This window comes from Solanum dulcamara, chromosome 9, assembly GCF_947179165.1.
Source record: "Solanum dulcamara chromosome 9, daSolDulc1.2, whole genome shotgun sequence".
Lineage (NCBI taxonomy): Eukaryota > Viridiplantae > Streptophyta > Magnoliopsida > Solanales > Solanaceae > Solanum > Solanum dulcamara.
This window is the reverse complement of record NC_077245.1, coordinates 2,866,856-3,127,261: the sequence shown is the minus strand read 5'-3', so window position 1 is coordinate 3,127,261 and position 260,406 is coordinate 2,866,856. Positions and strand designations below refer to the sequence as shown.

The 260,406-nt window shown below is 32.5% G+C and overlaps 23 protein-coding genes and 1 long non-coding RNA gene across 38 annotated transcripts; 9 read left to right on the top strand and 15 right to left on the bottom strand.

The window, feature by feature from the left end:
* The first annotated feature begins 7,950 nt into the window (after positions 1-7,950).
* On the top strand, positions 7,951-9,232 carry LOC129902303 (pathogenesis-related thaumatin-like protein 3.5). Its single transcript, XM_055977487.1, has 2 exons — positions 7,951-8,079; positions 8,432-9,232. The coding sequence occupies exons 1-2, from the start codon at positions 8,028-8,030 to the stop codon at positions 9,121-9,123; spliced, it is 744 nt and encodes a 247-aa protein (XP_055833462.1). The 5' UTR covers positions 7,951-8,027; the 3' UTR covers positions 9,124-9,232.
* Positions 9,233-11,681: 2,449 nt separating this feature from the next.
* On the bottom strand, positions 11,682-21,303 carry LOC129902302 (uncharacterized). Of its 2 annotated transcripts, XM_055977486.1 has the most exons (17): positions 20,937-21,303; positions 20,776-20,833; positions 19,593-19,940; positions 19,364-19,504; positions 19,013-19,145; positions 18,780-18,893; positions 18,540-18,688; positions 15,675-15,767; positions 15,473-15,533; positions 14,984-15,316; positions 14,634-14,760; positions 14,452-14,551; positions 13,447-13,516; positions 13,181-13,333; positions 12,998-13,093; positions 12,472-12,791; positions 11,682-12,364 (listed from the first exon to the last, which is right to left on the bottom strand). In XM_055977486.1, exons 2-17 carry the CDS (start codon positions 20,803-20,805, stop codon positions 12,182-12,184), a joined length of 2,451 nt encoding a protein of 816 aa, XP_055833461.1. In that variant the 5' UTR covers positions 20,806-20,833; positions 20,937-21,303; the 3' UTR covers positions 11,682-12,181. The 2 variants fall into 2 exon arrangements, with proteins under 2 accessions (XP_055833461.1, XP_055833460.1); XM_055977485.1 differs by having other exon boundaries at positions 20,776-21,303.
* Positions 21,304-42,743: 21,440 nt separating this feature from the next.
* Positions 42,744-44,212, bottom strand: LOC129903026 (calcium uniporter protein 4, mitochondrial). The gene is made up of 2 exons (XM_055978499.1): positions 43,594-44,212; positions 42,744-43,200 (listed from the first exon to the last, which is right to left on the bottom strand). Exons 1-2 carry the CDS (start codon positions 44,143-44,145, stop codon positions 42,757-42,759), a joined length of 996 nt encoding a protein of 331 aa, XP_055834474.1. The 5' UTR covers positions 44,146-44,212; the 3' UTR covers positions 42,744-42,756.
* A 15,905-nt stretch (positions 44,213-60,117) lies between these two features.
* LOC129902462 (uncharacterized) lies at positions 60,118-65,909 on the top strand. The gene is made up of 7 exons (XM_055977703.1): positions 60,118-61,672; positions 61,951-62,140; positions 62,289-62,392; positions 62,496-62,598; positions 62,716-63,017; positions 64,363-64,668; positions 65,296-65,909. Exons 1-7 carry the CDS (start codon positions 60,443-60,445, stop codon positions 65,638-65,640), a joined length of 2,580 nt encoding a protein of 859 aa, XP_055833678.1. The 5' UTR covers positions 60,118-60,442; the 3' UTR covers positions 65,641-65,909.
* A 1,616-nt stretch (positions 65,910-67,525) lies between these two features.
* On the bottom strand, positions 67,526-71,325 carry LOC129904473 (uncharacterized). 2 transcript variants are annotated; one of them, XM_055980042.1, is made up of 6 exons: positions 70,915-71,325; positions 69,226-69,352; positions 68,583-68,722; positions 68,431-68,490; positions 68,261-68,329; positions 67,526-67,856 (listed from the first exon to the last, which is right to left on the bottom strand). In XM_055980042.1, the coding sequence occupies exons 1-6, from the start codon at positions 71,116-71,118 to the stop codon at positions 67,785-67,787; spliced, it is 672 nt and encodes a 223-aa protein (XP_055836017.1). In that variant the 5' UTR covers positions 71,119-71,325; the 3' UTR covers positions 67,526-67,784. The 2 variants fall into 2 exon arrangements, with proteins under 2 accessions (XP_055836017.1, XP_055836016.1); XM_055980041.1 differs by having other exon boundaries at positions 68,431-68,493; positions 70,915-71,323.
* An 8,469-nt stretch (positions 71,326-79,794) lies between these two features.
* Positions 79,795-84,893, bottom strand: LOC129902851 (NAC domain-containing protein 53-like). Of its 5 annotated transcripts, none has more exons than XM_055978281.1 (6): positions 84,717-84,893; positions 83,188-83,408; positions 82,156-82,388; positions 81,904-82,050; positions 81,142-81,481; positions 79,795-80,336 (listed from the first exon to the last, which is right to left on the bottom strand). In XM_055978281.1, exons 1-6 carry the CDS (start codon positions 84,866-84,868, stop codon positions 80,074-80,076), a joined length of 1,356 nt encoding a protein of 451 aa, XP_055834256.1. In that variant the 5' UTR covers positions 84,869-84,893; the 3' UTR covers positions 79,795-80,073. The 5 variants fall into 5 exon arrangements, with proteins under 5 accessions (XP_055834256.1, XP_055834257.1, XP_055834254.1 ...); XM_055978282.1 differs by having other exon boundaries at positions 81,142-81,472; XM_055978279.1 differs by having other exon boundaries at positions 81,142-81,485; positions 81,905-82,050.
* A 4,566-nt stretch (positions 84,894-89,459) lies between these two features.
* LOC129903029 (methyltransferase-like protein 2) lies at positions 89,460-94,360 on the top strand. Of its 2 annotated transcripts, none has more exons than XM_055978501.1 (11): positions 89,460-89,888; positions 90,260-90,488; positions 90,816-90,955; positions 91,221-91,254; positions 91,481-91,556; positions 91,926-92,103; positions 92,273-92,362; positions 92,437-92,536; positions 92,762-92,968; positions 93,112-93,233; positions 94,027-94,360. In XM_055978501.1, the coding sequence occupies exons 1-9, from the start codon at positions 89,535-89,537 to the stop codon at positions 92,911-92,913; spliced, it is 1,353 nt and encodes a 450-aa protein (XP_055834476.1). In that variant the 5' UTR covers positions 89,460-89,534; the 3' UTR covers positions 92,914-92,968; positions 93,112-93,233; positions 94,027-94,360. The 2 variants fall into 2 exon arrangements, with proteins under 2 accessions (XP_055834476.1, XP_055834477.1); XM_055978502.1 differs by having other exon boundaries at positions 89,520-89,888; positions 92,786-92,968.
* A 1,660-nt stretch (positions 94,361-96,020) lies between these two features.
* LOC129904248 (geranylgeranyl pyrophosphate synthase, chloroplastic-like) lies at positions 96,021-97,369 on the bottom strand. The gene has a single exon (XM_055979791.1). It carries the CDS (start codon positions 97,250-97,252, stop codon positions 96,128-96,130), a length of 1,125 nt encoding a protein of 374 aa, XP_055835766.1. The 5' UTR covers positions 97,253-97,369; the 3' UTR covers positions 96,021-96,127.
* A 1,836-nt stretch (positions 97,370-99,205) lies between these two features.
* LOC129904250 (uncharacterized) lies at positions 99,206-99,839 on the bottom strand. Its single transcript, XR_008770404.1, has 2 exons — positions 99,660-99,839; positions 99,206-99,379 (listed from the first exon to the last, which is right to left on the bottom strand). It is a non-coding gene; the product is annotated as an uncharacterized LOC129904250 (long non-coding RNA).
* Positions 99,840-108,317: 8,478 nt separating this feature from the next.
* On the top strand, positions 108,318-112,974 carry LOC129903122 (NEDD8-conjugating enzyme Ubc12). Of its 2 annotated transcripts, none has more exons than XM_055978618.1 (6): positions 108,318-108,501; positions 109,429-109,542; positions 111,893-112,001; positions 112,190-112,268; positions 112,370-112,486; positions 112,570-112,974. In XM_055978618.1, the coding sequence occupies exons 2-6, from the start codon at positions 109,434-109,436 to the stop codon at positions 112,705-112,707; spliced, it is 552 nt and encodes a 183-aa protein (XP_055834593.1). In that variant the 5' UTR covers positions 108,318-108,501; positions 109,429-109,433; the 3' UTR covers positions 112,708-112,974. The 2 variants fall into 2 exon arrangements, with proteins under 2 accessions (XP_055834593.1, XP_055834592.1); XM_055978617.1 differs by lacking the exon at positions 108,318-108,501 and adding an exon at positions 108,993-109,015.
* Positions 112,975-115,443: 2,469 nt separating this feature from the next.
* On the top strand, positions 115,444-117,763 carry LOC129903353 (protein BRASSINAZOLE-RESISTANT 1). The gene is made up of 2 exons (XM_055978891.1): positions 115,444-116,023; positions 116,672-117,763. The coding sequence occupies exons 1-2, from the start codon at positions 115,730-115,732 to the stop codon at positions 117,359-117,361; spliced, it is 984 nt and encodes a 327-aa protein (XP_055834866.1). The 5' UTR covers positions 115,444-115,729; the 3' UTR covers positions 117,362-117,763.
* Positions 117,764-119,174: 1,411 nt separating this feature from the next.
* On the bottom strand, positions 119,175-125,402 carry LOC129904440 (uncharacterized). The gene is made up of 4 exons (XM_055980011.1): positions 124,794-125,402; positions 120,332-120,473; positions 120,101-120,242; positions 119,175-119,783 (listed from the first exon to the last, which is right to left on the bottom strand). The coding sequence occupies exons 1-4, from the start codon at positions 125,191-125,193 to the stop codon at positions 119,436-119,438; spliced, it is 1,032 nt and encodes a 343-aa protein (XP_055835986.1). The 5' UTR covers positions 125,194-125,402; the 3' UTR covers positions 119,175-119,435.
* Positions 125,403-132,176: 6,774 nt separating this feature from the next.
* On the top strand, positions 132,177-133,462 carry LOC129904446 (peroxisomal membrane protein 11A). Its single transcript, XM_055980017.1, has one exon. The coding sequence runs from the start codon at positions 132,385-132,387 to the stop codon at positions 133,159-133,161; it is 777 nt and encodes a 258-aa protein (XP_055835992.1). The 5' UTR covers positions 132,177-132,384; the 3' UTR covers positions 133,162-133,462.
* Positions 133,463-138,376: 4,914 nt separating this feature from the next.
* LOC129904535 (hydroquinone glucosyltransferase-like) lies at positions 138,377-140,820 on the top strand. The gene is made up of 3 exons (XM_055980094.1): positions 138,377-139,045; positions 139,207-139,553; positions 140,186-140,820. The coding sequence occupies exons 1-3, from the start codon at positions 138,479-138,481 to the stop codon at positions 140,706-140,708; spliced, it is 1,437 nt and encodes a 478-aa protein (XP_055836069.1). The 5' UTR covers positions 138,377-138,478; the 3' UTR covers positions 140,709-140,820.
* A 3,037-nt stretch (positions 140,821-143,857) lies between these two features.
* LOC129902088 (lysophospholipid acyltransferase LPEAT1) lies at positions 143,858-151,145 on the top strand. 2 transcript variants are annotated; one of them, XM_055977124.1, is made up of 9 exons: positions 143,858-144,533; positions 145,960-146,079; positions 146,210-146,247; positions 146,668-146,732; positions 147,739-147,807; positions 148,725-148,858; positions 149,503-149,643; positions 150,215-150,278; positions 150,638-151,145. In XM_055977124.1, exons 1-9 carry the CDS (start codon positions 144,003-144,005, stop codon positions 150,655-150,657), a joined length of 1,182 nt encoding a protein of 393 aa, XP_055833099.1. In that variant the 5' UTR covers positions 143,858-144,002; the 3' UTR covers positions 150,658-151,145. The 2 variants fall into 2 exon arrangements, with proteins under 2 accessions (XP_055833099.1, XP_055833098.1); XM_055977123.1 differs by lacking the exon at positions 150,638-151,145 and having other exon boundaries at positions 150,215-150,614.
* A 117-nt stretch (positions 151,146-151,262) lies between these two features.
* On the bottom strand, positions 151,263-158,831 carry LOC129902090 (deSI-like protein At4g17486). Of its 2 annotated transcripts, XM_055977125.1 has the most exons (5): positions 158,520-158,831; positions 154,986-155,252; positions 153,489-153,776; positions 152,135-152,375; positions 151,263-151,349 (listed from the first exon to the last, which is right to left on the bottom strand). In XM_055977125.1, exons 2-5 carry the CDS (start codon positions 155,194-155,196, stop codon positions 151,340-151,342), a joined length of 750 nt encoding a protein of 249 aa, XP_055833100.1. In that variant the 5' UTR covers positions 155,197-155,252; positions 158,520-158,831; the 3' UTR covers positions 151,263-151,339. The 2 variants fall into 2 exon arrangements, with proteins under 2 accessions (XP_055833100.1, XP_055833101.1); XM_055977126.1 differs by lacking the exon at positions 151,263-151,349 and having other exon boundaries at positions 151,942-152,375; positions 158,520-158,808.
* A 4,587-nt stretch (positions 158,832-163,418) lies between these two features.
* LOC129903438 (J domain-containing protein required for chloroplast accumulation response 1) lies at positions 163,419-169,518 on the bottom strand. Its single transcript, XM_055978995.1, has 9 exons — positions 168,844-169,518; positions 166,763-167,487; positions 166,180-166,682; positions 165,906-166,017; positions 165,469-165,536; positions 165,094-165,159; positions 164,932-165,009; positions 164,583-164,759; positions 163,419-163,804 (listed from the first exon to the last, which is right to left on the bottom strand). Exons 1-9 carry the CDS (start codon positions 169,251-169,253, stop codon positions 163,766-163,768), a joined length of 2,178 nt encoding a protein of 725 aa, XP_055834970.1. The 5' UTR covers positions 169,254-169,518; the 3' UTR covers positions 163,419-163,765.
* Positions 169,519-170,408: 890 nt separating this feature from the next.
* On the bottom strand, positions 170,409-184,589 carry LOC129903230 (uncharacterized). Its single transcript, XM_055978735.1, has 14 exons — positions 184,331-184,589; positions 181,732-181,874; positions 181,500-181,633; positions 179,040-179,078; positions 178,864-178,956; positions 178,656-178,772; positions 177,980-178,075; positions 177,359-177,472; positions 176,659-176,712; positions 175,327-175,374; positions 174,066-174,216; positions 173,178-173,343; positions 171,602-171,671; positions 170,409-171,253 (listed from the first exon to the last, which is right to left on the bottom strand). Exons 2-14 carry the CDS (start codon positions 181,811-181,813, stop codon positions 170,996-170,998), a joined length of 1,422 nt encoding a protein of 473 aa, XP_055834710.1. The 5' UTR covers positions 181,814-181,874; positions 184,331-184,589; the 3' UTR covers positions 170,409-170,995.
* A 2,567-nt stretch (positions 184,590-187,156) lies between these two features.
* On the top strand, positions 187,157-191,013 carry LOC129902386 (APO protein 4, mitochondrial; the record flags this gene model as incomplete). The annotated part of the gene is made up of 2 exons (XM_055977612.1): positions 187,157-187,554; positions 189,195-191,013. Coding segments are annotated over 2 exons (1,113 nt in total), but the record flags the coding sequence as incomplete, so codon positions are not given.
* A 2,400-nt stretch (positions 191,014-193,413) lies between these two features.
* LOC129903140 (arabinosyltransferase RRA3-like) lies at positions 193,414-196,012 on the bottom strand. The gene is made up of 2 exons (XM_055978642.1): positions 195,535-196,012; positions 193,414-194,774 (listed from the first exon to the last, which is right to left on the bottom strand). Exons 1-2 carry the CDS (start codon positions 195,703-195,705, stop codon positions 193,659-193,661), a joined length of 1,287 nt encoding a protein of 428 aa, XP_055834617.1. The 5' UTR covers positions 195,706-196,012; the 3' UTR covers positions 193,414-193,658.
* A 4,618-nt stretch (positions 196,013-200,630) lies between these two features.
* LOC129903138 (probable protein phosphatase 2C 55) lies at positions 200,631-208,695 on the bottom strand. 4 transcript variants are annotated; one of them, XM_055978640.1, is made up of 6 exons: positions 208,432-208,690; positions 206,421-207,302; positions 203,478-203,802; positions 202,773-202,922; positions 201,527-201,817; positions 200,631-201,036 (listed from the first exon to the last, which is right to left on the bottom strand). In XM_055978640.1, exons 2-6 carry the CDS (start codon positions 207,143-207,145, stop codon positions 201,019-201,021), a joined length of 1,509 nt encoding a protein of 502 aa, XP_055834615.1. In that variant the 5' UTR covers positions 207,146-207,302; positions 208,432-208,690; the 3' UTR covers positions 200,631-201,018. The 4 variants fall into 4 exon arrangements, with proteins under 4 accessions (XP_055834615.1, XP_055834613.1, XP_055834616.1 ...); XM_055978638.1 differs by having other exon boundaries at positions 206,421-207,299; XM_055978639.1 differs by lacking the exon at positions 200,631-201,036 and adding an exon at positions 201,115-201,205 and having other exon boundaries at positions 206,421-207,299; positions 208,432-208,692.
* A 3,631-nt stretch (positions 208,696-212,326) lies between these two features.
* On the bottom strand, positions 212,327-219,064 carry LOC129903137 (cytochrome P450 734A1). Of its 2 annotated transcripts, XM_055978637.1 has the most exons (4): positions 218,302-219,064; positions 213,940-214,184; positions 213,442-213,793; positions 212,327-212,867 (listed from the first exon to the last, which is right to left on the bottom strand). In XM_055978637.1, the coding sequence occupies exons 1-4, from the start codon at positions 218,773-218,775 to the stop codon at positions 212,454-212,456; spliced, it is 1,485 nt and encodes a 494-aa protein (XP_055834612.1). In that variant the 5' UTR covers positions 218,776-219,064; the 3' UTR covers positions 212,327-212,453. The 2 variants fall into 2 exon arrangements, 1 of the variants encoding a protein (XP_055834612.1); XR_008770210.1 differs by lacking the exons at positions 212,327-212,867; positions 213,442-213,793; positions 218,302-219,064 and adding an exon at positions 215,351-217,378 and having other exon boundaries at positions 214,095-214,184.
* A 7,681-nt stretch (positions 219,065-226,745) lies between these two features.
* LOC129904352 (zinc finger protein GAI-ASSOCIATED FACTOR 1-like) lies at positions 226,746-229,776 on the bottom strand. The gene is made up of 4 exons (XM_055979917.1): positions 229,374-229,776; positions 228,894-229,290; positions 228,586-228,803; positions 226,746-227,911 (listed from the first exon to the last, which is right to left on the bottom strand). Exons 1-4 carry the CDS (start codon positions 229,471-229,473, stop codon positions 227,130-227,132), a joined length of 1,497 nt encoding a protein of 498 aa, XP_055835892.1. The 5' UTR covers positions 229,474-229,776; the 3' UTR covers positions 226,746-227,129.
* Positions 229,777-241,143: 11,367 nt separating this feature from the next.
* On the bottom strand, positions 241,144-254,290 carry LOC129902392 (uncharacterized). Its single transcript, XM_055977616.1, has 16 exons — positions 254,122-254,290; positions 251,996-252,207; positions 251,160-251,296; positions 250,940-251,050; positions 250,753-250,854; positions 250,483-250,591; positions 250,185-250,385; positions 249,559-249,727; positions 249,245-249,326; positions 249,061-249,154; positions 248,304-248,400; positions 247,151-247,244; positions 243,815-243,887; positions 242,434-242,607; positions 242,191-242,313; positions 241,144-241,610 (listed from the first exon to the last, which is right to left on the bottom strand). Exons 1-16 carry the CDS (start codon positions 254,132-254,134, stop codon positions 241,449-241,451), a joined length of 1,953 nt encoding a protein of 650 aa, XP_055833591.1. The 5' UTR covers positions 254,135-254,290; the 3' UTR covers positions 241,144-241,448.
* Positions 254,291-260,406: the final 6,116 nt, after the last annotated feature.

Genomic DNA, 260,406 nt, shown 5'->3' with positions numbered 1-260,406 from the left:
TGTGGGGTTCGTCCGAATTTTTCGACGGAAAATTATTCAGTTAAAATATTGAATCTTTTTGATTTTTTCATATTTTGAATTCATTTATTGAAAATTTTGGGTCCCCTAGACAAGAAAAAACAAGAGGATAAGAAAAAGAAGCAGTTAGCTCCTCATCAATGTACTCACCTGAAACACGTACAATTTAAAAAGTTTTGTTTGATTGTCATGTGAGTTAGGTTAAAATGAAACATCAAACATCCTTTACGTGTATTAGGTTTCTTTTGTCTTCCTTAATCCCTTTCATGTCTACAATCTTGTGGCTAGTTTAGTATGATAGAAATCTCAGCGAATAAAATGTAGGAGATCATTTTATTTAGTGTTTGATTTGTGGGAAAAGAAATAGTAATTCCATGGGAGGTATTAAAATGGCGGGATTAACTATCTCATATAAAAGGTGGAAATATCTTAGTTTATCCGATCCCAACCTTCATACGAACGAGCCCTTAATATTTCACCCTAATAAGAAAATATACATAATAACTAATAAGCTACCATAATTTTCATACTAACTTTATATAGATAAATCATAACACGCCGAGCTCATACTAAGTTAAAGTGTGTAACTAATTTTTTGAGACAAATTTAAAATTAGAGTGTATTTTATATAAGATATATATAAGCAAACATTAACTTTTTAAATAAAAAAGAAATCTTTAGAAATATATGTGTGTTAGGTTCTTGTAGGAACCATTAGTCAACGATTAATTATACATGCTAGGTTCTTATAGGAACCAATAATCAAAGTTTATATGTGCGATGTTCTAGTTGCAACCAACAAAGTTTATAGCGGAGTAGTAAGTGTTAATATTTCATATTTAATTAGAGGTCTTAACTAGTCACTTATAGTAAGAGTCTGCTATTTACCCTAAAATGGGATATTTCCAAATTAGTCGGGCCTCAAAATAAGTACAGATCATTAACAAAAAAATCGAAGATTCTTGTAGAAGATAAAACAGAGACTAGTCGATGCAAGTGATTGGTAAAACGTTACATTAAAGAAGTTACACATCCACCTTGGGATTAAAACTCAATTCTTCATGGTTGTATATTTGTGGTAATACAGAATCTAAATGGAAATCTTTTAACGGTAATTAAATAGTTTATGCCATTTAATTGTCAAAATCTTATCAAAAGCATACCAGAAAATATCTACTATCATGTTTTGGAGAAAATCCGCGGCGCTACTCCCGAATGGCCATGATTTAAATTTAGTCGGTACTCTAATTTGTACTCGGAACACTGGGGTGGGAAAACCAAAAGAAACATTGACCGTAACTTCATAAATCATTTATGTGAATTAATATTCATGTAGTATTTAATTACTTTTTCATTATATAATGTTTTCAATTGTTTTTGGTTGGGTGAACTAATTAATATAATATCGAAAATGGATAAGAAACTTAGTCATTGTATCCTTGAAATAAACACCTAACTCGATAAGGGCAGGTGAACTATAGCTTTGGCAATATTTAATGGTATTGGTTAAAACCTATCAAATTGGTTTCATTTATGTAATTTTCATTGCATGCAATAATTATATCTGCACATGATGAGTTTAGTTTATTTTAAAATAATTTTCAAGATTGACATCTCAAATTCTTTAAAAAATATTCAATTAAACGAAGAGGAATCACAGATTTAAAATTCGTAAAATCAGAGTTTGAAATAACTACTGCCTCGATGGACATCATTTCAATTATTCCCTCGTTTCATTTTTATTTATTCATTACGAATTTTATACACTCCTTACAAAATAATAATTAATATGAATATTTATCGCAATATTTGTTCACTTTAAACTTTACAGACCCTTAAAAAATAATGATTAGTATGAATATTTCACAATATTCATATTAATTGGCGTATAGTTTTAGGACTTGAAAATTAATCTGAAGAATAAGTAATTAATATTAAAAATAACATATAAAATAAAATAAACATTTTTTTTGATATATTAAAAGTAATAAATAAAAATAAAAATATATAATGGACAAATAAAAGTGAATGAACGGAGTAACAATTTGCACAAGGAAACATGTACATGTTGTAGCTGCCAATAAGACGTGTGATATGGAGCCGATGGAAATTAATCAGAGAATGATTTGGTTTTTTTCCTTTTCCTTTACTAGTTTAGTGTACTAATTTAGTATCGTGGTGACGTTAAATCGTCAATCAATACAATATATATATATATATATATATATATATATATATATAATTTCTTTTAAAATAGTATTTGACTTTACTATTTTTTTTAGAAAATAAAATTTATAAATAATTAATAAATTACGTACTTGAACAAATATAAATAACAATTGTTGTAGGGAGAAAAAATTGATTGTCTCAACCATCTTAAATATAATTGTTTCTTAATATTATTTTTTTTGGAAGATAGAGTTGATGACGTACGTCAGAATACACTGTGACGTAGACAAAAATCAAGCTATTAGAAAATAAATACTTTTAATAAGTAAACTAAATATTTGTTAGTACAAACACAACTCTAATTTCAATTTCAATTTTAAAATTTTCAAATAAAATAAAAATACTTGAGTTTTATGGTCAGACGCCCACTATATATTTCTTCATGATACACCAAAGAACTTTAAAACTGTAAGTACTATTAAAAAAATGAGTACAAATCAATACAAACACAGTAATACATAATTACTATATTATCAAGAACTAAATACAATATACTAAAATAACAGATCAATATGTAGTCTGAATATTTGGAAATTTATCATAATTGTCATCTCTATATGCCTAAATTATAGATGACAATTATGATAAATTTCCAAATATTCAGACTACATATTGATCTGTAAATTAGAGATGACAATCAAAATTTGTTACATGTCATAAAAAATTCTACAAAAAAAACATTATCCCAACAATTTGAAATTATACAAATAAAATCAGATATAAAAATACAAGGTAGGAAGTATCCTTGGTAAACAAACAACGCTAAAAGAGAACATGTAGATTTAACACTTTTAACCAAAAGTGTGGTCATCTGCATCCATTCATAGTTCTTATATAGTGTTACCCCATGCAAAAACGTAAATTTCTTGAAGATGTATTTAATTCCTTTTTCATTCCTATCTATATTATATAATTCTTTATAAAAAGTTAACTGATTATTACAATATTAGGGAAAGATGTAAGACGCAAAATTTTACTCAATTTTAAAGTAATACATATTAAGAGTTCTTACCTTTTATAAATAAGTAAAAAATAAACCAAAAATGACACTAACTTTTTCAGATAATTAGGAGTCATATTAATTATTTTAGGATTTCTCCTCCTTCAGGTAAACAATCTTAATGCCTAATTATTTTAGGATTTCTTCTACTTATTACGTGACTATACAATTTAATATAATAAAGATAATAATAATTTAGAAAATAGGAAAAGACAATATTGTCTGAATTAGAGTATTTAAATGAGGGACGAAAAAACTCAATTAACATTTCTAAAAATTTTCATACTTTTTATATAGAGAGTAGTTGAGTATACATGTGTTGCATAGCATGTGTGTCACTATAAAAAAATTAAATAATAGTCGATATTTGGTTGATTTATGAAAAATCATGATAACACCATGAGTATATTAATTCATGAATTAATAGATATGAACCATAATCAATCATTATCACTTATCAGTATATGGTTATACATTTATTTTTTAAATACACTAAAACTAAAATAGAAATTCTATCAATCACATATACAAAAAGAAATAAGGAAAGGCTAGAAATATAAGCATCAAATTTTGCTACCTTCGTTTAGCACCACCACATGAATTCAAAAATTGATAAATGTTGCATCAACTTGTCTTTAATAGCTCTTCATCGTTTAGAGGTGAAATATGATTTTCAAGAACTCTCTTCCATGCTTCTTAATTCTCCTCAAAACATCCTCGATCTGCAGTATCAAATGTATCTTTAATGTCATCTATCCCCTTATTGGATTAAACATACATTATCTTTTGTATATTTTTTTATATATTTCTCTCTCATTAATTTTACCTTTTATTTGCTGAAATTTTCAAGACTTGCTTTAGTGGACAACCCTTTTTTCAACTCATATATAGAACCACTTTAATGGACAATCCGTTTAATTTTCACCTTATGCAGTTCTATAAAGACTTCGTCATGTATTTATTTTATCAAGTTCTTCTCATATATTTTAGGAATCTTTTCACCTATGGACATTAGTAATTTCTTAATTATTAATTCTCTCAATATCTCTTATCATATATTTTATTCGTACCAAATATTTTAGGAATTCTTAATTTTAAAAATAATTAAACTCGATTTACAACGAATAATGTACTTGATCCGCCTTCAAACTGTATTAGTAGTTAAGCCTAAATTGAAAGAATCGATTATAACCCTAAATTTATAAGTTCATCATTCATATAAAAGCTCTGCACATCAAGATTACACTTAATTATAACCTTATATTTTTAATTCAAGAAATAAGTTTTAAAATCCAACTATGATACTAACGAATTATATACCAAAATATAGTTATATAACATAATCAAAACAAATTACAATTAAACAAAAAAAAAGAACAAAAAGGAAAGCATTGCATGTAAATTTTACATCTACTAATATACAAAGTAAATATAATAAAAATAAATTGTGTGTGACAACAATTTCTTTGAGATAAATGCAATATTGATTCAACTGAAAAATTAAATTAAATATTATTAAATTGATACAATAGTTGAAGTCAAAGTAATTACAACAACAACAACAAACCCAGTATAGTCCCACCATGTGGGGTCTAGGGAGGGTAGAGTGTACGCAGACCTAACCCCCACCTTAAAAGGTAGGGCGACTGTTTCCGAAAGACCATCGGCTTAAGAGAGAAGAACAAGGGAGGAGAAACAAGGAAAACAAGACATAGGTCAATAGAGCGAGGCATATAGCAAACAATATAAAAATATGAATAATGAGAGCGATAAAGTCGGGGTAGATAAAATCGGGGATAAAGGAGCATTAACTACTATAGATAAAATAGGATACCCAAAGTAAACTGGGCCAACTAATCTAAGCAGTAATCCCATGAAAAATCATATGTTAATAAACAAATGAGCGCGACTACGTCTATTATGGAGAACAGATAGGCCACCTAGCCCACTATCTTAGTCTGAGTCCTCCATAGCCTCCTATCTAAGGTCATGTCCTCGGTGAGCTGCAACTGTGTCATATCATGTTTAATCACCTCTTCCCAATACTTCTTCGGCCTCCCTTTGCCCCTCCTGAAACCGTCCATAGCCAACCTCTCGCACCTCCGCACTGGAGCATATGTGTCTCTCCTCTTCACATGCCCAAATCATCTCAGTCTCGCTTCCCGCATCTTGTCCTCCACCGATGCCACTCCCACCTTGTCTCGAATATCTTCATTCCTAATTCTATCCATCCTAGTGTGCCCACACATCCACCGCAGCATTCGCATTTTCGCGACTTTTATCTTCTGAACATGAATTTTCTTGATTGGCCAACACTCCACCCCGTACAATAGAGTCGGTCTAACCACCACTTTGTAGAACTTGTCTTTGAGTTTTGGTAGCACTTTCTTGTCACGCAGCACTCCGGAGGCGAGCCTCCATTTCATCCACCCTGCACCGATACGGTGTGAAACATCGTCGTCTATATCCCCATCTTCCTGTATAATAGACCTAAGGTACTTGAAGCTTCTTTTCTTTTGAATGGCCTGGGTACCAAGCCTCACTTCCACGTCAGCCTCACGCGGCAGGCCACTGAAACTGCACTCCAAGTAATTGAGTATGCTAAATTCTCTTTCTTGGGAAGAAGGAATGGAAATTGAGTATCTTCTAGGAAGTGTCCTAAAACCTAAAGAAATTGAAAGTGCATACACCCTCTCCTAATTGAACATTATTTGTATTTTTTTCTCCCGTGATTGATGATGAAGAGTCCTCAAGATGAAATTCTTTACTATTTCGAATTTTTCATTTATTAGAAAAGTCAATACACTTGAAACAAAGAAAATAACAACCACTGCATAGTTCATGTATAACTTTCTCTCCCAAATATCAAATATAATAAATTGCATTACTATTTCACATATATTGTTAGAACCATTCACATAATTACAAGAGACATTCCAGATAGGTTTATTAACCAACGATTTTTGTAAGAATGCAATTAAATTACTTATTTGACCAAACCCGTTTTACAGCATATATAATTTCTCCTTTCCTGAAATTAAGAGTATAAGAAAAGAGATAAACCTTTGATTTTTTCGATTACTTTGTTAGGACATGCTTGTTTCCTTTAATTTTTCAATTAAAATTTTTTAATTGAAAGAGAAACACAAAAATATTATTAAAATGAGAGAATCAATTGTGTATAATTCATATATAATCTTTAAAGTCATTAACTAAAAGAAATAAAGAAAGACAAAAAGGATGATGATATTGAATGCAAAAAGACAACTTGAATCAAAACTAAAACAAGTTGTAATTTTCTTGATCAAAACATATGTTGGGATCAAAATCCAATTTAAAGTGTTGGATGCTCAAAATCCAATTTAAAGTGATTACTGATTTTTAGATTTGTGTTAGGATACCATAATTGTGAAAGGAAAAAAGACTCCTATGTGCCAATAAAAAATGTCTCCTCCTCAACTTTTTACTTTTCCAAAGTAGAACATATGTGATTTGTATTAGGATACGTGCGATTGGCTTAAAAAATTAGTTTTTAAGTTAAAAATAAAAAGTTAAAATATCCGTTTGAATTGACTTTTAATTTAGTTAAATTTACTTTTAAGTCAATATAAAATAACTTAAAATAAGTTAAAAATCAAAAGTAAGTTTCCCCCTACTTTTTATTTTTTAACTTAAAAGTCATTTAAATTTGACTTTTTATTTTGGGAAAACTTACATAAATATACAATATTAAGAAAATATTTACCATCTATTGGCAATAAAAAAAATTCAGTGAACACTTATAATACATTTATAATACAGTTTTAATACATATTGCAGAATACTATTATTAAAACATATATAATACAAATTTTATACATGGATAATACATTATGTCAGTTTCTTACTGCACAAACATAATATATATTTTAAAACACTTATAATATATTTATACTGGATGCATAATTTACTTTTAATACAAGTGTAGATTTATCATAGTATTGCTATATATTGCTATAAATGGTAATAAATAAAAAATATCGCTAAAATCAGTAATTAATTTTTAAAAAACACTCAATCAAGTAATTTTTCCTTTTATTTTTGACTTAAAAGCTACCTTTTTTAAGTCAATCCAAATGGGCTCAAACCTAATTGACTTTTAAATCAAAAAATAAAAAGTAGAGACTTACTTCTGATTTTTAACTTATTTTAAGTCATTTTATATTTGTTAAACACTTCGAAAAGTCAAAAACTAACTTAAAAGTAAATTTGAATAATTTTTAACTCAATCCAAACGAGCTCGTAGTCAATTTTAAAATATTAATTATTTTTCTTACATGTTACAAATAAAAAATATATTTTATAATTATATTTTTAATTAATTTTAAAATTCTAAATATAATATGATAATTAAATAATTATATTTTGAGGAAAAAAGTGGAAAACGATTTTGTTTAAAATGGAGTCTTTTAATGAGGATCAAAAATTGATACTTTTAATTACATATTACATATACACAACTTCTTTCCATATTCCTTTAACCTACATACCTAAACTGATAAAAGGACCAAAGGGAGTTGTCATATATTTTTGGAAAAGAAATATTAGGGGGAAAAAATAACTGCGAAATCTTTGCGTGTGCAGTTAATGCAATTTACCCACAATGGTAATATAATTTCCAACGTGGGTGGGTGGGGCGGGGTGGGGTGGGGTTATGGGAAGTAATAATGGGCTATAAATAGAATTGCCCAATATTTGATACTCAAAAACTAACTTCCATTGATAATTTCTGCTAATTCCAATGGCCTCCATACATAAGCAGCATTATTTTCTCCTTTTCCTCTTCATGTTCCGTAAGTTTTTCTCTCTTTATTTTGCCTATGATTCTTTCTACAATTGTATCTTTTCGTTTGTTTCAAGACATTTATCGATCAATTCCTTTATCTCTTTATTTTGCCTAGTTATATTTTTGTGTGATTCAATTCAATGTATATTTAGTGACAAATATATTGTTGCGGTGTAAGGTTTATTTGATTTAGTACTTTTGACATGGATCGTGAATTTATGTACGTAAATTCATTAAAATTATAGCAAATAATAAATTTGAATGTGTAATTTAATGATTCAATGCTAAAAATTAATAGAGCTTAAATTATGAATACGCCCAGAGAGCATGTATGTAACAGTTTACTTACCTTTTTGCAGAAGCAATTGCTGTTTCCGCCACTCAATTTACGCTTCAAAACAATTGCGGTTACACAGTTTGGCCCGGTACTCTTTCCGGCAACGGAGTTGCTATCTCCGGTGATTCTGGATTTGCGTTAACTCCCGGAGCTACCATCCAGCTCTCCGCCCCTGGTGGATGGTCCGGCCGGTTTTGGGGCAGAACCGGTTGTAACTTCGACGATTCCGGAACCGGTAAATGTATAACCGGCGATTGTGGTGCATTGAAATGCCCTAGCGGAGCCGGCGGCGTACCTCCGGTGAGTCTAGTTGAATTCACGATTGGTAAGAGCAAAGATGAGAAGGATTTTTACGATGTTAGTCTTGTTGATGGCTACAATGTCGGTATCGGAGTACGGTCTACCGGCGGATCCGGCGATTGCCAATACGCCGGCTGCATCGCCGATCTAAATTTGAACTGTCCAAAGGAATTGCAAGTGATAGATTCCGGCGCAGTTGTGGCGTGTAAGAGCGCGTGTGCACAATTCAATACGCCGGAGTATTGCTGCACCGGTGAACATGCGACGCCGGCAACTTGCTCGCCGACGCTGTACTCGAAGATGTTTAAAGATGCGTGCCCTACTGCATATAGCTATGCATATGATGATGCTTCAAGTACCTGTACTTGTTCTGGTGCTGATTATATCATCACATTTTGTCCAACAACTTTATAATTTTTTAAAAAAAAATTAATGATTATTGTTACAACATAGGGGAATACTATTTTTTGTAATCTCCAATTGATTTTATGCATTTTAATAAGAAAAAATATTCTTATCATGATACTTGTGTATGATATTATTATCATATCGATTTAATTTGATATTCTTAATTTGTGATATTCTAATTGGGTACTTACCAAAGTATGCACTAATATGACTATCAAGTAATTCTATCTAAAACCATTTAGATAAATAAAAAGAAATTATTTATTGTTAAATGTACTACATTAAGAAAATATTTATCATTTATAGCAATAATATTTTTTTTACTGAACACTTATAATACAATTTTTATACGAGAATAATTTATAAAACTCATATAATACAAGTTTTATTCATGGATAATATATTTATCACATACTTTAATACACATATAATACATCGTGTCAATTTCTTACCAAACAAGTATAATATATTTTAAAACACTTATAATACATTTATATTGCATGCATAATTCACTTTTAATACATAGTAGATATATCATAATATTGCTATATATTGCTATAAATGGTAATAAATAAAAAATATCGCTAAAATCAGTAATTATTTATTAAAAAATATTTTTTCTAGTAATTTTTCCTTTATTTTATGGGTAAAGGGCCTGATTGAAAAAATTAATTTTTTGATTTTTTATTTTAAAAAAACTCATGTATGGATATATATCTTTTTTGAGAAAGTAAAAAAAATTAAAAAATAAAATTTATATACCCATACATGTAAAAAAAAAATAGCAAAGTTTGGGGTATATATAATCTTTTTCACACATAATTTTTTTTTGATTTCTTTAATTATTATTATTTGAGTTTCTAATTCTTTTTTTTATTATTATTCTTTGGTGTAAATATAAGAGAAATAAAAAAAGAGTTTAAAACTAATTTTTTTGATGAATTGGGGCATGTATAATAAATTTTACAATAAAAGTAATGAGAAAAATAAACTTGATCATCTAAATAATAAATTCAAATTAGCCGTTGAATCAAAAAAATAAATTATGTGTGAGAAAGATCAAATATACCCCTATATGTATTATTTGTTTTAATAAAAAAAATTTAAAAAATAATTTTAAAAATATTTTTTTTCACTTCCGTTAGAAGAAAAGGAAATATGTATGGGTATATATATATTTTTTTCAAAAATAATTCATTTGTGAAAAAGATTATATATAGGTTAGTAAAAAAAATATATTTCTAATTTAGTAAAAAATAATTTGTAACGGTGGGGATATATATGTGTCATTTCAATGATGACAGGAATATATATGAGCTAGTTTTTAAACGGAGGGTATATCAACTTCATATCATAAAATTTAGGAGTAAATCAGGTCCTTTGCCCTTATTTTATTTATATTGAAATTTTGAAGCTAATCAATCTTACATGATTTTTTTCTATTTCATTGATATATATGATTAGTTCACCGATAGAATCGTCCTCTTAATTTGAAACTTTTTCCTAAAAGTTTTTATCTCGTTGAACATGATAACAATCGTGATTATACTATAAATAAAGTCATAACTATGGTAAAGTCATATGTCTTGTTCTCTCACAATTCCTATTCTAATCAAAAGGCTAAAAATCATGCTAAAGATGGGCATTTTTATTACATAATTGTTATTTATTTTGTTTTTTAATTTCTCATTCAGTAGGTCTAATTAATCTAGATTTACATTAGAAAATTTTACTTTGAAGGTAAAACATTCTCTTCTATCAAAAGTGACTTCATATCTAAAGCTAGAATCTAAAATTTCTTATTAAAAGAGTATTTACCACGTTACTACAATAAAGAGTGAAGTTGGTGTTACAAATTTCAAAAGGCACAATTTAGTTGGCCCTATTAATATCTTACTTACTCCCAATTTTAACTATATTACAAAAACAAAAAGAGTCCTTCATTTTGTAACTTCATAATTTTGAGGTGAAAAGATTCTTTCTTGGGTGAGTGTGAATCTTGTGAAAATTAGGTGTATCTATCTATACATTGGAGTTCAAAATTGTTTGTTTTTGTTTTTTGGATGGAGAAGAGTCAAATCATCGATTGATTAAAAGACAAATTTAATGGAACAATTACTACAAAATAAAGACAGTAAGTCAGTGGGATTTGTCCATTTTCATGAAGTTCACATTAAATATTGTTACGTATAGTTTAATCTTAGATTAATTAAGGACACTAACATTTTCTAATTATTTTATTAACATTTCACACCCCCATCGACTGTTAAAATGCTCCCTTTGTCATAACCGTGTGTGGATTAATTATCTAATCTAAATAAATAGTTAAATGTTTAATTCATTGTAGAACTAATTTATGTTCCTTAGTTGCTTCTATTGGGATTTCTAGTTTCAAACTAAGCATTATATTGCAAACTATAAAGGAGGATAATGTGACGAAGTCAAACCTTAAGGATGATAAAATATAAAAAAGGCTCGATGCACAAAGCACTAATCTAACAGCAAACTTTAACTCCAAAATGATATAACGAAATCAATCTAAGTCACAAATATCAAATGATTAATTTCACGGCTCAAGTCCGTAATTTTTATAAGTTACACATAGGCCACATAAATAGAAGAATTAAACTTCAAAGGTTACAATAAAATCTAAAAAAACTATAATCGACTAATCTACGAGTAGAGTAAAATTGAACGCACACTTATTACGTGAAAAACTATCAGATCTAAAGGAAAAGTAAAATAAAATACACAATTAATGGTTGCAAGGCCTTGGGCCAATTTTTTTTACTCTTATCCTTTTTTCTATGATTACATTTCCTCTACATCAAGACTTTCATCTTTGAAAGCCAAAATCTCAAATTAATTCCCCATCCCAAATCTTTTACGAAATGAACATTTGGGATGGGATAAAAAAGAACACTAAATTATGAGCGCTTCGCGCACACATTTTCCTCCTACCCCAAAGAGAAAAAAGCTTACAACACAGTACAAGCCGGCCAATGAAGAAGAAAAAGGAAAAAAAGGACCTAAAGCTACCTACAATGTACACCAAATTCATGTTCTAAAACCAAGCGTCCAATTCGCCCCAACCTGTGCAAAGACCTTGACCCTCGTGTTCATTGCTAAATAGTGTCTGGTCCGAGCAATCAAGTGATGCTCCACATGCAACGTTATATGATTGGCAAGCTGAATGACACACTCGTAACCGGTTGTCCCCATCATTGTCACATTTTTGTATTGAGATCTGGTTTTTAAGCAGTTTCACAGGAATAATGAATAAATTGTACGTACACAAAAATGCATGGTAAAATGTTTTGCTTCAAATTGACATAAGAGGATGAAAAAACTCACCCAGCAGGCTAATCGTTTAGCAGCTCCATCACAATCTCTACCCCTAAAAATGTTCAAAATCTTTCGAGGACCAGCTGGGAATAGTCGGTTGTAGTTGGGCATCACCACTACTTCTTCCAGTTGCTGCAAGATACTTAACTCACTAGGTGCACAATGTTGCCCTGATACATCATTTTGAAGCACATCTTTGCAAACAGAGAGACTAGGAAGAAGCGTGGAGCTATTCTGGCACGTGTAACCAGCATAGTCAGAACAACGGAACTCACAGACTCCGTTGTCACAGACCCCACCATGAAGGCTGCACTGCTCATCGCAAACAGCTGTGTATCACCAATGGAAATGTTAGCTAAAGTAAACAAATCAACCTCAACGCATTCTTTGAATGTATCATTTAAAGGACAAAGTAAGACATTTGGGGGGAGCTGCCAACCAAAAGATTTTGAGCTGGTTCAACAAAGTAAAAGTTTACTCCTTTTACAGCATCACAACTAGCATGTGCAAAGAAGGAATAAATAAACCATGTTACCTGTCGAACAATCAACGCCAGTATACCCGTTATCACATTCACAAACACCATTCCCAAGACACTTTCCATGTCCACCACAATTGCCAGGACAGGAGCCTGAAATAGAAAGCAGAAGTGTGATTACACCAAATAAACCTACTTCCCTCAAAAGATTCCACTATCACAGAGAGCACGGGAGCTCACGTTTGCTACAATCATGACCACCAAACCCAATAAAGCATCGGCATTTTCCACCTAAGCAATCTCCATTGAAATTGCATGAATTGGGACATTGACTAGATGACGAAACTGGATTCACATCACATAGTTCATGGTAAGCTGGGCAGATGAGCTCACCTATAATTGAGAAAAATATAAAGTAACAAAAAAGAGGAGATAAAGTTTCATAAATCAACAAAGAGCTACTAAATACTTTAGTGATTAAACAGTAGTAGTGCAATCAGTATTACCATTAAAGCCAGGAAACTGGATAGGTCCGCCAGCTTTAGGACAAACTCTCCAAATGCCATCTACTGCTACCTGTGGGAAATTTAATCATATATAATAAGCTAAATGTAAGATATTTTCCCGAGATTTATTCTTTCTTCCAAAATAAAATTTGAGCGGGAAGAAATGAACTAGGACAGCTACCTCAGATCTACCAAATAGAAAGAGGCATCCTGAGATTTCAGAACTAACACTTCAAACTCTAGAAGATACTAACATGACGCTCACCTCCGTAACATTTTTAATGACCTATTGCCCAATTTAGTTCATCATATAATATTGATCTCTTTCCTTAAAAGACAATTTACAATATTCACATATTCAGATTGATTCAGCAATACTATTCCATCTTATTTTAATTTTGATTTTGATAGGATATACTGATATACATGCTATTTCCATATTTTCCAACTGCTTGTTTTACTGTGTTAAAAAGAGTATAACTACATACAGTATGCCTCTTTTTACCTCTTGCATAATTTAAACTATGGCATTCTCATGAATGGCTAGATAGCCTTTTAATATTAGAAGGGTAATATTCACAAGTTTTTACAGTTATGCTTCACAAGAATGTAGATATTTCTTGTAGGCCCTGACGTTTATTCCATAATATGGCTAGGTAGAAAAAGAATTATCATACATATTGCAAATATCTTTTAGAAAGGCAACAATACTAGGCAGATTGCAAATATTACAAACTTCAATCCTTTAGATTTCCAAAATGCAAACTCGAAGATTGAGAATACAAAGGGAATGGAAGAGAAAGATATATCCAGCTATTATCCTCTCATGGCTGAGGGTAGCTCTTGAGCTTTGAACCATTTTCTCACATCTCATTTATCATTAATGAGCCAATCTCTTTCTCAAAAAAAATAATGAGCTAATATACATTCTCTTGGATAGGCAACTAAAATCAAAAGAAAAGATGAACAACAAATACAGCAGACAAGTAATTCCCGAAGTCATACCTCTAACGAATTGTTTGCGCACCTATGCTGATAACAACCATTGCCTTGGGCCATTGAGCCACGTACAAATCCAGAACGCACTAAAGAAGAAGCCATGCACCTGTATGAATTTAAAATAAAAACTAGTGAGCTAATATCTGATTAGATATAATCTCCAAAGGCTACAGAGGCGAACGCCTCACCTTGAACTACTTCCCCTCACTTCACCTAACATCCTATCAGGTGCACGAGCACCATTGGTGTCTATACATGATCCATCAGAGTAAGCAACAAAATAAGTGCAATAATCGGCCAATGATGACTGACCACCTGCAACAGCAATCCACCAAAGTTACAACAGAAAAGCCAGTTCAAGAGACTTACTAAACCAGTAATGTTGGTTTCAAAATTGCAATTGGCATGCATCCACCCAACAATTCTAATAGTCGATTTGTTTCTCAGAAGTTCAAAGTCAGACATAAAGATTGTGTGTCCAAGACAAAATCAGTTTTCAATGACATTGAAATTAAAAACAAAGAAACTAAAGAAATACCTCTGTTAGCCTGTGGAAAATAACGAGCCCATTGAGGAAGATTCCCACTATAATTCATAATTGGACAATAACCCTCTGCCTCCCTGTTAAATGTACATCCAGATAACTGGGTGGTGTTACAATGATAGGCTCCCTTCCAGTGATTGCAGGGAAAGGTAACGAAATTTGGTCCTTGGTTGCGGCCCCAATCAAGACGATCAGCCATGCTATAATTAGCCCGGTACCATCCACTGTCCTCAAGTAAAGCAAGAGTCATTTTTGAAACCACTGATCTTGTATCTACCGACCCAGTCATGATCTCATTCATTAATAGCCTTTTCTCCCAATGAGAACCTGCAACAATTTGTTATTTAAACAATCGATCAATAATTCAAAAAGATATTCATTTAGTAAGATACACTCGATAAAATTGACATCTTTAAGCTACGAAAATGCAGGAGGGTGTATCTCAGAGGGATCCACCATTCAAGATAAAAGATAATTATCAACCTGATGTACCACGTCCGCCACCATCTTCTAGCTCCAGTCCAGTGAAATTCTCAGAGAATGCCTGCAGTGATAAACTGGTTAAGGGTATTCTAATTTTAATGGGTTTTAGCTTTGCCCATAAATTTAATGTGGCAACTAGCTAACATAAGCTACAGGAATCAGAGAAGGAAAATTAAAGAAAATGAAATACTTAAGAGTATACCCCATAGTGATGACGAGCATGCATGATAACTCGAGGAAGCACCACTCGAGTAACCATTCTTCCAAGTTTATCATCCATTACCTGCTCAGTAACCTACGCATAGAAATGGAAAGTAAATGCACATCAGGCTTCAGAATAACCAGGTCTGAACTAAATATTAGTGAACCCTCGACTATCTGAAAAATAGCTTATGTCAATGCAAATAAAAACGAAAGGGGGCACATATTCTCTTTCCTGGCGAATAAGGAAAAGGAAGAAAATAAGTAACGCTGAAAGGATTCTGACATTCCCAGTAATTGGCACAAGACGCTGGAGCAGGAAACAACATCCTTTAGAGATGTGGTAGAAAAGACAAAGAGCAGGGGACTCAAGGCAAATACTTGGGATAGGCCACAAGAATTATCATAGAGAAAAGGCAGTGTTTCACTTTGCAGAACCCCAAATGCCCTACGACTGAGACAAGTAACATCATACAAGAGGATAGAGCACCAACAGATGAGGAACTAGTAGGAATTAAAGAAGTTTGGGATGGTTTTGAGCATCATTCACATCTTCCAACTATCCAAATAAACTATTTGTCAGTAAGTTTCGCAATGGTCTTCCAGTAATAGATAAATTAAGGAGAAAAAGTTCCTAAGTTGGAGCATAATGCGGGCGCCGAACAACATAATTGGCAATCAAGGGGGAAGGGATAAAACACGAGTAAATTATCGTTTTAAAAATTGGCCTCTTTGGGACCTCTTCCACCTCACCTTCTGGACTTATTTTTTCTGTATTCCAACTTTTTTTCACTTGACTAATGGATTGTGTTGCACTCTTGAGATAATTAGATACGTTAACAGAAGCTGATCTTATCAATTGACGAACCATATGCTTAACAAAATAAAAATCCAATTGACTAATATGCTTGTTCTCAAAAAAAAATAACAGAAGAACCAACTTGCAGACATTTTCAACAGTTTGAGCATAATTGACCATATAAAAGAACAAACTATGTAACAGCTCTCCAATATTTTACCCCCGGTTCCGAAACCTATCAATATGGGTGTCATTGGACTCCTTGTGACGTGTATGTTTCATTGTTGATAGTGGGTTGTCATTCCGGGCGCTGAATTCGAGAGTTGCTTGTCCGGTGGAGGTATTCGAGTGCGGTTTCGGCAATTGAGGTAGGTTTGGCTATCTTTCTTTGAGATTGAGATGGGGTAATTAGTCATTCATATGTTATAGACTTTGGGATGGGGTTGTAGTATGAGTTGAGAATGTTATATATATTGTGATGTCTGTGTGGAGGCTTATTTATTAATGTGTTGTCGTGACGGGGTTTATTTGTATTACATAGCCCGTGTGGGGGCCTTATTTGTTATCTTATTTGCTTTGAGAGCATGTGAATTATGATTTGCCTAAGAGAGAGGCTTGAGTATATTATTTGACTTGTGATGCCGCCTGAGAGATTGAGTTGAGGTTTTGAGCATACTTGAGTATTGAAATATTGTTGAGAAAGGGGTGAATATTTAAATGAAAGTGTGTTCTTCCCGTTACTATTTATTGAGGGTGAATATCATGTGTAGGTTAAGTTTTGAGAACTTTGAACCTTATACCACATGTGAGTTGATTATTACTTCCATGCATATGTGTTTTGATGCATTCATCCTCATTCATCATATCATGAAACATGGGAAGTTGAGAAATATGGAAATTCCTTTTGAGAAAGAAAATGAAACACCTTTAAACCTTTGTATCTTGAGTCCCTGACCGAGGCAGTTTTCCGGCAGGGTAGTGGATGCATTGTGATCCCAACCTTTGTATCTTGAGTCCCTGACCGAGGCAGTTTTCCGGCAGGGTAGTGGATGCATTGTGATCCCAACCTTTGTATCTTGAGTCCCTGACCGAGGCAGTTTTCCGGCAGGGTAGTGGATGCATTGTGATCCCTTGACCACGAGGAGGTGGCAAGGATAATGAGATATTGTGATTGAGTTATATGGTCTGCAAGACCCCCATGTGCCTTGCTTGGTAGCACAGCTCAGCAGGTGTATACGACAGTCTGTGCGACAGTCTTGATTCCACCGTACCACCACATCATTGCATCATCATATTGCATTGCATTGCATTGATATTTGTGCTGCTTGAATTATCTGGTTAGTTGTGATTATGAGCTGTTATTATGGGTTTACTTTACTCGCGTCAATATATATATAAATTGGCGGCACCGATGCCGGAGTGGGACTTTTCTGTATGCAGGTGGATGCGTTCCTTAGTTTATTTCATAGGTTTGATTAATTCCTTATACTCAGTCAACTAAAACCTACTGAGTACATGTGAATTGTACTCACCCCTACTTCTGTGTCCCTTTTTGATGCAGATACTAGTCGGGGTACCCCACGTGGCAGTTAATATTCTAGCGGATTGTGTATTCTCAGATTAGTGGTGAGGTCCCAGAATTCGGATCGTCACTAGTCTATCTTTATTTTTCAGTCTTTTGTATCATTCAGAGACTAATGTTGTATCTTCAGATTCGAACCTTGTATTAGATGCTCTTTATACTTATGACACCAGATTTTGGGATAATTTCTTCATTGTTTTTTTTTTCTTCTTTTTATTTAAATCGTGGCATCACTTTTCCCTTTGGGAGTCTTGTATGAGTTTTATTTTTAGGGTTACACATCAGATTGGGTTTTGAGATGTGTGTCATCATGACCTCAGTTTTTGGGTCGTGACATACATACAACTATTCCTTGGAGAAAACTTTTTACAAGAGATCACTACTGGAGGGGAAGGGAAATTATTGCAGTCTATGAACTTTTATTAACATGAATTTCTACTGGTGCCCCTCTGCTTGGTTATAGCACATGCAAAAATCAAAATTACCTGACTGCGCCTACGTTTTCTCTCATCACGAAAATGAGCAAAGGCATGAGGATCAAATCCAAGAACGTGCATCACTTCATGTATCAAAGTAGCTTGAAGTAAAGTTTCCGCTTCAGCAGTTAAATGCCGAGGAGCAACATTCACATGCCCTGAAACCAGAAAATCTCAGTTTTGCTGTGGTTAATGGTGTCTATGAATTTTTTTGATGTATTGATATGCTTTTGATCACACAACACTCACCAGCAACAGCACGACCCCATTGATCACGCTCACATGCTACAGCCCACGCAAGAGTGTTGCCTGTTGTTGGCCTTGTAGTCACCAGAAGAACCAAATCCGCATGTGCAACACCCTCTGAAGTATACATGGAGAAAATATGATAATTCAAACATGACAATAATGAACTAAACAGTAAACGAAAATATCGTAATCAAATAAGGAGAGCCAAATAGCTGATAATCGAATAAAAGTACCTTCAACGTATTTCCTTGGAAGTTGTACACCTCCATCTTGTCCACAAGCAGAATATCCACTTAACCGCAGGTTCCCCTTAACTGGCTCAACAGATAACGCTCTTTTAAACCAATCCGCTGTCTGCTCGAGGGCCTGTATTGAAAATTGCATCCAGCTAAAATATTAAACTATTTTTCTTTAAATCAAAGGCCTTGGCTATCAAGTACTAATTACTGGCATTAGAAATGGCATTGCATGACAGAAATAGTCTGATCAAGCATGTTCTTTCTTTTATCAGTAATTATTTCAAAAGATCCAAAAACATGAACATCTGTAAGAATTTCAGTATGGTGAATGAGAAGAGGATAAACCTTGCGAAGGCGATGCCTTTTGTCCTCCCCAGCTATATCATCTAAGGTACAGTTATACCAGCAATCACCATAAACTGGAGGATCTCCATGTGGATTACAAGAAGATGTACCAGAAAAAGAAGCACCTGGTGGCTCCCCGAGCTAATTAGGCAGAAAGAGAATTGATGAATTAGTAAGGACATATATCAAATTTCTCAAAGACACTTTTCAACTGTTGATAAGTACTTGCCTTCACAATGTCACCGACTATTTGACAATCTCTCTCAGATGAATGACCGACAGCATCATAATTCAAAAAGATTCTAATCGGTTGCATGACATCATTTGGCTCTTTGGAAATTTCAAGTAATGCCCTTCCTCTATGTTGAGGGGGATTTGAAGCCACCGACTCCTCATACACCTGAGGAGTGACAGAATACACTTGCAAACCAGGTCTTTTCCTTTGTTCAATTATCTGATCATGGATACAAGAATGGGAAATGGTGCTCTTATCTTCTTTCTCAAAGTCTTGTCTCAATAACTGATGGTCTGAGAAAGTTGCTAAACTGGTCTCTAGACACAACAGTAGAAATAGAACCTAAGAGAAGCAAGGTAGAGAGGATTTCAGGAAAAAAAACATCAATCAAAATCTGGCTTACATTACCTAAATGCTGTCCCAGTAACACTTTAACAATTGGAGCACAAAAAGAATTATGTCACAAGCAAACAAAGATTAAGAAACAGTTGTTTCTTGAAACTAAAGATCACGAAATAGATGTTCGTAATTGAGATGAACAGCTATCTCCAGAATGTACATCAACACTCAAAATTCCATAAGCAGCTTAAACCAAAATCAACCTTTTTTTTAGCTCCACAAGCTCACTGGAGCTGATTAAAAACCTTAAGAAATTAACTATTACCCCAAGCTGAGTAAAGTTCATGGGTATCAGTGGAAATACAGAAAAATAACCCCTCAAGCAGAAAGCCCCAATCTTTAAAATCCAATTCAACCACAAAGGAAGCCAATTACTCAAATATAAGTAGCTTAACAAAATACCCATTACCCAAAATAAAAAGGTAGGAAACTGAAACTTCACAAGGAGCTAGAAGATCTTATAAATGGAAATTACCATAAAATGCAACATTTTTTCAAGGGGAAAACAGCAAAAAGAAACTTTCTGAACATTTCATAACTTCAGCAGATCCAAATCTTTGTCTACTGAAATAACAAGAAATTCTTAAGTTTCCAACCTCAAAAAATTTCCTCTTTTTAGCTTCAAACATTTTTCAACTATCCAAACAGCTTCCCAATAACTCATACATTCTTAGTATTCTTCCTTCCTCATAAGCTACCAGCATATTATCCCATAAAAATAAAATTAACCAAAAAATTGAAATAAACCCTAAATCCACAAATTGAAAAAAAGTCTTACCTGGGGAAAAAAAATAGCAAATCTGAGCATAGTTGAAGAGCTGGATTTTGGATGAACACTGAAAAAAGTACAAGTATTACTTCTACTAGTACTACTACCACTACCACTACTACAACACCAAATCTTTAACTCCATGACACACTGCGTTTAACAAAACACACCATCAAATCGCCGCCGTGGACGGCGTTTCTCCGATCGGCTCCGTTTTCCAAAAGAAATGCAGACCCCTCCACATTATACAAACAGATGTGTATATATACACACCCTCTGAGGTGAAAAGATTGAAACTTTATCAATCTTGAAGACACCCTTTTGAAAATAAAGAACAATGAGAAGAAAAAAATCCAAAAAAAAAACTCAGTTCTTGAATAAATATGAACTGGGTTTTTCTTGGTCTGGGAAAGGGAACTACTATCTTAACTTCTTGTTAAACAGTGAACCAAAAATCTGTACATTTAGTTAAAGCAAAGTTCTTGTATTTGTTTGGACACTGAATAATAATAATAAAGAAGAAATATTCAGAGGATGATATGAAAATTGTGTATAATTTAATATATAAAGTGTACAATAAAATAAAAAGTGAATAAGAATAGGTAGGGGTGGGTGGACTTAAATCACAATTTTTTATTTTTTGGATTAGATTAATCTTTTACTATATGTTTTTTTTTCAATGAAAAAAGTTGTATAAAATTTCATGTTTTTTATGAAAGTACCCTTGCTTTTTCTTGGAACTACTGAAATACCATTGCCTTTTTCTTCCATTATAAAATGAGTGGGCTTAGACAAAAGTTCTTAACCAGCTTGACGGATCTATCGAAAACAATCTTTTTAGTTTTATGAGATAAGAATATAAATTATTTTATACAAATATTAATTATTGAAAGATTGTTTGTTTATTTATTTATTAGTTATTCCATCTTATATCATGCATAAAATATATAAAGATTCTCGCGGATTTTTAAATCGTCAATCAAACGCCGTATTAATTTTACATATGAATAAATTATTTCCTATTCACCTACCAAATCGAATAAGTTATACGAAAATTAATATATTAATAACTTATTTCTTATTCCGCTATTAAATGATCAATTATAAAATTACAACGAATCCATATTGTAAAAATTGGTTTTGATATGTAATATTTGAATCAAAATGGCGATCTGCTATACCGGACTTCACTTTTGAAATTTCCATAGATATTCTACTATAACGTTTATCATTTTTTTCAATGATACTAAAAAATCTTCTTTATTAAATTAATCGTAAAGAACAAAACAATTGTGTGTTTGCTTTGAAACTTGTCAATTTAGAATTTCAGTAGGAATTAGTAGATTATGGTTTCATTAAAAAACATTTGCGTAAATTGTTAATTATGGTTTTTGTTTTATTGGTTTTAAATTATGTGATGACAGTATACTAATTATTATATGGAGGGGTTTGAGAAATATATATAATATATAATTGGGAATATATGTTGGTGTCCAATTTTACATACGTGACAAAACAAAATATAGGTAAAATTTCATATTTGGGATACAGCAAATCAACCAGGGGAAAGTTTGTTGTCAATTAGCTAGTTAGCTAAACTAATGGAGTTTTATAATCACTCTTTCGTCACAGCACTAACAACTTTATTATAGACATAAAAAAAATATAATGGAATATATTCTGCATGAGAAAATATGAAATGGGTTGAAACTAAAGTTCTAATCGTGTTAGTATATTTACCTTAATATTGGATGTTTGCAAAGGTATTTCTAGTTGTCTCAAACGTATACACACAAATAAAAAAATAAATTAACTTCTACTAAATGTTATTCCACGAAAATATAAATAAGATACGTGTATATATCATTCTCTCAAATTTTAATAGTGAAATCACACTGCTTATATTATTGTTATTGTAGTTACTATTGTTAGAGAAATACATTTTTTTTATAACATCAAATTAAAATAAGCTTAAATAAAATTATATGGACAATAATAACTATACAGTCCGTCTTATTTGATTTAGAATTGTTATTACTTGAATAAAGTTATATGAACATTTTGCATCCTTTATTAGGAAATTAATTGCATTTAAGGTTTGCAATCCTTCTCTTACGTCCTTTCTAGAAAGACATACATGATCGAGGTTACTAATCAACATAAATTGTGATGCAGTGGTGTGTTACTTCACTCTTAATCAGAGATTTTGAAATCGAATTTTGGATATATAGAAGATCATGTTGAAATTGTCACCGCCGAATAGATCCTGCAGTACACAATTCGAATTTAGTCGAAACTCCAATACGGACTTCGAACACCATCAAATAGAAAACTAACAAAAAAAATATAGATTTATACACCTCGAATATAGGATACTATTGAGCTAATAAGAATGATATTAAATTAATAAGTATTCTTTTATTTTTAAATAAAAATTTTTAACTTGCGCCTCATATATTGAGTCAATCGCTTTAGTTAGCGCAATGTTTTTTTTAAAAAAAAATCTAAATGAAATTAGAATTATCTTCTTTTTTTTAAAAAAAAAAAAAGGCATCTACTTGTCGATCAACAACCGAAAAGATGGGTCCTCCTCAATAATTGTTCCATTAATTTAATTTATATAGATTATTACTCCTATAATGTAAATATTTTTCTGTATTATTTATCAAGTTATCTTTTATATTTAACTTATCAGCAATTATTATTTTATAAGTGGCATTCATCATTATTATTATTATTATTATTATTATTTGAAAATAGTCTCTGATAGAAATGTAAGGTAAGGCTGCGTATAATAGACCATTGTAATCAGACATTTTTCAGGACCTTGCGCATAACAGGAGCTTAAGTGCACCGAACTGCCTTTTTTATTATTATTATTATCGGCCTTTCATTCAATTTTTAAAATTTAGAATTGTAAAAATAAAATTTTAAACAGTACAGTGAAATTAAATGAAAATCATGCCACAGACAAGTTTGCCTGATGGTATTTTGTTGTACAATTATTTGTCGGTTAATTTATTGAGTCAGTCAAACGGCTAGAGCTAGTGGCTGAATTTTATTTATTACTACAAGAACGGTCATTAATTTATTAAGCCACTAATATAGATTTTAATTGGGGTAATTATAGAGTGCTAATTGCAATTATTATTTTTACTAACTCTGTTTGACCACGTTACTTTTAACGTATAGTTCTCTAGCAGCTGTCGACTACACATTGTTTTCTTCTTTTAATACATGTTATATACACTATTTTACGTTACTACTATAGTTTATATTGTGCTGGCATGTTAGGATTTTCATGTTTAAAAGATGTAAGTTGAAAAATAAGGGTGTTAAGATGGATGTGTAGCTATATTATAAAAGATAGAATAAGAGCTCGTTTGGATGGGCTTAAAAAAAATAACTTTTATGTATAAAGTGCTTTTAGAACTTTAAAGTACTGAAAGTTATTTTTATAAATAAGCAATTGAGTGCTTGGATAACAGTGTTTAAATGAGAAAAATTATGTGAATTTTAGAGTTTAAAAAAAAAGGTAGTTTGTGAATTTAGTTAAAATATAAGGGATATAAAAGTAATTTTCATGGTCAAAGAAAATGACTTTAAGCACTTAGAAAAAAAAAAGTTAGGAATCCTAACTTTTCATTTTTGACTGACTTTAAGAACTTTCTGGCTTAAAGTTAGCATTAGGCAAACACGTCTAAAAATTGAAAAGGGGCTTTAAGTTGGTTTTGACCAACTTAAAGCCAATCCAAACGGGCTCTAAATATTATAAAAAATAGAATAAAAAGTAAGGATATGTATCCGGGATAAAGGGGTGTGACCTTTGTAAAGGACAAGATAAGGAAAGCGAGGTTAAGGTGGTTCAAACAAATAAAGAGAACACACACCAATGGCTCAGTGCGGAGATTGTGAGGGGTTTGCTTTAATTAGTGGCTTTTAGGAAGGTTGAGGTGGTCGAAGGAGTATTGAGAAGAGGTGATTAGACAAGAGATGAAGCAACTTCAGCTCACCTCTAAACATGACCTTAATTAGATAGGAGTTTATTGAGGGAACAAATTAGGATAGATCGAGAAGTGAATTGCCTAGTTTGACCTTTCATACCAGTAGTAATTGTAATATTACTCCTGTATAGTTGTAGTCCTATGACTTTTGTTACTATTTGTTGTTTCTTGTACTTCGATTAACCTACTATTTTTGTTGGAGTTACTCTGAACTTTTATTTTCACATCACGTATACTTTTGTTTTCCTTCTTTAATCTTTTTATGTCGGGAATTAATCAAAAAATAATATCTCTACCTCTCAAGATAAAAATAAATTAGCGTATATTTTATCCTCCTAGTTCATACCCCACTTGTAAAATTATGTTGAATACCTCATTATTGTATACTATATTTTACACTGTGCTAGGAAATTATTATAATACAATAACTTATACTGAAATAAAAATCAGTTTTAACTATGGATAAAGATTTATTTGTAATTAGCTTGTAAATTCATGATGTAAAAATTTCTAGCGTTGCATCAAATTCGCGAGTTTAAGTACTATAGCCTGTATATATACACTGGCACAGAAAAAAATTATATAATTGAATCGTCTATAAAAATAAATATAGATGCTAATTTTTCATGTCCTACTGTATGGGGAGTCTTAATAGCTCATTAAAAAAAAGTTTTCAAAAAAAAAATTAAATATTCATGATATGATAATAAGTATTTTTTTTTCTTTTTGTAATGACCATATAGAGTTTTTACTTAATTCAGATATATTCATTGTGTATGAACATTAAAAGAAGAAAACACTTCCCATCACATGTTACTTCATTTTTAGGGCTCAAACAAAACTTTTAATTAAAAGCATATGAATTTTATCCAACTCAGCACATCTCTTAATATAGTTAATCTAATATTAGAGTCATTGTAGCATTGAAAAGGAAAAGTAAAAAGTAAAGTTTGATCAAATTGGCTTGAGCAAGTTATAAAAATAATAATAATAATAATAATAATATATATATATATATATATAAAAGACTTTGGAGAAATAGTGAATACGCCCCTTCTTATTGATTTAATAAGTAAGATACGACGATCCTACAAATTAACATTACTTTTTTGAATATTTAAACAAAAAATATAAACTTATATCGTGCAACTTAAAATCATTAATAAAAAGGTATTTATATTTTGTGTTTTCTTATCTTGAAAAAAAAATCCAATCATGCAAAATTTCATACCGTATAATATGTTTAATTTAAAAATAAAAAGGGGACTTATTTTCTGTTGGATTTTTGGTCCACAAAATGAGCGTTGTAGTTAGCTACAGCTCATCCATCCTGGATAGATGCAAATTGTTTAAATTGTTATTCTTTATGTACTAATAATCAACCAAAATGTCATGAATAAAGGAAATGCCGTAAAAATACCTTTATTTGGTCCAATAATCCAACTCTCTTCTTGCGAGAGTGGTAGTGGAATGAATAAAATTCTTCCTTCTTAACTATAGATTTCGATTTTGAGTTTTATATATGAAAAGATCATTAAATGGGTCTTATAAGTACTATAATTTTGAATAATAGAAACATCAGTATAAATATCAGAGTATAATTAATTTAGTGCTAACAAAAGCCATGCATGTCATAAAGGTGCTTAACTATAACTAAAAAGATGCAAAAAAAAAAAATCAAATTTAAGTCAACTGAAGCTATGTAAATCACTGAAAAGAGCATTTGAGAAGAAGGGAGAGTAGTATTTTGATTTTTTATTTGGTGTCCGATTAAATCATGGGTCGATGTTCTTTTTTTCATGATTTACCTATTGGTTGTGTGAATGCTTGTTGTAGAGACTCTTGTTTTGAATATTTTGCTATCCTAAATTGTTGAAAAACAATATGCAAATTACATTACAAAAATGGTGGTGAAAATAAATATAATTACATTGGTTTGAATTGAATTTACTAAGAATTTTATAATCAACTTATTTTGTTGTGCCAAATTGTTCAAATCAAACTTTCTGGACGAGCCCCCCCAAATAATAATAATAATAAAAAATAACAATAATAAAATAATAATAATAATAAATAAAAAAAAAAATAATAATAATAATAATAATAAAGCCTCAAAATGAATCAATGTTATAAATATTTACTATGTATTTAATTATTATAAATGTTAATTGATATTTTCTTAGTTTTAATAATTACCAATCATTATGCATATATTTTCAAAGCTTTACTACTTTTTAAAATTTCTGATGTATTTTGATCGAAAGTCATAGACATTTAAATTTGCAGTTACTTTCTACTTCTTAATTTTGTGTCACGCTCCGAGAGGGTATCCTAGGCGTGGCCGACACTTAGAAGTCATTGTTGGCTACCAAGCGAATCACTTGGCCTGATCACACATTCATTGATTTAGCGGAAGACTTAGTTTAAGAGAAAAACAAATCTTAGTGGGCTAACTCAATCAACAATTTCCATCATTCAAATCAAAAACATATAGTTTGAAATAAAACTAATCAAGAGTTAAAGACATCAAAATAAATCCATCACTATCTAGTCTATGAAGTATCTATCTCTACTATCTAAATGGTGTCAATGACAGGTTCATGTCTACCTCAAAAAATCTACTCATAAGCAATGGAAAGAATGAATATGATCCCTCTGAAGGCAAGGAGGTCTCACCACTATTAGGAAAGAAATAGATCTTCAACGAAGCGTTTGTTGATGATCTCTAACACCTGTCCCTGCATCATAAAACGATGCAGGCCCAAATGAATGTTAGTACGTGAAATGTACGAGTATGTAATATGACAGAATAAAATAACAATACATCAAAGGTACTCAATATAGAATGAAACTCACACAACTCAGTATGATATGCAAGTATAAAATATAACAATGCTTTAAAAAGGACTCGGTAATATGCAACTTGTTCAAAACATGTCATATACTTTCATGCACAATCTGAGAATCTCTCTTAGCTGACAATAATCCCACCACCTATAAGTAGATGATGTACAACGAATCGACATCGTTGCCACGTCCGTCCAATACTTGACAAGGTAAATGACGAATCTATCAATCTGGATCCACCAATAAATCAAGTCTTATCTTTTCAAGACAATGAAATAGGAAACATCTGACTTTAATGGTTCAATCCTCTCCTATACTGGCTACATAGTTATTGAGTTTTACTCTCGCTCAATTCGGTGCTCGATACTGCTCCCAAAACTCAATATGCTCATACAACTTAAACAAATCAGTTCAATCAAAACTTTCAACTAGTCTTATTGGACTCCCGTCGAAACTCAATCTCATCTCAATCATTATGCTCCTTCAAATCAACTCAATTCAATCCACTCATTGAGACTAAATACTCAACTCTTTTAAATCTCTTTAAAACATGCAATTTTGACTCAAAATAATGCATAGAGAAATCAAGATCAAAATAGTTAAAATCTTAAAGACTCCTTCAATTCAACTCGGTTCGACTCATGCTCAAATCATCAAGTTCTTTCAAAAATATATTTTTAAAAATCAATCACAACTCACTAAAACTTTGTCTCAAAACCATCATTTACGCTCAAAATATCCATGTTCAAAATAATGAAAAAAAAATAACTTGTGTGAAAACTCAAACTATTGTACAATCAATGCTCAAAATTAAATATAATCTTCAATTAGAGTTCATTTGAATCAAGACATGAATATGCATCCAAATCAAATACTCAACCCATAAACAACATCAATACATATTTTAAATATGTACAAGGAACCCAAAAGACAATAGATAACTCAAGAATTCAATTCAAGGAATTCGAAAACTCTAACTCAACTTAACTCGAATTAATAAAGATGAAAGGGCATGTGGACGAACTCAGTCCAACATTGTGTTAGCCTTACATACCTGAATCTTAGGAGTTATTGGATAAAAGTGTTGGTTTTGGAACCTTGTAGCTTGAAGTTGAGAAACGAATCTATTGATTTGTGAAGGAGGTCTTGAACTTGGAGTCTTTAGATCTCCCAATATTGGAGAAACCCCTTTCTTGAAGTTCTTGATCTTTGGGAGAAGGAGAATTTGAGATTTTGAGAGTATCTCTACATATAAGAATATTATTAGGCTGAAAGATTGAGAAAAATCACCTTTTAATAAAATTCCGTTGGCCAAATCGACGAGTTAGAGGTCTCCTCGCCGACCTATTCGGCGAGTCACCAAATGGTGTTGTAGCTCGCCCACTCCAACAGTTTCTGAAGGATTTCGGGCACTATTCGGCTAGCTAGGTCATGATTCGTTGAACCATTCGACGAGTCGCCAAATTGGCAAGTGAGCTCACCGAATTGTCCTGTCCATACATGCTTCAGTAAAACGTTCATAACTTTCTACTCCAAACTCCAAAAAATACAATCTTGATGGCGTTGGAAAAAAGACTCAAAGAACTGTAATTTGATAGGTTATGGGCCACCCAATTCGTTATATTCTAGGAGATATTGTCGTTTGAAGTTGACACTTATACGAACTCATTCGAAAACTTAGCCGATAGAAATTCTTGGGACTTGGCTTTGTGTTAGAGATCCCTTATGACCCTAAACCACATCTAATACTCATAAAATATTTAGGAATTGATCCTAACTCATGTATACAATTAGAAGTCATTCAGTTCGAGTCTATACGCATATGAAGAATGATTCGAGTCTTAGCGAAAAAAATATGGGGTGTTACATTTTATCTAATTCACTTCTGTTTCAATCAATCATGTTTCTAACATTGGCTTTGTAAGATTATCTTTAATTCTTTGAATGTGTTTTTAGATATTTTAATCTCAATTAATTAGACTATCAAATAATTAAATTTAAAAAGACATTGTCCTAATTTTAAATATCTTCTAAAGCATAAAATTCACTATGATATTGATGATTTAGATCTAATTTTGTAATTAAAAGTAATATAAGATATTATACAAATAAAATTGACACTCTAGCTGGCACACTCAATCAAGTAAAAGTCTTGATTTATTTTTAAATATTTCTACTACTTTTAAATAATTTTAATAATTGTATGAAATAATTGGCTCAATTAAAAAAGTTTCTAAAATTAAAATCAATATGAATTTACCTAAGATTTAGACACTTGTGATGTTGTGTAACGTACAATAATTTATACATGTCTACTAAAAAAAAAAGGGCAGCCCGGTGCACTAAGGCTCCCGCTATGCGCAGGGTCCGGGGAAGGGCCTGACCACAAGGGTCTATTGTATGCAGCCTTACTAGTATATTATAAAATATTACATAAATTATTACACTATCAAATTTTTTTAAAAATGATTAGCAAATAAAATATATAAAACTATTAAATAAACTCAAGACTTTTCTTTTCTAAATTTTGACTTTATGCCATCTATTCTATTGAGTTATCGCTGCAATGTATAATTTCTGTAAGAAAAAATGTGATAACTATAGTTGTTCTTTTTCTCCGATATAAAGTTTCCGTAGGTCTATAATTCAAGTAATTGAATTTCATAAATATTTTCTCTTTCTAATATACTTATAAATTTAGAGGCCGTTTGAATTGGCTTATAAACTACTTATAAGTTGTTTTCAGTTTTTTTTTTAGTGTTTGACTGGATAACTTAAAGTCATTTTGTACTTAAAATAAGCCTCAATAGATAGTTGAATTTATTTGCATGAACTTATTTTAAGCAGTTTATAAGTTAAAAATATCTTATAAATCAAAAAAAAGTTAATCTGTATCTACTTTTTTTTTCTAACTTATAAATAATTTTTTAATTTATAAGCTGTTTAAAAAATAAATCCAAACAGGCTACTAGTTTAACAGAGCGTGCATAATGGAAACACAATACGGAGGAGCCTTACCTGTGATACTTATGATGTTATGTCGGCGAAGGACACTGAATACCTGTCATATCTTTTTCCATATTTAATAGTAAACTACATTCAATTTCTCATTTTTATTTTATTTTCATCAGCTCTACATGTGTAACATAAGATTTCATAAAAGTTTTCCAAGGAGAACTATAATTCAAAACATTGATATATGGTCAGAAGTTATGATTTTCTAATATGTTGCGGAGGAGTAATAATATTACAATCTTGTTATACTCTTATAATAAAACCCAACATTGAGAAAAAAATTTGATGTTAGCTTAAAAAAATTACGTTGTGTACAACAATAATTCAAATATATATTTATTATAGGGGAAACATCATGTATTGTGCACTCATTAGTCCAATGAATATAGATTTTCGTTATGTAAGATTCATAAAAAACATTTTTTATCCCATGTTATATTCTCAGAACTCGAACGAGACTTACGACTAGCTAAAAGTTTAAAAATTCCATCCAATTCACCACTTTTATTTATATAATTTTTTCTCAAAAACCACTTGAAAGAAATGATAAATAAGCAAAGACATGCATAACGTGAATTGGACTAACAAGCTCCTTTGAATTGTTTTAATTAAAGATGATACAATCCTACAAATTAATATTACTTTTTTGAATATATAAACAGAAAACAAAATCATTATAACAAGCAATGAGTTTTATAATTTTGCACGACTTAAAATAATTATAAAAGGGTAGTTAAAGTTTGGTGTTTTATTTACCTAAATATCCGCCACCATGCAAAATTTCATATCTTATACTATGGTTAATTTATGAATAAAATGGGGCTTATTTTCTGTTGGATTCTTGGTCCACAAAATGAGTGTTGTAGTTAGTTACAGCTCATCAACCCTGGATAAATAAATTGTTGGTTATGTAATTAATAATCAATTAACCAAATGTAATGAATAAGGAAATGCCGTAAAAATTAAAACACCTCTATTTGGTTCAATAATTCAATTTCCTTCACTTAAACTTAACTCCAATTGACTTAAATTTGAAAAAAGAGAAGGTCAAATTAGAAATAGACCATTTGCATTTTTATTTTGGGATAGGAGTCTTTCTGAGTTATGATGAAATTGTTAATTAATTACATATTTAAATTCTGTGAAAGTCTTATTATTTTTTAAAATTTTAAATTTTTCTTATTATTTATTCATATTACCCTCCCAAACTTAATTATCAAGATTGCATTGTTTTTTGTGTTTAGTATGTTAGATTTATTGAGGTATGTTGTTGTACAGTTGAGTACATTTTTGCAAAAAATTTTGTATCTATGAAGATATTTAATGTTGTAAAATTATTCTTAATATTTTGTACAATTTTTTTTCATTTATGAATCTGTCATACTTGTAAAGTTGATACTTTGCACAAATTTTCTTCATTTATTTGGTATATAAAACTTGTAAATTATTATTCTTGTTCATGCCATTAGATCAACCACTGGACCAAAATTGCATCAAGACAGTAGCCAAATTAGATCAAAAACTGCATTAAAACAACAGTAAAAACTGGACCAAAAACTACATTTAAACAAAATGATATTTTTAATTGGCTTAAGTCATCTACGGCCACTTAAAAAATGGAGTATTGCCTAATTTTTTGACTCAATTTGATTTCATATTTTTGATAAAATTCTATTCTACAGCCTTAATGAAATCTTTGTCAATCAACTCTTTTGATTCTTTCTGTTTGGCTAGTCATTTGTTAAGCTGGTGCTTCTGCGGCGGCGAAAATCACGACGGTGACGATGATATTGGTGGTGGCGGAATGATGATAGAAAGAAAGAATGAAGGAGTATATAAAAAAGGGATGTGGCGAGGGACACTGAGAAGGAATTTGCCGGTGAGGAAATGCAAAGTATTTGGATTGTATGGAATTGGGGAAGAACAGGTTGCTGTGAATTGGGGAAGAAGAAGGCTGCTGGGGATTTTTCTTATTATTATTCCCGCGGTATTCCGCTGGTATATTGTTGTTATTATATTTAATTTTTGACTTTTTAAATGTTGATATGTATATTTTGATTGATTTGTAATTTTTTTTTTTGACTTCACGTGTTTTTTAAATGTGTATTACACTTATATTGTTATATCATCAAGAAATATTTAATAGGTATATATTTGAATGATAAAGATGTTCAATAGATACAAGTCTTAATTGAAATGTTAAAGTGAAATACGCAAATAATTTTAAGTGATCATCGATGACTTCAATATCTTTTTAATTTAAGTTTTGTATGTAATTAATGCATGTATATCCTTTTAAAACTTTTGGGGGCATTGGGGGGGGGGGGGGGGTCACAGCAGTACTTTGTGGTCTAGATAGTGATTACCTGGATAAATTTCAACTCCATGAGTTAAAATGATTGTCCCTTTCTGTTTTTTTAAAAAGTAATCAATAAGTATTTTTTCATTATTTTTTTTGCAACACGATTATTTCTTTTTAGAATTGTTTGCCTTTTTTTTTTATAATATATAATATATTCTCTATAATAATAGGTTATAATACCAATAACCAAAAAGACATTGAACAAACATGATGTTATAGGAAAAATTGATCGTATAGTTTTGTAGAATTATAGGGTCGAATATACGATATAAACTAGAAAACGAAATAAATAAAAAATATAGATCGAGACTCATATATGCATTAAAATTTTCATCATCAAAATCTAGTATCAAATTTCAAACCTAGTTAGTAGGGCTTTGAGGTAACTCATGTTCTAAAACCTCGAAATCATGAAATTCAAAGTATGAATTTGCCTATGATATTTTAAAGTAACTTTTTAAATATTAAATAATTTAATTTGTTAATTCCAAAAGCTGATTTAGAAGAGGTAACAAAAGACGAGCAAATAGTTGGAGGATGTAAATAAGAAGGAAAAAAACATTAAAATTGCTATTAATTGATAATTTTATTTAATGATTAATTTTTTTTATGGAAGAAAGAAAATTAAAATAATCGGCATATGAATATATCATAACGTGGGACGATGTACTATTTACTTATGAATAAAACAAAATTAAAAAAATCTATTATTTTCGATAGACACAATTGATAATCAACGTCTAATTTAATTTAGAGGGCAGAATTAGGGCTAATATTACTCCTAGTAAGAAAATAATTAATGTTAAAATGTTGAATATATTAGTTTTTATAGGTTGCCAAACCTATATTAAAGTTTCTTAATATTCCTATGGGCACCTCTCTAACCTAGCAATTTTATTTTTTTAAGGTGGACCAGAAACAAAATGATGGTATAAACCAATGCGGAGATTACAATAGGAGAAAATTATTTTATGTTTAATTAATTCTGACATGCGATAATCTAATCAATCAACAAAATAATGTTCTCAAAAATTCACCCAAAAAAATCGCAATATATGTAATATTATGATTTTCTTATTTATACTTATCTTATTAATAAGAAGCAAGAAGAGAATATAAGAAAAAAAAAACAAATTAAAAGACTAGCGTCTTTTCTTAGATTATTTATTTTCACGCATGACCTATGTTAAAAGGGGAGAGAGGATTACCAAATTACTAAAGCATCTTGAACGGTTCTAGTTCATTTTGTTGGTAGAAATGATCTTCATTTAATTTTTTGGCGAATTAAAAATTGCATCATCAGAAATAAAATTAATAAAGTTGCAATTATTAAACTATAACAACTCTAATGTCTTTTTTTAAAAAAATGTTTAAATTCAATTCAAACGGCAAGTAGGACAGAGTTAGAGTATTATGAGCTACGTGTTCGACGGTCAAACTTAGTTATATTTTAAATGATGTGTTTGTCCTAAATATTTATTGAATATATGTAAACTATTAATTTAAAATTTAATAACTTAAAAAAATCAGAATTTAAAATTTCTAAACATCAAAATATAATTTTGCCTCTAACAGCAAGTAAAAGCCTTATTTAAATAAAATCATGTAAATTGATTATTTGGAGGTTATGTACATTATATTTGATGCAACAAAGCAAAATAGTTCGTTAAAAAGTGCATTGAAAATTTAATATAGTAGGGAAAATAGGACGACAAACAAAAATGAAGTGCCATAAATGTTTGGCCCAATTTGAATAAAATGCAAAGTTGTGGGGTTATCCTAATCCACTTCACAATTAAATTCGAAGTTTCTTAGTTTTTTATATTAAAAAAAAACGAAAAAGACTAAAAGAGAACACTTAAATATTTACAACAACAATGTAATTTCAAAAGTGGGCTCTCGGAAGAGAATGTTATGCAATATGCAGTCTTACCTCTATGTGTACTAAGATAAAAGCTTCAGTAAATCATATAAAAAATCAAGTATGTAAAACATATATAGTAATAATTGAGCCATGCTGAAAACAATAAAGAAGAGAACATGCACAACAATAATTATACTATAACTATAACTAAAGCAAAAGAAACAAAATGAAATACTAAAGTAGAATAATAAAAGAGTATAAGAGTAATAACAACAACACTGATAAAAAAATTGGGCAAGACTACCTACAATATACTAATCTTTTATTTTAATCTTCGACTCCATATCTTCATATCATCGATAAACTATAAATTTGTCATGCCTTATCAAATTACTGATCTTCAATATTTTTTCGATCTACCTCCGCCTCTGCCCACAATGTTGCAAAAAGCTCTTACATTATGATTTTTTTAACTAACTAGGAAAGTGACCTTAATCAAAAATACCCATTGCTTTGTTCTAAAGCATTAGTTTAATCCATAGTTAATTAATTAGTAAAATAATATAAATTTCGCTTACCAAATATTTTATTGTTATATTATATCGGGTCTCTTCTCCAATTAATTAATATTCTGTAGACAAAATTTGTATGTTACAGAGTGTGTCGTTTACAGTTTTAAAATTTGTATTAAAATATAATTAGGTGATAACGTGTTTGGTATTACATTTTGATACTTCAAATTAATAATTTCACCATTTTGTATTATCTTTTTGAGTCGAAAATTTTATCGAAAATATTTTTTATATCTTTATGATAATGATAAAATCTATCTATTATTTTCAGACCCAACTTTTTAAGACTACACTATATATACATATACGTTCATTTTGTTGTTGTATGGTATATTATTTAACTAAAAAAGATTGTATTATCCAATAGTTCGAAGGAATATATTATATTTATTTTAATATACATATTACATTCTATCAGAAAGGTGTTTACTTTTTAAATAGTAATCATCACTCACATCACTTTTTCTTGTGTTTATGTTTTCTGTTTCCTTATCTAATATCAACATGGCTGGTATACATTTTTTGGAGTACTATTTGATACATCACCAGTCAACAGCAATGAACTGCTTGCAAGTAGAGGCAAAGTCAAAATTTTAAATTATAATTTTCTTATTAGTTGATTTCAAAATAGATTATTGGGTAAAGGGGTTTGTCTATTCTTGATATACCCTCTGTTTAAAAACTAGCTCATATATATCTTTATCGTTATTGAAATGACACATATATACTCCCCCATCATTACAAATTAAAAATAGCTCGCATATACCCCTTTCATCTTAAGGAAGTGAAAAAAATTATTTTTTTGATTTTTAATTTTGAAAAAAATCATGTATGGGTATTCTTTTTTGAGAAAGTAAAATAATTAAAAATTAAAATTTATATACCCATACATGTAAAAAAAACTTTTTTAGCAAAGTTTAGGGGTATATATAATCTTTTTCACATATAATTTTTTTTTGACTTCTTTAATTATTATTATTTGAGTTTCTATTTCATATTTTATTTTTATTTTTTTATTATTTGGTGTAAATATAAGAGAAATAAAAAAAGTGTGAATGAAAAAAAGAGAAAAAAAATTTAAAACTATTTTGTAGCTATATTGTAATTTAAAACTAATTTTTTGACGCTATATTGTAATTTAGTTTTTGTATCTATTGAAAAAATTGGGGCATATATAATAAATTTTATAATAAAAGTAGTGAGAAAAATAAATTTGACCATCTAAATAATAAATTCAAATTAGCCGTTGAATCAAAAAAATCAAAAAAATAAATTATGTGTGAGAAAGATCAAATATACCCCTATATATATTTATTTATTTTAATAAAAAACTTTAAAAAATATGTTTTTTTAATTCCGTTAGAAGAAAAGGGTATATGTATGGGTATATATATTTTTCCAAAAATAATTTATTTATGAAAAAGATTATATATAGGTTAGTAAAAAAAATGTATTTCTAATTTAGTAAAAAATAATTTATAATGATAGAGGAGGTATATATGTGTCATTTCAATAACGACAGAAATATATATGATCTGATTTTTAAATAGAGGACATATCAGCTCTATATCATAAAGTTCAAAAATAAATTGAACCTTTTACCCTAAATTACTTATATATATTAAATAATATTTTTATATATAAATATAAAAATTTAAATTAAAATTATTAAATTTTATCGAACGCGGAAGTTAAATGTGGCTCCTCCCTGGATATGGGAGTAGGGACTTGCACAAGTAAAGTGTTACGTTACCACTTTACCAATTGCAACTTACAAATCGGTGGTTGGATAAACAGAAGGCACTTTTTGGTCCACCTTCCAATTGGTTTAAAGTAATTATTTATTGACCATTTTTATTCATTTGAGAGAAAACATTGTTGCTAATATATAAGATTAAAAAAATTGCAACTATATATATAATTCGAATAGAAAACAATGAGTTCAATTTTTCTTAAGGCATCATGCTAAAATCTTCTTGGGCCTCAATGATGACATCGCCCAAAAGACAAATTTTAAGCTTTGTTAGGCCGAAGTGTGCATGAATTAGATTGAAATAACTCACGCTAATACTTATCAATATCATTGCATAAGTAAATATCTGTCCCCTTAGTTAGGGATAAAGTCCGCGTATATTCTATCTTCTTAAACTTCACTTGGCAAATTATACTGCATATATATATATATATATATATATATTATTGTTATTATTATTGTAGTTATTGCACAATTAACTATCATTGGAAGTTTTCAACTATTCTTAGCTCATATATTGAATTTCAAATATCTAATCTTTATTTTTTTTGAGATTCTCCAAATCCAAAAAAAAGAAGGATGATGTGGTGGCCCTTCTCAAAAAAGAAATTACAAACATGGAGTGTCCAAATATTAGAAATGAATATATAGATAAGTGGGTCATCAGTTTGTTGAATATACATGAAGCTGGTGGCAAATGCAGATGCAGTTAGTACCTAAAGTGTCTTGCCAACTTTTTATTTTGGGTCCCTTTTTCATGGACAAATGTGTGTATGTTATTAATTATTGTCATATAAACATTTGAAATATCTATCAATTTATCATCACATCTTTTATCATGTGTCAGTTATATGTAGTAATAATACTTTCTATTATTACTAATATATATATGTTTGAATAGGTGAAAGGCTTATATGATATTACTGTGTTTTCTATGGAAGATAAAGAAAAAAGTCTATACTTATTGTTTTTATCAAGTCAATAGATATATAATATATATTTATCTATAAATTTTTAGTACGTCATTATTATTAATATATATTAGCATAACAAAATTACATGATTTAAAATAAATATTTGATGCGAATAAGTATTTATCTAAGAAAATGAATATTAAAGAGCCACAAAAAAACATGAACAATTTTATGAAAGAATGATGTGATGTATGTGTATAACCTAAACAACTGTAATTTTACTGTGTACGTCAATGGTGCAGTTTCACGGAGGAGTCAGATAGAGTGAAGGGGGTTTGTATATAACTTTCTCCGAAAAAAAATAATTGTTATTTATCAATAAGTAAATTTCTTTTTATGTATACATAGTAAATATTATTTTTTTAATTATTATTATTATTACTATTATTATTATTATTATTACTACTACTATTATTATTATTATTATTATTATTATTATTATTATTATGACTACTACTATTATTATTATTACTACTACTACTATTATTATTATTATTATTACTATTATTATTATTATTATTAGGATCATCATCATCATAAGAAGAAGAAGAAGTACATATATTTAGAGATTACTTTTTTGATAAGTGGCTTTAATAAAGCATAAATACCCAAATTCGGAAAAGTGAAAATTATGTAGCTAGTAATATGTATTTATTACACAATATTATAGTTTGAAAGAATTACAATTCTTAGCTATAGTTAAGATTTTATAGTTGTTTTCTCTCGCCTCTCTGCCCCCTTCCCCCCCCCCCCCCCCCTCTCTCCTCTCTCTTTTCTCCTCCTTTCTGTCTTAATACAAATACAAATAGTAACAATCAATTATAATTTATATAAATATAAATGATAATGGCCAATGATACAAATCAAATATATAGAGCCTCTTTTATGATACAAAATAAAAAATATACATGGCAACAAATGAATACAAACACATACAAGACAATATATACAAATACATATACAAAAGGCAGCAAATACAAAATACACATAGCAACAAATGAATGTTTTATTTCAGTGATACAAATCCAAATGAATACAAATGCAATTATTATGAAATGCAACATTAATACGATTGAATTCGTAGATACAAGTTGTTTTTTGTTAATATGCTTGAGCTTGATTCAATATTAATACAATTGTATTCGCTGGTATAATTTATTCATTGGTACAAATTTTATTCGTTAATACAGTTGTATTCATTGATACATACTAGTTACATGTATACAATTATCCAACAGATATGCAAATACATAAATTGTATTCGTCAATACAATTGTATTTATAGATACATATACATACTAGTTTCATATATGCAATAATCTACAAGATATACTTATATAATTCATCTCTCCCTTCTCTCTGACTTCTCTCACTTGTCTCTCTGCCCCTTCTCCCAATCTCGCTCACCTCTCTCAATCTGGCTCTCCTCTCTCTCTCAATCTCGCTCACCTCTTTTTTCCTTATGACACGTAGCTATGAATCTTAATTAAACAGATTATAACTAAGAAATCTTATTATGTTTCTAGTTTAAGCTATTTTTGAAATTTCCACTTCAGAAAAAGGTACATGGGGATGTCTTGAAAGAACAATAAGCCCATTTCGAATGGATTTAAAGCCCACGAGGAGGACAATAATGGATTTGACTAGAAAAATTGTTCCCTCATTCATCAACAAGCCCAGATGTGAATAATCAAGTTATGGTTTATACGAATTTGAGACTCTTATATGTGTTACACATTTAGAGCCCGTTTGGATTGACCCCTTTTTAGTTTTTTGACGTGTTTGTCTAATGCTGACTTTAAGCCATAAAGTTCTTAAAGTCAGTCAAAAATGAAAAGTTAGGAATCCTAACTTTTTTTTTCAAAGTGCTTAAAGTCATTTTCTTTGACCATGAAAATTATTTTATATCCCTTATATTTTAACTAAATTCTCAAACTATCTTTTTATATTCTTTTAACCCTAAAATTCACATTATAAGCACTTTTATCCAAACACTCAACTGCTTATTTATAAAAATAACTTTCAGCACTTCAAAGTTCTAAAAGCACTTCATTCATAAAAGTTATTTTTTTTAAGCTTATCCAAACGGGCTCTTAGTCACTTACTTTATAGGCAATAAATAGGATATGCTACTTGACATGTATTTAATCTTTCGAAAACTTGTTAAAAACATACATATTCATACTATGTTGGATATAATAATGCCATAAGAAAGTACTACACAATGCAATATTATTATGCACCCACTGACTTAAAATTTTCGATTAAACAAAATATCAAAAATTTAGTCAAGTTCACCTAAAATTTCACATTTACACCCTACCAACAAACATAAACGCCTTGAAGACAACTCATCTAACAAATTAGGCCCTCCCCATGCTACCTCAATTTCTTCAACCAATTTTTTTGGTAACAAATCAAATCCTTTTTCTTTAACAGTGTTAATTGCTGATACAGATTTGAGCATTCCCAAAAACCCTTCAAATGAAATATCATTTTGTAGGTCAACTTGAAATGGTTCATTTTTTGAACCTAATCCCACACTTTCAAAACGTTTTGTACCCATCAAACACAAATTTCATAGTGAGAAAAAAACATAAATAACATATTTAAGAGTAAATATTACTAGCCTTAACAGGATTTTGGATGAAGAAAAAATTCTTCAATTTTGGATTAAATTCAGGGCTCACACTCATCAATTCATAGGCCCAAACTGCTATTATGCCTCCTGATTTCCTTAGCACATGATTGACAATCGAGTAGAACCTGATTTCGTAAAATTTCTTAGCCACGAAAATCAAATTAACAAATCTAATGTCTTAATTTTGCAACAATTACCAACAATCGTAGCAATAATTGTCTAAATAGCTATACTTTATTGCTACAGTAAAATTCTATAGCTAACCATAAGTTTTTGCCACGCAATAAAAGTTATTGTAGCAGTAGTAACTTTTAGTCACGATAAACTATTTGAATCAAAAATATTGTAGCTAAATAATATTATTTTGCTTCAAGTTATGGCAATGCTATGTCCTTTTTGCTATGATAAAATTTCGTAGCTAATTATTAATTTTGCCACGAGTTGAAACTTAATTATGGCAATTGTAACTTTTTAGCCGCAATAAATAGTTTGAAAGAAGACATGATTGGCTAAATAAATCCGAGTTACCAAAAAAAAAGGTTACAATAGTTAAATGACATAGCTATAGATTATATGCTATCATAAAATTTTGTACCTAATTATTAATTTATGACACGTGTTGAGACTTTCTGTAGCAATAGTGACCTTTTAGCTATGAAATATTTTATTTAAAACGAAATATTATAGATAAATAAATGTTTTTGCTTCGAATACTAAAAAAATCGTGGCAATAGTTGACTTAATAATAGCTATAATTATTTGTTATGAAGAAATAACTTATACACAAATTTATTATTGGGATAAAATTTTGTAGGTAATAATTTTTTTTTACCACGAATTGAAATTTTGTTGTAACAATACTAACCTTAATTTTTATTTAAAATGTGTAAGATAAATAGTTTGGAAAAATTGGCTTAGAAGTTTGGGGTTTGGGATTTTCAATAGTTCATTACGCTTATGTTTTCGACCATTAAGCATTTATTTTGATCTATGATTTTTTTATTTTCTCTAATTAGTTTTAAATCATTTGAACTTATATTTTAGAAAGACATTTGTATTTGCATGAAATTTTATCAGAAAATAAAGACAACCAAAAATAATGGATCGCTATTCATCCCGAAACAAGTTTCAAACACGACGTGCAAATGCTCATACTGGTATCAAGTTTGATATCTAAATTCTAAAGATTTCTCATTCCATACTTCATGGCAGAGACGTATTCAGGATTTCGAGAGGATGGATGCACTATTACGAAAGATGGATCTAGAATATAATTTTGATCGGTTTGACATTTAGGTTCTTATCACTAAAAATCGGTTAAATTTTAAAGTTATAGGTCCAAAACTAATTCTTATCTATTTTAAATAGTAATTTATATATATATATACCCATTGATTGTATGTTATATCATATAATACTACTAGTTTTAATATACACATTTGATTTAATTATATACAAATTATACCGTGCTAAAAAAATTAGTAATTTTCAATGTGATAAACCTGAAAATTTTGAAAGATTAAAGCAAAATAAAAAAAAATTATTAGTTAAAGCACAAAAAGTGCTACCAATAACACTTAGAGATGTGTTAACTAATTTTAGAAAGAAAAATAAAACAAGATTGGTATAAGATTCAAAATTTTTAACCTCTACACCCAATCTTACATTATATGATACTAAGTATGGATTCACATATCTATATTTAAATATTTTTTTAAAAATATAACAGTACAATATATGATCTCGAGAGGAAAACATGGATTCACGTGAATCCGGTGACCCCTCTCATACGCCCTGAAGCATAAAATTTTACATCCATGGACCATGATCCAACATTGCGAAATTTCATCATTATCATTTTCTACCTACTCTCCATTTTCGACTAAAAATAGTCTATATACACACATTAACCATGCAAGGTACACCAAAAACAAGACTTGTTGCATGATCGAATAATTCTACGAAAATCCATAATATGGTTGGTTATAATAAGTTGGATAAAATGCTTCTCTTAGTTTATTATACTTTTCGAGATCGAAATTGTGTGTCTTCATGAGCTTCTTTTGTTTCACTTTGAAACGTCTTTGGAAATACCCTTCAAAAGTGGGCTCTTTTGATGTTCTTAAGAAGAATCCATATGCAAGGGCAAAGTGAAGTGATGTCACAAAGAAGCAAATGGGCTCCATCACATCCCAAGTCAATTCCCAAAATGTTAGCCTCATAAAGCCCAATGTTTGGAGAACTAAAAAGCCCAGACCAAAGTAAAGTTCTCCTCTTACAAGTGATTGGGCTTTTTGATCAATAAAGGCCTTTTCCTTTTCCATATGTTCAAGTTCTCTTCTTCTTGGGTCATTTGGGGATACTATGGATTCTGAAATTATTTTGTCCATTGATTTTGCCACCTGTAATCCACATCAAGAGATTAGCATATTTATTATACCTAAATTTGAATAAGCATTTTTTTAATTAGTAAAATAAAATGAATATACTCTAGAATAACACCATTTGTTCGAATATTTATCATATAAGGTTCGAAGAACTCTCGATTGTTATTATAAAGAATGTTTTCTTAAGGCTCATTTAGTGCAAAGAACAAGAGATAGTTAACAATATTGGAAATTAGAATAACTAACATCGAAATAACCTGTTATCCAACCATATTAGCTCTTACAGAGTAATAACAATTTAATATGCTTAAATAATTAAGATTATGATTAATTTTTTTAATTATTTATCGTGCATGAGTTCTCTAATACAAAAAATAATAAGGGTAAAAAAAAAGAATATATTTATACCTGATGTGGACGGAGGAAAACGACGTCACCCAGAACGATGACGCTACCGGATTCATCCAACATTTTAGCGAAATCCAAACTCTGTTCTCTGTTAGAGCAAAATTCATCACAGATCCCAACGAATTCGGAGTACGAAATAGAGTTCATCGGAATCTCCCTAAGTCTCGATTTCACTTTTTCCATCTGCGAGATTTTCAATATCTTCTTAGCATCATTCACAGTTATCTTCCCAATCGTATCCGCCGGCAGCAACGCCGTTGCCGTAGACGGGGTCGGTGGAGCTAGGCCTTCGAATCTAATCCTTTCTCCAGTAACATTCATAGACCTCAACTTCTCTCTCAATTTTTCTCCCACTGGAATAGAAAAAAACTCCGGCAGTCTCGCTACATGATTGATTTCTCTCCTCTGGAGAAACCGACGGAAGAAATCAGCGTTGACGGAATCCGGCGGCGTCGCCGGAATGTGAAAACGTTCTAGAACCGTAACCGGTGGAAGCGGATCTATTTTCAGGGCACTAGATAGGCGTTTCGCTAAAATCCGACGAATCGCCATTGATGATTTTGTGCAGTAAAGAGTGGGGAAAAAAAGGAAAACTTATGATGGCTGAGTTGGAAGTGAACGATAGAATTTATATAGGTCCTAAATTGGAGGAATCCGCAGAATATTATGAGAATATTTAAATAGAAATTGTTTTATGTTTCCTTGATAGTATTAAATATTAATTTACATTCCTTCTAAAATTATAATTATTGGTACTATGTTATATATATATATATAGCACTAGCATTAGATTTAAATTTGTAATTATAGTTTATTTTACCTTTATTACCGAATTAGCAATTAATGTCTATTACGTAAAAAGTATTGCTAAGCTGCACCATGAAGTTTTGAAAAAGAATGGTGGAGATGAGGGTGAGGAAATGAGATGAGGGTGAGGAAATGAGTGTCTACTTCTGAAAATCAATTTGAATTCATGCCAGAACGTTCGACTACCGAAGTCATCCACCTTATGAAGAGATTGATTGAGAAGTATATGGAAAGGAAGAAAGATTTTCATATGGTGTTCACTGACCTTGAAAAAACTTATAACAAAGTCCGAAGGGATGTTCTTTAGAGGTGTTTGGAGGCTAACAGTGTTCCGATAGTGTATATTAGGGCGATAAAGGACATGTATGGTAGAGCTAAGACGTGGGTTAGAACGGTGGGAGGAGACTCGGAGCACTTCCCAGTAAAGGTAGGGCTACACCAAGGATCAGTCCTTAGTCCTTTCCTATTCGCCTTGGTGATGGATGAGTTGACGCGATCTATTCAGGAGAAGGTTCCTTGGTGTATGTTATTTGCAAACGACATAGTATTGGTTGATGAGACACAAGACAAAGTTAATATTAGGTTGGATGTTTGGAGACAGACTCTAGGTCCAAAGTATTCAGGTTGAGCAGGATCAAAACAGAGTATTTGGATTGTAAATTCAGTGGTGTGGTATATGAAGCAGACATAGAAGTGAAGACTGCCACACAACCTATTCCTAAGAGAGAAATTTTTAAGTATCTTATGTCTGTACTCTAGGATAGTGAGGACATCGACAGTGATGTCACACATCGCATTGGGGTGGCATGGATGAAATGGAGGCTTGCGTCTAAAATCCTATGCGATAAGAAGGTACCACCCAAACTTAAAGAGAAGCTTTGTAGAGTGATGGTTAGACCTTCCCTATTGTATGAGGTAGAGTGCTGGCCAGTCAAGAACTCTCATGTTCAGAAGATGCATATTGCGGAGATGAAGATGTTGAAATAGATGTATGGTCATACTATGAGAGACAAGATTAGGAATGAGGTTATTCGGGAGAAGGTAGAAGTGACTCCTGTGGCAGACAAGATTAGGAAAGCAAGACTAAGATGGTTTGGACATGCGCGAAGGAGGCGTGTTGAAGCCCATGCGAGACGATGTTTGTAGGGAGAAATCGAAGAGGTAGAGGTAGACTTAAGAAGTATTTGAGAGAGATGATTAGACAGGATTTGACGCAACTCTATATTACCAAGGACATAACCCTAGATAAGAGAAGTGGATAACTCGTATTAGGGTAGAAGGTTAGTAGAGGTGAGGGATTAGTGGAGGATCAGCGTATTGTATTGTGTATCTTGTCTATATTATCACACTATTTTGATGTTAGTGTTGTTTCTTCATTGTAGACTTTCTTATTCATTGTTATGCTGTCTTTATTGTTTCTTAATTTTTTTTACTTGGATTTGAGACACTTGAGCCGAGGGTCTTTTGAAAACAGTCTCTCTACCTTCTCGAGGTAGTGGTAAGGTCTGCGCACATTCTAGTCTTCCAAAACTCCACTTAGTGGGATTTCACTAGGTATGTTGTTGTTGTAGTATTTATTATTATCTAATAAGTAATTAATTATGTAAACATTACTTACGCACGTAGAATTTAGACTCGTTCATTTAAAAGTGAGTTTGAAAAGATTTTTCTTCAATTATTTACGAGTTAAAGAACATGTTTGGATTGATTTTTTATTTATGACTTAATTTAATTATTTTGACTTAAAATTAAATGCTTATGATTATCTTTTTATTTTACCCAAATATTATAAAACTGCTTAAACACTATTCTTTAAAAATTTCAGTAAGAAATATTGTTTCCTCAAATATCAATTTTTTTTGGGAATAAAATTAGTAGTTATATTAACTCAACTTTTTGTTTAACTAATTAATAATTGTCTAAAATTACGCATAGCGTCATGACTCATTACCAGACTTTTTTATTTATTTATTGTCCATCTACATCCACTACTTATATCTTTTTTTATTCAGCCAAATATGGTAAGCCATACAAGTGCTAATTCCTAAATTTAGGAGCCATTTAATATTTGTCGATACTACCGGGTCTATCGTGCCCAAAAATAAAAAAATAAAAAAGATGATTGGACATTATGAGAATTGTTAATAGACCAAAAGTTCTATTAACTCATTAAGATGTACAAATTGTTTGAAAAGTTACATTTTCAATCCATATTTCTAAAGTATAATGAATTTAGTAGCAAACACTTAAAAACTTGAACCCGCCAAATTGAAATCTTAAGTTCACCGCCGGTTAAAATTTCTCATTGTATTCCATTACTTTAAATTATTAGTGCTTAATTGGGGTATCTTATCAAATAAGTAATTCTTTTGGAGAATCTTTTATTTCTAGGAAGCAAAGTAGCAGGGAACAGGAAGAGATACTCAAATAAGTTACTTAAAATATTTAACTTCCTAAATATAGTCTAGCATATGTCAAAATAGGTTAATTTTATGTTTAAATAACGTTTAGAGAAGAACCAAAATTGATTCCTTAGTCTGTTTGGTCAATTTTGGAGAAGGCAAAAACATTTATTTTCTTAAGAAGTATGGTGTTTGACAAAGCTTCTGGAAGAAAATAAGTGTATTTGGAGGTATTATAATATGTTTTTCAGATTTTTAAAAAATAAATTCAAAAAACACTTTTTTGAAAAGCACTCTTTTGAAAAAAAAACACTTAGTAAGACTTTTAAAAGCTTAGTTAAACTCTAATTACTCTTCAAAAGTATTTTTAAAATTTATTTGCCAAAAACAAACTGCTTCTTATAAAAGTATTTTTTTTTAAACAAACACATTTCAAAATAAGTTGATTTTAGAAACTTGGCCAAATAAGCGCTATTCTTCGCGTCCATCCCATTGGAAGCTGGAGCCAGAAATTATGAAAAGATAATTTGATGCACAAAACATTCTGCGTTCACGTAGGATCTGAAGAAGAGTATTCGCATAGCAAGAAATGTGATGTTGATAGTCTATCATAATACAAGTTATTTTACTAAGTGCTTCCACATCTTGAACCCATTATAATAGTGACGAATATTTTAATTTAATGCTTAAAAGGGCCAATAATAATTAGTAGTAAATAGAACTAATCAGAAGAGCTTGACCAGTAAATAATCTAACAATTTCTCTAGCATAATTAGTACTAATTGTTTGGCTTCTTCAGCTACATGTTTTTCGACACTTGATATTTTGCAGCCAAATAAATATAAATGGGAATAAGCATCATATCTGTTTTAATATCAAATTATTCTACAGTTACAGAATTTTCTTTAATTTGCTGATGTATATATGGGAAACGGATCTAAGTCTAATAGTACTAATATATAACGTGAAATTAGTATGAATTTCAATATTACTGTAGTCCAGAAAATTCTATAGGGAATCTTCACGATTTGGAATTCCAATTTGCAATTTATTTCTTTTAAGATTTGGAGTTATCTCAATATTGATAGATGCAACCAATATTCAACAAGAATATGATACGTATTTCTAACCACAATAATCATTATGTTTACGTGCCCACATTAGGTCCAAAAATAAAATGCATATAGTAATATGCAAGCACTGTAAAGATATTTTAATCCTTTTAGTAAGTAAGTAAGTTATCATTTTTATCGATTAAAAGTATCACGAGTTCAAATAAAATTTCCACAGCCTCACTCTTAATTAACAGCTAATTAATCCAATTGCAATTTCCGTCTTACCTATTAAAAATTTTATTTAAAAAATGTCTTACCTATTAAAACAATTTTTAAGGAGTAAAAAAAGAAATTAAACACGCTAGTATTTCACACACATAAACACACATATATCATTTAATTTTATAGTATTTGTAATTAAATGATATTCATTTCAATCAAATTTCTATTGAATTGTTTTGAAAAATAATTATCTTGAATCGAAGATTTATAAAAAAAAAATAACTTTTATATCCTACAAAGATAGAATAAAATCTGCATTGACACCACTTTTTTAAATTTCACTTATAAAACTTGATTGGCTATGTTGTTGTTATTGCATTCCAACCAAAAGAAAAAAAAAATGATGTCTTTGGCATCAATGGACAGCAATGGATTAGGGGAATGTGAATTAGGCTATGATTCCAATGCATCACCTTTTTGTATAGAGAATGACTTGAGTACTAATTGAAATAATTGATGTGATATGATGTGATTCACATTTTTTTTTAATATATGGCTAAAAACTTATGGTTTTGTGAACAATTAAAGAATCCCCACCAATTTGGGGAATCATCCGAACGTTGTAGGATTCCATACTTGGAAAGAATTGATATGCTCACACATCAAGTGGCATGTCTACTATACTCCCATTTCCTATCACATATAAAAACGAATTTTTGTATTGGAACTCAACTAAATTTTGATTCTAGTGCTCCGTTAAAATAAGGCAATTTCATTCGCTCAAGGCTTAAATCCAAAATTTTTGATTAAGAATGAAAAAAATGCTTACTATTCCACCACAGTCCTTATCCGTCCTTACATTATTGCTCCATTTCCGTAGACACAAGGTTAATTAGCTATAGTCCACTAAATAAGTGAATGACCTAAGTTTCTTTTCGTTTAAATTTTGACTTAACTAATTTGTGATCACATGACCTTTAATTATTTTGTAAACTAATACGTACCTCTTTTGTCCCAAACTATGTAACACCCTTTTCTATTTAGTCCGTATCAACAAGAATAACATTATTATATAATTAAAAATAATTTAACTTTAAATTCTACTTTTATCTTGAATGAAATGATTTATTATAGTCACACGAACAGTCAATGAGAATTTTAGACTACAAATCTCAAAAATCTTTTTTTTTTTAAATTTTATATCAAGTCAAACAATGTCACATAAACTGAAACCGAAAAAGTACGTCCACAGATAGTATTCTTTCATGTTGATGATCACATAAATGTACCAAAGAAACGTCATTTGTTTGGTTTACTTAAATTGAAATATTAAGAAGAAAAATTTCACCAGCAAGCAATCTTATCCACGAGAAATTATTCATGCTGGCTATTGAATGTGTGTACATATATATTGGTTTAAAATTTGTACCCAACAACACCTAATTAGAACCTAAGAAATTCTATATAAGAATTATTGTGTGCCATTTCATTTTTTTTTATAACAAGGTAAATCCGCAACCGTTATTTTTTGTGTGCGCATAAAGTAAAATCCTCGTTTTTATATAATAACTCGTAAACAAGCTCAACTCAAAAGGCAAATTCCTTGATTTTACTGGCAAGGGGTTTCGAATTTGAGACATCCAATATAAAATTCTCAAGCACAAACCACTAGGCCACCCCAAAGGTTGCCACTATAGAAACAACTTTCTTGATTAAGGTGCCGTTTCGCTCCAAATAGTTTTTGGGAAAAACTTGATTTTTTTTTTTGAAATTAGTGTTTGACCATATAATTTGCCATTAATTGACTAAAATATTTGGCAAATATCCCAAGTTTCAAGTTCTAGAAAAAAATTAGAACTTGAGAAATTGAGAAGTTGTAAAAATTTTAAAATTACCACAAACTTTTATATATTATAAAACATCCATCATTTATTAATTCCAACTAGTATTTATCTACAAACTTACTCTATTAACGTGGCCAACCAACGACATTAAAAAAATATCTATCTATTAATAAATAACCAGACTATTCCTTTCTATAATTTATTTTTAATGCGATTAATGTATTTCTCTTGCCCATATTATCATTTTGTTGTTGTTGATTGTTATCAATTATGCTATAAGGTTTATTTTTAATAGAACGTATTCATTATAAAATGGTAATACAAACTTATGAATATTTTTATTAATTTTTCAAATTAACTGATATAAAATAATTTTTTTTTAAAACAATCAAATATTTTTTAAAAAAATTATGATCAAATACGTGATAAAACTTTACTAAAATTTCACATAAAAATAACTTGTCAACAATATTTAGGAATTAAGTGCCAAACTTTAGCAAATAGTAGTGGTAGTGGGAATCCAAAGAAGATTAGAAAACCTACCCATCTCATATACATAACTATTAATTAAATTAGTTGATGCTTCGTGGCAAAGATTCAAATTCCTCCTCACCCCAAATTGGCCTTCTTCTCTTTCTTACGTTATAATATTGCTTGATTAATAAGGTGGATTCAAAATTTATAATTTATAATTTTTTATAATAATATTAAATTAATATAAAATATATAATAATTGGGTTTATTATAGGCGAACAAAAATTATTGAATTTTTATAAATTTATAAGTTGTTGCTTCTTCAAATGCTGACTCTTTTTATGAAAAAATCTATTATACGCGGCTAGTGAATACAATAAACTGTTAAAGGGGCACTTCACTTGTATATATCAAAGAATTCGTTTTTACTCAATTTATATAATATAATTTTTTAATGAAGAGAGTTCTAAGTAAACGCGCTTCCCACACATAGCTTCTATGATGACTACCAACAAAACATAAACAAATAGAAAGGAATTATCTATAACATTAAAATATATTAATTCATCATCATTTTCATATCAATAATATTGATGGCTCTTATAATTTTTGAACATCCATATTTTAATGTAAAAAATGAATTCGTAACGTCCCTGAAGAGGGCGAGTTCAAAAAGAAAATTCAAAAGACTTTTAAATTGGTAAGCTTTTGAAAAAAAAGAAGTGAATATGATACCTTAGATGAATTCCACATCCAAATAAAAAAGAAAAATAAAGAGACTTTTACAAAGCATAAAAACAAATTCACAATGATAGACACACTTATAGACTTCATAATAACAACGATTTAGCTCAAGAGATAAAATCTACAAAATCAAAATTATATAACTTTTACAAAGCATAAAAACAAGTTCACAATAATAGATACACTTTTAAACTTGATAATAACAACGACTTAGATCAAGAGATAAAATCTACAAAATCAAAATATCATCAATATATCATTAGTATAATGGTGGAATTCAGAATTGATTTTAGGAAGTCTGCGTAAGCCCACTAATTGTCATAACTTTATTTTTTTCGTGGCTTATTTGTGGGAGAATTCAACAGCGACAGGACTTTGGGGACCAAATATTGATGACGCCATTTTTTGGGTGCAAAAATTAAAATCATCTTTTTTAGTTCGTCATTTTCCACTTACCTACATTGAAATTTTTACATGGTATAACGTGGTTTAATTATGAATAAACATAATTAAATCATAATTACATACACTAGAGAGAAATCTCTAATACAAACGGCAAATAAAGTCTAGGTTCAAATTCGATAAAATAAATAATATGAATGGGTTCACTATAATGATAATATAATAATGTAATGATTGATATATAAAGGATGACTTCTCTTATATTGTGTCAAATTCGATTTTTTTAAAAAAGTATTAAAAGCAGACATCCTTTTTTTTTTTTTTCTATTTGGCTAAAAAGTCATTAGTTGTATACGCTAGTTATACGTGGCTTAAATTATGATGCCACAATATTTAATGGAAAAATTACCTAATTACAAATAATTTCTATCCTATTTATTAATTTTTTATATAGTTTGAAATAATTACATATTGTGTCACTAATTAATAAATTTTATATCATATTTCAAATTAGATACACCTAGATACATGTATTTTTGCTATTCAGATACACTGAAATAGGGAGAGAGGCGAGCAAGATAGAAGGCAGACGAGCGAGATAGTCTATGTATCTCAAATACATATGAATCACACTAGATACATATATCTTGGATACCAGATATATTCCACATACATTTTAAAATATAAATATATAGAGCGAGAGGTGGGCGAGAGAGGGAGATAAGCTTTGCAATGATTAAAAAAAACCAATCTAGAGTCTTAACTCAATTACAAATACCAACTTAAAGAACTATCCAAAATCATATAAAGAGACAACGCCGCAATTCTCAATCAATTACATGAAATAACTTAACAATAATTAACCTCATGATCCCCTTAATTAACTCTTAAAAATTAGGGATAAATTTGTGTTCATACTAAATTCCTTTTTTCTTTCTTAAGTCGAAAATCTATCAAAATTAATTTACCTATTCCATAAAAATAAAAGTAAATTCTACGTACATCCCACCAGACTCACACTACTAAACAACAAGGGATATGTTGTTTTCCCACCAAAATCCCTTTTCTTGTCGCAATGCCAATATCCATATATCTTAAAAGTTGTTGATGCTAGTAACTATCCACCAACCCCAAAGAAATTCATAATTGTTGCAAATTTGAATATTAAAACAAACCAATAAAGCTAGATTGAAAGGTCATTACTGTTTGATTATTGTTGTTTCCTTCCTTGTATTATATGGCTTAATTACTTCTGTTAGAACCAAAACAGATAAAATTGACCTTGAGGGAAGAATCAAGAAAGTCTAAAATACATAATAATGGGTAACTTTCATCACTTTTTAAGTGGAGAAGACGATTAATGATGCCTTCCTTGTGGCCAATCATTTAAGTTTAGTGCTATAAAAAAATTGTTTAATGAATGTCCTTTTCACAAATTCTTGAAATTCTTCCCATATATGTTCGTTTCGCCTTGATTAAAGACATATTTAAGATTTAAATTAATTTAAATTCAACCCTTGTAAGGTACGTGTTCTTAGCATTAAATTTGTTGTAATGTACATTTGAAAGTATAGGTTCAATAATTAATATTCTCTCTATTCCATAGTAACTAAATTTGTTCGGTTATGCACACATATTAAGAAAAACATTCAAGTACATAATTTAAACCATACTTTCCACTATTCTCCTTTGTAAAATCATAAATATGACTTTGCAAGAAGTTTGGTTTATCTCCTAGAAAATATAAAACTTCAATAAATGAAAGGACAAATATGGAAAAAGCTTCACACATCCATCTTGAACTTTGAATAAATCAATTATTTTTAACAATGAAAAATCTCTAAAAAAATCAATTAATATGAAATAGAGAGAGTATTTGTTGAAATTGTAATATTTTTCGATGTGTATATATATTTTTATATTTTGAGCAAAAATAAGGGGTTCAATTAAATTTTGAATATAAACTCCCTTGCTTCTAGCATCTAGGAGCGTTAATGGGACGATGCAGTCAGTTATTTTTAAAAAAATTATACCATTCCATTTTTCGGGTATTTTATAATATATAACCAAAATTAATTTGTTTTTAAATCCTCCCAATTTTTTCCTTCGGTATTGATACGATTCGGTTAATTTTAGTTTTTTAAAACTTTTAAAGTATTACCTCAAAATATACTATTATTAAAAGATTCTTTCACGAGTATGTTCGAAGCACTTTTATTCTTCACCAAGAATCAAGAATGTAAAACCTTGCTGCTGTATTGTTTGATCTTAAGCATTTAATAGTAGTGTTCGCATAGATTTTACTGTATTATTTAATGGAGTATCTATTATAGTATCTTTTAATTTTAAACCTAATTAATTAAAGGATAAAGTAAAGACCCAAAGTTGTCCAGTCACCAAAGACCTAAGATCTAGGTTATATTTATATTTGAAAAATTTAATAAAATATATTTATATATTAAATTTAACATATTGTTAATATATAAAATTATATTTACATACATGTAAGGTTATTTGGTTCGGTTTGATTTATTTTTTTTTACAAATTAAAAAGACTATTCCAATTGTTCAGGATGGTTATACATTTAAATAAAAGTTTATGGTTTTATTTTAAAAAATGATATAAATCGGTTCGGTCGATTCGATCGGTTTTTGGTATTCTTTTGATACTTCTACTAGCATCGACAATAATAAACTTAGTGTAATCTTACAAGTGGAGTCTGTATATATGCACAATTTTACTTCTACCTTACGTTGATAGAGAGACTATTTCTGAATAACTCTTGGCTTAAGTGCTTCTAGAGAGACTCGAATTAATTGGAAGGTATATGTGGCTTTTCGAGAACGTTTAAGGTTAAAAAAAATCTTCCACTTTTTACCATATTTAAATGTATTTGATCAATCTTCATGGAGAAGGTAATGTTATCTAGGGTGGGTTGAAACTAAAATAAGGTCCAAAATAGCTCAATATAATAATATTATTTTATACATATATAAATTAAGAAGAGCGTGGGATCGTTTTAATGAAATTAGAATCAACATCATTACTCTAAGTAATAAAGCTAAGAGTAATAAAAGAAGCATTAAACTTAAATTAAACTAAAAAAAAGCTAATAATGTGAAGGGTTTAAAGTTTTAAGAACATTCTTTAAGCTTTTAGTATTGCCGCATTGTATCGCATGATATAACAAATAATAAGTGGACCACTAGAATAATTGGGAGATACATTTTAGTTATCGTGCTTGCTATAAATAACTGGTTACAAATAATACTCCCTTTGTCTCTTATTATATAGTTGTGAAAAATAGAGTAATATAAATTAGTATCAATGAGTAAATAAAAATAATTCAGATTAATATTTTCTTAACAGGTGTGTAAGAAAAAGAATCAGTAAAATAAATCGGAAGGAGTAACATGTTATAACATGAAAGCGTGAATAAAATTATATCACTATTTACTATGTTATAGCAATTAGCATTTCATTTTTAAATATCACTGTATATAATCGATATATAAAAAAAAACTAAAATAATTGTGATTAATTGTGGATAATGATAGTGAGACTTTTAAAAGTCAATGAATAATCTATGGTTCACTAAAGAATCAGCTTCTGATTCATGAGCAAGGCCAACTTTGCCTTGAGATAATTATCTTTAAGGAAATTAAGTGAAATATAAAATTTATTGTAAACTTTAATCAACTTTATTCTTATAAAATATGCTAATTAACTTGTCTCCTATTTGCTTTTTTTTTTCTTTCTTTCTTGGACTGTAGAAAATGCTTGTTCCATATTCTGAAGTTAAAGTAATATACTATAATCCTTTCCTCACGTTTAATTGTTTAAGCTTAATTCAACCTGTGATGGAGATTCTTATAATAAAATATATTATGAAAAAATGTCACGACAAAATCAGTTCCCAAATATTATATTTACAAAACATTTTAAAATAAAAACAAAACTTAAATAATCTCGTTAAAAAGGATATTTGTGTAAATCGGCCTTTGCAATTATCCTCAAGGCTCAAACTGATCTTCTTTGCGGGAAAACAACGACTTCAATTGAATTCAGATCCTAACACACAGTTATCCTAAAAAGAGAGATTTATGTGTAAATAAACTAAATTTTTTGATGATATATTTTAAACCCATAATTTCATGAAAATAACTTATTTTATTAGAAATATATTTGTTATGAATAAATTCAATTTAAAATTATATTCATCATCAATTAAAAATTCCGAATTCGCATCTCATCTTGACAAAGCAAAATATCCTCCACAAACTTTGTTATACTTTCGACATGAATATTTATGGGAATTTCTCGTCTCCTTTTTCCATTAGGATTTGGTTGAGTTGACATTGTACATAATATCATTTGGGATAAGAAAAGGATGTAGAAATTCCCAAAATTTAAATCACATTATATATGTTTACGTTAACGAGATAGTAAATATTCCGTAAAATTGATCACTTATAAATTGACTGTAACATCATGATATATTTATTTTTACAAAGGGGTATCAATTGTTGACACATACACATTCCACTTGAGGAATATTATTGTAAAAGCGCTTTACAAACCGAAAGAAGCTTCTTAATTCCACAAATCAATTGGTAAATCTATTCTGAATCTTTACTTGTTTCTCATAAAATTCCATTATAAATCAATTCCCAGAATATATATATATATATATATATATATATATATATATATATATATATATATATATATATATATATATAAAAGTAGTGATGTCACTTGGAAATGGATCAGATACTCCACATCAATCTTTCATATATGTCCAACATTTTGGCAGCAACAGTACTAGTGCTTTCCATATTTTCTTGCTACTATCATGAATTCATGATCACAAAAGAGACACCGACGTCGATTATGATGGGATGATTAAGATTTCTTTATTATTACTCAGAAGTCTTCATGAATATAAAAAATAATCTTGTTGGAAGCATTGCCCTTAGAATGGGCCATGCAATTCGTGATACAAACATAATCGAACTCTAATATGAATATCGAACATCATTATTCCCTTATATAAGTGTCATTATTACATGTAATTGTAAATAAAAATGCGAAATTGTATAAAAAAAACAAACACTTGAATAATAAAGCATTTTACTCCTTGTGTCCCAATATACAAATAGTTCACATCTCTCTAAAGTCTTAAAAAGACTTATGCCCCAACCTCAAAGTCTTGAAAAATAGAAAATAATCTTCAATTTCGTAGTTTTAAAAAATATAAAATAGATTAGCTGTATATACTAATTTGCCCAAACTAAAAATAAAATTCAACTTTCTTACTTTCTTTCCTTGTAAAAGCTCCCATTTTCTCTCCTTCGAATCCATTTCCGACGTGAATTTCAGGATTTTTTAATCGTAAAATCACTTTTCAATGACGAAAAACTTCTACACTCAGTCATTGTTGTCTCTATCTTTCGTAAATATCTGAAAATAGCTCTAATTAATTTCCCGTTGTATGAATGAATTAATTTTTTCATTGCCGTAAAAGTTCAACCATTTTACCATTTATCATAGGCTACTTTGTTAATAATCGACCAATTGGTATATATGTAGCCTAAGCTAATATTTTTGGCTAAAAAGCAATAAGTGTGTCCTTATTTAAACACTTGAACTTTTCTTTTCACCCTCGATGAAGAAAAAGGTGTTTTTTTTTTTACAAAAATATAAAGAAACGCTTCATATTCCTTTCTTTCATATTTCATCCATTTTCCATTTATTCTTACTATACCTAACACAAATCTAATTTCTGAATAAGTCAGAAGCTCTTCCTTTACTAGTTATTTCTTTGCCAACTATTATTATCAAAGGCTAAGTTCCTTCTACCTTTCGAAAAAATGAGTAATTTTTTTTTATGATCCATATTAAAGGAATATTTATCTGATCCGGTCAATTACGTAATTGGTAAATAGCTCTTATAGTCTAGTATTACTTGATCTTATATATCTTCTCAATCACGTTGTCACCTTTTAAATAATGTTATCATGTTCCCCATTTTATTGGAACTCCAGTAGCAAAATTCATAATTACATAGAATATACTTTATATTTCGTCAGCCATTTCTGGTCAAAGATTCAGTTGCTAGCTGTCCCACATTTATTGGCAATCCTCTAGAACCACTTATTATGGAAGACTCTATGCCTAATCGATCTGAGTTTCTTCACGCAAATATATTATCCTGTTTCAAAATAAGTGTCAGCAAAAATTATATTCATTAAAAATTAATAAATATAATATACAGTTTATTAAATTTTTTATATTTAATAATTTGTTTTGAAAATTGAATATTATAAAAAAGATGAAGTATAATAATCTAGTTAGAAAAAATATGTTAACTTTTATCTCTAATTCTTAAGATGACTAAGATACATTTATTTTGTGACAATTTTTTTGTTGAAATGATATTTATTTTAAGACGGAGAAAGTATATGTATCCCACTAGCATCGTACGTCTTGTTTTCTTCCTCTTTTTGTCTCTTGCACAACTTGATTTTTGCAATAGAATTCATAAGATGGATCATCACAATTTTTTTTCCTTTTCACTATGGAAGATTGGAAGAGACGGGACGTAAAGTAATGACACTTCATTTCACTTAAATGCTAATTAATTGGATGTTGTTAGGCTTAATTAATAAGCCAATGAATATATGACCATCCCACTCAATTCGCCTAAGTTTGAGTGGATTAATAATCTGTTTATTGATTAACTCAGTCTATTTTAATTGTTCTAATTTAGTTGATCTAAAAATTTGGCTGATTTGAATTGAATATGTAACCCATTGACCCATCCATGAAAAAACTTGTCAAAATATTATTAAAAATAATCATATGCGACATATAGCCATATAAAAAAGACAAAAGAATTAGTCAATTAAACAAATAAATAGTAACTAACAAAGAAATTAATATTTGGTGAGAGTTAAACATGTTGGATTATGGATTACTGCCTAACCTATCTTGACCCAAACCATCTTAGCTACCAAGAATTAATTTGAATTCATGTCAAAATATTCAACTATACGAGTCATTCATCTTAGAAATAGGCATATTGAAAGTTTTAAAGTACCCCTATTTCAGATAAATATAGGGGGTTAGTTTGCTTTGTCACGTATATTTTCTAAAAATAAGAATATCCAATGAAGGGCTTGGGCCCAAGGTTTCACAAAGATGTCAAGCCCATTCAAATGTCTGCTCCTCTAGCAAATGAGCTGTATGGGCTTCAAAATCAGGGAGTCCAACAATTGAATAAGTTGAACAAAGACCAGGCCCAAATTGTGTGTGTGTTGGGGCGTGGGGGGTGGGGGGGGGGTGGAGGTTGGCATTTTATTACAAATTAAAGAAGAGGCCCTTATATTTTTCTTATCTCAAACAAATGATTTTAAAACGTATGTGGTGTAAGCTTCATTTTTTTAAATACAAATTATAATAAATTTTATAAAACTCTCTTACTTAGTATTTATAATAATCTCCTTCTCCGAAAAATATATATTGAAAGTATGGAGTATTTCGTGTACAACAACAATAATCACAATCACAAATATAATTTGAAGTGAATAGCAAGTATAAAAAGTCCGTTCTCAATGTTCTAATCTCAATATAAATAGAAAGACTGTTTTTAGAGCCCATTTGAATTAGTTTATAAGTTATTTTCAGTTTTTTTTATAGTATTTAATTGGCCTACTTAAAGTCATTTCATACTTAAAATAAGCCCCCCAAAAAATTAGGTCTGTTTAGCTTAACTTATCTAAAACAATTTATAAGTTGAAGACAACTTATAAGCTAAAAAAAAGAGGTTAAACTACCCCAACTTATTTTTTTTAGCTTATAAGTTGCTTAAATAAAGTTAAGTCAAACATACACTTAGAGCCCATTTGGATTGACTTAAAAAAAAAAATTAAGTCAAAAAATAAAAAGTCAAACTTAAATGACTTATACGTTAAAATATAAAAAATAGGGAGAGTCCTACTTTCTATTTTTAACTTATTTTAAGTCAATTTTAACTTATTTTTAAATTTGTCAAACACTTTATAAGCTAAAAATAACTTAAAAGTTGATATGGAGCCCGTTTGGATGAACTTAAAAAAAATAACTTTTATGTATGAAGTGCTTTTAGAACTTTGAAGTGCTGAAAGTTATTTTTATAAATAAGCGTGTTTGGATAAAAATGCTTAAATGAGGAAAATAATGTGAATTTTAGGGTTAAAAGAATAAAAAGGATAGTTTGAGAATTTAGTTAAAATATAAGAGATATAAAAGTAATTTCCATGGTTAAAGAAAATGACTTTAAGCACTTAGAAAAAAAAAATTAGGAATCCTAACTTTCCATTTTTGACTGACTTTAAGAACTTTATGGCTTAAAGTTAGCATTAGACAAATATATCCAAAAGCTAAAAAAGGGTTTTAAGTTGATTTTGACCAACTTAAAGCCCATCAAAACGGGCTCATGTACTCTTTTCTTTTTTTAAAAAAAAAATTCTGAGTAAGAAAAAAAAAGAAAAAGGAGTTTTGAGTATTAATATCTTAATTCGAGAAATTAGGGGTCTTTTCCCCAAATTTTCTCTCTATTCAGCTTCTTGATTTCTCGAAGGAGCTCCAGCTGAAGGTTCGGTTATTATCTTACTGCTTGATCAAATCTTCAGACAGGTTCCGTTCTTCAATTCAATCTTCAGATCTTCTTCATAGGTTTCGGCGTTTTGCTTTCTCTCAGTTGCTGATTATATGGTATGTAGGTGACTGTTCGCTTGTCAACAAACCCTAGACTTTACTGGTATTGAAGAAAATACAGTAGTAGTTTTTTCTGATACTATATTTAGACATTGTATGTGCTTATTGAATCTGTAAATTTAAGCCAAGTTTTAGATTATGGAGAGAGATTTGAGTGAGAATGGGCACCGTAGGAGAAGGGACAAATCAGAGGATGAGGATGGCGGGAAAGTAGTGCGGAAGAAGTATGAGGATAAAAAGATTGATGGTGATAGGGAGGATAGGAGGGAGAGTAGCCGAAGAACTGAACACGAGAGTGATGATGATTTTGAGGGTAGGAGGGCGAGAAGAAGAACCAAACGTGGAAATAGGGATGATAGTGATGATGAAAGGGACTATTCGAGGCGTAAAAGGCGAAATGAACATGAAGATGGTGGTGAGAGGATGGAGAGGAGGAGAAAAGATGAGCATAAGGAGAATGATGATGAAAGGGATGATAGGAAGGATAGTAGGAGAAAAAATGATGATGATGATGATGATAAGAGTGAGAGCAGAAAAGAGGAAATTCAAGTTGATGATGACGATGAAAGGGATGATAGGAGAAAGAAGAGGCGAAGACATGAGAATGAAGGTGGTGACTTGAAGGATGATAAGAAGGGGAGGAGTCGAAGGGATGAAGGTGAAAGCGATGATAGGAAGGAGAGGAGGCGAAGGGAAGATGATGATGAAAAGGTGCATAAGAGAAGGAAGGATGAGCACGGATACAGGGATAGAGTTGATCGGTATAATGATGGTAGAGAAAGGGATAAGATAGGGAGGAGGGATGTAGAGAGAGAAAAGAGGGTTGATGGTGATGATAATAATAGAAAGGATATAAGGCAAAAGGTTGGAGATGATAAGCATGGGAAAGAGAAAATTAGGAAAGATAATGCACAAGAGGATGGGGCTTTTAAAGCCAATGAGGATTCTAAGGTGCAAAAGCAAGATGGTAATTTGACTACTGACTTAGCAAAGTTGGGAAGGAGTGGGGGTGTTTACATTCCGCCATTCAAATTGGCTAGAATGATGAAGGATGTTCAGGACAAGAGCAGTGTTGAGTACCAGAGGATGACTTGGGATGCTCTGAGGAAAAGTATTAATGGGTTGGTGAATAAAGTTAATGCAGCAAACCTCAAAAACATTATTCCTGAATTGTTTGCAGAGAATTTGATCCGTGGGAGGGGGCTGTTCTGTAGATCCTGTATGAAGTCCCAAATGGCTTCTCCCGGTTTTACTGATGTGTTTGCTGCTTTGGTAGCAGTGGTTAACACCAAGTTCCCAGAAGTGGGTGATCTGTTGCTTAGAAGGATCATACTGCAGCTGCAAAGAGCTTATAAACGTAATGATAAGGTTCGTATCTCTTGCTTTCATGCTTGCAGTTCTTCTGTCTTTTTATTTGTGAAACATACTATATAGTTGTTTGTAAATTTTTGCTGTTTGGTTGACCAAGAACAGATGGTCTATTTGGATGTCATGGAGATACTTGAAATCCTCCTTTGAGAGTATGACTACAAGAGGGGGGTGGGGGGTTACTGTGCCAGTTAGTGTAACTACTTCAATACATGTTTATGTTTCATAATCTGAATCTTTTCATAATATGTCTTACCCTTAATCTTTCATTCTTGCAGCCTCAACTGTTAGCTGCTGTCAAATTTATTGCTCACCTTGTAAACCAGCAAATTGTTCACGAGCTTATTGCTCTCGAACTACTTACAGTTTTGTTGGAGAAACCTACAGATGATAGTGTTGAAGTTGCAGTTGGTTTTGTTACAGAGTGTGGTTCAATGCTTCAGGACCTCTGCCCACGAGGATTGCATGGTGAGTACACCTTGAAAGATCATTGTAATTTGTATAATAATGACAACTTACCTTTTGGTTTATTTATTTATTATCAGTACATTTTAGTTTATTTATAAAAAGGTTTTATTGTGTTTGTCATGCTAATACCCTTTTTGCATTTAAATAGGAATCTTTGAGCGGTTCCGTGGTATACTTCATGAAGGAGAAATAGATAAACGGGTTCAGTTCTTAATTGAAAGCCTCTTTGCATTGCGAAAAGCAAAGTTTCAGGTGAGTTTGGTCTTTAATTGTTTTCCGAGTAAGAAGAAAAATTTGATCCCTTATTTATAAAAGCAAGAAGAAATGTTAGATCACTTACATGCATCCTCTGCAGGGTTACCAAGCTGTGCGCCCAGAGCTTGACCTTGTTGAGCAGGAAGATCAATTAACCCATGAAGTCTCTCTCTCAGACACAATAGATCCAGAAATTGCTTTAGGTACGTCTTATGATGGATTTTGGTATAGAAGTTCTATAATGGATTTCTTTTGGTGTCTATTTTATTTGTGGAGCAATTATATGGAATTTTGATTTTTATGTTGTCCAATGTGCTCAGATATTTTCAAGGTGGATCCTAATTTCATAGAAAACGAAAGGAAGTATGAAGAATTAAAGAAGGCAATACTTGGTGACGAATCTGAGGAAGAAGGAGATTCTGGTGCAGAATCAGAGGATGAAGATGAAGATGAAGATGAAGAGTCTGAAGAAGAGGATGAGGAGCAAATGAAAATAAAGGACGAAACAGAGACAAACTTAATCAACCTTCGGAGAACGATCTACCTGACGATTATGTCTAGTGTTGACTTTGAAGAAGCAGGACATAAGCTGTTGAAGATCAAACTAGAGCCTGGTCAGGAGGTTGGTATCATTATCTCTTTCTTTCTTTTGTGTTATTATACTCCTGTTGGCCATGTCATTTACGAAACTGTGTGTATGCTCACATGGATTGATCTGTACGTAGATTTTCATGTGCTTCGAGTTTGGAAGGATAGTAATGTCGCTTTTGATTTGGTCTTCATTACATGAAAATGGTTTAGTTAAAAACAGAGAAAGCTAATTGACTTTGAAAAGTCTAGTAAAAATTAGTTTCTCTATACAAACAAAGAGAAAAAATACCCAAAATTTGAGCTTTAGTTGAATTTGATTTTTCCTCATATGTATCGTGGATAGCAATAGTGGCATTGTCATTCAATCATGCAGCCATAGAACAATTTTTCTGGGGTTCTGTTAAACTGATGGTTGAGGAATAGAGGTGGCAATGGAGGCAGGGAATCTTGTAATTGGCTTGCCCTGTGGTCGATGGAGGTTGAGATTCATGTAGTCGATAATGCAATTTCTAGCATTGATAATTTAAGGAATTAAGCTCATTGTTTGTGTATAAATATCATGGGGAGGACATAAGTCACCTGCTACTTCACTGCAAGGTTGCTTTGGACTTGCCATACAGGTTGTTCCAGCTAATATTAGTTTTTTGGTAAGGTACATAATATTATGAATAATGAAAAAAAACTCCTGTATACAAGCAGTACGCAGTGCCAGCTAATACTAGTTTGCATGTGGAACATCCAGCACAATAGAAAAATGGGAGAGATTGTGGAAAATTGCACCTTTGTGCCTGGTCTTGGACTGTTATAGGGAAGGATAAAAGCATTTGAAGGAATTGACGATTTTATTTATAGGATCAGGAGTACACTTCTTCACCAACTTTTATCCAAAGACTAAAGAGAATATTCCCAGTATATTGTTGTTTGGGTTTGATGTACTTTCTTTATCCTTAGATTGGCACTTACCCCCACCAACCCAACCACACACACAATGACCACCACCACATAAAAAAAAGTATGGGGGCGTCAAATTTTCTTATATTGGTTCACACTCAATTTCAGGGAAATCTTAGATGATGGGTGATAATATTTTATGACACTGGATAGAGTCAACATCAAGATAATTATCATGCTTTGGTATATATTAATTTGCCTCTTTATTTTCATTAAGTAATATATTTAGGTAGCCTGTTATTCTGACTTGATTTCTCTGGGAGATTAAAAGTGAATCGTTGTGATGTTGTAATCATTTTTGTCCTGAGGCATGATGTTGTCTATGCTTGTATTAATGAACTACTCTTCGCTTGGTTCTGCTAAAAAAATCATTGTGAAAAGGAAGAAAAGGAAACTGATATATATATATTGTTTGGTCCTTGCAGATGGAGTTGTGCATAATGTTATTGGAGTGCTGCAGTCAGGAAAGGACTTATCTTCGCTACTATGGACTACTGGGACAGCGTTTTTGCATGATCAACAAAATTCATCAGGAGAACTTTGAAAAATGTTTTGTGCAGCAGTACTCCATGATCCACCGGCTTGAAACTAACAAACTGCGTAATGTGGCCAAGTTTTTTGCTCATTTGCTTGGCACTGATGCTCTGCCTTGGCATTGTTTGGCTTATATACGGCTGACTGAGGAGGACACGACATCCTCTTCTCGTATATTTATCAAGATCCTATTCCAGGTACATCTAGTTTGATCTCTATTTGTACATCTTGTTTTATCCTTTTGTCCTTTTTTGTGAGTTACAGCTCGCTTGATCTCTGTGGCCTAATTTTGATATCCGACTACTATATTGAAAGACTTTGTTGTTACCCGAGTATCTATTTTCTATTTATCCATCTGTTTGAATTTTATTTTATTTTTGATGACAAGGGAAACCCGCAGCCACTACCCTTTGGGTACGCACAGGGTAAAACCCCCGCTACTAAGTAATAGCTCGCAAACCACACAAGAGAGGTAACCTGCACTAGGCAAGCCCGTTGCGATGACCTCGACACAGAAGGCGAACCAACCCCTTGCTTTCACTGGCGAGGGGTTTCGAACTTGAGACCTCCAACGTGAAAGTCCCAAGCCCAAACCACTGGGCCACCCCGAAGGGTTGTTTGAAAATCATTATCACTACTAAATATATCACCACATGTCAAAAGTTGCATTTTGTTGAAGCCCATCATATTTTCTCCCGCCCTTTTCTGGGGTTTTATGCTTTTCCTTTCTTTTTTAAGTGGCGGATGCTTGGGTGACCTTCATCAGCGTTATACGGCATTATTCTATTAGCTTCAAATTCACTCTAGATGTTTCATTTATACAGGAGATGTCAGAGCACCTAGGTATCCGCTTGTTGAATGAACGTCTTAACGACCCCACTATGCAAGAATCCTTGGAGTCTATTTTCCCAAAAGATAATCCCAAGAATACAAGGTTTGCCATCAACTTTTTCACTTCTATCGGTCTGGGTGGAATTACCGAGAGTCTGCGAGAGTATCTCAAGAACATGCCAAGGCTTATCATGCAACAACAGAAGCCTGTTTCTGAATCGGATGAGTCTGGTAGTTCATCTGGTTCTGAATCTTCAGGATCCGAGTCAGAATCATCATCATCCAGTTCTGAGGAAAGTGATGATAGTAGAAGGAAGCGAAGGAGGAGGAGGAGATAGAGAGACCATAGACTGCTCAGCAATCTGAATAATGAGATCTATTTTGATTGAGAACTAGTTAGTAAGTGTTATTATCTTGAGAAAACTAGATTTTTGTTTGCTTTGTATGTTTAATCCACTACAATTTGTGCAGTTTCAGTTTTGGCTTTGTTCCAGTTTTGACTAGTTGAGCCTTGTAGATTTTTTCCCCCTCTTTTTTCGTGTCGGTCTGCGAGTACAGGCCTGAACTTGTTTGTTTATCAGTGTATCAATAACCTCGAAAATTTTAACTGTTGATGCCTGCTGATACTGCTATGTTGGAAATACACAGTAGAGAGGAGTAAATGATTGTGGAGTTTGCTAGATATTTTCGTCAATCTGAGTTTATATGTATAACTGCATATTACCCATGTATTAGAATTGCTACATGTAATCAACAAGATGACAACTTGAATTTTGTCTACAGCTAAGGATATGTTCGGTACGATGGAAAATGTTTTTTTAGGAAAATAAATGTATTCCTTATTTTTTTGTGTTTGGTAAAGTAGCAAAAAGTATTATCTTAAAAGTATATGTATATGTAATTTAGACGAATATTATGGAGCAAGGGAGGACCCACGTGTTATCCAGGGTTTTCATCCGAACCCCCTTCGTTAAAAAATTACACTGTATATATAAGATAAAGTTTTTAATTTATGAGTATATATTTAACATTGACCCCCCTGAACATAAGCCAAGGGACTAGCTCAGTGGCAAAGGGGTTCAATATTTCGTCTTAGCTTGTCTCTGATTTTAGGTAATAAAATGCTGAACCCCCTTCATAAAATTCTTGATTCCGCCACTGTTACGGGGGTGGGGTTTGGGATGGTGGAGGTGAAGATGAGGTTTGCTTAAGGGTAGAGAGGACAAAAGCAATGTGGAATTAGTGAAGGTTTCCTTAATATAAATAGTCTAGTCGACTTGAACAAATTGAGTTTGATTTTGCCATCCCTAATACCAACCAATTCATGTCAAAACGAGGACATAATTTCGTGATTCCAAATGTCAGTTGGACCAACCTTACGACGATGTATGAATTATAATAGTAAGGAAAGAAAGAAATAAATTAGGACAGCTGATAAATGTTGGTGTGTCTGCTGAAAGGGGCATACAGTATCAGCCTGTACCATATCTTTAATGCAAGTCTAATTTGGCTACTCACAGTTGATACTATACTACTTTTATTGCTCTATAAATGATTTAGCTTTTCACCATATAACAAATATATATCCGTGACATTTAAGGTGAGTATAAAATATGATGTGACTCAACACCAACATTTGATACTTCTTGGTACTACAACATATCTCTAACATAATGGACGGAAAGCCAACCCGTGTAAAAATAATTAATCAAATCAATTCAAGATCACAGGAGTACATTTTTATGATTTAGTTGTGAAATAACATTAAAAAATCTACAGTATATATCAGGATGTATTTATTTATGGATCATTGCCAACAATGCTCAAAGATTACTTGAGCTTAAATGTACTAAATAACGTGTCACAGCCAAGCCTTCATGTTGTTACCAAGTTTTAATTTGCTTATTTTCCTAAAGTTCAATCAATTACCAAACAAAAATATTAAACGCTTTTTCTTTATTATAAAGCATATTAAAAAAAAGTGGAAAGCATATTTTGACCAGGTCTTTTGGGCTACATGTTTAGCCCAAATCAACTCAACTTTTAGACTTTGACTAAATTCGATCCGTTAAAATGAGCTAAGTTAAAAAAAGTGTCATAACCTGCCCAAACTCGAACAGGTTTTTGATACTCAAAGTATCAACTGAAGTACCAACCCAAATCGGTGGGGGGGTTGAAAGTAGTGTAAATGAACTCAAACGGAGAGAATATCAGGTTGGTCAGTAATACTAAATCAAGACTCAGTTGGTTGAATGATGATCAACAGTTCACACATCAGACTATACATGTGAAGAAGTACATCCAATTCCAACCAGAATTAGTTCAGCATTTCATTTATCTACATAACTAGGACTCTAAGCAAAGACAAAAGGGATAAACAGGAGTATACATATACTACACATTTTACTGCAATAGTGAGTGGACACAAAGGTACCACTATTTGTTAGCGTTAGGAGCATGCCAAAAAGGGGTTTGCCCCGAGTCATTTGCAGACCGTCTTGAGTCTCTTAGCTGCTTGGACGAATCCCACAATTACCTGCAACTCGTCCAATTGCTTCACTCGGAAAAAAAGGTGACAAATACAGCAGTCAGTAGTGCATGATTTGGAAAAACAGGAGTATCAACAAGACAAGAACCAAATGAAAAGTCATCATTACATGTATCAAGAATGATAACACGTGGAAGAACATTATGCCAAAATTAACCAATCACTTTTAGATGGCAGACTTATCAGAAGAAGTTGACACAACACAAGCACCAGATTTCCTTTACTAAGAACATAGTATAACATGAAAGGAAAACTATGCAAAAAATTACCTAAAACTCGTATTTTATGGGAAGTGCCAGGAAAAATATCGACCGCAATTAACATCACATTAAAATAGGTCAAATAAAGATACAAAGCAACAGCAAGCCTCAAAAACAAGAACAGCAACATACAAATAATTAAGAAAGTACCTGGGATGTGAAGTGCCTTTGAACAACATCAATTAGTTGCTCCTTCGACGGGTTAGGTATAGCTTCCCTCTGATCAGGTGGCCAGAAAACAAGTTGGTAACGAAATTAATATCACATACTAATACTAAAAAGGATGATCAAACAAACTGGTAGTTACTTAATCCACTTACAAGGTTAAAGTGTCGCCAATATCTCCACAGTGCAGCCATCTCAAGTTTGCTTAAGTCAACCTTCTTTTAAATTAAGTAATTTTTAGATGATTATAAAAATTTAAAGGTTGAAGTAATGTCTGTAAAAAAGACAGTTTCAAATACTTTCATACCATGGACCCACGATGTGTAGAAATAGATCCTTTCGACTGTGAGTCACATGAAAGGGAGCGGCTCATGGCCTTGTGAGATGAGCCGTATGGTTTAAGGGCGCGATGCCTTGACCTATGAGACTTTTGAGTATCATCGGATGCTAAAGAAATAGAAAGAAAATAAATCACATTACTTTACGTAAGAGTGGACCAAATGACAATAATTACAACAAAGAAAAAAGAGATAGCAGCAGTGATAAAAGCAAAAAGGTTTCTGAACATAGAGAATCCTATGTAACAACTACTATAAGAATTTTACTCTGCAAATTCTCTTAAATAGAAGAATCAAAAGACATAAAATTGAAAGGAAACTAAATTGCATTAGTAGTCGGTTTCAATTTGTTTGTGTTACTTTTTGCTTTTCAATCAGTTTCAAAAACAATGTTTCTTTTCTTTTTTTTTGACAATTCTTTTATTTTAACTTTCCAAGTGACATGTTTAATATCACAAGGTCAAATGTCATTTTGGTACATTCTACATATCTTTAATTTAAAATCACAAAAATCAAATGTCTTATTTATTTTCTTAAACTTCGCGTTAAGACAAAACTAGACAAACAAATAGAAACAGTGGAATATAATTTATCATAAATTAGGTGACTTACCCATATCTGAACCATTCCACTGGACATTTTCAAATTCAAGGTCATCATCATCTTCATTACCAGTAGGAGCTTCAATCACACTTAAAGCATTCCTCTGCAGTTTCACCTCTATGCCATTCGTAAGAACCTGCAATTTACGTTGAACGGTTTCACAAAAACAAAATTAGTCTAATGTTTTTAATGTGATTCAATCAGATAAAAAAAAAACAGCAGAAAAGACAAGAAATAAACAAATAAACATGACATATGGTTCTGTTTAATTCTGACACAACATATTAACAACAAAATCATCACAAGGTTAATAAAGCAAGAAAAAAATTTCTAATCAAGAAGACTCTTCTAGTTGACACTGAACTACAAAAAAAAAAGCCAAATCCTCTCTTGTTTATAACTGTACACACAAAAACTAAAAGTGGCTGTGGATATTAGGTTCTAATACTGACAGATCTGTTGAACCTTCAAAATTCAATGGAGCCCAAAAAGTAAACAGAATCTCTGGGAAGTAAAATTCATCAGTTCATAAAACTTGCTCAGTGCAAAAATGGAAAACAAATACTAGTCCACAGCTAATACTAATAAAACAGAAATCCCTCAGTATTACTATATTCTGCTACTTCTATAAATTATAATCTGGAGATTCCAACACATTTGAAGAGAAAATTTTAAAAAGTTAAAGGATTCATCACAGAGTCTCTGAAACTCAAATTAGAATTCCCCTAATTCCCTACCCAAAATAGAACTCCTTAAAACACTAGATCTATCAATGAAGAGAAATTTACAGAATTGAACCATATTCAGTGGGCCAAACGAGAGGGCCTAATCTCAAATATAAAATTCAATTCTTGATAAATTGGTTTAAAACTACCCAAGAGCTTCAAATAAAGAGAAAACAATGAGAATAAGAAAAAAATTGAAACTTTGTAAGTTAAAAACTCAAATATCACCAAACTGTAAACAACCCAAACTAGAAAAACAAAAAAAAATGGACAAATCATCATTCCAGTAAGCAAAACACTAATTTTCAGTATTATCCCACATTGCTTTAAGCCTTTAACAACCCAATGAATGGCTTGACAAAAAACCCAAGAACAACCACAACAAAGACACAGTATAAAATTCACTCACAATCCAAAATTCAGATTTCAGAAAAGACACATTTTTCCTAATCATTGATAAAAAAAAACCAAAACTTAAAACTAAAAAAAAGTGAACAATCACCAGCCAATGCCAACCACCAAGAACCACATTGAAACCCAGTATAAAATTCACTCACAACCCAAAATTCAGATTTCAAAACAACCCATTTTACCTAAACATAAATTAAAAAACCTCAAAACTTTAAACTAAAATAAAGTGAATAATCACCAGCCAATGCCAACCACCAAGAACCACACCACATTGAAAACCCAGTATAAAATTCACTCACAACCCAAAACTCTAATTTCACAAACAACCCATTTTTCCTAAACATAGATTAAAAAACCCCAAAACTTTATACTTAAAATAAAGTGAATAATTACCACCAACAATCACATTGAAAACCCCGGTATAAAATTCACTCAAAACCCAAAACCCAGTATACAATTCACTCACAAAAACCCAAAAATCAGATTTCAAAAACAACCCATTTTAGCTAAACATAAATTAAAAACCCCCAAAACTTGAAACTAAAATAAAGTGAATCATTACCAGCCAATGCCAACCACCAAGACCAACAGCCTTCTTAACAACTCCCTGAAGTCCAACTAATACAGACTTAGTCCTATTATTTCCCGTCACAATAACTTTAGTATGCCTTGGAAGCACAGATAACTCCTCTTCACTGCTATCCCCACAGCTCTGCAACTGAGCAAACCCATTTCCATGCACTGAACTCTCCACAGCTTCCAGCATTTTTTTTCTTTGCTCTCCAAATACCCAAAGACCCAAAATTCAATAAACAAAACTGATCAAAATAGAAAGATCACACATTGTAGAATTCAAAATGATGGGTTTTTTGTGTGAAAATAGTAGAAAAATTAAGAGAAAATTGAGAAATAAATCGAATGAAGAAACACAGTTTTTTTTTCTAGAGAGAGAATGAGTTTTAGTGTGTGTGTGTGTGTGTTTTTTCTGCTTTTAGTTTCTTTATTATTGATTGAAAAAATGTAGTAAAGCTATGAATCCCGAAGACTTGAAATGGACCAATAGGAAGACGCCACGTATTCGCTATGGGCCCGTCAATCATGCGCTTTTGCGGCATGATCTAATACAATTAGCCGGTTTCCGGTTACCAGTTGCTGATTAGTGGGGTGGTGGGGCTGGGGGTGGGGGTGGGGATGATTGGGGCATGGGGTAAAGTCTGTTCAGTTTCTCTGACGACCGTTTTTTGACTGGTGGAGGAAAATGGATAAAGTGGTGGTGACGATAAATGACAAAATTAGCCCTTTGTTTAATAATAAATATAATATCTTAAAAAATATAATAAGAAAATAATTATAATTAATGATGGGTAAATTGAACAACTATGGTTAGACATCTATTTTTAGTATAGTGGGCAAGTAAATATGAACAGAAGAAGTACATTTTTTAAATACATTAACTCAATATTAATAAATTGAGGGTATAATAGGAAGAGAAAAATTATTCTTTCTTAATTTGTAAAAATTGATAAGTAAAACAAAAATTAAATTAGAAAACATTTGACATATAAATATAATCAGAGAGAGTAGCTTAATACTCAACAACAACAACAACAATCCAGTGAAATTCCACAACGTGAATCTGGAGTAGCTTAATACTCAAGATGCATTTATTGACTTGTAGTCCATCCGTTCATCTTTACTTGTCTATTGAGTTTGCATAATTCTTAAAAAATTATAAATAAAAAGATAATTTTACCATATCACCTTTAAATATAATAAATATAATATTTTAAAAAATGTAATATGGAAAAATGACTTCTAACTAATGATAAGGATAAATTAGAAATAAGTGTAAATTATTATTTGATTTTATAAATTGAATAAATATTATTGAACATCTATTTTAAGTATAATGAATAATCAAAAATAGACGGAGAGTTTAATAGTTTACATTCCCCTAGCTCCGTTCAAGACTTCGAGTCATATAATTTAAAATTATGAATGCTCGTAAATTATAATTTGATCTTAAAAATGATCGTCTTGAGTATATATAATTATAATTTATCATAAAAATTTCTGTTTTTTTCCTTTTTGTGTTCTGTTGATCAAACGCATTCAATAGAATATTATCATTATTTTTTTATAGAAAAAAATATTGTTGTTTCCACGACTATTTAAACTTATGTAAGACATTTTATTACTGAATTTGATGTCCATAAAAACTAAAAAGTTTAAATGAAACTAATAGTAATAATTAAAATTGCTCTAAAGAGTTATAAATAAAAATAATATTTATAAATTATAAATATAAATGTGTAGATTTTTAGAGTAAAATAATAATAGAGGGAAGTAACGTATGAGAAGTGTGAAGTAACGGAAGAAGAAAGCCCGGGAAATTATGTGAGGGCCCCACCTGGAACAAGAGCTCTCCCTGCCGTCGGTGTTGTCTTTATCCCACAAAAATAAATTAAATAAAAGTACATCTGGCTAAATTGGTAATTTAATGTAATATGTACTATATAATTATTATTTTTAACTTATGGACTTTTTCATTTTATTTTATGTATCTGTAGTTTACATTAAAGAAGATATTTTTGAATTTTGAACCTTTTTTTATATATTGTAGGAAGTTTTAAAAAAGTTTATGCTCTTTCAAAAGCAATGAAATTTGATTTTGTCATAATATTTTTAGCACGTTTCTCCAAATTATAATTTTTCATTATGCTTGTGACCTTCGTTTATCAGAAAAACAGTTGATACATTGATCACATCTCTTCAAATGTGTTATAGAGGCCGTTTGGATTGGCTTATAAGCTGTTTTCAGCTTTTTTTGAGTGTTTGACTGGCCAATTTAAAGTCATTTTGTGTTTAAAATAAAATTCAATAAATAGTGGGTTTATTTGGATGAACTTATTTTAAGCAGTTTATAAGTTGAAAACAATTTATAAGTAAAAAAAAAAAGAAGTTGATCTGCACTTACTTTTTTTTAAAATTTATAAACAGTTTTTAACTTATAAACTGCTTAAAAATAAGTCAATCTAAACAGGTTAATAGAGTTTTTGTTGACGTTGAGAAAATATCAACAATCTTTTAAGAATAGTCCTTATATGATGATGTTGTATGTCATATGTTATTCAATGTGTATTCAAAAGAAAGACAAAATAGTAATTAAAAAAAAAATGAATAGGATAAAAATCAAGACCTCTAAATCTATGATGTGTCGTTAAAAAAATTATTTCCCTCCTATTAATAAACAATTTATTTATTAGTGTAGCGATATCTCAAACTCTATTAAATAACGAATTCACTCAACAACAATAAATCACAAGAGAACTTTTAAAAATACAAAAACAAGAAGAGTAAAAGATCAAAATAAATATATGACGAATCATTAGGTACATATAACCATTGAAACATTGCTTTAGAAGAGACGCATACGTTGAGAAAGGTCTTATAGTTCTTATGAAAGGTGCATCTAAAAAGTTTGCAACCTTTTAGATGGCGGGAAGTAGAAAAAATGTAGGTAGCAAATCGTAAAAACATGTCAGAAATTTTTAAATTTGATTAATTAAATTTAAATAATTTTTCTTCAAAAAAAAATCCAAAGTCGAGCGGCACATAAGCAAGCCACGCTTTCTTCTTTAACAATATGAAAAAGTATTTTAATATTTAAGCATATGAACTTTTCTTTTTACGATCAATTTAAAAGAAATGCAACGTCCAAAAAATAAAATAAATAATTCACTCAAATTTCATTTTCCCTCCATATTTCTTTCCTCTATTTTCCATTTACCATTTATTAAAATTCAAACATCATAGTCCTTAATAAATTTGACGACAAATAGATAATTTGTTTTCACCTCTTACTTTTGAGTATTTGAATAATGAACTTTTTCTCTGTATTCATAGTATATATTTAATACTCCATATATTAATTACATTAATTAATTAATCCTTAGTTTCCCGCCACTATGGAGATAGATTGGCCGTAGATTTAGGTTGTCGGATTTTTGTAGCCGTCAGATGATTAAAGATCTTCCACGCAACATGTGTAATCATCACTAAAGTTGAAAACAAAAGGTTTTGTTCCTTCGTCAAAATATACCTTAATATTAAAAAAGCAAAAATTGACAGAAAGTCATAAAGCAAAATCAGTGGGAATAAAGATTATATAACATATGACTTAGAACTATTTGTATATAATAAAAATTAAAATATATATGTGTACAATAATACAAAACAATAATAATATAATAGTAGTACTAATAAAACTTATTGACTGAACATGTAACATATTAAGTAAATATTAATTGAGTTTGTCTATGAATATGAAGTCGAAAAATTGATTTCATAGTTCATTAGGAATGTTATTTAATTATCATATGACTCTTTTCGCTTAAAATTGATAAAACATTACATAAGTCAATAACAAATCACACATTTTTTTTTGGTAATATTAATTTCTTACCTCAAACAACTCGTCTCCATATATGAATCTTTTTGTGAATTGTTTTGAATGTGAATATTTAGACATAAATTGAATGATATTTTATAATAATTATATTTGAAAGTTGAAATTACGTCTGAATATGTATTTCAATTATTAATTTTTAAATATTATGTGTGTGGTAAAAAAATCATTTGAAAACTAACAAGGGTCCACCTTTCAATTTCAATCATTCGATTATCCCATCACGTCTTGTTACTCATGCATAATTAGCGTACTAGAAATATTTTTACTAGTGGACTGCTGAACAATGAATAATAACATCACAAGCTGATAATTTATTTTATTTCTAAGCATATTATAGTAAACCCAAACCTTTAATTTCCCATTTGGTAGACTAATTAAATGCCATTCCCAATGTAAAAAGAACATTAGTCTTCGTTGAGGAGTGACTTCAGAAATACAATATGTGATTCTTTTTTGTTAATTATGATTTATTGTAATAGGAGAAATAAGCTCGAAAACGATAAGAGATTAGTTCAAGAGATACTAGAAAAGGTGTAGATAAAAAAAAAGGCTTAAAATAAGGCCTATCTTTTTCCTCTCTCGATATCATTTACCAACCTTTCTTTCTTTTCGGCTATTCATGAAGAGATCGTCGTATATATATTATACTTTAAATGCAGGTGTTATAATTAAAAATATTTTAAAGAGAACACGTCTTTCGGGCTCAAAAAAAGCTAGGTGATTCGCTTCAACCTAAACATTTTTAGACTTCTGGTGGGCCTTGCCTAACTGGTCTAGCCCTTTAAATTGGATGTTTGGGTCCGGCCCACATTTCACAGGCCAGTCCAATTCCTTGGGCTGCTTCATATTTTTTGGGGAAATTTTTTAGGAAAATTTATTAAATTACACACCTTATATTTTTATATTTTCAATTATTCTCTACCATTTGTAAAAAATTCAAAAATATCTCTTCTGATATATAAGAATGATGTTGATACATCGCGATTTGATAAATAAGTCTTTTTATGATACATCGCTAGTTAATACAAACCAAACACAAAATGTATCAGTAAAATATAAGTTTTACTAATATTTTTGTTGTGTTCATGATGTATTAGGTGTTATAAGTTGATTCATGAGTTTTATTGATATTATAGTGTTTGGTTTGTATTAACTAGCGATGTATCATGAAAAAGACTTATGTATCAAATTGCGATGTATCAGCGTCATTCGTATGTATCAGAAATCTGGAAAAAAGAGGGAATTCGGGTAATTACCAAAAAAGTCGGGATAAATTGTAATTGGCTTTTTCACTATGAGATTTAAATAAAATACTCAAAAATTTTAAAACAATAATATTTTATCATTTAATAGGATTCCTTAAGCTACATTTCAAATATTTATTAATAATAACAATATTTTGAGTTGCTATTCGCCTGATTATGTATTTTTTTAAAAAAAATAATAGAATTCATCTAATAAATAACCAATTATAGAAATTTATGGGAAAGAATCTTTCAAGTATGGTAATGTTTTCCTGAAAATATTTAATTAGTTATAGTTATATTTTAGGAGAGGAAACGTGCGACTTCAATCATCTTTCTCTCTCTTCCTCCATTAACGAGATTCAATCATCTTCCTCGTCCTCCATTAACGAACTGTAATTCTTGTATAATGCAACTCGATTGATCAAGTTTGTGGCTGGAAAAAGGAGATCGATACTGGCAATTCGATTTCGTGCTAAAATCATTCAGGTATTTCGAATTCAATTTTTTATTTAGAGTTCAATCTGTTTTGAACCTCAAAAATCAATTTGAATGTGTTATTTCGAATTTAATTTTTTTTAATGCATCAAATCAAAGAGTGGTTCTGATTTTTTCTATTTTGTATTTAAATCTTATATGATCCCAAATTTAGCCTGTCTTATTGTTTTTGAGTGATACAAATCGCGTAGTAAGCTGGTTAAAATATTTTTTTTGGAATACAAACGAAATATAGATACATTTATATATGTATCTTATAATTTTTTTCCATGATACAAAATTTGTATCCTTATTTTAGTATTCCATCAAATTTGGTCATAATAAAACAATTCAACTCATGAATACTAATCACATTTGCAGTTTGAATTATGGATACAATTAAATGTTGAATCGTTTTGAATATTTGTGTATTAATTATTTTGGAATACAAAGTGATTGTAACATATTTTGTTTTGAAATACGATGTGCTTTAGATATAATTTTTTTTGGCTTATTATTATATGCTTGTATGATACAAAATTTGTTTGTTGATCTTATTTTGAATACGAATAACTTGTTGAATGGATTTGAATATTTGTATATTAATTATTTTAGAATACAATGTGCTGATGTGCGATTGGAATACATTTTTTGTCTGATTGTAATACATTTTTTTGAAATACAATTAGATATGGGGAGCATTAGTTTTCTGATCATGTATTCGAAAATATGGAATGAAGATAATTGCTATGTTGATTACACGATAGAGGCTATATGATTAAAGAGTATGCAACATTTAGAAATTTAATGGAGGAGGTTGCTAAACAAATTAGTGCTGATTTGAGATACAATTGGATGAACCTAAAGTATAAAATCGAAGGTAACAGTGCACCTTTGAAAATACACAACGAGATGGGTGTCTGTGTGTATGTGTCATTAAAGAAAGATAACAAAGATTTGTCAAAATATTCCATATGTGTAATTGTTTTTGTGAAGAATGCTGAGTTGTTTGATAGAAAACATCAAAAAATAAGAATTGGTAGACGTGGATTAATTGGAGACGATACAACTGATACACAAGCATTAATGCCATTTGTAAGCGATGTGATAAATGGCAAGATTATTTCAAACACCAATCAAAAGAAAGTAATGATTGATTAAGTATACAAGAATTTTAATCTAATTTGCATAACTTTTGGAGTAATACAAACTAAAAAGTCCTATTATAACTTGCATAACTTTAGAATGAGTACACACTAAAAAGGACTAGTCTAGTTTGCATATATCAATTCAAGATGAATAAAAAGAACTTTTATAGCTTGAATAAATTTGGAATGAATACAAATTTAAAATAAGTAAACTGTAAATGAAAGATGCATCATTAAAATTTGAAGTGATAAAAAAATAAAAAGCATACTGATTTGAATGAAAATAATTTCAGAACGGATACAATATTCTGACAGGCAATAGTGGTTATTTTTTTTTCAATCATTTTTTTTGAAAATGTGAAAACTTTTTGGCATAACTTTTGAATGAATGCAAACAAAAAAGAAATACAAAATTCATGAAAGATGCATGGTCTATGCAAAAGGCATACATATTAGAATGAATACAATTGTAAAGAAATTATAAAATTTTCTTAAAAAGATAACAAATTGAATACGTAATTAAACAATTTAAAGAAAAAATACAATTCTAATTGAAATTACTTTGGAATGACAACAAACTAAAAATAAAATAAAATTTTCCTTTCGGATACAAACTGAAGAGGATAGGATACACTTTTCTGAAAAAGGCAACAAACTTGATACGTAATTCAACCATTTAAAGAGAAAATACATTTCTAATTGACATTACTTTGAAATGAATACAAACCAAAGAGAAAATAAAATTTTCCTTTGAAATGAATACAAACTGAAGAGGCAAGTATACAATTTTTTTCGAATGAATACAAATTGAAGAGGAAAGGATACAATTTTATGAAAAAGGCAATAAATTCGATACGTAATTCAACCATTTAAAGAGAAAATACATTTTTAATTGGCATTACTTTGGAATAAATACAAATCAAAGAGAAAATAAATTCTTCCTTTGGAATGAATACAAACTGAAGAGGATAGTATACAATTTTAAGGAATTTATTACATAATTCAACCATTTAAAAGAAATACAATTCTAAGTGAGTTTGGGAAAAAAATTGTATCCATTTACTGTGAAAAGCATAAATATTCTTATAAATACAAAATAGAGATACTAAATTCTTTATTATTTGCTTAGCTATTTATATGAAAAAAGAAAATAGATACAAATTTGCCTAAAAACAATAAAAAGGATAAAAATGATAAGAACTGACAAGGAAATAGAGATACTAGCTTCTTTATATAGCTACTTAGCAGAAACCCCCCCCCCCCCCCCCCCCCAAAAAAAAAAAACAACAACAACAACTACATTACATGCCTTTATAAAGTAATCTAAAGTATATAAACCCCCCAAATATAAGAAACGAAATCATAAAAGTATGGAAAAAAATCAAAAAAGATAACTCTTAAAAAAAAGATAGCTGATTTAGAAGGACTGTTGAATAATCTTTGTGGATATTCTTACAAATTCTGGAAAAAAAATAAGAGGGAACAGAAGAGAGAGAAGCGGGAAGAAGAGAAGAATGGGGGGAAATAGAGAAAAAAAAATATTTCACCTTTTAATTAATTTGAATTTAGAGATATAAAGTATGAGATAATTGAAAGAAAGAGAAAAAAAAATCAGGTGCATAAAATGTGGATAAAAATCAGATAATTTAGGAACGGACTTAGAATATCATTATTTTTGTTACTTGACTAAAATATTGTCTTTTTTACTAATATTTTTAAAGTGTAGTTATTTTCAATGAATAAGTATTAAAATTTACCTAGTTAGCTAATTTTTCCTATTTTTTAATGAAGAAATAAGTAACAAGGGAGGTTAATCAATGGACTACAACTCAAAAATCTTGAACACTTCATCAGAATATCCTGTCATAATATATTTTTGGTATTAGCAACCAATAAACTAGTAGTAATCATTTGTAGCCAACAAAAATTCGGGTGAAGGGCAAGCATTCCTTCGTCGGAAGTCTCGGATTCGAGTCCTGACTATGTAATCAACTTTGTCAAGGAACATTTTACCCCCTCAACTGTGCAAATCCGGAGTTTGTCTGGCCCCAATGCAGGTACCAAACACTGAGAAGGAAATCAGAAAAGAAAAAAGAGAGTAATCATTTGAAGAGCTATAAAAACATAAAAGGCACTCGATGTATCTCTCTTAATATTACAAATGAGTATGTTCCAATTTTTCAATTGTATTTAAGAGAATTACTTTCCTATTCTAAATCTTACACACATCATAAAGTTTAAAATTTAGTTTACTAAGAAAATATCAAATATTCAATAACTTAAACTTTCTCTCCACCCACCCTTTTTTTTTGGGTTAAATTGTTCTAGGCTGCTTGCATGTGTTTATCAACTATAATAGTGAGAGTTGAAATAGCAAGGATCTAGAAAGGCATAAAACACAGGAACTTCATAGGCTTCTTGGTACGTTTCTCCTCCCTTCTTGCTGCACGTCCAGGTTCGTCGCCGTTGCTGCTAGAAGATGTCATCGCTCTACAAGCATGTGATGGACCTTCATCCATACGGTCAGTCTTCAGCTTCTTAGCAGCTTGATCTGGGGATGGCTCACTTAGAGATATGGATTTGTTATTATCAGGAACTTGTTGAGTTTCTTTGGCTCCAGCGTCACTCCCTTTAACAAGAAACCCTGCCAAGGAATGCCGATATAGAGGTTTCAGAGAAATAACAGAATTGGATTTGTGCAATACAAGTAATAAGAATACGGACAGTTTTCATTCTCTGAATGTCCAGATGAATCAAAGAATAAGTCGTACTCGAAACACTATGTGTTCCTTCCAAATGCCAAATCTCTTTCAATTCAGTGTTCACTCAAATAAGTATGTCATTTGTCAATGTGAGATGTTGATTCGAACAATTTAGTTCTTCATGATAAACTAAAATATACATTGTTGAACAAATTCTTCACAATTGAGTGTTTTCTGAATACTGTAGATCAAGACGAGCTAACAACCGAGAACATAACTCATGGTAATAAAAATGAAAGCATTCTGATGCATATGCATAAGCACAAGCACCCTACAGTAGTGAGTATTGGAGAAAATATATTTAAAAATGACCAGTGTTCTCGACGCCACGTGCAACCAGTGGCGGAACCAGAATTTTTAATAAGGGAGTTCAAAATCTAAAAAAGTAGACACACGAACTAGTCGAAGGGGGTTCGACATCTACTATTTATACATAAAAAAATATTTTAACTATGTATAAATAATATAATTTTTCGCCGAAGGGGTTCGGATGAACCCCCTGGATACATGTTGGGTCCGCCCGCAACCAACAAAGAAACTTTTACTTAGCTGAAAAGTAGAAGCACAGGGAATGTCTTCTTAAAGGTCTAAAAAAGTTGAAATACAGAGAAGGTATGCAGAAACATACTAAAGGCACAACCAAATGGAAGGACTCATAAAAAGGTGAGGACAAAGATGTTTACTTACCTAAAGGTGCAGGCTGCACAAGCACGTCATTTCCTATTTCACACATCATTATGCTGTGATTGATAGTTGAACCTTTTCCAATCAATTCCTCTTTTTTCTCATCATCCAGATCAGCAAGAAGTGCCAGAGAGTCAAAAAATCCATCAGATTCGAAGCTCTGGCGACTTGAATTCTCTGAACTAGACGAATGTGATGCTGCATCAGCAAGATCGTCCAATTCAAGGTAGTCCCCTCGTAAAATACAATCTTTCTCAGCTACTTTATCATCAACAGACTGATCTCTAGATTTGACAACAAGTGATGACCCAGTCCCTTCTGTCTGTCTGTTTAGCTGATAAAACTTCCGCATTAATTAGATGGTTTCAGTGACAGCATACAAACACATTAATATACACATGGGAGCAAATCTGAAGATAAGACCCGAGTATGTGTACCACAAACTCATTCCATCACAAAATGTGCAATTAAAAATGATTTTCTTATCATTATCATTAACTAATGCACGATAGTCATCTAGGTACAATATCCTGAATATTCAAAACAAATCTGAGACATTTGTGAACCACAAAGATGAAAAACAGGAAAATATGAGCCTCAAACAGTTGAAATCAAGCTCATTCAGAACTTGACCAATGACTATTATGCCCCACAAGACAATCCACACCGACATACATAACCATATAACAACAAAACTGTGTTACGACTAGTTGGACATTAGCAGGCTGGAAGTACTAGTGAGAAAGGAGAAGTAGCAGCACCAACCTGGGGTTCACTAATTGAACGTTGCCCATTGTTTCTACTAGTGTCTGGATTAACTGATGAAAACGACCTAAGCAAGTACTCCACACCAAGATCATCGTTTTGCTCTGGATCATTCGACAAACTAAACAATCTACAAATTGCAGACTCCTGCAAAATATCCAACCAAACCATTAATTTACTTGCGTGTTTCACAAGATTGAAGTGATAAATAATCAGAGATTGGAATAGAGGAAAGATAGTAGTAAAGATTACCTGTGACTTGGTCTGAGTCTGATCATGCTTCCCATTCGGTGTTACTTTATACTCATGCATGATCCAGCCAGTTTTCTCTTCGATAGTGGCTTGGACTTGGAAAAATTCAAATGTGGTTCTCCAACCACTGATGGCAGAATTTGCAAATATTTGACGGGCTGGATATTTTACTCTCCAGAGTCCATGTTTCGTCTCTTTTTCCTCAGTTTTTCCTACTAGAAACCATGATCCAACTATGCGTATCATGAATGGTTAGTATGAAAACAGATTTAAGCTGCCACAAAGTAAATTGATTATTAAATGCATTCACCAAAAAGCATACGAACCATTTTGTCAACAATGTATAAGAAGAGAGACAGAAAACAACAAGAGAGGGAAAGCATATGTAAATGATCTAACCACCACCTTTCTCCTCCCGTCCCCTCCAAGGCTAAAAGGAGAAGAACGATATCAGGTGAAAAGAATAAATCTATCCAAAATGAATAATTTTAAGAGTCCAAAGTACACAACAACATACCCAGTGAAATCCGACAAGTGGAGTCTAAGGAGGGTAGAGTGTACGCATATACACTTAAAAGTATTAAAGATCACGATCTGGTACTTCACAATCGACTTCAATCCAACACATTTTTTCCTTTTCTCAGCTTGCTCTATTAATTTTATCATCTTGAAATAGAAGTTTGGCTTTTAAAGGTTCATAAAGTCACATTTTTTATCAAACACGCTTAGAAGTATTAAAGATCATGATCTAGCACTTGACAATTGACTTCAATTCAACACATTTTATCCTTTCTCAACACGCTCTATCAAAGGAATAGTACGAGATATGAGGCGTTAATTAAGATCCCAATATTCCTTCCGCTAAAAGCAAATCAAGTTTCAGATTTCCTAATTGGATCCAGCCATTTGAACACAGATTAGACGATATAACAAATTCTTCTGCAAACAGGACGGCCGGTTTTTAACACAGAATCTACAAATGTAATTTTATTGATGAATGGAAGTAAACCGATAATTAAACTTGATGCTTACCTGGCACATTTAGAGGATCATACTGATAGGGATTATCAACAATCAAATCATCCGGGATGGATGATCCACGGTTAATCTGGTCGAGGGTCAAAAAGATATCATCATTAGTCCCACAGGAACTTATCAAAACTTGAGGTGGAGCTGACGGAGACAGAGGACGCATGGTAGACAGACAATGAAATAGATCAAAGCTGGAAAAGCTAGCGCTCCGATCTACTTCCCTATTAAATCAGAGAGAGAGTAAATCAGATAAAGGCACAAACAATGACAGATACCACTTAGCCAAGACTTAAATTCCGCAACAACTTTCTACATAACGACAAACATAAAGGAGAAGAAAACTCCAAAAGATCATTCAACAAATTTATCAGATACAACTTTTAACTACCCTCTAATTTTATTTTTATTTTTTTAAAAAAATCTTGGTGGACATATTGAATCTGCTTCATAATCTAAAATAGATTACTGTAGAACTTAAGTGTAACGGTAAATACAGAAAAGCAGAGTAAAAGTGTCAATGAAGACACAAAGCCGTAAAGTTTTGATCAGTTCTTGATCATCAAACATGTTCATAGGTGGCATGTAAAGGAAATGAATCAAAAGCTCAAAGTCATTTTAATCAGCCCACTCAATTAACATACCAGATATATCGAAAAGTGTTTGAACAAAATTAGAAACTAACGATGATAACTCTAAATGGATAGATATCTAGGCTGTCAATTTCACCAATTAAGAAATCAGCCTGTTCATTTTCAGAGGTAACTTTCATCAACGTCAACAATAACAACAACATACCCAGTGTAGTTGCACAAAGTGAGGTTTGGAGAAGTTAGAGTATACATAGACCTTACCCCTACCTTAAAAGTAGAAGGTAGATAAAGTTGTTTCCGATAGACCGTCGGCTCAAGGAAAAACAGTCCAAAGCATTCCAGAAAAAGAAGTAACAAAAGTACAAAAAACAACGGATAATAACAAAAACAACGTATAGTAACGGAACAAAAACTACAACAAAACACTAGGATAGTTTCATCAACTTTAAATGATAAAGTAACTAAAACTGCACCCAACATTAGCCCATTGACTAAGCCTTGAATTGAAAAAGACCTTCAAAATCTCAAATTGGATATCATATACATCACACTTTAGTCCCTTTTTTTTCTATAATTGTCATATACACATAATTGGAAAACCATCAAAACAACAATCATTAGAAAAAGAACAAATTCTTCAGACATGATCACCGCGAAAACAAGAAGGAAAAAAAATCAAATAACATAAGCAGGACAATGATCAACAAGAGAGCAAAAGTAATTCAAAATGGAAAAATCAGAATCCCTTAAAGAATTGGACAAGCAAATTCAGAATTGAACACCCAAAAATGATAAAAGTAGAACAAGGCAATATTATTAATCAATATGGAAACTTTTTAAGTGAAATAAAAAAATAAAAAAAAAGGAAAGGTACATAATTGAGTAACAACAACATATCTATTTATTGGTAAGAATAAGCAAGAAACTCAAAGTTCTAACCTTTCTTGATGGCTTTCTCTCTCTACAATTTCTATTTGAGTTATGAATGATTTGTCTGATAGTATTTGCTTAACTACTACTCTACTTGTGAAAAAAAAGAAGAGCTTTATATATAGAAAGGGGTCTGTAGTGGGATTTGTTAGTGTGACCATGGTCAGTTAATTGTCCACCCTCACAGTTGACACTTTCTACTACTACCACTCTCCTAGCTTACACAATATGACTTTGTTGCGTTTGGATTGTCTTTAAAAAAATAATTTTTAAGTTTAGAGGTAAAAAATAGGTGTTTTTTTTTGTAATTTTTATTTTATTTTAAATAATTTTTTGATTTGTCAAACACTTTCCAAAATTTAAAAAATAATTTGACCAACTTTTAAGTCAATTCAAAACAGGCTCTTACTCCTTTATTTTAATCATAAATTTCGAATTCGAGTTCTGATATAAAATTAACTCCATTAGGAGGTGTTTTACCAAAACTTTCAGTCAATTCAAATTTGACCAGACTCAATATATAACACTGAGACTATTCACTTTGTCGGAAGGTGTTTGATTGGCACATAATTTAAGATTGAACGAAAAATTATTGAAACTTATAATCTAACATAAGCCTGATAAACAAGAAGTTTAGAAGCAAATTGTTAGTATAAAGTATAGAAAGTTATTATTATTATTATTTTGAATAATTAAAAAAAGAAGAGAATGTAATATAAATTGAAATTGAAAAAGTACCGAGTTTGTGAATTTTTTGGCTTTGATCTTGATCTTTGGTACACAGGATCAAATATTTCATCTTTGAATTATTTTATCTTACCTTATTCCATTTAACTTTATTATATTATACCAGATGAAAAGTGGGATAATTGGTACCAAAATTATAATTCCATAATTCCGAAATAATTTAGTCGGCCAAGCAAAGGATCCTAAAGTGTTCAAACGTGGAGCACTGTGATTGGTCTAATCACGTGAAGGGGGGCAGGGGAATTGGGCGTGTGGACCCAATCTGAGTCAGCAGTGGCGTGTACTTCTAGGAAGGTTCCTTTCTGTTTTAATTTTTAGCCTTGAGAAATCTGGCTTGCTCATTCACTTTGATCACGCAATGTGCTTATGCTTGGCTGATGCTATATTTCTCGCGATCGCATTGAATATGTTATTGTTATATAATCGTGAATTCTATGTTATCAACTGTTAAAGATTAAGGCATACACCATAATTGTAATTGTAAAAAAAGTTTTTTCACATTCAATAATTACTGTTTTTTCTTTAATTGAGATTTGAGGGAGTCATTTCCATCTACTTGATCAGGTGAAAGGTTAGAAATAATGAACTGTTTCTATTAAAATTAAAATGAACAAATTTGAATGCATATGTAAATATTAATATTTAGATATTTGAATTTGAATAAATATATAAATATTAAGATGTTGTATTAAAATTCGAATAATAAATAATTAAGATGGTTTGTTTTCATTATCTGAATATGTAAAATTTATTTTTATTTGAAAATAGTAAATATAAAATATAAATAAAATATTATATTAATTCAATATTATTACAATAAAAATGCTTTTAAAAAATATATATATTAGTCGGTGATAGTATTGTTTAGAGGTGGAGATTACATCGTGAGTGTTGATTGGGGATTGTGTTGGGTGATGGTGATGTGGTTACTTGGATAGAAGTGCGATGATGATTGAAAAATAGCGATTAACAACGATTGTTGATCATTATAATTGATGATAATAATAATAGTTAATAATGATGGTGAATGATGATGGTAATTGACGATATATAGTAATTTTTATTGGTAGTGATTAGCGATGACAATTGATGGTGATCGACAGTGATGATGACTTTGACTGAGAATATTGATTGTTGGTGATTAAGATTCATACTTGAAAATTAAATAAATCTTAATAAAGGAAATTTGGAAGATTAAAATCAAAACCTTGGTTAAATGGAAAACAAATGAGACCTTTGAGCATTTTCATTTCTATGATACAAACTATACTTTTTGTGATTTGCAATTCACATAGAAATTTAAATGGAATATAGTTAAGGACGTAGATAATATTTGGTTAGAGTTGAAAAGTCAGTGCTTATTTAAAGTTAAAAGTGAACACATTATTTGAAAGCTTAAATAGTTTGAATATGAGCTTCACTTGAAAAAAAAAGGATTAGTGAAAATCATTGTTTCACTCTAAATATTCCAAATACTATAATTTGAATTAATATTTTAATATTTCTTTAATACTTCAAATATGTTCCCTACCCCTTTTCAAGGAAGTTAGCGTGCATGAATATGGATCCACACTTATTTCAAGAAATTTATGAAAAAAATATAGAAAGTAGGTGAAGATAAAAAGGGAACTCATGTCAAAATCATCTAAATTTTTTTGGTAGTCCATGATTGGTCTATTCAAATATAAATAAAAAGAAATAGGGAAATACCTATAACAAGCAAATTTCACCTTTTTTTTTTGGAATAGAATTTGAAAAACTTTAAAAAATATTTTCAGAATTCTTATTTAATTTGTCTTTTTAAAAATTTCACAGATTTTATGTCCACTTGCCTAAGTATCTCTAAAAAAACAGATAATTGACGGTGCTAAAGGCTTGTCAATTTTTCAAAGTGGAAAAAAAGGTTTGGTGGGGATAGTGTGTGGGGTTTGGGGTAGGGTTGGAGGGATAAAGAAACTTTAACTTATTCACACACACAAAAAAATAACAAAAGAGTTTGCGTAACAAAATGACACAACAAAACCAATGAATACTGTGTACCAAAAGTAACACAAGTATTGAATAAATTATTGAAAGTTCATTGCTTCTTGATGTTAATTGTACAAAAAAAAGTTGGTGATTGATCATTAGTAAAAGATCCAATTTTGAAAAAGTGGGACAGTTGTTTTGAATTGACCATGTCTTCTTATCGTCTTTCTCAATCACTCAATTTTTGTTTTATAATGTAAATTTGTTATGTGTCAATGAGTCATATACACGAAAATATAATTGGATTTGAAGATAAGTTATATTGAAATTAATTAGTTAATTTTTATTAATGATTTAGTTTGTTATTTTAAAAAAGGCATGTATTTATATAATTTTTAAGAGTTTTTTTTAAATGCACTTCATTTTATTTAGTGGAAAAAGAGTTTGAAAAATTATAAAGATATTTTTGTCATTTTCATTGTTTTATGTAAAAATAATTAATTTGGAAACTACTATCTCATGATCTAACATACATAATAGAGCCTTGACGTTATCGTTTAAGTTATACTATGATTAGTAATGCAAAACTAAATGCTTGTCCCAAGACTATGTATGCTTTTACAACATACCAATCATTATATGATTTGATTCATGAACTAAGATATTTCGAGATTATAATCGTTAAACTAATTTATTTTATCTAAAAGGTAAAATAAAATAACACTTAATTAGATTTGATATCCCACTTTATTTTATAAACCAAATAAAATACTATAAATTCAATCTCAAATTTAATTATGGAATATCGAACCTTATCTAATGAACAAAAGTAAGACTTCTAAATGCCTCCCTTTTATCTACATGTCCCTACATAAACATGTTTTTTTTAAATACTTGATATATTTTGGTCCATTATTATTTTATGTACTTTGATGTTAACATGAAACGGACTCCAAATTGTCAAACAACAATATGATTTTACTTTGGTATTATTACTAACTTCAAAAGGCAAAAGAAATAAAGCAGGAAAAAAAGCTGTCATTCTGTTACATATCATTTTCGTTTGTATAGTGTTCTTTGACCAATTGAATGAATTCTGAACGAAATAATAATAGTAATGGTCCAAAAAGAAATAATGGTCAAAGAGAGAAGTAGAGAATATTTAGATAAAGGAAAGGACCATTATTTTCTTTCTCTTTATTTTCTTCAAATTAAGAAATTGACCAATTGAAAAGGAAGTTGATTAGCAATAATGATTTGATAAATGACTAAGAAGGATATTGAAAACGAAGATTGCTTATTAACAATATTAGGAAGATAATCGACATCAAAGTAATTGATACTCAAAAGGAATTTATTGAAAAAACACCTAAATTAATTAATTGAAATGTAAAAAAAAAAAGATTTACATAAATAGTCTTGATTCAATTCAAACTACTGCGAAAGAATTTGTCAAAGTTGGTGGAGTGAGTTTTCCTATTAAAAGTTAATGTAGATTAGTTCGATCAATAAATCGCATTTCAGCGAAATCAGAATCAATATTTTGCTTGGTATAATAGTTATAGTAAGACTTTTGATCTATTTAGCTAACTGAATGTAGCTGAGTTGAGAGTTTTCTTATCATGTTAATACAATTTCACTTCACGACACAATCCAAAAAAAAAGAATTTTAATTCTATTAGCCTTCCTACACTAACGATTACCTTTTTTTCTCCTCTCTAAAATATACAACAAATAAGTGAGGGTGACAAAATTTGAACCTATGTTTTATCAAATCAAATATATTTATTCAATTAAAAGAGAAAATGTCTTTCTCCATTTCTTGAAATCAAATTTAATCTTTCTTCTTTTGTTATGTATCGAAAAAATTGATAAAACTCTCATGCTATTTTCAAATCTCTTATATGATAAAACAAAAATCTCTATACAGAACATAAAACTAGGATGTATTTCATATTCATATCTAAATTTCAATTTTGTAATGATCTTCTGTTTTATTAATTAACGAAAAAAGTCCAAAATAAAAAAATAAATAACGGGGTCGCGAGGTGAAAGGAGAACATTTCAGGGACTTTAACGTAAATATATTATTGGCAAAATAAAGGAACCATAATGCAAATAAACAAACTTTGCCACTTCCCGCCGGCACTTGCCCGATCACCCGGAAAACAGAACAATTCCCCAATTCTGAAGAAGATGGAAGAGAATCAGTTGATGAAATCAGGTATTTCTCAGCTAAACTCAAACGCCTTCTTCATCGATCCGGTTCGAATCCTCAACCGTTCTTACACCCGGTTTAGGGTTTCGCCTTCTACGTATTACTCTCGCTTCTTCGATTCCTCCAACTTAACACAATCTCCAAAAGCTTCCGAACATTCTAGAAATGGAAAACGTAAACGTATACAGAAGAAGAAGAAGCTTCAATCTCTCAACGAGCGCGAACAAATCGCCGATCGTCGTCACCAGGTACCATTAATTTAGAGCTAAGGATCAAAAACACTCTATCTCATTTTTTTTGAGTTTTATATATGAATTATCATGTGTGTGAGTTTTCTACCTGAATTATTTTATTGAAATATAATGAACTATCAAGTGTGCTAATTGATTATACTTTGGTAGGAAAACTGAATATGTGATAGCTCAAGTTGAAAACTCACAAAAAGGGATAATTCATTTGTGTTGTTGACCTTTTGACTCTTAAATTTAGCATATTTTTTTTTCATTTAAATGTTTCTAGTTGACCATTAACTCATTTTCAATTAAACGTTTACTTGCTATATTCAATTTAGAGCTGCTTATTTTATGTGCATTAAGTGTGACATTTGATTGTATTGAAGGAGGTGAAGCCATTCTTGTTGAAAGCGCATGAATCGCTGCTTGAAGCTACTGATATTTTGAAAGTTCTGAGAAATTTGAGGAATGATGGATGTGCTGTGGGGGAATGTAAGGAGTTGTCGCAAGAGAGTAGCGAGCTTTCCTTTATGGAGCTCGGAGGTGTTTGGCAAGCTCCGTTGTATGAGATTATTCTCAATTATCAGCAAGATGATAAAACTTTGCAAAATGGAGGTTTGCTTTACTTTACAAGAAACTTACAGTGCATGTTAGTTAAAAAATAATTAAAAAAAAAAGCTTAAGCGTTCAGCTCATGCCCTAAATGCTCTCTGACCACTGTGGGATAGTGAGAGCGGGTGGATACTGTACACAGTTTTCGCCTTGCCTGTCTGCAAAGGAGACTGTTGCCGTACTTTGAGTCTAGGTCATCAAAGGAACAACTCACTGTTGCTCCAAGGCTTACTTTTTATCCATTTCAATAAAATTTCAGTAAATTATTAGCTTATTTCTCGTAGTCCTGGGCTGGCTATGTTTTCTAAATGTCTTCTGTGTGGTTTTCAGGTTCTCCGCTTGCTCAGAGTATTGAACAAAGAGTGACCCCTGTATTTAATAATCTCGTTGCCAATGACGGAAGCTATGATATAGAGGCTGAGCTTTTTAATCACAAGTATATAATTCCCAAAAGGAGTTGTTTTTATATGGTACGATACGAAGCAGATGCTTCTTTAGTTGTTTCATTATTTACTTTATGTTGTTGGTTTATGCAAATGAAATTTGACATTTGCGTTTCTTTGAAAGGTTCATTTCTTTTCTCTCATGAAATTTGAAATCCAGAGACCAGAATCATTTGGGTTTACTATCGGCTATCTGTTCTTTTCTTTTTTGGTTTTGGTTTCATTAAATCTAATTTATCTGCATGAGATTTCAAATCTGACTTTTACATTTTATTGGTCTTGTGGCTTGAAGTCTGATATGCAGCAGATTGACAACTTAATCTCAGGTAATGAGCTACGATCCTTTTTTCTTTGTGTTTGAGCGGGGACCTGCTGTCCAGAGCAAATGCTTATTAAATTCCATTTGCATGGACCTGCAATGTATTGAGAAGTATCCAGTTTAAAGGCAGAAATCCTCATTTCCTGCCAAAAATATTAGTTTCATGGTTCGTGCATAAGTTAGAATATGGGAGCAATCTGCTTAAACTCTGATTGGTGTTTTTCTTTTTTCAGCTGGTTCTGATTGTGGCTTCAATCTTATAGTTATAGACCCCCCTTGGGAAAATGGCAGCGCTCGTCAGAAAGTGAGGTGCATGTTAATCCTATCTCAGATTTGTCTCTCTTGCTTCTAGATTATTAGCTAGCCTTGCCTAGCATTTATTTTCTGGGGTTCCACTCTCTGCAAAGTTTATTTTTCCGAAGACCGTCAGTTGAGGAACAATTCATATTCCGTACATCCTACAGGGAAATGTTTCTCTTTGAATTTTGGGGTTGGGTAGGCGGTAGATAGACATAGGACGGTAGTTCAACAAAGATATTATAAGTGATTTCCTCTGATTGATTAGAACGGGTCAATATTTGTCTGACTACTATATTAGAAGCTCAAACTATTAGGTGTGAAGGTCTGTGTTGTAGATTTCTGTAGTTCTATTCAATATGCAACTACATGTGGTTGCAGGTACCCAACTTTGCCTAACCGATACTTCTTATCTCTCCCCGTCAAGCAACTTTGTCACACCTCTGGAGCCCTTGTTGCATTGTGGGTTACAAACAGGGAGAAGTTGCGAGATTTTGTGGAAAATGATTTATTTCCCAAATGGGGAGTAACATATGCTGCTAGCTTTTACTGGTTGAAGGTATCATGTTTGTCCACAACTCTGAGGTTATCTTTAAGCAACCCTCTATCCTGAGAGAGTAGAGGGGGAAGGAGAGGGATGACTGATGAGGAATTTCAAAAACACCGATGAATAGTGTATATTGACTTAAAAGTATGCGCTTAGGTATCTATGTTGATTTTTGTTACAGGTCAAGGCCAATGGAATGTTGACTGGTGAATTGGATCTCTTTCATCACCGACCATATGAATGTCTTCTCCTAGGTTACTGTGACGGAAAGGTTAGCTTGTCCCATGCCTTTGAGTTACCTTTGTTAAAGCTTACTCTTTTCTTCACTTTGCCATGTCTTTGCAGGATACACATTCTGGGAATTTAACAAGATTGAATTCTATACCAGATAATCGAGTGTTCATTAGTGTTCCTGGTGATTTTTCAAGGAAACCCCCCATTGGAGGTAATCTGTAATATGTCAAAGCTGCTACCCCTTCTGGTCCTCATTTGATTTTTTCCTTCCTCTTTCTAATAATGTCATTTTCTTTTTCCCCTCTTTTTCAGTTGGTCTTTACTTTTCTGGGTTGGGAAAGAGGACTGGGATAGGGAGGATATATAATTGATCTTTTTCTACTAAGTACCTTACGAATTGTTGTCTTATAATTTTTCTCTTACCCACATGGATTAGAGCTGCTGCTAGATTATGTGCCAGGGTCTATGCCTGCTCGTTGCGTTGAACTATTCGCTAGAGAAATGATAGCTGGCTGGACTTCTTGGGGGAATGAACCTCTTCATTTTCAGGATTCAAGATATTTTGTTAGTAAGACTACAGAAAATTGATGTATTCTGATAGAAAGCCTGTCCAAATGAAATGCCCCCCTGACGATTTCCCTTTGTATGTGGTTTTCTCCCTCCTGTTTAAATATCAGTAAAAGATTAAGAGATGTGATTATTGTTCTTTTATCATTTTGCCAAATCACTTTTCTCCACAATAGTGTTCTTGTTAGATGAATCTCCATGCGCTATTTCCTTATGTAGGGTTCATAAGCTATGCAATGGACCAGCGCATTCAGTGGGTTTTGCCATTGTGATTGCTTGCAGGCAGAGCGTATAGACTTCAAGGAAGTCCCTGGTGGCTTGCAATATCAGCTGACATTTTGGTGAGTGGATTGACTTATTATTTAAATTCAGCCTATGAGTGTTTTTCTCTTTACTTTTGAATGTTATGGTTTTTCATATCTTTTACTTCTTTGTGTTCTGGGTGGGGTGTGGAATCCGTTTTCCTGAATGTCTGCTTGTCTTTAGTATGGTAGTTTAGGCATGCTAAAAGAAGTACAAATGACTTTTGTCTGCTATAATTTCATTTAAACTTTCTTCGCTAGAATCAAGCTTTTTCCCAAGTATAATTGTTTGATACCCCAAAATTTGCTGAGGTCTGGTTGCAACTACTATGATGAAACACTAGGAAAGATGGATAGCTTGCATTATGTCCTCTCAATGAATGGTTGTCTGCCACAAAAATCCAACTCATGCTCTGTATGGAGTACATATTTTCAAGTGAACAACTTCTTGAGTCCTTGAATGCTTCTTGGTAGCCTAGGAATCTTTATTTTTGTTTCAATTCCCACTATAAAAAGAAGTTTACGAGCTTGAGAGCAAAAACTGGTTCATGGTTGAACCTTTGTAATAGTAACTAGAGTTGCTAAGTTCCTCTCATTTTTGGGAAAGCATGCTAGCCTTGACATCTCTGTCTTATATCTTGGGGTTTGGCCATCATCTGCCATGTAATGGAACACTGTACGACTTTGCGTAATCCTTCTTTACAACTTGCTTGATTATTTCTGCAGAATTGTGCTCAATTATGTATTATATTCTGTCGATTGGTTGATTGACTAATGTGTTGTGTGTCTTTCCAACTTCCTTTGATCCATATCCATATTTGTTTCTGTACAGGAGGGACTTAGGACAGTCTAAATATCATTGTTGATGTGATTGTTAATGACTTTGAACCAGCTGCTGCGTAGGTCAGGACTCTGGTGTCACTTGCTGCGATGTCGAATCATTTATGCTTTATCTCAATATTTCTTAGGCAGCCAACAACATTCACCACAGTATTTTGCTCAAGCAACTCAAATTCTCTTAAAGTAGTATTTTGAAGCTTTGCATGTTACATTAGTGTATAAAAATATATCTTCCATAGTTAGATTTGAAAAAAATTGCTTACACTGGCACAATCAATAATTATAAGAATGAAGATTTCTGAGGTGTTTACACACGCAAGTTTTAAGCACCTGAAAAAATTACATTCAGTTATTCAAATTTGAAAAGTAGGAGACGGTATATTTCGCAAGTTTGCATAGGGATGTAAATGAGGCGGGGTGGGCCCCCCGCTGCCCCAATTTTGATCCGTTTTGTCCAATACCCTAAATCCGCCTCTAGCCCTGCCCTGCCCCAGTTGCCACCCCTAAGTTTGCAGTTATGTGTTAGCTTCTTGCGAGGATACATCATACTTTGGGACCAGAAAAATCTATCCAGTTGATGGGAAAAGTCAAGTCATATCCATTATGTCGTTTGGTTTTCAGATAAATCTTCTTTTAGTTTTTCATTTTGTTTCAAAATAAGTGGTGTTTTAAAAATTACCCTTGTTAACATAATTAAGAATCATTAATCAACTTTTTTTTTATTAGGAGCAAGTAAAAATACTCTTTATTTTTCAGGAATGAGTAGTATCTCAAGGGGTATGTCCAAGCTAAAAGCACTATTTATTTTGGAACGGAAGGAGTAATTTGTAAATGGCAATTGCATCCATTCATTTATAAGTGGATAAAGAATTGTTTGCATGACACAAATTTAGCATATCAAATATATTTGAAGGATATTTACAACGCGGGTGACCCGGGTTCGATCCCCGGCAACGGCGCTTCCTTTTATTTTCTTTTAATATATTTTATTCTTCTTGTGTATAGTAGTGTGTGTCCGACAGTTAATCCCCTAATTTCATTTAATTCAACACTAATAATCAAGGTAGAGTTTATGTGCCAAACGATGTTCCAATATTCGCATTGAATCTCTATTAATTTAGATTAGCACCGTGTACAATTTACTTAAGAGGCAAGCACTTTCTAACGTGATATTAATATCTCAATAAGATCGAAGTTAAAGGTGGAGGAATCCGATTCATCCAATAGTAAAACCAATAATTTTATTAAAAGATGTCAAAATATAAAGAAAAAAACGCACGAAAAAATTCAAGAAAAATAGGATCTTATCCATCCAATGGTATATATAATACCTAACTACACTATAATTTTTCCAATGGGTGTCATTTGAATACATATGGGCTATGGCTCCACCCGTGTCAATTAAATTTCAAGCCACCACAACCTTATTGGTATTGCATGTGATACAGCCAAAGGTGCCTGTTTCATTTTCTACGAGGAAACAAAATTGAAAACAACACGGTTGGTTTGTTTTATTTTATTTTGATATTAAATATTATAATCTTAAATGTAAGATATATCAAAGTATAAAATCTTCTTTAATCTTTTAGGTCATATAGAAAAATTGTTAATGAAGAATTACTAAAATAACAACTTTCTTTTTAAAACGAACGACAAAGAAATATAGGACAAGTAAATTAAACCAATGGGAGTAACTAAGATAAACACTAGCATTTCCCAATATAAAATTCAGCTGATTCTAATAAAACCAGAAACAATTTTGATTGGTTATGTTGTATCCAAACACAATTAACTGTTACCTAAAGTATGTCACGTTCGAGCTGAATTTAGAGAAGAACCAAATTATTGTTGTCTGAAGTATCTTCCTTCATATTTAAGGTAGAAGATACAATAATTAATACACGAATAATTAAATTGGTATTACTAATACATGCATGAACTTTTAAGGAATGTAACTTAAATATAGTTCAACATAAACATTAGTGGTTAATTCCACGACTTAAAATCGAATTGATTCATTAATAAATAATCTTAATTGGATGAAGAACAATATTCAATTACTTGATAAAACAAAAAAATTCCCAGAAAAAGTCCTAATTTTCACGATAAGCAATGTAATCTGCCAAAGCAATCAATGGAGCAGCTTTGTATGGATCAAACTCCGCCAGCTGTTGTTTAGCTTCCCGGTTGAGCTCCGCCGCAAAATCCTTAGCCTTTTCCAATCCCAGCAGTTTCGGATATGTCGTTTTATCGACCGCCAAATCTTTTCCAGCGGTTTTGCCGAGCTCCGACGACGACTTTGTCACGTCAAGGATATCATCCACCACCTGAAACAATAATCCGATGCATCTAGCGAATCTCCTCAACTTGTCCACTTCTTCATCTGATCCGCCGCCGAGGATTGCTCCGAGTACAACGGATGCTTCCAGCAACGCCGCCGTTTTGTGTATGTGAATGAATTCGAGCGTTTCTAATCCCACATTAGGGTTACCAGTACAAGCTAAATCCGCTACTTGTCCAGCTACTAACCCTTCCGTTCCGATAGATTTCGCCAATTCGCCGACGGCGACGAGGATCCTCGACGGAGAAACACCGATTGTAGCCGTGGCGAGGTACTCGAAGGCGAAAGCGAGGAGCGCATCTCCGGCGAGGACCGCCACATCCTCACCGTACACTTTATGGTTCGTAGGCTTTCCACGACGGAGATCGTCGTTATCCATACAAGGTAAATCGTCATGAATGAGAGACATAGTATGTATCATCTCAACGGAGCAAGCAGCCGCCATGACATTAGACTGATTTCCCCCAACAAGCTCACAGGCGGCGAGGCAGAGCATTGGCCGGACCCTCTTCCCGCCTGCGAGAAGGGAATAACGCATTGCTTCATGGATCATAGGTGGGTCTTTTACCATAATAGCCTCATCCAAAGCTTTATTAACAGAAATCGCCTTTTCAGCTACGTAAACCTTGAAATTGAATTGCTGTTCCATTTGTGCTTCTTCTTCTTCTTCTTCTTCCTTAACAACTTTCTCATCTTCTTTGGTAGCAATAGCTGAAACACTTATAGAAGAAAAGGGTCTATAGGGTAAAGTTTGTTTCAAAAATCTTGGGTTTTTCAGAGGGATTTTCATGAATCCACTGAAGGATTTATAGGGTAAAGTTTGATTGAAAACCAAACAAGCTTGAACCCATGAATCAACACGATTCATAGATGTCATATTTTTTTTTCTTTTTCCCGAGATTTGTGGTACAATTTTCCTGCAGAAAGTTTGCTTAAAAAAATAGTAATGGAAGATGTATAAAAGTTGCTGAAATGGAGTAGCATAAATGGACCTCTATATAATGGGTGTTGTAATGTTGTTTCCTTAATGGTTCATTAATTGTTTTTCCTTTTTAGCTCTTAAAATAATATTTTCCCCGTTGATCAACTTACTAACATCACATATTTCAAATTATTTGTTCACTTATTAAATTAAAATAAAATTAATTGGTTTTTTTTATCCTTATAATTAATACTCTTTGAAAGACTAAACAAATAGTTCATCAATTACTTTATATATACTCATATGCCGTATGCCATTAAGTATATTTTTTCATAAATTATCTTGATGTTCATCAATAAAGATAAATGATAAGTTAATAAAATTGATTATCTTATTATGATTTCTTAAGCAGCGTGTAAAATAAAAAGTGATCAACTAATATGGAACAGAAGAAATAGTATAAAAGTGATTACAAACAGGGGCGGATCCAAGGCAAGTTCGGGGGTTCATCTGAACCCCCTTCGTTAAAAAAATTACACCGTATATATAAGATAAATTTTTTAATTTATGTGTATATATTTAATATTGAACTCCATGAGCATAAGCCAAAGAATTAGCTCAGTGGCAAATGAGGTTCAATATTTTGCCTTAACTTGTCTCACATTTTTTTTCTGATTAGCGTGTTTAATTTTTTTTATCCCCCTTCATAAAATTTCTGGATCCGCCACTGATTACAAATATTCTCTTCTACATGTTCGCGTTCGTTGGGTCGATGTTTCATGTCGGACTCATCAGCACAAGTCCTGCCAATTTTCGAAGGGCGGTTTTTTAGGTTTAATTCTTTTTAGGTTTGATTATTAGGATTTTGAATGTTGCCGGATTAGTTAGTGACTAGTTTTGCAAATATGAGTACTTAGCTCCAGGTCTGTTGATACTTGGCAAAAACAAAAAGATTAGCTCAAGATCAACCAGCCACCACGATTAATTTCTTATGCATTGCAAAAACTATTGAAGTTGTTCTTCCTTCAAAGCATATACAACGTGCACCTTTGACATAAGTGTACATTGGAAGAGGCTAAAAAGCATGTAAAACTGATATTTTTACTGCATAACTGTGCAAAGAAAGTCCGACTTTTAACAGTGACGTTTCTTTACTACAATAAAGATCACCAAATTTTCCTTCAAAGACCAATTTGACATCAACAACTCCCAATTGTACCAATGGTGTTGTTTATAGAGCAATTGATTAAGTAATAACAGACCATAGCAGCACTCTCTTTCTTGATTTCAGGAAAACTCTATTACAGAAGATTCAGGTATATGACAATTATACCTAAGCTATGAAATTAGGCGAAAAATTTAAATATGAAGACCGGAGCCACTACAAGGGCCCTTTGGACTTCATGAATACTTTTGGATGTAGTCAAGATCGAGAGCATATCAAAATGGTGGTGGTCATACGATATTAAACTACCTTCTTTTTTATATATATTATGCTAATTCTCTAGTATAATGCTTAATTAGTCTATAAAGCTAAAACTTTTCTGATCACGACAATCTAAGACATTGACGTTCCTTAAGATGTTGCTTTTTCTGTCAGATGGAGAAATAATTTTCGACTAACCCTAATAATTATGTGTATATCCATAGTGGAGATTAATACCCCACAAATTTGTAGGAGAAATAGAACATCTTTCCTTTTCTTAATTAGATTTAGAATGTATACTTGAAAAGGTAAGGGAGACGGAGCAAGTGTTCGCACTTTAATTTTCAAATGTCAATATAGCAGTTCATTATACGTCTAATTTTTGGAAAAAAGAGGGATAGTTGGACTACTTCAGAATATTTGAAGACATCTTTGATCTATTTTCATAAAACAGAATAGATCAATCAAAAAAACACATGCAGTAAGAAATCAACATGTATTAAAAGATAATAAAGTCATATTTGTCATAAAACAACACATTAAGTATTAGTCCATCAAATGGTAGATTGTTGGAATTTAAATGCTTCCTCTGCTCCTTCTCTACGCGCATCTCGTCTTTGCAATTTCTTTTCTTTGTTCTCAAAATAAATGCAGGCCTATACATGAGAAATTAATTAATTGAAAAAACACCCATATCAAGAAGAAAGCGGAAAAAATACAACCAAATATTAATAACCAAAAATAAAAGAGAAAATAGTATACAAACTCCTAAATAGAATGAGTTGGAGAGGAGGAGAGAAAAAGGATCAACAACAAAATCATCCAATCAACAAAAACACCAAATACAAATCAGTCCACCATAAATTAGTAAGATTCGACATTGAAAAAATGAAGGAGAAGAACAGATTTTTTATCAGAGTAGACCGAGAAACTAACCTGAAAATGGAATGAGATGGAAGTGAATGAGCTTATGTTTGTTACTATTTGTACAGAGACTGAAGATAACAATTTAACATCAAAGTGGATTACACATCGTTTGCTGCAAAAAGAAGGAGACATACGTGTCTAATAGCCAATCAAATAATCCCACAAAGTCCAAACTTATGGTACACTTTACTTTGCTGTTTGTACAATATGTTGATGCTGTGTTCGTCCTTTGGTTGTTCGCTTATATATAGGGGTAAAGTTAAATGAGGCAAATAAAAGCATAAAGGAAGTAAAGATGTTACCGAAAATTATATATTTGGGTTATTTAAAATAGAATCAAAAAAAAGTTATTGATTTAGCGATTTTAGTATTGGTTTAAAAAAAATTATTATTGAATTGTTGGTACTTAACGGTTTAAGGTTTTTAATTTTTTCAACGGGCTTACCGATAACCCGATAGTAACTTAATAATTTATATTTATTACCATTCGGTATATAAAATCCTTCACTTAGAGTTTAGTTTTCATACTTTTATTTTTTTTGTCTCAAAATCTTGGTTATTATACAATGTATTACATTTGCTTTTGAGCAAGATACAATTTATCCACTCATGTGCATGCATATGGTTCATTTGGGTTGTCACCTTGTTTTTAAGTGATTTTCAATATTTTTTTTTAAAATATCAAATCTTAACGGTTAGACCGATAACCGAATCGATAATGATTAATAATCATTAAATCGATAACCGATAAAACAATATCTTAATAGTTCTATAACAGTTTGATATGTCTATAAAATAATAACCGATAAATCAAATCAATAAACTTCAAAATTGAATCGAACTGACCGATACACAATTCATATCATATAAAAAAAAACAAGCCAGTTCGATTGGATATTTAATTTTTAGATTCTCTTTAAAAAAAGAGATAACCTACTTGTTTTTCCTTTTAGGAAATTTCTAGTTTTATTTTTAATGAAGTTAAAAGATACAAAATGATTAATCCTATTTCAGGAAGAAATTAAAAAGTCTCTTGAAGGTTCAACGAAATCTGATGATACTATTCTTTGGTTCTTGCAATTTGTGGGATGAAGCTACTCTTGCAACATTGATGCATCAATTTTTTTTTTAAAAGGCGCATAAAAATGATGGATTCAAAATTTAAATTCAAATTTTATTTGCCCTGCTTGCTTCAAAAAAGTATTTTTTGGGGAAATTGATGTAATGAGATTCGATTAAATTTAGAAGTAACCCTTTTAGAATTAAAATTGAAGAATAACAACATAACAAAGATTAAAAAAACAAATTAGAAAAAAAGAAAGTGATATAAGATAGCGAGAAAATGAGGTCGAGATATGTTAGAATAAAATTCATAAATAGTCATTGAAATTATGAAATTTCACAAATAAACATTTTAGATATTGTTATGTCGTTTCACTTTACAATTAAGTAATTATATTTTAGTTGTAAGGCTGAAAAGTCATTAATCCGCAATATTACTATTAATTATATATTAGTACATTAAACTTATAAGAACTAGGATTATTATAGTACTTCTTAGATTAATATTTTTTTTCTGTGTATTATTTGAAACTGCTTAGTTATTTCGTATATTTTATTGTGGACCTTGATCTTTTATCATTTTGAAACAGTTGAAATATACCATCTCTGTTGTAATTGTTTTTATACAATCCTCCCTTAGATGCACTTGACAAGTATTTGTAAAAAAAGTCAAATTTTGAAGTTGTATAACTTTGCAATCTATTGACTTTTATTCTAATATATATATATTTTATATATAATATTACTCCACCATTAAGAGAGAGCCTTATTTTTGCCATTGACACGTAATAAATTATATCCTAAAGTTGAGCATTAATTTTCTCGAAGAATTTGAGCACATGGAGCCACTTATTTTATGTGGAGCTATATTAATGATAAAATGATAAAAAGAACAAATGGGACAAGTGGTTGTCCATTTGTATTATTTTTATTTTAAGTGGGGTTGTTCACTATTTTTCTTCATTTTTTTTTTATAAGTAAGGCCATCATTTGCAATGTAAGAGGATGCACACATACAAAAATATACACGGATTTTTCTTCTATTCCTTTTTTTTTTTTGGCTACCAAAGAACATTTTTGGTAGTATATTAAAATAGGAGTATATCAGTGCATAAGGTAAAAGAAAAGAAAGTTCAAAATAACTATTCTAATATGAAAATTACAGAATGTGATGAAAGTATTACATCCAATGTATTTATGGAGAGTATCCTGCTGCAGATCCTCTGGCCTTGACTTTTTACCATTTTCGACACCTATAAAATCTCACCAGGTGCTATGATTCAAAGTCAAAAGAATATTTATTCAGGCTTCCAGGATGGAGTAGAAATCCTCCATATTCCTTGTGACGTAATTGCAAACATCTTGGGAAGAATTGAAATATTATCCATTGTCGCAGCTCCGTAGTTTATCTGCTATTATGCAGATGTTGTGTTGTTGTTGGTCTTCACATTTGCTAATAAGCATATATGTGATGATCTTTGGCTGGTCTAATCCTCATGTGTGGTATATGTAGTTTCTCTGTGTTTAAAATTCTCTTAGCTTTCACATGGAGTGAAGTAAAGTTGTCAAAGTGATGATCTCCAGCAAAATCAAAAGCATAGTTAGTTAAAAAATCAGCCAGTCCATTTCCTTCTCTCAAAACATGCTCCACCCTCACTTCCTTATCCCTCCTCTACTTTGAGATGTCATTTATGATCATTGATATACTCCATGGAGCCTCCCACTGTTCTGTTAAGATCATTTTCATAGTCAAAGAGTCAGTTTCCAGAACTACTGGCAGCAATGTGTGAGTAACACAGTATTGGAGCCCTTCACGTATTGCTCTTGCTTCTGCAACCAAGCTTGAACCATCTGGTATTCTTTTTGCTGCTGCATACTGTAGATCACCTGTAGCATTTCTAATGCAAAATGCTAGAGAACTTGGTCCAGGATTTCCTTTGGAGGCTCCATCAGTGTTACATTTATACCATCCTTGGTTAGGAAAGTCCCATTTCACTATTTTGCTTATAATTCTAGGCCTGTATTCTTCAAAAGATTGAAGAATTTGAGGTATGCATCTTGGTAAATTTTGTTGCCCTGGGAACCTTATTCTGCACAAATGATAGATGATCATGTTTATCTCATATAGCACCTTGTTGATGGACATCTTCCCTCCATGTATAACTGTGTTCCTCCACTTCCATATCTGCCACAATGTAACCAAAGGAATAGCTTTAAAAATGTTACTGAACTTTGAGGGATACTCTGTGTTCCACCAGATTTGTAGTAGTTGTTTGAGTTGTTGGAACTGTGCTGTGATGCCTGCAGCATTTTTAACATAGTTCCAAACTTTTTTTGCAAAATTTCCTGTAACAAAAAGATGATCCACAGTTTCATATTGTCTTTGATCACAGCAAAAGCATGATGCCTCTGTATTGATCCCTATCCTTCTTACAACCTCTCCAACTGGTATTTTATATTTCCACAACCTCTATACAAAGAAAGATATCTTAAAAGGTACCCCTGGTATCCATATGTTTTTATATTCATTTGATTTGGTTGCTTTGCTCCTCAGTAACTCCCATGCAGTACCTAAACTGAATTTACCTGATGCTGTCATCATCCATCTTGGTTTATCCCAATCTTCATTTATTTCATGAAATTGCAAGTCTTCTAGTATATGATCCACAATATCAGTAGGAAACAATTGATGCATTTTTTGTATATTCCAACCACCCTGCAACATAATTTGCTTTACATCTTGAACACTCTCATCTATTACAAAATCTTGTGGGATGATGTAGTAAAGAGCCCCTAATTTTGTCCAATTGTCAAACCATATATTTGCAGTAAAGAGCCCCTAATTTTTTTTTTATTTTATTAAGTTAGTTTATTTTATAACACGTTATCTGCACGAGCTTCCATCGCTTTGAGCTATATTTTTAAGAAGATAATAAAAGGGGTAAGAATTTTATTTTCTTAAAATGTCTAATATTTCTAAACTTGAATTTGTTGCTCTTGACATATCTCGAAAGGCTACTCATCATGGACACTAGATACCGAAATACATCTAGAATCGATAGGTTTGACAGACACCATTAAAGATGACAATACGACATTTAGTCAAGACCATGACAAAGCCATGATATTTCTCCGCCACCATCTTGACGAGAGATTAAAATTACATTACCTTACATTAAAGGATCCCCTTAAATTGTGGAAGAATCTAAAAGAAAGATATGACCACCTGAAGTTGGTCATCCTTTCATAAGCACGTCGTAATTGGCTAAATCTGAGATTAATGGATTTAAAAAATATAACTGAATATATTTCTGCCTTATTTAGAGCTCAATTAAATTTATGCGGAGAAAAATCACTGAGCAAGATAAACTTGAAAAAATATACTCCATATTTCCACCCGCGAATATGCTCCTGCAGTAGCAATATCGCGAAAAGGAGTTTAAAAAATATTCTGAATTACTTTCTCACCTTCTTATTTCTGAACGCCACAATAAAAATAAAAAATAATGACAGTCGGCCCGTTGGTTCTTTGCCATTTTCTGAAGTGAATCAGGCAAACTATGACCAACGAGAAAGAGGTCATGACCACAGTCGTGGTCGTGGTTGAAGAAGAAATTATAATCATGATGCTCGGCTGGCACCAAGAAATGATCAACAGTATAAAAAGAAGAGTGAAAAGCCAGAAGTTTACCAAAGAAAAATTCAGAAAGCATGTCATAGATGTGGAGGTATGGGGCACTAGTCACGGACTTGCCGATCATCAAAACTTTTGTTTCAGTTATATCATGTATTCTTAAAGAGGGCAGAAAACAATTCAGAGATAAACTTTATCTCTGAAAATAATATTGAGCCTATGCATCTGGATGTAGCTTATTTCTTCAATTTTCTTGAAGAAAATAGGAATATCGATAACCCTATTAATATTTAAATAATATTTTTTTTGTATGTACTAGATAATATGTTTGTATTTTTCTAATCCATGTAAATAAATAAAATTAGTGTAATAAGCCATTTTTAATTATAATATTTGTTTTATTTCTTTTTGAAGAAAAATATGAATATGCGTCAAATTTTATTTGGATCAATAATCAATCACGAAGATATTCGTGTAATTAATAGTGGAACAACTCATGCGATTTTTAAAGATGAGAAATATTTTTCCAACTTGCTTAGAAGAAAAGCAAATGTTACTACAATTTTTGTTATTCAAAAATGATTGAAGGCTCCGGAAGAGCTACTATATTTCTGTCAAAGGGGACAAAGATTGTTATAGATGATGTACTATTCTTTTTTAAATCCCCAAGAAACTTGTTAAGTTTTAAAGATCTCCGCAGAAATGGATATCATGTTGAGACACTAAATGAAATGAATACTGAATATTTTAGTATAATCAAGAGTGTCTCAGGCCAGAAATATATTTTGAAAAAATTACCAACTTTGTCGTTTGACCTATATTATGCAAAAATTAGTGCAATTGAAGCACATATAATCCTAAACCAAAAGTTTACTGATCTAAATACATTTGTACTATGGCATGATCGAATAGGTCATCCTGGATCAATAATGATGAGACGAATTCTTGAAAATTCAACTGGACATCCGTTAAAGAACCAGAAGATTCTTATGAATGATGAATTTTCATGCATTGCTTGTTATCAAGGCAAATTAATTGCCAGACCATCGACCCTAAAAGTTGTCACCGAATCTCCTAGCTTTTTAGAGCGTATACATAGAGATATATGTGGACCTATTCATCCACCTAGTGGATTGTTTAAATATTTTATGGTCCTAATAGATGAATCATCTAAATGGTCTCATGTGTGCCTCTTATCATCTTGCAACCTGGCGTTTGCGAAGATGTGAGCACAAATAATAAGATTAAGGGCATAATTCCCAGATTATCCAATTAAGACTATTCGCCTTGATAATACTAGAGAATTTACATCTCAAACTTTTGATAATTATTGCTTATCAATTGGGATAAAAATTGAACATTCTGTTACTCATGATCATATTCAAAATGACCTTGCAGAGTCATTTATTAGGTGCCTACAATTGATAGCCAGACTTCTACTAATGAAAATAAAATTACCAATTACTGTTTGGGGTCATGCTATCTTACATGCAGCAGCACTTGTACGTCTCAGACCGACACATTATAATAAATACTCTCTGTCACAACTAGTATTTGGTCATGAGCCAAATATAGCCTATTTATAATTTTTTGGTTGTGCGGTATACGTGGCTGTAGCACCACCACAACGTACAAAGATGGGCCCTCAACTAAGGTTGGGGCATATATGTTGGGTTTGACTCACCCTCCATAATTCGCTACCTTGAACCGTTGACAGGAGACTTATTTCTACTCGATTTGCAGATTGTCAGTTTGGTGAAATAAATTTTTTGCCATTAGGGGAAGAGAAAAAAGACCCCGCAAGAGAAATTGGGTTGAAGGTTTCATCACTATCTCATTTTGATCCACGTACCCGCACATGTGAGCAAGAGGTCCAGAAGATCATCCACTAATAGAACATAGCAAATCAAATGCCAGATGCATTTACTGATTTAAAACGGTATCAAACATATTTTGCGATACCTAAAAGGTACCATTGATATGGGTTTGTTTTATACTAATAAAGATTGTGCAGACCTTATTGGTTATGCAGATGCAGGTTATTTATCAAACTCACATAAAGCTCGATCTCAGACAGGCTATCTATTTACACACGGAGGAACTGCTATATCATGGCGATCTACAAAATAGTCTATTGTTGCTACTTCTTCAAATCATGCTGAAATAATAACAATTTATGAAGCAAGTAGAGAATGTGTGTGGTTGAGATCGATGATGCAGTTCATTAAAGAAAAATGCGACCTGAAAAATGATGTCAAAGTACCCATAGTTATATTGAAAGACAATGCTGCGTGCATAACTCAATTGAAAGGTGGCTTCATAAAAGGAGATAGAACGAAACATATTTAACCAAATTTATTCTTCACACATGATCTCGAGAAGAATTGTGATATTAATGTACAACAAGTTCGTTCTAGTGATAATCTTGCAGATTTATTCACAAGGGCATTACCCATATCAACTTTTGAGAAGTTAAGATATAAGGTTGAAATGCGTTGTCTCCAAAATATCAAATGAAGTTTTCATCGGGGGAGGGGGGGGGGGGTAAAATACGCGCTGCACTCTTTTTCCCTTAACCAAGGTTTTGTCCCACTGGGTTTTCCTGGTAAGATTTTTAATGAGGCAACACTCAAGGTGTATTACTAGATGTGTGTACTCTTTTTCCTTCATTAGACTTTTTTCCACTGATTTTTTTTCTAATAAGATTTTAACGAGGCATAACATCTATGAGTGTTTAGAATAACTATGTATATTGTTTGTAGTAAAGTTTTTTTTACATGTGGACATCCAAAGAGGAGTGTTAAAGAACAAATGGGACAAGTGGTTGTCCACTTGTATTATTTTTATTTTAAGTAGGGCCCACTGCCCACTATTTTTATTCATCTTTTTGGCTATAAATAAGGCCATCATTTGTAATGTAAAAGGACACACAAATACAAAAATATACACGATTTTTCCTTCTACTCCTTTTCTTTTCTCTTACTCTCTTTTCTTCTTATTTTATTAAATTAGTTTATTTTATAACATAAAAGACAAATTCAAGACATTTTGCTAATGATAAATATATAAATAAACTAAAAAGTAAAACATATGACAGAATTGGATGATTTCGAAGAGAAGAAAACATCTATATATAAATTTATGAAAAAAGATAAGGGGCTATTTAGTTGGCCAATAATTTATCCTAGAACCAATAATAATGGATTATACTTTTTTTCCTTTTATAACAAGAATTTTCCTATTCTTTGAGTGTACACCGAATAAAATTTTTACTTGAAAGTTTTAAATTTGAGATTTTCAATATGAATGTCCAAGCCTAAATCACTAGGCCATCTTCAAGGATAGGATAATAATGGATTAATACTACTAGATGTAATAATACTAAGATTATCTAATAAATATATTACATGGATAGATAATTTATTTTTACAACATCAATATGATAATTAAAATAACTAAATAAAATGAAATCGATATTTCATGTTATATTATAAGGTATGTTAGTGGAAATGATCTTTTATGATTATTAATAAAATCTAATAAATGAAAATGACATTTTCAAATATCTTATATATATAAATTAAGATTTCTCATAAAAAAGACAACAACAACCACAATAACATACTTGATGAAATTTCACGCGTAACACTAAATTAAAAATAAATTTACAAAAAGCTACAAAATTAAATCTCTCGATAGATTTACTATAACATCATTTCATCATAATAACTAAACAACTATCAAAATCAGTTATACTTTTTATAAAGATTTTATTATATTTCTAAATTGGTCCTGAATGGGTCATTTGATAACTAGTAAAGAAACAATTTATTTATATATTAATTTTTATATAAATTATATAACGTTCGATAATTATTTAGAAAATAAACTATTTACGTATTAGCATAATTTTATTCGACTACCAAACGAACCTTAAATTCATAAACTATTGTAGAACAAGTATTTGTGGTTTGTGGAGTGAAAATATAGAAAGTTGGACTGGCGTCCAGCGTATTTCTTTCTTTGTTTCTTTCATTCTCAGATTCTCTCTCATCAATTCGATAAGAGAGAAGAAAGAATCCCTTTGCTGGCTCACACTAACCTGAGATCAGAAAAAGTTCCCTTTTTCTTCTTTGTGGCTTCTCATCTAAGCAGGTTTCTTTTCTTGTTTCAACTGTTTTTTGTATGTACTTGTAGCTGTATACCCTTTTGTAGATTCAGTGATTTTTTGGGTGTTTTGATTGATACCCAGATCGCATAATCGATCAGATTACTGTTAGTTGCTTTAATCTGTTGAAACCCTTTGTTTCAAGCCATTTAATCAATGAATTCTGGTGTTTATTGGTGTGTTTGATCTGAGCTGATTGTTTTTCCTGTTTGTTCTTCTTGTATAAAATATAATTTTTTTTGTGGGTTTGTTTCAATTTTACTTTCTGGAGACTATTTGGTTATCGATTCTCCTAATGTTTCAGTCTTTGACTTGTGTCATAGCTTGCACCGACTAGGTTTAGAATTATTGATGTTGGTCAGTGTTCTTATGAGCTAAGTTGAGTGGACTCTTCACTTTGGAAGCTTCATCGTGTTGGATTCTCCAAAAAATTGATACTTTTGGAGAATCCGCCACGCATCTATTGACATTTTTGAAGAGTCCGATTAGCATAGCTTATGGGTAAGCTGTTGTCTTACTTTTGTTAAGAATTAACTCGACAGAAATGAATTTTACTTTTGATGTGTGACATTTTTTTCCATTAGATGGAGTTGGTTACATGTCGCTTCTGTGCTTAGATTAATAAGATAATCTTAGGGAAAAGTTTGTTTAAATGATTTTATCCATCACCAGGGGATAAATAGGTGATCTTGACAATTAGAATACATAATATGAACCCTTTTTTGTTCTTTTACGTAAAGAAATGACTCATTTTCATAATTGAGAAGGTGCTGCTGAAATCTTTATAAAACTTCAGCAAATTTTATGTATTTGAAGGTTGTTATGTGGTTAGGAAAGAAAAAAGATGTGAAAATAGTTTCATGTACTTCAATGATCTTTCATGCTCTAATTATGTTATATGTTTTATTGTGTAGGAACCATGATTAAGTTGTTTAAAGTAAAAGAAAAGCAGAGAGAACAAGCTGAGAACGCAAATGGAAAGCCACCAGTCAAGAAACAAAGTCCAGGAGAGTTGCGTCTTCATAAAGGTGGTTTCTCTTTCCAACTCTTTTCAACTTTTTAGGTTAATTAATGCTTGAACTGTTTAGCATTTTGCAAGTTATTTATATTGAATGCTTTCTGCATGACAAATTGGTCATTTTGGATCTGATTTATTATATTGCCTCTATTGGAGAGATATTACGTGTTCTGAATATGTTAGGTTAGCTAGTGATTTCCATTTAGCATCTTGCACTTAATGGAGGTTTGAATCTTAATTCAGTCCATTAAGTGCATTTGTTTTTAAAGTCTGAATCTTAATCATCCCGATTCATTACATTAAATGCATTTGTTTTTAAGGTCTGAATCTTAATTATTGACCCTGTTACTTGTCGAATTTGTAGAATCAAATTCGTTCTGTTATACCCTCTTACCACATTCATAAAGAATCTCCTGAGTAAACATGAAAAACGTAGGAGGTGGGTTTCTACAAATGCAGCCAACGATGTGGCGTAGTGGTTAATGAAGTTGGTGGAGAACCATGAAGTCTCAGGTTCAAATCCCAGCAGAAACAAAAACACTGGGTGATTTATTCCCATCTATCCTAGCTTTAATGGATAGAGTTACCTTATACCTATTGTTGATGGGAGGCATCAGGTATTCCGTGGAATTAGTGGAGGTGCGCGCAAGCAATCCTGGACATCACGGTTATAGAAACAAAAAAAATAAGAGGAGGGTTGGTACAAATATAAGCGCCAGACATTGACAAATAGTAGCATTTTGTATGCTACTTTCACTGAGAGTTCATTCTTATATGTGTCCCCCCATCTGAATTGGTCTGGAGCTAGGTTGTTGATGTTGGTGTTGTGAAGTGTTGCTAGTAGTCTGACCATCTCTTCTATCTCCCAATCTTGTAAGTTTCTTCAGAGGATTAAGCTCCATTCATTCCCTTCCCTGTTCTGCTGGACTGTTGAGTCTGAATTAGTGGCTATCTGGAAAATGCCCACCTCAAAGTTTATCTTGTAGAAATTTTCAAGCTAACACCTTAGGAGATATTTGAATGACTGGGAGATGGGAAGGGGTAGCAGGTTTCAACAATCTTAATGAAGGGGTAGACAGGCTGGAGTGGATCAAAGATACCAAGGGTAACTTCTCTGTCAAATTTGCATATAAGGAACTGAATATAGCAGTGGTGCAAGAAAGAGATTGGCCTTTGAAGATGATATGGAAAATTCTCTACAAAGTTAACTGTTTCATCTAGATTTTTGCTAACGAAGCAATTTTAAATCATGAAAATCTGAACAAGAGGGGTCATCAACTAGTTCCAAGGTGCTTTCTATGTGGGGAGCAAGCTGAAGCAATCAACCTATCTTTTTTTGCATTGTAAATGAACCGAACAGTTGTGGAGGATGTTCATCAGCCTGAAAGGAATCAGGTGGGTGAAACCTGGAAGCATAACAGATGTTTTAAGATGCTGGAATATGGATGGTAATGTGAGTAACGAGGAGGAGAGACGGAAGATTGTCCCGGCCTGCATTTGGTGGCCTGTCTGGACTGAAAGGAACAAGAGATGTTTTGAGGATGTGCAAAACAGCTTACAGAATTTCAAAATGAATTTATGCCTTAATATTTTTGGTGTGAGCAAAAACTATTAGCTCAAACAGAAAATATTTTTGATGTTTTAGACTTTTTGTAAGGAATAGAATTGAACTACAAGAGGTAAGTTGCAATACTTTTGGTTGTAGTATACTTGTGGATATATAAAATTAATGTTACCATCTTCACACACACACAAAAAAATTGTCAAGTGAATTGACAGTATCTCCTTCCTTCTCACTCACTGAACTAAACACAGTGCAAAGTCGTAAGATTCATCTTAATAGTTAATACTAAACAGATCATCACTCACTTGCATCAATCAAGGTTGTTCAAAAATGTCCCATATATTACTTCAGAGACCAAATATCCTTTGTTGTCATTCTTCTATTGATTTGTTTCTCCTGGTGCATACTTGAGACAACTGTATTGATTTCTGAGAACCTTCTTTATATCCAAATTCTCAATCTTAGTGCTGTCTTCTGCACGCTATGACTATTGCGTATGAGCACTCAAGCATAGAGTGGCGGGGGCAGGGGCAGGGGCCGGGGATTCTGTTGCTTGATGTGAGACTACAGCATGATAGTTTCTTAGCTTCTGTTTCCTTTATCTCTAGCTGACTCCTTTTAGGAATTGGAGAGTTTCTTGTAAAATTCACTTAAAGCAAGGGATTTGTTAACTACTTGTATCTTTTTGTTCTAACTTGTATGTATTTCGTTTCTCTGCCTCGTTCTTTCTGCTAGCTCCTGTCGTTTTTTGCATCTATATTGTGATGAGTAAACCTTTGTATCTTTTTTCTTGTAGATATAAGTGAGCTAAATCTACCCAAAACATGTAGCATATCATTTCCCAATGGAAAAGATGACCTCATGAACTTTGAAGTCACCATTCGGCCTGATGAAGGATATTATATGTAAGTAAATTTGTTACAACTTACCTATCACTAATTTTGTAGACCATTCTTCAAGTTTCTTACTTCTAAAAAATAATTCCTGTGTTGCTAGTTCTTCTTCTTCTTCTTCTTTGAACTTTGGTGAATTTAACTAAGCTTTCTATGGTGATGTCATTTATTGCTTATTTTTTCATTGTTCCTGTATATAGGGGTGGCACATTTACCTTCTCTTTCAGTATTTCTCCAATATATCCCCATGAGGCACCAAAGGTTAAGTGCAAGACAAAGGTGGGTACTGGTTATACTTGTTTATTTTCTTCTATAATGTGTTGAGACTTGGACAGTTTTCATTACCACTGGTAAGACTTATTTTTCTTTTTTTTGGGCAGGTTTACCACCCGAATATTGACTTGGAAGGAAATGTGTGTCTTAACATTCTTCGAGAAGACTGGAAGCCTGTGCTCAACATTAACACCATTATCTATGGCTTATATCATCTGTTCACGGTATTTTTCTTAATTTTGATATAAAGATATTTCACCTGTCCCTCATCCAAAGTATTTAGCAATCAGAACTTGTGATTCTGCAGGAGCCGAATCATGAGGATCCCCTCAATCACGATGCAGCTGCTGTATTAAGAGACAACCCGAAGATGTTTGAATCCAATGTCCGAAGGGCAATGCATGGGGGCTATGTCGGGCAAACGTTCTTTACCCGTTGCATGTAGCTTCTTCAGGGCTGAAATAATAGAGAGTCTGTAAAGTTTGGATGCGAAATTATTTCTGGTGATCTTTCTGCAACAGATTGGGTTCAAATCTCTTTAAATTTACGTCGGACCAGAAAAAAATTCTGTATGATAAGTGTACTCTGCAATTTGTTTTTTTTTTTCTGGATAAGTTCGTGTATAAGTAAGACCAATGGTGTAGACTTATGTTTTGATGAACTTGTGCACAATTTGAATTCATGTTCACACGTCATATGGAAGATTCAAACATGATAAGGTGTCTTTTCAGTTCTGTTACTTTCTTCCAGGATGGACATGATTCAAGAAAAGAAAAAGGGTGTCTGGTCAGATTTGTTGAGTTTTTCCTCGGCAGAGGTGGATCCAGAATTTAAGACTTAGCGATGCAACCTTATAAGTTTTTTACCGTTGAACTCAATATATTTTTAAAGTTGCAGGTTCATCTCAATTGATTATTGCTAATTTTATAAATGTCTACACAAATTTATATTTCATGTTGAAAGTATTGGGTTTAGATGAATTCGGAACTAACACCCTACATCCGCCTCTGTTATTGGGTTCAGATGAATTTGGTACCAACTAGAATCCGCCTTCGGACTGATGTTGAAAATTTGGTATATAGCTTGTGCATTTTGAACTTTGGACATTTATGCTTGAAGGTAGGGTTAACATTCATCAACTTGAGATTTATATGTTTGAACTATCAAGACTAACTTTTAACCGGAGGTTGAATCAGGTAGGCTTGAGGAGTTCATCTCAATTTTTTTTCGATAGAAAATTATATTGTTTATATATAATTATCATTATTTTTTTAGTGTATATATAGCTGACAAAGGTATAAATAGACAAATCTTTTTTTCTGATACTTAACTAGAATCTTAAGAAATATTTCGAATGACCAAATAAGATGGCAATTAACATTTAGTTGTTCCAAAGGATCAAAACACGAAATACTAATAATTTTTTTATTAGTAGTATTAGTTTTCTTTTAGAAAAAAAAAATATAGTTATGAAAAAAAGATTGTCCAATGTAACGATTGACTGATTTGATCTGCTAATAATTGAGCTGAGCCAAAGGAGTAGGGACCACAGTTACTGATGTGGCAGGCATCCATTGGCTAGTTGACTGTTTCAATAACCGAGGAGACATCTCTATTACAAAATTATTTTTTACTAGCAATAAAGTTTACATAAAAGTGTAAACACAAAAATAATTGTCCCCCACATTCTTTTGTTTTTCGAAATTAAATGAACTATCGAAAATATTTTTTTTTTAAATAAAGGTAGAAGTAAGATTAACACACATTATATTTTCTTGGATTTTATTTATCAAATGAGAAAATTTTATATTAGGAAGTAAAATGCTCTATAATAAGATATTTTTATATTTAAGATTTGAATCTAAAATTTACTGCTCCATCGTAATTGTTATTGGTATTGGTATGTATGAATTTGTTATTGCTCTCTTTATTTTGAATTTTATATTATTGTTTGATTGAATATAAAATTTATTATTATGTAAAAGAAAAAAAAATAAAAAATTGTAATCTTTTAAATAAAATTTTCTTTGTTAGTACATAATTTGCACGAAAATCAAAATGTGTAATTCTTGTTGATTCTCTGTGTAATGAACTGATCTGATCCCCACACTGTCAGTGCAGATTCTTTCCTCATCATCTTCATTACATTTTCAGACCATTTAATGAGCAACACTATTTTAATCTTTTTTATCATAAAACAAATTAACTATTTAAAGATAAAATTATACTTTATATATTTAAAATTACATGAAATAAAAATTAATGGTAAAACAATATTTGTATATATTTAAAATTACTACGTGGAACATTCTAAGTCTCTAAGGTCTATTTATCATATTCTTTTGTTTTTTTTTCATTTTCACATCGATCGATTCTTTCAAAAATAAAAAATAAATGAAGTTTGGTTTGTAAATTAAAAATCAACATAACTAGTGTATGTATAAGTTATGAATGAATTGATGTATTATTTATATGTGCAATAATCAGTTGTCAAACAAATCTTTACGATGTAAAATTGTGTATACATAAATTAAAATGATTATATGATATCAAAATTGAGCAATTATTACTGTGCATTTTTCCAAACAAATTAATATCATTCATATGAATTCAAGCTCATTTCATATCATTATCAAAATATTAATACAATAATCGAACCTGCCCACATAATCTCATTTTAAATGCTCTTGTTGTTGTATAACCTCTTTTTAGCTATAAATCCATCATGAGATGGCTTATTTGCTATGTTATTTATTAGAATTTGAAATTGATAATATGGATCAGCTCACTTTAAAAGTTAGTATTATTTAATATTAAAATATTAATATAATTTAATTTAATTTAATTTTAAAAATTAATTAAATTGACTCTCATTAGAAAAACATGACAAGTAAAACGAAGTAACACAGCAATTATTATCCTACTTCATTAGATATGTAAAAATCTATGTTAACTCTTAATAACCGTCAAAACTTTGTAGTATAGTCTAATAAATTAATTAATATAATCTAAAAAAGTAGTCAAATATTTTTTTTGCTATTTTGAAAAATAGAATATAAAACGCTTACTTTACACATGATAATTCTGAAGACTGTAACAAACTCAATTATTATAATCTCTGCTAAAAAACAAAACACACAAAACACCATTATCATCATCATCATTATATATATAAAGCAGTATGTATGTATACACACAAACAAGAAAACACAGAGAGAGAGCAGAGAAGAAGAAAAAAAATTCCTAAGATTCTTGTAGTATAAACTTTAGAGCGTATTTCTCGTGAGTAGTCCCAAAAAAATGCTTTATAGAGTGGCACCCCTACTACCTATGCAAAACCCACCTGCTGTCTGAACACACCCACCTGGGACCAGCCCCCCTTTTCCTTCTTCTTATTAGAAAAAACCCCATTTTCTTGATTTTGAGAAAGGAAAGTTTTCTTGAAAATCAAGATTTTTTGGGGGGAAATGATGTGGGAAGGTGGAGGGTCGCCGGCGGCGGCGGGAGGCGGCGGAGGTGAAGGTGGTGGAGCAATGGGGAGTGGTGGTAGTAGTGGGAGGAGGAAGCCATCGTGGAGGGAAAGGGAGAATAATAGGAGGAGAGAAAGGAGGAGAAGGGCAATAGCAGCTAAGATTTATAGTGGATTAAGAGCACAAGGGAATTATAATCTTCCTAAACACTGTGATAATAATGAGGTTCTTAAGGCTCTTTGTGTTGAAGCTGGATGGATTGTTGAACCTGATGGCACTACTTATAGAAAGGTAACTAACATTTTTCTCTTCTTTTATGTGAATTGATTGATGTATGGTTTGTAGTATTTGTGTTAGTTCTTGCTTGTTTGAATTAATGGGATGATGGGTTTTTGCTTGTATTTTGGTTAGATCTATAGATTTGGAAAGTGGGCTTGTTGAATTTGGATCAAAGATTATCTTTTTATCTGTTTTCAGTTGATTTTTGACTGTTCTATGGGTTTCTGATCTGGGAATTGAGTATGAGCAGCTTCTGAATTTGTGTTTCTCTTTAATTCTTAGCTCTAAGCTGGATTTGCTCAATTGTTCTTTTTTTATGTACTTCTAATCTGTTCGTGTTCTCATTTCTGGAAAATTGGTATGAATCTATTAAGTTTAATTTGTCTGAGATGGAAGTTGTTTCTGAAATACAAGAAAGCAAAAAAAGGAAGAATTTATCTTGAGAATTGACTGTTCTTAATATAGAAATGGATAAGCAGGGTCCTTTAGTTTTGGTGTCTTAAGGTGGGGTTTGATTCATTTGGTTGAGGTGTTCTTAGTTTATGAAGTACTTTTCGATCTTCCAAGCTGCAATCTGTTGAAGTTGTTATCTCAAATTACAGAGTCCTTTAATCATTTGTGTTCACTAGCTTGATTGAAAATGTCTTCTTTTGTTTTCAGGGATGCAGGCCAACTCCAATGGAGATTGGAGGCACTTCGGCCAACATTACGCCAAGTTCTTCAAGAAATCCAAGTCCCCCATCTTCATACTTTGCTAGCCCAATTCCATCTTATCAACCCAGTCCAACATCCTCGTCTTTCCCCAGTCCATCACGTGGTGATGCTAACATGTCGTCACATGCATTTGCATTCCTCCATAATTCCATCCCTTTGTCGCTACCACCATTACGAATATCAAACAGTGCCCCTGTAACACCACCTCTTTCATCACCAACTAGAGTTCCTAAGCAGATATTTAATCTTGAAACTTTGGCCAGAGAGTCGATGTCTGCTTTAAATATCCCTTTCTTTGCTGCTTCAGCCCCTACTAGCCCAACTCGAGGTCAGCGATTCACTCCTGCTACAATACCAGAGTGTGATGAATCTGATACATCCACCATTGATTCTGGCCAGTGGATGAGCTTTCAAAAGTATGCAGCCAATGGGATCCCTACTTCTCCAACTTTCAATCTTATTAAACCTGTGGCTCAGAGAATTCCTTCTAATGATATGATCATCGACAAGGGTAAGGGCATTGAGTTTGACTTTGAGAATGTATCAGTGAAGGCAGCATGGGAAGGAGAAAAGATTCATGAGGTTGGTTTAGAGGATCTGGAGCTCACACTCGGAAGTGGGAGTGCTCGGATGTGATTTTCTTGATTAAAAGAACTGCGTCGCGTGGATCACAGATTGAGATTATCTGAGTTTGCTAGCTGATGAATCACTCAAGTAGTTCAGTGGATGTTCGTATATCGTCTGCAATTTCTGTTACATAGATGAGATCTTGCATGTTGCTGTTTACCTTATATACAAACATTTTTTTCCTTTTCCTTTAATCTGAGGAGGCCCTTTAAGTTAGTTTGGGTCTTGTCTTAAGCATTTAGGTGTAGATAGTTGTTGATTTCTATCTCCTTGTGGTTGAGAATTGTTTTAAAGTCATTGTAGACTAGCCGTTCTCCAAAAACCCTTTGTTACTGTGCAACTGGATTTCTTCTTTTATCATCTAGCTTCAATTTGAAATCAATGGATGTGCTATTCTTTAGTCTCTTTGAAGCTTTATGTCCAGATCAAAACATTACTACTTGTCTTTGTTTATTTTTGTTCTCATTGGATATGGAAGGGCTACACAAACCTACAAACCTTCACTATACCAGTTTAATTCATATGGTGGCCAGATCGAGTCAGAAAGACTTTGACGACTCAAGGATTCATATTAGGAAAAAGGAGAGAGGAGAAGCAAAAGAAAGACAGTCTTCTCTTCAGTTCAATCATCCAATTCGCTCCAACAGACAAGCATGATTACGTAATCGAAACAACTTCATAGGGATGGCCTATGGCAAGATGGATGGCAAGAAGTTGGAAGTCTTTAACCATCACATCAAATCAAAATTGTTGAATTTTTTTGTTACTCTTTTGGCCCCATTAGTAAACTACTAGTAGTAGGTATTAATAATCATGGCATGTTCATGCACACGTTTGTTATCAACACAAGCACAGACAAAGAAGAAAAAAGATTAAACAAATGGTGTTTAACTGATTTAATGTACAAGACCACGACTTAATGTCTGGATGTGGGGTTCTGTACTACTGTATTACACATGTTCCTCAACAGTTACTTTATCATTATTATTTTTCTCATAACGCGGTTATTGTCACATGTCTTGCTTGCTGCTATATATTTTTGCCCTTTTGTCACTGAGTGGAGTTAGAAGTCTAGCTATCGATTTGACAGAACTTAGTAACTTCGATCAAAATTTTGTATTTGTGTTACGAAATTAACTGAATGTGTAAATAACTTATTCTGAATTGAAAAATCTTACTAGTTTAGTTGATTGATTATCTGAATTTTCATCTTGTTGGTCATGATTTAATACCCACCTTGTAATCCCCCTCCCCTACCCCCAATTTCAACATAAAAATGAAAAATAAAAACGTATCCCGAATTCAAAACTCATAAACTCAAAATGGTTGCCCTTATTTAGCTAAAATCAAGATACAAGACAAACAATATTCTCAAACACGTTGTCATGTCAAACAGGTTTTAAACAACACCGATTATGGATTTTATATGTATATATGCAAAGCTGTTGGATTTTATTGCAACCAAACTGTAGACATTGCCAACAGGGTCCAGCATTAGTAAATTGCTGAACAAAGATGGCAAGGTTTGTCAAAGAAAAGGTCAATTTTATCCTTGAACTATCTAAAATTGAGCAACTCTGCCCCTCCGTTGGACTTCCAGTCTAATATTACCTCCTCCCAAGGGAAAAGTTCTTAACAGAGCTCTAACACAAAAGTTTAAAACATAGTAAAAATTGAGGGGTAGATATGGAGACATCAAGTCCTCCCATTTGCGTTAGAACTCAGTTAATGACAATGGTAAAAACAATAGATTTGCTAACAATGAGGATATAAATGGACTAAAAGTGTAACGGAAAGCAAAATTGAGCATTTTAGGTTAATACAAGGGCAAAGTTGGACCTTTAATCGAAAAACATACCACCAGAATCATCAAATATTAGAAATTAGCAGACACCATAGTTTATAGATACAAGTACAACCTTCAATCTCTTCATACATGACAAATACAAAGGTTAGGAAGTTTCTAAATACGCACAAGACAAAGCTGAAAAGACTATCAATCAAAGCAACACTCTTGTAAATTAGAAACCTGTTGGTTAAAAGTACGTCAAGATTATTGATACAAATTCACAGAGGATATCAGCTATGTCAAACTCGAATGGTCATTACTCATATGTGTGTTGTTCTCAACAGGGTCCCGGCCTTGTGTATCAGTCTTTACTAACTTTCTTTGTGAATGCTCTTTGACATTATCGTTGTATCTGAAGCATGTAATGAGATGATCATTAAATATACCTGCCACTTGCATGAATGAATACACCACTGTTGGTCCTACGTAAACGAAGCCCCTTTTCATCAGGTCCTTGCTCATAAGTTCTGATTTTGGTGTTTTAGCTGGTACTTGATGTGCATAGCGAAATCCACTTTTTATTGGCTTGTGATTTACAAAACGCCAGCAGTAGTTGCTAAAGGATCCAAACTCTTGCTGTATCTGCAAGACCAGTAGATATTGAGAGCCATCAGTGATTATGCACCACAGGAAAAGTTGACTTGTTCATACAACGATATTTCACTATCTGTTTTAGTGAAAAGGTTTACACCTCTAAAGTTACCGGTTTACTGTTGGTGTGTTTTTTGGACAATATAGTAAAATTTGAGTTAGTTGTTCCTTCTAAGTCTAAAAAATAATAATCACTTGATTAAAGATTTGAAGCAAGTCAAATAACTGTCTACATTTGAAAAGCTAAGCAGTTTAGGATCAGTTTTGCAACTTCAGGTCTAAAGGTACTTGATAGAAGTTCTTTTTACCTTCTGGAAATGCTTTGCATTCTCTACTATTGCACGAATTTTTGGTTCAGATAACAATGAATTTCCACTTTCTCTTAACGAGCGAAACCTTTTTTCATTAACATTTGCAAGAGATGATGGATCAAAGTTGTCAAACAACTTCCTGCAAGATGTAAATCATAAGAAATTTCAAACTTATGGACATAAGATCTCTACTCCTGAAGCTCTGAGAGATGATCTTTAATAGTGGACCTGAATATGTGTCTCTTATTAAGGATTGCAGGCCACGTCATTTCTGCCAATGCTTGTGACAAGGCAAGTAGTTCATATAGCTTTGTGTCATCATAAACTGGGTTTCCCCATTCTTCGTCATGGAATGAAATATACAGGGGTTCTGCAAAAAAAGAATAACAGAATTAGGTCAATGAAGATTAATTATTCCTTCCACCTGATGGAGGGCAGAATTTGGTCAAACAAAATTATCTCTTTAAGAATTACTGCAATAGCATCTCAGCGAAACTAGTGCTCATGATACAATAGTTTTGCAGTAGACTGTTTTAGTTTTTATTTACTCATTCTCCATTTTAGAAAGTTAGGCAACTTCAAGTATTCACCAATTATCGCCATTGAGCTTCTACTGCTTGCTTGCAGAAAGAAAATGTGAATCTAAGTAATACCAATCAACAGCTATAATCATCATGAAGTGGAAGGTCTTATACGAAAAATATCTGCAGATACGATCTATCCATAGTATGAAAAACAAATGAGAGAAGAAATTGATCCCAGTTACTATATGCATTAATTACGGTCAAGACAACTAATATTAAGTGGCTAAAAACTTCTTAATGTCTTACTAGATTCCCTAATTCATCAGGTCGAGAGCTTTCAATCTCCAAGCTCAACAACAACAACCCAGTGAAATCCCACAACATGGGTCTGGGGAGGGTAAAGTGTACATAGACCTTACTCTTACCAAGGTAGGACGACTGTTTTCGAGAGATCTTCAGCTCAATAGAAGCATAAAAAGAGGTTAGATAAGGCTAAGAAATTCAAAGCGATATGGGAAAGCAAATAACGAAAACGACACAGATAAAATAGAGTAATCAAAGTACAGAAAGTAATAGATAATAACAGAAATCAGAGCACAAGAAATTATAGTGCGCTAATGTGCCTACTAATACGGAAGAATAACGAGACTATGTACTAGTCTTCTACCCTAATATGGGTCCTCCACACCCTCCTATCTAAGGTCATGTCCTCGATAAGTTATAAGTGCGTCATGTCATGTCTAATCACCTCTCCCCAATATTTCTTCGGCCTGCCCTTACCTCTTTTGAAACCATCCATGGCCAACCTCTCACACCTCCGCACTGGGGCATCTGTGTCTCTCCTCTTCACATGCCCAAACCATCTCTATCGCATTTCCCGCATCTTGTCTTCCACCGAGGTCACTCCTACCTTGTTCCGAATAGCCTCATTTCTAATCATGTCGCTCCTGGTATGCCCACACATCCATCTCAACATTCTCATCTAGGCAACTTTCATCTTTTGAACGTGAGAGACCTTAACTGGCCAACACTCCGCCCCATATAACATAGCTGGTCTAACCACCACTTTGTAGAACTTGCCCTTAAGTTGTGGTGGCACCTTCTTGTCACATAACACACCGGAAGCGAGCCTCCATTTCATCCACCCTGGCCCAATAGGATATGTGACATCATCGTCAATCTCCCCGCTGCCTTGCATGATAGACCCAAGGTACTTGAAACTACTTTTCTTTTGGATGGCTTCGTCACCAAGCCTAACTTTCGCGCCAACCTCCTGAGGTGTCTCACTGGACTTGCACTCTAAGTACTCTGTCTTGGTCCTACTCAGCTTAAACCCTTTAGACTCCAAGGTATGTCTCCAATCCTCCAGCTTCGCGTTAACTCCACTACGAGTATCATCAATCAGGACTATGTCGTCCGCAAAAAGCATACACCATGGCACCTCACCTTGAATTTATCGCGTCAATCCATCCATCACCAAGGCAAATAAAAACGAACTAAGGGCTGATCCTTGATGCAACCCCATCACAACTGGAAAGTGCTCTGAGTCCCCTCCTACTGTCCTTACCCTGGTTTTCGCACCCTCATACATGTCCTTGATCACCCTAATGTACGCCACAGGTACACCTTTAGCCTCCAAACATCTCCATAGTATCTCTCGTGGAACTTTATCGTAAGCCTTTTCTAGATCGATGAATACCATATGCAAGTCTCTCTTCCTCTCCCTATACTGCTCCACCAGTCTCCTCATAAGATGGATGGCTTCTGTAGTTGAGCGTCCCAAGCTCGCAAGTTGCAATATATCGATAGGCACACTTCTACTACTTCACAATTTCAACCCATGTAGTTTCTCGTTAAGCAAGAAGGATAACAAAGCCCTGACCCTTCACAATACATTCTTTGCTATCCTTTTAAGACTAAACAACAAAGAAAATTCAGAAAAAGATCTCAAGACAGATGATTGACAGAAGAAAACAATCCTTCAGCTTCTATTATATCAAGAAAATGGAAATGCAGGGAAATTTGATGTAATAACATAAACTGACATGCCTGACCAAAACAATCAAAGTCAAACTGCGGTTCAGAACTTTTGAATAGATATGAAATGTTTTGATGGGAGACCATTTCCAAATAAATTCTTCTAGCTACATACTTTTATTATCATATAGCATAAGTAGCCGAAATGAACAATACATATGTCAATCCATAGTACCTATTAAAGGTGAAGCATATTGACCTCTATCAGGGAAATAACACTAAACCTTCTGATTCATAGCCATGTAATACCCAAACTTCCTCGATCTTCTGATTCTATATTTTTAAAATGCCAAACTCACCCCCTCTACCCAGGAGTCAATAGCACCTTTTCACACTTCTTTTCCTTGGTGATTCTAGCCTCCAACCTCAAGGTGCATGAGAGAAGCATAAAAGTTTGGTCCTGCCAAATCTCAACTTAGCAATGCCAGGATCACCCGTGGAATTAGATTTCAAATAGGTCCCGTGGTCTCTTTCATTTTTAGCTTTTACATTGTTCTTCATCACTATCAGCGAGCAAGAGTGCGGGAACTCATGTTGTGGTTAATGCCTCTTGTTGCAAAAAGTACGAGTGGGTTCTGAAAAAAACAATAAATAGTAACAGAAATCGACGAAAAAGGAACTACAAGAATGATACAACGATTCTAGTATGGAAGGATAAGCGAGATAACACTCAACTACCTACTAACCTTCTACTCTAGTCCGTGTCCTCCATAACTTCCTACCTAAGATCATGTCCTCTATAAGCTGAAGCTGAGTCATGTCCTATTTCATCACCTCTCCTAATACTTCATCTGTCTACCTTTACCTCTCCTGAAACCATCCATAGTCAATCTCTCTCATACCTCCGCACTGGGGCATCCATGCATCTCCTCTTCAACTTTCTGCAGAAAGTTAGTAGGAGAAATTTGCAAATGCAATAAACTAGAGGATTATCATTGTAGATAACCTAGGAATTGCCAATGCTTGAGTCCAAAAAGTATCAGCAAAGCTAGAAAATGACATCATGAACAAGCCTCAAGAACATAGTAATACTACTACAACCTATCTACCAAACACTAAACACACAATATAAAAAGCAGAACATGGATTTTCTCAACGTTATGTCTATCTACCAAGAGTCAGAATAAGGCAGCACTATATTTCTTCTTGCAGGAAATGGAACATACATTTTCCAAAAGTTTGTGCTCCCTGTGTTACATTATGGAAGTCCAAACTTTTTAGTTTAGCTCAATTCACAATACTTCTATAAAGAAAATAGACATTGAGCACAGTCAACTGCAAAAGAGAGGCCAATTGGTGAGGATTAACCAAGGTCATGTCCTTAACCAATGTGGAATTCTAACACCTACTCGCACACCCAAGTACAGACATCTAAAGCATGAAGTGATATAACATGGATGGTCAAATATTAGAAAGCCCAACATTAGGGATGGGTCTTCCTCTACTATAGGACAGGGGAAATGAACCACGGTTCTCAACTGTCCCAAAAATTGCTCAAGTGATCAGATCATCAAGTTCTTTTTATTCACTATGGAGCTGCCGAAAGTTAGTCCCCAACCCCCATTGACCTTTCAAATAATATCAAGCAATCACCCCTCAATCCCAAATCAGTTCAGAGTCCATTATACAAATAATTTAAAACATTTTGATATATTCTGGTCCATTTTATTACGATACTAAATAATTCACCTTATTCTAAATTTCCTGTTTATCCCTACGCAACAATATCTTACATTCACACACTAGTAATAATTACCAACCAGCAAACCTCCCTCATTCAACTTCGAGCTATCCTGCTATGTAATAATCATTATAAACTCGGGTAGAGCTACAAGACTAGCTTTGGCGCAGACTTTGTGCTTGTGTTCAAAAGTTCACTTAATACGCATAAATAATTTATCTAGAACCAAGTAAGTATTCCTTTCAAGAATCGAGAAACCATAAACTTAAAATTCTAGCTCAGCCTCTGTAATAAACTTGTAATTTAGCTTCGGAGGCTGCATTTGGACACAATTCATTAAACTCCAACTCGAGAACACGTAAAGCGTCCATCTTTGTGTTCCTCTCTCACACACATATACAACGAGAAATGGAATATCAGAAAATGGGGTTGAAATTTTAAAAATTACCCGAGTTCGGTGTTATCCAATCACAACGTTTGAGCGGAATTGGAACCATCGGAGAAAATGATTCAGCTGCTTCAACTTCAAGTCCATGAGGAACAACTTTAGCAGGGTTTTTCACACCCATACTCCTTTCAACTCTTCTCTTTGAAAAATTCACAACTTTCGCAATTGACGAGTCCGACGAGGAAGAGCTATCAACTGACCCATTGCTCCGCACAGGCAAAATTGTATTCGGCGTAAGTGAAGCTGCTGCTTTCTTACTCCTGAGCTCAGGCTTCTTCATCCCTTCTTTCTTCCTCTTCTGCTCTTCCGAATCTCTGACCCGGTTCCCTCCCGGCCCGAGTATTTTCCTTGTATCACCGCCGGTTTTCGCCGGTGACCGGAGCTCCGGTGACGACGACATTTTGGTAAAGTGCGATTTCAAAGCTTGAGATTGAAGGTGAAAATGGTGGAAGAGTGGAGTGTGAAGAGAGACAAGTAGAGAGAACGAATTGAAAACCGGAAGAGTTTTTCTTTTTTAGAGGTTTCAAAAAACGGAAAGTGTTTGGATTTAAACGTTCGGTGATACTGTTGACGTGTCGGTTGCTCTTTTACCTTTTTGGACTTCGGACGGAAATGTCACTAAAGTTTAGTGATATCTCGATTTTGCCACTATTAATATTATCTTCGTTCACTTTTACTTGTCTACAATGCCTTTTTTTGTACTCCTTGATAAACAATAAAAAAAAAGTACATTTTAATTGATTTAAAGTAAGAAATCAATTACTGAATGAGTAGTTAAGATTAAAACATGAACAACATACTCAGTGTACTGCGAATAAGTACAACATCATAACATACTTAGTGTGACTTCGATAGTGAGTTTGGTAAGGATAAGATGTACATAGATCTTACTCTCGTGTTCATGGAATACAGATGTTATTTTCAATAAACTCAAAATTAAAAGAAAGAAAAACAAAACCTATTTACAAGAAAAATATGATAGTATTCTAGCAAGATATAAAACAACTCAAACAAGAAATTAAAATAGGCTTAAAAGAAAAAAAAACAATGATAAAACGATAAGATGGACGCAATAAAAAAAATAACATCTAACAATGGCTAAATAAAAGATACTCCTACACAACTACTAAATAAAAATAATACTACTAAGGAGAAAAGTAGACAAGTAAATTTAAAGAGAATAATATGTATCCGAATCGTCCAATACCATCACATAACTTGAGAATTTGAGTTAGTATTAAGAGAAAAGAATATAAAAGTGTAAAATGAGGGTATAATTGGAATTGTAAATTGGCCTGAAAGAGGAAGCAGGTGATGTCCTCTTGTCTTATTCAGGCGAAGAGTCCCATTCAGTTGGTGTTCAAAAGTGGGTGTTTGTTAAAAGAAGCATTTCCTTACCGTTACGGAAAGAATCCAAAGCCCACCACTTAAAATAGGGGACCAATTTTTGGGTGCAACGGCTATGTACAGTCAATATTGGCTGTAAACTATAATGAGCCTTATGGGCCTCCAATTCTGCGCTCAAAATGACTCGGATCATCTTTAGGCCCAAATGTCAAATCATAAGGATCTATATTACATTGTATTATAGAAAAACTATACAAAATGAACGCTTTAAACAAGCTATTTACCGCTCCATACCCACTCCAAAATAATTCCTTTCAGTACCCATTTGGCCCAAACTAATTACCATTGTACCCCTTTTAATTATTTTTAAATTCGCGTGCTGACGTCAGCACCTACCCTACATAATATTGATGGGCTATCAATGTACCGTTAAAATATCACAGAGGATTAAGTTCAGTCTTATATGATACCTATATAGTATCAACATATCGATGGAGTATCACAAAAAATATATTTACTAATTAGTTTAATAAATAAAATTGTGATTTTAATATTTTTTTATTAATTATTTTATTTTTATTTCTTTAAAAAAGAGTTCAATCCTATATGATATTGATAAGGTGTCAATATATTGTTATGGTATCATCAAGGATTTTAAAAGTGTTTCATTAAGAATTTTCAATATCATGATAATATACGAATATATTGGGGTAGTATCATTCATGTAATATCGAATGACTTAGAAAAATCTTTATGATACCATCACAGTATATATATATATATATATATATATATATATATATATATATATATATATATATATTATGATGGTATCATTCAACATTTGTATGAAACTATCCTTAATGATACTATGTCAGTATATGATGATTTCATGGAGATGTAGCTGAATGATTGAAATAGATATCAATGATACCTTAACAGTATATAGATATATTATGGTGGTATCATTAAGGACTGAAACAGCCTCAATGATACCATGTCAATATATTGATACTGCGACGGTATCTTGATCTTGAATCTCATGCTTTGGAAGTATGAATTATAAAAGGATATTTGTCTGTAATTATTTTGCTTTTATGGGGCATGAGCTTAGTTTTCTCTTGTATTATTCCAAGAAGTTGTTTTCACGGCTAAAATCCGTAACCTTTTAATCACATAACAACAACTTTACATGTTTGATAATAAAATAAACTTCTCATCTTATTTAACAATTCATGAAGTAAAAGTTGTTGAATGAAAATTTGTAATTTCACAAATACTCTAAAAATAGGCGAATGTTCTTCCCTATTGTTCATGTGTTTTCTACTCAATTGTTCGGTATTTGTAGTTTAGATTTAATTAAGGGTTCCCTTTAATTAATTCAAATTTGTTACTCCATCAAATAAGATCTATCAAAATGGAATGATCCTTTTTAGAAATTTCATCATTCTAACAAGACTCGAATAAAAAAATCTAGTAGAAGGTCCATGAATCTCATCAATCTAGTCATATTTACGTTTTAATCAAAAAGACCACTAATATGGAGGGTTATGCAAGACGTCAACCTATAGATAATAAAAACGAACCAATCAACCAATACACAAATGAGAACACAATTTTTTCAAAGGTGATTTAATCATTTGATCTTTCTCCAAAGTTAGCTAACTAATCAGCTACCATATTTGCATTCTCTAGAAATAAACATGCACAGAACATAAATTTTCTCATGATATTTTATGTGCCTTATCAGTCAATATGATTTCATTTTGCTATTCATCATATATGATTATCAACTGTGAGTAAGATTCAACAATAACATTTACACTGGCCCTATTAATTTTAATCTAAAATTGCATATCACTTAACGTGACTCATACCTCAGCCATGTTATTACAGCATTCACCATAATATTTAGCGTAGGTAAGTGATCTAGTTTGACTTGACACAAAGTTAAAGAAATAAAGATTTTTCAATCTTATGGTTTTAAATTAAAGTTATTTCAAATGCATAAAAATATTTTTTAATCTTATAGCCTTAAATATGTCATGTGGAAAGTTAAAATTAAAGTTTTGCCAACAAAGAAAGATGTCATTCTTTTTAAACAAACATTTTTTAAAACTGAGTCAGTATATATTTTGGGAAAAATTACCAAACTACACACCTTTTATTATTATATTTGCTAAAAGTCCCAACCCTTTAAAAAAATTACCAAAATCCCTTATTTTTAGTTTTTCCCTTCATCTTCCGGATACATCACTCAAAAAACATTCTCTCTCCTCTAAATCCTTTTCTCTCGTTCTCTCTCCATTTTCAAGAAAAATTTAAGAAATTTACTAAGCATATCCCTAATTTCTCGCCTAAAATCACTCACACGAGTTAGAGGTTACAATCTATCATCTCATTTTAATTTTCAACTGCATTCTCTCTCTATTTTCATAGCTTTTATTGAGCATATCTCTAATTTCTCACTCATGATTCTGATTCTTCTAATAGTGGTGGTTTTGATGAAAATAGATTCAAACACCGTAATAAGGCCTTCAATTATGAAGAAATTGCGAAAGGATGTTTGTTCAAGTTTGAAATCTCCAGTTCTAATAGTCTCAAGTTCAAAATCTCTGGTTCCAAAAGCTTCCAAAAAGGAGAAAAAAGACAAAATAGTAGTCTATTTTCTATGTATCACTATGTATCTGGATTTGTCATATACTTGATACATAAGTTCGATATGTACCTGCTACTCTAATGTATCATATTATGTTCTGTTTCATGAAGCAAATTATGTAATGTATGAGGTAATATTTTGATCTGATTCATTTGTTCTTTCAAGCTAATACAACAATCTTCAATGTATCAACCATAAATCTGTCGAATGGTCGTGTATCAGTTATCAATGTATCAAACTTAAATATAGGATAAAAGTTTATGTATTAGATTCTCATGTATCAAGTTTTATTGCTTCTGATACATCTACAACCTATATCAATACAAGATGTTATGTATCAACCACAATTCGATTGAAAACTAAATTGTTTTTTCATCAGTACATGCCCACTATCACAGGGTGAAATATAAAAGGCACAAAAAGAGCCCCAAAAAATTGAAACAAGGAAAAATCAAGCAGGATGCCTCTTCTTCTTCTTCTTAGTCTTCAGCCTATCACATAGGAAAGTTTTCTCTAATTGATCCACCCTCTGAGCTAGTGAATTCAGCATTCGTGTTTGTATTTTATTTTTTTGGCACAGTTCATTCATCTTTCTCAACATATTCTCATTCTTTTCCACCATTTTCTCCAACAACTCTCTACTTCTTCTACTCTCCTCTCCCCTGTCAAGCCTTTGTGACTTTGTATCGGGATATTCATCTCGATTCGGTTGATAAAATTTGAATTTTAGATTGAAGTTTTTGTTCGATGTTATGATCTATTTTTTGAGTTTTTCATGTCCCTCATAACTGTTATCATTTATATGGATTATTTCCCTTATTTAGCAAACTAATTGATTGAAACAAGGAATCCTAACTTAAATTACGTTACTATCCATAAATAACTCAACAACATTAATTATACTTCACCCAAAACGTGATGTATCAGAAGAACCAGTAATATATCAGTAATCTGGAAAAAAATAGGAAAATCATATAATTTAAGAAAAATGAGAGATAAGTTGTAATTGAGCTTTTTCACTATGGAATTTAGGTAAAGTTTACTATATTTTGTCCATATGGTTAAATTAATGTTCCTTGTAAGTTTTTAACAAATGTCTTAGGAAAACAAAATAAATAGAGTAAATTCCTTAGATAGTCACCCATGTTTGAAAGATTGCTCTATAATATCACTTGTATTTTTTTTAGGGTCACAATATCACTCAACTATTTCTATTTTCTTCAAAATATACTCCTCTTTCCTAATGGGATGACATGTCACATTATTATTTTTAACAATACAATAAAAGTTTATTTAATGTCTCTATAAGCAACTTCTTTAAGCATTTATCCCATTCTTGAATTTTATAAAGGATTATCAAATTTTAAATTAAAATTAGTTAATATTTATTATTTATTTTTCAATAATTTTAAAAACTAATTAAAAAAATATTATCTTATTTATTTGAGTATATTAAATTAATATTATTAGTACATAACATTTTTGTTATGATATCAAAATAATATTTGTATATATATAGCTATGAATTATGATAAGTTGCACATTTAGTTTTACAATGTATTCCGCTGAACTAGTATCAAGGCAAATTATTTTTGATTATTTTACCTTAGACAAAATCAAATACTTTAGTTGTTTCAACTTATTTGTCCTAAAAAAATTAGTTCATTTAAAAAATATCTTTTTTTTTCTTTGTAGCAATTTTTTAATCTCAACTTTTCACGTGATATGTTTAAAACACAAAATTAAAAAATATTTTAGTATATTTGACATTTGTTTGATTTAAAATTACAACATTCATTTTTTTATTTTCTTAAATTGGTGCCAAATTAAAATAGGACAAATAAATTAAAATGGAGAGAGTAATAAATAAATTACTATAAAATACAAACACGGGCATACAAATTTAAATGCATGATTAATCTATGCATTTTGTACCCGTGCAATGCACGAAAATTATAAAAGTTCATAAGGACAAGTATATTGATTAAAATTCAGCTATTTTCTTTTTTGTTTTATTTTAAATTCAAATTTTATATTAATTCAAAAAAAATTATCTTTATTTTTAAGTTAGAGATATTGATACAGTTGGAAGAATATATAAAAATAGGACTCTTCTAAATAAATACTACATATTAGAATTCTTATATAATGAAATCTATAGTTCAATTTCAATACGAATTATAATTTTTTATAATTTTTTTTGAAAAATATCGACCGATAAATAATAAATATTTCTTAATTTTGATTAACTTTTATAAATTCAAAAATGGAGTAAATGCTAAAAAAAATGATTATAGAAATATTAAATAAGTTTTAATTATATTATTAAAGAAAATTATTAGAAAAAATACAATAATATGACATGGCATTTCAAAAATATATTTTGAGAAAAATATAAATAATTGAATGATATTATGGTCCTAAAAAACATAAGTGATATACAGTAAAACCTCGATAAAGTAATAATCTCACTAAATGAATATTTTTCTCCGATCCCGACTTGGGCCAGTTATATTAAAATAATATTCTTGTTAAATGCATTAGATAATAATTAAAAATAAAATATTAAAGGACCAGAAAAAATATAAAGTAATAATTAGTAGAATACATCAAGAATTTATATATATTTAATCAATCAATAATACTAGACCAATAACTATTTTTTTTAAAAATATGATTTTATAAATGATTATTTTTTCTTTCCACCAAAATCAAAATTAATCTCATCCTTAACTTTTAGAAGAGCAAACACAATTTTTGAAATATTTTGTTCGTATTGCACCAAATAGTTTGACAACGTAGTCATTGCTTGAAATGTCTCTTTTGACGATACATGTGGGACAATGCTATTATCATCTAATTCAGGATCATTCTCATCATCATTATTCATTACAGATTGAATAATATCTTCCTCTGTAGGTGATTCTATAACTGTATCATTCTCGTTAGGATAGTTCAAAAGATGTTTAATATCCATCATATTTCTGTAGGCTAAATTAGAGATAATATCATTTAATTCTTGGATACCTTCATCTAATTCACCAACTTCTTGGATATCTTCATATACATAAAATCTCTTCATATTCTATATACATGAATACGATTAGAAACATTAAACTTTATTAAATTCGTTTAGTTTTCCTAGATTTAAATAATAAATAAGCAAATACTATACTTTTTAGTTTCCTAGATTTAAACTTTTGAAATTGTTAATTCAATTTTTTTTTCTTATGGCATATACTGATAAATATTTATGATGACCTAATAATTTTAATAAATAAATATTTTTTTTCAATTCCAAACATATGCATTTATTAAGGTTTTATTGGCAAATTTCCAAATTGGGGAGACTATCTCAAATAATAATGGTAAATTAATTATTATTGTATCATTTCGCAGGTACTGATAATTGGCACGGAAATCAAGAAGAAAATCAGCAGTCAGCACCCTGACGTAATAATGAGCAACGATATGAATCATATGATTATGGGCCACTGTTGATGATCCGTTTAACACTTTCCCGGCGAACTTTTCCGCAATTCATTCATCCCAACATCGTCGTCGTCCTCTCCGATTCCGACTTCCATGGAACCCAAAACTTCAACCGTCTCATCTTCATCATCCAAACCACAAATCCCTAACCCTAACCCTAAAAACAGAGATTTCCTAATCCATCTCGAAGCTTACCTCGCCAAACGTGACGGCGTTGATAAGTTGCTCAAAATCTCCCGTTACGCATCCAAGATCATCCTCGCATCCTCTGTTATTCCTGAATCTCTGCCGTTATCTCTCCGTCTCAAATCTTTCGAGTCCAGCGTTGGTGTTAGCCGGAAAGCGTTTCGTCTCGGGAAATTCGTGCAGGACGTAAACGCACTCCGTTCGGCTAATGTTAGTTCAAAAGAAGATTTAATTCTCTCGATTTTAGCTTATGGAGGTGAGGGATTGTACTATTTTGTTGAGCAATTTGTTTGGTTAGGGAAAGCGGGGTTGATTGATAAGAAGAATTTGAATAGTTTACAGAAGATTAGTGCGTGGTGTGAGTTTATTGGGTATATTGGAAGTGTGAGTTTGAAGGTTAAGGAATTAAGGCAAATTAGTGAAGATGAGCAGTGTTTGCTTTCGACTCTCGAGCTATCGATGATCAGGGGGATTGGGTATGTTGAGGAAGAGGAGAAATTGAGGAAATTGAGACTGAAAAAGTTGTTGAAGAGGTTATCAGTAATTCAAGATTTTGCTGATGGGTTAATGGCTTTAGCTGATATTAGTGACGGTAAAGGGCTTCTTTCTGCACCATTATTGTTGTCATCAGCAGGGTTGTTGTCAGCTCTTATTAGCACACATAAGAATTGGATCTCTTGCTGATCATCCATAGCTGGATTGGAGGTACGATGTGTGCTTAATCAAGTGGAAGTTTATGTTGTCGTAGGATCAGTTAGCGATAAAGATTCGTTTTTTTAAAAGTACTGTAATTCGTTCTCCCCAAAATAAAAAGGGAATTGGGAGGAGGTATACAATAGATGTTATGTTATCTTGATTGCAGATAGAAGATTTCTCTCAAAGAAAGTTACTTCGTGACAATTTTAATTAATGGATTATGAAAGCATCTGGCTTTTGATAGTTCTGTAAGTTTTTTTTCAATTTCAGCTAGTAGCTACTTCTTATTCCTGGTTTGGCAAGATTGCTTATAGCTGTTGTTACTATAGCACAATCTATATTTTTTGCTGGACTGCTTTGGACTGTTTTTTCTTGAGTCGAGGGTCTATCGGAAACAACTTGTCTACCTTTGAGTTAAGTGTAAGGGTAAGGTTTGCATACACTCTACCCTTCCAAGACCCACTTTGTGGGATTACAGTGGGTATGTTGTTGGTGTTGGTGTAATCTTTCTTTTTTCCCAGCTGAGTAATGCCACTCTTTTTTCATCTCAGTTCTTGGAGAATTTTGAGCTGTGGGAATCGAAGTTGTCGATGAATTTAAAATATTTGCAGGCTTAAATGAGAGCATTTGCTACTACTTGAGCTGTCCTTACTTTCTTGACATATGAAGTTCTCTTTTGGTGCTAGATTTTTTTTTTCTCTTTTAAGATTAGTTATTCTGATTTGGTTCTGAACCTTTTTTTTGGACTGCCTAATTTCAGCTGTATCCTTACTTGACTAAAAGATTTCAGTTGTATCCTAAAAGCAAGCTTAGCCCAAGAAATCAAAACAAAAAACTAAAACTAAAATAAAAGAAGCTACAAGAAAGAAGAGAAGAACAACAATTGGCTGGCACCTATAAAAAAAGTCCTAGAAGATAAATTATCAAGTAATGGAATTAAACAGGCTTGATGAAGCAGAATGGCTATAGAGGAGTCATATATACCCCTAACTAGTTTTGATTGATGGGAAGTGCTTGTTTATTTTTGTGGAAAGGCTTATAACTCCTATCCTGAAAGCATCCTTTAGCATCTCCCTTGTATTTTACTAATTGAAAAAAAATATATCTTTTATTTCCAATTGCATCCACTAACAAATTTGAGATGCTTCTTGTTTCTGACCTATTTTTGTGACATGCAAGCATATAACTATCTTATCAAGAATTTATGTTTTCTTTTGACTTTGCAAGCATATAAATATCATATCAAGAATAGGTAGAATCTTTCAATCCAACATTTCGTTGTTTCTGATATTTGATGATTAAGCCTCTTAGGGGAGCCTGATTGCCCCCTCCTCGCCGGATTCTGGTTAAATCTCAAATTGCATTTTGTTTAGCTAAATACAGAGTATCAACTAACTTAATAAGAATGTCAATATGGAATTTGCAGCATGCTACGGTTGTCAATCATTGAAAGAGCAAATTGAGGCTTGATTTATACCAATTTTGTGTATATTGTTTTTCCTCTGTTCATAAAACAACACTGAACTTTCTAATGATATTGATATTCACACTCAGATTGCATGGTTAACAAATAAACACGTTTCAGTTCTTGTATTTTAGAAATGTGATGTGATCTAAGATCAATATGCTATTAACGCCACAGTCTGCACTGTTATAACATTGAAAGTGACAGAATAGAGGAAAACATATTGCTTGAGTTTGTAATATAGGGAATGCCTCAAGTTCATTACTTGATCTGCAGAATGTGTGTAGACACTTTACAGATAACCTCTTACTTCTCTCTATTTAGGGCATATTGTCAAAGATTTTGGTCAGATTTGATTTACTTATTTATTAGCTTAGCTGTAGAATAAGGAATATCCTTTCTGGTTTGTGTTGTTCGGTAACAAGTTTGCAGAAGGATCTTCTCGAGCAAATGGTTAGCAAGTTAGAGACCCTAGTTGCAGAGTTGTATTCAGCACAAGAAGATGTTAGCTTTTTAGCAGGTACTATATGGATTAGTCGAGTGTCACGAGTTCGTCCATACACCATTATAAAAATTATTCTAATTATGTTGTTGTTGTTACTATTGTTGTTATTAACACTTGTAAAGATATGATACTTGAGCCTATTTCAATCTGAAAAGTTTGCTTTATGTTGTTGTAGTTGTTGCTATTAATACTTACAAAAATATGACACATGGGTCTAACTCATTCCCCAACCAATGCGGGACTTTAACCCATTCTAACACATCCCTTCACGTTTAGGTCCAACTGAGTGTGGATTAGGAGCTCAAATAAGGATGAACTTGACTCTGATATCATGTAAAGATATACTAACACTTACGTCTAAGGGAGGATTGTCTAAGTCCACATAAACACATCATCAGTTTCTTTCCCAACCATTGTGGGACTCTGACCCACTTTAACAACATTACAACACCCTAATCTCATAATCACAAGTTAGGTTCTTTAAATCTGCAAGAAGAAGTTGTTCTTCACGGAACAGGGCATGAATGCACACAGGAAATTACACCCAATGACTTTGAAATGGGCGGTCTTAAAAATTTGACCGTTGATTGCCTTATGGACAAACCTTCAAGGTCAAAAAGCAAAAATCATCAATCTTGAAGTGTTGTCCATGAGACAAACGGGGTCAAAATGTTCATCACCACCCATCTTCAATACTATTCTTGTAAATCTCCGGGGTGCTCAAGTGAGAATATGTCCATATTTCGTTGGGCTCGACTGTACAGGGAATATTTCAGTGGATTTTTCTTAACGTTTTTATTAGAGCATAGCATCTACATGTTAGTGGTAAAGAATAAGATTTTATTAATTTTTTTGCGGCTACCGATGTGATGATATGATAGGACTGGTGTTTTTTTGCGCCTACGAACGTGATGACACCCTACCAATGTGAGGATAAATTCAGAAGGTAACTTCCAATAGAAAATTTAATATTGTAACATCAAAAATAAAGTACGACAACATAACTCGTTTAGTTTCGTGGTATTCGGAGACAATAAAATATATCTAGATTTTATTTTTATTTTAGATGTAGAAAAGTTATTTTCATTGGCTTTCGATACAGGAAAAAACAGTTCAAAACAATCTCAAAAAAAAGTAAGGAAAGTATAAGTAATAATAGATAATAACAAAACAATAAAAAGTAATAGAATATAAACTACAACAAAGCAATATTATAATTGAGGTACAAGAAACTGCGTGAGCAATACTTTGACTGCTAATATGAATGGACGACAAGATAATGCAGTGTTGCCTATTAACATTTTATCCTAATTTGTGTCTTCCATATCCTCTTATGTAAAGTCATGTTTTTGGTAAGTTAAAATTATGCCATATCTTATCTAATCAAATTTTCTCAATACTTCTTCGATTTACCTCTATATTTTTTTTGGAAATTATTCATAGCCAACCTCTTAAACATTTGCATTGAGACATCCGTACATCTCCTCTTTACATATCTGAACCATCTCAGTCTCATTGTGAGAAATAAAATAAAATAATAATTTGTCATAATTGATTGAATAGAACTATAATAAAGGGAAATATTCTGATACTCATTTAAATCGCACTACAGTAAAGGAAAATATTCTCAAAGTGAAAGGCTTGTTGTGAACCACCAATTAGATGTTATACTGCTTGATGTATTAGTACGGCTTAATGTTGTTGATTATAGAATTTCATTTGGGTTTATTTTCCGTAATTAACAGTATTAAAAGACAAAAAAGAAATTAAAAAGGGACTTGCATTGATTGATGACATTGGAAAGAATAAAGTTAGAAGTTGAGATCAATAAGTTAATTGGAAAGAATAAAGTTATCAGTAAATTTATCCATTGAATATCTCTTTGTAAATAGTTTGTTACACTTAACTATTGTTGCAACTATTCCTATTAAGTATTTGAAGAAAAAAGATTAGTTTTGCCTCCATTTGAATTTGTTGGTTATTTTTTCCTTTTTAGTCCGATTTAAAGAAAAATGTCTTTTTTTTAACAACTTCTTAATTCTAACTTTTGATAAACATATTGAAAATCACAAAATAAATGACATTTTAATATATCTAACATATCTTTAATTTAAGAAATAAAATTTAATTTTTATTTGTTTTTTTAAAATTTTACGTCAAATCCAAATAAAATAAACAAATTAAAAAAATAGTTATATAGTCCATATCAAAAAGCTATAATATTTGAACACGTGTACCTGAATTTGATTTGAACTGGTAAACACTTGAGTTGTCAGCTGATCTTAGTGGAGGAGCAAGAATATGACTTATCGATTCCATTGAATCAAGTAATTTTAATTAATTAAAAATTATTATTAAATATATAAAAAAAATATTTTTAAGCTTTAAATTTTGATCAGAATTGTGAGTTGCAATTTGCAATTATCTCATGGTTTGATATGAATGACATGATTTGTGGCATTGAGACGCAATGTAATGTTGTTCTTTTCTTATGAAATGTTTGATATAAATATCTCATGGTTGGTCTGTTTCGAAAATATTTTCTCGTGATCTTTTTTTATTCAACTTTATATTAATGCATAATAAAATAATTTTTTTGGGACGGCACTCACTAATAAAATTTACTAAAAACATTAACTTGGATGGTTTTCATCTATAAAGTGCTTGTCCACCCTAACTCAAAACATAGTATTTTGTTTGGACACGGAACTAGTATTTGAACACGTGTACCTGAATTTTACATGTTTAAATAATAATTAATATAAATATTTTATTACAAAATATATATTAATTAATATATAGTCTATTTAAAATTAAGTAATTAATGTCAAAAAATATAATTATTTTTTCTTGATATGCAAAAATGATAAATTAAAATAAAAGTTTATTTCTCTTTTATCTTTAATCTTAACAAAACGATTCATAACTATATACTTAGTCAAAAGTGTTTTGGACTACGATTTTTTTCTTTTAAAATTTTGTGAATTGTGTCGTATGTAATAATGTCACGTAAATTGATAAGATAAGGAATACTCCCTTAGTTCTATTTTAATCGTCATATTGCCATTTTTAAAAGTTAATTTAACTAATTTTTAAATTTAAATTATATTATTTTAGCTTAATATTATAAAATAAAAAAATTAAATATTTAAAAATTATACAAAAAGTACTGTAAGTTATAATTTTTTTCCTATATAAAGCACGTATATCAGTTCCAAATTTACATGCCACCGCCGATTATCTATCTTATTTCTGCATATATATATATATATATATATATATATATAAATTGTGATAAATCATTTTTTCCGTGTTCGAGTAAATTCCATTTGTTGATGGTCATCATGACTATACCGGAAACAATCGAGAAGCCGCACGTCGCCTTCCTCCCGAGTCCAGGCATGGGACACATTACTCCACTCTTCGAATTCGCCAAACGCCTAGTCATCCATCACGGCTTCCACGTCAGCTTCTTCGTCATTACCACCGGAGCTTCCGCCGCTCAAAACGAACTTTTCCGATCGGAGAATCTCCCCTCCGATTTCACCGCCGTCGAAATCCCGCCGGTGGAAAATATCGCTTCGTTTTTCACCGACGATATGAGAGTAGTCACGCGATTGGCTATCATGGTCCGCGAATCACTGAAACATCTCCCTTCACTTCTAATGGAAAAACGTCCTAAAGCTTTAATTATCGATTTGTTCTGTACTGATGCTTTTGAGATTTGCCAAAAGCTTTCGATTCCTGTTTACTCTTTTTTCACTGCTTCTACCATTTTAATGGCGTTCTCTTTGTACCTACCGACGCTTGATAGGGAAGTTGAAGGAGAATTCGTTGATCTGCCGGAACCTATTCAAACTCCGGGATGTAACCCAATACGCCCTCACGATATCCTTGATCAGGTAAACTTGTCTACGAAAGCGGATTCAAAATTTGAAAGCGGATTCAAAATTTGAAGCTTATATGTTAAGTGCTGACTCCGCCTCTGTATACGTATCGAGTTTGGATTGACCCATAGTATTACGTTGAACTCATCTAGTTTAAATTTTGAATCGTTTTACAGGTAAAAGACAGGAAAAACGACGAGTACAAATGGTATTTGCTTAACGTGAGCAGGTTGCCATTAGCAGCGGGAATATTTGTCAACAGTTGGGATGATCTTGAACCTGTATCCCTTAAAGCTCTTAGAGAAAATTCATTTTTCCAAAAAATAACTCTTCCTCCTGTTCATGCCATTGGGCCATTAATCAAACAAGATGAAGTTGTTACAAAAAAGGATGCAGAGATTTTGGCATGGCTGGATGATCAGCCGCCTCATTCTGTTCTTTTTGTGGTCTTTGGGAGTGGTGGCACTTTGACAATTGAACAACTTACTGAGTTAGCTTGGGGTCTCGAAATGAGTCAACAAAGGTGGTAGTCCTCTCTTCCATTTTATATGATATATAGCTTGATTTGTCACATATTTTAAAATTTATGATAAAAAATAAATGATAGATATTTTTACGACTATAAATCATTTTAAGGATAAATTAAATATTTTAAAGTAAAATTATTATTAAATATAGAAATGTATTTTTTTGAGACTAATTAAAAAAGAATGTGATTCATATATATTTATTGAAACAATGGAGTATCATTTATCAAATTAGTTGGATGCATGGTCAAAATTAGTTGCCTTACCATTTGGCCACGCCCCCATTTAGATTTCTATGTCATATTTATAAAGTTTAGACTTATTATGTTCTAATTTATTTGATACAATTTGATTTTTTAGAGTCAAATAGTTTTAATTTGACAGTAAATTTTAATTTTTTTGAATTAAAATTTATATATATATATATATATATAAAATAATTGACAATTAAAAATATTAAGAAAATATAAAAAATTATAGTAAAAAATAAACTTGCTTAAATCTTAAAATTTCAATAGTGCTACAAGAATCAATAGTACTTTTACTGATTTAGACCGGCTTTGATAAAGCATTTTTGGGCACGGAATATTACATTATATTTTTAACAATATTTGTACTTTCAATAAAGGTTCATTTTGGTGGCGCGCAAACCAAGCGATGCAACTGCAGCATCATTTTTCAACGTGGGCAGCGATGAAAATGACCCATTATTGTACTTGCCTGAAGAATTCATTCAGAAAACGAAAGGGAGAGGTTTACTGGTCCCATCATGGGCCCCACAAACAGCAATTCTCAATCACCTATCAACTGGAGCATTTCTTTCTCATTGTGGATGGAATTCCACTTTAGAAAGCATAATTCATGGTGTGCCTATGATTGCATGGCCACTTTACGCAGAGCAGAGGATGAACGCCACCTTCTTAGCGGAGGAGGTTGGCGTGGCTTTAAAGTTCTCGAAAGTTCCCGGAGAAGAGCTTGTTAATCGGAATGAAATTGAAAAAAATGTGAGAATTGTAATGGAAGGAGAAAAAGGAAAAGCCATGAGAAGGAGAGGCAAAGAGCTAAAGGAAAGTGCGAAAATTGCACTCAACAGTGGAGGCTCGTCTTATGAGTCGCTTTGTAGTATTGTTCAGTTTTGGAAATCTCAGTGATTGCTTTGTTGAAAGAAGAATTTACTACTGGTTTATTTATGTAGTCTCTTCAGAAATCATAAATAAAATGTAACTTCTTATTAATTTATTCTCATATTTCTTCGATGGATGAGATTACTAATCTTATATAATATCCCTTTATGAAATAATGTTGTCTATTTCATTCCATAACAAACAATCCCTAGTAGTATAATTGAATTACTTTTACCACTACAATGAATTGAAAAACACATTGCTCTTAAACGGTTAAACCCATCGAACTTCTTATAATTTGGCAAGTTTTATTAGGATTCCACCTATAGAACTTGTGGAGAGAGATTACAACTTACCTATTTATAAAAATCTCTATTAATTAGCAAAGTAAATGGGTCAAATATTAAGGCGAAAAGAACTTTAACAAGTTATGTGCCTGTTTTATAAGAGTGAATATTCGTTTTCTTTAGCAGTTCTTTGATTTTTGATCGATTCTTCATTAGTGCATACCGAATCGAAATTACTCTGTTTCGACTCAATTGGTCCTAATTCATTCGATTCAGCTTTTTCTTATTCGATTCTTCGACATGAGTCTAATATAATGGATTGTTTCGCTATTTTAAAAAATTAAAAATAGGCTAATTTGTGCACCAAACAGCGACCAACCACTGGCTATGAAAATAGATTACATTGAAACGAAAAATTTCTATCAATTATATTTTTAGATGAAGACATGATGCGGAAAATGCGACTGAGATGATTTGGGCATGTAAAGAGGAGAGACACAGATTCTCCAGTGCGGAGGTGTGAGAGGTTGGCCATGGATGATTTCAGAAGAGGAAGAGGTAGGCCGAAGAAATATTGGGGAGAGGTGATTAGACAGGACATAATGCAGTTACAGCTTACCGAGGACTTGACCTTAGATAGGAGGGTGTGGAAGATCCATATTAGGGTAGAAGACTAGTACATAGTCTCGTCATTCTTCTGTATTAGTAGACGCATTAGCGCACTATAATTTCTTGTGCTCTGATTTCTGTTATTATCTATTACTTTCTGTACTTTGATTACTCTATTTTATCTGTGTCGTTTTTGTTATTTGCTTTCCCATATCGCTTTGAACTTTTTAGCCTTATCTAACTTCTTTTTATGCTTCTATTGAGTTGAGGGTCTCTCAGAAACAGTCGTCCTACCTTGGTAAGAGTAAGGTCTGTGTACAATTTACCCTCTCCAGACCCACGTTGTGGGATTTCACTGGGTTGTTGTTATTGTTGTATTTTTTTGATGAAAGTTATAAGTAAAAAGGGTCTGATATACCCTTCAACTTTGTCATTTAGAGTTGATATATTATTTAAACGTGACTTATATATACCCCTATTATTAAATAAATAACTCACATATACCATTTTTCTCTAACGAAAATAAAAAATTAATTTTAAATTTATTTATTTATTATTAAAAAGCATTCATGTAGGGGTATATTTGATCCTTCTCAAAGGTTTTTTTTTACTTCTTTGATTCAACAGCTAATTTGAATTTATTATTTTGATTGTCAAATTTATTTTTTCACTAACTTTCTTGTAAAACTTATCATATAACAACAACAACAACAATAACAACAACAATATTTTTTTCACTAACAGTTTTATCATATAAAACTTATCATATATGCCCCAATATTTTTTTTGCAGATACAAAAAAGAAATTATAATATATCCGAAAAAATTAGTTCACAATTTTTTCCTTACTTTTTTTCTCTTTTTCATTCACACGTTTTCCCTTTAATTTTTACTTCTTAAAGAATGAAAGAAAAAAAATAATTTAGAATAAAAAACTCAAATAATAATAATAAAAAAAACTTACGTGAAAAGAATTATATATACCTCTACATGAATTTTTTTAAAATTAAAATCAAAAAAACTATTTTAAATTAATAATTTTACTTTTGTTAGATAAAATGGTATATATAAACCATTTTTATAATGATAAGGGTATATGTGAGTCATTTTTAGAACGCCTGAGATATATGTGAGCAACTTTTATAACGAAAGATATATTAACTATGAAAATCTTTTGGTATCCACTATCCAGTCCTTTATTTCATTGGCCATCCATATATCACCCTATTATTTCTTGTATAGTTCAATTGTGTTCGGTCAATTACTTTGATGTCTTTTGCTCTACTATATAACAATCATCTTCCTTTCTATATAATTTCACTTGTTTCAACCATTTTTAATGTTTAATATTCAGATTAAACTCTAAAAAGTATAACTATGCCCCGCTCCCTTGTTTTATTATTAGTGTAAGCTATTTTTTTGAAAAAAAAGATTAACAAATAATTTTCATGATAAATACACTATAATCAAAATAATTTTAAATAAATATAACGAAAAATTATATTTTCTTTAGAAGGAGTACATGAGGACATAATACATGAGTTGAACCAATATGTATCTACCTATATTTGTAATAAATTGAAAGACATAAAATTGATTATTTTTTTTGCCCCTTTGAGAAGAGTAGGCCGGAGAAATAGGTACAATAATGAATTAAGATTAAGGGCGTGTTCGGTATGAAGAAAAACGATTACTTGAAAGATAAATTTTTAGGATAATATGATTTTTTACTTATTTTTACTTATTTTTTTGCGTTTGATATGTAAGTAAAATATATTATCCTAAAAATATTTGTATATGATAAAAATAAGGTGTGATGAAGGATGAAGAATCAATTGTTCAAGATCCTCACCATCACTTAATGTTAGGGTCAGTCGCTATTCGCTAATATGCTACTGAGTACACGTGTTTTTGTACTCACTTTTGAGTCTTGTCTTTTTTTTACCTTTGTTGTACATGTGTTGAGCCAGTAAAATCAATTAATATGAGTATCATATTAAGATATTTATATTAATTATTATTTTCTAAAAGACTTAAAGAAGTCAAAATTAAAAAATTAAAATAAACGGAGGAAAGCTATAATATAATAGAGTGCATCCTAGTCATAGGAGAAAAAGAAGAAAGGAACATCACAACAAGAAAGAAAGAGGGACGTAAACACAATAAGATAAAGTTATGGGACATAATTATTGTTACAGCAAAAGAAGTGACGAGAAAGTGCTATTAATTTAAACTTTTAATACTTAATTCGATTTCCTTTTTTTTTTTTCCTTTACAGAATTTTTTTTTAGAGTTACCCAGATCTACTAACAATAATCCTTTTTCTGCAAAAAAAAAAAACTTAACAACAATGGTTATCCAATAGAGAAGAAGAAGAAGAAGATAAAGCACCTCGTTGAGAATCAATCACCGGGTTTCCGATAAAATGGAGTCCGAACTCCAGAAATTACCAAAACCCGAAACAACCCGACCATCACAATCCGAATCCATTGATGAAGGATTCACCAAAGATGATCAGCCGCTTTTGAAACCCGACCCGACTAACCCTCAACTCGCAGTTCAATCGCAGTCATCTAGCCCGAGTATGGACGAATTAGAGAAGAAGTACGCGCCATACGTGAGGCATGATGTGTACGGGATAATGGGTAGGGGCGAACTTCCGTGGACAGAAAAGGTGCTTTTGGGTATTGCATTAGTGACGTTGGTTCCGATGAGAGTTATTGGGGCAACGACTGTTTTGGTGGTGTATTATTTGATTTGTAAGATTTGTACAGCGTTTTCGGCTCCGAATCGTGAGGAAGAGCAGGAGGATTATGCACATACGGGTGGTTGGAGAAGGACTGTCATGATGCAGAGTGGGATGTTTCTTTCAAGAGTTATGCTTTTCGTTTTTGGATTCTATTGGATACATGAAACCTATCAGCCTATTGATCGCAATGGCAGCTCAAATAATGAGGTATTTTAAATTTTGATGTTTAGCCTTTAGGCGTAATGTTCGAAGTAGTTTGTCTTGCCTTTATGTTTATTTAATCATTTATCTTCTTGACTTGGATGAGGGAAGGCCAGGAGCTTACTTGGTACTCATTCCATTTCAATTTGTTTGTCCGTTTTTGACTTTGTACAATATTTAAGAAAATAGAGAAACATTTGTAAATATACTTAGAATGTACCAAAATATTCTTTAATCCCGTGGTCTTAAACCTGCACGAAAAATTAGAATTTAAAGAGTTACAAAAGAAAGGAAAGATACATAGTATTAGAAAGGAAAGTAAGACGACCAAATAGAAACACAACGAGTACTACTTTTTTTCAATTATTACTACTGCTTGAGTGCTGGTTTTTCTTCTTCTAGTGAGTGTTGACCAAAAAAAGGGGTGGTGCAGGATTTCCAAATGGAATGGATGTTACATCCATAAAGGCGACCCCACTAGTTTAAGGTTGGTATGTACTGTTGTAGACGTAGTTATTGAATGTTGATTGTTCTAATTCAATTTTGAGGCATGTCCCTTAAGTTGGGCATGCATATGGTGAAACTGCTTGTTTTTTATTTATTTATTTTTGAACAAAACTAAAAGTTTTGGTATTTATTTTGGTCGCCCGGATATTTGGGATGGATGTGTGTGTTGAGGGGAGGGAGGAGGCTGCATAGTGTTGGCCGTTGGGTAAGTGCTGCAGAGGAATTACTAGGGCACCTCTATATTACCAATATGCAATTGGATGCAATTAAATAGACAGTAGAAAAAAAGGTGAACTAGCAATTGGTCATTGGATGATCTGACTGTTACTTTTTGTCGGAGTAAAATAGTTGAGCCAGTTAAAGGAGTACCTAGCAATTTTACATGATTAAGTGCCTTTACTGGTTCATAAAGTAATGCTGCACTGTACCCTTATTTTCTGCTTATTCATACGAATATATGGATGATTAGTAGATAAGCTTGGTTCATCTGATCTGTAGATTTGTGAACATACATTCTTCTTAGTTTTTCTTTTAACCAACAACAGTTGAACCGATTAAAGAAGGAGCTTCTAGCAATTTTACATGATTAAGTACCTGATTCTGGTTCATGATAAAACAGTGTTATAACCTAATCTTATACTTATACACACGTGCCTATAGATGATTATATGGAAGCTTGGTTCATTTGATCTGATTGTCGATCGACCCGAGGGTCAGCGTCTCTACCCCACAAAGGGTAAGGTTAAAGTCCGTGTACATCCTACCCTCCCCAAATCCCAATTATGGGATTACACTGGGTATGTTGTTGGTTCATTTGATCTGTGTTTTTGTGAACCAATTTTCTTCTTAATTGGTCGTTTAACTAATATTCCTGGTTTTCACTTGCTTTGACATGTGATGTGATACATCTTTTTCTCTTTGTCAGCATGGATCAAAACAGCAGGCTGAAGAACTTGAAAGACCAGGGGCGATTGTGTCAAACCACATTTCGTACCTGGATATCTTGTATCATATGTCTTCCTCATTTCCTAGCTTTGTTGCTAAGGTCTGTGACTTCTTTTACCATATTGGTAAAATGTGATTGAGACAACTATTTTTTGTTCGATGGAGCCACTTCTTTGGGCACACTTTACTTAATCTCCTGACCTTGCTTCTTTTTGTTTTTATTGCTGAAGAGATCAGTGGCTAAGCTTCCTCTGGTTGGTCTGATCAGGTTAGTTGTAGTATTTATTTATTAGTGGTTTTTTTTGGGTAATAATTTATTAGTGGTTATTACATATTCATTTATCTGCTAATATCAAAATTGTTGAAAGAAGGAGAGAAATATTAAAGAAGATATGGAGGGACTGCGTGAAGTCAAATGTCTTACATCTAAGAATTTCTTATTCATAACATTCAACGTACATAGATACATCTACTTGATTTGGAATACTTTTATACACAATTTATCATATTACATCTAAGTATAATTTTTATTTAATTTCCCTCTCGAACAATACGTGAGTCTGATATAATGAACTTTTCACATATGCTCACATGACATACATATGCTTGGTCTGCAAGAGTTGATGGATCAGCTCAAACTCCATACAATTGATAGTGATTGTTGATTTTTTTAATTTTTTTTAAACAGCAAGTGCCTTGGCTGTGTCTATGTCCAGCGGGAATCTAAATCACCTGATTTTAAAGGTGTCTCAGGTAATGAAGATATTGCACTAGATTTGGTACAATAATATAGCTCGTTTGTTTGAGGAATGAAAGAAAGTAATCTTGTCTAGAACTCTGCATTATTGATTTGTCTAAGTCACACAATGAATGCAGAACTTTCGAATCATAATTTAGTTTTGCTTTACATCGAACAAGCTTTCGCAACCTTCATGTCTTCCGAGATAGGGGAAGGATAACTTTTTTACACCTTCTATTATATGTATGACATTTTTGTATTTCTAGATGTTTGAAAATGTATTATTAATGAATTAATATTTACTTGTTTTTGAGAATTCAAATTGGTGACTTTTACAGTTTAACTGATGTTTATTTCATTAAACTACCTATTAAACCATTTAGTTAATTCCTCTGTGAACTAGATCTAAACCATTGGCTTAATTCCATCACTCCTTATATAGTATACAAGTTAAATTAACATCTTAAACTTCAGGCTTAGTGAATAGATGTTAGGTTAAATGGGATAGAGGGAATCTTTTCCAATCAAAACGGTTGAATTTCTTTTACAAAAATGGTTTTGGAGTCATGGAAACATTTGTTGCTTTATAGACTTGGCGTGTCCGGAAACCTCAAGGTAAAATCTTCTGCACCATGACTCTTTCAGAGATGTAGTAGAACCCTCTTCGTAGTGGTATTTAAATCGAATGGATTCGGTCTTATACGTACACGAGGAAGGTAATCAAAAAAGAAAGAAAATGGGTTCTTCTTACCTTAGTGTTAGGCTCTATATGTAGGTGACTAAAAGCAGTAAGGATTTTATCTTCAGTGTCTTTTCTATAGTGGTAGCAAGCAAGCTGAATCAGGCAAAAATATAACCTTTGCTCTTACTTGTATTGGAATGTACAGTAGGATATTCTTTGATCATATATTTTTGACCTCTTTCCAGCTTTCCCCTTGCCCTTTACCCTCTCAACCTTTTCATATGGAATGCAGCTTTAATTTTTGCAACATCTTTAGTATTAAACTTATACAATTGCAGGTGTTGTAAATGAAAGGATTCGTGAAGCTCACCAGAACAAATCTGCACCAATCATGCTGCTTTTTCCAGGTCAATGTTGCTTTAGTGCACCAACCAACTGACTTGTGTCTCACATTTTACCGCACATTTCTTCTACCAATAATTTTCTGCTTAACACTGATCAGTTCATAGATGAGTTATGGCAGATATGGTGTTCTTTTGCACAGTGGAAGAGAGGTAGATAGAGAGAGATATCACATCTATGGCATTTATTTAATGTTATGAGTATACCTATAAAAATTCTAGCTGTTTGTACTTCATCGGACTTTAATCCTTTCCTCATGGACGATGATAGTCTTCAACTAATTTTTTTGGTAAAAGCTTCTACTAATTTGAATGATGTAAAGTTGTTCATTGAGTTGATAGATCAAGAATCTATTAGACTTATTTAATGAATTCAATCATTCTTTATTCTTCTAATATATCTAAACCTTGGGTATTAGTTGTAATATGGGACTTCTTTAATACACTTAGAATATATCTACCTGGATAGACTTGATTCGTAATTGACGTCCAGCATTTCAAGATTTCTGTCAAAAACTTGATTTTGGAGAGTCTTTTTTGCTTCAAAGAATGAAATGAATCAGCATTTATAGCATTATGATTCAGTGTATATTGGAAAGAGAAGCTGAAGGATATATTGGGGTTGTAAAAAGTGTAAGGAATAATAAAGTAAAACACTTGGTCAAACTTAAAGAGCTTCTATACTGAAGAGCCATAAGTTGGAGGTGCTTATATTTATATATTTTGGTTTGTTTTAGCTTAAAAGCACTTGGCTTAAAGACACTTTTGGTATTTACCAAACAGCAAAATAAGACAAGAAGTGGTTAAAAGCTAGTTTGATGACCTTCTAAGATAGAGATTTTAATTCATTTCTTAGATTCTCTTGCTAAAATCGACTTCTGATGGTTTTCTACAGTGTTGATCTGTTTTCTTTTTCCTTGTAGAGGGCACAACCACAAATGGTGATTTTCTCCTTCCATTCAAGAGTGGCGCATTTCTCTCAGGAGCTCCAGTGCAGCCTGTGATATTAAGATATCCGTACCAGAGATTAAGTCCTGCTTGGGACTCTATATCTGGGGTAAGTATTTGGTGATTTGGAACTTGCTTTGTCATATTAGGGACACTCCCACATGGTAGTACTCCATCTTCAGTGAATGATTCAGTTTCATAATACTGTGCTCTCTTACAGATACAGGCTATATTCATGCTCCCTCAAAATACCATGATTGTCTTTTTTGTTCATCTTAAAGCATGTTATGTTGCTAGTTTTGGTTTTCAGAAGTATCATTTTCTTGCATTCAGCCATGTACTAATTGTTGTCCTGCTTTTGTGCAAATTAATGCTGCAGTGTAATTTTTCCTTTTCTGACAGTTTGTGTAACAGAATACAGATGCCGATTATAAAATTGTATTACTTTGTCAGGATCTTGGTTTCTTGACCACAAAATAGACAAATGATAGATTTTTTAGATGAACTTTGTGGCACCAAGTTAGTTGTTACAGCAAAGAAAATTCAGTATCCAATACCTGAATATTTGTTCTGATATATGAATATACCGCTGATTGCACAAAAGTTCTTGTTAGGATATGCATCTAATTATATGGTCAATTAGTTACATTTATAATAATTGTTCATAGTCATCAGTTTTATACTGTTAAATAAAGTCATGAATTTATGAGACTGGTTCTTATTCCTAGGATGAAAATGCAATTTCTTTTGCAGGCTCGGCATGTGATTCTCCTTCTCTGTCAATTTGTAAATTATGTGGAGGCAACCTGGTTACCTGTTTACTACCCTTCTCAGCAAGAAAAGGATGACCCTAGACTTTATGCTGAGAATGTTCGGAGGTTGATGGCTCATGAGGTATGTTTTGCATGCAATTTTACCTTAATGACAGCTCAATCTTCATAATCGAAGAGTAAGAACATAAAGTAAATTTGGAGACCTGTTAGAAATATGATTTGCTAGTTTTATGCCCTTCTCCCCCACTACAATTAGAGGAACATACTTCATAGTTCATTGAACCATTCTGTAAGAATGAAATTTCATTCAATGCTTCCTGCTCATAAGATGTGGTTTTGTAGAAGCTGGATATATATCTCTGCAATCTGGAGATGTCAACCTATGTCCCCTATTGAGCTTATGTTGAAATTTTCTTTAGAAATGCCGTTTAGAAAATAGGAGTCCTTCACAATTTGGAGAGTCTCCCATTATTTCTATGCACTTATGTTTGTATTCCTTGAAAGTGAGAGTTTAGTATCATGATCTCTGCACTGCAAACAACATATGCTTATCTCTAGAAAGTTGTATTCTTTTCACCTCCCCTTGTGGTCTCCCTAGGCATGTAAAGTAAATAAGTGAAGTTATTACAGGGTAATTTCAATCCTCTGTTACTTGTGTGCGGATTGATGATCTCATTCCTCTGGTCTTGCAGGGTAATTTATTACTCTCAGATATTGGTTTGGCAGAGAAGCGAGTATATCATGCTGCTCTCAATGGTAATAATAGCATGCCTACTGTTTTCCATCAGAAAGACGATTGATAATTTCATCGCCTGGGCACTGAAAAGATATCTAGTCCAAGTGCGATACTAGTTGTGTTGTTTCTGAATATAATGACAGTGCGGTTGTCCTCTCTATTTTCTAAAATAAGAAAACTTGGATGTTCTATTATACTTCTGTATCTTCATGGTATCAAAAAGCATCTGTCTTTGTTGATATCCTGAGTGGACATTTGTTGTTCAAGTTTGAGAGGTTGTATGTGTTGTATATCATGTGTTACATGACAAGTAGGCAATGTTTTAATAAGCATCTTTGGACATTTGTTTATCTGAAGCATCTCTTTGGTGTTCCTGCAGGTTTGTTTTGTCAACAGTAATTCGGGTTCGCCATCTGTATATTCATTCTGTGATTCTATTATTTGCAAAAGTTATATGAAGATAACTTATCCAGATGAAGCATTCTTTGTGTCTATATCAATGAAAATGGACCTATGGACAACATTCTTTGGCCACAGCCAGTGGTTACATGCTCAAATATCTCTGTTTCCTATTCATTTACCTTCTGTTTTGACAGACCCAAAAAGGTGAATTCAGCGTAGCAGCTAGTGCTGCTGGCTGGGTTGAATGTAACTCCCAAGATTAGGTTAATGTCTTCCCTCTCTTCCGGTATGTGAATAGACTTCAACTAATTTCTAATTTTCCCTGACGATTGCTCCTGAGCTAGACATAAAAGTTGCCTTTTCACCTGCTTCTTGGTTATCAGGAGTTCTAAAGGTTCTTGTTCATTTTTGTTTTTTGCTAAATGTATTCAACGATCAGAAATCAAGTATGTTGGAGGCATCAAAACTACCTCAAATTTTGATCAGTCCTCGCATCATGAAGTGTTCATTTTTCGTTTTGTCTCTCTTTTCTGTATGCCTTATATGCTGCAGAAGATTGTCACTGGAGGGAGAGGCGGTTGTGAAGTGGGGCGGGGGGTGTTGTGCAGATGGCCAGATGCCATTGATGTTTTCTGTATGCTCTTGAAGATTGTCATGAGGACAGGTGCCATTGATGTTATCATCGTGTTCTGTAAATTTAGCCAAGTAATTTTTAGTATCAAATATTTATTACGTTTTTCAAACTTGTGTCTTACGATGCAAAAGTGAGCTTACGTGGGTAAGGAGTGCAAAAGTAACAAGCTGTTTATGGTGTCACATTTCACCAAAGAAACTAGAAAATATAACTTATGTCTTACGATACAAAAGTGAGCTTATGTGGGTAAGTGCTGCAAAGTAACAAGCTGTTTATGGTGTCACAATTCACCAAAGAAACTAGAAAATATAACGTGATAATGTATGTTTTACTTGTATGGTTGCCAAGTGAAATTTATCTCTCTGCTATAGATGGTCAAAACTTTCTTTTTGGCAATACATTTATAAAGATAACGCTAAACTATTAAACTGGAAAACGGCACAACTTCGTGTATCTGGACATTTTCACGTTTGCAGAGACAAGGAATATCATCCCAGCATATCACTAGACTTAATTGACAGATATATTGCTCAGAGGAATTGTTCATTTTTCAACATGTTGCATCTCTTACAAGAACGGCGTGAAAAGTGGATTGTTCTTTTATATGGATGCATACCCGTGTGATCAATCGATGGAGAAGGCAGAAATTTACTCAAAATACATGTTACCAAACAAGGAACGCAAATTGTACACACTGCAATGCCACATTACAAATAGTATACCTTCTTAAAGAATGTTAATCTCATCATTTTATAGTTTTCTGAAAATACCATGGGGCAGCTTTCACAATATTTTTCTTCAAAGGAAAATGTGATCACAAGAGAGTACGTTATGTTTTACCTTTCCTTTGAAGAGCGATTGATAGACTTTCTCAACTCCAAAGAAGGTAAGCAACCTTTAAGGGGTGACTGTAGAAATAACGAAGACGTAGATAACTTCTGTTGTCTCGTTGAAATCGAAGAAAAACAACTGAAAGCACTTCTCAGCCTTCTCTTCTCACTAACGTATTCTGGGCCATTTGGTTCGTCTTCGACAGCAGCAACTTTCAAAGCCTCAGGTAACATGCAGTTGAATGCTGAACCTATGCAGACAAAAAAAGAAGCAGCATATCATGCAAATACTCCTTCCATTTTAATTTATACCGCGGTGCTTATTAGGGCACAAAGTTTAAGATAGAAATAATGACTTCTGTCACATACCAAAAGTACTTTTGGAACTTATGGTCAGCTATGACACTTTTATGGCTCTAAGAGCATGCCATTAAGGGTAACGAGTTCTCGATAGAAATGTGTCATTCTTAGATGCCTAAAGCTTTTAGCTTTGATCATTTGCTCCTCACTAATAAACAAAAGTTTCAATACAGCCAAGGAGAAAGATAGATCACATCTTGGGAACAGACTAAAAAGGGAAATATGCGACATGAAATGGAATAGGAGTAGAAGTTCATAAGCTTTTCTAGAAAATATGAACACTCAATCTTTGTTTTATCTTTTCAAATAGGACATCAAAAAGGAGCATATATCCTGTACATTCAGGACTCAGGAGGTGAGACTCATCCACAATGGTTAAATGGCAATATGAAGTTATCATTTTTATTTATGAATATCATCTCAAGTAGCATCATCATAAAGCAGATAATGTGCTTGAGATTGCGCAAGTATACAAGACAACTTTTCCCAAGGTCCGATTAGGTCCAGTGACATATAAATCTCACAGATACTGTTAACAAACTTATCGAAAGAAAATTGTACTGTGCTTTTAGCTATACTCTCTGTGGAAGGAAAACCAAATTATGGACAAAGATATACTTAAAGAGATGTAAATGTTCTATTTCAGAAAGTCGCGTTCTAAAAATGAAGAGTTATATCTCTAAAATGGAAATTCGAGATTAATTACTTGCCGGACATATGCAATAGTATCATATAGAGCAAGAGAAGCCACCAAATTTGTGTACTATAACTGAACCGATGGAAAATGGAATCTTTTCATATGTAATTAATACTGCACATAAGGACTTGAGTGCCAAGATGGAGGGAAAACGGATTTTTGTTGTGAAGCATAGAAAGAAATAAAAGATAGGATTTATTTCTCCATGAACCACATAAATTGATGATAATTAAAAGCCAGAGCACATTCTGGGTAATATTAGCTGTAGACACAGCAAAATAAAGAGTGGTGGAATGGCAAAGGTTACCTAATTTTGCAAGCCTGTTTACCCATTTTGGAATCTTTTTCCCGGTCAGCTTGTGGCATATATCCTTGCAAAAATGGTTGCAGTTCTTCACGATCAAGTGATACGAGTCACCATTGTAGGCAGCAGCTTGATGTTCAATAAACTCTCTAACCTGATTTGGATCCAGCTTTGTAGTCCCAACAAATATTGACTTCCTAAACTTAAATCCAGGACATTGTCGCGGTTCAACTTCAAAGACACCACTGGTTGGGTAATCATGAGCTCCAAATGCGTATTCTACACCATGAACTGTGAAGTAAATGTTACATTAGTTTTAGTTCAAAAATATGAGGCATAGAAGAAAATTGCTGATGCATCCAAGATTTGAGTTAGAGTCGTGTCTTTTCTTAGCAGTAGCACAAATCATTTTCATCTCAAGCCTCACATGCTAGTGGAATATTAGGAGAACCTTGAGGTTTCATTGCAATCGATTCAAAGCACTTGCAGAAACTGCCGTTTTTCAATGAGAAACAGATTGCAGGTAGCCAGGTACCAAGTAAACATTCTATATGAAAAGAGGTGATTAGTCTATTGGCTATCTATAGCACCAAAACTGCATAATTATCTTCTTCAGGAAGCATTCAAAGATGAACTGAGAGGTGTCAAATGCTGTAACACGTCAAAAATAGAAATCTTCTAACAAACTGTGATGCAAACCAAATATTTATTAGACATGAAAACAATAAGTAACAACGCATGCTCATATATATACCAATCATATAAAGATTCAAACTGAGTAAGCAGCTTTGCAGTTCTAGGGTATACTACATGAATATACCCTAAACAGTACATGACACACTTGCAACCTACCGAGGACACGACCCTAGATAGGAAGATATGAAGGTCGAGGATTATGATAAAAGGTTAGTAGGTAGTCAAGTATTGTCTAGTTCCCCTATCAATATTGTTATTATTACTCTCCTACCGTCTCATTCTTTGATTTTATTGTTACATGTTGTTTCCTTTGCTTCAGTTATCGTACATTTTATTGTTGCTATTTGTTCTCTTTTTTATTACTTTTGCATGGCTTCAACATTACTATATTTGTTTTACTCACTTGTCTTCTTGAATCTGCTTTACTTAAGCGAAGGGTCTATAGGAAACAACCTCTTCACCTTCATAAGGTAGGGGTAAGGTTGTGTACACACTACCCTCCCCAGACCCCACTTGTGGGATTATAATGGTATGTTGTTGTTTTCGTTACATGAATATACCCTAGAGGCAAGTTTCAGATCCTGAATTTACACATCACAAACATTTTTAATCTCATTATAGCTAAATGAAACATATGACTGACAAACATATGATAATGTGGTACATATCATCTTGTATATGCAATTCTCTCATTAATCAATTAGTAAAATCGAGGTTTAAAATAGGGGAAAAATTCATATAGAACCATATATTTACAAGGAAAGGATAATTTCCCTAGGTGCACACTTAAATAATCTCTCTTACCTTCCACACCAGAATGGAAGATGCCAAAACCAGCCCAGTAGAAATAGTTGTTCATCGGTGTCAAGTCATACACATTGAGACAAACTGGTGTCTCACCAGGAGCAAAACGATCCGACTTCGTTTTGGGGAGCAAACAAAAATGTGCTGATGATTTGGACTTCAAACGGAGGGGCATGACTGATTTCCATCCTTTCTTTGATTTTAATGACATTTTCCTTTTACTATGCAAAATGAGATTCACTCAAAGCCCACTGGCGTCTTGTACATCTGCATTAACGGAAATGCATAAGGCTTCATACTAAAGTTTAAGAAGTCAGTCTTCAGAACAAGAAAAGAAAAAATGCAAGGAGAAAATTAGTCATGTACCAATGAAAGAATCTTGCACCAAGATCAATAATCATAGCTGTTTTCTCACAATACAATTCCAACGATTTAATAGAAACTTGCACCAGGTGAAGTTCAATCATGCCAATGTTTCTATGTATCAACCAATGATATCAGTTAAATATGAGAACGGCAGAGCAAAAGGGTAAATCACTAGGGCATGTTTTTCCATCTAAAAGAACATATCATTCTAGTTTTGTCACCTCCATAAATTGAGTTGACATACAGAACTTTGGATTATATAAAAGTCTGTCACAAATTTCTCAAATTTGAACTAGTAACCATATGATAATGATAAGTACAAAACTAGTTGTTTTCATGTGTGTCAGTACGTCAGTACAAAAACAAGACCAACCCATTTGGAGAAAACAATGCCTTGTGCTTTCAAGAAATTTCCTTACTTAAACTGCTTTGCTAAACAAAATCACAGGGTTTCTATAAAAAGAAATAGAGGGAAAAATGTAATGTTACATAATTGACCACATATAACATGGCGCACACTGTTTGTTAACCTGGAAGCTGTCTTCTGAGAGATCTAATGCATTATATACGAAACCAGAGGGCAGAACAACATGCTGGTAACGAAACTACAATATGCTTGCTCTATCTGACTACATGTCGCCCATCCAAAAACCAACTTTTTTTTATTGGCATGCCATGAAATATGTGCATTATAATTTATTACCTAATCCTCCGTAGCAACTGTTCTCCATCCAACTTCACATCAGAACATTACAACCATTGCATTTGACGTAGCACATTACAAACCTTTGTCCATGCACTTTTAATTACTTAAAACAGAGATATCACACAATTCCGGACTCTCTTTGTGTATTACGTTGGAAAATATTTAGCCAACAGCCTGCTTTTACTAGTCATGTTAGCTAGTCAGCTTGATCCTTTGAGGATAATATACAATATAGCTGTTGCCACCTTCCATTTTAATCACCTGCCGTTGCGACAAGGCCCTACTATGACTTCTCAAAGCTTGATTTGTTCAATTAACAAATGAGTATTTAAACAAACAAAGGTAAGTGAAAATTCAACAGTTGTGAGGAAATTGCCATAAAAGATTATTGAGAAGGAATCTTCAGTTGGGAGAGAGAGGAGAGATGGAAGTTAAAGAAAAAAAAAGAATATTTCCATCTCTTTCATTTCCAAGAAAGTCAACTTTGTGGCATTAGTAGGAAACAACTAACTCTAGTATGTAATCCTCATTAGTCTGCATCCATTATTGCAGCTCTTTCTTACATCTACTTTCATTCAAAAGCAGAATTGGAAGTTCAATTTTAATTAGCTCATTTAATGGATATTTGCTAATACACAACGGGGGCGTTTGGTTGTTGATTAGGAAGGGAGTTATTCATGTATTAAAACTAGCATAACTAATACAGTATCATGTTTGGTAGCTTTTTAGTTGCTTTGTACAAAATTAGCAAACCAAATATGGTGTATATATGATACTTTTCCAACGGGATAGAAGATAGAATAACTAATACATGGATTAATAATACATGATTACTTAAACGTTAAATTAAACCCTGTATAACTAATCCTGAGTAACTCTAACCAGCAACCGAACGACCCCGTACAGATATAGACAATCTAATTGTCTGTTTGTACAAGCATAAATCAGACAGACTATTCATTAACTATTAACCATAACTAGCCTCCCTCAAACAAAACAAAAGAAAAAGACACATTAATTATTATCTTTAACTATATAATGACAAATTCTACCTAAGTTGAAAAGCATTAAATGGAGTTGACACTTCTTCATCTTTGATAACGTACTGGTTTCAACTGTATACTTAGATAAGTTCCTAATCCTCATTCTGATGATTTTCTAGTCCAAAACTAGGTCAAAAATCTATGTTGCTTGGACTTTTCAAAAAAATCGACGGTGTGTGGGTGCATGTCGGCTACTCCAAAAGTAGTGCGTTTGCGGAGGATCCGATACGGAAGCAAAACATTTTAGGAGAGTCCAAGCAACAAAGGTCAAAATAGGGAAAGGAAAACAATGACTGTTCTAAAATGGAACTCGGAAAGTAGTTTGACCAAATTGTTTTTTTACATAATTATTGAAGATATTAATATGATTAATAACTCCCACATTTGGAATGCAGAGAGAAGAAGGGATTGGGAGTTCAAAAGTCAAATGAAAAAGCTATGAAGTAAGCAGATCCCACAAATTATAAATATTCCCAAAATAACATAAATTAAAATAAATTAAACTTCTGCCCTTTTTGGACAAGTAATCACCACATAGCAAAGAAACAAACAGTTCACTATTCCTTTAAATAAAACAAGAGCTATTTATCATTAGGGGCGGAGCCAGGGTGGCCGAAGGGGATCATCCAAACCCTTTGGAAAAGTACGTTGTATATGTAAGGTCAATCTAATATTTATGTGTATATATTGAATATTGAACCACCTTGACACAACGGAGAATCTATTCTGAACCTCCTTGGTGAAAGTTCTGTCTATGCGACTACTTATTATTAGATTTAGACATTAACAGTAAACTTTATTCCTCCAAATATTTCATACAAATCCCAGTTCTGAAATGCTGCTTTCTAAAGAAAAGGCCGACAAAATTCATGTAGGAAACCCACAAAAGGTGCAAATTTAAGAAAATGAAACTGGAACTTGGAAGAAAAAAGCAGAAATTATGAGAGAATCACAGCTTCAACTTGTAAAAAACCCAGTATTATATCAGATCTTACAGCAAGATTGAAACTTTTGTAGTAAACAAAAAGATTCAACCAATTCTTGAACAAGAAAGAGCAGGTTCACAAAAAGAAAAACTAAAATGTGGACACAACTCAACCACAAAAGATTAAGAAAAATCCAAACTTTGCACAACAATAAAATTCAAAAGCCACAGCATTTGAATAAACATCAAGAAACTCATATGGTGATCCAGGATTTAAACTCTATAAAGATTCAATCTTTAAGAATTTCAGCATTGACCCATTACACTTTTAAAAGTTATGGGTTCATATCTACTACTTATTATAATTTTAACAAACATGCCGAAAGTACTGAATTCAGATAAACCGATATCCAAAAGCTGCATCCACCCCTATATTAGAAACATTTGTACCCAAAAAAAAAGAGGAAGATGAAAATTTTGGATGAAAGACTTACAATTTTCCATTAGAAGAGATACCAAAAACTCCACCTTTAAGCTTTTCTTGAGCATACACACACACAACTATAATGCAAATGGTGAAAAAACAAACAGAGCATCCCTAGTTGTGTCTCTCCATGAGTAATTGACACACAATCATGTTTTTCTGAAAAGATTTACAGTGCAAAAAGCTCAGATTTTCAGAATAAGGTAAATTCTGCTTTGGTTAATAGATATGTAAAAGAACTGGAAAACAGAGAGGAATTTGAAGGGACCCTAAAGTTCAGAAGCTAACAAGAAACTGACAAAAGAGAGAAAATACAGAGACATACACTCTCTCTTTCTTAAATTTTTATTGGGGGTAATAGCATTTTTAGTCCTTTAATTATTAATAAATTTTGAATTTAGTTCTTGTAATATCTGATTGACTATATTTACCTTTCAATAACTTGAAAAGTTCAGTTTTAATCCCTTAACTTGTGAACATTCATAAATTTTCTAAATTAATAAATAATTGTTTCACCATTAATTACATATGTGTTATTATTTTATATTTGATGATAATATACTTGAAGATAGGCTAGATTTTCTTTCTCTAAGGACCTTTTTATACTATATTATGATTTACGATCATTCATTTTTTTCATCGCTCTAGTCTAGAATCAGTCTAGGGTATAGGCTTGATTCACATTGATTCAGGTCGGTGAAATATGTCTTCGCTGATTATCCAACAACATAATATGCTTTAATCCCATTATAAAAAGAAAATTAGATCTACACAAATGTTACATGATTTGAAACTCAACCCAATTTTCATGACCCAATATGATATATTTCCTATATATAATTAATAGAAATTAAATTATAATCGAAATAAAAAATTATCAATAAGTAAAGGACCAAAAATACTATTATCCTCTTTTCTGTGGTCTTTAAAAGCTCAAAAGTCATGGTTTCTATTTTTATTCCTTTACTCTGTGTTTTTAAAGCTCTTGGAATAAAGTTAAAATCAGAAAAGAAAAGTTACAATAGAGTAAATGACAAGCTAATTTGACCAAAAATTTAATGAGAAAACATGTGGAAATTTTTTGCAAAGAAAAAGAAAAGTCACCATAATTTATTCTACAAAAAAGGAGAAAGAAAATAATTTCATCCTTCAAACAAGTTTTAATTTCATACGGTAAAGATTCAAATTTGTCACTATAGTTATACGAAGTGGTTTTACAATATTAGCTCAAATATGCCCTTATATATCCACGGATAAAACATTAGTTGTTTCTAAATTAATTTGTTAAAAATTCCAATTTTTTTATTATTTTTTTTGGATAGTTACTTAGTAAATGCTTTTATTTTGTAAGTTATGAAAAATTTAGATCATGATATAAAAAAAAAATTGAACAAAATTAAAAATCGTATGAAAAAAATACTAAACCATCATCTAAAATTTTGTAGACTTAAAGTGACAATCTAATACTTTATGATGGACTTAAAAAACATTTGTTTAATTAACCATTAAATTCTAAATGCAATGATTAATACTTTGGACTACCACGTGTCACTCACATGGCAAAATTTAAAAAAATCTCATCCGATGTTATGCGTTTTTAAGATTAAACTAATATATAAAGCCATCTCTATTCAGGACTCGAACCAAAAACTTTGAATTCAAATTCTACATATAAAATCGCCTTAAATATTTTATCTTTAAAATAAAAATTTTCGATCCAAATCTAAATTAATTGAATTACTATTAAAAAAAAGGGTAAACCGGTAAAGTAACAGGTCAGTTGAACGTATACAATATGGTCCTAAATCCTAATTGCCTAAGCCCTAAGATATAAATAATATAATAGCTCAGCAACGTGCCATCTCGTATGTGTATCCTTAGAAGAAGGCAGGTTGGGCATAGACACCAGGCCCATTTGGACTCTTCTACCAACCAGTCCCTACTTACATTATTTTTCTTTTGTTTTCCCCACTTGACTGATACTCGTATTTGAATTTATGTCATATTAATCTAAAATAGCTTCCTTGCCACTAGTTTTTTTCTATATTTAGAATTCGAACTCAAAATTTTTATTACTGATGAAGGAGTTTTATTCATACCACCAACAATCTTTAGGGGTCGTTTGGTGTGATAGATAAGAGGAGTTAATTTTGGGATAATTTTTAAGTGATCTTTAATTCTTTGTTTGGTTGCAAAGACTGGAATAACTTCTCTCAGAATTAACAATTAGTACTGGGATAAGTTATTCCTCCCTGAAAATGAAATAATAATCTCAGGATAATTTATCCTAGGATAAAAATGTAAAATAACAAAAATATCCCCTTAAACTCTCTTTTATACATTACTTTTACATTCATGTATATTAACATAATTTTTAAATACATATATAATAACATTCATAACTTTAATTAATCGTTGTTTTTATGATAATATGTTTTTTATTAAAAAATTATATTTTATAAATTTATGAATATATTATAAGTTAAATTTATTTGTCAAATTCTTATGTTTATTTATATTTTAATTTCTCTTAAAATGTTCACTCTACTATTAAATTGCATATTTTTAATTAAAAAGTTTATTACTAACTTAAAAATTATATTTTATATATCAATTAAAATATAGATAATTTTAATAATAAAATTTATTTTACTTTAATAAACTTAAAATGAAAGTTTTATTTTTAAGCTAAATAAGAGGAAAGTTTTATTTTTAAGTTAAATAAGATGAAATTTTATTTAAAGCTAAATAAGATGAAAGTTTAATTTTAAGTTAAATAAGATGAAAGTTTAATTTTAAAAACACGTGACATAATCATGAAAATGCATAAATAAAAATATTTAAGTTAAATAAGATGGAAATTTTATTTTTAGGAATAAATAACTAAAGCTTACAAAGAAAATGTACAAAAAAATTAAATAAGGTGGAGGATATTTTTGTAAACAAACAGCTTATTCTTAAAAATTATGTAATAAATATAATTTTGAATATGACCAATCAAATAAGCAATAAAAACTAATTTCATCATAACTTATCCCAGTATAACTTGTATGCAAATCAAACGACCCCAGTATATATATTGAGCTTAGAAGCATTATTCACTTTTTTTTTATATTAAAAAAAAGCTATTATGCAAGTTGCAAGAATAATAGTATAGTACAATTCTAAATCTAAACTGTTTGAGTCACAAATTTTAGATAGCAAATTGTAAAGACAGTGACAAGGTTACTCATTCCATCACATCAGGTCAATTTTAGAAATTTACAACATTTTTCTCACAAATTGATTTTTACCAACAAAAATAAATAAATTCTACACTTGTGTTGCTGCTTTCTGTTCAAAGTATTCAAGAAAACAAGATGTGTAAGCTGAATGAGTTCCAAATTGTACACGTAACTCATATTTTCAGTTTCTCCAAAAAAAAAATGTAGATAAATAGTGTTTGGTTTGAATTCCCTATTATTAACAAGTTGACTTTATACTTTTTGAGTCAATTGGAGGACAAAAACCAATTGGATAAGTGAAGGACGTATAGACAAATTATTGGATAGTTACCAATTATATACCGTTCGATCAACTAGTTAAACTATAATGTATATATATTGTGTATATGTATGTTTATTATATGCATATTTAATATAAAATATACCAATTTATATACTTTATATATATTTTATTAACTAGATCATCCAAAGATATTAGATTGTAATTATCCTTCAAATTATTTGAGTATTAGATCATGATTGTCGATTCAGCAGACCTCAATTCTTTGCCATCTAATTATATATATATATATATATATTTAATATATGTTTTAAGAAGTTATGATCTTTAAATTGTAAATTTGTCACTATTTACCTCTGGAAAGTAGAACCTATGTTCATTGAGTCACTTATACAACATAGACTTTATGACTTTAGAATATGATACCCTATCACATTAGTGGGAGGCAACTATGAAGTTGATTTTTTAAGGATTTGAATTTTCTAATACTAGTTATTTAGGCTTATTCCATATAGGTCACAACAAGGGGTCCCAAATCTTGATTTTTCAATATTTCACTCTAAACATTATTTTATTTTTTTGGAGTGGGGGTGGAGGTGGAGGTAGGGGACCAGTATTGCAACCAATTACAAAAGGGCATGGATCTTTGGAAACTTAAATATTTATGTACCATTAAGGATTAGTTTATTGCAAGTACTAGTTCTTGCTCCTACTACAATAATGCAAGTCAATTTCGTCATGCACATTTTACAAGATTGACAGCTTTTTCATGAACAAGTACAGCTGCTTGTGTCTCTTGTTTTAAAACCATCATTAAAATCTGGTATATCAAGTAGACAAACACCAACTTTTTATTGATCCAGTTTTGTCGAAGTTTATTTATAGGTATCTTTCAACTGATCTGATCGTGTGAAAAACTTTTACACTGTCAATGTATATAACAACATTAACATACTCGGTGCAGTTCCACAAGTGAAGGCTAGAAAGGGTGGTGTGTACGCAACTTTGCCCCTATAACGATTCAAGAGTTGTGTTGATGTTTCAGAAAATGCTTTATAATCCAACTAAATTTGCAGTTCCCGTTGACATCTTTCTAATTAAGTCGAAAGGAGGGCTTAGGGCAAAGAGCAATTCGAAAGTAATCCCAGTACTGAAAGACATGACTTCAGGAGTAGATTTCGAAATTACATCCACCCATCCCCTTTTCAGGCAATGGCTACAATCACAAGCAAGTGATTTTTTTTATGTGTGTGTGTGTGGTGGTACCAGGACCGGAATGATTATCCCTGCCCGATAGGTCTACATCCATCCCTGAATGTTGTCGGGTACTGTTAACTTCCCCGCCATTCTTGTAACTGTCACAGGATAAGCAGGTGTTTCACGAGACAGTATAAAAGTGGTCCGGTTCACAATTATAACTCTCAATAAAGAAAAACTAAGCTTGAACTGAAATATCAATAGGAGGCTAGGAATCTAATGACAAAGTTCATGCCACGACGATCTATACAGAAGGACAGTACTGTATAATAAAGCTAGATACCTGCTGCCTGCTATCAGTTGTAACAACTACCACTAACTCATAACTCTGCTGTAGAAAAAAGAATATATGAACAATTAAAGTCTCGTCTTCTATTTTTAAGTATAGAAAAAACAGATTTTGGTATGTATGACATATTTGCCTGGTATGTACACAGATGAACAGAGTTTTTTCGTGTCCGAGCCTCCTGGGATACCACATTGCATATGTGAGTGTTACATAGGACCAAGTGAGTTGAAATGATCCCAAGCTTCCTGCATCAAACATAGCACTTTTATGATTCAACAATATAAGAAAAAGGATTTTCTCTCATGAAACATGGGGCAATTTTGTAGCATGGCCAAAGTACTACTTCCTTCGTTTCAATTTGTTTGTCTTGCTTTCCTTTTAAGTTTGTTTCAAAAAACATGTCACTTTCCACGTAACATGTTTAAGACCACAAGATTAAAGGACATTTTTTTACATTCTACCTATCTTTAATTTAAGATCAGAAGATTCAAAAGTTTTATTTACTTTCTTAAAACTCCGATTCAAGTCAAAACCGGACAAAAAATTGAAATGGAGGGAGGAGGAGTAGAATTATAAAGTATAGAACAAGCATTGACTTGAATGTTTAAACTTGCATGATTTTCTGCAAACTTCATTTGCAAAATTGTTTCGTGTAGGGTTCGTATGCTACACAGAAATGTCACAAGAGGAAATGTTGCAGTTACGTTCACATGATAATAATGTTGTAATACTTGGCTTCTCAAACCAGTAACCAGTGGATCCTATATTTTTACCATAAATTGAATTTAAGCCTCACCGACAACCCCTCTTCATGGGTTAAATTGAAGCACTATGAAGTACAGTTGCCAACCTCAACGTGTTTGGGATTGAGCATTAGTTGATTGTTCGAACTATGAAGTACGGAGATAAGAGATCTAATAGGCACTCTAGTTAATGATTTGTTTTCTCATATTTAGTGCAGATGCTAGGACCTTTGGCTTTGGAAAAAACTTATATGTACTACTCGACAAAATTATAAGGTACCTGCAAAATATCAAAAACTTTTGCTGCAATGTATTTCTGGTGATCAGCAGCACCCTTTTGTTGTAGCTTATCTGGATGTATGTAGAGTAACGCTCTCTGATATGCTCTCTTCACTTGATTTCCTTCCATTAAATCCATTAAGGCCACAGACTTCCATCCGCTCTCGGGCCATAAAACCTGTTTTAAAATGATTGTGCTTTAGGAATTAGCCATCCTGGCCTTAAAAAAATCCTGTTCCTTTCCACAAATGTAACAATAGAAACAAATTTTGTAGAACTTGAAATTATCATCATCGACTGAATCTTCAACATAAGGTGCTAGAATTGAGTAAAAGAGGAAACACTCTTACTAATTGTAGTGTTGAGAGCAATGAGCGAATATTTCCTTTCCTCCCTTGTGACCATTGCTTAATTTTAGCATCTGAAGCCTATAAGTTCATAGAAAACGGTTACAACCATGTTACGGATGCTTGAATTCAACAGAGATGCTGAGAAAAAAAGAAATAAGATACTTGGTTGTCCTCAGATTTTCCATTAGTTTGTGAAGCTGTGCCCTGATCTTCAAATAATTCTTCCACCTATGAAAAGGTTAACTATCTCATCAGTAACTCAAATTTACAATGAGCGTTCCACAAATATGTTATCCTGTTTGATCATCGAAAACTTGAGTTGCAACGATCTGAAGTCATATGACCTGACCTACTAAGGCATCAAACTGGTAACAAGGTGACTCTAAAATTGGATTCTTCTGTTTTCTCTAATATCTTTTTCCCTCTTTTAATCCTTGCATTATTATTATTATTATTCAGTTACGGCATAAAGTTGCAATGTGTATACATAAATTCTCACAATCAGTTAATTAAAGAAACTTAGAGAAGATATCATACCACATAATTTCCGCCAAAGAGATCATCCATGCTTCCAACTGAGGGTTTTCGATCATCCGGTTTTGATTCTGCAATAAGCATAGAAGTGTGGAATTGCTCTAAGGCATAGAAATGCAAGCGGTGATACTGCCAGTACCAAAGATTCTGTAACATGTGCAGGGGTACTGTGGAAATGAACTATTGAAATCGAAAGAAAAAAAACTAATTTAACTAAATTGAAAACAATAATGAAGACGTAGCAGCTTATAGTTGACCTGAGATGAGTTCCCAACTTTTCCCTTAAGTAATATATGTTTTCAGAAGAAAATAGGATTGGAAAACTTCTCATTTCTCAACCAAGGTAGAATCAGGTATAAGATAAGTAAAGAAACTGAAACAAAGTTCATCATTCAGTGGGTCATGATTCTTGTTTCGACAAAATAAATACTATAACTTACCATTAGTTGATGGAGAAGCCTTTTGATCTGAATAATCTTTAGTCTGAGGAGTCGGTGTTTTCGTTTTGGAATATTTAGTTGTTTTCTCCTGCTTGTTAAGATTTTGGTCTACCTGCAAAAAGCAAGACAGGGAATCAGAAATTTTACCGATCACTACCAATGGGGCAATGATGAACCTACCGTCCCCGTGCCTGGTTGGGACCTCAAAATGGAAGTCTAATCCAAGAAAGGAAGATCTTAGAAATAATAGGAATACTAAGGAGAAGTTTGGTACATTAGGGGTTGCATCTTGCGTCTTGTTAAACTTGGGCAACTGAACTTTCTCATTTGCTTTTGGCATGCTATAACTCTTTTCACTTTCAACTCCAATATTGCTGCTAGCTTTCCATTTAAAGCTTTTACTTCGACTTTCGCCTTCTTGGGGCGTTGAATGAACCTCGTGGTTGAACATCTTTACAAATTCTTGAACCTTTCCCTTAATTCCAGCTTTAGTAGAATGCTCGGCTGATCTTATTGGAGAACTTGGCGGACTACTTCTGTTTACTCCTGTATCTACTACAGATTTTTTGTCAAGACCTCTCTTCCCTTTTCTCTTAGCTTGTGAGTCTCTTTTTTGCATGTTGTCACTGACTTCAACATCACCTTTCTTCAACTTTTTATCAGCCTCATCATCAATTTTCTTCACATTTTCCTTGACTTTAACATTTGTTTTTGCTGCTTGCGTAGCTTTGACCGTGTTGCTCTTCCTTTCTGTTTCTTGTGTCATCTTAACATCGCCTGCAAAGCAATAAGAAACATTTTTTGTGTAAAGCAAGTACAAAGTGTCTGTAGTTTCCAGGTTACAAATTAGAAAGTACCTTTTTCCTCGGCATCACTAACTAAAAATGCACGAAGAGGTTTGGTTTCTTCCGAGTTCCTTGGAATTTCCATCTGGATTCCGTCACCTAAACCTGTCTTCTGTCTGAATTGAGGTTCTTCTACTTCTCTTTCAGTTTTTAAGATAGTGTCGTCAACTCCAGCGTTATCTTTAACACTTTGAATGGATTTTGTCTTTGAAACGCCGAGAGTTTCCCCAACAATACCATTTGCCTTGTCACTGCTCTCCGTTTTCTTACTTCTCGTACTGGAGGAGTGAAAATTCTCATCCCTGGAGAAATTGGCGTTTCCTCCTAATGTCGAGCTGATATCCATGTTTTCTTTCTCCATCCTTCCATTGGAGGTAGAACATCTTTCAAATTTAATCTTCCCCTTAGACTCGAAATGATTCCCTCCCTTCAGTGACACAAGCATGGGAACTCCTTTGCCTGCCCACTTGTATATGGAGAAATGAAATTGATATTCACTACTCGAATCCTCCTTGCTTTCTCCGCTCTTCTTCAAATTACCTCCTATATCTAGCTCATCGGATTCAGACATGTATCTTAAATCATCACCAATAACAGTACCTTCACGTGATAATGGACTTTGTCGATAAAATACAGGAGCATCATTTTTCATCTCTTTTTCTCGCTTCTTGTGTGGACTATGACTTCCCAAAGCAAATGTGGGAAGATCTGTAGCTTTCGTCGACTTGGCAGGAAGGCTGGACGGGAAACAAACATTACAATCAATCTATGAAGCAAAAATATGACAATTGCACTATTGCTTCTTAGAAAATCCGACTACTACTACTATTGAAGGTAGAACTAGAATTAATCGGTTTCTTTATCATCTAGAGACAGTAGATCAGTTCATATTGTCACGTAAAGTTCACCCAAACTGAAATCATTTACTTCCTGCAAGAGATATAGTTCAAAACAATTCCAATAGACGTACAATCGGCATATACCAACAATAACATACTCAGTGTAGTCCCATAAAAGGGGTTTGGGAAGAGTAGAGTCTACGTAGACCTTATCCCTACCTCACGGAAGTAGAGAGGTTGTTCCCGAAAGATCCTAGGCTCAAGAGCAGCAAATCAAAGCAGTTATGAAAAGGTAAATATGACAGTAAAGCAGACCCGTCAACTAATAAGAGAAACAGTTCAGAGCATCCAGAGAAAAAAACAATAGCATCAACAAAACAATGCGAAACAGAACAAATCGGCAATATACCATTGTTCGGTATTAGCATGGTGCCCAAAAATGGACAGCTAAAGGAGTGCATATTATTTTTATTGATTCAATATCAAATACATGTTGACATTCTTTCCTTTTTTTAACAGTGTAAAGGGCCAAGTGCTCTACTATAAAAAAATTCAACCCTTTTTTCCTTCTTTGCTGAGACTCGAAATGGATCAAATATAAAAATTACTACATATTCCCCCCACCCCCACCCCCACCCCCACCAACCCACCACCAACCCCACAAAAAAAAAGAAGATTTATTGGCCTGCACACCTGACTGAACACAATTCATGTAGAGTTCAATTTTTATGCACAGACATGTATTAGATGTTTTACACTATTTAGGTTAAGTTGACCTACAATAACAGGTAACTTTTCATAGCAAACATGATATAATCTAAAAGATATCGTAATAACAGGTAAATAAAATGAACTTTGGGTCTAAGTCGATTCCAAAAGCTAACTCATGACATGAACCAATTCTTCTTCATCTCACTGATTTGACACCCCATCCCCCCTTCCCCACCATCATGCCCAAGACTAAACATCTAGAGCATAGACGACTATAAGATGGGGGGCCAACATCAGGTAAACAATAAATTGAGATAACTTGACTTTGATATCATGATTAAAAAAAAAACTTTGGGCCGAAATGAATTCCAAAAGGTAGCTCATGAAATGAGAATTGTCAAAATCATATAAAGAGACCATATTTTTCTCGTCCCACCATTGTGGGACTCAAAATAACAACACTAATAGCGTAAAAACTCTGTACACTGACATTGTATATAACTTAAATACTTCTATATAAAAGAAAAGAGGTACATAAAGTACCTGAATTGAGCTGGGAGTGAAGTACCAAAAGCTTCAATTTTTGGTGACAAAGGTCGAACAGGGCTTAAAACTCTGGAACCAGGATTTGAGCTACAAGATTCATCAACTTTAAATATATCATCATAGAAATCACCGCCTTGATTTCGCCTCCTGTTAGCATTTTCTTCCCCAAAAACTGGCTTTTCATTGAATCCATTCCACGAATTTCGCGATACACCTGCTGAATCCTCTTCAGATTCTACTGAATCATTGAAACTGTGCCTTGTTCTCGCTTCTTGTACTGAAAATCGCCTCGGTGGACCTCCGAAAACATCGTTAAAATCCATGTCCATGTCACTTGGTGAACCCTCAAATGATCTTTGTGGACCATAATCAACTAAAACATGTTCCTTTTGTGAAATTCTCTCCATAGAAAAAACCCCGCTTAAACTAATGATAGCCGCCAGATGTATAATTGGTGCATAATCTATGTATATCGGCTAGAAAAAAGTAAACAATGAATCCAGACAGCTATCCCAAATTCAAATACAAAAATTGGCGGGAATTTGTTGAAACTCCAATTTCATTGAAGAACATATGGTGGAAGCCATTAATGCATGTTCGAAGTGTACTTTGGTTTTGAATTTTATGATTTTTCACGAAAATGATAGTATGTATTTTTTGTTAAATGCAAAACTATGAAAATTATGTGGATGGAACTTTTTTATGAACAAAACAGAAGACAGATAAAGTGGGGTTAGGACATTATGTGAATAGACAACATAGCCAATGCTACAAGTTTAGTGGGAAATTGAAGCCACACAGGATAAGTTGGTGAGATAATGTTGTGGCTGTGAATAGTGGATAAGAGAAGAAGAAAATATTGTCAAGAAAAGACAAAAGGAAAGAAAGAATAATTGTCTCACTGGCAAATGACAATTCTATTTTTTCCTTTGCTAAATTTGCAGTTTTGCACTAATGTTTGGTGAGACAATTTTTTTAAATGTTCTTGGTTTTTTCAATTTGAGTGTGTGATAGATTTTTAGGAACACTTATTGAACATGTGATGGGAGTGTAAGTGCCTTTGTTGCATTTACGAAACAATCCTAATTACTTTCATCCAACATTTATTTTTCGACGCTTGACTATTTTATCAAGTATCTATTATGTCTCACCATGTACCGGATAACTACTCACAAAAAATGTACCGGATAACTACTCACCAAAGGCTCCATTTCAATTTAAATATCTTACCGTCTTTTTTACTTTGTTTCAAAAAAAATGTCACTTTCTAAATTAGATAACTCTTTAATTCCAAGATGCTACCTAATATGTTTAGGTCAACATTTTGGTGCACTATACATTTTTAGTTTGAGACCACGAAATTCAATAATCCTTCTTTTCTTTTTAAACTATGTAGCTAATCAAACTAAGATACTTAAATTGAAACGAAGGGAGCAATACTTTTAATCTCTGCTAGGATCATGCAGATGGTTTATCTTACGGCGCTTCAATTCTCTAGCATTCAATCGATCTGCAAACATTTTGCTATGTAGCTTCTTTTTTTTCAAATGCTGGAATAAAAGTAGGGACAAATGCTATATTTATAAAGTAACCAATAATGTATAACAACATAAGAAGTACAGACAGTAAAACCCTACCACTACCAGCACGTGACACAACAGGAGTGAACTATAATGTTTAGGAAAAACTGAAAGTACAAAAGCAACTAACGAATATTCCCATCAGTCCCACACTGTCAAAAACTCAGATGTTCCGTCCTTTTCATTAAATTGGGATCATCAATATGCCAAAGAATTATAAGTTCCAGCATGATTTGCTGATACGAAAATGTAATCATCTAGAGACCCCATAAAGTTCGGAACATCTCCAGGGATGTTAACTCAAAAATTGGCATAAGTATCTTGCAAAGAAAATGATTAAAAGGCCTAAAAAAAAACTAAGGGATTAGTCTTCCAAAAATGAATGCCGGTTGAATCTTGTAAATTATCTAAATGTCTCTTGACCTTCAATATCATACTATACTATTGACAAGAAATTGTTATATGCAAAAGAGGTAAAATGGGATCCCATTGAACCTTTCTGCCTGGTTTGGAGAAGGTTGTTCAGTCAACCAGCGATGAAGTTGGTAGGATCTGTAATGTTCCATAGTCTATACACTGTAACCATTTGGGTCGAGTAATTTTTGTTCATCATTTGGCTTGTCAATCGTGGAGAGTTGAATATTTGGTTTAGAGTTCATTTTATTCCACTCATTCTCTACACGGAAGAAAGCCCACTGGAAACGACGGAAGATCTCAAGCGCGGCTATTGCGAACACAGTGAGATAATTGTGCCGGAGATGGGAAGAAAGCTTGTATGTCCATGTACATCGCAGGATGAGGTTGGTTCCAATTACCCAAAAGTAGACCTGCAAATTCCCAAAAGTCAGAGAACTACACCCTCAATACTTTACGATAAGATATTTTATCAGATATGCCAACTTATAGAGGCTATCAAAATCTTCATCTATGGAGCGTATTATAATGTTTGTCAAAATTATCAAGAAAATCCAACATCAATTCCAGCTTCAATCAGATTTATGAAAATAAAGGAACCACCAATAGAATCATCGAATTTTCCCTCCAACTTTAATCTAGAAAACAAATGTCAATGTCTATAAATTGTATTACACAAGAAACTGGCAAATTCACCAGCCAGTAGAATGAACTTACTAAATTATGGAAGCAGTAGTGATAAGCAAAAGGCATAGGCTTACCCATTTCCGCCCATACAACAAGTATGATAATGCATTTGGTCTGCTGAACTTGAAAATCCGAGTGAAGCAACTAGCAGAAAGAAGAAGTACATTTGAGTTAACTCAAGTAACATGAAAACAATATCAGAAAGACTCATCTAATAAAAGACATTCCTGCACATTAAGAAGTGGACAAGGGAAGTGGTATTGTGGCAGACCATTATAAATGTGTGATTAAAGTAAAAAACATGGGAATTGATTCCTGCAATCCACTTTTTACACATCCCCTCCAAGTCATCATTTTAATCATTACTGTGACTCACCCTTCCTCATTTAACCCCTATCTCTATCTCTTATAGCCTCCTTGTAACCGAGGAAATCACCCAGGGTAAACTGGCCAAGTCTTGTAACTCAGCAAACAATGAGCCTACCCCTTTATCCTTCTCCACTTTAATACCAGGTTTTTTGTTCGTGGCAAGGCTCGACCACGTGACATGCGCCTAAACCACATATTGCACTGGGCTCTTACCACTGAACAAAGCCCTTGGGGCCCATCTCCTATAACTTCTTTGTCTCACCAATCCCTCACCATTTTCATTTCAAGTGGAGTTTATGCCTAAATGATGATTCAATGAAGAACCAAAATACAGATCTGATACGACTTTTTGTAGTTGTAGGCATCCCCTTGGACTACATTTTCATTGTCTTATAATCTTTTATTCTAGTATCTCTGTCAACTTTTTTCGCAAGTACCTTTGTCATCTTTGCTTCAATTTTTTGTGTGAAGTGTTCACAACTCTTGAAATTGATGAGCCTTCACCCCTTATTTTATTGTCAGAGTTTGTGAAACGTATATGCTCCTTTAACAACTTTAGGAATTCAATGGAAAAAAACATAGATTTCAAGAAGGGTTTATACAATATTTTGTCTAGAATTACGGAAATAAATGGAAGGAGGCATCAAGAGAGATAGATTAAGAAATAGATGGAATGAGGCATCAAGAGAGATAGAATAAATGTATTAGGAGACAGTGATAGAGTAGAAGAGTGGAGTCTACAAATCCATTTCCAGAAGATTCTATGCAAAATAGGTAAAACCACAAACATGTGAACTCAATATCCAATCTCTATGCAGTACTTTGTGAAGCTTAAGAGTAACAAGCTAATTTGTTGCCCACGAAGTAATAAACATGTAATTTAAAATGTGGAAAGGTAGAGAAGTTTGATTGAAAGGATGTCACATCAATAAACGGTCGTACTCTGTTATATTAGTACCCCACAAAAGTAGGAGTAAGGTCTGCATACATCTTAACCTCCACAGACCCCACTTGTGGAGTATGTTGTTGATTTTGTTATAGTAGTGGGAGGAAGAATTTTGTCATTTTAACAATGTCAACATTTGGGATGCTAAATACACAGCATATCAGTTGAAACAATTGGAAGGCAGCAAAATCAAAGAAAAATATAGATAACCAAATCAAAGCGTGAGTCGGATGAGCAATAACTGGGTGCAAAACAACTAAAGCATTGGTGCCTGCATGCAGTCCAAAAAATTAGCTAAAGCTCCGAAGAATTAGCATGAAAAAGATGTCACTGACCTCAAGTCCCAATCTCTTGTCAGATCCCAATAGAATGAGTAGAGTGAGTTCACCACACCGGACAGAAGCCATAAAGGACGATAAATATTAACCCAGCTGTCAGGGAAGACGTGATACTTAAGAGCTGAGAGAAATATCACAGGTACTGCAGTCGAATATTTCAACGCTGAAATGAAATGTTAATGACAATTAGCACTATTAAGTATTGACCCAATGTTAAGCTGAAACCTGAAAAAGTAAAAGCAAGTTGAAGAGAGAGAGCTTATGTATAAGATCACCCTTAACAAATGAAGAACTTGGAACATTACTACTTTTCGTAGGGTCAACAATGAAATGGAGTAACACTGTAAATTATGTGAGACACTCCAGGATACTTCAGAGACGTTTTTCTTTTAGGGAGCAAAAGATGTAAGCATAGAAAGAAACCAAGATTACAAAGAGCAGGATAAGTAAAGCATTAAATTATTCATCATCCTCTTTTACTCCATTCTCCCAGTAATTGCTATTCACAATGAATCAGCACAGACTTGTTAAGTCTTCAGGCTTTAATCTTCAAATCAGCACTAAAACTTACTACTATATGTTCAAGGTCAACCAGTTTCCAGAAAATTTCAGCCCACCAAATGAGCCTCAAAGCCAACCAGGTATTCTTAGTTCCACAGTTAAATGAAGGCTAGTGATCTCTCTCCCCACTTCCCTTCATCAGCTCTTCGAGTTTTAATCATTGTTAAAAGCAGCAACTAGTATGCGCTATTTATTCAGAGAGAAATTGCTCCTTTCAAAGTAAAGCGTCAAAAAAAAATCTTTAGAAGAAAATGCAGACTGGCATTTACCAACAAAGCTACTCACTCTTCCTTACCAACAAAAAGGCAAAAGACAAGAATTTACCATTCAACAGGGTAGTCCTCTCTCTAGTATCCTTATATTGCCGAAGACATTGAAACAGACGAAAAAGATAAGGCAATACAAGAACGATGGGAATTGCAACAGCATGACTTCCACAAACAGAATCGGCTTCAAACCATGCAATGGTAGCAACCTGCTTATGCCATTGGTTATCTTTCAGGTAATAGAGCAAGCATTCACAAAAAATTCTTCAAATTTGCCAAATTCTAAAAGATTCTCTATTACAGAGGCAGCAAAAATCGCAGATCCTGATCACCTACTCTTATATGTAAATATAGACATATATAAACTGAAAATTATTAGTAGAAAACACGGTCCTACTACTTTTTCAAACGTAGGGAAACAACTCTCTTTTTCAATTATAGAAATCCTTTCAAAGGGCGGATAATGCAGCAAAGTCTATACCTTTTACTTTCAAAATAATAATAGTAATTATCACTGATGTAAATCACAGACAGATTTTAGACTTTAGTTCTTCTTTATATTTTAGAAATAGCTTCGTTGATTTGGTTCTTCTTTGGTCACTGATATAAATCTTTTTGGTGGTTGCCAGCATTCCCTCATTGCTGAGGAATACAACTTTACCTTAATAAAAAAATAGTAATTATCATAATTATAATTTTGCAGCTAAATCAACAGACTGAGCAAGTTCCACTAATTTGACTGAGGAACAGAATGGAAGGATCAGTATTGCATATATGTCAATCCGACTATTCTGCTAGATTATTATGAACCCTAAAAGAACCAATCATTTCTTGACTTGAGTGAACCATAAGAGAAGACAGTTGGTCACCTAGTCCATTAAAAATTTCTTCAACTTCAGACTATAACACTGCACAGATACTGATCTGAAGCTGAATTTGTTTTGTGGAAATATTAGTGCACTGATCATAACTTTTAAATGAATGGACAAGTGATGGGTGGACACAATTTTACAGCAGGGGATGAAGCTAATTATACATCATAGCTGGAGCCTGGAAAGACAGTGATTCAAATAAATGCAACATTGTTTTTTCGTGTCCAAATTGTAGATTCCAACTCCCCACGAACCAATAGTGGTGTTTCCCCCTCAGTGACTTGGATAACAAACTTCATGTGAGGTGGAGGGTCTCTTCCACTAGACCAACCCTCTCTTGTTGATACCACTAAATGCAATTTGTATTATCACAAAAAAGAAAAATCTAGCAATGTCATGTCAGTTGTCATTCTTCTCATCAAAAGCATAGGACAGAGAGGAACTAACCTGTCGATGAACCATTCTACAAACGGAACGCTCCAAATCTGAAAATACCTGCACAAAAAGGATGAAAATATTGGGCATTGCACACCAGGTGACAGAAGTTATGCCACAACACTCTCTATGAGAAGCTACAACAATAGGTAAGACACAAACAGGTGAAAGTTTGTACATCTACAAGGCTTTGATCACCAAATATGAAAGCTTCCACAAAAAAAATACTAGGCTGTATAATGGAATAGATAATCTTTCACTTGTCTAACCTATTCAAGACAAGTATATATGAGATTGATTTGACTGGACTCAGTTTTGGTTCATGCCCAAAGTGAAGCAGACAACTCGTAAGAGTTTATAGTTCACCGTCTAAAGGACAAACTAAATCTGAGAGCAAGCACTCTGGGTATGGAATGTCAAATCAGGTTGTAACAGGGTAACTTAGTCTAATGCTTTTCTTCTGGCTCAATTGACAATACACAGAACAAGGATGTTCCAGGAAGATCAATTGCTTTAGGGAAGAATTTCAGATCAGTATATCAACCACGTTAATGATATGGGTAGATAATAAAGAATCACTTTGATCTCAGAAAACAAGAGGATGAACGAAGATGACAGAAAGTTAGAGAAGTTGGCAGCTTTTGAAAGAGTTAAAGGACCAAGTCTCAGAGCATTGAGATGAGAAAACTTCTTAGGTTCTTGCTTTATTTTGGACTTATTGTGGTTCACTCAAGAGTCAACAAATTGAACCCAAACTAGCAGAACCTAAAGTTAGATCAGTTCTTTGTTTTCGTGACATGAAATTGACCTGCTATGGCAGTAACATCTTCTTTAAGCAAAGCCGTCAAGATATTTCATGAGATATCAACTAACAATTTTGCCCATCCACAACAATGATGGTACAACCTAACCAATGCATTAATATGATGATAAATCTGAAGTCAGAAGTTTATGCAGCTTGGAATATGGTCCTATAGTGCTCCAGTAGGTAAATAATCATGAAATAAAGCTAAATAACAATATCAAATACTAAAGTATGAACAAGAAAGATGAGGAAACGTTTACGATTTTCCAAATATAGTTTTCCACCAAGCTAGTAATGAACTAATCCTAAGAAATAGATGTCACATACTTCATCACAAAAAAATAGATGTGACACACTAGATTGTATCGAAAAGAAATGTGTACTAGAAAACCAAAAAAAAGGTACAAATCCTACTTGTGACAAAAATTGTTTGTTGAAAATATGAACTAAGCTATGTCACATTATACAAAAATATACACACAAACTAATGAGTTATGGGTCCTCTTTTCTTTTGGGGCCGAGAAGAAGAGGATGCATACCTTGGACATAGAAGTGAATATATCAGCCAGAAAGAAGTCAGCAAATGATATTGCCTGCATCCACACCAAAAAGAAACAATTCATGACATCAGACAAATAATAATATGGAACCCCTCTATCAAAATTAGCATGACATATTTCATTTTTGACATTAATTTCAGGAATCTTTGTAAGCATGATCCACATGATGGTTAGAATTTTGAATGTAAATGGTTAATCCTCTAAAGGTGCTTCATGATACTGCAAAACTAACATGGAAATGCTCTGAGGCAGTATATATACTTCGAAAAGTCAAACAAGAATCCACTTTAGGGGAGAAGGAATATATCTTTCCGCCAAATCCAACCAGATCTATATGGAATGATTGGCGTTTGAAGACAATGAAACTCTATTTAAAAGATAACTAGTTCTGCCATATCAACTATTGCTAAAGTACTCAAATACTTCAAAATTCTAACTAAAATGCCAGTCAAAGTTACCTGGAAATTTGACATAATGAAATAATCACCCATGCTGATATTAATGGTTTCAATTGAAAGAAAGTGCCATACAATATAGGATAAGTCAATTACAAAGTTTTTCAGGAAAAATATATAGAGCTTCGTATCATAATGATTTTTAAATTGAGAGATCAACCGGGGAATTTTTATGGCTAAAAGTCAGAACTATTTCTCAATGTATTAGATTAACAGAAACATACCTGGAATGGGAAAACAATCCGCCAAACAGTCCTTAAAAAGAAGTAGCGAGATGACAAATAGAAAATATCAAATGGAAAAATCAGAGCCATGGCAAAAGCAGCATATAAGAGCACCTGCAATGACATAAGATTCATTACAATAGTAGAAACAAAGTATCACATTTACTGGATTTTTGCAGCACCTGCCAATTAAATGGAGTGATTACACTAAAGATCAGTAAGACTTTGCTACAATAGTTGCCCCTAAAAATCAGAAGCATTTGGCACAGCTTTCAAAATAGAAGTGTAGAAATACAAAATTTCTGATGTCAAATTTGCTGGTTAAGAGGAGAATTAGAAGTTTTGAATCCTTAACAAGATAATACTTCTGATTCAATGCAACTGCAAGACTTGAGCATTTTTGTATGACAGTATGGGCAAGCTGAAGAACTTGATTTGAACTCTTCCAAGCCCGAAAAGAAGTTGGGCAATTATTATGAACCAAAAATGCTCCTCTTCCCTTTTAAGAATTTGATCAGAAGCTTTTCCAGGAACAACGACAATAGTTCAGATTGAATATGACTTAAATTGGATAAACAAAAGACCGTTAACAATCAAATGGGAAGGAAGCATCTATTACACTGGTTGAGATGCAGCTAACGAAACTTCTCCATGTGAGTAGAGATACAGATAGGCTGTCATGCTTGTCGGCACAATCATCGTCATCCAAGTAGCGCACTGCATTATCAAGAGACTTTTAATTTAATTCTGTTTGTACAAGGAAAACAAAAATCTAACAGCCAGTTCAAGGAGAACTAAGGAAGCAAATGTCATGCAATAGAGATTAGTTTCTCCTTCTATTTCTTTCCTTCAATCTGATTGGAATGAGGCAATCGTTTAGACTTCACATACCATGGCTTATCAATGTAAGTGACATGATGCATCACATAAAAACAGGCAGCTTTATTTAATACATGACATCTGATCTGATATTCAAATCTTACTGCAATATTTTCGAAAAGGCTGTACAATCTTCACTGAGAAACAGGCTTATATTGCCAAGCCTTAATGCTCAAAGTTCCACAGTTAGCTATCGAGACAAAAGTAAACCCAAATAATAGTTAACCATGCTTAAGAATGTAGTGTAAATTCACATATTGCACTTTTAGCGGGTAAATGACGTTTCCCTAGAAAGTTTAATGAGCATATTCTTGCAACAAATGCATCAGCACTAAAGCATTTAAGCGAAATATGAGTTGGTTAGATGCATGATGCATCAACTTGCGAACTATATAGGCTCATGACAAGTGTAACTTACCTTCCAAATCTCTCTGTGAGTGAGATGATTCTGATCAAGGTCAAAAATTTTAGCATAGTTGACATTAGCCTGCGCAAAAACCCATAGGTTTATGCCCCAAAACCAAACCATCATGGTCTGCAGCACCAAAACCAAATAAATGCAAATCAGAGGAAATGTTGCAGAAAGGACTATTGCATAACCTAGTATTATAATGATCTTCACTAACCACAAGGAGAAGAGGATTGTAATAAAGAAAAGCCTCATATAAGAATAGATCGCGGAGGTTTACGCTCATTCTCATGACTGAATCCCAGCTGATCTGCAAATTAAGAGAAAATACTCATTAAAGATGATACAAATATGTGAACCAAGTACTTAACCGAAAAAGTTGGTCATACTAACCTTGCAACAACTGACACCCCAAATGAGGAACAAAAGTACCTGAACACAATAACATACATAGACCCATAAGAGAACATTTCATTTTCTTCAGAGAAGAATAAGAAAACAAATCAAAGAAAATAGCAACAACATCAACAAACAGAAAAGCAGGAAAAGAGGCCCCATGGATGATTAAAGTTGAAGAAATAACAAAGGGAAGCAAACCAACATTTTTTAAGGACGTATATATATTATTAGTCAACTTACCACTCTTGGAGCGACCTACATGAAAATCACATAATCATTTTTCATGGGCAACATTCCTAAGATACTGTCTCCAATGAGATAATACTGATGAGCCCCATTACTATGTCCAAGTAAGCTGCTAAATTCTAGATAAAGTAATAGCTAATTTCTAGAAACAGAACAGCTTCAGGTGGGCAATGGTTCTATAATTCACTGCTTTGTCCAAAATCCTAATCTATCGTCCTTCTAAAGAAACAAAATGCTATCAGACGCAGGAACTTATGGAGAAAGCAAAGACTAAAGCATCATCCAAGTAGTGTTGGAGAGGCACTCCAAAGTCCAGACTGGTTTGAGTTTTTCTATGAAAAGCCATACTTTGGCGACGGTGAGATCCTACTGTATACACCGTTCAAAGTTGGTTATAAAATGTCTCAAATGTAGATTGGGCTTGTCCTGATTAGCTTTTGGCTAGAGAAGTACATACTCTCTCTCTCTCTCTCTCTCTCTGGTAAACAATTTCATTTCATAAAATCAAAAGGCCAAAGTTGGCCATATACAAGAAGTATACCAAAAAGTAAAGAACCTCCAAAAAGATATGGTTCTCTGCAAAAGACACCCAATCCTCTATACATCATGGAACTACAAGGGTGCACCAAAAATAAATGAGGGATCGAAGATTACTCCTCAACTGGCCAAAACTCATTTCTACCCCTTCAAAAGCCCTCATATTTCTCTCTCCATATGATCCACATCATAGCTAGAGGAACAACATTCCATGCGCTGTTCTTTCTCCTGCTTCTTCCAGCTTTCTGGCAAAACAACAGGTGCTTCACAGTCCTTGGCATCACCCAAAACATACCAAACCAATTGAACATATCCCACCATAGTCTCGTGGCCAGACAACAATATAGTAGAAGATGACTCTCTCTCTTTCTCCCTGATATATTCCCTTGCATCATTTTGCTTCCTAGTTTTCACTCATTCTCTTTTTTTCGTACTTTTATGAATTATTATTACTTTTTTTGTATTTCTATCCCAATTTTTTTATAACCAAGAAATCCCCGAGGGCTAGCTAGAGCAAGGTTCCATAACTCGGTGAATAACAGGCCTACCACTCTACCTTTTTCCATTTAACTACCAGGCTGAAACAGAATTCAAACATGTGAAATCATTTTTTATCCTTGTCAATGTTTGACACCATTCTTCAAATAACACACAAGATTTAAAATTCAAATTCATCTAACTAATTGGATTGAACATTGATGCAGCATTTCCTCTACAATATAAGCTTAACTAGTACTTAATTAATTTCTACCATATTATACACAAGTCAAGTTGATATCTTAATGGTGTGATCAAGTGGTGTTGCATAAGATAGGCCAGAGAGAGTACTATTGATGAAGCAAACTTAATACCATCAATTTTGTGGAAAATAGCATGTTAATAGGATGTTTTCTAGGTTATTATTTTTCGTTATGTTGTATTGCAATTATAATAATTTGTGTACAAATTTGTGCTACAAATATATTGCTATTGCATTTTTCTTTTTCATCAGCTCCAGCATGGAGAATAATTCGTCAAACTTTTGTCTTATTCATGTTAAAAATTTGCAAATCCAGACATATAGACTTTTCGAACCAGGAAAAAATTGAATCCTAACTTCAAACTATGACAAACAAATATCAAACATGAACCATAAAACTAGCTTTAGATCACTAGTGACCTCTTTCTGACTTTAGCTAAGAAAATATTGGACAATGCCAGGAAACCCTAGTGACCTCTTGAAAAGCTGGAATTATGACGGAAGAATGGCAAAACAGAAGAAGTGGTGGAATATTATCCCAGCTTGCATTTGGTGGGCCATATGAAAGGAAAGGAACAATAGATGTTATGAAAATATGACTAGTTCTAGTTAAGTAGTTAAAATGAATTGTATTTATAATTTGCATTTTTGGTGCAAAGAATCTTTTGTAGAGGATTGCTGAATCCATTCTACAATTTTGGAAGCCTCGTAACATGAGCAAGGGATCGAGCTTGTAAATATTGCTAACTATATAGTTGTTATGCTGATGAATAAAAGTGACCATTCTCAAAAAAAAAAAAAAAAAAATAGTTTTAGATCAGTTTCAAACCATATTACAGATCTTGATAACTTAGGCCTGATCCTGATCTTAAAATCACAAACATACCATAAAGATCAAATGTTCATATACTGAAAGTCATAAAAGATCATACCTTAAATCTCCATAAAAGAACAGGTGATGGCATTATGGCTGCGGTGCTCAAAGGTGTGGTCACACCCTTCATTTCATTGACCTCTATACTATGCAATAGGGCTTCTACAGGACTCCCTCCAAGATCAACCGTACCTAGCAGATTACAACTATAAACAGTCTATTTGACATAACACCTGAACAAAACGGAGAGCAAGCATCACATAGCACATCAAAGGGACAACTTTTCTTACCAATATCAGAAACAACCGCTCGACTTCCAGACCTTCGTAGATGTGGACTGTTGGCAGGAGCATCCACAAGACTCCCAAACATAGATGAATGGAAGCAGAGAAAATGAGTACGATAATTTAAGCAACTGGGATCACCTTGCAACCTGCAATTACAATAAATATAGCACTATAAGCACGAAAATAGGAAGACGCATAAAGACAACCAGAAAATATTAATAACATTCCAAAAAGGAAGGGGTGAAAGAGGACAGTTGCAAGGGATCAAAAGGTAAAACTCATCAATTTGTGAAGAAAATTCACCAGATCATATTGACTGGACTTGAAACCTATCCCCACTCCCACCCACCCACCAAAAAAAAATCGACTTCTGAAAGTCAATGTCCATTAAGCACTTCTCCAAGTAAAGTAGAAGCACGAAGGCTTTTGCCAGAATGACCAAACCCCAAGAAGTGAAAGTAAATGCATGTAAAGAGAATTTTCTGTCTCCTTATAAAAATAGAAAGAAGAATTTTCTAAGTCCTGCTAGGGCCATATTGAATATCTAACACCAAAAAAACCAACTATGCTTTCACCAAATGCAGAAGAATAATGATGCTCATCCCATTCCCAGTTTAGTGGGTTACATCTCTCGCAGTGTTCAAATTATGCCAGTACTTTGTAGTTTGTGCCCAGATTAGCTGAGTATCCTTTTTCGTTAAAGGACCATCTCAATGAATCATTTGCTTCTAGTCGTGATGCTCTCTTACACAATATACACATCAAATGCAGCGAAATGTCTGTCTCCTAATCCTCGACCTTTCACCTGAGTTTAGTGCTCCAAGCCTCCAACTGTTATCAGCCCTCGTTGAACAAATTGAGGCTTTTGGATTTAAACCTAAATTGAAGATACTGGTCACTCTCCTTCTGAGGTCTACATCCACGCCAGTTGTCTTTACCATGATCTTATACATTGACCATCTCCTAGTTATAAAAAAGAGTTTGCACGGATTCTGGCACAAACTTATTTTACCATAGACTATAGCGTTTGCCGTTTAGGGATTGAGACTCTCCTGGTGCACCTAGAGTTTATTCTTTTTGCAAGTAGAACACCTCTCCAAAGTATACCTTCTTCTTGACTACATATCCAAAGTCAAAGTCATTTAAATAGAGAACTCTTATTGGGTAATCTGAATATCAAGTCATATTTAATTGGTTTAGTAACTGTACTAAGAGAATTGAAGCAACAAATTCAGCAGTAGAAGAGGAGGAGTCACATTCTATACGAAAAGAGTTATTTCGTTAAAAAAAAAAGGAAATGAATAAATGACTTTGTAAAACAAAAAAGAAAGGAAGAAAGACATTAGTGATGGGGCTTGGGAGTTGGACAAGACATATCAGGAAGTACTGGTATTTTTGTCACAAATGAGTTCAGTTTTTACATATTAAAAAAGGTGTAAATGATATTTAGCCTATTAGATTGGTTAGAAATTAATTAGAGGTGATTTTCTATGACAAGCATTTGATTAGTAACAAAGATTATATTACTAGCCTATCGTGGAAAGTAAAAGTATACTGATAATGTAAAGATCTTCTGAATCAATATATTATCAATATGTATGTGTGCCCTTTTCAAGTGGAAATAGCGAACTTGGGAAAATGAAAGAAGAAAAGAAAGAATTTTTTAAATAATCGTGGTATCCTGGCCCGCTTATGCACACCTTGACTGATGAAAGAAGAAAAGAAGGATATACCGGCAACATATGCTTACTAAATAACAAATCAATTGATACATAATTACATATTTATACTGGTAGTGAACAAATAAACCATTTGGATGGCAATGTATGCTTACTAAAATATGCAATCAGGATACATATTTATACTGGCAGTTGTTCCGAAACCATTTCCAAACATGGGTGCACTATATAATGTATAATCCTGTACTGAAAAAATGTCTAGTAAGCCTACACATCTAGAGCCAGAAGCATGGGTTCACAGACACCGAGTGGCTCCAACTAGGATCCGCCCAGAGAAAGATGTATTTTCAAATAAAATCTAGTACACCTCCAAATGATCATTTAATCTTCAGAAAAAGCAAAACTTTATGGACAATAATGTATGTTGCAAAATTCAGATTGACCACCCCCAAGTACTAAAATACTCAAAACAGAGCTAAGATTTCAAAAAAAAAGGTCTTTTAATCAACTAACTATGTCGCTAGTTGGAATCAACAATACGAATCCTCTACAGTCTGCGTCTTCCTTATTACTTACATTATATGGCTGAGTTATTCTAGCTGTCATCAACCTACGGTACTCACCCTCCTCTTCTTTTTATTTGATCAGTAAACAACAGTTCAATTAATTACTAGCAGCAAAAAATGCTGGAAATTTACATCTAATCAATTAATCCTCCTTCATCCAGGCAATTCAGGGACGGAGCCAGGTATAACCTTCAACGGACAATTACACTCCGCCACTACCGGGCATTATATAAACACATTAGATCCAAACACCAAATGAATAAACAAAACTCTTGAATCACCCAAAAATTCAAAAAAATCTCCAGAAAAAAATGTAATAAAAACAAAAAACTAAAAGACGCAGGAAATTGAGCATACCTGATGAAACAATAGATATGTAGCAGTGGATCTGATGAAAATCGATTCACATGCAAATGTGAATTGCTTTTGTTATACAGAAATCGAAGAGGAGGGAGAAGACGGAGAGCTCCGTAAGGACAAGATCCGGATTGTGATACGAACACTTGATACAGAAGTAAAGGGGAATTTGGATTTGCTTCTAAGGCAATTCTTGTTGTAAAGCCTAGCAATTACAAATACTGAAATTCTATTAGCAAACAACCCCATATACTATATAGTGTAGCAAAAATGGAAAAGGAAATACTATAGTATTGTAATTTTAATAATAAGAAAAATAAAGCATTTTCGAATAATGAAATGTTTTTAGCAAAGACAATGCTATAGTGTACCTGTTTTTTTTTTTAAAAAAAAAAAAAAGGGACAAAGATCAAAATATTTTAAAATTATGTGAAGTTGAGTAATTATATCATCAGTTAATAGTTGAGTATAAAAATTTCTTTATTGTCAATACTTTGGTTAAAAAATATTATCATTAATATCTTTACATAAGTTCGATATGTATCTGCTACTCTAATGTATCATATTATGTTCTGTTTCATGAAGTAGATTATGTAATGTATCAGGTAGTATTTTGATCTGATTCATTTATTCTTTGAAGCTAATACAACAATCTTCAACATATCAACCATAAATTTATCGAATGGTTATGTATCAGTTATCAATGTATCAAACTCAAATATAAGATGAAAGTTTATGTATCAATACAAGATGTTATGTATTAACCACAATTTCGTTAAAAACTAAATTATTTTTTCATTAGTACATGCCCACTATCAAAGGGTGAAATATAAAAGGCACAAGAAAGAGCCCCAAAAAATTGAAAAAAGGAAAAAAGAAGAAAAGAAAATTCAAAAATAGTCTTATTATTACTTTGAATCAACGTATTGTTTTAAAAAATAATAATAGGTTTATGAGAAAATGAGCATTTTTTATTCTAAAGGTAATAATAGAGATTTTTTAAACCACACTATTAATGAAGAATATTTTTATTTTGCATAACTTAAGAGCGTTTTGTACTCTTCTACATCTTTTTGATGACTTTTTACTCTTCTACATCTTATTGAATGTTCTGATTTTAAAATAAATATGTATATAATCTATAGTGGTGTGGTTTTAAAATAAATATGTATATAATCTATCAAAGTATTTTTTTTTAATATTTTAATCAACATACATCATTTTTTATATTTTTATTTCACATGTGTCATGTAATATTGGGGTACTAATTATGCGGGAAAACGATGAAATTAAATATAATGATACTAATTTTTTTGTAGGGAAACTTACCTAAATCTCAGTAATTTAGGAGTTGATTGTTGAAATATACTCCAGTTTATAATATTATGTATCTTATCAGATTTGTCAAAATTAGGTATAATTTGTTATACATTATATCCAAATAAATTCGCATGTATCTGGGGTAAATAACAATTCTTGCTCATCTCACTCGTCACTCTCCTATCTATCTGGTATACCAGATACATGTGAATCACATAAGATACATACAGATACATGTATCTAGTGTGATTCGCAAATATCTGGGATACATAATGAATCTCGTTCGCCTTCCTCCTTGTCTCGCTTGTCTCTCTCTATTTTAGTGTATTTGGTAGCAATATATGGTAGGAAACTCTTAGTTAGTGATAAAATACGTAATATTTTGAAGGTATATGTAATAATAATATATATGGTAGTGAAGTACGTCTAATTATGTAGTTTTTTTTTTTATATTATGTAAACTAGAAAAGGAAAGACGACCCAACTACACGTATGTATTTATCCTATGCTATACTATGTGTCAATCAGATTAAAAAAAGGATCGATTTTAAATGGGTAATTTGAGTTGAAATTGGGGAAATCATTAGTTTGGAGCGTAGGATGACAAATTTGTAGACGACGGGGATATAATTGACCACATAGCATAACGAAAGATAAAAATAGCTATTAAATAAAAATTGAGGGGTATTTTTTACCCTTCTGCCTTTTTTTAATACAAAAAAAAATAAAGTACTTTCAAATTCTGAAATGTCTTTCAGCAAAGCAAAGTCTATAGTGTACCTGCTCTTTCTAAAAGAAGAAAAATGGTGAAAATAATATGAAATTAAATAGAAATATTATTTGTTATAGTTTGTCTTTAAAATATTTTTGCTATCAATATTTCGGTCTAAAACGCATATGTCGTTAATACTTGTCCAAAAATATCTCTAATATTACTTGAGTAAAAAAAAAATTCCTGATAAACATATTATTTCTTTTGTTGTGATAAACATATTCTTTCTTTCATTTTTAAAACACACTCTTTTTCTAATAAAAGTATGGTAACATATCATTAATTTTCATACATATAAGATCATAGTAATCTATCGTTAATTTTCATCTAGATAACAATTTAAAAAGTCTTGATAAAATAAGAAATATTTTATTTCTCAGTAATTTTGAATTGAATAAGGATAAGCACATGCTAATATAATCATAGACTTTAAAGTTAGATACAATAATCGTAATGGCATAAGACACAAAAATTTACTACATTGCTTCAAATCATAAAATATCTTCAAAATATCATTGATGGAGTTATTATTGACCATTTTTTCTCATTAACTTTAAAATCAATGAATATATTAACGCTTCAATTCGAAAATATTTAAAAAATAAAATATTTTCTATTTTATTAAGATTGTTTAAATTATTTATGTAAATAAGTAATTTTTCCAAAGAAAATAAACAGTAAATTTGCTCTGGTATATATGTGAAGATCCAAAAGGTGGGTAATATTCAATTTCTCCCACTGGACTCTCACATAATTCATTGACCCACTATCCACGGTTGGGCCTCTTTACTCATACAAGCCCACATAAGCTAAGGTATGTCAGTAAGTCCCTTCTTCTTGTTCTCTCCGATGTCGAGCTCGGAGCTGCGATGGCTTTGAGAAATCACCAGCTCTGGCAGCAAACGAAGATGATTTACAAAGTAACGATGGAGTACTACCGATTCTACTGTTCGAAACCAAAAGTAGATTTTAGGAAGCTAAGGCCAATGATTCTGAAAAGGATTGAGAATCGGGCGAAAGATTATCCAGTAAATTCCATGATTCCTGTTGCTGAAGACGTCTTTAAGGCTCGAACAATCCTCTACCATGGCGTTTCCGCCTTAATGCAACGTTTCCCAACTTGGGCATGCAAGTAATTTCGTCCCCTCTTCCTCTTATTTAATTTTTTTTTGATAAAAAAATTAACAAGTTTTGGGCAGAGATTGGTGTTAAAGTTGTTATCTTTATTGAATTTAGATCTATGGTAATTTTCTTTTATGTGTTATTGTGTGATTAAGAGCTTAATACAACAAAAGAGATACTCAAATTGGGGTTTATCTGAGAATTCCATAGTGGGAACATGTATAAATAATATATATCCGTCTAACAATTTCTCTTGGGGGTTTAGATATACTCATAATTGTTATTATAATTAATATTTATAATACAATTGAGAGGTGTTTTTTGATTGAAAACATCCATACTATATATATAATAAGAAATACAGTGAAGAAGTAAAAACTCATTAGCAGAGCTTATGTAAGCATTCTTTCTTTATCATAAATAAGAATCATTCAAAGTGAATTATTATACATAAACATTAGGTGGTGGTAGGGAAGCAATGCAACAACAATGTTTCCTGACATCACATCCACAACTTTCATAATGAAAATGATCTCTACAATAGGCCACACAGTCTTCACCAGTTGCACATTCCGATTTATCATACAAATGATTCTGTTTTTCAACCTCTAAAGATTTCACCATTTGGCTGAAATTACATAAAACTAAGCAAAACGAAACAAGGAAAGTCAATGTAGCCTTTGCCATCACAAGTTTTGAAGCAAGTGTATGCGTATTTTTTTCTCTATGATAAAAGCTTTATGTTATACATGTATTTATACAATCTGAAGAGGTAGCAACATACACATTAATGAAGAATCTGTTGAAAAAATTATTATTAGTATCTCAAAAAGATTAAGAATTATATCTGCTGTTAAGTTTGGTCAAAAGAATTAACTATATATTTATTAGCCTTAATAGCAGCATTTTCTGCTCTTATTTTTTGTCAAAATATATTTTATTCTCAAAAAAATAAATATTTTTGGTCAATATATAACTGATTGCAAGATTACAGGGCTTTTAATGGGTTGGGTTTTGGAGATGCCTTGGGTCCTTACGGGCCTACATAATAGGGAAAAAACATAACTAGACTATTTAAAATAATTATTACAAATACATGAGTCATGAGTCATGACAACAGTAACTTATTGTCAAAAAATATTAATCCAAATAGCAAGGATGGTAACTTCACAGTAAACAGTGCTTACAAGAAAGGAATACAAGTTGGGGTTACGGGCTACCATCATCACTGGAAGAGTATTTGGAGAGGGGGCATTTCAGCCTTTAAATAAGTACAAGAGTAAGTGCAAGACAGCACAAAGAGAGCGGAGTAAATGCAAGACAACAAGATGGCAAGAATTATAAAAGCAAAAAAAGAATATTAGCTTTGGAAATTGACAATATTATCTTTGGAAATTGAGGCATTGTTGAATATTGCTCTAATAACTTCAAGAATTAGAATTTATTTAGCAGTTGGATCATCTATTGTGTAAATGCTTTTATTGGACTTGGCTCCTTTTGGCATCTTTAGGTGCAACTTCTAGTTATAAGAACCCATCACCAGATACAATTGTATTTGGCACACTATTTTCTTCTTTCAATGGTACTGAAAGAGAGGCGGTACCTGGCAGAGACTTTTTTCTAACCTCCAAAAGGGTTATTTTGTTGCAGATACTGTCCAGAAGTATATATTGGTGAGAATGGTCATCTGATACGAACTTGTCATGGTTACCGTCGGCGTGGTAAGAACCAGGCTCATGAGTGGATTAGAGGTAGCTTGAATGATATTCTAGTCCCAGTAGAGGCGTTTCATTTGCGAACTATGTTTCAGAATGTAATCAATCACCAAGAAAGATTTGATTATGATCGCATTCCAGCAGTTGTGGAACTGTGCTTGCAGGCAGGGGCAGTTCCAAGTGAAGAAATTGTATGTGGAAGTAGTTTGCCCTCAAGTGTTCCTTTTCAAGTTGACTCTTTGTCTGATGATGATTTGATGTTGTTGGGAAGAGAAACCTTGAAGGCATGGGAAGCACTTAGATCTGGAGTTCAGAGGCTATTGTTAGTTTATCCAGCAAAGGTCTGTGAACATTGCTCAGAAGTTCATATAGGACCTTCTGGACATAAGGCTCGTCTTTGTGGCATATTTAAGTTTGAAAGTTGGCGAGGAAGTCACTATTGGAAGAAGGCAGAAGTGGATCATTTGGTTCCTCCAAAAACAGTATGGTACCGCCGACCCCAGGATCCTCCATTACTTCTGGATGACGGACGGGACTATTATGGGCATGCTCCTGCTGTTGTTGATCTGTGTACTAAGGCTGGAGTTATTGCTCATTCCAAGTACTATTGCATGATGAAACTTGAAGGTCTATCAGCCCCGTCTCTATGAAAGGAATGATGGGATCTTTTCCTGCTCCTATTAGTGCAGTTTAACCAACAACGAGAAGGTGGGTCTAAATTGGGTGCCGGACTTACTTTTGTTATTCAGGCAACCCTAAAACTTTAATGGATATAGACTGAAGATTGGGTGGGGTTATGTTGCACTCAAAATTGTCTCTAGCACCAAAATATTTCATGAAGACAACAATATCTTGTTGATATTCACAGGAGATTTATTCATATGATACTTGAGCAATTCTCATCCATGGAGCATTATATTTTGGTTGACTAGCTACTTAAATCTGTCTCTGGGTACTTCAAGATCCAAATAGGGAAAATCAAAATGGAGGACAATGATGCAGAATGAAGAGAAAAGGCAGCAGAAAGTGTGATGTTCTCAGGACATAATTTTTACTCTTCATGGTCAGGAACACACTATTGCTCAGGCAATATAGTTCCCATTGCATAGATTCTGCATCTTTCAGCATTTCTAGTTAAATATATATAATCTTTTTAAGAGCGAAATCATTTTTTAGTTGATCGTCTCACAGCAACTGTTCTTCAAGAAAACTGTTCTGTTCTGAGCTGATACTCCTATATGCTTTAGTGGAGTGAAGTTGTAGCCTAACTAGGCTTGGAAAAGTGTCATCCTGTGTCAGATCATATACTTTCTGGTGATATGTCAGCAGGTGATTTGCAGTGAAATGGAGGTGGATGTCTATCTCTGTCTGGAAGAAACTATCTTTACAGGTTGAATATGTCTTCCAAGTGTCCAACAGGCTGCGGCTCACATACTTCATCACTGTAGAGTTTCGAGTCAATTTGTAACAGACATTGTCAACCCATTGTTGTGGCCTTTGAACTGCACGAGATGTTTTGGTACATATAGTAACTTCTGTCGCGATAGTGCACCATTGATTCATCAGCTTAATTTGTTTTTGATTAAAGTTTGTTTTTGTAACACTATGTTATCTGAGCTACTGATGGCAATTGAAAAGTTTAACCACCATCCATTAAAAATGTGGACAAAGCAAGATATATGGAACCCAAATACCAAGATTAAATTGTGTTTTTTTTGACTGTAATGACAATTGCTAAGACACTTGACGTGTGGCTGGTGACATTAGCGGCTGGATTTCCCAGAGTTTTTGGACTCCTAATATCAACATTTTCCCAATTACGTGTTGAAATCACATTTTGATCTAAGTTTCCACTGCATAAATTCATTCACGGTAGTCATTTTGCAGCCAACTGCAACAAAATGACTGTCTGCCATAACCTCATTTGATATTTGTGATATGGTTTCTGGTCAATATTCATGCACAGTTATATAACTATAGTGACCAATCCAACAGTGAAAACATGAAGAAGATGAAATGCTCCTGCTTTAACCTGCATGAGTTGAGTTCTCACAAGTATGCTATTTTTCAGACAATGCAAATAGTAAGACTGTCAAGAATGCAGTTCTTGTGAAAACCTTCTTTATAATCCATGAAAATCTGCCTCAGAACAAGCACTCAACACACACAAAAAAGAAGCAATCAACACAAACAAGAGAAAAAATGCAGGTGGTAGTCGAGATTATGATGGGGATAATGTTTCACATCCAAGTAGGCGACAATGCAACTGTACTAGATTTGAAGATAGCAATACACAATCAAGAAAATGTTCCAGCTGATCGGCTCATCCTGCTACTCGACATAGGTGATGATCATCTCATGATGAATGACGATCAAAAAACCCTCACTGAATACGGGCTCCAAGATGGATCTCGTCTTCAGGTGATTTTTAAACCCCTTGAGGATAAAAAAGACGGCGATGTTGATACTGTTGATGACAAGGTCATGGACAAAGATAGGACTGAGAGTGAAACCGAGGACGAAATAGATGGCAATAGTAGTGATGATGCCAGTGGCAGCTCCACTCCTAAAATTCCATATGAAGAGACTACTGTTGAATCACCCGAGTATATATCAATCTCAGATTAGCTATATGAATGAACTACTACAGTATCCATTCTGCTTTATCCAGTCTTATTTCACTCCAAGACATTCTGTTACAGCAACTAAGTTATAAAGTTAAGAATTGCATCTTAACTATTTTTCTTCTAATGTTAACTTAGAAACATGTATTACATATTCGGAAAACAGGCCTCATATTGACATCTGTATTGGGCGTCTCCTTTTTTCTAGTATTGTAATGAAACGATGCTCTCAAATCTCAATACTGCATATTTCTCTGTCCAGAAAAATGTCAATCTACCAAACTAAGATGCATATGTTAAGACATTATCTTGAATTAGTTGGAAAATCTATTCAAGTGAAAATGAATGCATTTTGTCCCTTCATAAACATATATGAATGGGGAAATGAGAAATTACTATACACTTTGTTCATATTTGATTATAGCCAGTTATGGTCAAGTAACTTAAAGGTCAAAACAAACTAACTAAAATAGTCTTCACAAAGAAGAAATATCCTAGTCATCCTTCACTAATGGTCTCACCAATTTCTAGTAGTAGTAGTAGTTTGCGAGGGTCTATCCTTTCTATAATTTGCCCTTGCCTTTCACTCCCATTTGGTCTCTTTCTTCTATAAAATAAAGTGAAGCAAAGCACATGGCAAAGAAGCAGCCAGCTGACTGCCCCCCTTCCACTTGGCCTTTTTTCGCTGTGTGACTAAGGTCCGTATGGGAATTTTGGGCATAATATAGACATGGCCATCGATTAGCAATATCATGATGTGAGTGGCATAAATAATAGTAATACATAATATGCAATATTAACAACACCAAAAAGCATTAAAGTACCAAACACTAAACTTACTCAGGAACGACACCCTAAACCACACTTCATTAAAAGCTTTCGTTATATATATATATATATATATATATATATATATATATCCTTATGAAATAATAATTGAAATGTGGACAATAGAACAACGTTTGGCTGTCTGGTCAATTGCACTAAAACACGGAGTACCAAACATGTTTGACCATTTAAAACCATGCTTTTAATGGTAATACATGCATATATAAGTTCTACATTGAAGTACCAAATCGGGAAATAACCTTTACAAACATCGGCCAAGTAATTTGTAACTATTGCTCAAACAAATCCATGAAGTTTCATGCCAAACAGCAAGGGACAATACCAGTTTGTCAAAGGATACCACAACAGGGTTGAAGCTGCATCACAAACTCTAGTGCTAAAAGAAGTCAAGATGCCTCAATACCTAAACTAAATAATAGTCATCTAACATGTCTACAAGCATCATAAAAAGAACAATTTCAAATAATAGCTATACGGTTTCAAATGAGGAAGGTAACTAATCCATCTAATGGTCATTTGATCTACAAATAGGCTTGTAGGGTGATCATTTCTTTTTGCAAACAAAGCCTTTACTTTAATGCCCTTGCTACTAGAATCCTGTTGTGCTTCAGTAGCCACTCAAGAGACAAGATGAACCAAAGCACATCATATAAAAGCTACATATTAGCAAGCCACTAAATATGAAAGGAACCAATCCAGCAAAATTTTCGAATAAAACTACTACTGTGGTGAAAAAGATACAAGTTCTGAATGTAGTTGATAAGAAGTTGGTATTACACATCGAGTACTCAAAAAAAGAGGTTGGTATTACACATTGATCCAAAAGGGGTAATCAACTGAGCCTACCTGTATGAAAAGACAAAAAGCAAGACAGAGAATATCACTGGCCTAGATCTCAATCAAAGGTCCATTTTAGCAGGCTGCTACTATACTGAACCATCTGGGAATGCATCCAGAGCATCTTGCTTGCCGTTGACATAGTACTCAACAACTGCTTTCATTCTAGGAAACTTGTCCGGGTGATAGTTTACATGAACTATGACTGGTTTCAACTTCTTCAGATTAGCATCTTTTCTTACAGTCTTGAATAGGACCTTGCTATTCATGAACAGATAGATATCCATTGTTCTCCTGGAAGCATAAAGGCCAACGTACCCAGGATGTGATGGAAAAGCCAGCTCTTCATTGAAAACTGCCTGGTCCCAGGAATTTGGCTGCTTAGTAAGCCGATCAGCAACTCGATCTAAGAGCTCGATTGAAGGAATTGTTGGTCGAATATAAAAGAAACCAGAATTATAAACCCATATCCTCATTGTATGTGCATATCGAGCCCAACCCATTGAAGGTTCATCAAAAACATCATTATAACCATAAGCTGTCATATTATTGTGACCATCTGACATTGATTCGACATCTGAATCCCGGTATAAATGATCAAAAGGATTTTGCAAATACACAATATCAACATCAGAAAGGAGGACACCATAACCAAGCTGCAAAAACTCCCTCAAAATTCGAAACTTTAACCCTGAGACAGCATGGTTGCCTCCACTTTTTCCAATAAAATCAACATTCTCATCAGGGTCTCTTTTATAAACTGGAACATCATTTTCCTTGCAGAAATCCACTATAGCGTCATCCAACGCCACAACCAGATAATTGGGAATACCCACTTTTTGAATACTGTTGAACCAAACCTCCAACATGGATTTCACATTTGAATTGGCAAGTGCAACTATGACCTCTTTGCCAACTGCAATCTCTGCCAAAAGCTTTGCTAATCTTGGGTTCACCGATTCATCAGGCACAACAGGAGGGTTAGTTCTCAAACTTTTGACGGTTCCAAAAGGTCCAGCTTTTTGAGGTTGACTCGACACCACCAGTCGCTCCTGTGTACGACCATTTCCCTGCTGAGCCACCTGAAGCTTTTGATTTAGCTCTCTCACCTGCTTTTGCAACTCTGCATTCTTCTCAGCCAACTTCCTATTTTCAGATTTCATCATGTTTACCCCCTCCGTGGATTCACAATTGGATGAGTCAACCTAGAAATCAAATCGAAACTCTAAATTAAGGAGCTATAAAAACAATTCAACACTGATCAAGCAACATCCACACGTTATATCAAGTCCCAACATAAAAACGACAACCATAATCAATGTTTGTCCTTTTATATATAAATGGGATATACACATGCCATCTAACAAAAGACAAAGTAACAAATTTACAACTCTAAGAAACAACTACATTAATTAACCTCAAGAAAAAACAAAACTCACCTAACCTCTTACAGTCTTACTTGCTCCAATACAACAATAACACGAACAACAACAACAACACACCCACTGTAATCCCACAAGCGGAGTCCACAGAGGGTAGGATGAACATAGACCTTACCCTACATTTGTTCTTACTTAGTCTAGTACTACAACAACATACTCATTGTAATCCCACAAGCGGGGTCCGGTAGAATGTACACAGACCTAAAGCTACATTTGTTCTTACTTAGATGCTCTTACTTAGTCTAGTACAACAATACACCCAATATAATCCCACAAGTGGAGTCTCATAGGGGTAGCATGTACACAGACCTTACCAACAACAACAACATACAATGTAATTACACAAGTGGAGTCTGGGGAAAGTAGAACGTACACAAAGCTTACCCCTAATTTTGCTCTGAGTCTAGTAACTGCCTTAAATTCAGAGGTCAATACAAGTAAGAAACACAATTCTATCACAACCCCATCTCCTATATCAAGAAGAATAGATACACAAGTAAGCCAAATTACCTGAAAGACTCACCTGAAGATTAGATTTAGAAAGAGGGCGACTTTGAGAGCGTGGATCGGGAGAGAAAAATCCATTAGGATACAAGAAAGCAAACACACATCCCAAGAAAACTCCGATTGCAATTGCTCCAGCAATTCGAGATCCTCTTATAGATTGACCATACTTTTCCCTACGACCCGCCATCTTTCAAGACAAAATATCCCCTTTTTTTGTCTTTCTTTTTTCTATAACATGAAGTAAAGATTACACAAACATTAAACAACAACAAAAAATGAAAATGTAGAAATGGGTGTTTAAGATTTAAGCCCAAGATGCAAAAAAGTTTGGATCTTGGTGATCTTTGATTATTATTATGGAAAATACATCAAAGTATTTGTATGTAAGAAGTGAGAGTCGTCGGAAGGGGATTCAGTGGTTAGTGGCACCGTTGTGGTTAGAATATTTTATAGAAATTTGGGTTCTATCTGATGTTTCGCGGACCAGATTATCTATATGAATTGAACAGTTGACTAATATTCCTTTTGTTTTTACGGAAATTTTTGTTTTTATTTGGATAATTATATAGGAAAGGATTCTCTTTTTTGTTTCTCAGGTAATTTATGTACATTTTAGATCACGGTCTAAAATAATTTTTAAGCAAATTAAAATTTTTATGAGACAACGTTAAATATGTTATAGTTCTGTATGTTTTCAGTGGTTTTTTTGTTTTAAAAGAGATCGTATTTATTTTTAGGATCTGCAATATCCTTTTTTGATATTGTAATTTAAAAAAACTAAAAGACATTAAAACTAAGCGATGACATTATCTTGTTGATACTGATTGAGAATTTTGATAAAATTTAGCTGATTGAATCCATAAAACATAGAAAGTCATCGTTATTGATATTTTTTTAATTTGAATTTTACTTTATTAATAGATATTAGTGGGGCTAATATAGTTATAACTATGGCTAAAGTAGCACCTTTTATTTTAAAAGATTTACTGAAGTATCAAGGGTGAATGGGGCTTTAGAATTATTTAGTAAGCAGTGAACTTGTTCGCGCCTTGTGCGGTCATCAAAAATCTCAATTTTTTTCGATAACCCAAATATATAAATAATCACAAAGTATATTTTAAAATCTAAAATTTTCTTTAATTCTTTTTTCATTTCAACCTATATTTATTTTTCAAAACTTATAATTTTTTTTAAATAAAAAAATTAAACTAAAAGCCGAAACAACTCTTAGACTAATTCATTAAAAATATACATGAAGAGAGTTTAATTGTACCATGAAGCACTATTTAATTAAAAAAAAAATTGTACCATGAAGCACTTAAATAGTTACAACACATCCATTACGTAAAATTGAATCTCCTCATTTCGCTTTTGTTAGCAAATTAAAGTCTAAAGTGCAAATTGGCTCACTATGCCCTTACTAATTATTGATCGCATGTGCCAAGTCACCAGAACTTCAAGAGCTAATCAAATCAATATCTCATGTGACCTAGTGATAGATTTCAATTTAAACTAAAACTATGAGTTAAAATGAGTAACTCCAAAAATATTAAATTGAGATTTGCTCTTCATTTTTTTTGTCGATTAAATGACATCTACTTTTGAGATTCAAAAAAATAAATCAAATAAAAGGGTGGAATATAAGAAATGAATATCGTCGTACCGATTAATTTGATTAAATAATAATATATCTTCCTAACGTGACATGAACTTAATATGTAAAATTCAGTTTCATCAAAATTTCAAAAAGAGAAAATACTTGCGTATAAGCTCTTTGCAAATGTTCCTAGTTAGACAAACTCAAATTATGGTAATGATAATTCAATATATGATAAGTAATTCAGTATTTTGCAACTACAAGACCATTGATTGATGAATCCATGATTTAACGCCTTGTTGTTGCCTATAGCCTTCCAATACTTGAATTTATTCCAACTAAATTCGGGAAAAAAATCAAATAAAAATATGCACATATATTGTTTAAACTATTTGTTAGAAAATTACAAAAGTAATCATCTTCGAAGTAGAGAAAACTGGAATCACTTGCCTTGAGAGAAAGCTGATCAAAACATTATTAAAATGCTAAGAATCCATTCTGTAACTTGAGTGGAAATGAACGTTTTCCATCACTAATTGTACATTAATTATATTCTTAAACTCTACCTTCCTATCATAAAGAAACAAGAAATTTGAAAAATGAAGCTGAGCAGAGTAACGTTACTAAATACATTACTTATATAAAATTTAGGCATAAGCTAGGTGATGTATTTGTATTAGTTAATAGGGAAGAGGTGGAAGAAAGAAAATGAAGCGGTACATTTAAAATAATTTAATGTGAATTATAGATATTACTAATTACTAATACTAATTAAAGATAGACGTTAGGAAAATGAAAAGGGGTAAGTTATGGAGATGATTTTTTAAAATAAAAAATTTAAAAAGAAGAAGAAGATAAATAAAATTATTTGTTATGATGTACGTACACTAATTACCTCATGATGTAACATAATTCACGTTGACCGTTAAGAGCACTCTTCCATTAGGAAGGAAGACTTAAACATATATATTTAATAGGAGAGATATATTAAGAAAGGTAATAAAGTCGAATAATAATAACAAAGAGATATTAATTTTTTTTGAAAGATTTTAGTACAAAAAATGTGGAAAAAATTCAAAATCTGAGAAAAAAGACAAATATCAATGCTGGCGAATTAGGCATGCAACATCACCTTGATCATTTTTAGCTTTATATTTATATATAGATTACAAGAGCTATGTTTGCACAATCTTTTAAAATAGGGGTAAATTTTAAAAATATAATCTAGAATAAGGATATTTGTATAACTCAATAATTTTTTCACGATTCGATATTGATTAATTCAAATTCATGCCGAAGGGTTTTAATTTAAAAATAAAATATTTTCTATCAAAAGACGATAGCATATTGAGGAATAAATCCAAAAATATTTGACTATTCTGCTTATTTTGGAGTGTTCGCAAATGTGCTCCACCTAATTTCATTTACTCTCTAATTACGTAATTGTAATGAAAAATTATTAAATGATTAGCTAAATTTGAGTATTGAGTGAGGGATTTTGAATGTTTTAATTGATTTCCTTATTCAATAGGAAGTACATTTAGGTGGTTGTTTCCATTTAGGTCGTATTTAATTTGGCAACCAAATCTAAAATATTTGTCTTAAATCAGATATTTCACTTAAAATTTCAAATATATATATATATTTTTTTCAATCAAATATTATAATTTAGTAATTTTTTTCACCATATAAATTTGGAAGTTTCCATTCATGGAACTACACGGAGTATGTTGCTATATAAATCTTGAAACTATAACTAGCTATATTATTTTTAAGGAAAAAGGCTGAAGTATGCCATCGAATTTTGAGAGAGAGATTATTTATGCCATCCGTTAAAAATTTGGCTCATCTATAACATTATTTTTTAACTCCAATTTTGCAAAACCAACTCAAACAACTTTTAACACTTTTCTATTGGAGTTTTGAATCAAATGTACAATTTTTTGCCTCTCCATCTTCAAGAACACAATACCAAAAACTCTAAATTTCCAACTTTTTCACAAAATCACCTCAAATTTCAATAGTAGCATCCCTCCGAGCTAGATAACTCAATATCTTTTAAGCTCGAATTCAACTTAACCCAACAAGACACATTTAAAATTTTTCAAAGTTTCAAACCTTTAATTATGATAGAATTTTTCCACAACTCTAAATTACTTGAAATTTTGAACATAGACATAGTGAACTTTAACATAGTACTTTTTGAGTCTATGTTTAAAATTTCAAGTAATTTGGAATTGTGGCGAAAATTTCAGCATTAAAGAAGGCTAAAATTTTAAAACTTTGAAGAAATTTTAAGTGTGTCTTGTTGGGTTAGGTTAGATTGAATTCGTGCTCTAAAGATATTGAATTTTGATATCTAGCTCGGAGGGATGCTATTATTGAAATTTGAGATGATTTCGTGAAAAATTAAACAAGTTGAAAATTTGGAGTTCTTGATGTTCTCCATGTGTTCTCGAAGAAAAAGAAGCAAAAAGAGCATATTTGATTCAAAATTCCAATAAAAAAGTGCTAAAAGTTGTTTGAGCATTTTTGCAAAATCGGAGTTAAAAAATAATGGCATAGATGAACTTTTTCTCAAACGATAATGACATAAATGAGCCAAATTTTTAATGGATAGCATCAATAAGCCTTTTCTCAAAATTCAATAACATATTTGAGCTTTTTCCTATTTTCGATAATGGTCCCATCTAAAATTAGGAAGAGCTAGAAATTAGCCCTGTTAGTAAGTCCAACTTGAATCAATTATATAACTTATTTGACAAATCTTTTATCAAGATATATTAATTCAACCAGATGTGCTGCTTTTACCTTGAAGTCTAATCTTTTATGAAGATAGCTATCATCGCTTTTACGTAGGATTTTAGAAAAGTCACACTCAAAAAGTGTAATGCAACCAACTAATCTTAACATAAGTGGGTGATTTCACTAATTGAATTTATGACCTACCACACTATAATTTTACTGTTTTGACTAATTATATTAATTTATTAAAGAAAGTTGTACAATTCGTATTATCTAACTTATTGAGTAAGCATCAATATCTTATCGACTATAGATATCTGCCTTGAAAAGGTTCTTTGACAAACCATATAATTGCCAGCTGTCTTTAGTACTGGCTGCTTTTAGAGTTTGACAGCCTTCTAATTATGACTTTTTGATAGTTGAACTTCACATAAAGAGGTCTTCTTTCGTACTAAATTCATTTTAACTAATTAAGAGATATTTAATAATTTTTTTCCAATAAATTTAACATTAGGCAACTGCATGAAATACTAAAGGTCAAACTTAAATTTTCAAAGCACACATAATAAGGACAATTCAGTAAATATGTATGTATATTATTCTCTCTTGTCCCATTTTAACTATCGCTTTAGTTCTTTTCACGTCCATAAAAAAAAGAGATACAAAGTATAATTTACTAAAATATCCCTATTTAATAAGGGTAGACTGATTTTTCCTCTTAAATGTTGTGCATACTTATTTAATATTAAGGTATAATAAGAAACAATTTGAAAAATGGAACGGAGGAATATAACTTAAATCCAATATGTATTGTACAAACACTCTATCTAAAATAGAGTCATTTAAAAGTTTGGACTTTTCTGGTAATATTTTGTTACATTTTGGAATTGCTATTAAGGCATACGTAACTTACGGCAGAAATCCAATATGTATTGTACAGCTTTCTTCTCCTTAAGAGGGGCAGAGAGGGCTTATAGGGTTTTGCATAGGATGAGGAATGGGGTATAGGGATATATACAAGTGGAAGAGCACTTAAATGGCTAGGTCTGAACTTATCCCGCATGAAGCATCAAAACTGACCGCCAAGTAAAGCAATTTGAATTTCACAAAGACGAACCTGTTAGTCGATATACGTATAAAACCTCTTTAACTAAATCTTCAAGCTGTTGGAGTTTCCTGCATACAACAGAAAGTAAAAGCATCAGGTTCCATCCTGTTTGAAATTTTAGAAAGCTGCACACAAATAACATATGGCAAAAGAACAGCTTCTAACATTTTGGAATTCAGTTCAGTAGCTGTTCATTGTGCGAGCGGATTCAGAAGGAAATCAGAAAGTGAGCTTTTCCTATCACAGAACAATTAAAACAAGTACAGTGGCTAAGAATCTATGCCATCTATCGGTTGAAACCAATACTCACAGGTAGCTTGACAAAAACACTAGACAGAGTTATTTTCATTCTTCTGCACAGATACTATGCAGTATGCACTAGCAAGCATTCTTCTCTTTTTTAGATCAACAAATTCTTACCAGGATTGCAATCAACATCGAGTGCTATAGAAAATAGATAAGACTGCTAGTCGTGTTTCTGGCAGGAAAAACAATGCAAGCAAATAATGAACATAAAGAGTTGACATATCAGTTGGTAAAGGTATAGTCTCCTCGTACATTTTTGTCACTGGTTATGTAAGACACAACCACTGTTACATCGTCCAACTTCCCACCATAGTAACGGAAGCCAGCTTCTTGGGCTGCAGTGGAGAAAGGGGTTTGCCTGTTTTTGTCCAGTGCTCTTTGCCGAGCCAATGCAGCTATCTTCTGAGCTGCAACCTGAGGTGGTAAGTTAGCTCTCGTAGCATGCACCACTACTGCAGTTATATCGCTGCTATACAAATTGTCAAACAACCCATCAGTTCCAGCAATGATGACATCTCCTGCAGCAACGGTTATTTTAAACACCTGCACCAGAAGCCAACCATTCAGTTTAGCAGAGAATTATACTACAGATCGACTCAATTGGGAGAGAGCAAAATTAGAGCGATGGTCAGCACACCACATTTACAACAACAACAACATACCCAGCGAAGTCCCACAAGTGGGGTCTGGGGAGGGTAGAGTGAATACAGACCTTACCACTACCTCATGGAGATAGAGAGGCTGTTTCCGAACGACCCCCACCTCAAAAGTATCAGTCCCAAACAAGAGAGAGAAACAGTATATAAACAAATCATATCATGCAAATTCTACAAAACAAGAACAATACCAACACCACATTTATAGTTGAAAGAATATTCAACTCGAGGTATAAATACATAACAGTATTAGGTCAGAGGCCAGCAGTGGGTGTTGGACTGTGATCTTAAATTATTCAAATTGCAAAAATAATGTTAGTCAGATCATCCAAAAGTTAGGTCATCTAAGAGCCTGTTAGTTCATCCAAAAAACAAGGGAGAGAGCGAGAAGGGTACAACATAAGTTGATTAAAAAGAAAGAAAATGTTCCAGCGTGTGAAAACACCTCTCGAAATTCGGCTAAATGAAGAAAATGAATAATTTCGTTTTTGATAAGGTGTAATGAGGAAAATGAATGATGAAAAAAAGATTCATATACAAAACAGTTTTTTTCAACAACATTTGATGATCACTATTTATCATAATCCAATCCCCAGTTAACGATTTTTTCTTTCCTTCTCACTGAAAAAGTTTCTTAAATTGTATGATTTAGATGTCTCGCATTTCTTGAAAATGTTATTTGATAGATTGGAATTGGTAATAGATCAAAATTCTCCAGCCAGCTTATAATGGCAAAAACAACTTAATATAGGCTTCTCAATATCTACTCGGACACTTTGAAACAGCAAGAACCTCTATACCAAGTGCTATATAAGATAAAAGACCACCACTTATAAACTGACCTCCCCAGAGCTTGGTGAATCACCGGCACTACCACTCTCCAGCTGATATGTAAAATTGAAATCATGCTGCTGCACGTGGGATCTGACAACAGTACTACCATTTCTAACTACCATAAATCCGCTATCTCCTAAGTTAATGGCATGGAGACCCTGAAAGAGAGGAAAAATGATAAATTTAACATACACAAAGATATAAACTTCTTAATTTCTTTCCCATTTTAATCACAAAACTACTTCTCCACACCTGGTTCTGGTTTGTAAACAATGGCTAAGCGGTCCAAAGGTCTTTTGTCTAAAAGAAACTTCATTAGGACATCTCAGCATCTAACTGAACCAACTAAAAAGTGTTTAGGCCTATATCTCAACTTCATCAAGCTACTCTTTGGTCCCAAAAAGGCAGTGTTACTTTCATCTTTGGGCCGGCAGAAAGTAGTATCCACTTTCCTTGAAAGGAAGGTTTCATCACATGTACATAGCTCAAAAAGTTATGATGGACCCATTATCTTTCCTTTCTAAACTTTTTCTTCCTTCTATTTCAGAAACCCACCATGTTCCCCTAACAAATACTAGATAACTCCACCCCACAATCATTCTCTTAATAACAGTCTGGTGCTGAAGCACAAGTACTAAATATTAAATAGGGAAATCCTTTCTCTCCTAATGCATCCAAGGCCAAGAATGGTAGATACAGAATTACATATATACCTGATCTGTAAGGGCAATAATGCAGGCAGTTGAGGACCCTTTGGCTCTTGTGCGTGTATAAGCTTTCTCCAGTACCCTAGCTGGATCTACTGAACCTTTTGGTTCCTCACGAATTGCCATTACTGAGTTTGACATCAGTTCTCGAGAGTATTCTCCAGCATCAACACCGACATCAGCCCATCCACCAACACCATCAGCTATGCCAATTGCTTGTTCATCAATGCAAATAAAATGAGCATCCTCTCCACCTTTTTCTTCTTTATCAGGGTGAGGCAGGTAACATGATCCTGAATTAAGCTTCAGGCTTCTGTCAATATGGATATTCCTGAAATGTGTCAAAAGATAAAATGTGATTGAGAAAAGAAAAACACCAGGCTTTAAATTAAGAGTAAAGATGAAACTAAAACGAGTAGTAGTAAGTTACATCTACTCAATTACTAGTAGAAATTATTAGAACTCCAAAGGAAGCGACACCTCAATATAGAAGCATGGTTTCATTTAGTGAGAGTTCCATGGTGCAACATATAAATTGGTTCTACATAGAACACCAAAGGCAACGAGATGTGCAGAATTCTAGTATCTATCAAGTGTCGAGTTTAAAAAAATATCAATTTGAAAAACTGCAAAATGAAACCTTTAACCTCACTTGAACTCGGTAATGACTTGCCAATTGAAACAGATTATATAGAATCAAAATGTCAACTCTACTTATTTTCTTTTTAAGGCAAAATGATTTCATTAATGTTGGGGAAAACTCCTGTATAAAAGTGGTAGACCAAAAAGAAGAGAACCTAGAAAAAGGTGTGATCGGAAAAACACCTGAACTTCTATGAAGATCGGAACCTCATGGGTGCACCAAATGGGCAACCCCCTCACTGGGTCTTTTTCTCCATCTTCTATAGGTCTAGCTGAATAGTTAGCAGTGTTTAGCATTTTCATTGTGTCCCGAATATTTCAAACTTACATCACAAGCACGCAACTAGCTGGCAATGCAAAAGAAGGATAAAGCACCAATTAGCAGCTCCCTGAGTATCCGTACTAATAAGTGCTGGAAGCCTGATCCTTCCAAAGTAAAAGTCGTTGTAAAAGGACCTTACATAAAACAGTCCACTGCTCTCCACCTTTTACCTTCCCTAGTCCTAGTTCTCAAAATATGTATTTCATCTATAAATCACTTCTACCAGGATTTGATTTCCTTTACCTGCCAGCCTGAAGGTTTCTCCGAAACTTTAAGCCCCAAAGAGAAATACCCCTCTTGTAGCCTATGTACCTTTTGGATTGCTTCAACTTTAAACCTTGATGAATTTCTTTTCACATAAGTTTGTAAACGATATTGCATTTAACCTTTTTCCCTTTCCAGTGTATTTTGCATTCATAGTTTTGGGGTATGTGAGAACAATAGAAAAGGAGTGTTCCCTTCAGATATGCTAACAATCACACAGTTTTCTCAAAATTAAGGAACTAATCGGTTACGGGATAGTTTGGGGGTCCATGAGGACAAGAGAAGAGACTAGTACACTATTAACTAGTCAGCACGACAATATAGACCACTCTCTTAAAGCTAGATGTTTACTTATGCTGTTCAGCTGGATTCATTTAGCACCTGTATTTAGCACTGAACATTTTTTTTTAACTTTGTTAGCACTTTAGTATCAGTTTGAAGATTATGAAGGAGCTAACAGCTTTTGCTTATCTCCTTGATGCTTTTAATGTTATTTCATCAAAAAAATAAATAATAGCAATAACATATTTTGGACGGCGACAAAAGGTGACAAGGGTCTACCACTTTTAAATTGAGGTGCCAATAAATATCAAAAACTTAAAATATTTAATTGCATATATAAATATTCAAAATCTCAATAGCAATAACATATATTAGCAAATATTTCAATTCAAAAACTAATAGCAGATACTAAAAGTCTAGAACTTAAATGACTCAATAATTCATAAGACAATTGACAAACAATACTAGAACTCTAAAATTGAGTAGGGCAGAAATAAATATATAATTTTTAAATATAGGCAGATTGCAGTCAGTACTCAGTAGCTCCAGAAATACAAAAACAGAGCATAAAAAAACAGAGCACATTGCACACTGCTGTGCTGAGTGCTGACTGCATATGGAAGAAGAAGAAGATAAGAAGAAGAAGAAGAACAGAATAAGAAGAAGAAGAAGAAGAAGAGAAGAAGAAAAAAAGAAGAACTGAAGGGCCAAAGCACAACAAGCCTACCCATCATCAAAGCAAGCCCGTACCCAATGTAAGAGGTTTTCCTTGAGGATAGAAGAGGATACCTCTAATCTGGTGCCTGCTGACTAGCCTTGGCCATTACATTGTCCCTAAAATTCTTCATTGGGGATTGTAACATGATGGCTCCTGCGGGGACCTCTGGCTCAGGTGAGGGAAGGGGATTACGGAGGAGAGTGACTGTAAACACACAACTTCCACCCTCTTGGCTGTAGTTTTAGCTTGTATATGTGAGAAATTAACAAGAAAAAGACTCGAACTGAAGATGAAAGGAAAAAAGAACTAAAGAAGAGTCGCGCGAAGCAGAGAAGAGAGCCGTCGGCTCGTCGCGAAGGAGAGAAGAGAGTCGCAGGTTTGCCAAAACACCAAATAAACCCTAATATTGCCTTTTAGTTATTAAATCAGTTCTTTTTTTCTAAAAAAAAGGCGAAACTTTGTCGCCGCGTCGCCACGCCTTTTTCGCCATTTTGATCTCGCTTCACCTCACAGGGAATAGGCAACAAGGCCTCACCTTGCCTCGCCTCTCGCCAAAGGCGATATGGCGCTCGTCTTTCAAAACACTGATCATAGGCTAGTACACAACATGTACATACATATAAGATAGCTACTGTTACGCAAACTTGACTTTTTTTCTCTTGATAAGAACCTACAGAAACTTGTCTTAAATGAATAACTACAGCAAAGTTGAGAAACATACTGTTCAGAAGAATTTGCTGAACTTGCACGGTGTACCTCACGCAGAGAGTTATCAAAGCACACATCAGGAGCAGCGCCAGCAGAGATACATGCATCTGAAGAACTGTGAAAACCCTTGAACCCAAGTCCTTCATAAAGATTTGAGTTGCCCTTGCTTTTTGCAACATTGTATGCAAAATATCCATAAACCAAAAAGTTATTGGGCTGATTGTTATTTCTCAAACTCATGCTAGCTTTTTGACAATTAATAGGACTATTTACTGAAAAGCAACGTTTGAGATGCCCAGAAGTCACTTTACTCGAGTAACAGCCAACAGAAGTTCTTGAACAACAAATGGCCATAGGTGCTTTGTGAAAGTCAGTCTCTATAGAAACTTGAGTAGGCACAGCTAACAGGCGATCAATGTGATAGCCACAGACCTGAAATGCAGGCCCCGACACAGATGGTATGGAAAATGTTTGAGGAATAGCACCGACCACAGAAAGATTGTTTCTTTGATTAACTATATTCAAATTTGCTCGTGCAGCTGCTAAAGCACCAGACCTTACAAACACATGCAGGTCAGACAATCTTGCAGATGGCACAGAACAGAAGGACTTCCCAAACAACAACCGCTCTTCAGAAAAAATCTCCACCAATTGGAGCCCCCTTTCTTGCCCAGAAATGGATTTCCGGATTCCCTGACTCAATGCACCACCTACTCTAAAAAGATAATTACTAGGCATATTGGTTTATCAACTACAACAAATTTGCTTGCACTCGTTTATAAGAGAAACACAGCCAGTACCACAGTACCACAGAACACAGGAAGTATCAGTACTCCCAGAACATCTGTTAATACGCATCAATTTAGTCTTCACTTGAAAACAACACGGACACCTGCTGAATGGGGTAACCAATATTAGGAGGAAAAAAATCATAAAAATATAATAGAGGATATAGGTAGGACATTGTTAAATATGCTATATTTCATGTCAAACAATTGTTGCTTACAGTACCAACTAAATAAGCAAAAACTCAAGAATTCTCTAATAAACACTCGGTATGAGCACATCTATCTCGGCCTTAATGGGTATGTTTTACCAAAAAACCATGCTTGTGAACCATACTGGCTCAAGACCAACAAAAACATACCTAGTGAAATCCATGCTGGCGAGTGAATGCAGACCTTACCTCGTAGAGGTAGAGAGGTTGTTTCCGAAAAACCTTTGGCTCAAGACCGTAGTTACTAAAAAACTAATTTTAAACAAAAAGCTCAAGAAGAAACTTGTACATTATTCGCACCCAAAAGAAAAATTAGTACATTATTAAGTTATTTGGCTAGAAGACTAGAACCCAGAAAAGTGGGAAAATACAATAAATGCCTAAGCTTGTCATCAATAGGTTTTCACCTCCATTAAAATTCAAATTCAAACACAATACTTTAAAAAGATCAAAGCAGAGAATATGAAACCTCAGATCAAAGCTCTAAACAGACTGATGGAAAAACAATTTTATTCAGAATCTCATCAATCTCCTAATGATCTCAACAATTTTCCGTTACACAAAAATAACTAGCAACATCCCTAGTTCGACTAGAAAACTAGAAATATCAATTCCTATAGTAATCTGATCACAAATTCTATTTAGACACTAATTGATTAACGTAGCAAATTTCAAATTCTAAACAATTTATGATTCTTACTCGAACTTTGAATTAGTCTTCTAAGACAAACACCCAAAACAAAAGAAAACAATAAAGGGGTTTCAAGATTGCACCTTTTCAAGGGACTCGAGCTTATCAAGAATCAAAATAACACACAAAATCCAAATATAACCCTTTAATTAAAAACATTCAGAAAAATAGAAAATGTATTTCTATTTGAATTTGACTACAAAAATTCTATTTAGACACTAATTGAATAAAGTATGAAACTTCAAATCCCAAACAGTTTAAATCTTTATAACAAGCCTTCTATAACAGAGACACCCAAAACAAAAGAAAACAATAAAAGGGTTTTCAAGATTGCACCTTTTCAATCCAAATTCCAAATATAACCCTTTAATATTCTGGTATTGGCTTCCACAAATTCTTGAGGTTGTTCAGTAGGAGCCACAATACTCTCCAAATAAGTTGGGCTGTTGAGTTAGCTCAAACTTTTAACTCTAAAATCTTCCATTCACCAACAAAACCACCCACTAGAAACTTCTGACTTTTTCTAAACAATTTGAAAATTGAGAATCCTTTTACTTGTGGTGTCATTAATGATAACCATTAAATATGAGAATAATATGGCAAGAAAAAAGCAAGTATTTTTTTTAAAAGGAAATGTTAATGTGACGATTTTAGTGCTCGCACATTCCTGGAATCTGCTATTTGATACCCACTCAGTTGTTGTATGTGTAGGGGTATTTTGGTCATTTTAATATTAGTACAAAAATGGAGATCTTACGTTAGTATTTTATCCATTAATGGATAAATTGAAACCGACGATAATTGCGTGATTCGTCCCCATTATATGGGATTACTAGGAAAGGGTACCGCCTTCGCAAATCATGCCTGCTCGTTTGGTAGAAAGTGCGGGAAAGAGTGGTGGAGACTGGTGGAGCAGTATAGGGAGAGGAAGAGGAACTTGCATATGATACCATCGACCTAGAAAAGACTTACGATAAATACTATGTAGATGTTTGGAGGCTAAAGGTGTACCTGTGGCATACATTAGGGTGATCAAGGACATGTATGAGGGTACCAAAATCAGGGTAAGGACAGTAGGAGGGGAGTCAGAACAATTTCCAGTTGTGATGTGGTTGCATCAAGGATCAGCTCTTAGTCCGTTTTTATTTGCCTTGGTGATGGATGGATTGACGCGACAAATTTAAGATGAGGTGTCATGGTGTATGCTTTTCGCGGATGACATAGTCCTGATCGATGAGACTCGTAGCGGAGTTAACGCTAAGCTGGAGGATTGGAGACATACCTTGGAGTCTAAAAGGTTTAAGCTGAGTAGGACCAAGACAGAGTACTTGGAGTGCAAGTTCAGTGAGACACCTCAGGAGGTTGGCGCGGAAGTTAGGCTTAGTGACCAGGCCATTCAAAAGAAAAGCAGTTTCAAGTACCTTGGGTCTATCATGCAAGGCAGCGGGGAGATTGAAGATTATGTCACACATCGTATTGGGGCAGGATAGATGAAATGGAGGCTCGCTTCCGGTGTGCTATGTGACAAGAAGGTGCCACCACAACTTAAGGGCAAGTTCCATAAAGTGGTGGTTAGATCGGCTATGTTACATGGGGCGGAGTGTTGGCCAGTTAAGGTCTCTCACGTTCAAAAGATGAAAGTTGGTGAGATGAGAATGTTGAGATGGATGTGTAGGCATATCAGGAGCGATAGGCTTAGAAATGAGGCTATTTGGGACAAGGTAGGAGTGGCCTCGGTGGAAGACAAGATGCGGAAAATGCGACTGAGATGGTTTGAGAATGTGAAGAGGAGAGACATAAATGCCCCAGTGCAGAGGTGTGAGAGGTTGGCCATGGATGATTTCAGAAGAGGTAGGGGTAGGCTGAAAAAATATTAGGGAGAGGTGATTAGACAGGACATGATGCAGTTACAGCTTACCGAGGACATGACCTTAGATAGGAGAGTGTGGAGGATCCACATTAAGGTAGAAGGCTAGTACATAGTCTCGTTATTCTTCCTTATTAGTAGGCACATTAGCGCGCTATAGTTTCTTATGCTCTGTTTTCTGTTATTATCTATTACTATCTATTACTTTCTGTACTTTAATTACTTTATTTTATGTGTGTCGCTTTCGTTATTTGCTTTCCCATAATGCTTTGAAATTCTTAGCCTTATCTGACTTCTTTTTATGCTTTTATTGATCCGAGGGTCTTTTAGAAACAGTCATCCTACCTTGATAGGAGTAAGGTCTGCATACACTTTACCCTCCCCAGACCCCAAGTTATGAAATTTCACTGGGTTGTTGTTGTATGTATATACCATTTTTTTCGCGAGGATATGCTTGTTTTAATCATCAATTTATTAAAATAAAACACATTCTATAACAATATTGATTTGCCAATACTTTCAAGCTTTTCAACAATGCTAACTTAATTAAAATTTACTTTCCATAGGAAGAGCAATGGAGTATTTAATAAAGTTGTTGTCATATGACCAGAAGGTCATGAGTTCAAGAATTAGTCTTTTGCAGAAATGTAATGTAAGACTGCGTACAATAGGTCCTTGTGGTCGAACCCTTCTCTGAATCCTACGCATAAGGGAAGTTTTAGTGCATTGGACTACCCATTTTTTCTATTGGAAGATGGATCTTGTTTTGTATGTGATATTTGCCAAAAATTGTGTACGTGTTAAATAATTTATAAGAATTGAGTATAAATTAAATAATAATGTTCAAATAAAATATCCTCTTGATTTATCGAATATCAAATTAACTAAGAATGTATTTAGACAACTAAGTCGAGTTTAGATCAAGTTGAAGTAAGGATTTGAATTCAATTTATATACTACTAATATATATATTTTTAGGCCACATACGTAAATAATCTTTCATATTCGTATCTAACTATAGATGGACATCTTAACTTAGCCGGTGATCAAAAAGACATCTCTTCTAAATAAAAGTATTTCTCTTCTAAAACAAATCCCAGTAATCCTTCTAATCATTGTTGCGTAGTTATGTCTTCCATGTTCTTTGATAATCGTGGGGAAAAAAAATTCACGTAAAGTTTGGTAAAGTAATGAATAAATCAATACCTAGTTCTGAATCATGCTCACATGGATGGGGGTTTTATGTTTGGTATTTCAAACTAATTTTATGTTTGGTAGTCCTAATTTTCCAGTTTGAACAACTACTGATTAATGTCCCTCACCTTGCGTGAATGCGAAAAACTTACTACACCGAACTAGTCTTTTTCCGAGCAGCTACTGATTCAAGCCAAACCATAGTGTCATGAGCTCACCATATTTGTTATACTTAGGAGAGTAATAAAGTTTAGGCGGTTCAATCAGGAATAGATTCCGTGATAGGCAGACAAACAGAGACTAGGTTGTTTATGGTTATGGTTAAAATATCAAATCTAACCGCAATCCAAACCAAACCGATTAAAAAAAATCGATATTTGATTTGGTTTGATTTTAAATTTTGAAAACCGATACTATTTGGTTTGATTTTGGTATTACTACAAATAAACAACAAAAATAACCAAACTGAACTAAGACATTATATATATAAATTTCATAATTATTTATATATTATTCATAAATAAAATATAAATATTTTATTAAATTTTAATTAACTTAAGTCTTCAACTTTTTCATTTTCTCAAGCTCAATACTTAATTTTTGATATATAAGTTTCTAGTACCCCTCCCCCATGTGATTCCTCAATTGTTGAGCTTGGGGTTATTTTTTTGCTATCGAAATTTGATCTTTTGATCTTTGGTGTATTATTACTTTCGTATTGCTTAACTAAATCACTTTTTCGTGTAATAAAAACTTTAGTATTGCTTAATTGAATCCACAATAGCTTTTCTGTGGATTGTCATGTACTAGGTGTTTGTATCTATCGGGATGCGAATGACTTCAGTAAATTTATTATTTTCAAACCGAAAAAACCAAAAAAATTGAACCAAATCGACGGTTATTTTTTTGGTTTGGTTTTAGAAATTTGAAAATCGATTTAAATTGGTTTGGTTTTGATTTTAACCAATAATCGATCCAAACCGAACCATGAGCACCCCTAACGGAGACAATGCAAAAACTATATTGAAGAGCATTTTTAGGAGTCATCTGGTAGATGGATAAGAAATAAGTTATCCATGTATTAATTTTCATATAACTTATTTGACATTCACTTGGATAACTTGTGTTTTGATTTACTTGTAAGAAACACATGAATATGTAAAAACAATATTGATATTCTTGAGTGGAATGAATGATTCATATAATCGATCAACTCGTTTGGAATTGAAGCTTAGACAATGTATATATATCATCGATGAACAAACCGATCACACAGTGAAGAGTTGTACATTTTTACTTAAATCTTCCTAAAAAGGATAGGAGCACCATACTGGGGCTGTAAAGTAAGGCGCATAGTTGGAGCATGAACATATGAAGGTGACAATGCAAGAGAGAAATTCTTAACTATCATTGACAGGATGATTTTGGCTTCAACCATGGCTAAGTTTTGCCCAACACAGACTCTTGGACCTAATGCAAAAGGGAAAAATGAAGCCAAATGCTTACGAGACTCGGCAAATCTCTGAGGGTTGAATTCCAGTGCATCTTTTCCCCATATCTCAGTGTTATGGTGCACAGCAGCTACTGACACGTAAAATTGAGTATTTGCAGGAATTTCAAGATCTCCCAACTTGATATCCTTAGAAGTTCCTCTTGTCAATGTGACTACCGGTGGGTAGAGTCTGAGTGTCTCATTGAGTATCATTGTCACCTATTTAAACAAAGAAAATTTGAGAGAAAACATAAGTAAAATTTGCAATCCGTCGCCAATGTTAGAAAGTACCACTTAAAAAAGTGAAATAGACATACAATCCTAAATGTTAACTCATGAGGTGAGAATTATCAAAAGAACATTTATTCCTGCAACTAATGTTGGGGCACTCAACACACACAGCATGCTTAAGATTGGACACTCAGAGCATAGACAACATAACATGGGGCCAAACGTTTGATAAATCAATAATAGGGATGAGTGCGACTTTGATACCATACAACAACAACAACAACAACCCAGTGAAATCCCACAACATGGGGTCTGGGGAGGGTAGAATGTACGCAGACCTTACTCCTACCAAGGTAGGACGGCTGTTTCCTGGAGACCCTCGGCTCAGTAAAAGCATAAATGCATAAAAAATGTTAGATAAGAATAGAAATTAACCTTAACCTAAGTAAACCTCAAAAGCTAGCTCATGAGTTGAGTTGCCAAGACTATATAAAGAGTGAGTTGCCAAACCTCAATTAACGTGTTGAGAAACATAACAAATAGATAAGAGAATTGAACTTACAAGCTTGAAATCGTTCAGATTCTCTGCACTTGGAAGGTTGTTACCCTTACAAACACGGAAAACTTCCTCTCGAGCTTTATCTTGCCACTCTTGATGCAATGCTAGAAGAAGAAGTGCCCAAGTTAACAAGACAGAAGTAGTTTCCTTCCCAGCAAAGTAAAATGTCTTGCATTCATTTATGACTTCTTCCATCCCAAATCCACTTTCTTCTTCACTAGCAGAGATTAGCAAACTAAGAAGACTTTTAGAATTTTCTCTCCCTTTACTACTTCTCTCAATCAGCGCCCTTACTGACTCTCGAGTTTCTTTCTCTAGTCTCCGCCTCATCATGTTATTTTTCGTGGGCAAATACCTGTTAATTTATTTAGAGATTTCGTATCCATTAAATTGATGAATAGAATCCCTGAAGAACTAAAAAAGAGCAAAAGCATTCATGCTTAAATACTCATTTCATGATTGCCAAATTAGTTCAATAGCAAAGCTTATATGAGCACTAACCTAAATCCAGGAAGGTAGACGCTTCGTATTGCCTGCAAAGTAAGAGATATTTGTTGCTCTTGCAACACAAATATGTGCTTCCCCTCTTCAAAGCCACTTCCAAAAGCTGTTCTAGATATAACCTCAGCTGAAAGATCATTCATTTCATTGAAGACATCTATTTCAAATTCATCCTTCTCTTCATTTTCTTTTTGCCATTTCTTCAATGCCTTAATAACACTAGTCACAATATCCGGTACCCAAGCCTGCAATTCATCAAAACTTTAGTAAAAGAACAAAGGTTTTGACTTATACGTATAGGTATAGTTTCTACTTTATAGTACAGTGAGAAGATCAAGTTATAGTTTTACAAATTTGAAATCAATACAAAGTAAAATTAGTATGCCCAATGATGAACAGATGGCAGAAAGGTAATGTCACGGAGTGAGCAATACACAAATGTCATGTAAGACAAGTAGACAACTATAAAAAAAAAAAAGTAGACAACTAAATACAAATTGAGATGTCATCAAGGAAAGCACATAATAGGTAATTGAGAGATAAAGCTACCCTATTGTTGAAGGACTCAGTGCTCGGACAACAAACTTATACGTTTTATAGTTACTTTAGAAGTTTTGCTTTTTACAACTACTTTTTAAATGGTAAAGTTTGACCGAATACACAATCTAAGAGAAAAAGAATAAGACTTCTGACATTTTAGCTAAACTTATATAACATGCCTAAAATACACATAGAATCTTATGGTTAGAGGGGGAGCTAGAATTTTGAGATTATGGCAACTGGATAAATTATTTATACATATTAAGTGGATTTTTTTAAACACAATCCAGCATTTAGGCTAAAGCTATTAGGTCCTATCAAATCCGTAAATGAAACTGTAGCTCCACCCATGCTTATGGTACTTTTTTAAGAAAAAGATGGCATACTGATTCAAAAAAGTGGTGGATTGTATGAAAGATTTTCAAGGAGACATCTGAAATCAAAGAACACTGAGTCACTGACATATACTTGTATCTTTCTCGAAGGAAAAGACTATCATTTAGGACTCCAAATGCAACCGATTTTAACAGAAATCATGAAATGTGACTGTAAGTGGACATCACAATGAAATGAATGCACACAAAATACTTTTATAGACTATTGAATATGGGACCACGTTCTATAATGGTATTGCTTAATATGGTTACTGAAAATCTCTGGATCGCAATAAGAATGGGAAATGATGTCTTTAGGTCTCGCAAGAATTGTATGGGAGTCGCCCTCGGAGGGACTTCCTGAATGACCTTACCGAGGAATTGAGTTATGTTTAATAGGACTTGCATCTATTACTATATTCAAAAATATATATATAGGAAGATAAACTTTCTAGATAAAGAGATTCCCCTGACATGAATTTTAAGAAGTCACATACCTCCATAAACCATAAATTGGAAGCTAAGAAAACTTTGAGAGCTATCATCATTTGGTTTTCCCAATTGTAGTCGAGCTCTCAAGTAGTTCAATAGTGAGAGGAAAAAGAGCTTCATTTCTCATTTCTTAGATGAAATTCTGGTATCATATTAAGCAAAAAAGGACCTTCCCCTATTAACAAAAGTAGTTCTATTAGCAATGACATTGTGGCTTTATCAGCTGGGAAACCTCTCCCAACTATTTCCTTCAAAAGAGACATTGCTTCATTAGTTTTATTACTCTTGAGAATTCCATGCGCAATAAGATTGGAAGTGGCATTGTCCGGCAAATACCCATTGTCCTCCATTTTTCTTAGCAACTCTTTGGCCTCATCTACTAAACCTTCAATACGAAGTCCATTTACTGTTACATTGTATCTTATAACATCAGGATGCAACCCTACGGAATAAAGCTTATCAAAAATAGAACGTGCTTTATCAAGCTTTTGAATTTTAAAAAATCCATCATTGCCTATATTGTAGATCAAAATATAAGTATCTTCTTTTTGTTTTTCCCACCTATGAAAAAGGGACATTGCTTTTTCTACATGTCCATTTTTAAAATAACCATGAAGCATGATGCCACAAGTGTAAATGTCAGGACTATGGCCTGCATTTTGCATCTCAGTAAAGAAATTTTCTGAACACTCAACTCTACCAACTTCAAATAGGCCTTGCAAGATAGTAGAATATGTAACAATGTCAGGTTTCAACCCCTTTTGCGAGATTTCACAATATAAATGCATGGCCTCATCTAATTTCTTTTGCTTGCAATATCCATTGACTAATATATTGTAACTAAAGATGTCAGTCTTGACACCAGTATCAATCATAGAGTCTAAAACTCTCCTTGCTACATCTGTTTCACCACGCAAACAATACCCTTCCATTATAGCGTTATAGGTAACCACATCTGGATATTCACCTTTTTGGATCATTATCTTTAACACTTCCACAGCATCTTCAACCATCCCTTTTTTGCAAAATGCATCGACCAACATGCTAAATGTGTGCACGTTCGGGAAAATATTAAGATACATCATCTCATCCAAAAGCAGCCTAACTTTTTCCCACTGATCAAACTTACACAAACCATCAACCAGTGAACTATACGTAAGTACATTCGGAGTAATCCCTTTTCGCTTCATTTCATTGAAAAGATTGAAAGCAGCACCTACCATTTGGTCTTTGCAAAGTGCATCTACAACAATACTATACACAATTGTGTTAGGTTTGGGATCCCCTAGCTCCATTGTCCTCAACAAACTAAGAGCTGTTTGAGTATGCCCTTGTTTACAAAGCCCATTCATGACAGTACCAAACATAACTTCATCCATCTTACAAATTTTCTCTTTCACCAGCTTCCGAAACAACCACATAGCATCCTGAATCTTATTTTGTTCACAAAGTCCCCTTATAAGAGTACTGAAAGTAACCACATTAAACTGAACACCACTCTTTAAAAAAATACACAAAACCGAAAACCCATTTTCAGCCCAACCCAGCAAGCAAAAAGAATTAATCACAATAGTCAAGATATAATCATCAAAGGGAATCCCTAGCTTCCTCATCTCTCCAAAAGAAGAAACAACAACAGAATATTCTTTCATATTAATCATCACCCTTAACAATTTTGCGAACTCTACAACAGAAGGAACTGGTTTTTTTCGGACCATTTGATGAAAAACACAAACAGCATCGCTTAAACTATTCACGTCTCTAAATTCCCTAAAGAAAACAACTTTACGCTTTCTAGAAACCGATGGTTTTTTTCTAAACGAAGGATATTTCGAGGGAATAGCAGCGCAAGAATGAAATATAGCTACATGGCCATTCGATAAAGCAAACAATTGGATTAAAGGGAAGAAAATACCTCTGTAACATAGAGGTTTTCTCCATGAATGAGAGAGCATGGCTGCTCTGTTTTCTCTAAGATTAAGTTGCTCAAAATAAAGAACTTTCAAATGACCTCTTTAGGAAACAAAATTATAAAAATGGTTACTTATATTTGGCGGAGGGTTAATGTAGTTTTTAAAAATAAAAATGAGTCAGATGAAATGGAAGAGTATTTTTTAATAAGAAATAGAACTCCCACCAATAAAATAAAAGTTTAAATAATCGAACTATTAACATTTAAATTCCTTGATTGATTATAGTTTGTTAAACACTCAACAGTTTAATACTTTAAATTGATATTTTTAATTTTTATCAATATATGTATCAAAGAGGTCGATTAGATATGAAAGTAACTATTAAAAAATTAGAGAAAATTCAAAAAAAAAATCGTGGTCATGATTAAATTCAATGGAATTTTCTTTGTATTTATGGTCCTTTTTCTAAAAAGATAAATTGTTAAAAATTTGAGGAAGACTAAATACGGCTTTAAAGGATTATCCTTGAATCTACTGACTATTTTTATCATTATATCTATAAAATTAAATTGATAAAGTAAGTTTGAAAGTATTTATAAAAGTTTATTACATCAATAATATATTTAATGTAATCTTAAAATATAAATATATATATATATATATACAATGGCGGAATCAAGAATTTTATGAAGGGGATCAGCATCTTATTACCTAAAATTAGAAGAAAAAAAATGTGTTTATTCGGATTCGGATTCGAATCCGCGAGCTGAGACAAGCTAAGGCAAAATATTGAACCCCTTTGCCACTGAGCTAGTCTCTTGGCTTATGATCAGGGAATTCAATGTTAAATATATACTCATAAATTAAAAAAATTATCTTATATATACAGTATAATTTTTTAACGAAGGGGGTTCGGATAAACCCCTGAATACCACGTGGGTCCGCCCCTATATATATATATATATATATATAAACTTTGTTGACCTATTCCATTTTTTTAAGACAAAAAAAAATAATGGGCTTTAGTCAGAGAAATGGATCACCTTAACAATCTCCATATTGAAAGCCTGGTTTGCAATCCTCCTGTGTAAAGCCCATTGTTCACCTCGCAAACCAACAATCCCTTGTCCAAACAGCTGCTTAGTTTGTGGATTAAAGTCAACTTTATCCACTGCTTTATTCATGAAAAGCCCTTTAATCATAACCGGGTCAGAAATAGCCAACCGGGGCTTCGACCCGAACCACCACAGAAACGTCTTCCCGTAATTGGCCGACCAGTTGTAATAGTGAGGAGCAATTCGATGCAGCACGTTGTGGTTGAACGGAATTGATATCGATTCAGCTTCACCGATCTGCCGTTTGATTTCCTCTGTGTTTCCGTAGATCAAACGGTAACCGGGACCTCTAATTCCTTGCTTCCTGAAGTGATTTTCGAACTTCCATGGAATGTAAATCACTGAGTATATGAACTTCAAAAGGATTAGAAATAGCGAAATCGTAAGAACTGCGAGATACATCGTAGAAGAATCTCAGATTTCCGGTAGCCGGAAAATGAGATAGAAGCGGAGTTTCACGGCGGAGGAGGAGGTGGAGCTTAAAATTGCGATTTGGGGAATCGTCATTGAAGAAATGCAGAAATAATGGATGAAAATAAACTAAACTAATTTAAAAAGGTGGCCGGCAGAAGAGATCAAACAAAAAGGCATAATTAGTAAACCTGTCCAACAATGATTTAAGCATATTTCTGTCTAATTATCTACTAATCCATTTGCCAATTCTCCTAGAGGTTGCCAAATTTATTTATTTTTCTAAGAATTTAAACTGTTCTCTTAATTATATTGAATAAGATACTTAAGTGTGCATATACATGAAGATATTAAGATTAATGTGTGAGCATATTAATACAAATATGATTAGTAATCTTATAGCAAATAAGATGATGTGAAATCGAGATAATTTGGGCATGAGAATAGAGTGTGTCAATGTACTATTAAGGAAATATGAGAGGTTGTCTATAATATGCTTAAGTCATCTGCGGCCCTTTAAAGTTGTCCGCATGATTTATTTAAACACTTAAATTTAAATGTGTACCTGTTGAACACTTTTACCCTTCCGAATTTGAATCATTTGAATATTTTTTATTTACATGGCACATTGTTTGTGATACATGTTAACTGAGCGTGTGAGAGATATTTATTAGTCATTTTTGAGATTTTTTTTTACTTTCTTCTTTCTTGCCTTTATGTCATAACTTCCTCCATCATAACCACCCGTTCGCCGTTGCCACCACACACATTTCTTCTTTTTCTTTTTTTCCTCCAAACACTTAGCCTTCTCTATCACCATTGTTTTTTGGCCTCATTGTTGTTAAAATTGCTAGCACCGCCACCGTCACAATTGTTCTTGTTTTGGCCATCACCGTCAGGGGCAGATCTACGTTGGGTACAAGGGGTTCATATGAACTCCCTTTGTTAAAAAATTACACCATATATATAAGATAAATTATTTTATTTACGTGTATATATTTAATATTGAACTCCCTGAAGATAAGGCAAAGGACTTAGCTCAGTGGTAAAGGGGTTCAATATTTCGCTTAACACTGCTAGTTCACGAGTTTGAATCCAGCTGGCCACACTTTTGTAGGCTTAGTTTTAGGCAGATATATTTTCTCTCCTCCGCTCTTTTCTCTTCCAATTAGCTACTCGTTGGCCCTGTTATTCCTTGGCTTGCTGTTGTTCGCTGCCCTTACCAGTTGTCTTTGGCTTCTACCTGCTGGTCATTACTGCTACCGTTGTCCGTTGCTCGCTCATTGGGCCATTCGTGGCCACCTCTGTAAGTTTTTAGTTCTTCTTCTATTTTATTTTTTTTAATTTTCAGAACTCTATATAGCTTTGGACTTTGGTTTTAGCTTTGGTATTTATTTATGTGCCCTTTATACTTCAGTCTCAATATTCAGTGAAGAAGTATTTCACTAAAGTTTCGAAATCAAGTTTAGCTTCTCATAGTTATAGTTAATCTAAACAAGAAAAAAATGTTAATCATTTAGAAGTATCATTACATTCTTCTCAAGAATTTGATTTGGGTCCTTGAAAATTTGATCCTGATGAAAGAATCTCACTATTGAACTATCATCCAAATCATCGTGATCTTATTAGAAGAGCATACCTTTTGAATGGTCCTTGTCAACCTTGTCTAGCGGTGCATAACTATCCTCAAAGAAATATTTCTAGATTAATGTATTGTTTTAATCATGAATGATTTGATGATGTATATCATGATTGGTTGGAGTATAGTGTTAGTAAAGATTCAGTCTATTGTTTGTATTGTTATCTATTTAACGACCATAACATTCATCAAGGAGTAGGTGAAGTATCTTCAAGTATTGGGTTTACGAGTTAGAATAAAAAGAGTAATCTTGATAAACATATTGGTCTACCGACTAGTATACATAATCAGTCAACAAAGAAATGTCAAGATTTATTACGATAACGACAATCTATTCAATTTGTAATTGAGAGGCAATCTAATCAACTTAAGTATGGATATTGCATCCTTTTAATTGCTTCGATTGATGTAGTAAGACTTCTCATAATTCCGTGATTTGCATATCGAGGTCATGATGAATCTAATTCATCACTTAATAGGGGTAACTTTCTTGAAATTCTCTCATGGTTTGCAAAAAAAAAGTGATAAAATTTATGATTATGTACTAGAACATGCTCCTCAAAATGATCAAATGGCTTCTAAAATTATTCAAAAAGATATTGTGAGTGCTTGTAAGATAGAGACCGTTAAAGCTATTCTTGAGAAATTAAATAGTGATTACTTTGCATTACTAGTTGATTAATCCTTTGATGTGTCGTACAAGGAGCAAATGACTATTGTATTTCGATATATTGATAGAAAGGGATCTGTGATGGAGCGACTTATGGACATTATTCATGTTCAAGATACTAATGCTTTATCTCTAAAGGAGGCAATTGTTAATTTACTTGCTCAACATTCTTTGAGTCCATCAAGTGTGCGTGGACAATATTATGATGGGACAAGCAATATACAAGGTGAGATCAATGACCTTAAAATATTGATTAGGCAAGAAAGTAGATTGGCTCATTCCATTTATTGTTTTGCTCAATAACTTCAACTAACTCTTGTTGGAGTCTCTAAAAAGTGTGTTAAAGTGGAAAAATTAGTAGTATTGGTCTCAAATATTTTAAATGCATTGAGATCTTTTTTTAAGTGTATGGATAAATTATGAGTTTCTCAAAAGAAATAATTAAAGAGGCATTAGATATGAGTGAACTTACAACCGGTAGGGGCTTGAATCAACAACTTGGTCTTTCAAGAGATTGTGACACTCGTTGGGGATCTAATTATAAATTCTTTAATAAGTTTATTATTATGTTTGGCTCTATTCTTGATGTTCTTGAATCACTTGTTTTTGATGCACAAAAATTGAATGAAAGAGCTAAGGCAATGGGACATCTTGAAGCTTATGGAACATATGAGGTTGCGTTCATGTTGCATTTGGTGAGAGATGTCTTAGCAATCACAAATGAGTTTAATAAATGCATACAAAAAAAGGAGAAAAATATTGCAAATGCCATGCTATTTGTTGAAACAGCAAAGATAAGGTTGCAAGTTTTAAGGAATGATGAATGAGACTCTCTTATTGCTAAGGTATCTACATTTTGTACCAAACATGATGTTTTGATACCTAACTTTGAGGAGCGACATGTTAGCTCTTTACGATCACGACGAAAACTTGCTAACTATACAATCTTGTATTATTATCGTGTTGAAGTATTTTGCAATATTATTGATTGGCAACTACAAAAACTTAATGATCGTTTTGATGAGGTGACTACCGATTTGCTCCATGGAATTGTTTGCTTAAATTCAATTAACTCATTTTCAAGTTTTAACATTAAAAAAGTAATGAGAACGGCGAAGTTATATCTAGATGACTTTGATGAATCTAATAGGACTACTCTTGAGAATCAACTTGCAAGTTACAATGTTGATGTTCGTGATGTTGATGAAAGCTTCTCCAATCTACATGGGCTTTGTGATATTTCCAAAAGATTAGTTCAGACAAAGAAACATTCCAATTATCCTTTGGTATTCCTCTTAGTGAAACTTGCTCTAATTCTACCAGTTGCCACTGCCTCTGTTGAAAGATCTTTTTCGGCAATGAAATTTATTAAGAATGACTTGCGGAGTCGAATAAGTGATGATTTTTTTTAGGGGTTATTTGGTGCCTTATTTAGAAAAAGATGTATTTGATAGTATTTCTAGTGATGCTATTATCAAGACATTTCAAGATATGAAACCTCGTAGAATACAATTGTAATAATGTATGTAGTTGCATTTCAATTGTAAAACTATGTTTTGATAAGACTTATTCGCATATTTCGTTTCTTAATCCCCCTTTAAGGTGGTGTAACTATCATTATGTTTTGTAATACATATCAAAATATGATAATTTCTACTATTTAGGATGTTTTGAAGCCATTTTATGTCAAATTTATTTTTTTTTGGAGGAAAAGTGTTTTTATTTTGAATTGGTGTTTATTTTAAGTCTTTTTAATGTAAAATTCATGCTTTCTCTCCATTTGCACTTTTATTTTTAAAAGCTAAAGATAATTCAAAAGCAATTGAATAACTTGTAGAAATACCCCATACTTCTTGCAAAACAGGTATATTTGATCCGATCCGTTTATTTATGAATATTATTAGTGTGATTAATTATTATTTTTTTGAATTCCCTCGATAGAATTTCTACCTCCGCCACTAATCACTGTCATTTGTCTGTCCTTCGCCATTTTTGTCACTCCTTTTAAGCAGATCTTTGCCTTGATTTTAATTTTTCCCATTATTATTATTCTCATTACCATCTTTCTTACCACCATTATTTCTGCCCATATTAATTTGTACATGGATGTTTTCACCATTATTGCAATCGCCGTTGCCATTATTGTAAGTGTCAGTTTCACCATGTTAATTTGTAGTTCAAAATTTGTCTTTTTATTATTAATGTAATGTTTGATGTTAAATTGATGTACATTTGTGGGAATATATGAACTTTCAGTTGGATTTTGTTTCTCTTTGTTGGAGGATTGGTGTGTATAAAGAAGAAAGAAAAAAAAAAGGAGATGTGTGCTCCGATTGCAGGGGAAGTGTCTGAGGGGGTGGGCGAGTTTCGGATTTTTTTAACTTAAAAAATAATTTTCTTTTTCTTTTATTCTATAATACATTTTGAAAAAATTTTTTGGACCCAAATAACACATGTCATTATTTAATTTGTAAAAATGTCATGTCACCGCGAGTGTATTTCACTCACTTTACATTTTTTGTTGATTGTCAAAAAAATATTCAAATGATTCAAATTTGAAGAGATAGAGTTGTTCAATAGGTACAAATCTAAATTCAGATGTCTAAGTAAAATATGTGGACAATTTTGAGTGATCGTCTATGGCTTAAACCTTTATAATATGACCTAGAAGAGGCAGAGGAAGATTAGAGAAAATTAGAAAAGTGATCACATGGAATTTGATACAACTTTAGCTTATGATGACATGCATATGATCTAGAATAAGAAGGATTGGAGATTGATTTTAGGGTAAAAAGTTATTAGATAGTCAAGTATTATCGTATTATATGTGGGAGAATTAGAGCCCATTTGAATTGATAGAAAAAAGTAGTTTTTAAGTTAAAAAGTAAAACGTCAAACTTAAATAACTTATAACTTAAAAAATAAAAAAGAATTTGATTTTTAACTTATTTTAAGAGTCTTTTTGGATTGACTTAAAAAAAAGTACTACCTCCATCTCATATTAGATTGACATCTTACGAAAAATATTTGTTCCATATTACTTGATCACTTACTAAATCAAGATAAAATTAATTTTTTTTTTTATTGTATCCCTACAATTAATATACCCTTTTGAATGTAAATAATTCTCAATACTAGCTATTTACATACTCTATGTATATTACATTGATATAAACAAAGGGCAAATGGTAAAATCTTCCAATATATTAATGATTTCTTAATCACCCGTGTAAAGTTGTACGTGCCCATCTAATATGGGACGGAGGTAGTAGTTTTCAAAAATAAAAATTCAAACGTAAATGATTTTAAGTCAAAAAATAAAAAGTAGGGGAGGCCTACTTTTGGTTTTTAACTTATTTTAAGTTATTTTTATATTTTTCAAATACTTTCAGAAGTCAAAAACTGACTTAAAAGTAGTATTGATCATTTTTTAAGCCAATTCAAACAAACTCTAAGTCAATTTTAACTTATTTTAAATTTTTTAAATACTCTCATGAGCTAAAAATGACTTAAAAATTAGCAACGTGCTCTTAGAAGACACAACCTCTTCCATTTCTCTTCTCATTTTTAATTTTGTGATTGTGTTGTTTCATATTTTTTTATTTGCATCACTACCTATTGTCGCATTTGTGTCGTCTCTTATTATTTTGATTGTCATATTTTCTTGTCAATTATGTTTTGATAACATTTCTTTGGAGCTGAGGGATTATCAAAAAGATAAAAATTAAGATCATACTTATATCTTATTCTTCACGAATCCACTTATAAATGTACTCTGAATATGTAATGAGATATTTAAGTCGTGTATACTTAATTGTGCATATATTTTAATTGAAATAAATGTGTAAATGTGTAAATGTGCAAAAACATTTGAAGTTGTGTATTAGCTGGAATGCCACTAATTAGTCATTGTTCTTCATCAATGTCACTGAACAATCGATGTCACTGCAGGTGGGTACAGTCAAGAGGGTGCATCATTCAATGTCATTCCCTCCTAATGCAATTTAAAATAGAGAAATGCACAATTAGCTATTTAAGTATTTTTTTAATTAAATTATTGATGATAATAATATTTTTGGACCAAACAATTAACTAAGAATATTTTTGTTCAATTCCACATAATGTAAAGACATTTTTTATCCTTTTTTATTTCAAAAAACCTGTTGAAATAAATTATGAATCTGCCATTTTTCGTTAGTTTCCAACGTGGCCTAAAAGTCAACTACTACAGTAGTCTACAAAAGATATTAAATTAAATTTAAGTTGGGTGGGGTGGGGTGGGGTGGGAGTGGGGGGTGGGGGGAGACCCCTACTGACCGACCGGCATGATCGTCTCTGTTTAGAAATGTTATGGTACTTTCATTATAAATGGCAATGTCTGTTGCCTAATCCCCCCACTTCCATTTTTCTGATTCTCCAATATCTACCCCCCTTGGCTGTCTGGATGGACCTTGTAGGAAGAAGACATGTGCTCAAGTAGATCGTTTGGTTGTTGGTTAAAATTATATAAGTATTAATATAGAGATAATTTCTCATACGATCATTAAATTAATAATTTTTATTTTACAAAGTCACTCATTTATGTTTTATAATATACACAAGTCATGCAATTAACAGAAGTCATTCCACGTTAGTAATATCTATCATAAATTATCATTTGTATTAGTTGATTGACTTGATAAGTGAAATGACAATAATTGAGTGATTTTTTTGGTTATAAAATAAAGTTGAGTAGGTTGTTGAGATGATTATCGTTAATTGAATGACTTTGTGTGTCCGACTAGAAATTAACTCCTTAATAATATGAGACTAGATTTATGTTTAGTATTTTCATATTTTACTCGTATAAAATGATATATTGATTTTCTAATAGTATAAGTAGAAAACATGAATCAAAAATTGTAGTGATATTATTATATTTTATTTGGAAAAGAGGCAAAAACAATCAAATATATGTTAGATTTTATGTGAGATTATGTTTTCTCATTTTTATAATCAAATAATATATAATGTTATGCTAGCTTTGATACATAAATGACCTAGTCTCTGACCAGCAATCAAACGATATCCAAGTTGAATTTTGCTTTCTGGATAATGATAATATGGAAAATATTTTTTTCATGCATGTAATATGTTAGTTACAACTTACACTAAAAAAAGATGAAAAATAGCTTTCCCTAAACAAAGTACTTCCTAACAATCAAAAACTAAAAATTTTACCTTTTTCTTTTTGTCAATTAATATAGCACCATTATTTTCAAGTCAGACATAAACAATGTCATCCTCGATAATTGAAAAAACTTATAAAATTTCCCTCATTTACATTTAATAAAATATATTATAGTTACAAATGTTGAAATTTGTTCAGATTATTAATTTCAAAAAAATCTTTTAACTCTGCATCAAATCAAACAATAAATAACAAATTCGTTGACAAATTAAATAATCAATGGAGTACTAACGTACCCTGTGTATGTATTGCCACACACAAAAAAAAAAAAGGAGCTCACAATATTTGCATCGAATTTTGTCCTTGTATGAATGTTCACAACATCATCAATCCACACTAGACTTTGCTTGATGCTTTGGAGATGAAAATATGATATTCAAAAGACAAAAATAATGGACAAAGAAAGTAGGTGGAAAATTAAGTATTTTCCCAAGTGAAATATCCACATTCAGGACTTAGTTATTCTCTCACATAATAATTACAACAAAATAATTAGAAACCTAGCTAATAGCTACTAGATCCATCTACCATATTCTCCTAATTAACTGCATGTCCTCCTAATATGACTCCAAAATAAAATAAAATCTCAAGATGAAGTTTGGTTGAGACCAGAAAGGGTGCAATATCAAGATTACAAGCATAACTTATCTATGCCTATCAACTATCTAGATATGTATAATATCAAACAAAAAACTAACTCCCAACTCAAAAACTTTGAGAGGGAGGTAAATAGAGCTCCACTGTGCCGAGATGTGAGATACAGGTCGTGATGAGCTCCCTTGACACTAAATGCAACTCAACTCCAGCTAGAGCATAGCAGGTTTTCTATCAGAAGGGTCATCCCAAGCCTCAGCCACAACACCAAATCCACTTTCCATTGAGCTTAAAAACGCTGAAAATCCGTTCGATGGAGTTCCACTTGCACCATTTCCTAAACCAAGAAAATCAAGGGTCGGAGGCTTGCTTCCGAACATCATAGACGTCTGATGAGATACGGATGGACCCATCATCAAGTCAGTAAATCCTGAATGAGCATTAGAAGGAAGTTGTATCCCAAGCCCGGGTACCTCTGCATTAATATTGCTCTCCAGCTTCACATGGCCGAGAGCGTTAGTCCTCCTGACGAGTGAATTCTCATCCGGTGCAGAGGTACTCGACGACATTGCCAATCCGAGACCACGGAGAAACGAGTTGTTTGAAGTTGTAGACCCCATTTGGGCGGCTTTTTGAAGTAATGCAGTTGCAGATAATGCTGGTTGCATTGTTGTTGAACCATAATGCTGGCCGTGGGCAGTGTGTTCTTGGAATAAAGTTGGCCCATTATTAGACAAGTAAAGAGAAGACGACAATGAGAGCGACATTGGCTCTACATTCGTCATTTGCTCAGTCTCAATAGCACGTAGAATATCCGAGTAAGACGAGTGGGCATGCTGAGCTGACGACGATGATGGAAATACACTAGCAAACACCTTGCTACTGCTAGGACCACTAGCAGTAGCAGTGGCAGGGGTAGTAGAAACAGGTGGTGGTGTACCTTGTGCTTGTTGTAATTGTACTCCACCTTGATTTTGATTTTCTGCAGGCAATTCTGTCACCAAAAAAGAGAGAAAAAGGGGAGTTCTATTTATATTTCAATTCAATTCAATCAAGAAAAAGATGCAATCTTTTTCAAAAATGGAATAAACTTTTGTAACTTCTGAATCCCCATCCAATATGCATCCCACTTTAACCAGAGACCTTTCACATTAAAAAGCAGAAGCAATCATGAAATCTCTTTTAAAATCCTTTTTCGATATTTGAGCACGTACTAACATTATTTTTTTTAAAATTAATTACCCCATTTTATTATTCATCTTTCCCCGTGGTCAAAACTACATTAAATGAATAGTAATAAATTAATGGTGAAAATCACACAAGAAGACGAAGCTTCAGGAAAAAAAAACAAGGACACTAATGGACAAATCCAAAACAAGATTTAATTTTTTATATAAAAAAAGAACATCACATGAAAAAACCCACACCCTCAAGAATCCAAATTTCCATTCAAACGAGAGAAGCGTTTTCATAGACATACTCACTGGCTTCTACGATGTTGACAAATTGCTTATTATGCATGTGCAATATCCCAAAGCACGCTATTTGATAGATTGGATAAGAATAATAATTTCGAAATAAAATTTGATACACTTTACTCTGCGTTTGATTTAAGGTACCCCAAAAGGACATAGGATTAGTTTTATTTTATTTTAAAATATTTTTTACCTGAACTTTGAAGTGACACAACTGGAGAAAGAACGCCAGTTGATGGAGTTAAAGGTTGTGGTGGTGGACTAGATGAAGACGACGCCGTTTTGTTAATAGTTTGATCAACCTTCAAATCTCCTTCAGCATTTGTATTCTCCATTAATGGTGGATAAGATCTTGCACTTTCCTGAGCCAATGCATCACAAAATGCTCTATGCGTTATAAAGCTATCTCTCCTTCACCATCCAAAAAAATAATAAAAAATTAGTTCACAATCGAACTATAAAACTATTTATTATTGAAATACTGGAGAGCTTGATTAGTACCTGGAAAATAAAGTTCCACAATCACAACGATACTCTTTAGTACCACAAGTTTTCATATGTGCTTTCCAATCAGAATGAACAGCGTATTTTTTGGTGCAACGTTCACATTTAAACTTTTTCTCACCATGTTTTCTGCAGAAATGCTTCTTAATTCCTGTCAAATCGCCCAAAGCTCTAGATGGATCATGATGAACGCATGTCGATTCTGGACAAACGTAAACACGTTTTTTCACCTCATTACTCGTTCGTTGCCGGAGTTTCCATGGTAAGTTGTGTCCTCTCCGATGGAGCTGTAAATTTTGATCTCTTTGAAAACCTTTGTTACAAATCTCACACACAAATCGGTTTGTTGCCATTAGAGTTTTTGGTGATAGAGCTATCACTTCTGCTTCTGGATCTACAAATATACACACCATTTTCACCTTCAGCAAAACAGAAATCAGAAAAAAAAAATCATAAAAATTGTAAGATTAACTTTACCAGGATTTCCAGGAAGATTCCTTTTCCTCTTTACTGGAAAATTTTGCTGTGTAATTGTTTCTTCAAATGAACCACCAGCTAATTTTTCAATCTCTGCCATATTTAGCTAATAAAACTCGAAATTTTTCACATATGTTTTTCAGCTAATACTTTGTTTTCTCCACTTCAGCTCCTCTTAGCTTTTACTTGTAAAAATGGATTTGAAAGTACTCTTCACACCAGAAAATTTAATAAACGATTCCCAAAGCTAGGAAAAATTCAACACTATTTTTGGGAATTGTTGTGTTCCCTAAAGAAGGAAATTATTTTTTCTTAAAGAGGAGAAAAAATGGGAACAAGAGCTTTAATGTTCATACATGACGGCGGTTTGCTTTTTAGAACACTCAGAGAGTGAAAAAGAAGAGACTATTTTTTGAAAGCTGTCATAATAGAGATATGTAAAGTGTGAAATCATTTTCAATTGTTTGTAGATTTGTTTTTATGTGCAAAGGCCTGATTTATCCTTTAATTTTATGATTTGGAGATGATATATTTTATATTTAAAAATTAATTTAAATATATTTTTATCATTATTAAAATAATATATATATATATCATTATTATAAATTAAAAATAACTTATATATATGCCTTTCATTTTAAGAAAAGGAAAGTAAAATGGCACGTTGTGAGATTTCACTAGATTGTTATTATTGTTGTTTAATAAAAAGAAAAAATTAAATTTTTTATTTTTAATTTTTAAAAAAATCATTTATGGATATATATCTTTTTGAGAAAGTAAAAATAAATAAAAAAATAAAAATTTATATACCCATACATGTAAAAAAAAAATAGCAAATTTTAGAGATATATATAATCTTTTTCACACATAAATTTTTTTGGCTTCTTTAATTATTATTATTTGAGTTTCTAAATCTTATTTTATTTTTATTTTTTATTATTTGATGTAAATATAAGAGAAATAAAAATAGTGTGAATGGAAAAAAGAGAAAAAAAATTAAAATAATTAAAACTATTTTATAGCTATATTTTAATTTAAAACTATTTTTTTGATGTTATATTGTAATTTAGTTTTTGTGTCTATAAAAAAAATTGGGGCATGTATAATAAATTTTATAATAAAAGTAGTGAGAAAAAAAATTTGACCATCTTAATAATAAATTTAAATTAGCCGTTGAATCAAAAAAAATTATGTGTGAGAAAGATGAAATATACCTCTATATGTATTATTTTTTTAATAAAAAACTTTAAAAAATAATTTTAAAAATAATTTTTTCATGGAAGAAAAGGATATATGGGTATATATATATTTTTTTTTAAATAATTTATTTGTGAAAAATATTATATATAGATTAATAAAGAATATATTTTAATTTAATAAAAAATAATTTGTAATGATAAAAATATATACGTGTCATTTCAATAACGAAAGAATATATATGATGTAGTTTTTAAATGGAAGGTAAATCAGGTCCTTTGCCTTTTTTATTTATTTTTAGCGCGGCGAGGGTGACTAACCATTGTATAGAGTTAAAAAAGTGTTAACCATGGTTAAAAAACGAAGGGAAGATGGTTAGTTTCAGCTGCTTCTTTCCCAAGGATACGAGTGATCTAATAAGCTGGTGCAATAAATCAAATGGTCCACGTGGCGTAATCTGGTTCATTGTGAGACACCTGTCGGAGGAACTGGGATTAATCGGTTTCCCTGATTAGTGTATGTATGAGATGGAGTGTTGATAAAGTAAAAATTACATGTGAAACTGTTTCATCATTAATCAGAGATCTTGAGTTTGAATTTTAAGAATAATTTTTTTATTATTAGGACTGTTACTTTCGAATAGGCCTTGTAATGTGTAATTCAAATTTAATCAAATTTCCACGAACTCTAAACATTTGATAGAAAAAAAAATTACATGTTCAAAAAATAAAAGTAACGAAAATAAGAATATATAAGAAAAAGATGTGATTATGAATGAATATATTTAAAATAAGGTGAAAGCGGTATTTTTGATGAATATAATGAAGGAAGAGAGTTAAAATAATTCGAACATTTTTTAAAAAGAGATGTATAAAGATTAATAAATAGCCTAATGTTGATTAATTTTTTTTTATCAATATTGTCATTAGTATTTTATTTTTTTCAAACATTGAAAGATTGAGCAGAAATTATAAGCAACGCACAAACAAAGAATGTTATTGTGTGAGATGTGATTCGTCAAATTGGAGCAAAAAATATTGTTGTGCGAGATGTGAAGGCCTCTCATTTGAATTAAAGGAGATCGGACTTCAAATTTCATACTTTATTTTATTATGTATTACTTGAGTCGAGATCTATCAAAAATAATTTATTCATTCTTACAATATAAAGATTAGACGGCACACATAGACATCTTTTTTAATCTCATTTATGAAATTGTATTCGTACGATATTGTTGTAAAATTTTGTATATGACATACATTTTAAATTTTGTTTGATATTCAGTATGATATTTAATAATTATAAATAAAAATTTAAAACACCGAAGTACATACTTTCTCCATCTTATTTTAATTATCATGATAAGATTTAACATAATTTTTAAGAAAAAAATCATTGGAAGTGTAGTTTGACTAATATATTTCTTAGTATTAATTATTTAATTTTTATTTATATATGTGTCTCTTAATTCTAGAATAATTAATAATAAGTACAAAGTTGAAAAAAAACAATTAATTCTTTCTTGATTGTTTAAATTGACAATTATTTCAAAATAAATATATTTTAATGTACATAACACTAAAATGAAACGGAAGAAATAGTTGATAAATAATTCATAGATATCATTATGGCTCTAGCAAATATACAACTTAACATTAATATTAAACCAAAATATTTAGACGTTGGAATTTTAACTACTATATCTCAGTTGAAATATTTTTTGTGTAATTGATCAAAAAATGAAAGTTAACTGAATTTTCTTTTGAATATAAATTTGTATATGTGTAATGTGTTAGTATGATATAATTAAGATATTTTTTTAAAAATATTAAAGTCATAATTTTTTCTATTATATGAATATATGTATGTCAAAATTAAATAAATTATAATTATTAATTTATCATGCCATAAAATATCAAAATCGAACATAGAAATACCAATTCATATCAAACTATTTTTTTATATAATAATAGTATAATATTTTTTGAAAACCTAATACCAAACAAAAGTTTCAAATACCTTACATAACATGTCCAATCCTAGTATCAACCACACAAATACGCCTACGAAGAAGTCGGGTCTATATAGGGAGAATTTCTAAAATTTAGTATGTGTTTTGGTCATAGAATTTGGAGCATGATTTCATAGTGTTGAATTAAATTAGTATATATTTATGAAATTGTGATTTCAAATCTTAAAATCTTAAAAAAAATAAAAATCAGGGTATAAATTGTAATTTTATTTTTTTAAAATATAAAACTTGACTTATAAATTTATATTTTATAAAGAAAAGGCTCATAATTTTAAATTTTGTAAAAATAAAATAAAAAAAAACTCATGATTGACATGAGCAGATTGTTCATACCACGTGATTTTTTTTTTAAAAAAAATATATAATTAGTTATTACTATCATTAATTAATTGGATCAATAATTTTTTGAAAAATTATGTGTTATGAGAAGTTTGTAATAACACGCCATCGAAATATTTATTTATAAAACAGAAATGAATGATTTATTAATTGAACGCATTAAAATATTATAGTTCTTTATTAATGAACCATAACTAATTCATTAGACAAAATTATATAATAAATAAATATTTTTTATATATTTTTCTCAAATTATTAAATTCTCATGTTTAATAAGAAAAATACAACTTAAACTTTCAATTACATATTCAAGTAAAATTCTACCTTCAAATCAATTTATTATTTGAAATCGTGTTCAAACTGATCTTAATTGGGTAGGAATGAAATTGTTTCAATCTTAATTAAAGGTCTCAAATTTTTAAATATATTGAGAGTGTCATCCCAAATAAGACCTGCAAAGAATTTTACGAAAGCTGGCACCCTTGGTGCGTGATAGCTACGTAATATCCTTAGTTTCATCCTTTTTAAAGATACCAATGACCTATCCAGAAAAATTATCGGCCTACGAATGTGGTTTCGATCCTTCCGGTAAGAAAGACAATAGGAGTCCTCTCAATAGCCGAATTAGAACTTTCATTCGATGATACAAAAAATAGAGTGTGTGATTTGAATTTAATCAGGACTTCACAGATTACACTCATTTGTGAGAAACTTAAAAAAAAATTAAAAAAAATAGGTAGGAATGGATTTGCATGAATTAATTAGTAGTTGATCCAAAAAATGAAATGTATTACAGTATGAGCTTTTACCAACGTAAGCAAGCTGACAGAGGCTGAGTAGGGCATGGTTTTAGGATTAATTACAGGAATGCCACTAGAGCGACGGCCACCGTGAAATGGATAAGGACGGTGGACTTAAGGACAAATCCACATTCGGTTGTCGGTTTTAGTGTGGAGGCCAAGAAAATAAAATGTTAATTGTCAATTTATTTAGATTTTTTTTATTTTTTATAATTGGAGTTGGTTTTACGTAGACATTTAAGAATGTAGCTTAGTAGTCAATAAATTGAGTTAAAAATTATTTGATCATATGTTTAAATTTCATTGGTGGGCAAAATATTAATACTGTTTTTATCTGTTCAATTTTTAATAAATAAAGATACAAAATTACTTAGTTTTTGTGTTTGTAAGATAGTAGTTATACCTATAAGTTAGTTTTTGTGTTTGTAAGATAGTAGTTATACCTATAAGTTATAACATTAGTAAAGGTCCGTGATGGATGAATCTGCATCGAAGGTGGATGGGTTATTTGGACCGTCTTTATATAATTTTGGATAATTTTTTAAAAAAATTATAATTTAAAGTTAAATTAAGCTTTAAATCTGTATTATTTATTATGATATTAAAATTAGATCCATAATATTAAGTCCTCAAATAAATCGTTCACGCATTTAATATCGAACAAAGTCTGACTTATAAAGGATAATGAATAAAATCCCACGTTGAAGATGATAGTGTTCCTTAGACAATCTTCCTTTTTTTTAATCTAATTTTTAAAAGTTAATTTAAATCTAAAATTCATAAAATAATATACACGAATTAATCAATCAAATTACGCAATAATTTATTCAATGAAAAGGTGAAGTAAAATAATACTACTAGAGTTTTCTATTGTTCAAGTTTTAATAAATACGATTTTTCTTTGTTCTAACAAAAATAATAAAAAATAAGATTACAGTAAAATCTCACTAAATTAATATAAATGGGATTATGAAATATTATTATTTTGTAGAAGTATTACTTAATTAATAAATTAATATTTATTAATTTAAAGAGTGTTTTGAGATTCAAAGAAGGTTAATTTTGATATACAAGACATGGAGATGAAATTGAAATCCATGAGAAAAAAATGTTATGTTTTTAACGAATCCACTTGTGAAAACATCATTCATGAATTTGAGGTTATAATTAATGATCTCGATTACCGCAATATAATGGACGTCAATAACTTATTGGATTATCCAGATGAAAATGATACATATTTAAAGATTCAGAGCTTATAAGTAATTGTGGATACTATTAGAAAAATAATGTTGAAGATGATATAATACCTTTAGAACCAGTTACGTGTAAGGAATCACTTATCGCATTTAGAATTTTTCACAATTTTATGATGCAATTCGAACAGATAACATCAAAAAAAATTGAATGCAATAAGAAAAGTTAAAAATGAGTTTCAACTAGATTTAAATTTTAACAAAATATAATAGAATCATATTTCACTAAATTGTTTTAGATATGTTTGTACTTTTATAGAATTATTAATTTATAATATTAATGTACCATATATTTATAAAGGAATCTTCTAAAATAGATTATATTTATTTTATTAAAATGAGTGATTTTTTTTATTGATCCAAATCAGAATAAAGGAAAAACATTATTTTAAAAAAATTATTAATTTATTAATATTAATTTAATGAGATTTTATTGTATTTTGATACTGGCCTGGCCAAGTCAAATGAACAGTCAAAGGAAGAAATAATGGTTGCAGAGATAGTGTTAGACCAAGGACGATTGAGTGTACCTATTTTTAGTAAATGTTGTGGCAGTTTCAGTAAATATACGAGAAATGTGGGTCCTATTATGTTGACACATCGCTGATCAAAACTGTACCCAATAGACTGTCTCTTCTCTTGTATTATTTATTAATCCCCCACCTCCTATTCTGGGGACTGAAAAGTCGAGTTATATTCATCCTCATATATTTATAAATAATTCATATTTGTCTTTAGTTATGTTTTCTGAACATATTTGTTTTTTTTTTTATTGTTGTGATAGATGAAAGAGGGCATGAAAGTGAGGTTTGCCACTCAACTTATTTTCAAGACAGAAAATTTTAAATATCTTGAATTCATCATTTAGAGTAATGGGACTCCACAATGATGTCACGCATCGCATTGGGACGACATTAATGAAATGGAGGCTTGTCTCTGGAGTTTTGTGTAATAAGAAGGTACCACCTAAATTTAAAGGTAAATTCTACAGAATGGTGGTTAGACCGGCATTGCTATATAGAGTGAAGTGTTGACTAGTAAAAAATTCTCATATTCAGAAGATGCATGTTGCGGAGATGGAGATGATGAGATGGATGTGTGGACACACTAGGAGTGATAAGATTAGGAATGAGGTTATTCGGGAGAAGGTGGGAGTGGCCTTTATGGAAGACAGATGAGAGAAGCTAGACTGGGATGGTTTGGGCACGTGCAGAGGAGTGGTGTAGATGCCAAGTTAGGAGGTGCGAGCGGTTGGATTTGGGGGTTATGGGGAGGGGGAGGGGTAGACCAAAAAAATATTGAGAAAAGATAATTAGACAAGATATGACGTTACTCTATATCACCGAGGATATGACCTTAGATATAAAGGAGTGAAGGTCGCGAATTATGGTAGAAGACTAGTGGAGATGGAATAGTGGCTTGTCTTGTGTCGGTTTAGGATTGGTCGTAGGTCTAGGCGTGCCATTATAGTCGTGTTGTTATTGTCTTTGATTATCACATTGCTTTGCTATCGTTATTGTTCTTGTCTTGTAAATTTTGCATCGCTTTTCATTTGTTTTGCCATTATACTATATATATTGTTTTCCCCTTTTACTTGGAGCTGTGACTTTTGAGCCGAGGGTCTTTCAAAAACAACATCTCTATCTCTATGAGGTAGTGCTAAGATCTGCGTACATCCCACCCCCAGACCCCATTTGTGGATTTCACTAGCTATGTTGTTTTTGTTTTTGTTTGTTCTTTTCATTTAATTTTATCTTCATATTTATTCTTGTACTCTAAAAATGATCATATTTATCTCTACGACGTCAAATTCTTACGTCCTCAATATATTTGTCCTTTTTTTGTAACTTTAAAGTCATATTTATTCTCACACTCTAAAAAAAATTATATTTATCCCTATGATGTTAAATCCTCATGTTCCACCTTAAATGTGATTTTTGGGACATATTTTTTTTCAATTAAATTTATTAGTCCATTTATTGAAAAAAAAACATGAGAAAAAATATATATTTGCCCATCTATTAAAGTAAGTTATTAGATCATTTATTAAATAAGTTAATAAATTAATTAAAAAAATTGTCTCGAATAAATGAGTTATTATTCTATTTATTAAATACTTTCTAAAAAAATAAGTCCTAAATAATCCACATATCCGGATAACGTCATAGGGGTAAATTTTAATTATTTTTTTTCAAATTGAAGTGCCTAATCAAATAAGACAATTAAAACGAAATAAAAATAAAAATCATTTTTATGAACTAAAAAGAAATTAAAATAAAGAAGTTCATTCCGTCACATCAATGTGGAGGAGTATATGCAAGGGGTCCTATATTATGAATATGGATAATAGGTCTAAGCAAATAGTATTATATGTTTAATTATTACTTTATTGACTTTTAGAAACTAGTAAATTTTTCGTAAAAAATATTTTTCGTCCTAACCCTCTCTGCAGTTCTTGATATCAATTGAACTAGTTAAAGAAAATTGGTATTACTAGTTAGGATTATAAATTGTTCTTGTTAGGAAAGATCAATATTATAGTAGAGGAGATTATAATTTGTTTTTTCTTGATGAATTGACCGGCCCGAATCGTTGATAATTAAATCTATTTTTCAATGAATATATGTTCGGGATAAATTCTCTTATGTTATTTATCAAATTTTCAATCACAATAAACTAAACTCGTTTCCTCTTCATTTGTCAATACGTGCTTAATTAAATAACTATGATATCATAGTTTCCTTATTATAAACTCGCATAAAATAATTTAATATAATAATATTAGTACCATTTTCCACCTCCCCTCCCCCCCCCCAAAGAGTTTCATACTATGTGAGATATATATGTAATATATAAAACCATAAAAGAAGCACATGATCATTTTTTGCGTGTGCCAAATGGATGTGCAATGTTCTTCTAATCATATGATGATTTTCACGTTTAACCGATAAAAATATAACATAAGTTATCACTGAATAATATATAAATGGTCATTTTCTTCGGTCACAAAAGATTATTTCCTTTCAATAAATTTCATTGGTGGATCTCGAGTACAATTTATGAGTTTACAAAAATTTAATAGCTTTTGCTTATATCTATATTTTTTTTGTTTCAATTTTTGTCTTAATTTTTTAGTTTGTTGAAAAAAGAATATCTCTTTTCTTTTGACAAATCTTTAATTTTAACTTTTCACATGACATGTTTATAATAATCATAAGATTAAATAACCTTTTGATATATTCCACATATAATTAATTTAAGATGATAAATTAAAATATATTTTGTTAAATTTTATATCAAATTAAAATTAGACAATTAAATAAAAAATAAGTGAGTATATAATTAAAAAATTTACTATTCTACAAATAGAAAATTTTGATTGCAAATCCAATTATTATTATTATTGTTATTTATTTAAAATTATTATAAATATTTATAAATTTTAAATTCTAAATCCGTAAATATAACAATTGTTTGGTAACACAAAACATATTCTTTTTCTCTCTCTAATGATAAACAATGGTTAAGCGTCAACTCATAATTATGTGAAATTGATGGAGTAGATAGTACCACTACTAAAGGAAAGTACCTTTTTTAAGGGTTAAAACTGAAAATAGTACTCATTTTCACATTGTCCTGCCACCAACATTTTGATCACCCAAAAAAACATTCCCTCATTGCCACTAAATCCAAATGTTTTTTTAATAATTCCTTGAATATTTATTTTACTATAGTAAAAGTGGTAAAATTAATCCTTTTTCTAACTTATACAATTCATCTAAGCTCATAGATAGGATTATGATCCGTTTGGTGACTTAATTTAAATAGCATATCAAGCTATTATACGAAAAAGTAAAGAATAGAATATGTTAAGTAGATCGTGCACTTATTATGTACTGTTGGGTCAATATAGTATAACTCAACATGTCAAAATGCAACCTAAACATACAAATCAAATTTGGAGACTAAATATGAAGTAAGTTTGGAAGAACTTAAGCTAGTAATCCAGAAAATTACATTAGCTTTAACTTATTTTCAAAAAGAAAATATAAAAAGGATGAGAGGTTCGTTGGTTGAGTCATGTAGAGCAAGTTGGAGTATGATTCGTTATTTGACACATGTTGAACTAACCTATTTTGAACGGTTAAATCAGACTACACTTATTACATCACATGTGTTAGCCCAATCAAATTTGATTCAATCTGCTCACATCACCTCTATAATAAATGATATTCCCTTCGGTTCATCTATTTATCTACTTTTTGACTCGAGATGGAATTAAAAAAATAAAAAGACTTACGAATTTTATGATCTTAAACAAAATGAATATTAAATATCGCATTACCGTTATAATGAGTGGAATCGAAAGTAGTAAACCTTCGCAGTTGCTGCTACAGATGTGGTATTAGTGCAATTAATGAAAAATCCATTTTTCTGTTCTTCGATTTCCTAACAGTACTTACACTGTTGAGATACAATTATTAGATTTTACTGACGATTATTGTCACAAAGTGTTCAGAGATAAGACATCACTCCAGAAGAATAAAAATTTGGTGTAATGGACTAATGGTTACTAAAGAAAATCCTGTTCACAATAATGGAACAACTTTGGTCCGAACTAGCTTGTATGCACTTTAATAGTTAGTTTCAAGATGTGTCAGTTACCTCTCATACTAAATAACTCTGTCCATCATGTTTAGACCTAGGCAAATTATCTCACACCAGTTACCTCTCACCAACATATATACTAAATAACTCTGTCCATCATGTTTAGACATAGGCAAATTACAAGTTCCAGATTCATCTAAATCAAGTACTTTCCGATGCAAAACAAAATTGAAGTATAAAAATCTATGAAAATTGCTACGTAGTGTTTTTGCTTCCGTTGAAATTTGAACTTCAAATTCATGGTTCTCCCCCATTTCATTGACCACTTTATTCATATATGTATACTTTTACCTCAAAATATCACTTAATTAACTAATGTGATTTGATATTTAATTAGTAAGTGTCTTGCAATAAACAATAGAGCAAAGATTGAGCTTCTATATATGGATAAATTTGATTTTCGAAATGAAAAATCGAGCAGCTCTATGGACAAACGTAGCTAGCACACACACATTACAGCTGTAAACGGGAACAAAAAGAGCACAATGTCAAAAGATGGACAATCACTGAGAGGCTACCTAGCCAATCATCTCCATTTTGATAAACTTTTGATTGCCTTTTCCTCTTTATTTTTATTTTTTACTTTGCTTTTGTGATTCCAGTATCACTAGGTTTTGCTACAAAAAGTCTAGCTTGAATGAATCTTGATAGCAATAATTTCTCCCCACCACCTTTCTTTCAAAAACTTTATCATATAAAAGCAAGTGCTAAAGCCAATCCTGCTATTATGATTGAGATAGGTATATAATCTATCCTATTGCTTATTGTTCGTGGGGTCACATCCGTCGCACTGGTCAATGCCTCTACTCATTTGTTTTGTACATAAAATTCCCTCTTTTCCACCCCACGGTCAGGAACAGATGTAGAAATATTATAACATCATCCTTGGTCACGGGGGGCCGAAGTGCACAATTTTGGAATCACCGTTTAAGTCATACCGGCACTACATGAAAGTATACAAATCTATCCACTTCGAAATAACATCAAACATGTAGTTTATGAAGTTATAACTACAATAATAACATATTCAATGTAATCCTACAAAGTATGATCTAAGGAGAGTAGAGTGTGAAAGTCTGCAGACCTTACCCTTACCTCAAAGGTAGAGAAACTATTTTCGATAGACCTTCGACTCAAAGAAAAAAAAGTCCAAAGCCGTCAAAAAATAGCAGATAGTAACATAATAATAACTATAACAAAATAGTATGATAGCCGTATATGGTATCTCTTGTTAGACTTGACAAATCATATGGCTAAAGTTCATACACATATAACTGAAGTTCAGCCATACGAAACTTCAAGCATTTTGTAACTCCAAAATAACTTTGGACACTACATATCTAAAGTTGTTACGAAGGGGGTAGACATGAAAAAAAAAAACCATAAATGGGGGTACAAGCTAAGTAGTAGTGTCTAAATAGGATACCCAGTGAAATTTTTGTCATGGAGTCCCTAAAAGTAATAAAGATAGGTTCAAATTTTAATCTAACCTATGATACGATATTTTTCAGTTATACTGAAATGAGTCAGCCATAATCCATCTTCAAAATACAAAACCACGTTACAGCGATACCATGCATTTACTACTATTACTTGAACATGATAATATGTACAGATCTAAGTAAACGGACTAAAACATACTCTGTTTTGGCCTAGTGAAGATGATTGAGATGTATACCTTGTAGTGTTTCTCAAATATATCAATATACATCATACAAACCGATATGCTTGAGATGCTGAACACTAATACAGATGGGTGTGTCATCAAACTCAAGCTTCAAATCTAGGATCGGCATGTCCTGTAAACCTCACCCCTCATTACATCTATTGGTGTGTGTTCCGAAGTGTAGCGCTCAGGCCCTAGATACATTCCTGTCTTCTCCAAAAGATTGAGGCTTTCATCCCTACCATATCTTGAAGCATACAGCTTGAGGTACTCAATATCCTAAGAAAATCGGTCATGAAAAAAGAGGAGTGAATACAGAAAAGAGAAGAGAAAGTGATCACACAATAAGAGAGTACAAAGAAGAAAATGATATATAGATAGATTAGACATCTTTCTTTCTTCTAATTATTACTTTATTCGGGAGAGAACACTAAGAAGTGGAAGTTCTATTTACAAGGACGTATCTCATTTAAAGAAAAAAAGAAAAGCATTATAACTGAAGAAGTGTAATCCAAACAGAACAAATATCGGTAAACGATTCATATAAACAGAACGAGTGAAGGAAATAGAGGTTTTCAAATTTCTGAAAACAGAAAGTGATAAGAGACAACAAATTAAATTGAAACCAAGGATCTTGCGGTTAAGACATCAAAAGGATCTCGCTCAAACATGTTTTTTTGTTTTCGCAGACGTGCATCAAGTTTTTTGTTCTGTGTAAAACAGACAACATTGCACCTTCCATTCCTAAAAGATCGAGGACTGCAAGGTTGATGCCTCTCTACATGGTTCGCAAGAAATCACAAATTGCAGAAGTGCAAAAATACTACCAAAAGAGGAAATAAGTCAATATAAAGAGTACCTGCAAGCCACTCAAGAGCCTCTCTAGTCTCAGTGAAGCAACAGGTTGCTGAGATGATGAGAACACCTGACCAGGGTAGAATAAGACTCCATCACCTGGAGGAAGGCCACGCCTGAACTTAATCTGCAGACAAATAATACTTGTGTCAGGCATGAAGAGAAAAATATTCAATATTTCACCACCATCAACCTGTACGACATAATTTATCTCTCAGTTTCGTGTCACGTAGAGGGATGCACTAACCTCAGCACTAGGAACTGTTGCCTTCTCATAGCAGTTGGCACCCCAATATAAGAAACCTGTTCCACCTTCCTTCCACACACGCCACATCACAGCACGATGTTGAGTGCCCCTCATCCCTAAGTGCCAGTTGGGATGAGGATCACCTGGTCCCAAGCATACATATGTCCACCACTCCTGCAAAGAACATAACAAGAACCGTGCCAACAAGTGATGTATACAAAAAGAATAGCTCTTAAGAAATTAAATTCATTCATAGTTTATGTACAGAAATAAGAAAAAAGCTATAAAGGAATTTAAATAGCCATAATGTTTTTAAGATTAGTCCAAGGAGCAACATAGAGGAGTTCTTGAATTGAAGTAATCTCATTCCTGCATTTTGTAAAACTAAACCTGAAGATCCACATTCCTGTAGGAGGCTCAAAAATTATGGACACGTTCAAATAGTGCCAACTTTTCAGAGCACATAATGGCTCTAGGCTGAGAGACTCTCAATCACATTAACAAAGTACTAAACTTAAGGAACACTCATTAGCTATAAAGCTTCAGAATAGCTTCTCAAAATATGATGCCGATTTTCATTGGAAGAGAAAAAGTAAAATGCTAAAACTATCTCACGTCACTCTAATGTGCTTATTGAATCAATATGTCATATAAACTAGCAATTATCAACTACATCTATACGGACAGATCAGTAGAACTTGACAGGGACCACAAATTGCATAGTTTCCTTAACTTCTTTTTTTCCTTCTTCCCGTCCGAGCATACATTTTTTTCACTAAAAAGATCAAGCATACATTCTTTAAACAGAAATAGATCTTTATCCAAAAACGACGTGAGACCTAAGATAGAGTGCTCTTCTCCACTAGTGAAGGAATCCATGATGAATGGGTGCAATCTGATCTTGTAACTCAAATAGAATCACATATTTAGCATATGGAATCATGTGTTAAAACCATTGAGGTCCTAGAATATCTGATGCTAAGCTCTAGTCCTCAAAATAGAGTTAATTGTCAGCAGTTTCTCCGGGCAATAAGCACCCAAGGATGTGGCCTAGTAGTCAATGAAGTGGTTGAGAACCCTCAGGTCTCAGGTTCCAAACTCAGCGGAGACAAAAAACACTAAGTGACGCCACAGTAATAAAAAAAAAAGTGTCTACAGGCAATAACTACCTTATTGCATTACAGGAAAAAAAGAAAGGAATAAAAAAAAACAAGAATGTGATATCAACAAGGAACCGTGGATCAAAAAGTAAATTAATCTGTATGACACTTCTCTGCAACTTTTTCCTTTCCTCATTTAATGAGTCTAACAATGATTTAAGAGAATCCACTGTTCACAAACGATAATTCATCGAAAAACAATGTTTATATTTTTTTATTACCTCACCATTTTCTGTTTGTATCTCTGCGATAATATCCTTCGCCAGGTCCTCTCTGTTACCAATAACCCATTCACTGAATAGAAAAGGAAATAAGTTAAAAAGCCTAGTAAGTGTATCTTCTCAAACTACGAAGATTTCTGTAGTAACTTATCAATAAGGAAGAGAATTCAGACCAGCTCTCAAGATTCAACAAGTGGTAATCACAAAACAGAAAAGGAAAGAGAAGTAGCATAACTAGTCTATTGGGGATTTATTCAAACAATTGTAAATACTTTTAATATAGAAAGTTGATTCATGATACTTTTATGTAATTCTTAAATATGTAAATGTCATTTAAAAACAATTAAATCGACATCTGAATTCTCATCAAATTAGATGGTTTGACTCTCATAGTCCAAACTTCTTCATTCTTTATAGATAAAGGAAGTAGTATATAATAGCTCGTAAATCGGATTCTTTTGAGGCTTGCCTCCAACCTCCCAATGTGAATCAGGATAAACATGTAAAGCTGGCTTAATATCCCACTCAATGATTCTCATGAAGTATGAGTACTCTGTTGCATTGTTTAAAAGTAATCTCATTTAACATCAACTGGTTTAGAATTCATATAAACATCTATAAAGTAAAATAGAACAACTAAAGAGCATGAGAGAAAAAGAACTAGCTACAGAAAAGGAAATCAAGATTTTTGTCCAAAACAAAAATCTATATAATATTCTAAAAGTGGGAAGCCCCATAGTTTAAAGTTGGTTTATGGATATACCCTTCAAAAGTTGATCGACTAAATTACTCCTCATCCAAAAAAAGAAAAACTACACGTTTACATAAACAAAAAACCCACAACTTCTTGGTTTAATTAGTATAAAAATGAATGAATATTAAAAGAGGGTATCTTATTCTAAGTTGCTCGGACTCTTCACTTTCAGTGCCGCAACCGTGTCGACACAACGTGGGTGTGGGTGTGAGATCCATACTGGATATGGTGAACCAATTTTGAGTACTTTGACCAAAATCGACGGAGAAATTCAGGTAGTTGCAATGATTTTTGTAATCAAAACAAAAGCTAGGGTGAAATTGAAGAAAATGGAATACCTTGTATATAGAAATTTCTATGTTAGTCCTTTTCCTTATATCTCCTTCCGGGATTCTCCTTTTGATCAATATTTTTTCCTTGGAATATGTTGTAAGTTTTCCAGAGTGTCTAAAAATTTAGACATAACTCTATTTTTAGCTATTTGAATTATTTTTAGCCGATTCCCCACTCATATTCGCATGTGGATCCATACCCCCGAAACTTAAAATTTATATCATGAAGGATCTGACCTCTAGATCCACCCCCGTATCAGCACCCACACCCAAGTCCGAGCAACTTAGGTCTTATTTACTTAAATCATATTAAATGCTAATTACCTATAATAAATAATAAATTGTTACATGGAAAGAACGTTTTCTATCATTTTACAAGGTCTCCAATGTGCAAAACTTTACACATTTCCGGATGAATTATAAGATTTGGAGCAAGGATATGGAGTGTCTCCATGGTAGACACGATGTGGGAGGCAATACTGAAGTGATTCGGACACGTGAAGAGGAGAGGCGTAGATGTTCCAGTGAGAAGGTGCGAGAGGTTGGCTATGGTGGCTATGAAGAGAAGTAGAGTTAGACTGAAGAAGTATTGAGGAGAAGTGATTACGCAAAACATGATACATCTGCAACTTGCCGAGAACATGACCCTAGATAAAAGGATATGGAGATCGAGGATTAGGGTAGAAGGTTAGTAAGTGGTTGAGCATTGTCTAGTTTCCCAGTTTCCATTATAAGTATTGGTACTATTACTCTCCTACTATCTTGTTTTTTGATTTTATTATTATTTCTTGTTTCCTTTGCTTCAATTATAGTATTATGGTTGTTGTTACTGTTTGTCTTCCCATATATTTTCAGCATGGCCTCTCCACTGCTGCATATCCTTTCCATACTTGTTTTTGATATGCATTACTTGAGCTAAGGGTATTTCCGAAATAGTCTCTATAAATTCACAAGGTAGGGGGTAAGGTTTCGTACGCACTACCCTCCCCACACCCCACTTGTGGGATTCCAATGGGTATGTTGTTATTGTTCCAACGTGCAAAACTTTAACACATTTTCGGATGAGTTACAGGTAATTTCAAGTTTTAAACAATAGTAATGGGCACGTGATTTGATGAAATCCTATTAAATGCTAAATAATTGCTAAAAAGAATAATTACTACAAAGAACTCATAGTATCTTATGGCTTTGTAGTTCCTACGATGCAAACTCTTTGTTGCCCTTCAATTATCAGTTAGCACTAATAATGAATTTATGTTAAATTCTGCTCATTGAGCATCTTATGTAAATGGACATCAGGAATATGCCGACCATTGGATGAAACAAACTTATCATGTATGTAACAGTTTACCTTCGGCTTGCCTGTTCTAATTTCATTTTGTTTGCTCGTTGTCACCTCAAACCAAGTAAGTAATACGGTGAAGCTTTTTAATATTATGTGTAAATTTTATGAGATTGCATTTTCATACCAAACACACCCTTAGTTGTTCAACTTTTTCAGGTTCCAAGAATATCTAATCATTTGGCATCCAACAAAGAAGTCATTCGAATAGATTGATTGTTCATCTATTTCAACTTTTATTTTTCTGTTGAACAGTTGCTCATTACAATGAGGTTTATATATGACTCATACCATATGTAGTGCTTGCTTGGGACTAATGGATATAATAAATGGAAAGAAATACATCAGCAGGTCTCTAAAATTTAAGAGATGCAGTAATAAACTATGATGCTTTCACTATACATGAACTTGTCAACCAAAACTCAGGGATAATGGGGCAGATTTCCCTACCCTTCTCCACTTCTATACCAAACTTAGTTCACTTGGTCCAGGGCTCGAACTTGTTACCTAAGACACAAGTCCCTCAATCTTTTCCAATTAAGCTAATCCCTGAGGAAGTGATGCTTTCACTATACCAAATCCAATGATCGCAAATTCAACTATTTCAAATCACTGAACTTAGCTCAGATAGTGTGACTTCCAGATTATCTCATCCAAACTGAATAAGTATCCAATGTTATTCCGCGAGTTCTCACAAAAGGCAGTGTCTGTATTCCATCCATCTGAGCTACAATACTAACAAAATAAACTTTTCATTTTTCTTTTTACTAATTACAACATTCATTTTTTTATAAGGTAGGTAAAAACTAATCACAACATTCATTTTTTAATGTAATAGTTCCTCAGTCATTCTCATAGTTGTATGTTGGAAATAAAACAAAGGATTTCTTAAAATACTAAATCACTACCTTGTGCAATATATCTGAGTATGAGGACGTAGGAACTCCGGAACTTTCAGAAAAGCCTCAAAGTTATTTGAAGCAAGAGGTGCATCACTTGGTCCTGTAAAATAAGAACAGTATCCATTTGTAGATAGTCTTCCCCATGCGAATAACAATTACCAAAGAATATTCCAATCAGACAGATCTAGGCCAAAGAGAGCCAAATAAATATCTAGTTTGTCAATCACAAAGATCAAAAATCATGTGAGATTGTCTCAACTGAAGCTTCATTTGATGCTTCTGTGCGACATTACTCAAACTATTACCTTAGAATTTCAGATAAAGCAGTCAGAATTGCCAGAAAGTTGCTGTCAATTACTTCAAGGCATGGTAACCCTCACAGTTTCCAAATCATCAAGGGCATTTTATCAATTAAGCGTTCCAAATAAAAGTGTAGAGGATAAATGTGCCTAATAGAATTGTAAAACTATGCATAACTGGGATACATCTAATATTTTCTCCTTAAAACTTGTCTCAACAAATAGCACACACCAGTTACATTAGCACAACAGTTGAACATATTCCAAGAAAGCATTGGCATCCTGAATTATATCAGCCAAAGCAATACCCATCTTAAAAAACATTTCAGACAAAGAGTAAGAATCATGCCATGCTCTTGGAAAAAGTGTGTTACATACAAAATTTCTGCAAGAACTGACCATAAACACAGGCTCCCACGAGACTCACTGATCACTAAGATGAAGAACTTCTACTGTTCTTCCGCTACTATTTTAAAAAAGTGTCCTCAAGAAGAGGAGTTCCATCACTATAATGTAACAGATAATACTCTTCAATCAGCAGTTTATCATATGATCAAGAGTGGTTTGGCAGCCAAAATATGCTTTTTGTTTCAACTCCACACAATTCAGTCTGTCCACGCATATTTGGCTTTCTCCAAAGGGCGACAAAAGACATGGAAATAGATAATAATCTTCAATCTGTCCACGCATATTTGGCTTTCTTCAATCAGCAGTTTATCATATAGCACAATTCTATTTAGTAAGATAGATTTCTTTGATCTCGAAAGGGCGACCAAAAGACATGTAAATAGACATATAGCTACCAGGCACAACATCTCATTGTAATAAATACATGTAATGAAGAGAAATCTGATGCTCACCACAATAATAAGTTGTCAGAATACGAGCATCAGGTGCATAGGCATGAATCTCACTGGCCATGCTGCGTATGGCATTATATTGCTCACTGTTAAGTGGCTGAACAAATGCAAGCAAAACAAATTTAGAACATAGAAACATAAAGACAGGTAGTTACCATCAACTCTCTCCTCTTGTGAAGCAGGATAAGTGGGTGAAAAGTATAATTAAATTCAAGGAGGTAAAAATGAAGGGATAAAACAATATACAGTGCTAATGTTTGAATAGGGAAAGAAAGGTTAGCCTGGTGCACTAAGCTCCCACTACTCATGGGCTCTGGGGAAGTGTCGAGTCACATTGGGTGCAAGAAAAAGGTTTATTCCGGCCCATGGGTGCCTTACCTTTTGCAAAAGACAGTTTAAGCACTATAGTCTGTACATATAGAGTATGGTTTCCCCTTTCTTGTATGAACAAAAGGATTCGGCATTAAAGCAGAAAATAGGATATTTATATACACATTATGTATATGTGTATATCTGTATGACCCCAAAGTTTGTTACGAGGCATAGTTGTTGCCTTTTTGGTGTTGTTGTTGTAACGACAAACAACATATATCAGGAAACCTATGATGTTTCTCATCTACAAAATCAGAAGAAAAGAGCAAAGACCAAGTCCAGTTACAAACAGGAGAAAACGTGACTCTGAACTGCAAGTGTCGCTAGAACAATACGAGGTTGTCATATATGCTAAAAAAACTAGCAATTTAATCTGCTCGCTTACCTCATCCCACAGATAGAAGTATGCTTTCCTCCAATGGTTTTTCGTTCTTAGTATCTCTACCTGCCTTCGTAAGTAGTCCTTTGCAGTATCGCCGCTAATGCCAAATTAAGAGGCAAAAGAAAACTGATCAACCTGTAAACAACATACATCCTAGAACTTTCGGCAAAAGAATTGTCCAACGTACCAGGGGACTACCGGACCATTAGGTACAGCATATGCTGCAAGACGAGGGTCAGAGAAATACTCATCTGATTTTGGATGGTCGGCTATAACAACATTTGAGAAAGAAATTTTAGTTTCTTGTAGATACACTTGAGGTAAAAGCCAGTAGGAGAGTAGAACTGGAGCTGCAATGTGCTCCAGTTCAGTTCCTTTACAATTTTAATTTTTTTGAGAATGCACTCCTTTACAAATTTATCTACTTAGACTTCAAGTAGATCTAAAAGTAAGTGAGTTTTGCAAGTACAAGTATACTATGCAATAAGCATCATATACTACCTGGCCATGGCGAGGTGTATGTCAAAACTCTCATGCCGTTGCCCCACCTGCAGAAGTATGGACTAATTCGATACTGAAGTAGCCATTTGAAATGCTGATCTAACAGCTCAAGCCATTCATTGCTTCCGTGTTCAACCCCAAATCGATCTTCAATAACAGTATCAGATATCTAGACTAAATTAAAGAACTCCATCCTAATTCGAAAATCCAGTTGCTTTATCACAGAGAATACAACCAGCAAGTCACCAGTAAGTAAGAGAGAGAAAAGGGAGAGAATTTCAGAACATTTGGTTTCTCCAGGAAACTGCGATGATATTCTAGTTACATGAATGAATGAAAGAGAAAAGCAAAAATAAAACTACTACTAAACAAGATTGAAGCAACACGTGAATAGACTCATAAGAATACATCAGTCAACAGATATGGAGGACATTCCAAAGAAGAAGCTCGTCAATTAGAGAAAGGAAACAGTCAAATCAACTGTTCACAGGATGCAATAGATCATGAATTAATTGGCAATAAACCTGACAAATCGAAAATCACAATCACGTGTATTCAATTGATAGCAATCTGTGACCAGTTAAGTGGCTTGATATAATTTCTAACCCAGTGTACAAAAAGGATACACCAATCACAGCAGGGACAGAAGGAGTAGCTGGAAGAACAAAGTCCCAGACTGTCAAACTTATTTTCAAACGGATTGAAAGGCTAGAAATAGCATCTTCTTCCATCATATCTATGGGCCCATTATCTGAAAAGAAATCAGAAAATGATGGGGATAGAAGAACTCTTCTTAAAGATGAAGTTGCAGATTTGACCCTTTCTACCTAAAACAACAAAAGCTCGTTATGAGCAGCGGCTTTGCAAATCCAACTTGAGGAAATTAAAAACTCATATTTGGCATGTAATTTCAAAGAGACCAACCACTTCGTCCAATGGTTTTCCCTCTAAGGGCTCCACAGCATCAAGACAGTCTCTCAGTTCTCTGTATAATTGATGCTTCTCCACTTTGCTCAGGGATTGGCTCATATGTCTGTTTCAAACAGAAAAGGTTGACAAATATTTAATGAACTAACATGAAACAGTCCTCATTATCCCCAAGAAAAAAAATCATCAGGACAATATTGTTGGGAGTCGGATATTCCATTACTGATATACAAATATTTAACTGAAGTAGAGGGGATAGACAATCACTCTGCTTCAGCTTTGGAGGCAGAAATGATGATTTCTCCCTCATATTGCCCTGGTGTCTGTTCACTCGGGACGTCTATTGATACCCAAATTGCTGTAGTTTCTCTGCAAATCATGTCATAATAAGTCATGACTTCAGACTTGACTCTAATCAACATAAATGATATGAATGGGAGTATCATGTCTATACCCAGGAAAGAGGTTCAGTTGGCAGACAGGCATATCGAGTGGAACAAGTGCATCAGGAACTCCCAAAACGGGTACTACCCTGCGCAGTGTCAGCGACTGACCAACTACCAATCTGCAACCAACCGATATCATCAGTAGCTTCACCAAAAAAAAAGAATCAATAACTTCCATCATATCCTAGATAGGTGCGAAGGAAGCTAAGAACATAGTTAGTGACAAACCTAGCACCACAGGGTGAGCAGAGATCAGTACACTGGACCTGCACAGTTCCAGCAATCCCATATCCACCCCAAGAAACTTTTGGGCGTATAGCAATCTGAATGCTTTCTCTTTCATTTCTTGCTGCTAATAGTGATATCTACCAAATAAACTACGAGTCACATACCAAGAAACTCTTGCAACCAGAACGACAACAGAATTTCAAACTTCTCGCCTTTTGATAATGAAGTTTAATACTTTAAGCAACAAATGCATAAGCATATAAGAAACTTTAGTGGTTTTCCTATTACCCCCACAAGAGAGAGAGAGAAAACAAAAAGAAAATCCCTACTTTCCCTTAAATATAAGAGCAATTCATCCTAGGGAAGTGTTAAGAGTGAGTAACGAACAAAGAACAAAAGTGGAATAATCAGTATGAAATGTAGGAAAACATTTAGCTTCAACTATAACATCCACTAATAATGAGCTGAAAGGACAAAAGACAATTAAAAGGTCAGCCCGGTGCACTAAGCTCCCACTATGTGCGGGTCTAGAGAAGGACCAGATCACAATGGGTTTATTGTACGCAACCTTATTTTACATTCCTGCAAAAGATTGTATCCATGGCGTCAAGCCATGACCTTATGGGTACACGGAAACAACCCGTATTGTTGCACCAAGGCTCCCCTTCCCAAAAGATAATTATAATAAACATTTTTGACAGTGCCAACATCCATGATGAGGACTCATTGTTTCTCAATCAAAGGGAATGTTTAATGTCTTTAAATGGTCACAAAATGTAAGTATCACAGATATATCAGCAGCAGCTTATGCAGTGCCAGATACATTATACACGTACAGGTTCTAATTCACGAGGCATATCTTGCGGTCCGACATTAGCACTGTTTGGCATGCACCACACATTCAATAACTCCAAAGATGAAACTTTCATAGGATCAATTGCACCCCTTAATGGTTTGGGATCATTAACTCCAGTATCACTCCATCCATAAGCTGTCCCACCACCAGCAACACCTTCAACTGGTGGAACAACCGTCTCCTGGTGGTCCCCTGCAGAAATATCCAAGTTCAAACAAAAGAAAATGTAATCAGAACCATTACTCCATAACTATGTAAAAAAATTGCACTTGGAAACGTAACCCCACCCACCCACACCAAAAAAAGAAGTGAAAATTGCTTATGTAAATGAAAAAAAATGTAAAACAAAGAAAAGCCGTTGATGTCATACATGCTTCAATTAAAACATCAACTTGAAAACTCAATACTATGTTCTGTATGCATGATGCCATTAGTCAAGAAAGGGGCCCATCTAGGTTCTGTGGAAATGTAAGGTTCACTAGATTAGAGATACAGTAAAAAGGGGTCCATGCATCAAGGCTACTCCAGTTTTACTTGCCAGTAACTCAAATGGTCAAGTCAGATTTAATAACCATTTTGCAAACATATCAATAACAGACAAGACAATTTTTTCACAGAAAAGTCTCCATGAGAAGAGTTGAGAGCTTGGGAATGTTGAAAAACTTCCACTGAATATATTTCTCTCTATTACTTACTGCATGAAAAGTCCCTTCCCACCAATTTGCATAGCAAACACGGAGTTAGTACTGATACGTAACTGTTGGCAAAAGAGCTATATGATCTAGATGCAACAGACACAGCAAAATGGAACACCGGTGTAGGACAGGAATAGAATTCAATTACTGCATCACAGAAGTAATCAGTCCATAATTATAGGTCACATTCAATTGAAAAGTTGACTTGCAGTTTTAAACCCCTTTCTGACTCAATATCCACCCACTTATGAAACCAGGACGGTAAATTGGACAGTAACCAAGGATTCTTTTTTCCAGCAAAAATCAACACAACCTGGAAATTAAGAAGCACTTAGCATATTATAGCAAATTATCATGTACAAGTGTTATGTTGTATCACATGGGTCATCGTATGCCTTCTTGAAAGAATATTCTATCGGAAACCTCCATAGCCATGCATGTAACTCCATCGATCATACTCCCACAGTAGAGTTATGGCAAGCATTATCGTAAGCTGCTCTTTGGTATTATGAGAGGGACAATGTTATTTTAAAACCAAATCACTGATATAGACATGGCCATAACAAAGCCTGCTATAAGGTAATAGCTTTCCTATGCCCCCGTAAATGTTAGTTTCCAGTTTCCACTATCATGTAAAATCTTTTTTTTCTTTTTATGGCGTTTAATAGACAGAACATGCAATATTTTTCCATGAAATCAATCTCTCAACCTCATTTGGCCCCTATTCACAGCCTCAGAGCATTCCCATGTCAACAATCCAGTGTACAAGTCCCTGGAAATTATATCTTACCTGTGATTGTTATTTCCTGATACATGTATTGCGCGGTTTGCTATATATAAAATTTTGTCCAAAAGTTTAGGCTCAATGTCATCAGTACTGAGATGTAAAATGTGATTTCTAACTTGTCGAAAAATAGATAGGAAACAGGTATAAAACTAGGATCACTACATACTATATGCTATTAGCTAATTCCAAACAACAACTGATAGTAGAGCTGTTTGCTCAGTAGATGCTACCCTGATTACCATCATTTTAGGTGGTAACAGTGGAATCGTACTAGAGGCGGATCCAGTACACACACACACATACACATACATCCTAAACCAAAATGCTCGCCCGCTGCTTATACCAACAGGTAAAATCTCCAAAACAATGCGAAACTACAAAGTTCTCACAAAATCCTAAACTTCCTTAGTTCAACATCTAAAGCTCCTACCATTTTAACATGATTAACACAATACTCAAAAAAACATTTCCAAAAGCCAAAAGTAAAAAAAACGTATATAATCAACTAGGAACTAGAAACAAATTTCAACTTCATCAAATGGAGTAAATCGCACGAAATTGAATCGGAAATGGCTTGAAATTCGAGAGATCTTAAGATTATTTTGTGGACGGTGATAAACTAACCAGAGTTCTCCATCACTATCGTTGTGAAGCTGGAGATAAATTCCGCTAGCGAATTCCAGTTTCCAGGTGATGATCGTGCTTTGTGATTATACAGAGATGAAATGAGAGTAGTTGATGATGCTCTTCGTTGTATTGAGGTTTATGCAGCTGATAGAACTACAAGGAAGGGTAGAGATGGAATATATGCAAAAGTTGCAAGGGTGAAGTGTGAGACGTGGATACGCAACCCGGCCCGGCTACTATTTCGATCTGGGCCTTCTTTAAGGGAAATTGACCCGGAATTTCTACTTTGGTCCAACCTTGGATAAAGTCAAAAGTATAACCCTCGGTTCAAAATACCACATTTTCATAATTAAAATAATTTTAACTTTAAAAATTATTTATATATCCACACAAATATCTAAAATTTGTTTTAAATCACAAATTTTAAGAATGTTTCTTTGATGAGGATATTAATGAACATAATTAGCCATTGATATTGTTGTAAAGAGATTTGAAGTCAATCTTTCTTCTAGTTGTAATTGTTGTGTTGACTATATAGGGAGGAGATCACAATAAAGTTTCTTTATATGTTAGGAAATTTGAAAGAATACGTATTTTGTTAGGTTTGAAATAGGAAAATAACCTTTTGGTTAATTATATAGGAAGTTTTCAAACTCACTAATACGTATATTAAATGTACTTTTTTATATATTCATTTTCCAACTACGTGTCATGATACTTACAGGAAAGTTGAGCGCTTGAGTTATGTTACTCATTTTCAAGCAGTTGTATGATTTAAACTCGATTAAGTTGAGTTAAGATACACGTGATGCTTGCGTCACACTAAATACAATTCAAAATCTTTAGATGGTGATAATATGTTAGAGATCATAATTGAAATTTCATCACTGTTTTTGTTGATTGTTATGTCAATTGTATTAATAATTCGATTGAAGCTAAGGTCATGTTTAAAGGTATCTTGGTATGTCGCAACTCTAGTCTATATAATGTCATTGTGAAATTTCAATTTTTTGATTATTCTAAATCTAATCAAATGAGTAAAAAATTCATCCTGAATATTATGACATGTTATCGAGCAAACTTAGAAAAAGATCAAGTATATGATAATGTCAAATTTATTATATTTTTGTTGGATGAATAATTCAAAACGATTTTATCTTTAATCAGATATTTTTTTTTTGTTAAGTTCACAACATCAATGCAATTAGAGCTTGACGATATCCTTCATTTCATATTCAAGCAAAAAAGGAATGAATTTGTTATCAGTGATAATTAAATTCTATTATGTTCCTTTGGTAATTGCAGATTTTAATATAACAATATTTTATGACGTTGTAAAAATTACTAGAATTAAAATATCATTCTTGATCAACTTGATGTATTTTGTGTACAACTATATAAGTTGTTGATTATAACCAATATGTGCAATGTCATTCAAACTAAGTTTTATATCCTCTTCTATATAATAATAATTTTTAATAAATATGTAGATTGGAATCACGCCTCCTCCATTATAAAAGGGCAGTCCGGTGCACTAAAGCTTTCGCTATGCGCATGATTTGGGGAAGGGCCCGACCATAAGGATCTATTGTACGCAACCTTACCTTGCATTTCTGCCAGATGCTGTTTCTAAGGCTATCCTCCTCCATTATAAGAGTGATATATATATATATATATATATATATATATAATTACCTATCTACACATCTTTATTTATCATATTTTCTGTTATTCCTTATCATTTTAAAATACTTCAAAAATCTTTCCTATTAATTCAAAACTCAATTCCATCAGATACATTGCTTCTCTCTCCTCCAAACCCACGTTTTTCTCTTTCTTTTTTTCACTCCTCCAATTTCTTTCTATTTTCACTCTTAAAATCTTATAAGTTAATTACAAGTTTGAAATTCAAATTAGTTCTCTCTCCAGACAATCTATATCAAACTCCTCAATAGGTAGTTTTTCATTTTCTTCAACTTACAGTTCATATTTTTTTTTGTTTTTACATGTTCAAAGTCCTGGTACATATGAATGTTGATCCTTTTTTTAACATTGGGATATCGAGTTAAACGTAGCCAACATTGATCATGTTTATGATTCCGATGATAATGGTTGGACTGAAAGCATATCCAAACAAGTGCACGATCAATTACATCAATTAGCAATGGCGAATCTGAATGTTGATAAGAAAAAGTCGAAGAAGCATGTATCTTCTTCTTCTAAACTTAATGTGGAAAAAAAACATAAAAAGGGGTAGAAAAATTGGATCTGTAATTTTATGAAAAAATATTTTTTTACCAAAAATTTTGATTTCTAATGTATCTAGTGTTTTTTTACTTCTTAAATCATGTATAATATGTACTTTAGAGCATCATGATACACTACAACTTATAATTTAATGTATCGTGTTTACCTATTATTGTTGATTCATAAGCCTAATTTTTTTAATCTTAAATTTTCATGTATCATGTGTATGATTTTGTACTAGATACATACTTCTTCAAATTTAAGTAAAATTTGGTACAAGATACATTCAACTGGTATCATTCACAAACTTAGGGTTATTTTTGATACATAATCGTAAGTCTATCAATCATGAAATTCTATGTATCATGTACATGATTCTGTATTAGATAATAAATGTTGCAAAATCAAGTACAAGTTGGTACCAGATACATTCAACTAGTATCATTTACAAACATAGGATTAATACATAACCCTATGTCTATTAATCATAAAATTATATGTATCATTTGTATGGTTCTATACTTGATACATAACTTTTTCAAATATAAGTAAAAGTTTGTAACAGATACATTCATCTAGAATCATTTACAAACCTAAGGTTATTTCTGATACATAATCCTATGTTCGTGAATCATAAAATTCTATATATCATGTGTATGGTTTTGTAATTGAATACCAGATACGTTCATCTAATATCATTCCTAAACTTAGGGTTATTCTTGATAAATAACCCTAGGTCTGTGAATCATAAAATTATATATATCATTTGAATGGTTCTGTACTTGATGCATAACTGTTGTAAATTTAAGTACAAGTTTCGTTAATGCAGGATATAAAGTATAACAACAAAAACAACAATCCAGTGAAATCCCACAACATGGGGTCTGGAAAGGGTAAAGTATACGCAGATCTTACGACTACCAGGGTAGGATGACTATTTTCGAGAGACCCTCGGCTCAAAAGAAGCATAAAAAGGTCAGATAAGGCTAAGAAGTTCAAAGCGATATGAGAAAATAAATAAAGAAAATGACACAGATAAAATAAAGTAATTAAAGTACAGAAAGTAAAAGAAGGATAATAACAGAAGTCAGGGCACAAGAAATTATAGTGCGCTAATGCGCTTACTAATACGAAAAAATAACGAGACTATGTACTAGCTTTTTACTCTAATATGGATCCTACACACCCTCCTATCTAAGGTCATGTCCTTGATAAGCTGTAACTGCGTCATGTCTTGTCTAATCACTTCTCTCCAATATTTCTTCGGCCTCCCACTACCTTTTCTGAAACCATCCATGGCCAACCTCTCACACCTCCGCATTGAGGCATCTGTGTCTCTCTTCTTCACATGCCCAAACCATCTCAGTCGTATTTCCCGCATCTTCTCTTCCACCAAGGTCACTCCTACCTTATCCCGAATAGCCTCATTTCTAATCTTTTCGCTCCTGGTATGCCCACATATCTATCTCAACATTCTCATCTCGACAACTTTCATCTTTTGAACGTGAGAGACCTTAACTGGACAACACTCCACCCCATATAACATAGCCGATCTAACCACTACTTTGTAGAACTTGCCATTAAGTTGTGGTGGCACCTTCTTGTCACATAGCACACCGAAAGCGAGCCTCTATTTCATCCACCCTACACCAATATGATGTGTGACATTATCGTCAATCTCTCCGTTGCCTTGCATGATAGACCCAAGGTACTTGAAACTACTTTTCTTTTGGATAGCCTGGTCACTAAGCCTAACTTCCGTGCCAACCTCCTGAGGTGACTCACTAAACTTGCACTCCAAGTACTCTGTCTTGGTCCTACTCAACTTAAACCCTTTAGACTCCAAGGTATGTGTCACGACCTAGCCCCGTGGGCCGTGAATAGTGTCCGAATTGGACACTCATATACACACATATTATCTATTGTCAATCGATAATTAAACACGATATAGAATTTATATGGGTAGCACGTCGTCTCAAACGGTCACTTATATATATACCAAAATCAGCTATTTCTTGGGGAGTCTTAATTGTCAAAAATAAGATAACAGAATATGTAAGCCGATAAGGCTTTCACTCCGAATGTAAACGTCCACAAACATAAGCCATACTAGTACACCGGACAATATCTATATACAACCCACTCATGTGTCTACAGACCACTAAGAGGATTAACAATAGCATATGACGGGACAGGGCCCCGCCGTACTCCTAAATACACAAATATATACATTATAAGGATTAGTATCAAAAGTTTAGGCTCCGAGACAATGGAGCACTTCAACCCGTTGAGTAGAATCCTAAGGTGGCGACTCTCCAAAATGAGTATCTGTACCTGCGGGCACGAAACGCAGCCCCCCGAAGAAGGGGGTCAGTATGAAATATGTGCCGAGTATATAAAGCATAAAATATCGTAAAGGAGATCACATCTGAAATAAAGATTCAGGAGTCAAGTATCATAATCAATAAATCACTGTACCTGTGTCTTATAAAATGAAGACATGCATATCATCATCATATATCGTACCTGGCCCGTTATGGGACTCGGTGTCACAATTATATCAATATATCGTCATATGTATATATATACCATACCCGGTCCTCTAGCAAAGGACTCAGTGAATAGAGTAGTGTACACTGATACCGTACCCGGTCCATTATGGGACTCGGTGCCATAATCATATCGTCATATCATCATAATATCATATTATCATATCACGTACCCGACCCTCTAGTAAGGAACTCGGTGAATAATGTAGTGGAATCCATACATGATAACATACTCGGCCTATCGTAGGACTCGGTGAATAATACCATAACAATATGCACAAATAAGGTATCATTAGCAACCTTGTGAAATTTGATCATTATCGGAGACTTAATAGAATAAGCAAAACAGTCCATTATTTGAAAACCAAGACAATAGTCATTATGAATCACACCAATTATGGATTATACTAAAATATGAATTATACCACAACATGAGTTATACCAACTAGGATGGCTGAAATCATACACATGAGTCAAGACATAACAATATAAATTTTGAAAATCAAGAACGGTAGCCATCCGAGTATATCTACGAATAAGAGTTTCTTTGGAATTTAAGCATACGTCATTCGTTCGTTTCATATGGATCATGCCAAAAGAAGAAAATGTTAACTTTACATACCTTTAGCGTTTATACGTATATGTTGTCCAATATTGTCTCAACCTATATTAAAACATTAAGCACTATGGTTAAGCTACGGACAAGAATAAAACGTAGTCTATCGTTAGTAGGTTATTTCAAAAAAAAATTGGACAGCACCTTCCCTATACCGCTCACTTTTCCCACTTTCAAACCAGTCATATAATCATCAATCAACATCAACAATCCAAAATATTGACACAAAATAAGATTTATTATTGACAATAAGCCTAGAATATTTCCACCCGACTCATGTTACCAAAGCAGTAAATTCGGAAAGTCAAGTACCTCACGTTGTATCTAAATTTTGAAAATAAAAACGGCAAAACTGGACTTTATGACCTTCATGAAACATTTAGATCTCTGTCTTAAGTTTCCAATGCAAAAGAAATCAACTCAAAAATCATTTTCTACAAAGAGATATCATCAAAATACGAACAGCTATACATGAAGGATTTTTCAATCCAGAATCTGGACAGAATTTGTCTTATGATTCATCCTCAGTTTTCGACATAATAACAGCAGATATATACTAAGACATAAACATAAGAGTTGTAGTTACGTGTATTAGCTTTCCAAAACACGTTTAATATCTAAAATCGAAGGTATACACAATGAGATATTCTAGAATTACTACCAGCTACTCAATTCCAAAAACGGGTTTGAACATTCACAATCTTCATACACCTTTTCCCCCCAAATTCAAGAACAACAACTCATCAACAACATCAAAACAATATCAACCATTATTATACATCATCACTAAGCTAATTCCATCCATTTAAGCTACCTAAAACAACTCTTCAACCCATAAATCTCAACAAATCACCAACTAGTTTATAACGC

Coding starts and splice junctions, on each gene's coding strand:
- LOC129902303 (XM_055977487.1), top strand. CDS start 8,028: ATGGCCTCCATACATAAGCAGCATTATTTTCTCCTTTTCCTCTTCATG. Junction 8,080..8,431: donor CCTTTTCCTCTTCATGTTCC/GTAAGTTTTTCT, acceptor ACCTTTTTGCAG/AAGCAATTGCTGTTTCCGCC.
- LOC129902302 (XM_055977485.1), bottom strand. CDS start 20,910: ATGGAGTTAAAGATTTGGTGTTGTAGTAGTGGTAGTGGTAGTAGTACT. Junction 14,552..14,633: donor GTGAGGGGAAGTAGTTCAAG/GTGAGGCGTTCG, acceptor AAATTCATACAG/GTGCATGGCTTCTTCTTTAG. Junction 12,365..12,471: donor CTAAACGATTAGCCTGCTGG/GTGAGTTTTTTC, acceptor CTTAAAAACCAG/ATCTCAATACAAAAATGTGA.
- LOC129903026 (XM_055978499.1), bottom strand. CDS start 44,145: ATGGCGATTCGTCGGATTTTAGCGAAACGCCTATCTAGTGCCCTGAAA. Junction 43,201..43,593: donor TTTTCCTCCGTCCACATCAG/GTATAAATATAT, acceptor TGTGGATTACAG/GTGGCAAAATCAATGGACAA.
- LOC129902462 (XM_055977703.1), top strand. CDS start 60,443: ATGGAGAGAGATTTGAGTGAGAATGGGCACCGTAGGAGAAGGGACAAA. Junction 62,393..62,495: donor TGCGAAAAGCAAAGTTTCAG/GTGAGTTTGGTC, acceptor CATCCTCTGCAG/GGTTACCAAGCTGTGCGCCC. Junction 64,669..65,295: donor TTATCAAGATCCTATTCCAG/GTACATCTAGTT, acceptor TCATTTATACAG/GAGATGTCAGAGCACCTAGG.
- LOC129904473 (XM_055980041.1), bottom strand. CDS start 71,118: ATGCTGGAAGCTGTGGAGAGTTCAGTGCATGGAAATGGGTTTGCTCAG. Junction 68,723..69,225: donor GTGGAATGGTTCAGATATGG/GTAAGTCACCTA, acceptor CTATTTCTTTAG/CATCCGATGATACTCAAAAG. Junction 68,330..68,430: donor ATTGGCGACACTTTAACCTT/GTAAGTGGATTA, acceptor CCACCTGATCAG/AGGGAAGCTATACCTAACCC.
- LOC129902851 (XM_055978279.1), bottom strand. CDS start 84,868: ATGGTCACACTAACAAATCCCACTACAGACCCCTTTCTATATATAAAG. Junction 82,389..83,187: donor TGATCCTCTAAATGTGCCAG/GTAAGCATCAAG, acceptor TGATACGCATAG/TTGGATCATGGTTTCTAGTA. Junction 82,051..82,155: donor AGACTCAGACCAAGTCACAG/GTAATCTTTACT, acceptor GATATTTTGCAG/GAGTCTGCAATTTGTAGATT.
- LOC129903029 (XM_055978501.1), top strand. CDS start 89,535: ATGCAAATAAACAAACTTTGCCACTTCCCGCCGGCACTTGCCCGATCA. Junction 91,557..91,925: donor AGCGCTCGTCAGAAAGTGAG/GTGCATGTTAAT, acceptor ATGTGGTTGCAG/GTACCCAACTTTGCCTAACC. Junction 92,104..92,272: donor CTAGCTTTTACTGGTTGAAG/GTATCATGTTTG, acceptor TTTTTGTTACAG/GTCAAGGCCAATGGAATGTT.
- LOC129904248 (XM_055979791.1), bottom strand. CDS start 97,252: ATGACATCTATGAATCGTGTTGATTCATGGGTTCAAGCTTGTTTGGTT.
- LOC129903122 (XM_055978617.1), top strand. Junction 109,543..111,892: donor AGAGTTGCGTCTTCATAAAG/GTGGTTTCTCTT, acceptor TTTTTCTTGTAG/ATATAAGTGAGCTAAATCTA. Junction 112,487..112,569: donor GCTTATATCATCTGTTCACG/GTATTTTTCTTA, acceptor GTGATTCTGCAG/GAGCCGAATCATGAGGATCC.
- LOC129903353 (XM_055978891.1), top strand. CDS start 115,730: ATGATGTGGGAAGGTGGAGGGTCGCCGGCGGCGGCGGGAGGCGGCGGA. Junction 116,024..116,671: donor ATGGCACTACTTATAGAAAG/GTAACTAACATT, acceptor TTTTGTTTTCAG/GGATGCAGGCCAACTCCAAT.
- LOC129904440 (XM_055980011.1), bottom strand. CDS start 125,193: ATGTCGTCGTCACCGGAGCTCCGGTCACCGGCGAAAACCGGCGGTGAT. Junction 120,474..124,793: donor TTGGATAACACCGAACTCGG/GTAATTTTTAAA, acceptor CTTTTTTTGCAG/AACCCCTGTATATTTCATTC. Junction 120,243..120,331: donor AATAAGAGACACATATTCAG/GTCCACTATTAA, acceptor TACATCTTGCAG/GAAGTTGTTTGACAACTTTG.
- LOC129904446 (XM_055980017.1), top strand. CDS start 132,385: ATGGAACCCAAAACTTCAACCGTCTCATCTTCATCATCCAAACCACAA.
- LOC129904535 (XM_055980094.1), top strand. CDS start 138,479: ATGGTCATCATGACTATACCGGAAACAATCGAGAAGCCGCACGTCGCC. Junction 139,046..139,206: donor CTCACGATATCCTTGATCAG/GTAAACTTGTCT, acceptor ATCGTTTTACAG/GTAAAAGACAGGAAAAACGA. Junction 139,554..140,185: donor CTCGAAATGAGTCAACAAAG/GTGGTAGTCCTC, acceptor CTTTCAATAAAG/GTTCATTTTGGTGGCGCGCA.
- LOC129902088 (XM_055977123.1), top strand. CDS start 144,003: ATGGAGTCCGAACTCCAGAAATTACCAAAACCCGAAACAACCCGACCA. Junction 144,534..145,959: donor ATGGCAGCTCAAATAATGAG/GTATTTTAAATT, acceptor TCTCTTTGTCAG/CATGGATCAAAACAGCAGGC. Junction 147,808..148,724: donor AATCATGCTGCTTTTTCCAG/GTCAATGTTGCT, acceptor TTTTCCTTGTAG/AGGGCACAACCACAAATGGT.
- LOC129902090 (XM_055977125.1), bottom strand. CDS start 155,196: ATGTCATTAAAATCAAAGAAAGGATGGAAATCAGTCATGCCCCTCCGT. Junction 153,777..154,985: donor CTTCCATTCTGGTGTGGAAG/GTAAGAGAGATT, acceptor TTTACTTCACAG/TTCATGGTGTAGAATACGCA. Junction 152,376..153,488: donor AAACAGGCTTGCAAAATTAG/GTAACCTTTGCC, acceptor TTGTCTGCATAG/GTTCAGCATTCAACTGCATG.
- LOC129903438 (XM_055978995.1), bottom strand. CDS start 169,253: ATGGAGAGAATTTCACAAAAGGAACATGTTTTAGTTGATTATGGTCCA. Junction 165,160..165,468: donor TCTTTGGCGGAAATTATGTG/GTATGATATCTT, acceptor ACCTTTTCATAG/GTGGAAGAATTATTTGAAGA. Junction 163,805..164,582: donor AAGTTTTTGATATTTTGCAG/GTACCTTATAAT, acceptor TGTTTGATGCAG/GAAGCTTGGGATCATTTCAA.
- LOC129903230 (XM_055978735.1), bottom strand. CDS start 181,813: ATGTTTGGGAGTCTTGTGGATGCTCCTGCCAACAGTCCACATCTACGA. Junction 177,473..177,979: donor CGTTAGCTGCATCTCAACCA/GTGTAATAGATG, acceptor ATGTCATTGCAG/GTGCTCTTATATGCTGCTTT. Junction 171,672..173,177: donor ACAAGAGATTGGGACTTGAG/GTCAGTGACATC, acceptor TCTTTCTGCTAG/TTGCTTCACTCGGATTTTCA.
- LOC129903140 (XM_055978642.1), bottom strand. CDS start 195,705: ATGGCGGGTCGTAGGGAAAAGTATGGTCAATCTATAAGAGGATCTCGA. Junction 194,775..195,534: donor TTTCTAAATCTAATCTTCAG/GTGAGTCTTTCA, acceptor TTTGATTTCTAG/GTTGACTCATCCAATTGTGA.
- LOC129903138 (XM_055978639.1), bottom strand. CDS start 207,145: ATGCCTAGTAATTATCTTTTTAGAGTAGGTGGTGCATTGAGTCAGGGA. Junction 203,803..206,420: donor TCAGCAAATTCTTCTGAACA/GTATGTTTCTCA, acceptor GACACATTTCAG/GAATATCCATATTGACAGAA. Junction 201,818..202,772: donor ATTCACCAAGCTCTGGGGAG/GTCAGTTTATAA, acceptor CTTCTGGTGCAG/GTGTTTAAAATAACCGTTGC.
- LOC129903137 (XM_055978637.1), bottom strand. CDS start 218,775: ATGTATCTCGCAGTTCTTACGATTTCGCTATTTCTAATCCTTTTGAAG. Junction 214,185..218,301: donor TCAATATGGAGATTGTTAAG/GTGATCCATTTC, acceptor GATGAATTGCAG/GCTTGGGTACCGGATATTGT. Junction 212,868..213,441: donor ATCTGAACGATTTCAAGCTT/GTAAGTTCAATT, acceptor TTGTTTAAATAG/GTGACAATGATACTCAATGA.
- LOC129904352 (XM_055979917.1), bottom strand. CDS start 229,473: ATGGCAGAGATTGAAAAATTAGCTGGTGGTTCATTTGAAGAAACAATT. Junction 229,291..229,373: donor GAATCTTCCTGGAAATCCTG/GTAAAGTTAATC, acceptor GTATATTTGTAG/ATCCAGAAGCAGAAGTGATA. Junction 228,804..228,893: donor TGTGGAACTTTATTTTCCAG/GTACTAATCAAG, acceptor TGGATGGTGAAG/GAGAGATAGCTTTATAACGC.
- LOC129902392 (XM_055977616.1), bottom strand. Junction 250,386..250,482: donor GAAAACCATTGGACGAAGTG/GTTGGTCTCTTT, acceptor TTGTTGTTTTAG/GTAGAAAGGGTCAAATCTGC. Junction 241,611..242,190: donor GGCTCTTGAGTGGCTTGCAG/GTACTCTTTATA, acceptor CGATTTTCTTAG/GATATTGAGTACCTCAAGCT.